The sequence below is a fragment of the Macrotis lagotis genome, chromosome 1, assembly GCF_037893015.1.
Source record: "Macrotis lagotis isolate mMagLag1 chromosome 1, bilby.v1.9.chrom.fasta, whole genome shotgun sequence".
Classification (NCBI taxonomy): Eukaryota; Metazoa; Chordata; class Mammalia; order Peramelemorphia; family Peramelidae; genus Macrotis; species Macrotis lagotis.
In genome coordinates this window covers 575,244,966-575,533,323 of record NC_133658.1, presented here as the reverse complement: position 1 = coordinate 575,533,323, position 288,358 = coordinate 575,244,966, and the positions used below count along the sequence as shown (strand labels likewise).

Below are 288,358 nucleotides of genomic sequence, written 5' to 3'. Positions count from 1 at the left end.
TAAGTTCTGTAGGACAAACTACTCCTTTTTCTGGATGTTTGCAGAACATTTCTTTTTGTCACTGGCAAGATGATTTTTTACTTTTCTCCTGATACAGTGGATGATGTTGGTATTTCCTGGGTACCCAAACCTTTAATTGTTCCATCCACTTATCTATCACTGCAACCTTTAATTGCTATTTTTGAGTGAATCTAATACCCTAAAAGAACTCCTTGCCAAAAATGAACGCACATTAAATAAACATCTAATACAAACTCATATTGTGGCAGGGAAATTACTTGAGGCCTCCCATTTGTTTCTGACACTAATCATCATTGGTATGATTTCTTATTTCTATCTGCAACTGCTAAAAGTTATCTCTTTTCATTAGCAATACCTGTAGTATTAATATTGTTTCTTCTTTTGTTATGTTTTTGTAATTGTTACATGTTTGTGCAAATAAGGCAATTTTATTATAAAGTTATCCCTTTAGTTGGCACTACCTATGCCTTACATGATATCAAGGCCAAATGAAGGATAAATATCCTTCTAAGGGATGATATCATAAAGGCCCATGAACTATGAACTGATTTGTCTTTTATATGAACCTCACCATCTGTGTTAGCTCTTGAACTCCAGGAACTAGCCATTCTTGGATCATGTTAAACTCTGAGGGACTGGATATCTGCTCAGAGCCTATTTCAAAAGAAAGATGTTTTGCTCCAGATAGTGATGTTTCATGCTAAATTCCTGAGAACGCATCCTTAATAATTCATGTCAATTAATTGAACTGTATCCTAGTTCCCTGGCAGAATGCCTTCTTTGTCTAAGACCCTACAAAAATCCCCAGCTAAGCTCCTCTCTTCGGAATCTCACCCATGGAAAGGATGCTTTGCCTGGGGCTACTTTCCCATTCAACAGTTGACACTTGGGATTCCCTGGGCCACTGATTATCGAGTTGGTGCTTCCCTGGAATTGGTGAGGTTTCCTTTATCTTTTTTCTAGTATATTGATAGTTATATTAATTATTTCACTTATTAGTATTGCTTTTCTGTTTCTGTTGTGCATTTAAGAAAGTATCTATTCCTTGTTTCTGTATATGATTTTTGTTATTAAACATCTCTCTAAGCAAGTATTTGGCATCTTACTTTGTGGGAGCAAAATACTGAACTATTCTTAATCCTACAGCAACTAAAAAAAGCTAGAAAATTAAATTAAAATTAAGCATTCCCCAATTAAATACAAACTAGAAATTCTGAAAATCAAGGGAGGGATTAATAAAATAGAAAGCAAAAAAAAAAACCCAATGATCTCAAATAAATCTAAGAGTTGAGTTTATGAAAAAGACAATAAAACAGAAAAACCTCTGGTTAATCTGATTTTTTTAAAAAAAGAGAGAAGATAAGCAAATAACCATTATCAAGGGTGAACTAACCTCCAATGAGGAAGAAATTAAAGAGATAATTTGGACTACTTTGCCAAACTGTATGCCAAAATTTGAATGAAATGGATGAATATTTACATAAATACAAACTGCCCGGATTAACAGAAGAGGAAATAAATTACTTAACCCCATTTCAGAAAAAGAAATTGAAGAAACCAACAATAAACTCCCTAAGAAAAAGTCTCCAGGTCCAGATGGATTTACAAGTGAATTCCACCAAACATTTAAGGAACCATTAATTCCATTCTACATAAACTATTTAAAATAATAGGAAAGGAAGGAGTTCTACCAAACTCCTTCTATGATACCAACATGGCACTGATACTTAAACCAGATAGAACCAAAACAGATAAAGAAAATTATAGACCCATCTCTCTAATGAATATTGATGCAGAAAACTTAAATAAAATTTTAGCAATGAGACTGTATACAGCAAGTTATTACTAGGTTAATACACTATGATCAGGTTGGATTTATGCAAGGCAGACAAGGATGGTTCAACTTTAAAACACTCAACATAATTAAACATATCCATAGTAAAACCAACAGAAATCATATGATTATCTCAATAGGTGATGAAAAAGCCTTTGATAAAATACAATATCCATTACTATTAAAAACACTAGAAAGTATAAGAATAAATAGTTTTTCTTAAAATAATAAAGAGTATCAATCTAAAACCATCAATAAATATTATATTTAATGGGAATAAACTCAGAGCATTTCCAATAAATTCAGGATTGAAACAAGGATGCCTACAATCACCATTACTATTCAATATAGTATTAGAAATGCTAGCAGTAGCAATAAGATTGAAGAAAAATAAAGTGAAGGAAATCAGAATAGGTAATTGAAGGAATCAGAATAGGCAAAACTTTAACTCTTTGAAGATGATATGATGGTATGCCTATAAAACCTGAGAAAATCATCTAAAAAACTCCTTGAAACAATGAACAAATTCAGCAAAGTAGGAGGATATAAAATAAACCCAACATTTCTATATATGAACAACAAAGGTCAAGAACAAGAGATAGAAAGAGAAGTTTCTTTTAAAATAATTGTAGATAATATTAAATACTTGGGAATCTACTCAAGACAAATCCAGAAATTAAATGAAGACAATTATAAAACTCTCCTCACCCAAATAAAGTCAGTTCTAAATAATTGGAAAAACATCAAATGCTCATGGTTAGGTCGAGCTAATATAATAAAATTGACATACTATCCAAATTAAATTACTTCTTCAGTGCCGTGCCAATCAAACTACCAAATAAATACTTTATGGAGCTAGAAAAAATAGTAACAAAATTCATCTGGATTAACAAAAGGGCAAAAATAGCAAGGGAACTGATGAAAAAAATGTAAAGGAGGGTTTACCAGATCTAAAAACTATACAATAAAGCAGTAGTCATTAAAACTGCCTGGTACTCATTAAAAAATAGAGTAGTGAATCAGTGGATAAGGATAGCTTCAAAAAGAAAATGCAGGAAATGACCACAGCAATCTACTATTTGACAAACTCAAAGACAATAGCTTATGGAATAAGAATGCACTATTTACAAAAAATTGTTGGGAACACTGGAAAAAAAGTATGGCAAAAAATAGGCCTAGATCCACATCTCACACCCTATACCAAAATAAGGTCAAAATGAGTATAGGATTTAGACATAAAGAGCAATACTATAGATATATTAATAGACAAAAAAAATTCTATCTATGGAAAAGGGATAAATTAATGATCAAACAAGAATTAGAGCACATTATAAACTACAAAATGAATGATTTTTGACTATATTAAATCAAAAAGGTTTTATACACTAATAAAATCAATGCTGCTAAAATTAGAAGAAAAGCAGAAAGCTGGAAAATAATATTCACAACCAGGACTTCTGATAAAGGTCTCATTTCTAAAATTTATATAGAGAATTTTTTTGGTTTTTTTGCAAGTCAAATGGGGTTAAGTGGCTTGCCCAAGGCCACACAGCTAGGTAATTATTAAGTGTCTGAGGCTGGATTTGAACCCAGGTATTCCTGACTCCAGGGCTGGTGCTTTATCCACTGCGCCACCTAGCCGTCCCTAAAATAGAGAATTAGAATTGCATCAAATTTATAAGGTCACAAGACATTCCGCAATTGACAAATGGTCAAAGTATGAACAGTTTTCAAATGAAGAAATAAAAGCTATATATAAGCATATGAAAAAAATGCTCCAAATCACTATTGATTAGAGAAACACAAATTAAAACAACAATGAAGTATCATCTCTTATCTATTAGATTAGCACAGATGAGAAAAAGGGAAGATGATCAATGTTGGAGAGGTTGTGGGAAGATTGGAACATTGATGCATTGCTAGTGGATTTCTGAATGGATCCAACCTTTCTGGAGAACAATATGGAATTATGCCCAAAGAGCAATAAAACTGTTCATACCTTTTGACCCAGCAATTCCAATTCTAGGACTATATCCAGAAGAAACTGTAAAAAATGGAAAAAGTCCTACATGTTCCAAAATATTCATAGCAGCCATTTTTGTAGTGGCAAAGAATTTGAAATTGAGGGGATTCCCATCAATTGGGGAATGGCTAAACAAGTTATGATACGTGAATACTATGGAATATTATTGTTCTATAAGAAACAATAAATGGTCAGATTTTAGAGAAACACGGAATGATTTATGGAATCTGCTGCTGAGAGAAGAGAGTGGAGCAAAGAGAACAATTTACACATCAACATTATGAGATGAACAACTTTGATGGAAGCAACCCCCTCTTGGCAATCCAGAGAGCTAGGACAACCATTTTTGACAGATTATGGACTATATTATCCCCAATCAGAGGAAGAAAAACAAAACATAACAAAACACACAGGGAAAAAAAAACATGCCCTACCAAATCTGATGAACACTTTATAAAAATTATTGTTTATGTATCTCTTTCCCTTAATTCTAATTCCCCATGCCAAAAATTACTAATTTGTAATTATGTTTAACAAAATATGTATGTATGTAAAATGTTAACCTGACTGTTCCCCAACTGAGGGGAGGGGGTGGGAAGGGAAGATGGAGGGAAAATTTGTAACTTGGAAATATGCATGTACAAATGGATGAAAATCAATAAATTAAAAAAAAATAAAGTCAATATGTGACCTGCAGAGATCTGTTTCTATTTGTGTTTGACACACTGCTCTAAATGATATTTCTATTGTGGTATCACTTAGGAAATAATTATATAAGTGACATATTTTTAAAATAGTTTATTTTCTTAGAAAATATGACATCTCATTCTCATCTATTCTATTACAATAAATTCTAATTTCCAAAAAGATGCAAAATTATCTTGTGACAAACATTTTAAGCTGTAGGAACATGATTTCTAAAATTCACAGATTAAAAAAAAGTTTAGTGCTTTGCTAATACATCTCATCAATGATGTCAGCAGGTTTTTTAAAAAAGTGTGGCTTCACCACACACACACACACACACACACACACACACACACACACACTCTCTCTCTCTCTCTCTCTCTCTCTCTCTCAACTCTTCTCTGAAACCAGGAAGAATTAAAGTCCCTTTACAGGCTGAAAGAGCTGCAAACTGTCTCCCTGAGCAGGTTTTCAAATATATATAGTGTGTGCAGTTGAGAAAATAACTGCCTATTGAACCAGCTTATACCATCAATCAAAAGTCTATGCTGGGAATCTACTACATGTACTGAACTGTGTTAAGTATTAAAAAATAATGATTTGCAAAAAAATGAGAAATCTAAAAATGTGTGACGATTCTACAAAAATTTCAAAAGCTATTTTATTGTCTGTCTTGAATGAAAAATGGTAATCCCAAATAACAGAATTGAAAAATGGCTATATGTCAAATCTTTCAGAATAATTACTAAAAAAGTATAATCCTAAAAAAAAGGTACCCTATCTTGCACATAAATATATTATCATATTTAATTTCACAGCAAAAATTCCAAGTCATTTCAGTATTCATGATGAAGAAATTAAAAGAAAAGGGTAAGAGAGGTCTAGGAGTAGAAATTAATTATCTACTAAAATACAGAACCAGCCTAATTTGAGGGAGAGCCAAGAAGCAAGGTCACAGAGACACATGGATTATCCAAATCTTTCAACACATCCAAGTAGTGATGATTGATAACCCTAATACTGTCCTTTTAATGTGACAGCTCTAAGAGTGGTGCCCCAAGTTAAGTTCCTAGGAAGATTTGCTTCCACCAATATATAGGGTTCCCAAATCTATATTCAGAGCTTCCTTTGGGATAACATCTTCATCTCCAGCCTCATCCCCAAGTTTCTTCCACCAAGGTGCTTGTTTCTCTATTAGTGTGGCAATATGGGCTTGCTTGGCTCGGGTGGCCACAGGGCGAGACCTGCTTATGAAGAGTTCAGGTTCTTGTCCTGTAATATCTCTCAGATTTGGTGCACCTGAAATAAAAGAAAATAAGCACATAGAATAGTAGTAGATAGGCTCTTGGAATTGAAATCAAGAGGATCTGGGTTTAAATTCTACCTTTAACTCTTTTGGTATGTTTGACCCTGGTGCAAATCACTTACCCCACTCTCAAAACATTATAAAAAATGAGGGAATGGAGGTAAGGAATGGTTGGATAATGGATTCTACCTCAAATCCATGAGTCTCCAAGAATCCTGATCCAATCATCTAAGAACTTAGGAAACAATGGTCTGAATTCCATTATATCAATGTATGAAGTGACCCTAACTGTCACCTATGGATGATGACTGCTTCTTTGGAAGGGATATTAAGATTTCATGCTATCATCTTCAAAAAGGAATTCTTTATTTGAATGACCCAGACCCTACTAAGAAAGATTGTAGAATAGTGTAACTTTTTGAAAAGGTTGATTTCTTTGGGAACAGGAACAACTAAAAATCTTTCTTGTAGGGAAAAGACCCATTAAAACCTCAATCCCAATATGCCAAAACAAGCAAGAGACATTAAGCATTAGACAATGGACCTTTTCACAATACCTACTAAAAGCAAGGTCCCTAGAGTAGGATTGAAACATTTTAGCTCATGGACAGATCATTCACCAAATAACTCATTTGTACTGTCTACTCCAACAGAGCTGCCATGATAAGCAAATAAGAAGATATAGGTAAATGTGACTTAAACACCATAAAATACTAATAAACTTAATATGATGTTATTATTAACTATTTATTTAGGTTATTTAAGATGATGTTATTAACTAAAAGGGAAAAAGCCTTAGATTGAGAGCCAACAGACATCAGCATCTCTAAATTAGAAAGAACTATGATATACTTAAATGACAAGTAACAGGGAATAAGAGAGGGATTGTGGGAATCTTCCTTCCTGAAGGTGTTTTAAGAAACACCATTGTTGGAGATAGGTGCTTGGTCTAGATAGGTAACCAGTAAATGATTCTTGACCTGACATGTCCCATAGAATTTGTTGACTACTGTAAGAACACATGGAATCTAGTCCTTACTCATCAGTTGCTCAGTGTTGGTGCTGATCTGAGCTTGCAAAGCCTCCCTTCGCTGCTGGGCTCGCTCTTCTAGGGCCCTCCCCAAGAAGTAGTGTCCTAGCCGCTCTTGAGCCTGGATGTGGAGTTCTTTGCTGGCCACATCTGACATTTCAGAGCCCTGAAGAAAGATAAGAAAGAATTATCATGAGGGTATATATGTATGTACTAATTTATTTCTAATATAAACATAAAGGCAAGGGAACACCTGTTTTTCTCTAATCTGCAAAATCAATGTCCTAATTCTATTTATTTTAAATAGGATGAAAATTTGAAATAAAGTAAGGGAAGTTTAAAGGTAGCATAACAGAAAGATAAGGAAGTTGAATGAGGAGAGCAAAAATCATAAAAGATCTAGATGAACAGTAAGAGTCAATGCTTATTATCATTGATGAAGTCCTAAACACACACAGTTTTTACCATAATATCTGTATGTGCCTTTCAGAAAAATAGACTTTAGTTATTATTTCCTAAGTAATTATCAGCATAACTTAGGGATTAGTTGTTTGCAATAGTATTTAGAATCCTTGACCATTAAGTTATTTTAAAAAGCTTGAGTGGTTATCTGAGTGGTAATACTTAATCTTTGTCAGAACATTTTTATTTTATCTGGATTTTTAACTGTAAATATTTCTATAATATATATTTAATTGCTGTCTTATACAGAGGTTAACTGAAATGAATAAGCTGAGAAGTAGAAAAGAGGTAGGCCTCTCCTCAAAAAGATATTTCTACATATGGTCCCTAACATATGCAATTTTGCACTAGTTAACTTTCTACATACACCCAATTCACAACTAAAGTGCATTCCTTGATTGCCTTTCCCTAGATCATACTTTCTGGTCAAATTCTCCCAAAGAAGCTGAACCAAGAATAGGACTAGTGAGCCTTTGCTTGAGGACAGTTAACCTCCAGGAAAGGATCTTTGGTGAGTGAAGCAAGGACACTTTAATGAATTCTATCTGCTCCACCCTCTAGTTGGTTTAAAGCCAAAATTCTGATTTAGCAATTTTTTGTGTCATAGGGAATGGGAACATGTTGAAATTGCGTTTTAAATTAATAGAATTTTTCCTTCCACAGCTGAAGGTGATGCTGAAGTAACAAAACACAACCCACATTCATAAGAATCACATATATTTTTAATTATGTCATTTATATGTCTCTTTTCTATTCTTATAACTGTAAAACATGGTATATAAGCTTCATTTTTGCTATCTACAACATAAAGTATATATAAATAAAACTTCTCATGACAGGAACCTACTTACTGAGTGCTGTTTGATGTAATTGTCCACTTGTTGCTTCAGTTCCATTCTACGTGCATCAGTAAGTTCTGGGAGTCCTCGCCAAGAATAAGACATTTTATTTTTCTTACGGCATTTTCCTAAGAATTTAAGAGCCTAAGACAACAAAAGTAAAGTCTTTAGTTTGCTCCTTTCTTTGTGACAGTTATTTATGAGGCTTTCAACAAATCGGTATAGTATCACAATAAATTATTTTTCTTAATCCACAAAAGTTGTGTATTTCTTTCTTACAGATGAGACAACAAAGAAAAAAACACTGGTCTAGGAAATAAAGTATTAAGCCCTAGTCCTGGCTTCACTTTAGCTAGAACCTTTATTTTCTCATTTGTAATAAGGGAATAATAACTGCTCTGTCTACTATACATGCTGTTGTTAGAATTAATAAAACTAAGAGCAAATAACACTCATATGGAATTTAAAAGTTAATAAATATTAATCAAATGAGATAATGTATGAAAAATTGCTTATAAACTGAAAGTACTATATAAATCTAATGATGATGATGATGAGGACAACTACAGCTGCACTATTTTCTGAATGCTCTGTCCCATTTTAAGAAAGTATATATAATCATTATGCAATTTAAACAGAACCATACCACATAATTTTGCTTTTATCAAATCTATTTTTTCATTGGTATGGGAAACACCTGGTGATAAACTCCCTCTCTCAAAGTAGATTATAGAGTTTTCTTAATTTATATATAATTTATAATTTTGGAGTGTTGCCCAGGATTCTGAGATGTTAAGTAACTTGTCCTGGTTCACAAGGTCAGAACATTATTAACAAATAATAATGAAGCTTAAATGGATTCTGCTATTTTTGCCTTGTTTGGCATCCCTATGTTCACCCCTCTCTCCTTCAACAGGAACTTTCTTTTCTATTCTCCTTTCACTTTTTTTTTTGTTTCTGTCTTCTTCACTTCTTCCACCTGTTTTTGTTCTTCATATATTTTTAGTTCAGCTTAACTCTATACTGCCTTGGGTTGTGTGGTCTGGTACTGATTGTGACTGTTGGTGAAGAGAAGAATAGGACAGAGAAGATAGTAAATCTATGCCTAGGTAGAACTGGAGAACATACGTGAATATTTCTCCCTTTTTTTCCTTTTTTTTCCCTATTTCATTTTTCTTTAGTCTTCTCTAGTGCAATTTGTGTTTGGCAGGTTATAGGTCATGTTGGTAGTACTAGTTTTCCACAGTGATAAAGGCATTATTGCTCACTGTCATGACACTGACAACTAGACACAACTTCCCCTCTGTATTTCTCTTCTTAAAAGAAGGCAAAAGCAACAGAGCAAAAGAGGGAATTTAAAAAGGAAAGTCAATCATTTCAAGATTTTCCCATTTATAGAAACACAATTGTTGCTTATCTTTAAGGTTAAAGATATGTGACTTCAAATGATGAGCTTTCATTAGGTGGATTTACTAACATTAAATGATGCCAAGAGAAATATCTTAATTCTTTAATAGTGGAGAAGGGGAAATCAACACTTATCTTTTCAAAAAACAACAAAGTGGGGGCAGCTAGGTGGCACAGTGGATAGAGCACCAGTCCTGGAATCAGGAGGACCTGAGGTCAAGTGTGACTTTAGACATTTGATGATTGTCTAGCTGTATGATCTTGGGAAAGTCACTTACCCCCAATGACTTAAATAAATAAATAAAAAAGAAACTTTATTGTTGGTAAAAAAAAAAACTACCAAACAAATAAAACACTCTAAATTAACATACCTAGAAAGTTCAGAGCCAAAACCAGAACTCTGGAATGTGTTAGTCTGGTTCTTACTCTCCATTTAATTCTTGATAAGCTGTGCCTTGAACACAATGGGTGTTCAATGAAGACAGTTTAAAAATAAATTTAATTAGATTGCTTATGACTGTCAATTGGATGGTCTGTTTCAAGGAGAGAGAGCTGTGCCTACCAATGAAGCAACCTATGTTCCTGAGGATAGGATATTTCAAAATGGTGGCAAAATTTCCCTCAGTGGCACTGGCCACTATTATAAAACAGGATCATAGATTGAGAGCTAGAAAGGATCTTATGCCTTTCAGTCTATCCCCTTTCTTCTACAGAAACTGAGGTACAGAAAATTATGTAATATGCCCAAGTGCTCTGAAGTCAGATCTTCTAACTCAAGTTGAGTATTCTATACACCGTTCCATGCTGCCCTGTCTTCTTTCCTCTTCTTTCCTTTTATTTGTAAACTCCTTGTGCTTTTGTTTTTCTGCCCCCTTTTCCTTGTATCTTCCTTTTCTCTCCTCTTCCTTCTGCCGCTGTGGTTGAAGCCAAGAGGGTTAGGATTTGCCTCTCAGTGAGCCTTCTTATGGCTAGCTATTTGTAAGAGATGTAGAAGGCATGAGATGCCCTCTGGTGTCCTTTCCAACTGTGGATTCTATGTTTAATCTATTTTATTTTCCTTTTTCTTCTATTATAGTATAGGACAGTAGAAACAATTGGCTGCCTTATGACTTAACTCCTGAGCAGAGGGTAGTATAAAGTATAGTTGCAAACTTGCCAACAGGGGAAGTGGTGATTCAAGTTATTTTGGAGGGCTAAGGAAATTCTAGGTAGGGGGAGATGTAGGGCTTACCAGAGAATGTTCTTTGTTTTAGTCTTAGTGATGTGCCAGCTTAGTGGGGCAGCTTTACTTTTGGATCACAAAATATACCTACTGATTACCATTATACATCCTCATGTGGCATAATCTCAGGGTGCTTGTTGTCATCCTTATCTGGATGAACTACAATATACTGATATGTTTCTTTTTTTTTAAATTTTATTTAGGGCAATGGGGATAACAGTGACTTGCCCAAGGGTACACAGCTAGGCAATTATTATTAAGTATCTGAGGCTGGATTTGAATTCAAGTCCTCCTGATTCCAGGGCCAGTGTTCTATCCACTGCGCCACCTAGCTGACCCTGATATCCTTCTTAAGATGTGGTACCATGGAGGGGGTGTCTAGGTGGATAGAACACTGGCCCTGGAGTCAGGAGTACCTCAGTTCAAATACAACCTCAGACACTTAATCATTACCTAGCTGTGTGACCTTGGGCAAGCCACTGAACTCCATTTGCCTTGCAAAAACCTAAAAAAAAAAAAAAAAAAAAAGATGTGGTACCATGAAAGAATTGGAAAGTGAAGGAATACCCATCCCTTAAGAAATAGGTGAACAAAGTTATGGTGTATGAATGTGATATAGTACTACTATGTCATAAGAAATTATGATCAGCTGAACTTTAGAAAAGCCTGGAAAGACTTCCATGAACTGATGTTGAATGAAATGAGCAGAACCAGGACATTGTACACATTAGCAATAATATTATGAGATGATCAATTGTGATGGACACAGCTCCTCTCAATCAAGCACAATCCTAAGAGATCTGTTATGGAAATTACCATTCACAGTCAAAGGAAAAACTATGAAGACTGAATGTAAAGCAATGCAAACTATATTCATGTTTTAAAATTTCTTTTATTTTTTCCCCTTAGTTCTAATTTCTCTTTTACAACATGATTAATATGGAAATGTGTTAAACATGATTGAACATGTACAACTTATGTATAAGATTGTTTGCTGCCATTGGGAGGGGGAAAGGAAGGTGGTAGAAAATGTGAAACTCAAGAGTTTGCAAAAGGATGAGTGAAAAAAACTAGCTTTGCATGTAATTGGAAAAAAAATAATTTTAGAATATGGTACACTCAGAGCTAAAGACAACATTTAAATCACAGCACAATTTTGTTTGTGCGAAAGTTTTCCAATCTTATGGTCATCTCCATTCCTAATCGGGAAAAGAATTGTTCTACTATCTATAGTGGTGAAAATTTGTTCATATGCTTCTTTGTCTTCAGTTATGTATACATTTGAAGCTTATTCATATAAATAAAATCATTTAATTAGAACTAAAAGGGAAACAGTCAACTGGGGAAAATGTTCATAACAAATTTCATTAATAAAGGTTTAATATCCAAGATACGCAGGGAATTGATTCAATGTATCAGAATAAGAATCATTCCTTAATAAATATAAAGTGATAGGCTATATACAGGCAATTCTCTTTTAAGATTTTATGAACTTAAGTCCTCCTGACTCCAGGGTTAGTGCTCTATCCACTGCACCACCTAGCTGCCCTACAGGCAATTCTCAAAAGAAGAAATGAAGGCTATCAATTATATTTTTTAAAATGTTACAAATCACTAATAAGAGAAATGAATTGGGGTGGCTAGGTGGCACAGTGGATAGAGCACCGGCCCTGGAGTCAGGAGTACCTGAGTTCAAATCCGGCCTCAAACACTTAATAATTACCTAGCTGTGTGGCCTTGGGCAAACCACTTAACCCCATTTGTCTTGCAAAAAAACCTAAAAAAAAATAAGAGAAATGAATTTTGAAAACAATTGAGTTTTACCTTATGCCCATTCAATTATGAAATATGAAAAAAAGAAAATGGCAGATATTGGAGGGGATATGGAAAGACAGGTACACTAATGAACTTTTGGAAGAGTTATAAATTGGTTTAAGCTTTTTGGAAAGCAATTTGGGAGCCAGATGGGGCCAAGATGTCAGAGTAGCAGGAAGTAATACAGTCAGTTCCCACCCAAAGTACATTCAAACAGATCTAGAAAATGAATCAGATTGAATAGCCAAGAAAAAGTCACTGTGAGTCATTGTTTTAGTTCAAGTCAGCTCAAGACTCAAATTCAGGTCAAGAATTGCAGAGTCTGAACTTTTACAACTAGTATTTCTGAAAAAGGACTCATTTCTAAAATATACAGAGAACTGAGTCAAATTTTCAAAAAAAAACACGTCATTGCCCAATTGACAAATGGTCAAAGGATATGCAAAGGCAATTTACAGTTGAGAAAAACAAGCGATCCATAGTAATATGAAAAGTTGTTCTAAATCATTACTTATTAGAGAAATGCAAATTAAAGCATCTCTGAGGGACCACCTCATACCTCTCAGACTGGCCAATATGACCAGAAAGGCCAATGATCAATGTTGGGAAGGTAATGTGGGAAATCTGGTACACTAATACATTGTTGGTGGAGCTGTGAACTTATCCAACCTTTCTGCAGAGCAATTTGGAAATCACACTCAGGGCAACAAAAATGTGCATACCCTTTGATCCAGCAATATCACTACTGGGCCTATACTCTGAAGAGATTATGAAAAGGGGTTAAAAACATCACTTGTACAAAAATATTCATAGCAGCCCTATTTGTGGTGGCAAAGAATTGGAAATTAAGTGAATGTCCTTCAATTGGGGAATGGCTTAACAAACTGTGGTATATGTATGTAACGAACTCTATTGTTCTATTAGAAACCAGGAGGGACAGGAATTCAGGGAAGCATGGAAAGATTTGCATGAACTGATGCTGAGTGAGATGAGCAGAACCAGAGAAACATTGTACACCCGAACAGCAACATAGGGGTGATGATCAACCTTGATGAACTTGCTCAGGAATGTATTAGTCTGGTTCTATGTAGAATACCATCTATATCTAGAGAAAGAACTGTAGAGTTTGAACAAAGACTATTATCTTTAATTTAGGAAAAAAAAACCCTGTTATCTTATTATGTAAATTTGATATATTTTATACTTTATTTTTCTTCCTTAAGGATATGATTTCTCTCTTATCACATTCAACTGAAATCAATGTATACCATGGAAACAATGTAAAGACTAACAAACTGCCTTCTGTGGGGGCTGGGGGAGGGAAGCAAGAATAGGAGAAAAAACTGTAAAACTCAAAATAGATAAAAATTTCTTTAAAAAAAAATTGCAGAGTTTGTATCAGAGAAGGTAGTGATCAGATTTTGCTCTGAAAAGGCAACTAGGTGGTGCAGTGGATAGAGCACCACCCCTGGAGTCAGGAGTACCTGAGTTCAAATCCATCCTCAGACACTTAATAATTGCCTAGTTGTGTCCCTGGGCAAGTCACTTAACTCCACTGTCATAAATAAATAAAAAAAGATTTTGCTCTGAATTACTACCATGGGAATACAAAAAATTTGCAGGTCCCAAGTTTGAACTATTCCTGAGATCCTGAAATAACACAATGCTCCACATCCCAAGAAAATGACAGCAGAACCAGCCCAGACCTTTCCTTCTTAAATATTTTAGTCTGATTCTAACAAAAAGTGCAAAGTCAGGAAGTAAGGTAGACGAATGAGCAAATAAAAAAAAGAATCCCATCATAATGACACAAACTAAGAAGATGACAATGACTTCAAAGTCTCAAAGTAAAATACAGTTTGGGCACAAATACAACTACTACTGGAAGAGATGAACAAGGTTTTTTTTTTTAAAAAGAAAGTTAAAAATGTCTTTATGAATGAAATGATAGAGCTGAAGGAAAGAACAGGAAAAGAAATGAGATATACGGAAGAAAGAACTGGAAGGTAAATTACAGCTTAGTACAAGATGTATAAAACCTTGCCCAAGTCACAAACTACCTGCAAATCAGAATGAACCAGACAGAAGAAAATGATTCCATAATGCAGCAGGAAACATTAAAACAAAAAAAATCACAAAATTTTAAAGATAATTTAAGTTATTTCATAATAAATACAACTAATCTAGAAAACAGATCAAGGAGAAAAATTGAATCCTACTCCCTTGTCCTTACCATCACCCACAAATATACCACCTTCATGTTCATCAACTCATAAATTATGATACCTGATCACAATCTACTGGCTTTCCACCTCCCTTTCCAATACCAACTTCATCTATACCATAACCTCTAATCCCTTGAATCCCTCAGATTTCGCCATCACCCTTGCACAAGCCACATTCTCCATCTTTCCCCATCTTGATAGTGAACTAGTTCAATTTTGTCCTTTTGAGCTCTTGATCCCTTTTATCATATCAATTGTATCCTGCTAAACTAATAGTTTGGCATTCAAAGTCTTTCATAAATCTAGCTCCTTTCACTTTTCTTGTCTTCCACCTCCCAAAAATGGGGTTAAGTGGCTTGCCCAAGGCCACACAGCTAGGTAATTATTAAATGTCTTCGACAGGATTAGACCTCAGGTACTCCTGACACCTAGGCCGCCCCATCTTCCACCTCTCTAGGTACTGTTTGATCAAATGACACTGGCTTTTTGATTGTTACTTGAACAAGACACTTCTCTGAAATCTGAAATACTCTCTCTCCCCTCATAGCCATCTCTTGATTGCCCTGGCTTCCTTTAAGCTAAAATTCTACCTAATTCAAGAAGCTGTTCCCAATTCCTCTTAATTACTATACTTCCCCTCCATTATTTTCAATTTATCCTACATTTAGTTTATATCTACATAGCTGTTTGCATGTTATCTTCATTAGACTAAAAATTGGAGGGCAAAGATTATCTTTTGCTTTTCTTTGTATCCCTAGTATAAAGCACAATGTCTGGTACTTAGGTGATTAATAAATGCTTATGAACTGATTCTCATCTGAATTATCAAAAGAGGAAAGAATAAAATCATAGTTACATATGGTTGTATATAGAAAAATAGGAGTGAGAGGGAAGAAAAGAGAAGGGAGAATTAGAGGAGAGATTAAAAGAGGCAGCTTAGATATAGTTTGTCAGGTCTGGAGACAAGATCAGAGTTCAAATCTGAAACTTACCAGCTATATAACCCTGAAAAAGGCACTCAACTTCTATTTGCTTTAATCTACTGAAAAAGAAATGGCAAACCACTCTAGTATATTTGTCAAAAATCCCCATAATAGGGTCACAAAGAGTCAGATGGAACTGAAAGACTCGAACAACAAAGATTAAGGAAGGGATTAGTCCTAATGTACAAAATATTTATGGCTCTTTTTGTGGTGTCAAAGAATATGACTCAAGGAGTGGCTGAATAGGTCAAGGTTTATAAATGTGAAGGAATACTATTGTGCTGTAAATAATGATAGGAGAGAATCATCTTCCCAGAGAAACTACCAAGACTTAGTTGACATGATGTAGTTCATGTTCTAAAGTGAACAAAAACAAGAGAACAATTTATAAAATGACAAAAATATGGGAAAGGTCTTAGAAATTCTGAAAGAATAAGGTTCTCTGATGAGTATAATATCCAACCATTATTACAAAAGACAAATGATGAAACATGCTACCTATTTCCTATTATACCAGTTTCCTAATAGAGAGGTAAAGGAGTCAGAGCAAAGAATTATATATATTGTTTTGGATGTGGCCAATGAAGAAATTTGTTTGTAACAGGGTTTTGTTTGCCTTTTGTTTGGAGATTGGGTGGAGAGAGGAAAGCTGGACTAGGAAGTAGTGAAGGTGGAATTTATTTTATTTTTCCCTAGTTAAATGTAAAAATAAATTTTAATATTCACTTTTAAAACTTCTGAGTTCCAAATTCTCTTATTCCCCCATTGAGAAAATAAGCAATTTGATATATGTTAAAAATTTGATGTTAAAAATATACACATTTCCATAATTATCATGTAAAACATAATTTTTTAAAAAGAAACTATTAAAAACCATGAAATATGTATATTCTTTGACTCAGCAATACTACTACTACTAATCTTAGATTACAAAAACATCAAAGGCAAAGGAAAAGAACCTATATGTAAAAACATGTTTATAGTAGCATTTTTCAATTTTGAAAAATTTTTAAGGAAGGGGTTTGCTTATAAGTTGGAGAATAGCTAAACAAATTTTGTAATGTGAATGTAATTTAATATTATTATAAGAAGTGTTAAAAGACGGATTCAGAGGCTTGGATGAAATGATACAGAGTGAACTGAGTTGAACCAAGAGAATAATTTACACAAAGACTATAATAATATGAAGGAAAATGACTTTAAATTTAAATGCAGTGACTTAAGGGGGTAAATAGGTAGTGCAGTGGATAGAGCACCAATCCTGGAGTCAGGAGGACCTGAGTTCAAATTCAGCCTCAGATACATAATAATTACCTAGCTGTGTGACCTCGGGGAAGTCACTTAAACCCATTGCCTTGCCAGAAAATAAAAGATAATGCAGAGACTTATCAGGACTTCATAAAACTGATAATGAAACATGTTTAGCATCTCTTGGCAGAGAGAGGGAGATACTATGGGTAAAGAATGAGATATCCAATATATAGATTTCTTTTACTTGACTATATATATATTTTCTTTTAAAGGAGTTTTAGATAGGGGGTGTTGTATGTGGGGTGGTTTGTAGAAGGTGATACTGAACCCCTCCCAAAAGAACATTTTAAAAATTACACAGGAAATAAGGAGGAAGTTGAGAAAGAGAAATATAAGTAGGATAGCTTTGCAACTATTGTATTAACTTTATTATATATTGTAGAAGCTCACAGTTTCAGATATAATCCTCCTTTTCTGTTCTTTGTATATTTAATGTTCATGTTTATTAAATTTTCAACAAAAACTAAAATTGTAATCTACGAAATCATTATAGTATAGGAATTACACCATGAATATCATCTCTAGATGAAATGAAGATTATTTAAACAGGAGAAAACCTAATTTAATAACTCACTGCTCTTTGAAGGATGACTGCTGCTTTATACTTCTTTAGAGACTGCTTTTGTTGAAGAAAGGTTTTCCTCTCTCTATATCCTCTCCAATGCTTCTGGATAATCAGTGCTGATTTTTCCTCCATTTCTTGGATATGTTTTCCCACCTGTCCTACAGAAAAACACAGAATACATTAAAGCATACTCAATTCTACTGCTCCGAAATTTAGGTATCAAAACTGTGGTAAATAATTTTTTTAGCTCTCTTTCATTCTTCACACTTCTTTTTTTCTTTTTCTTTTCTTAAATATTTTTTAATCATGGCATAGTGGGGGAAAAAAGTCATCCTTAAGTTCTGCCTCTGACACATTCTGGCCACATAATACTGAGGAAAGTCAGTGTCCCCAGCAAGACTTTACAGCAATAAAGCTACAGGTTTGAATTGATAAAGGAAGTTTCCTCACTGAGAACATCTCTATACTAATGATGAATTCACAAGCCTGAACTACTCCCTCCTTACTTCCCCCCAAAACTTATCTTTTATTTTCACACAGTTATCATTTCTTCTTTTTCTATTCCTTTAACCCTCACTAAGCCAAACCAATTGGCAGGTCAACTAGTCAGAGTCTAACACAATCCATATCCAAAGTCCTTTTTACTGTTCACTTGTTGTCAGTTGTGTCTGACTCTTTCTCGGCAAAGATACTAGAGTGGTTAGCCCAGTTCCTTCTACAGCTCTTTTAACAGATGAAGAAACTGAGGCAGACAGGATTAAGTGACTTGCCCTGGGTCACAAAGCTAATAAATATCCTAGGATGGATTTGAAATCAGGAAGATGAGTCTTCCTGACTCCAGACCCAGCACTCTGTACACTATACCACAGTTATCCTCCACACTCTTCTACCTCTCTATCAAGAAGAGGAACTTGTATTTCATCCTTTCTTGTCCAGCACCAAGATTGTTAATTAAAATCAATCAATCAATATTTTTTAGTTACTCACCATAGGCACTGTAAAGAGTTTTTTTCTAATCTCTATGTTCTATATAGGTCTTAAGTTCTTGGAGATAAATTTCTTCTTGGGATTCCCCAGTTTATCCAACTTTTTAATCCTAGTTCTATATCAAGAGTAAGTCATTAAATATAATCTATCTGAAGAATATTGGCCCTTCTTTGGTGGTGTTCAGATTGTTATTTTAGTGGCAGTCATTCACTGAGTGTTAAATTATCATAGCAAAGAAAACAGTGATTGCAATCAAAATAAGAGGTGCAATATGATAGGATTTTAAAAAATTCTGTAAAAGAGTCAGTGGATACTCCTACAGATAGGACACCTTGGCTTATAACTTTCACCAGGTAATAAATTCAGAGGGAGAGAGAAAATCCCATGACTAACCAGGAAAGGCTCACAGTGTTTTACACAATAGGTTCAAGACAGGAGAGCAATGGCTATAGTTTAGAAGTGTGTCTCATAGACATCAGGCTGCTTAAAGACTGAAGACAGTGATAAAGGAAAACCATGTTGCCATCAATTCCACTGTTTAACAGAAAAAGGGTAGGATTTCTGACCTAAAACCTGTTGTTTGGGTATGTCAGCATGAAATAGTAGAGAACTAGAGTTCAAATTCCACCTTTGATATGTACCACCTGTGTTACCTAAGGCAAGTAGCTCAACTTCACTGAGCTTCAGTTGCATCATATATAAAATGATGGCTTCTGAGTTCCCTTCCAACTCTACATCTATGATCATATGGTTCTATGAAGCTTGGCTTGCTCACTAGCTCTGTGAACATAGACAAATCACTAAGATGTTTTAGTTTCAATTTCCTTACTTCTCAAATGGGAATCCAACTACTCATTATACCAAGCTGTTCAACTTGTATCTTAGCACAAATTCCTATGGTACATCTATCCATATCACCTGGCCCTTGAGAAATCCCTTAAAGACTTACAGTCCTGGAGAACTCCCTGCTTCCCCAAGGTAACTAATTCTTACTGTGGTCAGGTTTTTGTTAGTTTGTTTGTTTTGGGGTTTTTTTGGGGGGAGGGGTTGCAAGGCAATGGGGTTATGACTTGGCCAAAGTCACACAGCTAGATAATTATTATGTGTCTGAGGTCACATTTGAACTCAGGTACTTCTAACTCCAGGGTTGGCATTCTATCCACTGACAGCTTTTTGTTAGAAAACATTTTCTCAAATTGTGTTAAAATCTCTCACTCTGGGCATAAAATTCAACAGTGAAATGTTCTCTGCCTTCAAAGAATGTATGTTCCCCTAATCATTCATTTTTGAGGATATCACTCTCACTACACACAAATAGATCACAACTATCTCATCATTATCAATATCATATTATATAAAGTTTTATCAAAATCCATATTTATTACATCCAAGGCATCTTCCTAATCTAATAGTCCAGCAACCCTGCAAAGAAAGGCAATGAAGAATGGTATTACCTATTCATAGTGATCACTTTTCTTATCAAAAGTTCTTAAATTCTCTCCCTATTAATGATTTTTTCCAGGAATAAAAGTCAGGCTTTCACGCTTATGCTTTGGAAAAATTTAAGTTCCTCCCTTTCTGCAACCTTGAGATTTGCTTTTGTCAAATTCTATGACTTGTCTTCCTTGACCGGCTACCAAAAAAACCAAGCAGCATGTTGTAAGTGATGCATCACAATGGATAAAGTGCTGGATTCCAAGTTGGGAAAATCTAATTTTAAATCTTCTTCCATCACTTACTACTTGATGCCCAAGAACAAAGTTGCTTTCATTTTTCTATGCCTCAGGGATGATGGTATTTCATAATACTGTTGTGAGGATCAAATAATAAAGATGCATATAAAATATTCTCCAAGCATTACATCTATAAAATGCCAGTAAGTATTGCTATTGTCATCAAAACTTGGAACATCATTTAATAATAATGTTTGCCCTTCATTTTTGAAGAAGACAATGACATCAAGGAGGTGATGCCATGACAAGAAGCACACGAATTGAATTTCAGTGAGGGGATTCAGTGAGGGGATTTCAGCCTCACTTCCTCCTCCAGAGACATCTGGGTTCAGTGGCCAGATTTGAAACATGATAACTGGAGATAGCCCTAGATGTGAGGCAATTTGGGTTAAGTGACATGCCAATGTCATACGCTAGGAAGAGTCAAGTGTCTGAGGTCAAACTCAGGTCCTCTTTACTTTAAGGTCAGTGCTCCATCCACTGCACCACCTAGAGTCTGGAGACCTGAACCCTTTGAAAGATAGCTAAATTCTTACCATTGCCCTCACTTATATGGGAATTTTGATTCTCTGCTAATTATTTTTTTATTCTCAGTCCAAATTTCATTCAAATTGACAGATAAAACAATAAGTTATTTTTATTTTCTTAATACTTTCTTAGGAAGTTTTCTTCAAGAGTTTTCAAAAGTTTCTCTTTATTGTACTTCACATGTATAATAACTCATCCTGGGTTTTTAGCCTTCCTGACAAGTTACATGGTTGTGCTACTCACTATACTGAATTTACCCTAAGTTATCTTCCTGGCTTTCATCTTCTATACATATATTTATAAAAATGTAGGTTGGCTGAGTGTCCTGTGCAATCACATTAGTTTCTTCCAATTGCTTAGCACTCAATATTTTGCCAAAAGGTGTAATTTCTATCGTATTTCCAATCAAGTAAAGGACAGACTGCTGAAGGAAAGTGTAGGGAAGATATTTCAAGGAAAGGTGCTGACACGTCCAAAGACCAACTGGTCCTGGAACTGAAGAGCTGGACGTGGTTAGTCCTTCATTTAACAGATGAGAAAACTAGGCTCAGACAAGATAAGTGACTTGCCAAAGGTCACATAATTGAGGATCAATATTTAAACAAAGCTCCTTTGCCCCCAAACCCACTATAGAAATTGAGGAAGTAAAGAAGGAGACTGTGGAATGGAAAACAAATATACTCTTAGATTAAGATTTCTGCCATCCCTTTAAAAGATGTCAGTTTAAATTGAATAAAGGGAGGCATTAGTGTCCCAGTTTTTTCACTTCCCTTCCAACATTTGTCATTTTTCTTTTCTGTCATGTTAGCCAATTCAACAGATGTGAGACAGTACCTCAGAGTTCTTTTTATAAGCATTTAAAATAATTACTGATTTAGAGCATTTTTTTTCATATGCCTACTGATAGCCCTGATTTATTTTTTCTGGAAATTACCTGTTCATATCCTTTGACCTTTTATCAGTTAGGGATTAGCTCTCAATTTTGTAAATTTGGCTCAGTGTCTTATATTTTTGGATTCATCAAACATTAGATTACTGTGATTAATTACTTCTATACTCTGCATACTTAATCTATTTAATTGATCAACCATTCTATTTCTTATCCCAGCACAAGAATGTTTTGATGATTACTGCTTTGTAGTATAGTTTCAATTCTAGTACTGCTAGGTCTCCCTTCCTTCAGATTAAAAAAAAAATGTATGCCCTTGGTATTCTTGAACTTTTGTACTTCCAGATGAATTTTGTTATTTTTTTTGGTTTTCAAAATAAATATTTGGTAGTTTGATTGGAGTGGCATTGAATAAGTAAATTGATTTAGGTAATATAATTTTTATTACATCAGTTCTACCTACCTATGGTCAATTAATATTTCTCCAAATATTTGTTGTTGTCTAGTTGTTTCAATCATGTCCACTTCTTCAAGATTCCACATGAGATATTCTTGCCAAAGATATTAAAGCAGTTTGTCATTTCCTTCTCCAACTCATTTCACAGATAAGCAATCTGAGGCACACAAGGTTGCCCAGGTCACACAGCTATTAAGTATTTACAACCAGATTTAAACTCAGAAGAATGAGTCTTCCTGGCACTAAGCCTGACACTCTATCCATGGCTCTACCTAGCTGCCCTTCAATTGTTTAGATATGTATTCGTGTACAAAGATTTTTGTAATTGGGGATCATATAGTTCCTATGGGTATCTTGGCAGATAGACTTGAGTATTTTTGTTTTGCTTTGATTTTGCAAAGAAATGGGGTTAAAGTGACTTGCCCAAGGTCACACAGCTAGGTAATTATTAAGTGTCTGAGGTTGAATTGAACTCAGGTCTTCCTGACTCCAAGGTCAGTGCCCTATCCATTGTGCCACACAGCTGTTACAACTCTCAAGTATTTTATCTCATATGCTGTTATTTTAAGTGAAATTTCTCTATCTCTTTGTTCTAGGTTTTGTTTGTAATATATGAAAATGCTGTTAATTTATGTGATTTAATTTATATGCTGCAATTGTGCTATTGTTGATGGTTTCAACTAGGTTTTAGGTGATTCTGTTTCTCTAAGGATACTATCATATAATGTACAAAGGGAGATAGTTGTTTCCTTATTGTCTATTTTTTTATTCCTTTAATTTCTTTTTCTTGTCTTATGCTATAGCTAGAAATACTATAATAATAATAATAATAATAATAATAATAATAATAATAATGATAATTGATATCCTTGATCAATCCCTAATCTTACTGGGAAGGTTTCTATTTTATCACCAATACAGCTAAAGCTTGATAAGGGTTTTAGAAGCACTATTTATTCCTATGTTTTAATAGGAATAGTTGATCTCCTTTGTCTGCATCCATTAAAATAACCATATAATTTTTGTAAATGATATAGTCAAATTATGCCAATAGCTTTCCTAATATTGAACCAGCCCTACATTTCTGGTATAAATCCCACCTGACCACAGTGTATGATTCTTGTGATATTTTGCTGTAATCTCTTTGCTAGTATTTTATTTTAAAATTCCGCATCAATATTCCTTAGGATATTGATCTATAGTTTCTTCTGTTTTCACTCTTCTTGGTTTAGGTAACAGCATGATATTTGTGTTGTAAAAGGAATTTGGTAAAATTCCTTCTTTGCCTATTTTTCCAAATAGTTTATATAGTATTGGAATTAGCTGATTTTTAAATGTATAGTAGAATTCACTTGTAAATTCATTTGGTCCTGGGGTTCATAAAAATTTTTTAAAGGTATTTCAAGAGGTTAGGCAAGAGGTGATAAAGGACAACAAGCAAAGGGGGAGACTGTGAATGAAGAAAAGAGATACAAAAGATATGGCAAAAGTAGAACTGACAGGATTTGATGATAGACCAGGTGAATGAAAGTTAAGAGTCTAGGATGACAGCGAGTCTTTGAGCCTAGAGGACTATGAAAACAGTTTGCTCATCACAGTAATTAAAGAAGTTGGCAAGAATAAAGTTAACAAGCATTTGTTAAATGCTTACTATGCTAGGAACTGTGGTAAGCACTGAGGATATAATCAAACAAAAACAGAAAGTTCCTTTTTTAGAGGGGTGGAAAAAGGTATTGATTTCTGTTTTACACATTGAAGTTTGAACTAACTCTCGGATCTCCAATTTGAGATAGCTAAAAAACAATGCAGAATTAAAGCTTAGGATATACAGATCAAGGAATCATTTGTATAACTAATTCAGTTATGGAGATGATACAATCATCAAATGAGATAGCATAAACTTTATACTAGGCTTTGGGAGACATCTACAGTTAACAGGCAAGGCATGGATGACAAATCAACCAAGGAGACTGAGGATAGCTGAACAGAAAAGGAGAGAGCCAAGGGAGAACTGTCCCAAAAACCTAGATGGAGTAGAAATATCAAGGAAGCAGAGGTGATCAACATTATAGTGCTACAGAGAGGTCAAAAAGAATGAAGTTTGAGAAAAAAAGTCATTAGATTTGCCAATTAAGAGTTCACCAGTTGCCCATTAATTGGGGAAGGGTTGAACAGTTGTGGTATATGAATAAAATGAAATATTATTATTCTGTAATAAATGATGAGCAGGCAATTTCAGAAAAAACCTGGAAAGACTTACATGAACTCATGCTGAATGAAGTGAACAAAACCAGGAGAACACTGTAGACTTTAACAGCAACATCGTGTGATGCTCAACTATGATAAGACTTTGGTCTTCTCAGCAGTACAGTGATCAAAGGCAATTCTAAAAAATTTGCAAAGGAAAATGACATCCACATCCAGAGGGAAAAAATATGGAATCTGAATGCAAATCAAAATATATGATTTTTATTTTTTAATTTTTTTTGTTTATCCTTTATTAGTTTTTCCCTTTTGGTTTGATTCTTCTTTCACAGCATTACTAATATGGAAATATGTGTAATATAACTGTATATATATAAAACCTGTATTAGATTACTTGCTCTTCTAGCATAGGGGGAAGGTAAGGTGGGAGGGAGAAAATTTAACAAAAATGTAGGTTGTTTGTTTGGTTTTTTTTAGGTTTTTGCAAGGCAATGGGGTTAAGTGGCTTGTCCCAAGGCCACACAGCTAGGTAATTATTGTCTGAGGCCAGATTTGAACTCAGGTACTACTGACTCCAGGGCTGGTACTCTTATCAACTGCGCCACCTAGCTGCCCCTAAAAATGTATGTTGAAAATTATTTTTATGTATAATTGGAAAAATAATTTAAAAAAAAATTAAGATATCACTGATAATCCTAAAGAGGATGGAAACCAAATTGCACAAGACACCTGAGAGCACCAAGTATTGGTGACTTTCTCATGGAACTTAGCCTTGATAGGGAGAACAAATATAGGATAATAGCTAGCAAGGATGACAGAATCAAGTGAAGGTCTTCTAATTGTGGGGAAGACATAGGTTTTGTAGGGAGCAGAAAAGGAGCTAGAAGAAAGTGAGAGAAAGAAAAAGAGTGCAAATGATTCAGTTCAGAATTCCTAAGCTGGAACACCTTGTGATGTCTGAATGAATGCATTTTCTTATGTCTCTTTCCTAAATATGTGAGGAACTGTTAAAGTTGAATGCCTAGGGGCAGCTAGGTGGTGTAGTGGATTGAGTACCAGCCCTGGAGTCAGGAGGACCCTGAGTCTGAGACACTTAATAACTGCTTAGTTGTGTGACCTTGGGCAAGTCACTCTTAACCCAGTTGCCTTAAATAAAAATAAAAAATTAAAAAAAAAAGGTGAATGCCTCTGCCCTATCACTAATGGGAGTCTTAAAATAAGGTTTTTAGTATGTGTGTCTGTTGGCCTGTTTAAACATGGATTTTTAACCTAGTTTGGTTGACTACATTAACTAATTTATGTTAATTATAAGAAAGTGCATCTGAGAAAGCAACAACAATGAGGATGACTGGATAAGTATATGGGTAAAAAAAAGCATTGGAAAAATTCTTTTTTCAGTAATAGAGAATTGCATGATAACTTCTTACTATTACACAACTAATATAATCATCACTCACCTGGATGGACTAGTTCCAGCAAATTTAGCCGATACTCCCGGGATATTCTCATGGCTCTTTGTCTTTGAAGCTGCAATTGTAACTTGAGGTCCTCTTCTTCCTTCTGCTTCTTTACTTTCAGCAGCTGTTTTTCCCTTTTATTTCTAGTAGATGGAAGTATTAACAGAGACTTAGAAATAGTATTCAAAAATCATTGTGGCCATAAAAATGTCATTCAGTAACCAAATGTCTTGATCTGTTGTCCTTTAATCATTTCTACTCCTTTCTGTCACTTCTGACAGCCCTAGCAATAAGAACCAGGATATAGTAATGTTATCACTTTCCAGGTTTACAATTGTCTTGTACTCTAAAAGTTCTTTATTTTTTCTTTGTACACTATTTGAAATTAGGATACCCTCTCACCAACAGAATAGGAATGTCCAGGTTATAATCTCATTATCTGAATGACCAGACTTATCTGATAAGTCACTTAACCATTGCAGACCTCAGTCAACTTAGGCTGTAAGACAAAGAATAGTCTTGGGGAGGCTAGGTGGCACAGTGGATAGAGCACTGGCCCTGGAGTCAGGGGAACCTGAGTTCAAATTCCGCCTCAGACACTTAATAATTACCTAGTTGTGCGGCCTTGGGCAAGCCACTTAACCCCATTGCCTTGCAAAAAAAAAACACCTAAAAAAAATAAGATATGAAAAGAGAATTAGCAGCTTAGTAAAGGAAGTTCACTGAAGAAATTAACTTCCACTGTTAGCACCACACACAATTTAACAGCTGCCATATTTAAAAAAAAAAAAAGACTTAAAGAATAAAACATTTCAGAAGGCAAAGAATCTAGGATTAAAAGAAAGAATAATCCAATCAGCAAAACTGAGTATAAAGGGAGAAAAATGAACATATAATGATAATGAAATAAAGGATTTTCAAGCATTCCTGATGAAAAGACCAGAGTTGGATAGAAAATTTGACATTCAAATACAGAACTCAAGAGAAATTTAAAAAGGTAAAGATGAGTGAGAAATCAAAAGGGACTAAACAAAGTAAAACTGTTTACATTCTTTTAGGGCATATAATACCCTCAGAAGTTTTATCATCACCAGGAGTCTTAGAGTCTAATTAGACCGAAGGCCTGGGGGTGATTCTATTATGTTTTGATTTGAAAGAAGAATATAAGAGTTGGGAAGAGTGGTGCTGTAGAAAAGGGGGGGAAGGGAGAAGAATGAGGAAAATTACACATAAGCACAAAGGAGTAAAGAGTTTACAAAATGGAGGCAACACTGAGAAAAGCAGACAGAATTGGTTCAAGGAGGGAGGAATAAACATACACAAAACTGAGTATAGAAACTTATCTTACCCAACAGGAAAGTAGGAAGGAAACAGATTAAGAGAAAGGGCAGGAGGAGGGATATTAAGAAGGAGAAAGATTAAAGGAGGTATTGGTCAGAAGCAAAACAAATTCTTAAAGATGGGAAAGGGTAAAAAAGAGTAGGATAAATATAGGAAAACAGGATGGAGGGAAATGAACAATTAGCAAAGCTAACTGTGAATGTGAATAGAATTAAAACACTCATAAAACAGAAGGTAGCAAAATGATTAAAAACCAGATTTCAACAATATGTTGTGGGGAAGAATCTATTATGCTTCAGTTGAAATAAAAAAGACAGGAACAGAAATAGGGAACAAAGCAAGTTATTAGGAGCTACCTGCCCAACTTATGCCAATAAATCTGACAATCTAAAAGAAATGATTATTTATAAAAATATAAATTGCCTAGATTTACAGAAATAGGATACTTAAAATAACCCTATCTTAGAAAAAGAAATTGAGAAAGTCATAAGTGAACTCACTAAGAAAAAAAATCTCAGGACCAGATGACTGCTAAGCAATTTCTATTGTTATATTAAAAACTAGGAGGGATAAGAATTCAGGGAAGCCTGGAAGGATTGAATGATCTGATGCTGAGCAAGATGAGCAGAACCAGAAGAAAACTGTTCACTCTAACAGCAACATGGAGTTGAGAATCAATCTTGCTCATTTCATCAGTGCAACAATCAGGGACAGTTTTAGGTTATCTGAGATGGAGAATACCATCTATATCCAAAGAATGAATTGTGGAGTTTAAACAAAAAAGACTACTACAGTCGATTAAAAAAAATTATCTTATTACGTAATTTTGCTATCTCTTATATTTTCTTTTTTTCCATAAGGATATGATTTCTCAACACATTCAGTTTTGATCAATATATAACATGGAAACAATGTAAAGACTATCAGACTGCCTTCTGTTGAGGGTGGGGGGAGGGAAGTGAGATTAGGGGAAAAATTGTAAAATTAAAAAATAATAAAAAATGTTTTATCTTATGTATTATGTCATTTTTTTTCTGTTTTCTTTCTTCTGTTTGAAACAAACATGTTCAATATTGATTTGTGTTTACCTTGGTTATAAATGCAAAGCCCATACCAGATTGTTTTCTGTCAGGGGAAGGGGGAAGAGGGAGAAAAATTTTAAAATACAAAACCTTGCCAAACAAAAAGACTGGTAAGAACTACTGTTACATGCAGTTGAAAAAACCAATAAATCACCTCATTTCTGTTTACTGACAAGGTTACTAGACTAACAGATCAGAGGAATGTTAACAGGTTTGGTATCCTTGAGCTGTAGGCAAAGCACTTGATAAAATTTTTTCTGTGATTCTTGTGGACAAGACAGAAAGATGTCGACTACTAAAGAGTAGTTGGGTTAAATGAATTTAGAATGGTCATTAAAAGATCAATATTGATTTGGAGAGATCTTGGTGAAATGCTTTAAGAATCTATGTTTGAAGAGGCGGCTAGGTGGCATAGTGAAAAAAGCACCAGCCTTGGAGTCAGGAGTACTTGGGTTCAAATCTGGTCAGACACTTAATAATTACCTAGCTGTGTGGCCTTGGGCAAGCCACTTAACCCTGTTTGCCTTCCAAAAAACAAAAGAAAAAAGAATCTATGTTTGATCCTTTATGCTACTTAATATTTATCAAGGACTTGTATGAATATGTAGGAGGAATGTCTGTCAAATTTGAAAACTTCACAAAACTAAAAAGGATTAGTAATACTGAATGACAGATTCGGGAATCAAAAAGGTCTTTGGAAAATCAAGTTGAATTCAATGAGGTAAAATTTAACGAGGATAAAAATAAACACCTTCACAAAAACAGGATGGGGGAAACATAGTTAGACAACCATTTTTGTGAAAGACAAATGATTTTCTTTTCACTGGTTTACATCTCATTATGAGTCAACAATGTGAGATAGCAGTAAAAAAAAAAAGCTCATGTGATTTTAGGCAGAGAGACAGTGTCCAGGTGGTAATTTCCATTGTTCTCTGCCCTGGTTAGACCATAACTAGAATATTATGTATAATTCCTGGTATATTTTAGGAAAAATAATATAAGCTAAAAGAGTATAAAACGGGGGGGGGTAACTAGAATGGTGAGGGAACCCATAAATCATTCTATATATAATTCTATAAGCATTTATTAAATACCTGCTATGTAACAGAACTATGCTAGGTCCTGGGTATACAAAGACAAAAATGAAACAAACAAACCCATTTTCAAGGCTTTCACGGGCTTTCCTATATTTTCTCCCTTGCCTCTTCTTTCCTCCTTCTATCTACTCCTTGGGGTCTCTTTTGTCTTCAAGGATCAGCTTAAGGATCACCTCCTTCAGATGGCCTTTCCTGATTCCCCTACTTGTTACTGTCCCTACATTACTCTGTGTGTGTGTGTGTGTGTGTGTGTGTGTGTGTGTGTGTGTGTGTTTGTATCTGTGTCTGTGCTTTAGGAAATGGAATATTGGCTACAATGTTAGAAGTCTTTGGGCAGCAATGTATAATCAGTTTGGAAAGAAAGGTTGGAACCAGGTTGTAAAGGACTTTAAATACCAAACAGAGGAGTTTATATTTAATTGTAGAGGCAACAGAGACTATAAAAAACACCACTAAAGTGGTCTGAAAAAGGGAGTAACATGGCCACAACTGAGCTTTATGAATATTCATCTGGTAGCTATTTGAAGACTGATTTGGACAGAGAAGCTAGAAGTAAAGATCAACTAAGAGGTTACTGTAATAATCCAAGTAAGAGGCAATGAAGGCTGAAATATGGTGATAACTATATGAGAACTAGGAAAAAAGGAACATTATAAGGCATCAGAAAACTTTGTGGAGAATATGTTTAAAAATGCATCTATCAAATATTACTTAATCATATTCCACCAGGAGCTGGACAACATTTGTTATATTACTCTCCACAAAGTTGGTAAGGCCTACCTCAGTAAAAATATATCCTGCTAGTACAAGAGAGAAAGCTGTATTTTATTTGGGAAATTCTGAAGAACCTTCCATGACTCCAAGCATCTCTCTGAAAGAAAGTCCCACATTGTCAATATCAATATTTTTCTAGTGATTGTTAAAATTCATGGAATATCAGTCTCCAAGGAATCAAAATTGTAGGTCATTCTTTTGTGTACTTGGTATAAGTAGGCTATGGCATATCACAAATGCTGAAGTGTAAGCATGATACTTTGGATATAGCATTATCAAAAGAATATATAAATTGAAAAGAAATGGATGTCTTATAGAGTAAAAATAATGAATGAGTGGAAAAATACAAAATGAAAATAGGATAAATTAAATATCTTCTAAGGGGGAAAAACTCACATCCTTTGCCATATTTTAACACTTCTTCCCTTTACTTTATCAAACTTTTCTTTCATATCCTCTTTTCTTCAAAATTATTCTTTGAGAATTGAGGAAAAATATTTTATGTTCTTAAGTTTGCTTTGAGATTTTGCATCATTTTATCTGACATTCAGTTATATGCTCTAACCAGGGAGACTTTTGCTTATTATTTTAACTGCTTGCTTTAACTATGACATCACTTACTGACAAGCTCCAGGGAACAGTATTGTTTTAATCTTCTCATAACTGAAAGATGCAGCTGGTAGATTTAAGGTACTGAAAACACAACAGTTTCAGATATAAAATTTGCTGTTCGTGAGGAGGAAGTTTCACCTGCAAGTTTCCATGCCAAATAAAGTAAGATCTAAACACCAAATACTATTTTTTCCAATGCTTCAAATAATGTGTGTATGTATATATTTATAACTGCACACTGGGTTGGGAATGGAATAGAAAAAGATAGCAAAACCAGAAATTTGCCCAAGTTTGAGCATTCTAGTCTTGCTGTTGTTCTTACTTTAACTAGAAAACAGAAATAATTATAAATATTAGTGTCTGAATTAATCATAGAATTATCCACTATACAGTTCCTTTGTTAGGACTGACTCATTACAATCTCATACAGGGAAACATATCAACTCCCTATCACTTTATGGCCCAACTTGAAAATCTACTTGAGCTAAAGAAGTTACTTCAGAAATTTGTGGGAAAAACTAAACAAAACAAAGGGATTCAAAAATCACTAAAACTTCAGTTTCATCTACACATCTCTCTGACAGGATTTTCTCTTCTTATTGATTGACCTTTAGCCTTTTTTCCTAAGACATGTAAAGGATTCTACAAAGATTAAAGTGCCATAATATAAATGCTAGCAATTATTTTTATTATTGTTCACATTACTTTACCTGAAATTCCTTTGCAAAGCTGTCACTGCATATGGAAGTTTCTTTATTTTCTTTCTGGTCTGATAACCTTTCCATGCAGCCTGGATCTTGCAAGCTGCTTGATAAAATTTCTGAAATTTAATACCAGAAAAGCAATTTAAAGGATTTTATTTTCATTTCAGTTCTTGAAAAATGACCCATAACAAAAAGTGTTTATCTCAAACAGGAAAGATGGGAGGTAACATCTGCTCTATATTGAACATTGCTGCTCAGACTCAGAGCAGCCATAGAAAGGCTTCTCTCTTAAACCTATACTATAATAAGTCTCGCAAATGGGAGTTAGACAATATCTAAAAAAGATTAATTAACCATGGTCAGCACTCTAAAGGGCAACTGTTCAAAACTTACCTCCAGAATTTCTTTTTTGATTAACTATCCATATATTATTGTCCTCTCTAGAAGGTTTTACTATTTATTTCAGTGACTTCAGTGTTTACTTCTTGTGTCTTTAAATCATTTGAGCAATTCCATCTCAGAATCTCATGTCTTATGTTGACAGTGGAAATGACTGAAGGGAGTAGTAACAACAGGCAGAAAAATGTTCCACCAAATGCTATTCAAAAGTGTTCAGAAGACCAGTCAAGATGATAGAAGAGCAAAAAAGAAGCACAGTTAAGTTCTTCACAAAGCACAACCATTTCACAAAGACCTGACAAACCTGCCAGACTGAGTCCCAGTGAGTGCTATAGAGCTGATCATAGGAAGAAAAGAGAAAAAGATCTGTTTACAGTGGGGATAGGGTTTTGCCAGGACCATTTGAAGGATAACCTGCCTTTAGTAATGCCCAACTCTGACTCAGATGGGGCACCTGAGAGCTTTGTCATTCACTCCCTGAGGCTGGGTCACAGATCCATCTGCACTAGATCTTGGAGATTTTGATCCCAGGTCTTCAGATGTGTAATTGCAACTATAGAAGTAAGTAGCAGTTCTGTGACTGAGTTCAACTCTGTCCCAATAAAAAGTTCAAAGTCAGGAAGTAACACTAATAGAATGAACAAACAAACAAAAAAAAGAATTATACCATAATGAGCTATTATAGTAACAGAGCTGTTCAGGATATAAATCAAGAGAATGATAAGCAAAGTTTCAAAGAAAATCAGAACTTGTTTATAATTTTGACTAGAATTCCTAGGAATGATGAAAAAAAGAGTCTTATAAGAGCATGAAATAACTCTGTAAATTAAATGAGTGCATTAGAGGAAAAAAACAGAAAATAAAAGAGAGCTATGGGAAAAATAATTAGAAAGAGAATTAAAAGCTTGAATCAAGAGATTACCTAACATTCTGTCCTGAAATACCAGAGAAAGTCTAAACAGGAAGTATCCTGGACCATCTCAAATCCAGCCCAATGTAGGAACTCCTTGTAATAGGGAGAGGAGCATGTCCTTAGCACTAAAAGCTGGAGAAATGAGTAATGAAAGAAAACAGCAACACACATCAAAAACTGTTATAAGTTATAAGCAGAGACCTAACAGGAAAAAGTGGATTTTCCACAAAAACTATTTGGAAGAAATGAAGAAATGAAAAATAAGAGCTCTTGGGAAAAGAACTGAAAGAATAATACATGCCTTAGAAGAGAAAATGGTAAGCTTTTACCAAAAAATGGATTCCCTGAAAAGTAGAATAGGTCAAACAAATGTCAATGACTCCATGAGAAAGCAAGAAATACCAATATAAAATAAAAAGACTGAAAAAAGTAGAAGAAAATATCTGATATCAAGACAACTGGGGGGGGGGTTTCTATAGTCAGACCCTCCCCCAGGAACACCTGTGTAATATTAATAAATATCTATGTTAACCTTTAAAAAAAATCACTTTATTTTCCAAAGTCAAGAGTGTTTTCAAAAGATTGGATACTATATTTCAAGAAATCATGGATAAAAATACAGAACCATTAGAACCAAAAGTCAAAGTAAAAATAGGAAGAATCTACCAATCACCTAGTGATAGAAATTCCAGAAGGAAAAGTCTTAATGTCATATCCAAAATCCAAAGCCTCCTCATCAATGAAAAAACCTGCAAATCTTTGGAAAGAAGCAATTCAAAAACAAGAAACCTTATCAATATCGCTATACATTATATAAGACAGCTGTGTGGATCCCTTTTGCTTGACTGTGCTTTTTGTTTTTGTTTTTAATTCTCCACCTCCACTACCCATTTATATTGTTATAAGGATCATCTCTTTCTCTAGGTTTTTTAAAATTGTTGTGTGGGTTGAGGGGAGAAAAGGAATTAGTAACACTGATGCCTTCTTTGCAAAGATGGTCATAGAAACTTTTTTTTTAAAAAATTAACGGAAGAAAATAAAAGGAAATACAGAAGGAAGTACAGACATGGAGAAAAGTTTTGAAAATAATGAATGGAATTTATTATCCAAGTTAAAAATTAGTATGAAGTAGAGATTCATGCATGATTTTATAGTCTTCATTTTCTGCTTTAACTACAGAATTGCTCTTTTAGAGGACTTCAGTTAAAAACTTAGACATTTTTTAAAAAGTGCAAGCGGTAATAAATGCAGGTTTTAATTAATATGCATATTTGTAAATGCCTATTAAATTGAAAGGTAAAAAGGATGATGAAATTATCTGAAGTGAAAGGGGAAAAGGCACTGATAAAATAATAAATTTTAGTACTATATTCCGACAGCAGATACAGTTAGTATCTATAGACCATAAAAACAGAGTTGAATATTCTACAATAATTTGAAATCAAAATACTAACAGTTTAGAGTTAATTATAAATAGGATGACATGTTTTTTGTGGGTTGGAAATACTAATCTGAGGGGTAAAGACTTCACCAAACTGATAACATTTCTCAAAGAGCAGCACATTTATGAAAAGTATCAAAAGGGAAAAAAGGAAGGTAAAAAAAGTCAAGTCAATTAACAAATGCAATGTACTAACTATGCAATACCTGATCATCTTCCTGGTTGACTTCAGAATGTAGCAGACTGAGAAGCTGCTTCAGTTCCCGGTCAATTTCTTTCCCGGACCACTGCTTCCTTAGCATACTTCTAAGTCCTTGAAATAAATTTTCAAAGGCATTCTGAGATTAAAACAGATTATTCTTCAGATAATTATTGGAAAAGCATATCAAAGATCTGAGTTTTAAATTTAAAAAAAATCATTGTTTTCCTTTTCTGAGTGTCAAAATTAATGTCTTGAGATTTTTTTTCTATTCTTATCCTGATAAAATTCAAGGTAATTGACTCAGTGAACTCAGAAATAGGAGAAACCACTAGACAGAGACCCAGAGGAAAAACGGGGTACATGTCTCTCTGCTTGAAAATACTCAGAAATAAGGTTAGTACTAAAGGTTTGACTAAGTTAAATACAGCATCTGTGCAATTTCTAAGAAATCCACAGGCTCCCTGACAACATCCAAAACTTTAGAGAAGAGGTATGGACTGGACTGTTTTCTTAACTGAGAAAAGTACCCATGTAAATTCTCTAATTCTAGCTCCAAGAAGTAAAAGAGAAATAAGGTAAAAGGCATTCAGTACATAGTTCCAGGGTAAGCTAGTATTTTCCCTAGGTGAGAAAAACAATGTGGCTTTCTAGTGTAGCATGCACAGGGCAAAGTCAGGTTTCCTTTGAGTTAGTCAATCTTTTCTAAGTCTCAGAGTCTCTTTATTAGATAAGTCTTTAACATTGCTAATTATTTCAAAATTCTGAGTGGGTTATACAACTAATGTTCTTTAGATATTAGTCAAAAAAAAGGTAAGGAAAAATTATTACGGTCAAATTTTATTATAATAAATACCATGGAGCATTCACATTTTGTAGTTTGAGAACTCAATCATAGATCAAGCACTTTTCTCCCCAGAATGATTAGAACCAAAAGTTTTAGCTATTAATCCCCTTGCATATTCAAACCTCATATCAGCTATTGTTATTGAGTCCAATTCTTTGTGACCCCCTTTTTGGGATTTTCTTAACAAAAATACCAGAGTGGTTTGTCATTTTCTTCTCCAGTTCCAGGCAATGGAGATTAAGTAACTTGATCAGGATCATACAGCTACTAAATTTGAACTTGGATCTTTCTGACTCCAGACTTGGAACTCTATCTACTCTATCACCTGGTTGCCCCCCATATCTGTAGCAGTCAAAGTTAAAAGATGTTCATAATAATGATGCTGATGTTAGGTGCCTTAAATGCCTTCTGGATCATTAAAGATAAATTATGTTCACTACTGTTTTAGAGTTAAGTATATTTGTATTCTAATACAAATACTGTATTCTAATTCTTTCAAAATCTTTGGTTGGTTAGTGTGTTGGTTAATTTTACTAAGTTATTTTTTCTCTTATTTTCTGTAACAAGGGATAGCTTTCTGGAGGGGGTGAAGGAAGAGAAGATTTGGAAACGAATGAAAAAGACAAGAATAAAATTATTTTTTAAATATAAAAAAAATTCATGTTTTATCTAAGAATTCATAATTAACCAGAACTCCCTAGTTTTGAAAATATTAATTTATTGGATTAAATACATTTTCTCATTTGAACTGCGAACTGGAGATGAAATAGAATTGACACCCAGTCACAACTGACAAATGAAAAGAAGGCCAAGGAGAAAGGTGAACAAAATCTCTTATCAAATCTTTCCTCTTTAGTTTCTTGATCTAGTATGTGTGTTCTTTCAGAGCTGTTGTCTTTCCATGAGTGGGGGGGAAGGGACAGGGAAAGGAATAGATTGGCAAAGAAAAATTTAAAGATAGGTGTTACTTAATGAAAAAAATAAAAGTACTATGAAAATCTCAACTATACCTCAATTATTTTTTGTTGAACTGTTGTGTTACTAGCACAAAATTAAGTGCTACTAAAACTCCCATGCACCTCAACTTGTGATTTCATTTGTCTAGAGAATTCCCGGCATAAAAATACTTCCTTTTTAAAAACAGGCCTATAAGTTGCCTCCCTCTGTCACTTAAAGTCTTAAAGATTTGTCTGGAACACAATGTGGTTCAGTGACTAGCCCAGGATCATAAATCTAGCATGTATTAGAAGCAAGATTTAAACCCAGAAGGATCTTTTTGACTCTAAGGCTAGTCCTCTAACATCACTTGAGGCTCACTTTTTATAAATAATGATATAATTGGAGAATTTGTCACTATCATGTTAGCAAAGCATTCAAGATAGATCATCTGTTGGAACAAAGAAATATTTTACTGGTACAACTCAATTTTTTCTTTCTTTATAAGTGCACTTCTATTTAAGTAGCCATCAGTAAAATAATTGTTTTTACCAATCTCAAATACAAAAATATATTGTATAAATTACCTGTATAACGACTACTTAGCAGCATCTTAATTTCTGGATGAGATTTGGCCATCAACAACAACAGCTTTATGGCAACACTTCCAATGGAAAGACTAGTTGAAGATGAGAGACTTAAAAATAAGTTCATCTAAAATTGAATGAAGGGTTTTTTTCTTTTATTGTGAGCAAATCTCCACTAATAAAACAAAAAAGAAATCCAAAGAATATTAGTGGCTGAAGAAAGTATGTTAAAATTAATTTCTAAAAGTTCTACTTCTCTAACAACTGACAATAAACAGTAGTTTGATTCAATAAAGATTACCAAACCTGAAACACAATGCTTTGCTCTAAAATTACATCAATTCATATCAGCAAGTATTTTTTGATGCTAAGTACAAAGTACTACGTGAGGCACTAAAAATGATAAAATACATACATACATATATATATATATATATATATATATATATATATATGAAAAATCAAGGTCTATCCCTTCAAGGAGATTATAATTTAGGTACAGATAAGAAAAAATTTAAGTGATGATCAAATATTTGGCAATTATTTACTGTTTTGTGCCATCTCAGTTCAAGTTATACTATGTTAACCAAACATGTTTTAAGCCCTACAATTATTTATACAGTTCATCTAGCTGTTAATTGTGTATTATCTTATGACACTGTCTTGAACAGAGAGAAGTGTCACAAGAGTATCAAAAGCATTTATCACTGTGCAAAATCCACTGGGGATATAAACAGAAAGAATGAGAGTCCCTAATCTTAAGAAATCATACCCTGAATTAGGGGAAACAAATAAATTCAGTTTTAGAGGGGGATTAATGTCTTAAGGATGCAGTGAGAAGGTATCCCTAGAGTTCAACAGTAAGTTGGATGACAGTGCTTAGAGGTTTGAAGAATAAAACAACCTGGCAGATGGTACGGTCCAGAGGGTCTTAGTTTTGGGGGTTCTTTATGTGACTGGAAGTATTCAAGCAGATGATTCTCATTAATTCTAAGAGAAATGTTCTCTTCCTGACCAACTGCCCTATGGGGCTTAGGTGGCCAGGGGATTGTGGACGAGGTAGAAGAGTGAGGGAGAATTGTGCTCCCAAACAGGTACATAATTGCCAAATGAACTGTTCAGATAATGACCATAAAATTTTAACAAATCTGATTGATATAGTCATGGTATGACTATTTAAAAAGCCACCACCACTCTTTCCTAACTACTCCTATCCCTAATCTTTTGCAATTCTGTATGATTGTCTCCCAACAAGTCTTGCAGTTTCTAAAGTTTTATTCTAAATAAGAGGTCTTCTCCTCCAATTCAAGTTCATAACTTCTTTCAAGATCCAGCTTGAAAATTTACCAAAATATTTTCAGTGACTAATCCTGCACCACAATCTGATGATACCCCATTAGCATACATATAGTATCATCATGAACTCTGACATCCTAACTGGCTTCAATTCCATAATGTATGTTCAAATGTCACTATGCAATGGTTTGTTAGTTTGTTGGTGTTTATGTGCTTAGTGTCTCCAACCAAATTGCAACCAACCCAGCAAATTATTGATCACTATTTTTCCTCTTTATCTTCCACAGTAACTAATACTGTGTTGTTTAACACTTCATGAGCCCCCAAAATATTTACTAAATGGACCGTATAAAGAAGGATTTTACAAAGTGCTCCTGACCAAACTCTACATGCTGGGGAGAGAAAAGAAGCACCTTCTGTTCTGATCTTTTGGGAAGTACTGATTTATAGTACTTCTGGGCTCTAAAAGGAAAAAAAAAACTATTAGCACATTAAGTTTTTGGCATCCTAGGATTTTGCCTTCTTATTTTTTCTATGACAAATATTAATACTCAAGAGTCAAGCATGTAGAATATAAAGTAGTTTGCTTCCTAAAAATTGATATAAATTAAATACATCTTCCTTCACAAAAATATTAAATAAACCAAATCACCTTTTAATTTGTAAGATGTTCTGTAATATTGTCATGGCTGCAGATCCTGTTTCAACATCATCAGTTAGCAACAAATGTAAAAAATGATCACTTTGTAGTACTGTAGGAATAGAAGAAAAAAGGAAAGACAAAAGAAGTGAACACAGAGGCAAATATCATACTTCAAATGAGACCTCAGCATTAAAACTTTATCAGTGTCAAAATACAATATTTCTGCTCCTTATACCCTGCAATAAGGTTTCTAAAGGCTAACAGTTTCAATAATCATAAACATATAAATCCTTTTAGTTTTAGTGATTGTACAAACTCTGGTTTTAAAATTCATAATTACCACAAACCAATGAATTTTATTATGAGTTACTTTTAAAAAAATTTTTATGAATTGTCTAAAGTGTTCTTGATCCAAATGATTCTCTTCCACTAAAAAAAAATAAGGAAGTTCAAGGCAGCACAGATAAGTAGGGCATTGTTGGTACTTTCATTTTAAACAATACTTTTTTAAAAACAACATGTGTAATAGATTCAGAGTTTCATTTACAATATTTTTTCTGGTCTTTGTATATGGAAATGTTGACATGTTTGAATTTCAAGTTCCTAATTTTTTTAAAAGAATGCTTGGATTTTCTGGGAAAATGATTCTAAAATTGAAGCCTGCTTGCTTTAAAATTTTAGATATATTATTCCTGCTTCTGTCATTTCTTGTAATTATAAAAATATCATGAGATTCAATGGCTCTCTTGATTTTTTGATAAGTGATAGAATTTTTTTTCTTCTGGTAGCCTTGAAAACTTTTTTCTTTTTTTTTTAATTTTAAATGTTAATGTGATGTAAGTTAAATTCTTATTTTCATTTTCTAGGGGTGTGAATTCTTTTCCTTCCTTCCTTTCTTCTTCCTTCCTTCCTATCTTAGAAATTCCATTACTAGAACTATATACCAAGGAAGGACCAGAAAAGTACCATTCTTGTAACAAGAAAAATGTTCATATAAATACATTTACACTAAACTTAAGAGAAAATATCCGATTGGTTTTGGACCTAATGCAAGTCAGAATTTAGGTGACCCACCAGTCTCAGCTTGTCCAGCAGTAGAGAATGTCAGCATTGGTCACCAAGTCTCATTTCAGATTCTATTTAGGTTTTCCAGAAATCATGATGATTCTGAGGTTCCTTCTTGATTAATCTGTCAAATCCATCACTTTTATTGAAATTATCCAGCCCTTTTCCAGCTGAATTATCATTTGGGCTTTTCCTGAATTGAATTACATTCATTTATTTTATTTTCCATTTTATTTTGTCTTTAATAGCTTCCGTTGATGATATTATACTTCCTATGCCATTTCCAAACTGATACTTCATTATTTCACTCCAAAAATTCTTTAACTGTGCCCCTCTTTAATTCCATTTGTGTGCATTTAATTTTTATTAGTTCTCTTGTGAGTGATAATTCATTTTACTATATCAGGAAATTTACTGTGTTGTTGCTGAAGCAACTGTTAATATTATTTCAGTATTTATATTTAATTTTTAAAAATTTGATATTCTGTTTCAAAGCAGTTACTAGCAACAAATTCAACCAAAATTCTTACAAAGGTCATTCTAAAAGTTAGTTTATTGGTGGAAATACCTCTAACTACTAGTTCAGCATTATAGTACTAACAACACTATTATAATTGATCAATTTTGTTGTCTCTTCATGTTATCTATATGTTATTATAGATATTACACATATTGTTTCTTTGACTCTTCATCTATGCTGCTTCATTACAAGTCTTCTGTTTTTCTTAATTCTTTGCATCTGCCATTATTTAAGAGTATAGTAATATTCCATTATATTTATACCAAAATTTGTTTATCCATTTTCCAATTACTGAGAAGTAATATAGTTTAATTTTTGATTATCTCAAATAATGATTCTGTAAACTTTTTTCCTAATTTTAGGAATGGGACTTTTTTTGATTTTAGTAACTTTCTCGCAAAGGAATCTCTGGAGCTAAGGGTACAAAAATTAGTTATTTTTCTTATATAATTCCAGAAATTGTTTTCCAGAATGGTTGGAACAATTCACAGCTATACCAAGCAATTAATGGGCACATTTGTGTGTCTAGAGCTCTCCTCCAAGAATGTTTGTTAGCTTTATGGCTAGGAAGGGAGTCTAAAGGTTGTTTTAATGAGCATTTCTCTGACTATTGTTGTTTAGTCACTTCTTGCACGTTCACCTCTTAGTGATCCCATTTGGGGTGATTATATTGTTCTACTCAGTTCTTCAACCAAAACCCAAAGACTTTGGTTTCTTGAAAGCTACCTAGCAGGTCATAGAAATAACCTTACCAATTGCTACTTGGTATTGTTTATAGTCAGAACTAAGATAGTACCTGATCATTTTCAAACTTCCAACTTTCATTTTTGATTAATGAATAACATTCTTGGCAAATGCTTTCACTCTGGTCAAGACTGTGGCAATTCTGTATAGTCTCAATATCAGACTTCCAGAATTGAATGCAAAAATTTCCTCCTAAAATTTGGTAATTATGAGATTCCATTCTCAAATTATTATTTAGTAATTATGAATTTCATTCTCTAATTTTTAAAGATTAGTTTGTACTTTTTTATACAGTGTATAAAATGCTAATCTAAAACTATTTTTCCAACCTGTCTTCTAGCTTTCCCAGAATTTCTTTTTTATCAAATATGTTCTCAGTAGTTCCTTTTCTCAGATATAAGCACACTAGACTTCAGTGCACATTTGTTTCTAGGTCAAGTTTATCTAGTCTCTTCCACTGACCTTTCTATTTTTATTCAAAACAAGTAACAAACTTCTTGCTCCTTTCCTACGTTAATAAAAAAATTACATTCCTTAATATTCTTTACTTTTTTCTTTAGTTATTTTGTCTGAATATATATAAAGTATCTCTTTAGTAACAATTGGTACTATCACTAAATTAGTAATATTATTTGGGTAATATGAACAATAAAAAATTAAAGTTGAGCTCAGATCCTTTGATCCAACACTCCATCTGCTAAAAATCAGTAAGTATTTTTAAAGAGACGATTTTGTACCAGGTTCTATGCTAAACACTAGGAATAAACCCTTCTTTATCAGGGCTCACTTCACCTTAGACAAGTTTGGTTTGAAGACACTTTGGCTAGGAAGCATCCATAGGGAAGACTGTAGAACAGGGAGACTGAAATCAAATCATGAGAGCAAGAGGTAAGAACTGCAACATGATGGGGGAAAAAAAGTTTTTATTCAGTGGAGAGATCATGTTTTCAACAGTATGAGAAGCCCCAATGATGAAATGGAAGATTTTCTTTCTGAACTTCCTGGTATTCTAGGGTCAATACAGACAGAGGCTTTCAACAAATGTCATTTGGGTAAATCCTTTATAACCAGACCATACTTAAGTATATAACAATGCCTTTGCAATATCAAGAAGTCCCCAGATAACTGGAGTTAACTTGGGTTCAAGGAGTTGCTATCCAGTTCAGAGTCCTCTATTCACACTGTATTTTGGGGGGGGGTGCTAGGTGGCGCAGTGGATAGAGCACTGGCACTGGAGTCAGGAGGACCAGAGTTCAAATCCAGTCTCAGACACTTAATAATTACCTAGCTGTGTGGCCTTGGGCAAGCCACTTAACCCCATTGCCTTGTAAAAAAAAAAAACTTAAAAAAAGATCACACTGTATTTTTGCATAAATTCTCCTTCAAATTTCTTGTATTAAAACAAAGGTACAAACCTCAACCTACAACATGGAAAGCAGAGACGTGAAGTCCAGATAACTCAAGAACAGAGTTGCAACTGAATCTGGGAAGGGAACAGAGGTGCTTTAAAAGCTGGGCTCAGAGGAGTCTCAAGAGCATTGAGGAGGGGGAGGTTAGGATGAAGAGGTAAGCTATTACACAAAGATGAAGGCAAAGAAAGTGGTTACTCATTCCTAAGGAAAAAACACTTTCCCTTTCTTACTCAAGGACAAGACTTACCGCTAGAAGGCAACTTAGGCAAATGTTTTAAGAGATAATATGAATAAGGATACAAAGGATCCCAGTCTCAAAATAACTGTCCCAAATTGTGGGTTAAAGATTCAATTGGTTCAATATGCCTCTTCTAAAATATAAATATACTTGGTACACTTTTTTGGGGGAGGGGGAATAAAAAGATGATGTCAGTAATTTGTCCTTTAGTAGACAAATTAGCACTTCATAGAAGCTTGAAGAAGTAATATTTAAGTAGCTCTACCTTTTCTTAGGCAGGCAAGGTACCTAGAAATCCATCAATAATCTCATTTCCCTCCTAAACTTCCTCATCTATTAATAAAAAAAAGGATAATAAAACGCTCACAGAGGAATTAAATGGTTCAAAGAAGATAATATATGTTTAAATGTCAGGTGCTATATTTTTTCCTTTCCCAGCTTTTCAGACTATGCTTTTTCTCCCAAAATGTTCAAAACTGCAACATTTAGAAAGCTGAATAAACAGTTCCTCTCTTAAAATTAAAATGCAAACAGAACAGTTAAGGCAGCAATTCCAATTCAATCGTCACTTACTAGCTATTTATCATTCATATTTTATTGTGAATTAAACAAATAACTTTCCTCAAAATATTTATCCAAGATTACTTATATTGTAGGTAGAGGAGAAAAGGGAAACTTCAGCAGAAAATATTTCATATGGAGGTCAACCTAGGTCAGACACACCATCATAGAGATTTGGAGCAAGCCAGAGGGCACTTTATGCTTATAAGGATTGGGGCAAAAACAAATTTCTACTTTTAAATTCTGTCTCATTTAGTCTACCTCAGCTCTTCCATGTTGGGTACATTATGTATTACTACTCAAGTATTCCAAACTCTTTTTATGTCTCAGTTCTAAAACTAACGTTTAGTCTGCTAGAATCAAAGGATAAAGATAAGACAAGCCAATTTCTAAAGCTGAGACCATTCTCAATTAGCATTTCTGAATGGGCTATTAAATGTTAACTCCTTGAGGGCAGGGACTGTTTTTGCCTTTCTTTTCTCCCCAGTATTTAGGACAGTGCTTGGCATATAATAAGCACTTAATAAATGCTTCAATTTTGACTAAAATATAGACACAAAGAAATTTCATTTTAGTACCATCTTTAATTTATTCATTCTATAAATAAAAATGAACACTAAAATAATCCACACAGACACGATTCTCTTGGTGGGGTTATTTCAAGGCAGTTTTCCTAAGTATCTGCTAAATTGTCAAATAAATATGTGTGTGTGTGTGTGGATGTAGATGTGTTATGTGTATGTGTCTTAGAATGGAATTAAAATCTATATAGATCCTTTAATTGTTACTTTGTTCTGTACTTAATTGACTAATCTTCTTACCATATTTAGTGAGCTGAATATGCCCTCCTAGTAGCCAGCACAAAGAGTCTATAACACTCTGGAAATGCCACAAGAATTCATCTTTTTCTTCATCCTCAATGCAAAGAAAACAGAGCAATTTTAATAAAGCTCTACCTAGGAGTCGGAGAATATAAGTTCTATTCCAAGCGATAACATTTATTAATTATGTGACTTTAAGCAACCCAACTTTTGAGCCTTAGCTTCTTTTTCTTTTATAAAATAGGACTAATTCCACCTACACAGTATATAATAGCTAAAGGGATAAAAAGAAATCATGCACATAAAATGTGAAAACTTTCTAATGCCAGAAAAATACAAGGTTTTAAATCAAAGAACCTCAAAACTGAAAGTATTACAAAGGATCATAAATCTTAACATCTGTAAAGCTGGAAGGGCCTCCAGAGTCCAACTTCCTAATCTGAGGTTCAGATATGTTAAGAGACTTGCCCAAGGTCACATGGGCAGTAGGTATGGTAAGATTTAGATTCAAATCCTAAACCCAGAGTCAGTATTCTTTCCATTCTGCCACATTATCTCTAAACTAACCAACTACTCCAACTTGCACCTAGACAAGAACCCAATCCTATAATGTTCCCTGCAAAGTAGCTATCTTTTACAGCATTTCCCAGAGTACTATCTACAAACAGAGTCTGGGAATATATTCCTGTAAATGAGATTTACTGGTTTTTGATTATCAAGGTGTCCTGTGGATAAGGATGGCACTCAAATATCTGCTACTGAGGAAACACAGAATTTCAGAGTTGGAGGGGACAACAATAGCTATTTGAACCCAGGTTCTCTGACTCCAAATCTCATAATCTTTCCATTATACCAGAAAAGGAGAGATTGCTTTTTAATAGTATTTTGACCTTAAAGATGGGAGAAATGAAAAGAAATTAGAAATTAGAAAAGCCTCTCCAATTTGACCTATATCTGGGCAAAAATCCCATCTTCAATATTCCCAATAAATGGTCTACTAAAACTTTGTTTGAAGAGCTCCAATGAGGAGACTACCACTCAAAGAGAAAGGATTTTCTATTTCTGCATAGTTCTCTAGGTATTTACAACTTTTTATGTCTCTGCTTCTACCTATTTACAACTTTTTTATGTCTCTGCTTCTACCAATTTACAACTTTTTATGTCTCTGCTATCTGGAGATAAGCAGAACAAATCTGGTCCCACATTACAGTCCTTTTAATACTTGAAGCTATGTCCTCCAGAATCTCTCTTCTTCAGGCTTTTCTTAAGCTCCTTCAAGTAAGCATCATATGCTGCAAACTCAAAGCCATTCACTGATTCTGATAGCTACAAAGTTTTTATCATCTTTTTCTTCTATCTTCTTCTCTTTGGTTGCAACCAAAAAATGTTACAAGCTGCTGCTTTATGTTTATTCTTATTTTCCATCAAATATCAAATAGCAGAAATGTCTTCAAAGGATTGAATATATATGCACATACCTCAACTGCAGTGATATAACACTTTTGCAATCGTCTCCCTAAAATCAGGAAATTTTCTGCAACGGAAGGAAGAAATTTATTGTAAAATTCTTCTGCATCTTCTCTTGGCTCTAAGCCCACACAGCATTGGCTAAAAAAAAGAACATAGTTTTTTTTTTTTGTGTGTGTGTGTGTGTGTGTGATTTGGTTTGCATTTATTAAAAATGTTTGTTGAACATTTAAGCTGTCATAAAAACCAGAATTTTTTTAGCCCCAATTCTTAACATCCTTTTTCTACCACTACTCTGCCCAATAGAAAAAGTATTCTTCCTTCAAAGTCAGTCTTACAACTTTCTTTTTTTCTATTTTAATTTTAATTTTTTTCCAATAGCATGCAAAGGTAGTTTTTCAATATTCATCCATTTATAAGTTTATGAGTTTCACGTTTTTCTATCACCCTCTCTTCCCTCCTCCCCTCCATATAGCAGCAAACAATCTGGTAAAAGCTGTAAATGTACAATTGTGTTTAACATATTTCTATATTTCACACATTTCATGTTGTGAAAGAGGATTAGAACTAAGGGGAAAAAAACATAAGAAAGAAAGAAAAACAAAATAAATTTTTAAAAAGTGAATGTAATATATACTTTGCTCTGCATTCAGATTCCAGTTTTTTTTTGTTTTTTTTTTGTTTCTGGATGTAGATGTAACAGATCCCTCAAGGTTGACTTTGATCACTGACTACTGAAAAGAGTTTCCATCTGTCACAGCTGATCCATCTCACAATGTTGCTGTTAATGTGTATAATTTTCTCCTGGTTTTGTTCACTTTACTCAGCATCAGTTACTCAGCAACAGAATGGAACTTTCAGGAAAAGTAAACTTACCTAGGAAAAAAATAAATGGACTATGGATCCTACAATAATTAAATCTAGCCCTTAGATATCAGATATTCTGAGTACTAGCAATCATATAAAGTTTAGTTGACTTGAAGAAACACACAAGAGAAGCACTTCTTGGTCACTCAAAAATGGAAATATATCCTACATGATATCTGTGTCTATCATTTCTTCTTAAAAAAAAATCTCAAAAATACAATGAAGTTAAACTCAAAGGGAAATCAGGAAAATAAAGAATTCTAATTCCAACTAGGCTACCAATGTTTTTTAGTGTTTGTACCTCCAAAATTTCTGCTTTCATTCCTTCATTTGTCTGAAGGGAAAGTGACATAAAATAAGAGCTCTGCTTTTAACACATTTTAAAGAAACGATTCCTTAAATATTTGTAATCATGAAATGGGAACAATTTAGTCCAATGTACATCTGACCATAAATACATTTCAGAACAAGTGTCTACTATGTGCCAGATACTAGGAGAAATAGAGAAAGGCAAAAGATAGTCTTTCCTCTTAAAGGAGTTCATAGTCTAATTGGAAAAATGATAGGAAAACAAGTGGAAGGCAAAGAGACATAGACACATAGACACACACATAGACACACACACACACACACACACACACACACACACACACACACAGAAATAATCTGTAGAGGGAGGGTATCAGGATTAAAGAGACCTGAGAACTGTAGAAGGTAAGAATTTAACTGAGACTTGAAGGAAGCTAGAGAACATAGAAGGCAGAGATGAGGAGGGAGAGAGTTCCTGGCAAAAAGTATAGCAAGTGAAAATATTCAAGTCTGAAGATAGAATGTCTAATCAGAGAAGCAGCAAAGAAGTTATTGCCATTAGATCACATAACAAACTTGTGGCTGGGGAGTGGAAGGGGAGAAGGTATCAGAAGGCTGAAAAGGTTGGAAGGGGCCAAGTTTTGAAAGGCTTTAAAATCAATACAATGGATTTGATTATATTTGATTATAGAGCTAACAGGGAACCTGAAATTTATTGAATTGGGATGGGGACATGATCAGGCTTAAGCTTTAAGATGATCAATATGACAGTTATGGAGGATGAAATGGAGCAGAGAGAGACTTGAGGCAGGGAGAACAGTAAGAGTTTATCTATTGTAATAGTCCAGGTGAGGTGATAAGTGAAGGGTGGTGGTAGTGTCAGAAAACAAAAGGAAATATATGAGAGATGTTACAAAGTTAAAATAGATGGGACTTGATATATATTGGATAAGGGGTGCTAAGGGTGAAAAGTTGAGGGAAACACCTACATTGTGAGCCTAGGTGACTGGAAAGATAGTATTGTCCTCTACGGTAATTAGGAATTAATGAAAAGGGAAAGTTTTGGGGGAAGGTAAAAAGTTCAGCTATGGATATAGTAAGATGGCTTCAGGATATTCATTTAGAGGTGTCCAGTGGATAGTTAAAAATTCTGGACAAATAAATCTGAGAATCATCGCAATAAAAATGAAAATTCAATCCATAAAAGTTGATGAGATCATAAGGTGAAATAGTATAGAGGGAGAAGATGGACCAGGATAGGGTCTTGGGGAATACACAGCGTTAGTGGGCAGGACTCAGATGAAGATCCAACAATGAAGAATGAGAAAAAGCAGTCAGATAGGAGGAGAACCAGGAAAGATTAATGTCACAAAAATTTAAAAAGAAAAAGTTCTCAAGAAGAGGATGGCTGACTGTATCAAAGGTGCCAGAGATCAAAAAGTCTGAGACTGAAAAATGGCCATTACATTTAGAATTAAAAGATCACTGGTAACTTTGGAAAAAGCAATTTTAATTGAATAATGAGGTCAGAAGCCAAACTGCAGATGGTTAAGAAGGAAATGAGAGTAAAATGAAGGTACATATGGTGAATAGTTTTTCCAAGAGATATAGGGTGGTAGCTACCAGGAATGGATGGATCAAGGGCAGGTTTTTTTGAGGATAGGAAAAATATGGAAGTGTTTGTAGGGAACAGGAAAGCAGAGGAAGAGATTTTAAGTGACAGAGTGGAGATGATAGGGAAGATGAGATGAATGCTACAACTTCCAAAGAGGGAGAACCCATTACTTGCTAAGGTAGGCCTCAGTGGTCTCATTTGGACACTCATAATAGAAAGACAAAGACAAAAGAGTTCTTGCCATTCAAGAACTTTAGAGGTATTATTGCCAATTATGAAGTCTTGATCAAATAAAACAAATATGATGGGGGTAATGTGTTACTCTCTGTTTTGGCTTTTGAAGACAAAGAACATAAAGAAAATTACCTTAGGATGCAAAATTTCCTTAGGGTATGGGATTTGGATTTGGACCATGGCTTAAAATATAGAAATGACAAACTCTGGATTAGAAATTGATTATACTTAGCAAATGCTGTTAATAAAATATATATATTCTGGATGGCCTATATATCTAATCAAAAGGGCTTTAAACTAAAAAGGATGAAAGAAGAAGGCACTTGTCTAAACATATCTATCCAGCTGGATCTGAGACACCCAGATGTTCAAGAAACAAAAGTTCATGGACAAAAATCCAATGAAAGGGCCAGTCATAAAACCTATTGTCTTAAATGTATAGACTCACAACTATTCCCTAAATAAAGTTTGTGAGAGAGGAGAAACGAGACATAAGTGATATACATCTTAAGTTTGGAAAAGGCAAATTTTAAAGGCTTAGAAGAAGCATGGGTGATAGACACAATTCTCACAATGTATTTTTGGAAGGGGAACAAAAATTGGTCTAGAGAATTCTAGAAATACATTTTATCATAAATAAAGGAGAAATTATCTATTAACCAAGAACATCCAAAAGTGCTAAAGATTTCCTCCCATAAAACAGTTCTACTTCATTACACCATAAAGAAATAGAATTTGTGGGGTGGAGAAGTCCTACAGACCAACCAAATCTGGAAAAGTTGTTAACACTTTAAAGAAATTCAAGCAGAAAAGAAGTCAATGTTTTTCTGACATGTTATCTGGTTGTTGTGATGTGGCTGATCAAAGGCTTTTGGTAAAATACTATTTTTCATGATTTTAGAAAGATCAATTATTTTTTCATATTCAACCCTTGCCTCTCCTCACAAAAAAGAAAAAAAGGATTTATTGCCAGGGCGGCTAGGTGGCGCAGTGAATAGAGCACCGGCCTTGGAGTCAGGAGTACCTGACTACCAAATCTGACCTCAGACACTTAATAATTACCTAGCCATGTGGCCTTGGGGAAGCCACTTAACCTCATTGCCTTGAAAAATCTAAAAAAACCCCTATTTATTCCCCTAGTTTCCATAATGTATCTCTATTCCATGCAAATAAAACCTTGTTTCTCATACAAGATGGGCCTATGAATCTAATTATATTTTAAATAAATTCAAATGAGTTTTGCCCTCTTAGGCTATATATGTTCATTCTAATGATTCTCCCACTGCTTAAACAACTTTATCTCATTCTTCTAAAAGAACCTTACTTGTAACAAATCTTTTACTTCTGAAGGTAGATTTTATTTCTATAAAGAGCCAAAAGCCATTTGAAGGCAAGATTAGCAAGCTGATAATACTAAATGTTCTATCTGGTCCTGAATTAAAACTTATTTTTCCTTTATCCTTCCAATTTGCCTAGCATAGTACTTTAGATATAGCAGAAACTCAAAAAATTTAAGAAAAAAATCAACACCCCCCAAAAGAGATCTCCTAAAGAGTATTTTTAAAGATGTTGCTAGCAATGACACCATTAATATAATAGCAACTACTTTTATGGACAATATGAATAAATGAATCGTGATAATTGTTTTAAAAAATAGAGGGGGAAGATAAAAATCAATTTTATTCCTTTGGAGTCCCATTTAAATACTGAAGATGCACATGCAAGATATGAAATTCCTTTTCTAGTAAGAGTCAACTCAGGGTGGCTAGGTGGTGCAATAGATAGAGTACTGGCCCTGGAGTCAGAAGGACCTGAGTTCAAATGCAACCTCAGACACTTACCTAGCTATGTGGCCTTGGGCAAGTCACTTAACCCCATTTGCCTTGCAAAAAAAAACTACAAAAGTCAACTCATGAAAACAAAATAAATATAACAAACTTGTTGGCAGGCTCTTCTATTGTAAACCTCTTTCAACAAATGGGCTTCCTGCTACAGATTTCCAAATCAACTTAATAAACAAAAAATCACAGCCCTTTGCCAGCTGGCATTTTGCCAACAAGAAAAAACTAGAAACTAGAATTTTTGATATTCCTATTTTTTTTTTAGGTTTTTGCAGGGCAAATGAGGTTAAGTAGCTTGCCCAGGGCCACACGCTAGGTAATTATTAAGTGTCTGAGACTGGATTTGAACCCAGGTACTCCTGACTCCAAGGCTGATGCTTTATCCACTGCGCCACCTAGCCACCCCTGATATTCCTATAATGTAAATCTTCAACCTACTAAGAAGAATAGATGTTAAATATAACAAAACGTTAGACTCAGCATGGTAAGTTACTTATTTAACAGTTCATCCTATTTTAGTTGGAATGGAAGAAAGCTAGATTTCTGATTTCCTAAGGTTTTTATAAGCAATACTGATTATTATAAGCAATACTAAATTATTAATCTTTCACTCATTTATGAGTAAGAAAACAGGGAAAATCACAAAAGTACAAACAATTTCCTGTTAACCAATATACAATTAGAATGAAGGTTTTTCTTATAAGAAGATACAGAATGAAAAGGGGAATAAGAAGAGTAATTAAGATGAGTCATTTCTTCACCTTTACCTTAATATCTGCGCAAGTTGGGAAATAGTCATCCAACCACCTTGGATTTTGATGAGATCTTTTCTAAGGACCAAGAGGCAATACTGAATGAGATCATAGCAATATATGTCCTGCTTAATTTTCTTTAATTCTAGGCTTCCCAAAGGGGCACTGTTTAAAATTTCTGGGACAAAAGAAAACAAAGCTATAATTATTTCCATCACAATTACCATAGCTTTAAAAAAACTATACAGTAATAAATTTAAAAAATATTGGAAAGCATTTTAAGTTATTCAAAGATATTCAATGTTGAATCCTATTTTGATAGAACTACATTATAAGGATTCAAAGAAAATGAGTTTGGCACTTTATTCAACCATTCAGTTTTTTAAAGAAAATACAAACATGCTCCAGAACAACTGTCAGTGTAAGCTACACAGAATTAGATTAGAATTCAATTTTCTAAAATAACTTTGAAAGTTGATCCTATGGTTTCACTATTCCAATATATGTTGTAAAGGACCATAGAAAAGATTCCTTACCTTTTAATCTCAACATTATAATAGGAACATTTTGTTCAGGGCTTTCTGTAACTTCAGCAGCTAGAGACAATATCCTTGGATCCACAATATTTGATTCCATTTCTCACTGGTTATCTTTTAATAAAAACAAGTATATATATATATATATATATATATATATATATATATATATATATATATAAAACATTACATTTCAGTCATGAGATCTATCATATTATTAAATCATTTTATTATTTTTTTAGGGTTTTTTTTTTGGCAAGGCAATAAATAGGGTTAAGTGGCTTGCCCAAGGCCACACAACTAGGTAATTATTAAGTGTCTGAGGCGGATTTGAACTCAGGTACTCTTGACTCCAGGGCCGGTGCTCTATCCACTGCGCCACCTAGCTGCCCCTTATTAAATCATTTTAAACAGGAATAATAGGTGTTTAATAGCATTTTGCATTTTTAACATCAACAGTTAAAAATTTTTTTAAATCCTTATGTAGGCTGTTATCGTAGAAAAAGTACCAGATCTGGAGTCAGAGCTCAATCACCCTCTAGTTCTGTTATCTCTTTGATCAAGTGTTAAAGGTTTGACCTTGATGGACTTGCTCCTTCCATCAGTGCAACAACCAGGGACAATTTTGGGCTGTCTGCAATGGAGAATAGCATCTGTAACCAAATAAAGAGCTGTGGAGTTTGAACAAAGTTCAAGGACTATTCCTTTTAATTTAGGGGAAAAAAACCCAGATATCTTATTGTCTGATCTTGTTATCTCTTATACTTTTTGTTTCTTCCTTAAGGATATGATTACTCTCTCATCACACTCAATTTGGATCAATGTACAACATGGAAACAAAGTAAAGACTGACAGATTGCTTTCCGTGGGGTGGGGAGAGGGAAGTAAGACTGGGGGGGGGGGTAAATTGTAAAACTCAAATAAAATCTTTAATAAAAGAATAGAGTTAAAGGTTTGAACTTGAAGGAGTATCTGGACAAGAACCACGATGTGCTAGCATAAAGAGGTTTATTTAAGGTGATGAAGACTAACTCGAGTTCAAGTTTCCAATAGTAAGGGGAATCCCCTATTAAAATCCCTGCAATATTATGGAAACAAATGTAAAGACTATCAGAATATCTTCTATTGGGGGAGGAAGGGAGAGGGGGCAAAATTGTAAAATTCAAAAACTTTGCAAAAAAAATGACTGGTTGAAACAACTACTGTATATAACTAGAAAACAAATGAAATATTTATATTAAAAAATAAAGATCCTGCAAATCAGAAAGTATGTGAAACTTTTAGCATTGCTGGCTCAGTCATCTAGGGCAGTATTTTTTTTACTAGCTTTAGTTATATACTCGAATGATATAGATCACATGTAATTGTTCAAATGTTCACTAATTGGTTAATGGGCAACCAGAGTTGTCAGGTGAGTGAGTGGTTTGGCATCTTGGGTATTAAGAATAAGGTAACTCATCTGGTCAGGTTCAGGCAATGGTCACTAACTACATGGCTTAGCAAGTATTGCATATAGTTCCTCTGGACACTTTCAGAGTAGATACAGCTGTAATTAAAATCAAAAGAGGGAAACCGTATGTTCACCTTGATTTTCTGAATAAAGTCTTCATATTTCCAATCTCTCATATTCCCTGTATCACTTAATTTTTGGAAAGGTCCTCCCATGGGACATCAAAGAATTCATATAGAAAACAAGCTTTAGGTATGGAGCAAATGTGGGAAAGCCTTAACAAGAATTGAAATCTTACTCTTCATTAGAGAATTCATACAGGAAAAAACCTTATAATGAAAATGGAAAAGCCTTCAATCAGAGAAGACATTTTAAATGAATAAAAGAATTTATGCTGTCAAAAAAGACCCTATAAATGGGAAAAGTGCCTGAAGTCAGAGGACCTGGGTTCTAATTCCATCTTGGCCCCTAGCTACCTCTCATGATGGGTTAGGGGGGAAAGGAAGAAAGGGTAAAAGCAAGTTGCTTTACCTCAGAGAGGCCTTACTTTCCTAGTCCATAAAAAAATAAAAAAAAATGGACTAAATTAGCTTTTAAGTACCCTTTAAGCTTCTATGTTTATGATGCTTTAATATATGCTAATTCTGTAAAACATATGTTCAGTTGTTTATGATGATGATAATTTATTCTAATGCATACAGTCTGCTGAATTGGGAATGCTTCACTTCCTAATGATTCAACAAACACTGATTTCTTTCTTTTTTTTTTTTTTAGATTTTTCAAGGCAATGGGGTTAAGTGGCTTGCCCAAGGCCACACAGCTGGGTAATTAATAAGTGTCTGAGTCTGAATTTGAACTCAGGTACTCCTGACTCCAAGGCTGGTGCTCTATCCACTGCGCCAACTAGCCGCCCCCTAAACACTGATTTCAACTAGCTATGGCAAATAAAATCCATGACAGAGCTCTCAGGTGAAACTAAAAAAAAAACAATCTACAGGGAAAAAACCTTTCTTTTGAATACTGTATGTAAATCTAAGGAAAAACCTTTCTTTTGAATATTGTCTCATCAAAAATAAAAGCTACTTCTTACTAAATGCACATGTAAACATCTTTATTAAAGGTTTTGTGAGAGAAAACATTACTAAGTAGTGCTGACCAGAATTTAGATAAGATTAAAAGAGATATTTGTTAAGCACTTTGTACAGTGCCTGGCCCATAGTGTTTGTTCCCTTCCTCCCTTTCCCCATATAAAATTATATAATATAGAATTACAATGATAAGAATTATATTTTTATAACAGCTCATGGCAATTTAGTGATATAAAAATCAAAATTTAACTTGGTTTAATTTAATACAATCTACCATCTCTACATGTTATTGCAATTCATTTAAACGTCCTGCTTTCATCCTTTTTCTTTGCACAGATAATCTAAAATAACTAGCTATGTTTGGACCAACTAGAAACATAAGGTCAGAATCCATGTTATAGTCCATTATAGATCTTACAATTTGAAGTTCATAGTTAAATTATTAGGCAAAGCACCTTATATTTTATTAAAATCTGACAATACCAGTGTTCATGGAAGCAACACAGTTACAAAAACAAAGTCCTGAAAGAATGCAGTTGACATAATCATATAAAATAAAAGGTTTCATGTGATTCCATTTTCTCCAACACAATGATATCCTCACTATCAGGATGTTAAATTATCTCTCATCACATAGGTCAACAGAAATGGAAAAAGTCCCAGGACTTTTTTCTTAAATGAATCTGGGTAAGAATTTTAATGATAAAATGTATTATTTAAATTTAAATGATAAAATGTATTATTAATATTTTGTACCTGACATTACAGTTTGAATAGTTTAAAAAAAATTCCTCCTTGTCATCAATTATTAACACCTAAAGGGATATGACTGCTGGGTAAGATACAAAGTTTTCCCCATTTTAGGTAGCTTACAACATCTGCAGTTTTCCCATGTCCACTTCCACTATGCTACAGGTGTAACTATTATTTACTAGAACACTTCATTTCCTAACATTAAAAATGGGAAATGAAGTATGCTATGTCAGTGCATCTTCCAGATCACCTTTAAAGTATCTCAAACTTATTTTAACATATAGCTTTTGTATTATATTTTTTCTCATAGCTAATTTGTACTTTTGTCAGAGCACCTCCTCTAATTTACTGTTTCTAATCAGTTCTGGCCTAAATAGCTAACTAAATTAGGTCAATCTTTTCATTTTGCTGATAAGGGTCTTTCCTGGGGGTATAGGACACAATAAATACTAACATTTACATGTGGCTTTTAATGGTTCCAAAGAACTTTACAAAAATTATCTCATACTATCCTCACAACCACCTAGGGAGTTAAGATGCTATTTTATAGATAACAAAACTAAGATACAAAGTGGTTAAGTGATTTGATTAGGGTCAAAGTACAAGGCAATGGGGTTAAGTGGCTTGACCAAGGCTACACAGCTGGGTAATTATTAAATGTCTGAGTCCGAATTTGAACTCAGGTCCTTCTGATTCCACTGTGCCACCCCTATTCATTTTTGTGAACAAGTTTTCTAGAGAAAGTAAAAGAATTACCCAATAAATCACTTTACTAATTATCTGTAGCTAGATCTAGAATTAAGCGTCCCCTTGTCCCATGTTTAGTGTTCTTCCCATATACCTGCTTCCAAAGGAGTTATCATTATTATCAATAAAAAAGGCCTCATTGGCACAACTGGATGTCACAAAAATTTCAAGAGGTGCAAATCTGTCTCTAAGGATTATATTATTGTTTTGTTGAAGATCAAAGAACTTCACCATCATTGCTTAGCATCCAATATTACTTTTTCAGGCGCGTGCCTTTATCTTTTGTGGAAACAAAAGCGCTGCTGCGGCCCCATGTAATTAGAGTGGCCTTATTCTGTGAAGCCACGCTAGCACGCTCTCAAGTTTGCAAGGGGCTTTACAGAAATTCCATTTTATCACCCCAATTCTGATGGGCTGGGTTATCATCAAACCTATTTTACAGGTGAGGAAACTGAGGCTGCGCGAGGCTAAGTGGCAGATCCCGGGAGACGAGGATTTAACCAGCGGCCGGCTGGTTGCTCGCGGCCGGGCTCAGCACCCAGAGCCGCGGGGCCCGGGTCCCCGAGGCGCCTCGGCTCCGCGTCTGCCCCGGGGGCTGGGCTCCACAGGGCCGCTGTGGCGAGGGCGGCAGCGTTGCGCTGCCCGGGCCCGGCTGTCAGGCCGACAAGGGGCCGCTCCGGGGCGCTCTCTGCGGGCCTCCGACCCCGGCGCGCGGAGGCTCTCAGGTGCTTCCGCTCCGACGCGACGCCACGTGCCGGAAGTGGCCGAGAATCCTTCCGCCAACGGCTCCGTCTCGCAGTTCTCGGGACCCCTCCGCGCCCCGCCTCCCCGCCGCCTCCGTTCCCCCTCCCTCCCCCCGCTCCCCGCCACGTACACGCGCATTAGAACTGCTGCAGTCTTTACCTCGCCCCCGCGAGGGACTTCCCCAAGAGACGACCACCTGCGGCGGCGACCGCGGTCTCTCACGTCAGGGTGCCAGAACCATTGGCCAGAGGACGAGTTCCTCCGCCCCGAGGCTCCCCGGCCCACGGCGCCTGCGCAGCGCAGCGGGCTCTCGAGGACCCTTTGACAAAGCTCCCCGGGCCACGCCCCCGCTCTTCCCCGGTTGTCGAGCGACGGCCAATCAGCGCCTCCGAGGCTCCCCATTGGTCCGTTGGGGCCCCGCCCCGCGGCCCGCCGGGACCCGGCGGCCAGAGAAGGTCGGGCTCGGGCTGCGCCTCGGGCTGCGGCGGAGCGGGATGAACGCGCCGGCCGGGGCGCCCTACTTTGACAGCCGGGAGCGGGTGCTGAGGCTGGGGGAGAGCTTCGAGAAGCATCCGCGCAGCGCCTTCCACACCGTGCGCTGTGAGTGGGGCGGGGAGGGCCGGGCTCCGCCTTGTTCCTCGGCCGCCCCGCACCCCCGGTGCCCCCGCCTGCGCCGCCGCGGCCCGAGGAGCGGCGGGGAAGCCGCGTGGGCCGGGGCCGCGCCTGGCTCCCCTCCCCCTCTGCGCCCCTCCGCAGTGGGGGCGGCGCCCCGGGAGCTCGTGAGGACGCGGCCCGAGCCGCAGTGCGGCCCCCTGGCGCGGACCCCGATTCCTAAGCGTTTGCCGTGGAAAAGCAGCAACTCCCGGAGCTTCCGGATTGCTGGGTGCGGTCGTGACCAAGAAACCGGCTGTTTTTTTCTTTCCCTTTTTTCTTCTTTTTTACTCTTCCTCTTTCTCAGTTTCCTTTATTTGAAAAAATGAGATTAAATTTTTTTCTTTCAATTTGGCGTCCCATAACTACATTTTTGGCAATTGCGGTTGCCAAACTGAAAGAAAAAAATGTAGTAGAGCTGAAGAAGCCACCATACCCATCAGGTGGGTGATAGGACTTCTCTTTGAGGATAAAGGACTCGGAACGCTTTAGTCTGGAAATGAGGAAGCTTGAAAATGATTGACTTTCTTAAATTGTACACAAGGGTAGTCATGAACAGTTGATTTTAGAGCAAACAAAAAGTATACCTTGTACAAGCGTCATAGAAAGTATTCAATTGTAGATGAAGAACATAGAATGTTTAGTTTAAAGGGTTTATTATAAGTTATAGAATCAGATTCCAGAATTCAAAGGAATTCTAAAGTCTCCTTGTCCAAGCTGTATTGAATAGGAATCCAGTCTAGAATATCCATGACAATAGGTCACTGAGCCTCTTGAAGACCCAAGAAGAAGAAATCACATCCTACCATCTGAAGATTTTTTTTTTACCCTGAACCTTCATCATCTGCCTTTCTAAAGTAAACATATCTGTTGTTCCTGGTTGTGCACTCCAGGTTCAAACAGAATAAATCTAAGTCCTCTTTAATACGGCAGTCCTTCAAGGTATCATGTGCTCTTTTTCTCAGCTTTAGAGAGAGAGAGAAGTTCTCTGCCCTAAACATCCATGGCTCCTTCCACTTACTCTTTTTATGGCTTGATTTCCAGTCTTCTCACTAATCTACCAGCTTTCCTTTCAATACATTTCAACTTTTTTAATATTTTCCCTCTGGCCTCAGATATTTACTAACTATGCAACCTTGAGCACAACACTGTTTGCCTCAGTTTCCTCATCTGTAAAATGGGGTGATAATAATAATAATAATAAATAATCCTGCCTCCCAGGGCTGTTGTGAGGATCAAATGAGATAATAATTGTTAAGTGCTTGGCACAGGGCCTAGCCTATGGTAAATGCTATATAAATGTTAGCTGTCAAATGGTAGCAGCTAGTAATAGACATAATATTTCAGATATAGTCTGTCTAAGTCTAGTAGGACTAACTACAATACTTAAATTTTTTTTAGGGTTTTTTTTTTTTGCAAGGTAAATGGGGTTAAGTGGCTTGCCCAAGGCCACACAGCTAGGTAATTAAGTGTCTGGGGTCATATTTGAACTCAAGTACTCCTGACTCCAGGGCTGGTGCTCTATCCACTGTGCCACCTAGCTGCCCTACAATACTTATTAATGCAACCTAATTGCACTAACTTTTTTGGCTACCTTGTACTGGGTCTGCATCTTATAAACTCCTACCTCTTTTTCCTCCTTCAAGAATTGTTTAATCATACATGCTTCTCCTATACTTTGTATATACAAAGTATTTTCTTTGAACTCAATTAGAGTACTTTATATTTATTCCTAATTAAATACCATCTTGTTAGAGTCACTCATCATTCTATCCTGTCAAGATCTTTTTGGAACCTAACTTTAATCCAGTATGGAATTATTTTCTGCCAATTTATATCACCTCCATTTATCCATCTTTGTCATTTATAGAAATATTGAACAACATAGGAGCAAGAGCAGACCCATGGGACCATCCACTAGAACCAGATACTTCCCCAAGTTGATGTCAACTCTAAAACTTCTCTCTAGACTCTAATCAATTAGTTCCGTAGTTACAGAATTCTGTTAGATCTTATGCATGAGGTACACCATGTCATTGATACATCCTGAATCTACCATCCTGGAAACTCTAGGAAATAAGGAAATGGTCTGTTCTTTCAGAAACCTTCCTTATTCTTAGTTATTGCTACTTTTTTCCCCCAAATGCTCATAAGCCATTCCTTTAATAGATTGAAGAATTTTCCTTTCTTTACTGTCATCTATTATCATCTCATTTACCATTAGCAATGATTCTACCACTAGTTTGACCTTTTTCTTGCTTTCAAAATGACTTTTAAAAAGAATTGTTTTGTTTTTCTTTAGGTAACCTTTGATATTTCTGAAATTTTTCTTGAAAAGACTGTTACTTTTATAACCAGCCCTTCAAACTTCTAGAGATTCTAATTTGGTCAAATCCCTGTGAATTCACCTATGTCTCTTTAAATAATTCCTTTTTGTCTTTAGAATATAAGAAATTTTTAATAACTTTAGAATATGGATATTAAGGAAAACAAGTGATACTTTAATATTTCTGTCCTTTTGAGATTGACATCATAGGAAAACAATTGTATTCTCTTACCTTGGCCCATAGCCATTGTCAGAACAATAGTGAGCTTGATGAACCACAGTTCCTTCCAGTGTGTCATTTTAGTTCATAAATGCTGATAGAGTACACGTGGTGAGCATAGCAACTTGAAGGATACAAAAGGAAGAAGTAATTCTCATGCTCAGAGTTATAATCTTGTTAGAGGAACTGCATATGAAACAATTAGAGACTAGGACTGCAAAGAGCAGCATCTGAGATGACTGACTCTACTGTCCTCCCATCCAAGCTTCCCACCTTGTTAAATACTCATGTGGGGTAGATTCTGTAGCAGTAGTCCTAGGCATAGAGAATGAGGAAGAGGAGGGAAGTAAAAACTCCCCAAAAAAGGCATCTTTAGTACTACCACTATTTCTGAAATCCCCATCTATTTCCTTCTCTTTCCTTTTCACAGTATTCTTCCCCCCAGAACTACCTAAGTAGCTAGATATAAAATGATTCTGGTTTTATTTAAAATGTTGGTGAACATATCTTTAAAGATGTAACTTTACCATCTATGTGTAACTGTCTTACTTAGGATCTATGAAGACAGAGAGAAGGCACTTGCTAGAGAAGAAGATGGTCAGTCAGTCAGTAAATAAACATTTATTAATAACCTCCTGGGTGCCACACACTGTGTTAAGTGCTAGGGCTGCAAAGAAAGGTGAAAGGCAAGCCTCGTTCTTAAGCTTCCAATCTAATGACAGAGACAACATACAAATATATAACTATGTATAGATAAACTATAAACAGGATAAATTGGAAATAACCAGCATCAGGAAGGCTCTCGAATTAAGAGGCATCAAGAAAAGCTTCCTGTAAAATATATGTCTTGAAGAAAGTTAGGAGATAGAGATAAGAATGAAGAACATTCTAAATAAGGGAGATAGCCAGTGAAAATGCCTGGAGTTGAGGTGAGAGATGTTATCTTTTTGAAGGAACAGCAGAGGCCTGTATTACTGAGTGAAAGAGGTTGTATGAGGGTATAAAGGGACCAGGTATAAAGTATAAGAAAACTGGAAAAGTTGGAAGGGGCCAGGTTACAAAGTCATTTAAAAGCCAAAGGATTTTATATTTGATCCTGGAGTCATCAGAGTTTATTAAACTGGAGAAGGGGGGGGGGGGGGGTATTGTGTATGACATCACCAGACTTGCTGTATTTATTTGTTTGTTTGTTTATGTGACTTGGAATGAGGAGAGACTTGAGGCAGAGAGACCAGACATCAGACTGTCCACAGCAGTGGTCAAGGCATGGAGTGATTAGGGTCTGCACCAGAGTGGTGGCAGTATCAGAAGGAAGGAGGAGGAGCTGATATATAAGGAAGACAATGTGAAGGTAAAATTGATAGAAAGATTGGATGTGGGAGGTGATTGAGAGTGACAAATTGAGGTTGGCAATTGAATTCCAAGCATCATGGACTGGGAATATGGTGATGTCCTCAACAGTAAAAGGGAAGTTAAGAAGAGGTGGGGAGGTTTTGGGGAGAAAGATAATGAATTCAGTTTTGGTCATGTTAAGTTTAAGATTTCTATGAGACATACACTTTGAGATGTCTAAAAAGGCATTCAAGAACAAGACTGGGGGTCAACAGAAAGATTCAAGCTGAATAAGATTTGAAAATCATCAACATAGAGACGATAACATGGAGAGGGATGAGAGAAGAGGGTCCAAGAAAAGCCTGAGGGTTACTCAGAGTTGATAGATGTGAATATCTAGCAAAGAAAACTGGAGAGTCATCAAACCAGTAGGAAGAGAATGAGGGACAGTAATGTCATAAAAATTTGGATAGAAGAGAGTATCAAGGAAAAGAAGCAATACCCAAAGGCTTCTGAGAAGTCATGAAGGAGGAGATTTGAAAAAGGCCATTAGATTTAGCAGTAAGAGATTGTTAGTAATTTTGGAGAGTGGAGTTTCTGTAGAAAGATGAGGTTAGATTGTAGCATGTTAAGAAGAGAATGAGAAGAAAGGAAGTAGAGGCACCTGTTACAGGCAACCTTCGCAAGGAGTTAAGGCAAAAAAGGGAAGAGTGATGTAGGATGATAGTGAATGATCAAGGGAGGAAATTTTGAGGTTAAGGGAGACGTGGGCATTTTTGTAAGCACTAGGGAAGGAGCCAGTAGATGGAGAGATTGAAATAAGTGAGAGAGTGAAGATGAAGTGGGAATATCTTTTGTAGAAGATAGGATGGAATGACATGACTTGTACAGGTAAAGTGGTTTACCTTGTAAGGTGAAGAGCCACTTCTTCATGTGAGTTAGGGGTGAAAGTGAAGATGCTAGCAAAAATCATTTAGTTGATGTGAGATGAGGGTAAAATGAAAGTGCTCTCTGTGAATAGCCTCATTTTTTTCCCCCCAGGAAAACATGAAGCTAGGCTTTCAGCTAAGTAAGTGGGGACAGAGGTGTCCTGGAATGTTTGAGGAAGGATGAAAAGGTTTTGGAAGAGCTGCTATGGGGAGGGAGGTAATGTGTTAATTGTAGAGGTATACACATTAACAACAGTTTTGTGAATGGATACAGCTCCTCTCAGCAGTTCAGAGATCAAAGATAACTCTGGAAGACTTGTTATAAACAATGCCATCCATATCCAGAGGAAAAGAAAAGAAAACCCAAACCACAGAATATGACTGTATACTGTGTTCACTTTTTTAAAACTTCATTTATGTTTTCCTTTTCTATCTCATGGTTTTCTTTCCTTTGCCTTAGTCTTAATTCCCTTACATAAAATGACTAATATGTAAACATATCAAACAGAAATGTACATGTACAACTTTTGCCAGATTATTCACCACCAAGGGGAAGGAGGGAAGGGAGAGTGGTAGACAAAATATATAACTTAGAAATTTGCAAATGGATGATTGTTGAAAAACTGAAAGCATTAGTTGGAAAAAATAAAATATCAGTTTAAAAAATTTAGAGAGGTATAAAAGGATTGCTCAGCAGTAGTGAAACACCCATGGTTTCATAATTTTCCCCAACTTCACATGTATAAGAAGGGAGGCAGTGGATTTGGGGAACCTTTTCATACCTGCAGTTTCCCTTCCAAACTAATAGTAAAAGAAAATCATAACCATGAAAAGGTCTTGATGTTTAAGGACCAGATAATGAGGAGAAGTGGTAGATTGTTTTATTAGGGCTGCAAAGTGATGCAGTGAATAGAGCACTGGCCTAGGGAGTCAGGAGGACTGGAATTTGAATCCAGTCTCAGACACTTGACACTTACTGTCACTTAATCCTGATTGTCTTGCACCCAGGGTCATCATCTGTCATCCTGATTCATATCTAGTCACTGGACCCAGATGACTTTGGAGGAAAAAGTGAGGCTGGTGACTTAGCATAGCTCCCCCTCATTCAAGTTCAATTCATGGGCTTGTCATGATATCACTATGGTCTTCTTCAAGATTAAAAGATAATCATCATCATCAGATTGTTCCTATTAAACATTAGGAGGAGAAACAACCTGGGCAGGAGCAAGGGACCTCATCAGTGTGATGTCTAAAATTTTGCATTTATAGTGGAAATAAAAGGTAGGAGTGAATACACATTTTGAAGAATACACATTTTGTTATATTTATTTGGTGCTTTAAGGTTTCCACATTATATTGATGAGGTAAATAATGTGTTTTCTTCAAAATATAGGATAGGAAATCATCTTAAGTGATTTGCTTATGGTCACTAAGTACTAGTCATCACTTTTAATTAACTGGATTCACTCAGGACTCAAGCCTTATTCATGGGTCCATCACCTCAGCAGCCCAACAGTAGCTGTGTCCTGACACTTGAAAGATAACTGTTAATTCACAGGATTCTCAAAGATGTGTGTATCAGTCATTGCCTAAGAAACTTCTCGCCCTTCCCCCCCATTCTTCCAAGCCCTCTGAAATCTGGGACATGAGCATCAAGAAAGAGGACTAAATATTTTCTTTATTCCTTACGATCAAGAAAAATCCTCTTTTCAGTGATGTCCACTACTACTGTTCTTCAAATTCACTTAGGCACAGTCAGGTTTTCCACCTTTCACCATCACTCACAACTTGTTCTTATGAGATTCTGGACATTTAAATTCTTATCTCAGAGCACAATTTTTTTTTCTTTTACCTCATCCATACTATAAATAAGCAGTATTGAATATTTGCTGCATACTCAGCAAATATTTGATGATTGTAGAGAAAGGTAGTTTTGCACAGTAGATAGAGAGCTGGCTTTGAAGGAAGATCTGAGTTCAAGTCTCATCTCTGAGTGGGCATATCACATGACTTCTCAAGACCAAGTTACCTGGTAAATTCAGATCTCGTAGTATCGCTTCCTTGTAAGAGTTAACTATGAAAATGAAACTATAAATCCAAACTAATTCTTTGCTGTTATTTAAATAATTTCTATTTTTTAGATTTTTTTACAAGGGAATGGGTTTAAGTGGCTTGCTGAAAGCCACACAGCTAGGTGATTATTAAGTGTTTTAGGCCAGATTTGAACTCAGGTACTCCTGACTTCAGGGCTGGTGCTCTGTCTTCTGCTCCACCTAGCTGCCCCGATAATTTATATTTTTGTTAATCTTTATTTCTCTTTATATTTATCATGTATACATGTTTCCTATTTTAGAATATAAGCTTCTCTAGAGTAGAGATTATTTTTCATTATTTTTATTTGTATCCCAAACACCTCACCCCTTGGCACATAATGAGAATGTAATAAATAATACTTGTTGAATATCATCTGTAATTAAAGATCATTTTTTTTTTTTTTAGATTTTACAAGGCAATGGGGTTAAGTGGCTTGCCCAAGGCCACACGGCTAGGTAATTACTAAGTGTCTGAGGTCGAATTTGAACCCAGGTACTCCTGACTCCAAGGCCGGTGCTCTATCCACTGCGCCACCTAGCCGCCCCTAAAGATCATTCTTGAAGTGCATTTTATTTTGTAGGGAACACTGAATAATATTATTATTGTGAATTTCTCAGAAGCACTGTCAAAATTGTTTGGCCATATGCATTAAAATGAACCATTCCTATATCACATCAGATTCCAGCAGTTTTTGACTTTATTTCTTTAGTCCCTAGTATTGATTGCAATGCTTAATATTTGTAGAGTACTTTATTAGATACTATAAGAATATATGACTGTTTTAGAGGAGTTTACGATCCAGTTGAGAAAATGTTTTCTCAGGTGGTGAAAAATGGCCTTTTATGAGTATAGAAATAAAGGTTCATTATGTTTACAAAGGACTAATTTGTCAATATGTAAATAGAAACTTTGCTACAGATTTGCTATAATGTGTATTAAGTATTATATAGCCCAACTTTTCTAAGCAATGTTATATAAAATTTTCCTGTAATTTTTAGAAGCTAAAAGACCATAAATTTGACCTTAAATAGGTAAATTGACGGCAACTAAGTGGCGCAGTGAACAGAGCACCAGCCCTGGAGAAAGGAGGACTTCAGTTCAAATTCGACCTCAGACACTTAATAATTACTTAGCCGTGTGACCTTGGGCAAATTACTTAATCCCATTGCCTTAGATAAATAAAAAATAAAATAAATAGGTAAATCGATTTAAAATATTAAAACATTAAAAATAGCATGTTTTACATAGATATTCTTTTCTTAACTACATATAGATTCCTGAAGTTTTAAGAAATTTTTTCAATATTTCTCTTAACTATATATAGGTTCCTGAGGTTATCAAAAAATTTTCCAATATTTCTGAAACATGTTCAACTTTTCTTTAATAATTGCAAGTATTTTTCCAAGTTGTCAAAATCACTGTTATTGTTTATTTTTAGATGATTTTAAACCTGCCTCTATTGACACCTCTTGTGAAGGAGACCTTGAAGTTGGCAAAGGTGAACAGGTGACAATAACACTGCCAAATATAGAGGTAAGTCTTGTCATCCATTTAAAACAAAAGAATGTTTAAATGGGGGGGTATAATCTGAAATAGAGCTTCAGGAAAAATCAAAATTTTGAGTCTGAAAAATTTCAAACATAAAATCTTTGTTCTCTTTCTAATTGATAATATGAACTATTTAATAATTCTAGGATTTTTTTAGCACATAGCTATTAGTTTGAAATAATTACATAATCTGGTGTCTAAAAAGAACATTTAAAAATTTAATCCAATTAATTATTGCCAGTCAGAACAGTATCTAAATTCTAGAATTGTGTTAAACTTTTTCTGAAAAATATCTCAGGAAGATTTTTTTTTTGATAGAATGTTTCATTCTGCAAAGCCAAGAATTGGCTATAGTTTGCTTATATTTTAGGGTTTTTTTTCCTTTTTTCAAAATTTTGAATGTAACAGCAAATAAAATGTGTGCAGCCATATACAAAGTAGAACAGGAAAAAAAGGATTTGAAATTATGTGTTATATACTCACGCTTTTCTTTGGAAGTATATAATAAATTTAACATGTACCTTTCAAAACTGTCTTGTCTGTGATTTCTTTTGGCCTTCTCTTTTTTGCATTAAAAACTGCTTCAGTGACACTTTTTTTCTTCTTTTCCTTTTTTCTGGGGGGGGGAGGGGAAAGGCAACCCTATTCTTAGCTCCCTCTCTTCAATTTCTTTATAATGGGAAAAAAAGAAAAAGTTTCTGTTATTGCTTCAAATTTCTCTTAAATACTTTGTGTTCTCTTCTGAGTTGCCTAAAGGAAAAATTGAAAATATAATACTGAAATTTGCATTTCATTGCAAATGAAAATTGCATATAAGTAGTGTATGACACTATATATTTCAATTCAGTTTAATACAGCAAGTATTTATTGAGTGTCCATTGGGATTGCCCAAATCTACCCTTGTTTGGTCTACAATCTAATAAGGGAACATGGTACAAACACAGAACTTCTAATACATAATAAATATGTAAGCAGAGTGCTTTGTGAGGTACGAGAAAGGAAAGATCATGCTCAACTAGTAAACTATCTGATTATATCTATTTAAAGATTGTCTGGAGCCTACCAACCCAATTCTTCAGCACTGGAAAGCTTTCTATTGGTAACAACCACTGCCATGCTAGACTAGCTGCAAATTATATTCTTGACAATGGATGCTTGTTTCAAATTGTGTGTGTGTGTGTGTGTGTGTTTTTGTGTGTGTGTGTATGAAAAGAAGAAATATTTGATATAAATTGGATTGTTTTATCAAATGATTGCTTCTTACTATCCCCACTAGAAGAACAAAGATTTCTATATTGAAAGTATTTCCTCTAAAGTCCAGTCAATATTTGTAAATTGTCTACTCCATGTATAGAATTCTCACTTGCCTTAAAAATTACTATCTCTAAAACAAAAGTAGAGATCATGGAGATGCTACAGACCTAACACAGTTTGTTTCCTAGATTTTTTTTCTTCTTTCTTAGAGGAAGATGAGAATATTTTGTGCTTTTTTCATATGAGACTCTGAGCACTTGCTGACCCTCTAGACTCCAGACTGTGCCTGAGGGAAGAGCATAAAATCTTTTAGCACTAAGACTAGAGTGAAGTTGATATATTTTTCATTTCTTAGTACTCAAAATGTTCAGAGAAAACCTTTCATGTTTCTCCATATACTTTCTTTGCTTTTTCAGAAAAACACTCCAAAAATTATTGGATTAGTCTATCAAGGAGATCTCTTCGTAGCATAGTTTAACTTATGGCCCAGAACAGGACATTTTTGTGTACTTATTGAGTTTAGTCTCAGGGGAATTCTCATTAGTCGTAAATCTTTTTGACTCATCTGAAGTTTCCCCGAGAAGATTAAAATTTAGTCTCTGTTTACATCTTTGTGATAGAAGAGAATGGTAAGAGACCTTAAGTTCTTAGGCAAGCACTCAGCCCAGCAAAGCATTGAATATAGAGAATGCTTATTTAATTAAGCAACAATAGCAATAAACCAAATTGTGTTTTGAGCTATAAAGCAGCTCCCTCTTTTTCCACTAAGTCCTGTAGACCTAAATGCCTTAGGCCTCCTGCAAGAAAGCATTGAAGGTTGTTATGGAAAATCCTACCCCATCAGAAACATACAATCCTCCCAGTACTTCCAGTACTACACTGGGAAGTGCTACTGATCTTTGGAGAGAATTTCCATCTTAGAAGGATAAAGCTAGGTCAGCCTACCTGCACAGACTGACTTCATATATGGCTTGTTGTAATAAACTAGGTCATTTAGTACTTCTGAGAGAGGATTAAAAACTTCATTGATGATTTCCCTTTTACTTGTAACTTTGAATTTTCCAGTATAATTATGGCATATCAACCATCTTAATATTTAGCAATTTCAATAAATTATATGAAGTATCTAAAATGAAACTTTAAATAGTATTTTTATTAAGAATTTTTGTTTTGCTATATAACTTAATATACTTCAAGATTTTTACACCTATTCTCATATAATTCTCACAATGAAATGTTATGAGTATATTCTTATCCCCAGTTTACAGTTGAGAAAACAAATCTCAGTCAAGTTGTAGTGTAGATTCAAACAGGACTTCCCTGACTCCAAAAGTAACATTTTCCCCAATGTGCCATATTGTCTCTAAATTTTAAACTGTTCACAGTTAAACCTGACTAAATAAAAAAAAATGACCACAATTTAAATGTATACAAAATTTTATTCTAAGTTTTCTGAAGTTTTCCACATTCTCCCCTTTTTCTCTTCATCTCTTTTTTCTTTTTCTCTTTCTCATCTGTATCTTCAAGGTATTATGGGTAGTGGAAAGGGTGAAGGAGAGACTTTCAATAGCAGTACGTGGGCAGCTAGGTGGTGCAGTGGTTAGAGCACTGGCCTTGAAGTCAGGAGATTAGGACTTCAAATCTGGTCTCAGATACTTGCCACTTACTAACTGTGTGACCTTGGACAAGTCACTTATCCCTGACTGCCTTGCATCCAGGACCATCTCCAGCTGTCCTGATTCATTATCTGGCCCATATGGCTCTAGAGGACAAAGTGAGACTGGTGACTTAATATAGCATCCCCCTCACTCAAATCAAATTCATGTACTTGACATGGTATCACTTCCCTGGTGTTGTGGTCTTCCTTAAAAGTAAAGGAAAGGAAAAAAAAAACATTATTATTATTATTATTATTATTATTATTATTATTATTATTTGATTATGTGAACTCGAATATATTCATGTAGGGAGTTTGACTTGTGTTTGTCTGTAAAGATCTGTGAGTTTGTGTGTATGAAGTCATACTTAAAATACCATTTTTAGTGGAAATAAGAAAACTCCAGGAATACCCTACAGCATACATGTACTAAGCAATGTATTAAATACTAGGGGAGATAGACCATTATTTGAAACATGGTTCTTTCCTTGAGGAATCCAACAGTTTAGTAACCCCCTTTGAGAAATCCTGAATAATCATCATTTGAATACTGTTGTTTGAAATATATATTAATGTAATAAGAAGAATGCAGAGCGTAACTTTTTCTTTTAGGTTTCTTTTTTTGCAAGGCAGTAGGGTTAAGTAGCTTGCCCAAAGTCACACAGCTAGGTAATTATTCAGTGCCTGAGGTCGGATTTGAACTGAGGTACTCCTGACTCCAGGGTGGGTGCTCTATACACTGCGCCACCTAGCCGATAGATATATTTGCAGAGAATGCTGTGATTATAACAAGTAGGTTGAAAGTATCTGCTTTAATCAGAAAGAGAACTCCATAAGAAGTTCAGATAATTGAAGATACACTCACAGACATCCTATACTGCATAAGGTCATCACACCAGGTTTATGATTTATTTTGTCTATTTTCTCTCTTTTTCCAGGTGGCTTGTATTATTCACCAAGAACAACATGGCTTCTGATTTTTCTTTAGTTGATCCTCCTCAAATGCTGCAGCATGGGGAGGTAGGTTTCTCTTTACTAGAGATCTTCCAGGAAAAGTCATATAACCATCTATTGAGAATATTGGAAAGATCATTCTTATTTCAGTATTGTTTGGACTTGATGGCTTCTGACAACCTTTCAAACTCTGAGATTCTGTGATTTTCTCCATCACACTCCACTTCATTCTCATTGATGCCCTACAAAGCAGTCCGCTATTCCTGTTGTTCTTTCAACTTTTGCTCTTAGATGTAGATCAACGTGTACTTTGAGCTCAGGCAACAGTGGCCATGGAAGAAAGACAAATATCACACACTTTATGCTGGTCACTGAAAAATCCTCCTTGTCCTATCCACTTGCAGAAAGGAAGATTTTCAATTTTCAGTCCTCTATTGCTGATATTGAGACACAGTATCTCTAGTCACCAGTTCCCGTGGTAGATTGTAATGACAAACTAAAAGTCAGTCTTGATTCCTCCTTCTATTATATCACACTTTTTACACTGATGCTACATATCCAATTGACATCTCCCACATGGGTGAAATAAGATCATTAACACTGCCTATATGGACATTCTTCTACATGCTACTAGCAAAGTCAATTGCTGATCATTGGCCCTAAGACTAAGAAGACCACTATTATTGATGCGAAAAAGCAAAGCTATAGTCATTATACTTGATCAATACTCATAGTGAGATCAAATACTTTAGAAAAATATTGTATTAAGGGGCAATTAGTTGGTGAAGTATATAGAGCACCAGCCCTGGAGTCAGAAGGACCTGAGTTCAAATCTAGCCTCAACACTTAATAATTACTTAGCTGAGTGACCAAGCCACTTAACACCATTATCTTGCAAAACAAAAACATAAAAAAAAACAAGAAAAGAAAAGAAAAGAAAAATATCACATTAGATCTGGAAGGATTACATAAGTCATCTCATCTAATTTTTATGGATAAGGAAAATGAGACCTACAGTTGCCTAAAATCACATACAGGGAGAACATAGTAGAGACAGAATTCAAACCCAAATCTTCTGACATCAAAACCAGTGTTTTGCCTGAATGAATTTCACCAACATTATGCTGTACATCTCCTATTTAATCTAAGGCCCACTGTAGCTAGTCATTTATCAAGTTTTCTCTATCACACCTTTGAGGGGGTAGGTCATGGAAGACCATACCATTTCATCATCTCCATAATTCCTTTAATGCTATTCCCAGGTGAGTGAGACTCTTTCCAAAGGGATATTCCAAAAATTGAGCAGTGGGCTATGTGGACTGGGAAACTCAAGCTTTCTAGAAGGCATATAAAATTTACTTGCAATTGAAAAATATCAAAGCCATATGTGCCCCTTGATAGTCAACATCCATATTATTACATATTACTAAATTCTATTCAGCTCTGCTTTTTATGATATCCTTGACTCTTTCTGTGCATACCAGAGGAATCTACACAACTGGTTTCTCCAGTCCTCTCATATATACATGTATTAAAATAGACTAACCCAAGAAAATGAAGGTTTATTCTTGTTAATGAGGGAACTGACTTTGAGTACATTTTTTATATCCTGTCACTGTAACAAGATACCCAAGGAAAAAGCAATTTGTGTCCAGCTCCAGTGCCTTAGACATTTTTCTCCACAGATTCTATTCTTTTTTTCTAACAAGTGATGAAGACAATGAACATTATGAGTTGCCTCCTCCAAAAGACTGGTCTATTTGAAGTTAGATATATGGTCCAACCATACCACCTTCATCAAAATAACTTTTTGCCTCTGATTCTTCTCTCAATCACTTCCATCTATCCTACTTGGGATGGCCTTTACTATAATCATACTTAAATTCTGATTCATTGTCATTAAAGAGTCATCCCTGAGTACCAGATACTCTTTTTTTTTAGGTTTTTGCAAGGCAAATGGGGTTAAGTGGCTTGCCCAAGGCCACACAGCTAGGTAATTATTAAGTGTCTGAGACCGGATTTGAACCCAGGTACTCCTGACTCCAGGGCCAGTGCTTTATCCACTGTGTCACCAAGCTGCCCCAGATACTCTTGAATTGGAATCTACTGATTCCAAGTCCAGTGTTCTTTCCAGAGAAGGTAAAGGGAAGGGGGAAATTTTTTATGTAGTTTGCCCACAGGACAATGGGGTTTAAAATAGCTGATTTTTTAAATGAGAAGACTGAAGAACCTATAATTTACTTTGGAAAGGGGCAGTAGAGGGATTGTCTGAACAATAGGAAAGCAGTGATGAGAAGGTGACACAAAGCTAAATTGGAATAAGAGTTGAAAGGAGAGTTGAAGGAAAAGCAATATATCTGGAAAAAGGAATTGACAATAGGAATAATCGATTTGGAAGACTAGAGGCTCTTGTTAGTCTTTGGGTGATTAGACTATGGGGAGAAGCTAGACCCTGATTCATACAAGTCAAGCAAAAGAGGCATCCCCTACAAATTGACTGATAGCTGACTAGACAAACACAAACCCGTTAAAAGTACTATCAAGGTCAGAAAGACTCCAGGCTTCTGTTTTTTGACATGAGAAGGATATTTGGATCAAAAATCTAAAGCTGAAAGAGATCTTAGAGGTCATCTAGTCCTTTTATAGATGAAGAAACTCTGGCCTGCAGGTAAGCATTTATATATATCCCTCCTACTATTTTCCAAGTTCTCTTCAAAGAACTTTCACTCACAACAACTCTGCAAGCTAAGTTCAGTAATTATCTTCATTTTACAACTGAGAAAACTGTGGCAAGCAGAGGTTAAAGGAATTCTCATAGGTTCTCAATTCTCAAAGGGTTCCATAGCTATTTGAAATCAGTCTTTCTGACTCCAGACCCAGTGCTCCATCCACTGGACCACCTAGCTGCCTCTGTCTCATAAATGATAAATAGCAATACTGGGATTTGAACCTGGATCCAGTATTCTTTCCATTAATGAATACCAGGAATATCATACAATCTCCAGTAATAGGAAGGGCTCCTTATCATTAATTAGGAAACTTCTCTCTGGTAGAACTATAAAGCCTCTCTCATGAAATCTTTAGTCATTCCAAAGTAATTAGCCTAGCCATTCACATTGAAAAAACAAAACCAGATGAAGAACATATATATTACCCAGATATAAACATGGGAGTTCAAGAGGAAGCCCATAATTGAACAAAAAAAGGAAAAATTCCTAACTATTGTTCAGTCATTTTTCAGATGTGTCATTGTGATCTCTGCAGTCTTCTTGGAAAAGATACAAAAGTGGTTCATCATTTCCTTTTTTAGTTCATTTTCCATTTCAAATGAGGAAACTGAGGCAAAAGAGTCATGCAGCTAGGAAGTGTCTAAGGCAAAATTTGAAATCAGAAAGATGAGTCTTCCTGACTCCAGACCAGGTATTCTATCCACTGTGCTACCAATCTACCTGCTGTACACCCAGCTGTCAAACTGCTCCAAAGCTTGGGTGACTACTGGATAACATGTAGAAGAGATTTCCATTCAGGTATAGTTTAAACCAGATGATATCTGAGGTCTCTTCTAACTCTTAGATTCTATAGCTTTACAAGATGAAATAAAACCCAGTTCCTGTCTTGAAGGAGTTTATATTCTAGAAGTTACTATCATATGTGGGATTAATGTGTCCAGTGATGCCCCTTTCCTCTCAGTCAATCAACAATTATTTATTATATACTTAGCATATGCCAGGTGTGCCATTCATTAGGGATGCCCTCTAAAACGAAAACAATACATATAATAAGATACAAGATATAAAGTCCATAGTGGTTGGAACCCCCCCAGGAAAAAGCCTCTTCCAGAAGGATTCTATAAGAGGTTGAGGTGAGCACTGAAAGAGTGCATTTAGTTTGAGGGAAAGCCAGGGCCTCTGTTTATCATATTTCCTCCACCTCTATTCCCAAGTCAATGATGGAGTGGTCATCAGAGTCACAGAGGTTCAGTGAACAAATAAGCTTCCCCTTCTTTGGGGCATATAATCTGATAAAGAACCACAGCAAGACATAATCATGTCAAATGAAGAGAATTTATGATTTATCTAGTCCAGTTCTCTCATTTTACAAATGAGGAAAATGCATTTGACCATAAGTCTGTCATTGAATCACAATATTGGCAGGTGTTACAGATGCTAGTGAACACTATCTATGCAACTGTCCTGGTCTAAACATAACTCCAATTTCTTGTCTTATTTGACATGACTCCCTTTCTTGTACTGTATATTCTAGCCAAACAGGAGGTAGCACAAGAGGCAGTGTATTATTATAAGTCTGTATCTTAGCTAACAGCTTCTCTTGACCAATTCAAATGAATCAACAATATTTTTTACTATCTACTATTTGCAAAGAATTATGCAAGACACAGAGGGGTACACAGGCAAAAACAGTTGCTTGCCTTTAAAGAACTAATGATCTACTAGGGGATTCAGATCTACACACATAAATCAATAGAAGGTAATTTGAGAAGGGAGAGAACATAGATAACTAAGGGAATCAGGGAAGCCTTTCACGGAGGAAATGGTGCCTGAACTTCAAGGAAGAAAGATAGAGATTCTAAGAAGTGGAGGTAAGAAGGGTAGAAATTTCAAGCATATGCTTATGGGAATTTTCAGAAAAAGGAAATAGTATGTTGAGTTGAGAGAATGGCTAACAAAGCAGTTTGGCAGAGCATAGAGTGAAGAATAAGAAGAAAGAAGAGAAGAAAAAGAAAAAGAAAAAGAAGAAGGAGGAGGAGGAAGAAGAAGAAAAGAAGAAGAACCATCATTTGTAATGGCTTTAAGATTCACAAAGTGATAAAATCAAAATGGGTACAGGATTTAGACATAAAAAACAATATTATAAGCAAACTAGGAGATCAAGGAATAGTTTATCTGTTAGATCTATGGAAAGGGAAGCAGTATATGACCAAGGAAGAGATGGATATTTAAAAAAAAACTAGATAATTTTGATTACATTATATTTAAAAGCTTTTGGGGGGCGGCTAGGTAGCACAGTGGATAGAGCACCACCCCTGGAGTCAGGAGTACCTGAGTTCAAATCCAGCCTCAGACACTTAATAATTACCTAGCTGTGTGGCCTTGGGCAAGCCACTTAACACCATTGCCTTGCAAAAACCTAATAAAATAAAATAAAAATAAAAAGCTTTTGTACAAACAAAACCACTGTAACCAAGATCAAAAGAAATGTAGTAAATTGGGAAACAATTTTTACAACTACTATTTCTGACAAAGGACTCATTTCTAAAATATATAGAGAACTGAGTCAAATTTATAAAAAAAAAAAGCCATTCTCCAATTGACAAATGGTCAAAGGTTATGCAGAAGCAGTTTACAGATGAGGAAATCAAAGTGGTCCATTTGTCATATGAAAAATTACTCTAAATCATTACTGATTAGAGAAATGCAAATTAAAGCATCTCTGAGGTACCACCTCACATCTCTCAGGCTGGCCAATATGACCGAAAAGAACAATGATCAATGTTGGAAAGGATGTGAGAAATCTGGTACACTAATACATTGTTGTTGGAGCTGTGAGCTCATCCAGCCTTTCTGGAGAGCAATTTGGAATTACTCCCAAAGGGCAAAAAAACTCCAAAAAACTGTGCATACCTTTTGATCCAGCAATACCACTACTGGATCCATACCCTGAAGAGAAGATGAAAAAAGGGTAAAAGCATCACTTGTACAAAAATATTCATAGCAGCCCTGTTTGTGGTGGCAAAAAATTGGAAACTAAAAGAAAGTCCATCAATTGGAGAATGACTGAACAAACTGTGGTATATGCATGTTATGGAACACTATTGTTCTATTAGAAACTAGGAGGGATGGGAATTCAGGGAACCCTGGAAGGATTTACATGAACTGATGCTGAGCGAGATGAGCAGAACAGAAGAACATTATACACTCTAACAGCAACATGGGGGCAATGATCAACCTGAATGGACTTGCTAATTTCATGAGTGCAACAATCGGGGGAAATTTTAGGGTATCTGTGATGGAGAATACCATCTGTATCCAAAGAAAGAATTGTGGAGCTTAAACAAAAACCAAAGACTATTGCCTTTAATTTTTTTTCAAAAAGGCATCTTATTATGTAATTTGGTGATCTCTTATATTTTAATTTTTTCCTTAAGGATAGGATTTCTCTCTCAACACATTCAATTTTGATCAATGTATAGCATGGAAAGTGTAAAGACTATCAGACTGCCTTCTATGGGAAATAGGGAGAGGGAAGTGAAATTGGGGGGGGGAGTGGAAATTGTAAAATACAAAAAAAATACATTTAAAGAAAAGGTCCACAAAGCACTTTACAAACATTATTTTGTTTTGTCCTCACAACAACCTTGGTTGCTAGATGCCATTATCATCTCCATTTTATAAAGAAGGAAACAGAGGTAGATAGAGGTTAAATGACTTACCCAGGGGTACACATCTAGTAAGGGTCTGAGAGAGAATTTGAATTCAGTTCTTCCTGATTCCAGGTTCAAGTTGTAAGAAGAAATGATAGTTAAAAAAAAAGTAAACTGGAATCTATGGTGTAAAATGCCAAGCAGAGAAATGTGTATTTTATCCTAGAAGCCACAAGAAACCAGTGAAGGTTTTTGAGTAGGGGAGTTACATGGTCATATAAGAAGCATCTAGACAGCACAATGAATAGAAAACTGGGTCTAGAGTCAATTATCCTAAATTCAAATCTGCTCTCAGACACAAGCTGTATGCCCCTGGGTAAATTACTTCACATGTCTGTCTCAGTTTCTTCAACTGTGAAGTGCCTGAACACAATGAAGGCCCAGCTGAGATTAAATGTTAACATATATTAGTCCCATTTAGAATTTTTGTGTGATTTCCTTTAACCGTTGTCCACACTACAGGAGAAGGTAAATAGAAGAGGTAGTCCAGGACTGAGGACTGGCAGTGCATAAATAGAGGAAGTACAAAGGGAAAAGAGATTCAAGGGTGGAGAATCCAAAGCTGGATTGTCAAGACTATGAAGAGAGAAAGTGAAGCCAGAGCAGAAGTGATAGAATGAAAAAACAAGAGTAGGACTGCAGAATAGGTTATAGTTAAAGAACTGAAACCAGAAAAGCAGGATTCAAAGGAGTTAGGCAGAAGGAGAGACAAAAGGTGAGAAGATTAGGATGAGAAAAGGACATTTAGATGTGGCACATTTTAAATGCTAATGAAATATAAGGCTTGATAACCCTGAAGGTTGGTTAAGGAAGAGTTATGGAAGTTGAAAAAGTTGATGAACTTGGAGATTAAAATATTTGAATGTACATCATACAGTTTGGAGTAGGAAAAAAAGACTAAACAAAATACTGAAATGATTTGGACTTCTAAGCACTTCAGAATCTAGAAGATAATTTAAGGATAGTAAAATGAAGGAAATATTTTGTTAGAAACAACTGAAGTGCATTTCAAACAAGTTCACTTTCTGGCTGCAAACATAGTTATGAAGCATTTATGAAGCATCCACTAGGAGCCAGGCACTGTATTAAGAGTCAGAGAGAGATACAAAGAAAGGCAAAAGATAGTCTTTGCCCTCAAGAAAGTAGCAATCTAATGAGATTCACCGCATTTAGCTCCTATGGAACATGTTTCAGGGACAGGGAACCTCCATCAAAATGATTATAGTGGTCTGGCAATAATACCACCTATAGGCAGGACTAGAAATTCAGTATATATTTATAGTTTTTCATGGATGAATTAATTAAATGTTTGACATAACCCACAATTGATATTATAAATATCCAAATAGCCATTGGCAGAAAAAAGTTTCCCCATCCCTGGTAGTTGATCTCTAAGGTACTTAATAGGACTTTTTTGAATTTCTGTGAAGTTCAAGGACAAATACCCTTTAGCATTAAAGTCAAGCATTATTATCAGATGCTATTGGCCAAACAGCTCCATGCAAGGTTTAGGGTCCTAAAGGCCCCAGAAAATCAACCTAGACATTGAAATTAGGTTGAATAGGTCTTGCTAAATTGACAAAGAGTATTTGCAGTGTTAGCAGAGACCTCAAACCACAGTATTGAACATTTATAGAGAATTTCTATTTTGACTAAACCCTTTATAGTATTTGCTTTTTAGTAAATGAATTAAGTTTATTAGCTTAATATTATTCCACTCATTGTGAAGCTGATATAAAAATAAAGAATGGTCTAGGGAGAGATATGCCTTGCTAGTTAATTATTTTTTTTCCCCACAAACATAAATAGCACCCAAAACACTATTCATTATAATGCATATCAAATTTATAATCAATGTCACATAGCTGGTGATGGAGACTAAGAATGATCCTGATCTGGATTTCATAAGGACTCATGGTGTAGCTCCTGCCACAAGAAGGGGATTATTTGTAGTGTTGTGTGATGGAAAAGGAAAGATTTGGAATCAGAAGACCATACCTACAAGGAAAAATGTTACTGCTTTTCTGATTTGAAAAGAACAACTATCTTATTAGTGTCTTCATTATGATAATTCTTTAGATATTATTATACTTGATAATAGATTATTCCCTTACTAATTTAATGAATTGTTGTTGTTCAGTCATTCAGTCCCACCCAATTCTTCATCACCCCATTTGCATTTTTTTGGCAAAGTTACTGGAATGGGTCACCATTTCCTTCTCTAACTCACTTGACAAATGAGAAAACTGAGGCAAAAAAGGTTAAGTGACTTGCTCAGGGTCATAGAGTTAGGAAGTGTTTGAGACCAGATTTGAAATCAGGAAGAAGTCTTCCTTACTCCAGGCTTGGTACTCTATCCATTTCACCACCTAACTGCCCTGGACCAATTGATAATTCCCTTATTAATTTTCTTATCAAATTCCCTTTATTTTGTTCAAGCTAAATATTCTTAAATTCCTTGAACTTTTTCTCACATGACATGATTTATTTGTCAATCTTTTCATCATTTCTGATTTCCTGCTCTCTGGATCCTCTCCAGTTTTTCCATATCCCCTTTAAACTTACTAATAAAACTGTATACAGTACTTAAACAGAATGTAATGTGTTAAGTATAGAGGAAAAATGCTTCTCAGCTCTGGTATGTCATATTCCTATATATGGGACCCTCTTCATTTAAGAAAAAAGCATCATTATCTCATTCAATTTGTGTATGTCATATTCCTATAATTAATCTCAAAACTCTTTTTCTGTTGTTCACCTGTCAAGCCCAAAGTGAAAGAGCTAGATATTCTGTGTACAGGTAAATTTTTGAGTAAGATATCCTTTGCCCTTTGTCAATTGTAAAACAAACAGATCTTAATCCCTAAAAGACTTCTCTGAGCCTTAATTTCTTTATCTGTATTATGAGGGTTCTATGACCTGCCCTACCTAACCTACCACCTACAAACCTCACAGGTTTGAAGATTAGGTGAAGTGATGAATACATAAACACTATGAAAACTAACAAGAGCTAGACAGACATAAGGGATCCTAATTATTAAATGCCTCCTTCCTGCCTCTGTTAAATACAAATCCCTGACCAGCCATTTGCAAACTCTCTGTGTGCTTTTCTCTATATTTGTCCTTGATAAAAGGGAGAACCTAAAAACTAAGATAACCTTGGCAAAGCCTTCCCCTCAGTGTGACAAAGAAAAAAATAGCTAAATGTAGCCTCTCAATGCTACCTTTTCTTGACTCTTTAGAGATTTCCGTTATCCCCATCATGCCTGGGTTTCAATCCACTTCACAACAAATTGACCCTAGGGATAGAAGCAACAGAGATTACCTAAGGTCTTTGTTTTAGGAAGGCTCAGTTCTAACAGCTCATCCAGAAGCTGGCTCATACCACCTAAGGAAAGAGTTCTTATCCTGAGATTTGTGACCTTTAAAAAAAATGACAACTATTTCAATATATTTGATTTTCTTTGTAATCCTGAGTATTTTATTGTATTCATTTAAAAGTACTATTCTAAGGAGTTCATAGGCTTTGCCAGATTGCCAAAGGACATCATGAACAAAAAAGGTTAAAACAACCCTGACAGAAGAAATGGAGAACCACCTCCATGCCTCAAGTGGGGACCCCTCACCTTCTTAGAAACAGAGAACATAAAGCAGAAACAAGAAGGAAAGAAAAATAAGACCAGAGAGAGGCCATTTGAACCATTTGGAGTATAACTTCCAATGCTTTTTGCAATTTTCCCCATACAACTTGAAACATATTCACTTTAAACTACCAAGTTTTCACCTCTTCTGGGCTTTCTTTCTCTGTTCCAAGCTCCAAAATTCCTAGAGCTACTTCAGAGATTGGTACTTTTGTTGATTAACAGAAACCCCCATGCATGACTCCCAAATGAAAACAATATAAGAGATGCCATGCATAACTCCCAAATGAAAACAATATAAGAGATGTCCACTTTTCCATCCTGAGTTTCTCCCAAAATAGGCCAGAATGTCTAACAGAGAGGGCAGAGGAGGCAGGGGGAATGTCCCAATGTTCACTCTCAATTCTTAGTTCATTCTCAATTCTTGCTTAGTAGTAAGAGGAAGGAAAGGAGAGTTAGAGAGACAGAGACACATACACACAGATAGAGACAGAGATAGAGACACACAGAAATAGAACAAGAGAACAGTAATATGATAATTACAGGAATGAGGTGGAGGGAATACTTTGCTTTAAAGTGAAAATCTTCTGTGGAAATCAAGTCTTATCCAAAGTTTCATGCTATCAGATCCTACAGGTAACAGTGACAGAAGGGAAAGAAAAAAAAGAAAAAAGAAAATAAAAGATTAGAGGTAGAAAATAATATGCATCCCATTCTCACCAGACTCCATTTAGAGTCCCCATTCAGAGTTGCTTACTATTACCTCATACTTACACCAGCTACTTCATTGTGTTTCTCTTCCCTCTTTACCTGTCTGTTTCTGCTAGCTTTGCTCTTTTCCTTTCTGCTTTTGTGTGTTCGGTCTTGCTGTTAGTCTTTGCACTGAGGTCTGTAATAGCAAGTCTCTTCCCTCCTCTAGTCCCGGACTTAGAAACAAGCCTTGGTTTTCTCATCACCATGGAAACTTTGGAAAGAAAAGAGGATGGGTGGGGAGGAGGGTGGCTGCTAAAAGAACCTGGGACTTGTTGATTGGTTGGCAAGTACTGTACCATGAAGTCAACGAAAGGGTCCATCTGGGAATGGGGAGCTCAGGGAAATGAGTATCATTAGAGACAAGAGGGAGAGGGAGGAGGCAAACTGGAGGAGGGAGGTGGAAAGAAAAGAGGTAGTGACTAAGAATGGGAAAGAAAGGGATAGAAATCAGGAGATGTAGCAACCTTGAAACTGGATGGTAGTTCTAGATTATCAGATTTTGTGAGCCCCTGGACTGGAAGTTAAGGGACTTTCTTAGTATTACTTCTCCAAAGAGGCTCTTTAGAAAGTCTCAACCTGAGTTTTCAGAAATAATAATCTACTATTAGCTTTGTGAGATTGAGCAAGTCATTTCCTCCTCTCTGGGACTCAGTTTTCTCATATGGAAAAGGAGGGATGTTGGAACAGATAATCTCTACTCAACTATTAATCTGTGATTCCATGATCCTTGCCCTGTCCATTCCACAGAGAGATTTTGTGCTAAAAATGATATAATTGATGTGTGAAAAGACTGAAAAAATGTAAATCATTTTATATAAATACTTCTCTAAAAAAAGTGACCACACTGTCTCTTTCTTGAGAATATAGAAGATAGGAAATAGAATAATGGACTATTAAGAGGGAATAAAAGGTTATGATGAGCTATGGTGGGAAGTTGATAAAACAGGAATGAAGCATGAAGAATGATAAGGAAAATCCTTTAGCACAGGAGAGGATAGAAAAGAGAAAAAAATTCTAGGTACTCATGAACATTTATATAGCATCTGCTTTATTACTGTGCTAAGAACTTTTCAATTATTATCTTTTATGGATCTTCACAACAACCCATTTAAAAAATGAAGTAACCAGGGCAAATTGGGGTTAAGCAACTTGCCCAAGGTTACACAAATAGTGTCTGAGAACAAATTTGAACTCAGGTCTTCCTGATTCCAGAATCAGAGTTCCATCCATGATGCCACCTACCTGGGGGAAAGAAGAAGGAGATGATGTGGTCAACAGTATTTTAGGTCTATTCATTACAGTCATATAGGTGACTCAGTGGATAAAGTGCTGGACCTGAATTCAAATCTGCCCTCAGGTACTTACTAGTTGTGTGACCCTGGGCAAGTCACTTAACCCTATTTTCTCAAATGGAAAAGAAAATGGTAAACCACTTCAATATCTTTGTCAAGAAAAACCCCAAATGAAGTTAGACATGGAATGAAAATGACTCCAAACCAAATCTACCATCACTTTTATTTAAGTTCTACTTTTATCTTTATCTACTTTTTATGAAGGATTGATACTCAGGTGAGAAATGAGGTCTGAGTCATCAAAATAAGAGATGATAGTTGAGTCCATAAAAGCTAATGGGATTACTGAGATTGTCAAAAAAGTCTGATAGAACCAGGAGTAAGACCTGGATCCTGAACCTACAAAAGGATGCTGAAAAAAATGTAAAAAGTAGTTCCTTTTTTTTTCCTTATTTCATCCATAGGCAGAGTGTTTAGGTACTGATTTTAGGTCACTCATTCATTCCTCTCTTCTAACTCCCCTACCCTATTTTATTAACCCTCCCATTATTGCAGTTAAGTTATGCTGTCCTCCCCCCATCCCCTAGCAAACATCAATCCAAAAAAAAGCATAAAACAATTCATTTGAGAGGTAAATGAAGGAGAGTAGGTGGGGAAGGGACATTAATTCCATGGTGTTTTAGATGTTTGTCTACCATAACTTCTACTTAAGCTCTATTTTTTATCTTTATCTTTTAGAAATTTGGTGGCATAGTGAATAGAGTACTGGTTTTAGATTCAGGAGGACCTGAAATCAAATCCTTTCTCAAACACTTGATAGTCATTACCTAGGTGACCTTGGGCAAGTCACTTAACCCCATTGCCTTATAAAAGAAAAAGAGAGGTGGGGAAAAAAGAAATATCTTGGGGGTGGCTAGGTGGTACAGTGAATAGAGCACCAGCCCTGGAGTCAAGAGTACTTGAGTTCAGATCCAGCATCAGACACTTAATAATTATCTAGCTATGTGGCCTTGGGCAAGCCACTTAGGCCCATTTGCCTTGCAAAAACTTAAAAAAAAAAGAAAGAAATATCTCAGTCATCATTCAGTAATTACTTTGTTTTTTGGTGCCACGTGTGTATACATATATATATATATATGTATATGTATATACATATATATATGTATCTTTCAAGTTTTTTCTTAAGAGTCTCTAAAGATGGTATATTTTGTTGTTATTCATGCTTTCCTTGGTTATATTTATTTAATTCTCTTTTGTTTCTGTTGTCTGGAGTGTTTGAAAATAGAATAATTATTTCATTTTTTTGTAGAAATATTTCAAATGTTTCTCATTCATGAACTCAATCATTTTTCACTGATTAGGCTCAGGTTTGCAAAGTATATCATTTTGGGTTGCATCTTGAGCTCATTTGCCTTTTTGGAATCTACTGTTCCACTCCCCTTCTGCTGTTTCTGGTGGGTGCACTTTCCTATATTCTGTTGACTTTGATAGGTAATATGTTATATGTTAAAGGTGTATCAGCTTCTTCCCACACTGGAAAATTCAGTCAATAAACATCAAATGTGCTAAGTGCTGAGTATATATAAAAGAGGCAAAAAACAGTCCCTGCCCTCAGGGAGCTCACCCTAAAAGGAAGGAGACACAAGCAAACAAATAAATACAAAATAAACTTTATTCAGGATAGATAGGAAACAGCAAAGGAAAGTGGATAGAGCACTGACTCTAGAGTCAGAAGAACCTAAGTTCAAATCCTATCTTAGACACTTAAGACACTTAAGTGACCTTGGGTAAGTCACTTAACCCCATTGCCTGGAAAATCCTGCCTCCCCCCCCCCAAAAAAAAGAGCATATGAGGAAGGCTTCCTATTGAAGTGATTTTAGTAGACACAAAGGAATCCAAGGAAGTCAATAGTTAGAGCAGCAAAGAGTGTCCTAGGCATGGAGTGCAGTCAAAGAGAATGCCCAGATCTGAGAGTTGAAGTGTTCTATTTGTGGAACAGCCAGAAGAAGCAAAACAATTAGGGAATAGGTATTAGAAAACTGAAAAGATAGGAGGGGTCTAAGTTATTATGACAGGCTTTGAATGTCAAACAGAAGTTTGTATAGGCCTCTGGAGGCAATAGGGAGCCACTTTTAATCAGCCTTAGTTGTCTCAAATGAGTTGCCATGGATACAAATATATGAAACAGTTCCTACCTATAAAGAGATGATTGTATTCTGCTGGGGTGTTCCACCAGGTGAAAAGGTGGTATAAATAGATATAACATGTTTATACTTAAATAAAAGATAATATGAATAAAAAAAAGATTGATCATCACCCCTTGTTGTTACTGTGTCTAAAGTTCTTCTGGTTCTGCTCATTTCACTATACATCAATTCATGCAAGTTTTTCTAGACTTTTCTGAAATCCTGCCCCTCATGATTTCTTTTTTTTTTTTGCAAGGCAATGGGGTTTAAGTGGCTTGCCCAAGCCCACACAGCTAGGTAATTATTAAGTGTCTGAGACTGGATTTGAACCCAGGTACTTTATCCACGCCACCTAGCCGCCCACCCTCGTGATTTCTTAAAGAACAATAGTATTCCATCACATACATGTTCCACAATTTGGATTTCTGATTGGTTCAGAGTAAATGTAAATAGCAATTGTTGCTGTTTCGACCAGAAAAACCCTGAGGGCCTTCACCTCCCACAATTATCTACACACACACACACACACACACACACACACACACACACGGTTCATTTCTTATCTATCTTAATTCACTGAATGGGTATTATCTCAGTCAAAGTGACACTTCTTATAAATCTTAAGCTTAATGGTTAAAAATATAGAGCCTATATCAAGTTATTGTCTGTCAGGTGAAGGAAGAAGGAAGGGAAGGAGGAAGAAAAATGTAAAACTCAAAACCTTGCAAAAAAAATTGGTAAAAACTACTGTTGCATGTAGTTGAAAAAACAAATATTTACAACAAAACAAAACAAAATCCTTAGCTTCAAAAGGCCTGGGTCTTCCACTGAATCCAGGGTAATCTCTAATCATCCTGATTCCTGTCTGACCACTGGACCTGGGTGGCTCTGGAGGGGAAAGTGAGGCTGATAACTTAGCAGCCCCTTAGAGATGGCCTAAACAAATTTTTGCTGTTTCCCCTCCACATACTATGCTGGTGCTTGATAAGTGTAGTGGGGGTTACATCTCAAGGAGTGTTCTCTAGGGTCCCCCTGGCAATTTCAAAGGACATTTGTGGTCAGTGTGGATGGAATCTGAACCTTTCAGTTGACAAGGCAACCCCTGACTAGGCTTTGTGAGGAAAAGGAGAGGCTGAGAATCTGATTCCTTGACCCTAGCAGCATAGTGGCTTTAAGCCTGGGAAAGGCTTCCTCTACTCAGGCAACCACTGTTAGGGTAAAAGTGAAATGCTGATTTAACAGTCCCTCAAACAGAGTTAAAAGAGGCTTTAATGGACAATGTCAGTGAATGCTTGCAAGTCTCTTTTCATCTGAGGAAATAGCTGTCCTAAACCTGATTTTCTCTTCTTATAGTGAGAACCTAAAAGTGCCTCTGCCAGAAAGGACAATGATCAATGTTGGAAGGGATGTGGGAAACCTGGGGCACTAATGCATTGTTGGTGGAGCTGTGAACTCATCCAACCTTTCTGGAGAGCAATGTGGAATTATGCCCAAAGGGCAACAAAAATGTGCATACCCTTTGATCCAGCAATACCACTACTGGGTCTATACCATGAAGAGATCATGAAAAGAGTAAAAAACATTACTTGTACAAAAATATTTATATCAGCCTTGTTTGTGGTGGCAAAAAATTGGAAATTGAGGAGATGCCCATCCATTGGGGAATGACTGAACAAATTGTGGAACATGTATGTGATGGAACACTATTATTCTATAAGAAATCATGAGGGGCAGGATTTCAGAAAAGTCTAGAAAGACTTGCATGAATTGATGTATAGTGAAATGAACAGAACCAGAAGAACTTTAGACACAGTAACAACAACATGGAGTGATGATCAATCTTTTTTTTTAATTCAGATTATCTTTTATTTAAGTATAAACATGTTATATCTATTTATATCACCTTTTCTCCTGGTGGAACTCCCCAGCAGAATACAATAATCTCTTTATAGGTAGGAACTATTTCATATATTTATATCCATGGCAACTCATTCAATATCTAATATATATTGAATTAAGTTCAATTCTAACTTACTCTTTTTTTGGGGGGTGGATTTTTCAAGGCAATGAGGTTAAGTGGCTTGCCCAAGGCCACACAGCTAGGTAATTATTAAGTGTCTGAGACCAGATTTGAACCCAGGTACTCCTGACTCCAGGGCCGGTGCTTTATCCACTGCGCCACCTAGCCGCCCCCTAACTTACTCTTAAATCTAGGTAATCTAGCTTCACAATCCCATGCCTTATTTCAAGCATAAAGAAAAAAAAAAAACATAATTGTTTTTAAATTAATACTTAAAATCACAAGGATAGAAGAAACTCTACAAATTGTTTTTGTTTTTTTTTTTGTGAGGGGAGGGATTCCCCTTGCCTCCATTCTGACTTTGGTTATAAAAGAACTATCATGAATTAACACTATATACCACATTAAGAGCCATATATATGACAATAGTCCCCATGCTCAGTGAGATTAGAATTCTTCACATTGGGGCGGCTAGGTGGCGCAGTGGATATAGCACCGGCCCTGGAGTCAGGAGTACCTGGGTTCAAATCCGGTCTCAGACACTTAATAATTACCTAGCTGTGTGGCCTTGGGCAAGCCACTTAACCCCATTTGCCTTGCAAGAAAACCTAAAAAAAAAAAAAAGAATTCTCCGCATGACCTCTGTTCACCGCCAAGCACCACCTACATTTTTCATATACCTCCCCTCAACATATATAAAGTATAGGTCCATAAAAATGCTTGTTTCCTTCCTTCTCTTAAGCTTGATCCTATTTATTTCAAGAGTCTACTCCGAAATTGTAATTCAAATCTACACCATCCTTTACTGTCGTATTCCTTGTTCTCTTATTACAAAGATGTTTATACCTTACTACACCCCAGCTATGGACCGCTCCTACCCTTTGTCTCTTCCACTCCTACCCATGTGCTGCTCAACAGAGGAGGAGAAAATCAGGCAAACATGCTGATTCCCAGTTAGTCTTCTGCCTCTCCCCCTTTATTTGTTCTTTCCGGACCCCTTACAGACACACCCAAATATCTACCATCCTTTTAAAAACCTTACTAGATACTACCATCACCTCTAGGTGATGATCAATCTTGATGGACATGCTCACTCCATCAGTGCGCTGATCAGGGATAATTTGAGGGGATCTGTGATGGAGAATACCATCTGTATCCAGAGAGGGAACTGTGGAGTTTAAACGAAGACCAAAGATTATTATCTTCAATTTTTAAACGTTGTCTTATGTATTACACAATTTGCTATCTCTAATGTCTTCTTTCTTCCTTATGAATCTGTATTTTCCCTCAACACATTCAATTTTGATCTAGGCATATCATGGAAGCAAATGTAAAGACTTTATCAGATTGCCTTCTGTTTGGGAGAAAGAAGGAAGGGAGGGAGAAAAAGAATTTATGAAATTCAAAACCTTGCAAAAAAAACTAGATACACACAGAGAAAAGCAGATATACACACAGAGAAAAATATATGTGAGAAGAAAAATACATTAATGAATATTCAGTCTCAAAGAATGATAGCAACCAAAAGAAAAACTATACAAACAATACAAATTAAAGGACAGTGGAAGGGATTCAAGAAGTTGTATATGATTATAGTATGGTATGTGTTTATGTCTTAAGAATTAGCCTATAAACTGCTTGAGGGTAAAAAAATAAAAAGTGCCTCTGGTGTGAGAATTGACAAGCCTTTTTCAGAGCCTTTGATGTCCACTTGAGCCACCTAACTCTGACCAAGAAGTTGTAGCATGTACTGTGGTCACGCCCCAGTAAACCAGTTCAGCAAATGGGATAAACCAGGATGATAGTAATCCAGGGGTCTTAAACTTGTCATTGAATTGGGGAGGGAGTGTGGTCTACTGCGAACATGTGAAATCTTCCACTGGTAAAATGGGCAGATGAGAACAATTCTTTCCAAGGACCATGAAGGCAGCTAAAGCAGGCACTGTGGAGCTCTTAGAACTTGGTTAGATATCAGTCACCTAGGTCATCTGAACTCCTCATTGTGGATGGAGACATATGGATTAGTGATGGAGACACTTTCTGGAGAGATGGACTGAAGGCTTTCATAGTGTACTTAACAGATCATCATCAAACAATGCAAAGCCACTGACTACCTCAAATTGAAGTTAATCTGTCCCTAAGTGAAGTTTCCATTAAAGAAGAGGTTTTAAATGTTATTAGGTTCCTTTCATGAGGTGAAGCACTTGGTGCTAATTCTATTCCACCTGAGATTTACAAGGTGAAGATTCCATTGCTCATTACTGATTGAAATTTCTAAGTTATATGGCATGAAGTGCTTATCCCCTGAGAATTCAAGGATGTCTTCACTGTCTCATCTCTAAAAAGGGAAAGGGAATAGATTGCCCTGTGACAACTACAGGGGTATTTCTTAAGTCATTGCTGGCAATATTCTTTTTTCATTCCTCTTAAGGATTTTATTTATTTTGAGTTTTACAATTGTTTCCCCTAATCTTACTTCCCTCCCCCTCAACTCCCTACAGAAGTCAATTTGCCAGTCTTTACATTGTTTCCATGGTATACATTGATCCAAATTGAATGTGATGAGAGAGAAATCATATCCTTAAGGAAGAAACTTAAGTATAAGAGATAGCAAGATCACACAATAAAATATCAGTTTTTTTATTTTCTAAATTAAATTTAATAGTCTGTTGTGTCATATGTATTCCAGGCTAAGAGCTTTGAAGGGTTAACACAGAAATAGTTATGTGCTTTAACGAGCAAGATGTACTTCAGAGCTTAGATAAGGGAGTAGCTGCATGTCTGAGCTAAGGAGGTATATTCCCAGGCTCAGATAGCGCATTCTGAGATAATTACCTTCTGCACTCTGTTTATCAAATCACTGTTTGGTTCTCAAAACAATCTTCACTCTGTTTATCAAAACACTGTTTGGTTCTCAAAACAATCACCTAAGACATACACAAGGTATGCATGTGAAAAAAATGCTTGCTAAAACGCTTATGTAATTGGTTACGTAAATGTAGAGTATAAAAGTATGTATCCTGTGATCAATAAACGAACCAGCTTATGCATCATATTGATGTCGGCCTGAGTTCCCTCCACCGGACTCAACAATAGTCCTTGGTCTTTGTTCAAACTCCACAGTTGTTTCTCTGGATACAGATGGTATTCTCCACTGCAGAGAGCCCCAAATTGTCCCTGATTGTTGAACTGATGGAATGAGCATGTCTATCAAGTTTGATCATCAACCCCATGTTGCTGTTAGGGTGTACAGGGTTTTTCTGGTTCTGCTCATCTCACTCAACATCAGTTCATGTAAATCCCTCCCAGTTCCCTGGCAGAATGCCTTCTTTGTCTAAGACTTTACAAAAATCCCCAGCTAAGCTCCTCTCTTTGGAATCTCACCCTTGGAAAGGACGCTTTGCCTGGGGCTACTTTCCCATTCAACACTTGACACTTGGGATTCCCTGGGCCACTGATTATAGAGTTGGTACTTCCCCCCGAATTGGTGATGTTTTCTTTATCTTTTTCTAGTATATTGATAGTTATAGTAATCATTTCACTTATTAGTATTGTTTTTCTTCCTTTTTTCTGTATATGATTTTCGTGATTAAACATCACTCTAAGCAAGTGTTTGGCATCTTATTTTGTGGGAGCAAAATACCGAACTATTCTTAATCCCACATAAATTGGCATCAGGAACAGGATTTTGCTGCACAAAATAATGCCATTCTTTAAGAAAATTGAGACAGAATCTGGAATTTTTTGATATCAGGGTGGGAGGATTTGCCTTTTTCCTCCCTAGCGCAGGTATGGGCTAAAGTAACAGGATCTTGTGAGGATTGAGGAAGTAGAATCCAGAAGGGAACTCCCCTACAAGTAACTGAGTGTTTACAGAATATTCCCCTTGAAAGGGGGAAAGAATTAAGTGGAATTTACAGAAGGGGGTGGGCACTTTTAACCACCTATCCTACAATATGTAAACAAAATGAAAATTTAATACAAGAAAAAGTTCAAATGGAGAAAGAGTTGTCTGAACTTCAGGGTAAAATGTCTGTTGCAATGTCAGAATTTTATACTAGGGGATCAAGCTCGTAACTATCAAAATGTTGCTGAAAAAGCCGCGGTATGGGTAGCTCAGTATAAATCTAAGAAGAGAAACGGGAAAGTGAATAGGAAGAAGGTTCACACAGAGATAGCTTCTGCCACTGCAGATTGGGATCCAGATGTGTGGGATGGAGATGTCTGGGATGAAACTGATGATGAGATATGGGAAGAAATTATTAAAATGTATATTCTGGATGTAGGGGAAGAAGTCAGATAAATTCATAGGAGGAGGGAGGAGGATAATAGAAGTAGACAGAAAAAGGCTAGGGATGTGATTGAGAATTTTACTCAACAAGAGATCACAGATTTGCTTGAGAGATTTTCACAGGGACCTGGAGAGCCACTTATAACTTGGATAATATGACTCAGTGATGGGGATGTCAGAGGAGTTTGGCTTGGCTCTAAGGATTGTATGAAATTTCTAACTGTTACCTCAAATCTCTTTGTTTGGCAGGAAATACAAGATTATTCCCACAATTTCCAGCCCAATGGGCGACCAATCGACTCATTCCTGCTTGAATTAGTGGCACTGGGCTTAAGTAGACAATACCCTGAGTCAGCTATGTGGCCTAGTAGCCATAGACCATGGTATACCTTGAAAGACAGGATTCAGGAATTAAAATAGGAAGTAATGAAAACTGCCATTATGCTAGGACAGGCAGATACTTATACTGATACCCCTGTTTTGGCAATGCATAGGTCCGCTCTTATTAAAACTGCTCCTCCTGCATATAAGAATATTATTATTATTCTATTGTTAGGAGCCACTAATGAACATTTGAGTACTATTATGGATAGACTTTCACAAGTGAGTGACTTTGCAGAGTTTCCAACTTCAGAGGGGAGAGGGAGCAGATTTGGGGGAGGAGTACAAAGAACTAACTCCTCTAATCGGATGTCTAGAAAAGAACTGTTTACCACTCTCTTGAAGGCTGGGGTTAGAAAGGATGAAATAGATGGGATACCTACCTCTGAAATGTATGGAATATACAAGAAAAAGTTAGGACAGGGAATACAAAATTGGAACCTAACCACCGCTACCCCTGTCCCTATTTCACTACCTGCTGACCAATACACGTTATATCCATCCCTGACTCATTTAAAAGGAGAATAGGGGAGTGGCCAAGCCCCTAGTATCTGAGCAATACATAAGGATTTTAGACCCCACATTAAAATTACTATATATTGGAAAAATAGGTCCATGACTACTGCTAATGCATTAACTGATACTGGGGCAGAGGCCACCTTAATTTATGGAAATCCTACTAAATTCAAGAAAGGGACACCAATTACCATTTCAGAGCTAGGAGGGAATGAGGTAAAAGCAGTGCAGATGGACTTAGATATTAAAATTGGAAAATTTCCCAGAAAAACTTATTCAGTAGTTATAGTCCCTATCCCAGAATATATAATTGGAATTGATATCCTAAGAGGAAAGACTATTTGACTGCCAGAAGGACAGTACCAGTTTGCCATATAGAAAATTACTATTAGAACAATATTGGTGGGAAAGTTACGAATGGAGCCAATATCAGTTCCAACACCATCTTAGGTAGTAACTATGAAACAATATAGGATGGGGGGGGCAAGAGGAGATATCTAAAACCATTGAAGAATATGTACAAGCTGGTGTATTGATACCCACGACTAGCCAATGAAATAATCCTATTTGGCCAGTAAGAAAGTCAGATGGGTCTTGGAGAATGACAGTGGATTATAGGCAATTGAATAAAGTAACTCCTCCACTTTATGCAGCTGTACCTGACACTATTACATTGATAGAAAGCATTCAAATCAATAGAGGAGACTGGTATGCAGTAATAGATATGGCTAACACATTTTTTACAATACCTTTAAAACCTGAGTTCTGGGATCAATTTGCTTTTTCATGGAAGGGAAGACAATACACTTTTACATATCTCCCACAGGGGGATATTCATAGTCCCACTATATGTCATCATATAGTGGCAGAACATTTAGATGAAATATAAGTACCAGACGTCAATGTAATACATTATATTGATGACATTCTCATACAGGGATTGACACAGGAGATAGTGGAAGACTCACAGACCATTCTTGTATCTCATATGAAATCTAAACGATGGGAAATTAACCCAGATAAAATACAAGGACCAGCCCAGTCAGTAAATTTTTTAGGGATTATTTGGAATAAAGGACACAGGGAAATTCTTCCCAAAGCCAGACAAAAAATATTAGACTTCACTTTTCCTCGAACAAAGAAGGAGGCACAAAAATTTATGGATTGTTTGGATTTTGAGGGTATCATATACCCCATTTAGGACAAATTTTACAGTCATTACACAAAGTGACATAAAAATATGAATTTGAATGGGGAGAAAAAGAACAAGCAGCCTTTAACGAAGCAAAAATTGCTATACAAACAGCAATGGATTTGTGGCCAATACAGGAAGGTCCAGTAGAATTACAGGTAACAGTACAATAACAATATGCTGAATGGAGTCTATGGGAAAAACAAGACAGTAAAAATGTTCCATTGGGATTTTGGTCTAGGAAGTTACCTGAGGCAGGTAAAAAATATACTCCTTTTGAACAGCAACTATTGGCAGTATATTGGGCCTTAATAGAAACTGAGCACCTAACAATACATCATGAAGTCATATTAAGGCCAGGAATTCCTATCATGAGCTGGGTGATGGGTACCCCAGCTCACATAAAATAGGCCATGCTCAAAAAGCATCCATCATTACATGGAAATGGTACATACAGAATAGGGCTAAGACAGGGAAACATGGAATTTCTAGCTTATATGAAAAAGTAATGGAATTACCAACTATGTTAGATACTGAATTGACTACTGTATCTTTGATACCCTCAAAACAACAATCCCCTGTTGAATGGAACAATGGGTGTGATTCATTAACTGAAATTCAAAAACAACATACATGGTTTACTGATGATTCTGCTAAATATCTAGGCCAGGAAAGATATTGGAAAGCTGTTTCATATAATCCTATAACAAAAATGATACTAGAAATTACAGATAAGGGTAAAAGCAGTCAGTGGACTGAGTTAGTAGCTATATATCAGGTATTAAAACAAGAACAAGGAGGACAGAGCCATAGATTTACTGATTCTTGGGCAGTTGCTAATGGTTTAACTGTGTGGATGCCAATATGGAAGGAAAATCATTGGACAGACAAAAGGAAGTTTGGGGAAAGGAATTATGGCAGGACATTTGGGAATGGTGCCAACATACTAACATTTCAGTTTTTCATGTAGATGATCATATGAAGAATGATTCTACAGAATGTGAGTACAATTCTTATGTGGAAGAGTTAAGCAAGATTAATACCAGTGAAATACAAGAGGATGCAGACAATGAGTATGCCTTAGGAAAATCAGTCCATACAACTGCAGGTCACTTGGGACCTTCTGCTACACACAGGTGGGCATTATCACTAAGAATCAATTTACCAGTATCTATGTTCAGAGACATTAATGATGTCAGTGTTATTTGTCAGTAATACAAAGAAAGGCAAATTCCTTGAACAATTCAAGGAGAAATAGCTTGAGGAGTGCTGACTGCTCAAATTTGGCAAATTGATTACATTGCACTGATGCCAATGAGCCATGGATGCCAATATGCTTGCACTTGTGTGGACACATATTCTGGTGTATTAATAGCTTGCTCCTACAAAAGAGCAACAGAGAAAAATACTTGTAAAACATTGGATATAATTTCATTATATTATGGGGTGTCAATGCAAATTCAAAGTGACAATGGAACCCATTTTAAGGGGGCTGAGATTGATGCTTATTGTAAATACCATAACATAGAATGGATCTATCATATCCCTTACTATCCACAAGCAGCAGGATTAATAGAAAGAATGAATGGATTATTGAAAGAAAGACTAAAGAAACTGGGCAACAATGACTTGAAAAAGTGGAAAGAAAATCTTTTTGAGGCATTACAGCAGCTGAATAATAGGCCTCTTGCTAATGGAGAAGGTACACCCTTATCTAGAATGATGACAGCCAATTTGCAAATAAGAGCTTCTCAAACTCATGATAAAACTCTAAAATGGTGGGCTCTTGATAAAGTATTAGTTAAAGCTCCATATCATGGATCTCCTACTGCAGCTGGATATAAGTACCACCCAAGATATAGAATTAGGTCCAGGCCAAACTGGGGTATTCTCTACTGGATCAGGAATTGAAATTCCAAAAGGATATTATGGCCAATTATTGACAAGATCTAGCCTAGCTGTTAAGCAAGTTCAAGTCTTGGGGGGGGGTATAATTGACAGTGACTATGGGGGGAAGTCAAAGTATGTTTACATAATTTGAGTAAAGACAATGTGTTTGTTGCATTTGCTGGTTCCTGAATTTATCAACTGATTATCATACCTTGTTTGAATAAAAATTTGGAACAAATTGAAAAGGCCCCTTCTGTAACTCAAAGGGGAGTGCAAGGCTTCAGAAGTACAAACAAAAATGATTCTGGAATACAAATACCTGCTCAATAGCAGAAATCCAACTTTGAGCCTGACTCTAAAGTATGGGCAAAAAGATACCCTACTGATAAGCTTAAAGCTGCAGAAATTATTGCAGGAGGAATAGACAACACAGTGGTAATTTGTTATTCATGAGAAGATAAATGGCATAATGTTCCACTAACTCAAATTTTTTCACGTGAATAAGTGTATTACAGGAATATGGCTGTTGTGGTGTGTCACTGGATGTTTTCTGTGGACCCCAGGAGTGAAGCTTACTCCTGAAGAAGATACAACTGTCCTGATGATATATTGGAGGAATTCCACAAAGAGACAAGGAAATTTTTCTTGCTCTGCTCTACAAGAATGTAATGTAATGAATTGGACTTATCCTGATAATATAACTTTATGGGATGCTCCTCTGCCAATATTTCAATTAGCTATCAGTTCTCAACCAAAGTATAACATGACAGTACACCCTGAACCTAATATGACCCTAAGATGTTGTATAACAAGAATTCCTTACACTACCCCTCAAATTTATGGAAAAGTGAAATGGGAAGCACAAAGGAATTGTACTAGTTATTCTGTTGTTAATGCAACCTCAATATTAGTAGACTTATCTATCCAGGAACACCATTATCTTATGTGTTTTAATGCCACTCCCATCACAGGAAGAAACAGGTTTTTATGGCATAATAAGCTACTATGGAAAAGAGCACCCTCACATCATCCCCCGTCTGTAATTCATGTACATGTAAGAATGTATCTTTAAATTTTCATAAGAATATTATTCATTATAACATATCCTTCTCTCCTTTAAAAAAAATGTATAACTAGAGTCAAAAGAGCCTGATATGATACTTGGTGAAGCAGGAATTGGTTTGGGTATAGTAAATTCTATATATCTTGAGACCTTGGCCAGCAGACTGTGTACTGCAGGCCAAGATATTTCTCTCTGCCTGCTTGCAGGATTTTCTCTTTTATCTGATAGTTCTGGAATTTGGCCACAACATTCCTTTGTGTTTTCATTTTAAGATCTTTTTCTGGAGGGGATTGATGTATTCTTTCAATAACTACTTTGCCCTCTAGTTCCATGATATCAGGGCAGTTTTCCATCATGTAATATTAAGTCCAGGCTTTTTTTTTTCTCCTCAATGTTTTCAGGAAGTCCAATAATTCTCAGGTTGCCCCTCCTCGACCTATTCTGGAGGTCAGTGGTGTTGCTGATGAGGTAATTTACATTTTCCTTCTATTTTTCCTATTTTTTGATTTTGTTTAACTGGCTCTTGCTGTCTCATGGAGTCATTAGTTTCTGCAGACTCCATTCTTTTTTTTTAGAGAGGAGTTTTCTTCATTAACCTTTTGCAACTCCTTTTCCAATTGGAAAGAGCTTTCCATTTGACCAGTTGAGGTTTTGAGAGAATTATTTTCTTTTTGCATTTGCCCAATTGAGGATCTGAGAGAATTATCCTCATTTTGTATTTGTCCAATTGATGATGTGAGAGATTTATTCTCATTTTGTATTTGTCCAATTGTATTTTCTAAGGATTTGTTTTCTTGTTGCAAGGTATTAATTGTCTCTACCAAATTTTCCGGTAGATTTTTAAACTCCTTCCTTATTTCTTCAAGGAAGTCTTTCTGTGCTGAAGACCAGATCATATTCTCCTCAGAGGTTCTAGGTCTCTCTGAGTTAGGGTCTTTCCCTTCCAAGAATTTTTCTATGGATCTACCTTTCCACTGACCCTTCTTCATTTTGCTAAGACCAAGGTTGGGGAGGGGCTGGTTCACAGGGGCTTGGGATCACTAGAGGCTTTACTCACTGAGTGCAATTTCTCTGGCTGGCCAGTAGGAGGTGTTGGTTGCTTTCTCTGGAGTGTCTGTGACCTTGATTGAGGCCTTCTCCCTTAGCTTGAAGGGAGCAGTTGGAGCTATTGAATTCTTTTGCCTTCAATCAATGGTGCCCTTTACCCTGGCCTGAGGTCATTCCTCAGCTGGACTGGTTCTTCTGCTACACCTGTGCTTAAGGCAGAAGTAGTTTGCTATTGTTTGTTCCAGGAAGGAGCCTCAGCCCTAATGGAGGCGTGGACTCAGAGTTCCTCAGACCAGAAGAGCCCAGGGTTGGTGTCTGCCCCTCTCCTGCACCGGGACTCTCTCCCCCAGCCCTGCTGGTAAGCTCCAGAGGGACAGCGCCCCTCTGCTCCCTAGTTGACTCAAGCCCCCGCCATCCAGCCCTACCTCTGATCCAGCAGGTCTGGCTCTCAGGCCCTGACTCCCTGGCTCCTATTCAGCCGCTAATCTGGCTGATCCGCCCTCTGAGCCCAGACTCACCCACCTGAATTTGCCCAATGCTGCTGTGGGAGACAAATCCTGAGGTAGACACTCTTTCTCCTGGCTTTTCTTTCTGGGTTTTGTGGGTCAGATTTCTGTTAAGAGGTTTGCTTCATATGATAGATGGGGAAATATCAGAGACTTTAGAACTGTGCCTGTCTTCTCTCCGCCATCTTGGTTGGAAGTCCCAAGATGTTTCTCAAGCCTTGACCTTAAATGCACAATGGTTGCCCGCAAGAATCCTGCCTCACCAACAAACCTTACAATATCAAGGAAAATTCCTGCAAGTGTTTAGTGATTCTGATTTAGCTAATTTAGCTCATGCTACCAATGTAAGCATATTGTTTAATTGGACTAAATGTTCTTTAGAAAATATGTATATGCTTATACAAAAGGAAAATGCCCAACGATTGTTGTCCTCTGGGGACCAACAAATGTGGGTTATCATTACTTTCATGGTATCTACCTGTAGACCATTGGATGACATCGAAAGGATCTGTGATATGTACTAATGAAGCTTGCACTGGGACAATAGTACACTATAAGATTAAAACTTGGACTATTATGTGTAATTTTCATGTTATTCCTATAATACTCCGTGGTTACTTTGCTTTACCACATATTATTGGTAATTATATAGATGCAGAAAATGTTACTCATCAACTTCACGATTGTTCATTGACTGATAAGGGTATGATTTGTGGAATGGCAACTAGGCAGATGGAGCCCTGTCTACTTGCACATTCTTCTAATCTGTGTGATTTAACCTTATATCCATTGAATAATTTCACTATGTTATATGAAGTAGATACCCAATATATATATGTCTGACTACTAATAATCAAACTGATTTAAGTTCTGTAGGACAAACTACTCCTTTTTCTGGATGTTTGCAGAACATTTCTTTTTGTCACTGGCAAGATGATTTTTTACTTTTCTCCTGATACAGTGGATGATGTTGGTATTTCCTGGGTACCCAAACCTTTAATTGTTCCATCCACTTATCTATCACTGCAACCTTTAATTGCTATTTTTGAGTGAATCTAATACCCTAAAAGAACTCCTTGCCAAAAATGAACGCACATTAAATAAACATCTAATACAAACTCATATTGTGGCAGGGAAATTACTTGAGGCCTCCCATTTGTTTCTGACACTAATCATCATTGGTATGATTTCTTATTTCTATCTGCAACTGCTAAAAGTTATCTCTTTTCATTAGCAATACCTGTAGTATTAATATTGTTTCTTCTTTTGTTATGTTTTTGTAATTGTTACATGTTTGTGCAAATAAGGCAATTTTATTATAAAGTTATCCCTTTAGTTGGCACTACCTATGCCTTACATGATATCAAGGCCAAATGAAGGATAAATATCCTTCTAAGGGATGATATCATAAAGGCCCATGAACTATGAACTGATTTGTCTTTTATATGAACCTCACCATCTGTGTTAGCTCTTGAACTCCAGGAACTAGCCATTCTTGGATCATGTTAAACTCTGAGGGACTGGATATCTGCTCAGAGCCTATTTCAAAAGAAAAGATGTTTTGCTCCAGATAGTGATGTTTCATGCTAAATTCCTGAGAACGCATCCTTAATAATTCATGTCAATTAATTGAACTGTATCCTAGTTCCCTGGCAGAATGCCTTCTTTGTCTAAGACCCTACAAAAATCCCCAGCTAAGCTCCTCTCTTCGGAATCTCACCCATGGAAAGGATGCTTTGCCTGGGGCTACTTTCCCATTCAACAGTTGACACTTGGGATTCCCTGGGCCACTGATTATCGAGTTGGTGCTTCCCTGGAATTGGTGAGGTTTCCTTTATCTTTTTTCTAGTATATTGATAGTTATATTAATTATTTCACTTATTAGTTTTGCTTTTCTGTTTCTGTTGTGCATTTAAGAAGGTATCTATTCCTTGTTTCTGTATATGATTTTTGTTATTAAACATCTCTCTAAGCAAGTATTTGGCATCTTACTTTGTGGGAGCAAAATACTGAACTATTCTTAATCCTACAGCAACTAAAAAAAGCTAGAAAATTAAATTAAAATTAAGCATTCCCCAATTAAATACAAACTAGAAATTCTGAAAATCAAGGGAGGGATTAATAAAATAGAAAGCAAAAAAAAAAAACCCAATGATCTCAAATAAATCTAAGAGTTGAGTTTATGAAAAAGACAATAAAACAGAAAAACCTCTGGTTAATCTGATTTTTTTAAAAAAAGAGAGAAGATAAGCAAATAACCATTATCAAGGGTGAACTAACCTCCAATGAGGAAGAAATTAAAGAGATAATTTGGACTACTTTGCCAAACTGTATGCCAAAATTTGAATGAAATGGATGAATATTTACATAAATACAAACTGCCCGGATTAACAGAAGAGGAAATAAATTACTTAACCCCATTTCAGAAAAAGAAATTGAAGAAACCAACAATAAACTCCCTAAGAAAAAGTCTCCAGGTCCAGATGGATTTACAAGTGAATTCCACCAAACATTTAAGGAACCATTAATTCCATTCTACATAAACTATTTAAAATAATAGGAAAGGAAGGAGTTCTACCAAACTCCTTCTATGATACCAACATGGCACTGATACTTAAACCAGATAGAACCAAAACAGATAAAGAAAATTATAGACCCATCTCTCTAATGAATATTGATGCAGAAAACTTAAATAAAATTTTAGCAATGAGACTGTATACAGCAAGTTATTACTAGGTTAATACACTATGATCAGGTTGGATTTATGCAAGGCAGACAAGGATGGTTCAACTTTAAAACACTCAACATAATTAAACATATCCATAGTAAAACCAACAGAAATCATATGATTATCTCAATAGGTGATGAAAAAGCCTTTGATAAAATACAATATCCATTACTATTAAAAACACTAGAAAGTATAAGAATAAATAGTTTTTCTTAAAATAATAAAGAGTATCAATCTAAAACCATCAATAAATATTATATTTAATGGGAATAAACTCAGAGCATTTCCAATAAATTCAGGATTGAAACAAGGATGCCTACAATCACCATTACTATTCAATATAGTATTAGAAATGCTAGCAGTAGCAATAAGATTGAAGAAAAATAAAGTGAAGGAAATCAGAATAGGTAATTGAAGGAATCAGAATAGGCAAAACTTTAACTCTTTGAAGATGATATGATGGTATGCCTATAAAACCTGAGAAAATCATCTAAAAAACTCCTTGAAACAATGAACAAATTCAGCAAAGTAGGAGGATATAAAATAAACCCAACATTTCTATATATGAACAACAAAGGTCAAGAACAAGAGATAGAAAGAGAAGTTTCTTTTAAAATAATTGTAGATAATATTAAATACTTGGGAATCTACTCAAGACAAATCCAGAAATTAAATGAAGACAATTATAAAACTCTCCTCACCCAAATAAAGGCAGTTCTAAATAATTGGAAAAACATCAAATGCTCATGGTTAGGTCGAGCTAATATAATAAAATTGACATACTATCCAAATTAAATTACTTCTTCAGTGCCGTGCCAATCAAACTACCAAATAAATACTTTATGGAGCTAGAAAAAATAGTAACAAAATTCATCTGGATTAACAAAAGGGCAAAAATAGCAAGGGAACTGATGAAAAAAATGTAAAGGAGGGTTTACCAGATCTAAAAACTATACAATAAAGCAGTAGTCATTAAAACTGCCTGGTACTCATTAAAAAATAGAGTAGTGAATCAGTGGATAAGGATAGCTTCAAAAAGAAAATGCAGGAAATGACCACAGCAATCTACTATTTGACAAACTCAAAGACAACAGCCTCTGGGATAAGAATTCACTATTTGACAAAAATTGTTGGGAAAACTGGAAAAAAAGTATGGCAAAAAATAGGCCTAGATCCACATCTCACACCCTATACCAAAATAAGGTCAAAATGAGTATAGGATTTAGACATAAAGAGCAATACTATAGATATATTAATAGACAAAAAAAATTCTATCTATGGAAAAGGGATAAATTAATGATCAAACAAGAATTAGAGCACATTATAAACTACAAAATGAATGATTTTTGACTATATTAAATCAAAAAGGTTTTATACACTAATAAAATCAATGCTGCTAAAATTAGAAGAAAAGCAGAAAGCTGGAAAATAATATTCACAACCAGGACTTCTGATAAAGGTCTCATTTCTAAAATTTATATAGAGAATTTTTTTGGTTTTTTTGCAAGTCAAATGGGGTTAAGTGGCTTGCCCAAGGCCACACAGCTAGGTAATTATTAAGTGTCTGAGGCTGGATTTGAACCCAGGTATTCCTGACTCCAGGGCTGGTGCTTTATCCACTGCGCCACCTAGCCGTCCCTAAAATAGAGAATTAGAATTGCATCAAATTTATAAGGTCACAAGACATTCCGCAATTGACAAATGGTCAAAGTATGAACAGTTTTCAAATGAAGAAATAAAAGCTATATATAAGCATATGAAAAAAATGCTCCAAATCACTATTGATTAGAGAAACACAAATTAAAACAACAATGAAGTATCATCTCTTATCTATTAGATTAGCACAGATGAGAAAAAGGGAAGATGATCAATGTTGGAGAGGTTGTGGGAAGATTGGAACATTGATGCATTGCTAGTGGATTTCTGAATGGATCCAACCTTTCTGGAGAACAATATGGAATTATGCCCAAAGAGCAATAAAACTGTTCATACCTTTTGACCCAGCAATTCCAATTCTAGGACTATATCCAGAAGAAACTGTAAAAAATGGAAAAAGTCCTACATGTTCCAAAATATTCATAGCAGCCATTTTTGTAGTGGCAAAGAATTTGAAATTGAGGGGATTCCCATCAATTGGGGAATGGCTAAACAAGTTATGATACGTGAATACTATGGAATATTATTGTTCTATAAGAAACAATAAATGGTCAGATTTTAGAGAAACACGGAATGATTTATGGAATCTGCTGCTGAGAGAAGAGAGTGGAGCAAAGAGAACAATTTACACATCAACATTATGAGATGAACAACTTTGATGGAAGCAACCCCCTCTTGGCAATCCAGAGAGCTAGGACAACCATTTTTGACAGATTATGGACTATATTATCCCCAATCAGAGGAAGAAAAACAAAACATAACAAAACACACAGGGAAAAAAAAACATGCCCTACCAAATCTGATGAACACTTTATAAAAATTATTGTTTATGTATCTCTTTCCCTTAATTCTAATTCCCCATGCCAAAAATTACTAATTTGTAATTATGTTTAACAAAATATGTATGTATGTAAAATGTTAACCTGACTGTTCCCCAACTGAGGGGAGGGGGTGGGAAGGGAAGATGGAGGGAAAATTTGTAACTTGGAAATATGCATGTACAAATGGATGAAAATCAATAAATTAAAAAAAAATAAAGTCAATATGTGACCTGCAGAGATCTGTTTCTATTTGTGTTTGACACACTGCTCTAAATGATATTTCTATTGTGGTATCACTTAGGAAATAATTATATAAGTGACATATTTTTAAAATAGTTTATTTTCTTAGAAAATATGACATCTCATTCTCATCTATTCTATTACAATAAATTCTAATTTCCAAAAAGATGCAAAATTATCTTGTGACAAACATTTTAAGCTGTAGGAACATGATTTCTAAAATTCACAGATTAAAAAAAAGTTTAGTGCTTTGCTAATACATCTCATCAATGATGTCAGCAGGTTTTTTAAAAAAGTGTGGCTTCACCACACACACACACACACACACACACACACACACACACACACACACACACTCTCTCTCTCTCTCTCTCTCTCTCTCTCTCTCTCTCTCTCTCAACTCTTCTCTGAAACCAGGAAGAATTAAAGTCCCTTTACAGGCTGAAAGAGCTGCAAACTGTCTCCCTGAGCAGGTTTTCAAATATATATAGTGTGTGCAGTTGAGAAAATAACTGCCTATTGAACCAGCTTATACCATCAATCAAAAGTCTATGCTGGGAATCTACTACATGTACTGAACTGTGTTAAGTATTAAAAAATAATGATTTGCAAAAAAATGAGAAATCTAAAAATGTGTGACGATTCTACAAAAATTTCAAAAGCTATTTTATTGTCTGTCTTGAATGAAAAATGGTAATCCCAAATAACAGAATTGAAAAATGGCTATATGTCAAATCTTTCAGAATAATTACTAAAAAAGTATAATCCTAAAAAAAAGGTACCCTATCTTGCACATAAATATATTATCATATTTAATTTCACAGCAAAAATTCCAAGTCATTTCAGTATTCATGATGAAGAAATTAAAAGAAAAGGGTAAGAGAGGTCTAGGAGTAGAAATTAATTATCTACTAAAATACAGAACCAGCCTAATTTGAGGGAGAGCCAAGAAGCAAGGTCACAGAGACACATGGATTATCCAAATCTTTCAACACATCCAAGTAGTGATGATTGATAACCCTAATACTGTCCTTTTAATGTGACAGCTCTAAGAGTGGTGCCCCAAGTTAAGTTCCTAGGAAGATTTGCTTCCACCAATATATAGGGTTCCCAAATCTATATTCAGAGCTTCCTTTGGGATAACATCTTCATCTCCAGCCTCATCCCCAAGTTTCTTCCACCAAGGTGCTTGTTTCTCTATTAGTGTGGCAATATGGGCTTGCTTGGCTCGGGTGGCCACAGGGCGAGACCTGCTTATGAAGAGTTCAGGTTCTTGTCCTGTAATATCTCTCAGATTTGGTGCACCTGAAATAAAAGAAAATAAGCACATAGAATAGTAGTAGATAGGCTCTTGGAATTGAAATCAAGAGGATCTGGGTTTAAATTCTACCTTTAACTCTTTTGGTATGTTTGACCCTGGTGCAAATCACTTACCCCACTCTCAAAACATTATAAAAAATGAGGGAATGGAGGTAAGGAATGGTTGGATAATGGATTCTACCTCAAATCCATGAGTCTCCAAGAATCCTGATCCAATCATCTAAGAACTTAGGAAACAATGGTCTGAATTCCATTATATCAATGTATGAAGTGACCCTAACTGTCACCTATGGATGATGACTGCTTCTTTGGAAGGGATATTAAGATTTCATGCTATCATCTTCAAAAAGGAATTCTTTATTTGAATGACCCAGACCCTACTAAGAAAGATTGTAGAATAGTGTAACTTTTTGAAAAGGTTGATTTCTTTGGGAACAGGAACAACTAAAAATCTTTCTTGTAGGGAAAAGACCCATTAAAACCTCAATCCCAATACGCCAAAACAAGCAAGAGACATTAAGCATTAGACAATGGACCTTTTCACAATACCTACTAAAAGCAAGGTCCCTAGAGTAGGATTGAAACATTTTAGCTCATGGACAGATCATTCACCAAATAACTCATTTGTACTGTCTACTCCAACAGAGCTGCCATGATAAGCAAATAAGAAGATATAGGTAAATGTGACTTAAACACCATAAAATACTAATAAACTTAATATGATGTTATTATTAACTATTTATTTAGGTTATTTAAGATGATGTTATTAACTAAAAGGGAAAAAGCCTTAGATTGAGAGCCAACAGACATCAGCATCTCTAAATTAGAAAGAACTATGATATACTTAAATGACAAGTAACAGGGAATAAGAGAGGGATTGTGGGAATCTTCCTTCCTGAAGGTGTTTTAAGAAACACCATTGTTGGAGATAGGTGCTTGGTCTAGATAGGTAACCAGTAAATGATTCTTGACCTGACATGTCCCATAGAATTTGTTGACTACTGTAAGAACACATGGAATCTAGTCCTTACTCATCAGTTGCTCAGTGTTGGTGCTGATCTGAGCTTGCAAAGCCTCCCTTCGCTGCTGGGCTCGCTCTTCTAGGGCCCTCCCCAAGAAGTAGTGTCCTAGCCGCTCTTGAGCCTGGATGTGGAGTTCTTTGCTGGCCACATCTGACATTTCAGAGCCCTGAAGAAAGATAAGAAAGAATTATCATGAGGGTATATATGTATGTACTAATTTATTTCTAATATAAACATAAAGGCAAGGGAACACCTGTTTTTCTCTAATCTGCAAAATCAATGTCCTAATTCTATTTATTTTAAATAGGATGAAAATTTGAAATAAAGTAAGGGAAGTTTAAAGGTAGCATAACAGAAAGATAAGGAAGTTGAATGAGGAGAGCAAAAATCATAAAAGATCTAGATGAACAGTAAGAGTCAATGCTTATTATCATTGATGAAGTCCTAAACACACACAGTTTTTACCATAATATCTGTATGTGCCTTTCAGAAAAATAGACTTTAGTTATTATTTCCTAAGTAATTATCAGCATAACTTAGGGATTAGTTGTTTGCAATAGTATTTAGAATCCTTGACCATTAAGTTATTTTAAAAAGCTTGAGTGGTTATCTGAGTGGTAATACTTAATCTTTGTCAGAACATTTTTATTTTATCTGGATTTTTAACTGTAAATATTTCTATAATATATATTTAATTGCTGTCTTATACAGAGGTTAACTGAAATGAATAAGCTGAGAAGTAGAAAAGAGGTAGGCCTCTCCTCAAAAAGATATTTCTACATATGGTCCCTAACATATGCAATTTTGCACTAGTTAACTTTCTACATACACCCAATTCACAACTAAAGTGCATTCCTTGATTGCCTTTCCCTAGATCATACTTTCTGGTCAAATTCTCCCAAAGAAGCTGAACCAAGAATAGGACTAGTGAGCCTTTGCTTGAGGACAGTTAACCTCCAGGAAAGGATCTTTGGTGAGTGAAGCAAGGACACTTTAATGAATTCTATCTGCTCCACCCTCTAGTTGGTTTAAAGCCAAAATTCTGATTTAGCAATTTTTTGTGTCATAGGGAATGGGAACATGTTGAAATTGCGTTTTAAATTAATAGAATTTTTCCTTCCACAGCTGAAGGTGATGCTGAAGTAACAAAACACAACCCACATTCATAAGAATCACATATATTTTTAATTATGTCATTTATATGTCTCTTTTCTATTCTTATAACTGTAAAACATGGTATATAAGCTTCATTTTTGCTATCTACAACATAAAGTATATATAAATAAAACTTCTCATGACAGGAACCTACTTACTGAGTGCTGTTTGATGTAATTGTCCACTTGTTGCTTCAGTTCCATTCTACGTGCATCAGTAAGTTCTGGGAGTCCTCGCCAAGAATAAGACATTTTATTTTTCTTACGGCATTTTCCTAAGAATTTAAGAGCCTAAGACAACAAAAGTAAAGTCTTTAGTTTGCTCCTTTCTTTGTGACAGTTATTTATGAGGCTTTCAACAAATCGGTATAGTATCACAATAAATTATTTTTCTTAATCCACAAAAGTTGTGTATTTCTTTCTTACAGATGAGACAACAAAGAAAAAAACACTGGTCTAGGAAATAAAGTATTAAGCCCTAGTCCTGGCTTCACTTTAGCTAGAACCTTTATTTTCTCATTTGTAATAAGGGAATAATAACTGCTCTGTCTACTATACATGCTGTTGTTAGAATTAATAAAACTAAGAGCAAATAACACTCATATGGAATTTAAAAGTTAATAAATATTAATCAAATGAGATAATGTATGAAAAATTGCTTATAAACTGAAAGTACTATATAAATCTAATGATGATGATGATGAGGACAACTACAGCTGCACTATTTTCTGAATGCTCTGTCCCATTTTAAGAAAGTATATATAATCATTATGCAATTTAAACAGAACCATACCACATAATTTTGCTTTTATCAAATCTATTTTTTCATTGGTATGGGAAACACCTGGTGATAAACTCCCTCTCTCAAAGTAGATTATAGAGTTTTCTTAATTTATATATAATTTATAATTTTGGAGTGTTGCCCAGGATTCTGAGATGTTAAGTAACTTGTCCTGGTTCACAAGGTCAGAACATTATTAACAAATAATAATGAAGCTTAAATGGATTCTGCTATTTTTGCCTTGTTTGGCATCCCTATGTTCACCCCTCTCTCCTTCAACAGGAACTTTCTTTTCTATTCTCCTTTCACTTTTTTTTTTGTTTCTGTCTTCTTCACTTCTTCCACCTGTTTTTGTTCTTCATATATTTTTAGTTCAGCTTAACTCTATACTGCCTTGGGTTGTGTGGTCTGGTACTGATTGTGACTGTTGGTGAAGAGAAGAATAGGACAGAGAAGATAGTAAATCTATGCCTAGGTAGAACTGGAGAACATACGTGAATATTTCTCCCTTTTTTTCCTTTTTTTTCCCTATTTCATTTTTCTTTAGTCTTCTCTAGTGCAATTTGTGTTTGGCAGGTTATAGGTCATGTTGGTAGTACTAGTTTTCCACAGTGATAAAGGCATTATTGCTCACTGTCATGACACTGACAACTAGACACAACTTCCCCTCTGTATTTCTCTTCTTAAAAGAAGGCAAAAGCAACAGAGCAAAAGAGGGAATTTAAAAAGGAAAGTCAATCATTTCAAGATTTTCCCATTTATAGAAACACAATTGTTGCTTATCTTTAAGGTTAAAGATATGTGACTTCAAATGATGAGCTTTCATTAGGTGGATTTACTAACATTAAATGATGCCAAGAGAAATATCTTAATTCTTTAATAGTGGAGAAGGGGAAATCAACACTTATCTTTTCAAAAAACAACAAAGTGGGGGCAGCTAGGTGGCACAGTGGATAGAGCACCAGTCCTGGAATCAGGAGGACCTGAGGTCAAGTGTGACTTTAGACATTTGATGATTGTCTAGCTGTATGATCTTGGGAAAGTCACTTACCCCCAATGACTTAAATAAATAAATAAAAAAGAAACTTTATTGTTGGTAAAAAAAAAACTACCAAACAAATAAAACACTCTAAATTAACATACCCTAGAAAGTTCAGAGCCAAAACCAGAACTCTGGAATGTGTTAGTCTGGTTCTTACTCTCCATTTAATTCTTGATAAGCTGTGCCTTGAACACAATGGGTGTTCAATGAAGACAGTTTAAAAATAAATTTAATTAGATTGCTTATGACTGTCAATTGGATGGTCTGTTTCAAGGAGAGAGAGCTGTGCCTACCAATGAAGCAACCTATGTTCCTGAGGATAGGATATTTCAAAATGGTGGCAAAATTTCCCTCAGTGGCACTGGCCACTATTATAAAACAGGATCATAGATTGAGAGCTAGAAAGGATCTTATGCCTTTCAGTCTATCCCCTTTCTTCTACAGAAACTGAGGTACAGAAAATTATGTAATATGCCCAAGTGCTCTGAAGTCAGATCTTCTAACTCAAGTTGAGTATTCTATACACCGTTCCATGCTGCCCTGTCTTCTTTCCTCTTCTTTCCTTTTATTTGTAAACTCCTTGTGCTTTTGTTTTTCTGCCCCCTTTTCCTTGTATCTTCCTTTTCTCTCCTCTTCCTTCTGCCGCTGTGGTTGAAGCCAAGAGGGTTAGGATTTGCCTCTCAGTGAGCCTTCTTATGGCTAGCTATTTGTAAGAGATGTAGAAGGCATGAGATGCCCTCTGGTGTCCTTTCCAACTGTGGATTCTATGTTTAATCTATTTTATTTTCCTTTTTCTTCTATTATAGTATAGGACAGTAGAAACAATTGGCTGCCTTATGACTTAACTCCTGAGCAGAGGGTAGTATAAAGTATAGTTGCAAACTTGCCAACAGGGGAAGTGGTGATTCAAGTTATTTTGGAGGGCTAAGGAAATTCTAGGTAGGGGGAGATGTAGGGCTTACCAGAGAATGTTCTTTGTTTTAGTCTTAGTGATGTGCCAGCTTAGTGGGGCAGCTTTACTTTTGGATCACAAAATATACCTACTGATTACCATTATACATCCTCATGTGGCATAATCTCAGGGTGCTTGTTGTCATCCTTATCTGGATGAACTACAATATACTGATATGTTTCTTTTTTTTTTAAATTTTATTTAGGGCAATGGGGATAACAGTGACTTGCCCAAGGGTACACAGCTAGGCAATTATTATTAAGTATCTGAGGCTGGATTTGAATTCAAGTCCTCCTGATTCCAGGGCCAGTGTTCTATCCACTGTGCCACCTAGCTGACCCTGATATCCTTCTTAAGATGTGGTACCATGGAGGGGGGTGTCTAGGTGGATAGAACACTGGCCCTGGAGTCAGGAGTACCTCAGTTCAAATACAACCTCAGACACTTAATCATTACCTAGCTGTGTGACCTTGGGCAAGCCACTGAACTCCATTTGCCTTGCAAAAACCTAAAAAAAAAAAAAAAAAAAAAAAGATGTGGTACCATGAAAGAATTGGAAAGTGAAGGAATACCCATCCCTTAAGAAATAGGTGAACAAAGTTATGGTGTATGAATGTGATATAGTACTACTATGTCATAAGAAATTATGATCAGCTGAACTTTAGAAAAGCCTGGAAAGACTTCCATGAACTGATGTTGAATGAAATGAGCAGAACCAGGACATTGTACACATTAGCAATAATATTATGAGATGATCAATTGTGATGGACACAGCTCCTCTCAATCAAGCACAATCCTAAGAGATCTGTTATGGAAATTACCATTCACAGTCAAAGGAAAAACTATGAAGACTGAATGTAAAGCAATGCAAACTATATTCATGTTTTAAAATTTCTTTTATTTTTTCCCCTTAGTTCTAATTTCTCTTTTACAACATGATTAATATGGAAATGTGTTAAACATGATTGAACATGTACAACTTATGTATAAGATTGTTTGCTGCCATTGGGAGGGGGAAAGGAAGGTGGTAGAAAATGTGAAACTCAAGAGTTTGCAAAAGGATGAGTGAAAAAAACTAGCTTTGCATGTAATTGGAAAAAAAATAATTTTAGAATATGGTACACTCAGAGCTAAAGACAACATTTAAATCACAGCACAATTTTGTTTGTGCGAAAGTTTTCCAATCTTATGGTCATCTCCATTCCTAATCGGGAAAAGAATTGTTCTACTATCTATAGTGGTGAAAATTTGTTCATATGCTTCTTTGTCTTCAGTTATGTATACATTTGAAGCTTATTCATATAAATAAAATCATTTAATTAGAACTAAAAGGGAAACAGTCAACTGGGGGAAAATGTTCATAACAAATTTCATTAATAAAGGTTTAATATCCAAGATACGCAGGGAATTGATTCAATGTATCAGAATAAGAATCATTCCTTAATAAATATAAAGTGATAGGCTATATACAGGCAATTCTCTTTTAAGATTTTATGAACTTAAGTCCTCCTGACTCCAGGGTTAGTGCTCTATCCACTGCACCACCTAGCTGCCCTACAGGCAATTCTCAAAAGAAGAAATGAAGGCTATCAATTATATTTTTTAAAATGTTACAAATCACTAATAAGAGAAATGAATTGGGGTGGCTAGGTGGCACAGTGGATAGAGCACCGGCCCTGGAGTCAGGAGTACCTGAGTTCAAATCCGGCCTCAAACACTTAATAATTACCTAGCTGTGTGGCCTTGGGCAAACCACTTAACCCCATTTGTCTTGCAAAAAAACCTAAAAAAAAAATAAGAGAAATGAATTTTGAAAACAATTGAGTTTTACCTTATGCCCATTCAATTATGAAATATGAAAAAAAGAAAATGGCAGATATTGGAGGGGATATGGAAAGACAGGTACACTAATGAACTTTTGGAAGAGTTATAAATTGGTTTAAGCTTTTTGGAAAGCAATTTGGGAGCCAGATGGGGCCAAGATGTCAGAGTAGCAGGAAGTAATACAGTCAGTTCCCACCCAAAGTACATTCAAACAGATCTAGAAAATGAATCAGATTGAATAGCCAAGAAAAAGTCACTGTGAGTCATTGTTTTAGTTCAAGTCAGCTCAAGACTCAAATTCAGGTCAAGAATTGCAGAGTCTGAACTTTTACAACTAGTATTTCTGAAAAAGGACTCATTTCTAAAATATACAGAGAACTGAGTCAAATTTTCAAAAAAAAACACGTCATTGCCCAATTGACAAATGGTCAAAGGATATGCAAAGGCAATTTACAGTTGAGAAAAACAAGCGATCCATAGTAATATGAAAAGTTGTTCTAAATCATTACTTATTAGAGAAATGCAAATTAAAGCATCTCTGAGGGACCACCTCATACCTCTCAGACTGGCCAATATGACCAGAAAGGCCAATGATCAATGTTGGGAAGGTAATGTGGGAAATCTGGTACACTAATACATTGTTGGTGGAGCTGTGAACTTATCCAACCTTTCTGCAGAGCAATTTGGAAATCACACTCAGGGCAACAAAAATGTGCATACCCTTTGATCCAGCAATATCACTACTGGGCCTATACTCTGAAGAGATTATGAAAAGGGGTTAAAAACATCACTTGTACAAAAATATTCATAGCAGCCCTATTTGTGGTGGCAAAGAATTGGAAATTAAGTGAATGTCCTTCAATTGGGGAATGGCTTAACAAACTGTGGTATATGTATGTAACGAACTCTATTGTTCTATTAGAAACCAGGAGGGACAGGAATTCAGGGAAGCATGGAAAGATTTGCATGAACTGATGCTGAGTGAGATGAGCAGAACCAGAGAAACATTGTACACCCGAACAGCAACATAGGGGTGATGATCAACCTTGATGAACTTGCTCAGGAATGTATTAGTCTGGTTCTATGTAGAATACCATCTATATCTAGAGAAAGAACTGTAGAGTTTGAACAAAGACTATTATCTTTAATTTAGGAAAAAAAACCCTGTTATCTTATTATGTAAATTTGATATATTTTATACTTTATTTTTCTTCCTTAAGGATATGATTTCTCTCTTATCACATTCAACTGAAATCAATGTATACCATGGAAACAATGTAAAGACTAACAAACTGCCTTCTGTGGGGGCTGGGGGAGGGAAGCAAGAATAGGAGAAAAAAACTGTAAAACTCAAAATAGATAAAAATTTCTTTAAAAAAAAATTGCAGAGTTTGTATCAGAGAAGGTAGTGATCAGATTTTGCTCTGAAAAGGCAACTAGGTGGTGCAGTGGATAGAGCACCACCCCTGGAGTCAGGAGTACCTGAGTTCAAATCCATCCTCAGACACTTAATAATTGCCTAGTTGTGTCCCTGGGCAAGTCACTTAACTCCACTGTCATAAATAAATAAAAAAAGATTTTGCTCTGAATTACTACCATGGGAATACAAAAAATTTGCAGGTCCCAAGTTTGAACTATTCCTGAGATCCTGAAATAACACAATGCTCCACATCCCAAGAAAATGACAGCAGAACCAGCCCAGACCTTTCCTTCTTAAATATTTTAGTCTGATTCTAACAAAAAGTGCAAAGTCAGGAAGTAAGCTAGACGAATGAGCAAATAAAAAAAAGAATCCCATCATAATAACACAAACTAAGAAGATGACAATGACTTCAAAGTCTCAAAGTAAAATACAGTTTGGGCACAAATACAACTACTACTGGAAGAGATGAACAAGGTTTTTTTTTTTTAAAAAGAAAGTTAAAAATGTCTTTATGAATGAAATGATAGAGCTGAAGGAAAGAACAGGAAAAGAAATGAGATATACGGAAGAAAGAACTGGAAGGTAAATTACAGCTTAGTACAAGATGTATAAAACCTTGCCCAAGTCACAAACTACCTGCAAATCAGAATGAACCAGACAGAAGAAAATGATTCCATAATGCAGCAGGAAACATTAAAACAAAAAAAATCACAAAATTTTAAAGATAATTTAAGTTATTTCATAATAAATACAACTAATCTAGAAAACAGATCAAGGAGAAAAATTGAATCCTACTCCCTTGTCCTTACCATCACCCACAAATATACCACCTTCATGTTCATCAACTCATAAATTATGATACCTGATCACAATCTACTGGCTTTCCACCTCCCTTTCCAATACCAACTTCATCTATACCGTAACCTCTAATCCCTTGAATCCCTCAGATTTCGCCATCACCCTTGCACAAGCCACATTCTCCATCTTTCCCCATCTTGATAGTGAACTAGTTCAATTTTGTCCTTTTGAGCTCTTGATCCCTTTTATCATATCAATTGTATCCTGCTAAACTAATAGTTTGGCATTCAAAGTCTTTCATAAATCTAGCTCCTTTCACTTTTCTTGTCTTCCACCTCCCAAAAATGGGGTTAAGTGGCTTGCCCAAGGCCACACAGCTAGGTAATTATTAAATGTCTTCGACAGGATTAGACCTCAGGTACTCCTGACACCTAGGCCGCCCCATCTTCCACCTCTCTAGGTACTGTTTGATCAAATGACACTGGCTTTTTGATTGTTACTTGAACAAGACACTTCTCTGAAATCTGAAATACTCTCTCTCCCCTCATAGCCATCTCTTGATTGCCCTGGCTTCCTTTAAGCTAAAATTCTACCTAATTCAAGAAGCTGTTCCCAATTCCTCTTAATTACTATACTTCCCCTCCATTATTTTCAATTTATCCTACATTTAGTTTATATCTACATAGCTGTTTGCATGTTATCTTCATTAGACTAAAAATTGGAGGGCAAAGATTATCTTTTGCTTTTCTTTGTATCCCTAGTATAAAGCACAATGTCTGGTACTTAGGTGATTAATAAATGCTTATGAACTGATTCTCATCTGAATTATCAAAAGAGGAAAGAATAAAATCATAGTTACATATGGTTGTATATAGAAAAATAGGAGTGAGAGGGAAGAAAAGAGAAGGGAGAATTAGAGGAGAGATTAAAAGAGGCAGCTTAGATATAGTTTGTCAGGTCTGGAGACAAGATCAGAGTTCAAATCTGAAACTTACCAGCTATATAACCCTGAAAAAGGCACTCAACTTCTATTTGCTTTAATCTACTGAAAAAGAAATGGCAAACCACTCTAGTATATTTGTCAAAAATCCCCATAATAGGGTCACAAAGAGTCAGATGGAACTGAAAGACTCGAACAACAAAGATTAAGGAAGGGATTAGTCCTAATGTACAAAATATTTATGGCTCTTTTTGTGGTGTCAAAGAATATGACTCAAGGAGTGGCTGAATAGGTCAAGGTTTATAAATGTGAAGGAATACTATTGTGCTGTAAATAATGATAGGAGAGAATCATCTTCCCAGAGAAACTACCAAGGACTTAGTTGACATGATGTAGTTCATGTTCTAAAGTGAACAAAAACAAGAGAACAATTTATAAAATGACAAAAATATGGGAAAGGTCTTAGAAATTCTGAAAGAATAAGGTTCTCTGATGAGTATAATATCCAACCATTATTACAAAAGACAAATGATGAAACATGCTACCTATTTCCTATTATACCAGTTTCCTAATAGAGAGGTAAAGGAGTCAGAGCAAAGAATTATATATATTGTTTTGGATGTGGCCAATGAAGAAATTTGTTTGTAACAGGGTTTTGTTTGCCTTTTGTTTGGAGATTGGGTGGAGAGAGGAAAGCTGGACTAGGAAGTAGTGAAGGTGGAATTTATTTTATTTTTCCCTAGTTAAATGTAAAAATAAATTTTAATATTCACTTTTAAAACTTCTGAGTTCCAAATTCTCTTATTCCCCCATTGAGAAAATAAGCAATTTGATATATGTTAAAAATTTGATGTTAAAAATATACACATTTCCATAATTATCATGTAAAACATAATTTTTTAAAAAGAAACTATTAAAAACCATGAAATATGTATATTCTTTGACTCAGCAATACTACTACTACTAATCTTAGATTACAAAAACATCAAAGGCAAAGGAAAAGAACCTATATGTAAAAACATGTTTATAGTAGCATTTTTCAATTTTGAAAAATTTTTAAGGAAGGGGTTTGCTTATAAGTTGGAGAATAGCTAAACAAATTTTGTAATGTGAATGTAATTTAATATTATTATAAGAAGTGTTAAAAGACGGATTCAGAGGCTTGGATGAAATGATACAGAGTGAACTGAGTTGAACCAAGAGAATAATTTACACAAAGACTATAATAATATGAAGGAAAATGACTTTAAATTTAAATGCAGTGACTTAAGGGGGTAAATAGGTAGTGCAGTGGATAGAGCACCAATCCTGGAGTCAGGAGGACCTGAGTTCAAATTCAGCCTCAGATACATAATAATTACCTAGCTGTGTGACCTCGGGGAAGTCACTTAAACCCATTGCCTTGCCAGAAAATAAAAGATAATGCAGAGACTTATCAGGACTTCATAAAACTGATAATGAAACATGTTTAGCATCTCTTGGCAGAGAGAGGGAGATACTATGGGTAAAGAATGAGATATCCAATATATAGATTTCTTTTACTTGACTATATATATATTTTCTTTTAAAGGAGTTTTAGATAGGGGGTGTTGTATGTGGGGTGGTTTGTAGAAGGTGATACTGAACCCCTCCCAAAAGAACATTTTGAAAATTACACAGGAAATAAGGAGGAAGTTGAGAAAGAGAAATATAAGTAGGATAGCTTTGCAACTATTGTATTAACTTTATTATATATTGTAGAAGCTCACAGTTTCAGATATAATCCTCCTTTTCTGTTCTTTGTATATTTAATGTTCATGTTTATTAAATTTTCAACAAAAACTAAAATTGTAATCTAAGAAATCATTATAGTATAGGAATTACACCATGAATATCATCTCTAGATGAAATGAAGATTATTTAAACAGGAGAAAACCTAATTTAATAACTCACTGCTCTTTGAAGGATGACTGCTGCTTTATACTTCTTTAGAGACTGCTTTTGTTGAAGAAAGGTTTTCCTCTCTCTATATCCTCTCCAATGCTTCTGGATAATCAGTGCTGATTTTTCCTCCATTTCTTGGATATGTTTTCCCACCTGTCCTACAGAAAAACACAGAATACATTAAAGCATACTCAATTCTACTGCTCCGAAATTTAGGTATCAAAACTGTGGTAAATAATTTTTTTAGCTCTCTTTCATTCTTCACACTTCTTTTTTTCTTTTTCTTTTCTTAAATATTTTTTAATCATGGCATAGTGGGGGAAAAAAGTCATCCTTAAGTTCTGCCTCTGACACATTCTGGCCACATAATACTGAGGAAAGTCAGTGTCCCCAGCAAGACTTTACAGCAATAAAGCTACAGGTTTGAATTGATAAAGGAAGTTTCCTCACTGAGAACATCTCTATACTAATGATGAATTCACAAGCCTGAACTACTCCCTCCTTACTTCCCCCCAAAACTTATCTTTTATTTTCACACAGTTATCATTTCTTCTTTTTCTATTCCTTTAACCCTCACTAAGCCAAACCAATTGGCAGGTCAACTAGTCAGAGTCTAACACAATCCATATCCAAAGTCCTTTTTACTGTTCACTTGTTGTCAGTTGTGTCTGACTCTTTCTCGGCAAAGATACTAGAGTGGTTAGCCCAGTTCCTTCTACAGCTCTTTTAACAGATGAAGAAACTGAGGCAGACAGGATTAAGTGACTTGCCCTGGGTCACAAAGCTAATAAATATCCTAGGATGGATTTGAAATCAGGAAGATGAGTCTTCCTGACTCCAGACCCAGCACTCTGTACACTATACCACAGTTATCCTCCACACTCTTCTACCTCTCTATCAAGAAGAGGAACTTGTATTTCATCCTTTCTTGTCCAGCACCAAGATTGTTAATTAAAATCAATCAATCAATATTTTTTAGTTACTCACCATAGGCACTGTAAAGAGTTTTTTTCTAATCTCTATGTTCTATATAGGTCTTAAGTTCTTGGAGATAAATTTCTTCTTGGGATTCCCCAGTTTATCCAACTTTTTAATCCTAGTTCTATATCAAGAGTAAGTCATTAAATATAATCTATCTGAAGAATATTGGCCCTTCTTTGGTGGTGTTCAGATTGTTATTTTAGTGGCAGTCATTCACTGAGTGTTAAATTATCATAGCAAAGAAAACAGTGATTGCAATCAAAATAAGAGGTGCAATATGATAGGATTTTAAAAAATTCTGTAAAAGAGTCAGTGGATACTCCTACAGATAGGACACCTTGGCTTATAACTTTCACCAGGTAATAAATTCAGAGGGAGAGAGAAAATCCCATGACTAACCAGGAAAGGCTCACAGTGTTTTACACAATAGGTTCAAGACAGGAGAGCAATGGCTATAGTTTAGAAGTGTGTCTCATAGACATCAGGCTGCTTAAAGACTGAAGACAGTGATAAAGGAAAACCATGTTGCCATCAATTCCACTGTTTAACAGAAAAAGGGTAGGATTTCTGACCTAAAACCTGTTGTTTGGGTATGTCAGCATGAAATAGTAGAGAACTAGAGTTCAAATTCCACCTTTGATATGTACCACCTGTGTTACCTAAGGCAAGTAGCTCAACTTCACTGAGCTTCAGTTGCATCATATATAAAATGATGGCTTCTGAGTTCCCTTCCAACTCTACATCTATGATCATATGGTTCTATGAAGCTTGGCTTGCTCACTAGCTCTGTGAACATAGACAAATCACTAAGATGTTTTAGTTTCAATTTCCTTACTTCTCAAATGGGAATCCAACTACTCATTATACCAAGCTGTTCAACTTGTATCTTAGCACAAATTCCTATGGTACATCTATCCATATCACCTGGCCCTTGAGAAATCCCTTAAAGACTTACAGTCCTGGAGAACTCCCTGCTTCCCCAAGGTAACTAATTCTTACTGTGGTCAGGTTTTTGTTAGTTTGTTTGTTTTGGGGTTTTTTTGGGGGGAGGGGTTGCAAGGCAATGGGGTTATGACTTGGCCAAAGTCACACAGCTAGATAATTATTATGTGTCTGAGGTCACATTTGAACTCAGGTACTTCTAACTCCAGGGTTGGCATTCTATCCACTGACAGCTTTTTGTTAGAAAACATTTTCTCAAATTGTGTTAAAATCTCTCACTCTGGGCATAAAATTCAACAGTGAAATGTTCTCTGCCTTCAAAGAATGTATGTTCCCCTAATCATTCATTTTTGAGGATATCACTCTCACTACACACAAATAGATCACAACTATCTCATCATTATCAATATCATATTATATAAAGTTTTATCAAAATCCATATTTATTACATCCAAGGCATCTTCCTAATCTAATAGTCCAGCAACCCTGCAAAGAAAGGCAATGAAGAATGGTATTACCTATTCATAGTGATCACTTTTCTTATCAAAAGTTCTTAAATTCTCTCCCTATTAATGATTTTTTCCAGGAATAAAAGTCAGGCTTTCACGCTTATGCTTTGGAAAAATTTAAGTTCCTCCCTTTCTGCAACCTTGAGATTTGCTTTTGTCAAATTCTATGACTTGTCTTCCTTGACCGGCTACCAAAAAAACCAAGCAGCATGTTGTAAGTGATGCATCACAATGGATAAAGTGCTGGATTCCAAGTTGGGAAAATCTAATTTTAAATCTTCTTCCATCACTTACTACTTGATGCCCAAGAACAAAGTTGCTTTCATTTTTCTATGCCTCAGGGATGATGGTATTTCATAATACTGTTGTGAGGATCAAATAATAAAGATGCATATAAAATATTCTCCAAGCATTACATCTATAAAATGCCAGTAAGTATTGCTATTGTCATCAAAACTTGGAACATCATTTAATAATAATGTTTGCCCTTCATTTTTGAAGAAGACAATGACATCAAGGAGGTGATGCCATGACAAGAAGCACACGAATTGAATTTCAGTGAGGGGATTTCAGCCTCACTTCCTCCTCCAGAGACATCTGGGTTCAGTGGCCAGATTTGAAACATGATAACTGGAGATAGCCCTAGATGTGAGGCAATTTGGGTTAAGTGACATGCCAATGTCATACGCTAGGAAGAGTCAAGTGTCTGAGGTCAAACTCAGGTCCTCTTTACTTTAAGGTCAGTGCTCCATCCACTGCACCACCTAGAGTCTGGAGACCTGAACCCTTTGAAAGATAGCTAAATTCTTACCATTGCCCTCACTTATATGGGAATTTTGATTCTCTGCTAATTATTTTTTTATTCTCAGTCCAAATTTCATTCAAATTGACAGATAAAACAATAAGTTATTTTTATTTTCTTAATACTTTCTTAGGAAGTTTTCTTCAAGAGTTTTCAAAAGTTTCTCTTTATTGTACTTCACATGTATAATAACTCATCCTGGGTTTTTAGCCTTCCTGACAAGTTACATGGTTGTGCTACTCACTATACTGAATTTACCCTAAGTTATCTTCCTGGCTTTCATCTTCTATACATATATTTATAAAAATGTAGGTTGGCTGAGTGTCCTGTGCAATCACATTAGTTTCTTCCAATTGCTTAGCACTCAATATTTTGCCAAAAGGTGTAATTTCTATCGTATTTCCAATCAAGTAAAGGACAGACTGCTGAAGGAAAGTGTAGGGAAGATATTTCAAGGAAAGGTGCTGACACGTCCAAAGACCAACTGGTCCTGGAACTGAAGAGCTGGACGTGGTTAGTCCTTCATTTAACAGATGAGAAAACTAGGCTCAGACAAGATAAGTGACTTGCCAAAGGTCACATAATTGAGGATCAATATTTAAACAAAGCTCCTTTGCCCCCAAACCCACTATAGAAATTGAGGAAGTAAAGAAGGAGACTGTGGAATGGAAAACAAATATACTCTTAGATTAAGATTTCTGCCATCCCTTTAAAAGATGTCAGTTTAAATTGAATAAAGGGAGGCATTAGTGTCCCAGTTTTTTCACTTCCCTTCCAACATTTGTCATTTTTCTTTTCTGTCATGTTAGCCAATTCAACAGATGTGAGACAGTACCTCAGAGTTCTTTTTATATGCATTTAAAATAATTACTGATTTAGAGCATTTTTTTTCATATGCCTACTGATAGCCCTGATTTATTTTTTCTGGAAATTACCTGTTCATATCCTTTGACCTTTTATCAGTTAGGGATTAGCTCTCAATTTTGTAAATTTGGCTCAGTGTCTTATATTTTTGGATTCATCAAACATTAGATTACTGTGATTAATTACTTCTATACTCTGCATACTTAATCTATTTAATTGATCAACCATTCTATTTCTTATCCCAGCACAAGAATGTTTTGATGATTACTGCTTTGTAGTATAGTTTCAATTCTAGTACTGCTAGGTCTCCCTTCCTTCAGATTAAAAAAAAAATGTATGCCCTTGGTATTCTTGAACTTTTGTACTTCCAGATGAATTTTGTTATTTTTTTTGGTTTTCAAAATAAATATTTGGTAGTTTGATTGGAGTGGCATTGAATAAGTAAATTGATTTAGGTAATATAATTTTTATTACATCAGTTCTACCTACCTATGGTCAATTAATATTTCTCCAAATATTTGTTGTTGTCTAGTTGTTTCAATCATGTCCACTTCTTCAAGATTCCACATGAGATATTCTTGCCAAAGATATTAAAGCAGTTTGTCATTTCCTTCTCCAACTCATTTCACAGATAAGCAATCTGAGGCACACAAGGTTGCCCAGGTCACACAGCTATTAAGTATTTACAACCAGATTTAAACTCAGAAGAATGAGTCTTCCTGGCACTAAGCCTGACACTCTATCCATGGCTCTACCTAGCTGCCCTTCAATTGTTTAGATATGTATTCGTGTACAAAGATTTTTGTAATTGGGGATCATATAGTTCCTATGGGTATCTTGGCAGATAGACTTGAGTATTTTTGTTTTGCTTTGATTTTGCAAAGAAATGGGGTTAAAGTGACTTGCCCAAGGTCACACAGCTAGGTAATTATTAAGTGTCTGAGGTTGAATTGAACTCAGGTCTTCCTGACTCCAAGGTCAGTGCCCTATCCATTGTGCCACACAGCTGTTACAACTCTCAAGTATTTTATCTCATATGCTGTTATTTTAAGTGAAATTTCTCTATCTCTTTGTTCTAGGTTTTGTTTGTAATATATGAAAATGCTGTTAATTTATGTGATTTAATTTATATGCTGCAATTGTGCTATTGTTGATGGTTTCAACTAGGTTTTAGGTGATTCTGTTTCTCTAAGGATACTATCATATAATGTACAAAGGGAGATAGTTGTTTCCTTATTGTCTATTTTTTTATTCCTTTAATTTCTTTTTCTTGTCTTATGCTATAGCTAGAAATACTATAATAATAATAATAATAATAATAATAATAATAATAATAATGATAATTGATATCCTTGATCAATCCCTAATCTTACTGGGAAGGTTTCTATTTTATCACCAATACAGCTAAAGCTTGATAAGGGTTTTAGAAGCACTATTTATTCCTATGTTTTAATAGGAATAGTTGATCTCCTTTGTCTGCATCCATTAAAATAACCATATAATTTTTGTAAATGATATAGTCAAATTATGCCAATAGCTTTCCTAATATTGAACCAGCCCTACATTTCTGGTATAAATCCCACCTGACCACAGTGTATGATTCTTGTGATATTTTGCTGTAATCTCTTTGCTAGTATTTTATTTTAAAATTCCGCATCAATATTCCTTAGGATATTGATCTATAGTTTCTTCTGTTTTCACTCTTCTTGGTTTAGGTAACAGCATGATATTTGTGTTGTAAAAGGAATTTGGTAAAATTCCTTCTTTGCCTATTTTTCCAAATAGTTTATATAGTATTGGAATTAGCTGATTTTTAAATGTATAGTAGAATTCACTTGTAAATTCATTTGGTCCTGGGGTTCATAAAAATTTTTTAAAGGTATTTCAAGAGGTTAGGCAAGAGGTGATAAAGGACAACAAGCAAAGGGGGAGACTGTGAATGAAGAAAAGAGATACAAAAGATATGGCAAAAGTAGAACTGACAGGATTTGATGATAGACCAGGTGAATGAAAGTTAAGAGTCTAGGATGACAGCGAGTCTTTGAGCCTAGAGGACTATGAAAACAGTTTGCTCATCACAGTAATTAAAGAAGTTGGCAAGAATAAAGTTAACAAGCATTTGTTAAATGCTTACTATGCTAGGAACTGTGGTAAGCACTGAGGATATAATCAAACAAAAACAGAAAGTTCCTTTTTTAGAGGGGTGGAAAAAGGTATTGATTTCTGTTTTACACATTGAAGTTTGAACTAACTCTCGGATCTCCAATTTGAGATAGCTAAAAAACAATGCAGAATTAAAGCTTAGGATATACAGATCAAGGAATCATTTGTATAACTAATTCAGTTATGGAGATGATACAATCATCAAATGAGATAGCATAAACTTTATACTAGGCTTTGGGAGACATCTACAGTTAACAGGCAAGGCATGGATGACAAATCAACCAAGGAGACTGAGGATAGCTGAACAGAAAAGGAGAGAGCCAAGGGAGAACTGTCCCAAAAACCTAGATGGAGTAGAAATATCAAGGAAGCAGAGGTGATCAACATTATAGTGCTACAGAGAGGTCAAAAAGAATGAAGTTTGAGAAAAAAAGTCATTAGATTTGCCAATTAAGAGTTCACCAGTTGCCCATTAATTGGGGAAGGGTTGAACAGTTGTGGTATATGAATAAAATGAAATATTATTATTCTGTAATAAATGATGAGCAGGCAATTTCAGAAAAAACCTGGAAAGACTTACATGAACTCATGCTGAATGAAGTGAACAAAACCAGGAGAACACTGTAGACTTTAACAGCAACATCGTGTGATGCTCAACTATGATAAGACTTTGGTCTTCTCAGCAGTACAGTGATCAAAGGCAATTCTAAAAAATTTGCAAAGGAAAATGACATCCACATCCAGAGGGAAAAAATATGGAATCTGAATGCAAATCAAAATATATGATTTTTATTTTTTAATTTTTTTTGTTTATCCTTTATTAGTTTTTCCCTTTTGGTTTGATTCTTCTTTCACAGCATTACTAATATGGAAATATGTGTAATATAACTGTATATATATAAAACCTGTATTAGATTACTTGCTCTTCTAGCATAGGGGGAAGGTAAGGTGGGAGGGAGAAAATTTAACAAAAATGTAGGTTGTTTGTTTGGTTTTTTTTAGGTTTTTGCAAGGCAATGGGGTTAAGTGGCTTGTCCCAAGGCCACACAGCTAGGTAATTATTGTCTGAGGCCAGATTTGAACTCAGGTACTACTGACTCCAGGGCTGGTACTCTTATCAACTGCGCCACCTAGCTGCCCCTAAAAATGTATGTTGAAAATTATTTTTATGTATAATTGGAAAAATAATTTAAAAAAAAATTAAGATATCACTGATAATCCTAAAGAGGATGGAAACCAAATTGCACAAGACACCTGAGAGCACCAAGTATTGGTGACTTTCTCATGGAACTTAGCCTTGATAGGGAGAACAAATATAGGATAATAGCTAGCAAGGATGACAGAATCAAGTGAAGGTCTTCTAATTGTGGGGAAGACATAGGTTTTGTAGGGAGCAGAAAAGGAGCTAGAAGAAAGTGAGAGAAAGAAAAAGAGTGCAAATGATTCAGTTCAGAATTCCTAAGCTGGAACACCTTGTGATGTCTGAATGAATGCATTTTCTTATGTCTCTTTCCTAAATATGTGAGGAACTGTTAAAGTTGAATGCCTAGGGGCAGCTAGGTGGTGTAGTGGATTGAGTACCAGCCCTGGAGTCAGGAGGACCCTGAGTCTGAGACACTTAATAACGGCTTAGTTGTGTGACCTTGGGCAAGTCACTCTTAACCCAGTTGCCTTAAATAAAAATAAAAAATTAAAAAAAAAAGGTGAATGCCTCTGCCCTATCACTAATGGGAGTCTTAAAATAAGGTTTTTAGTATGTGTGTCTGTTGGCCTGTTTAAACATGGATTTTTAACCTAGTTTGGTTGACTACATTAACTAATTTATGTTAATTATAAGAAAGTGCATCTGAGAAAGCAACAACAAATGAGGATGACTGGATAAGTATATGGGTAAAAAAAAGCATTGGAAAAATTCTTTTTTCAGTAATAGAGAATTGCATGATAACTTCTTACTATTACACAACTAATATAATCATCACTCACCTGGATGGACTAGTTCCAGCAAATTTAGCCGATACTCCCGGGATATTCTCATGGCTCTTTGTCTTTGAAGCTGCAATTGTAACTTGAGGTCCTCTTCTTCCTTCTGCTTCTTTACTTTCAGCAGCTGTTTTTCCCTTTTATTTCTAGTAGATGGAAGTATTAACAGAGACTTAGAAATAGTATTCAAAAATCATTGTGGCCATAAAAATGTCATTCAGTAACCAAATGTCTTGATCTGTTGTCCTTTAATCATTTCTACTCCTTTCTGTCACTTCTGACAGCCCTAGCAATAAGAACCAGGATATAGTAATGTTATCACTTTCCAGGTTTACAATTGTCTTGTACTCTAAAAGTTCTTTATTTTTTCTTTGTACACTATTTGAAATTAGGATACCCTCTCACCAACAGAATAGGAATGTCCAGGTTATAATCTCATTATCTGAATGACCAGACTTATCTGATAAGTCACTTAACCATTGCAGACCTCAGTCAACTTAGGCTGTAAGACAAAGAATAGTCTTGGGGAGGCTAGGTGGCACAGTGGATAGAGCACTGGCCCTGGAGTCAGGGGAACCTGAGTTCAAATTCCGCCTCAGACACTTAATAATTACCTAGTTGTGCGGCCTTGGGCAAGCCACTTAACCCCATTGCCTTGCAAAAAAAAAACACCTAAAAAAAATAAGATATGAAAAGAGAATTAGCAGCTTAGTAAAGGAAGTTCACTGAAGAAATTAACTTCCACTGTTAGCACCACACACAATTTAACAGCTGCCATATTTAAAAAAAAAAAAAGAAGACTTAAAGAATAAAACATTTCAGAAGGCAAAGAATCTAGGATTAAAAGAAAGAATAATCCAATCAGCAAAACTGAGTATAAAGGGAGAAAAATGAACATATAATGATAATGAAATAAAGGATTTTCAAGCATTCCTGATGAAAAGACCAGAGTTGGATAGAAAATTTGACATTCAAATACAGAACTCAAGAGAAATTTAAAAAGGTAAAGATGAGTGAGAAATCAAAAGGGACTAAACAAAGTAAAACTGTTTACATTCTTTTAGGGCATATAATACCCTCAGAAGTTTTATCATCACCAGGAGTCTTAGAGTCTAATTAGACCGAAGGCCTGGGGGTGATTCTATTATGTTTTGATTTGAAAGAAGAATATAAGAGTTGGGAAGAGTGGTGCTGTAGAAAAGGGGGGGAAGGGAGAAGAATGAGGAAAATTACACATAAGCACAAAGGAGTAAAGAGTTTACAAAATGGAGGCAACACTGAGAAAAGCAGACAGAATTGGTTCAAGGAGGGAGGAATAAACATACACAAAACTGAGTATAGAAACTTATCTTACCCAACAGGAAAGTAGGAAGGAAACAGATTAAGAGAAAGGGCAGGAGGAGGGATATTAAGAAGGAGAAAGATTAAAGGAGGTATTGGTCAGAAGCAAAACAAATTCTTAAAGATGGGAAAGGGTAAAAAAGAGTAGGATAAATATAGGAAAACAGGATGGAGGGAAATGAACAATTAGCAAAGCTAACTGTGAATGTGAATAGAATTAAAACACTCATAAAACAGAAGGTAGCAAAATGATTAAAAACCAGATTTCAACAATATGTTGTGGGGAAGAATCTATTATGCTTCAGTTGAAATAAAAAAGACAGGAACAGAAATAGGGAACAAAGCAAGTTATTAGGAGCTACCTGCCCAACTTATGCCAATAAATCTGACAATCTAAAAGAAATGATTATTTATAAAAATATAAATTGCCTAGATTTACAGAAATAGGATACTTAAAATAACCCTATCTTAGAAAAAGAAATTGAGAAAGTCATAAGTGAACTCACTAAGAAAAAAAATCTCAGGACCAGATGACTGCTAAGCAATTTCTATTGTTATATTAAAAACTAGGAGGGATAAGAATTCAGGGAAGCCTGGAAGGATTGAATGATCTGATGCTGAGCAAGATGAGCAGAACCAGAAGAAAACTGTTCACTCTAACAGCAACATGGAGTTGAGAATCAATCTTGCTCATTTCATCAGTGCAACAATCAGGGACAGTTTTAGGTTATCTGAGATGGAGAATACCATCTATATCCAAAGAATGAATTGTGGAGTTTAAACAAAAAAGACTACTACAGTCGATTAAAAAAAATTATCTTATTACGTAATTTTGCTATCTCTTATATTTTCTTTTTTTCCATAAGGATATGATTTCTCAACACATTCAGTTTTGATCAATATATAACATGGAAACAATGTAAAGACTATCAGACTGCCTTCTGTTGAGGGTGGGGGGAGGGAAGTGAGATTAGGGGAAAAATTGTAAAATTAAAAAATAATAAAAAATGTTTTATCTTATGTATTATGTCATTTTTTTTCTGTTTTCTTTCTTCTGTTTGAAACAAACATGTTCAATATTGATTTGTGTTTACCTTGGTTATAAATGCAAAGCCCATACCAGATTGTTTTCTGTCAGGGGAAGGGGGAAGAGGGAGAAAAATTTTAAAATACAAAACCTTGCCAAACAAAAAGACTGGTAAGAACTACTGTTACATGCAGTTGAAAAAACCAATAAATCACCTCATTTCTGTTTACTGACAAGGTTACTAGACTAACAGATCAGAGGAATGTTAACAGGTTTGGTATCCTTGAGCTGTAGGCAAAGCACTTGATAAAATTTTTTCTGTGATTCTTGTGGACAAGACAGAAAGATGTCGACTACTAAAGAGTAGTTGGGTTAAATGAATTTAGAATGGTCATTAAAAGATCAATATTGATTTGGAGAGATCTTGGTGAAATGCTTTAAGAATCTATGTTTGAAGAGGCGGCTAGGTGGCATAGTGAAAAAAGCACCAGCCTTGGAGTCAGGAGTACTTGGGTTCAAATCTGGTCAGACACTTAATAATTACCTAGCTGTGTGGCCTTGGGCAAGCCACTTAACCCTGTTTGCCTTCCAAAAAACAAAAGAAAAAAGAATCTATGTTTGATCCTTTATGCTACTTAATATTTATCAAGGACTTGTATGAATATGTAGGAGGAATGTCTGTCAAATTTGAAAACTTCACAAAACTAAAAAGGATTAGTAATACTGAATGACAGATTCGGGAATCAAAAAGGTCTTTGGAAAATCAAGTTGAATTCAATGAGGTAAAATTTAACGAGGATAAAAATAAACACCTTCACAAAAACAGGATGGGGGAAACATAGTTAGACAACCATTTTTGTGAAAGACAAATGATTTTCTTTTCACTGGTTTACATCTCATTATGAGTCAACAATGTGAGATAGCAGTAAAAAAAAAAAAGCTCATGTGATTTTAGGCAGAGAGACAGTGTCCAGGTGGTAATTTCCATTGTTCTCTGCCCTGGTTAGACCATAACTAGAATATTATGTATAATTCCTGGTATATTTTAGGAAAAATAATATAAGCTAAAAGAGTATAAAACGGGGGGGGGTAACTAGAATGGTGAGGGAACCCATAAATCATTCTATATATAATTCTATAAGCATTTATTAAATACCTGCTATGTAACAGAACTATGCTAGGTCCTGGGTATACAAAGACAAAAATGAAACAAACAAACCCATTTTCAAGGCTTTCACGGGCTTTCCTATATTTTCTCCCTTGCCTCTTCTTTCCTCCTTCTATCTACTCCTTGGGGTCTCTTTTGTCTTCAAGGATCAGCTTAAGGATCACCTCCTTCAGATGGCCTTTCCTGATTCCCCTACTTGTTACTGTCCCTACATTACTCTGTGTGTGTGTGTGTGTGTGTGTGTGTGTGTGTGTGTGTGTGTGTGTGTGTGTTTGTATCTGTGTCTGTGCTTTAGGAAATGGAATATTGGCTACAATGTTAGAAGTCTTTGGGCAGCAATGTATAATCAGTTTGGAAAGAAAGGTTGGAACCAGGTTGTAAAGGACTTTAAATACCAAACAGAGGAGTTTATATTTAATTGTAGAGGCAACAGAGACTATAAAAAACACCACTAAAGTGGTCTGAAAAAGGGAGTAACATGGCCACAACTGAGCTTTATGAATATTCATCTGGTAGCTATTTGAAGACTGATTTGGACAGAGAAGCTAGAAGTAAAGATCAACTAAGAGGTTACTGTAATAATCCAAGTAAGAGGCAATGAAGGCTGAAATATGGTGATAACTATATGAGAACTAGGAAAAAAGGAACATTATAAGGCATCAGAAAACTTTTTGGAGAATATGTTTAAAAATGCATCTATCAAATATTACTTAATCATATTCCACCAGGAGCTGGACAACATTTGTTATATTACTCTCCACAAAGTTGGTAAGGCCTACCTCAGTAAAAATATATCCTGCTAGTACAAGAGAGAAAGCTGTATTTTATTTGGGAAATTCTGAAGCACCTTCCATGACTCCAAGCATCTCTCTGAAAGAAAGTCCCACATTGTCAATATCAATATTTTTCTAGTGATTGTTAAAATTCATGGAATATCAGTCTCCAAGGAATCAAAATTGTAGGTCATTCTTTTGTGTACTTGGTATAAGTAGGTTATGGCATATCACAAATGCTGAAGTGTAAGCATGATACTTTGGATATAGCATTATCAAAAGAATATATAAATTGAAAAGAAATGGATGTCTTATAGAGTAAAAATAATGAATGAGTGGAAAAATACAAAATGAAAATAGGATAAATTAAATATCTTCTAAGGGGGAAAAACTCACATCCTTTGCCATATTTTAACACTTCTTCCCTTTACTTTATCAAACTTTTCTTTCATATCCTCTTTTCTTCAAAATTATTCTTTGAGAATTGAGGAAAAATATTTTATGTTCTTAAGTTTGCTTTGAGATTTTGCATTATTTTATCTGACATTCAGTTATATGCTCTAACCAGGGAGACTTTTGCTTATTATTTTAACTGCTTGCTTTAACTATGACATCACTTACTGACAAGCTCCAGGGAACAGTATAGTTTTAATCTTCTCATAACTGAAAGATGCAGCTGGTAGATTTAAGGTACTGAAAACACAACAGTTTCAGATATAAAATTTGCTGTTCGTGAGGAGGAAGTTTCACCTGCAAGTTTCCATGCCAAATAAAGTAAGATCTAAACACCAAATACTATTTTTTCCAATGCTTCAAATAATGTGTGTATGTATATATTTATAACTGCACACTGGGTTGGGAATGGAATAGAAAAAGATAGCAAAACCAGAAATTTGCCCAAGTTTGAGCATTCTAGTCTTGCTGTTGTTCTTACTTTAACTAGAAAACAGAAATAATTATAAATATTAGTGTCTGAATTAATCATAGAATTATCCACTATACAGTTCCTTTGTTAGGACTGACTCATTACAATCTCATACAGGGAAACATATCAACTCCCTATCACTTTATGGCCCAACTTGAAAATCTACTTGAGCTAAAGAAGTTACTTCAGAAATTTGTGGGAAAAACTAAACAAAACAAAGGGATTCAAAAATCACTAAAACTTCAGTTTCATCTACACATCTCTCTGACAGGATTTTCTCTTCTTATTGATTGACCTTTAGCCTTTTTTCCTAAGACATGTAAAGGATTCTACAAAGATTAAAGTGCCATAATATAAATGCTAGCAATTATTTTTATTATTGTTCACATTACTTTACCTGAAATTCCTTTGCAAAGCTGTCACTGCATATGGAAGTTTCTTTATTTTCTTTCTGGTCTGATAACCTTTCCATGCAGCCTGGATCTTGCAAGCTGCTTGATAAAATTTCTGAAATTTAATACCAGAAAAGCAATTTAAAGGATTTTATTTTCATTTCAGTTCTTGAAAAATGACCCATAACAAAAAGTGTTTATCTCAAACAGGAAAGATGGGAGGTAACATCTGCTCTATATTGAACATTGCTGCTCAGACTCAGAGCAGCCATAGAAAGGCTTCTCTCTTAAACCTATACTATAATAAGTCTCGCAAATGGGAGTTAGACAATATCTAAAAAAGATTAATTAACCATGGTCAGCACTCTAAAGGGCAACTGTTCAAAACTTACCTCCAGAATTTCTTTTTTGATTAACTATCCATATATTATTGTCCTCTCTAGAAGGTTTTACTATTTATTTCAGTGACTTCAGTGTTTACTTCTTGTGTCTTTAAATCATTTGAGCAATTCCATCTCAGAATCTCATGTCTTATGTTGACAGTGGAAATGACTGAAGGGAGTAGTAACAACAGGCAGAAAAATGTTCCACCAAATGCTATTCAAAAGTGTTCAGAAGACCAGTCAAGATGATAGAAGAGCAAAAAAGAAGCACAGTTAAGTTCTTCACAAAGCACAACCATTTCACAAAGACCTGACAAACCTGCCAGACTGAGTCCCAGTGAGTGCTATAGAGCTGATCATAGGAAGAAAAGAGAAAAAGATCTGTTTACAGTGGGGATAGGGTTTTGCCAGGACCATTTGAAGGATAACCTGCCTTTAGTAATGCCCAACTCTGACTCAGATGGGGCACCTGAGAGCTTTGTCATTCACTCCCTGAGGCTGGGTCACAGATCCATCTGCACTAGATCTTGGAGATTTTGATCCCAGGTCTTCAGATGTGTAATTGCAACTATAGAAGTAAGTAGCAGTTCTGTGACTGAGTTCAACTCTGTCCCAATAAAAAGTTCAAAGTCAGGAAGTAACACTAATAGAATGAACAAACAAACAAAAAAAAGAATTATACCATAATGAGCTATTATAGTAACAGAGCTGTTCAGGATATAAATCAAGAGAATGATAAGCAAAGTTTCAAAGAAAATCAGAACTTGTTTATAATTTTGACTAGAATTCCTAGGAATGATGAAAAAAAGAGTCTTATAAGAGCATGAAATAACTCTGTAAATTAAATGAGTGCATTAGAGGAAAAAAACAGAAAATAAAAGAGAGCTATGGGAAAAATAATTAGAAAGAGAATTAAAAGCTTGAATCAAGAGATTACCTAACATTCTGTCCTGAAATACCAGAGAAAGTCTAAACAGGAAGTATCCTGGACCATCTCAAATCCAGCCCAATGTAGGAACTCCTTGTAATAGGGAGAGGAGCATGTCCTTAGCACTAAAAGCTGGAGAAATGAGTAATGAAAGAAAACAGCAACACACATCAAAAACTGTTATAAGTTATAAGCAGAGACCTAACAGGAAAAAGTGGATTTTCCACAAAAACTATTTGGAAGAAATGAAGAAATGAAAAATAAGAGCTCTTGGGAAAAGAACTGAAAGAATAATACATGCCTTAGAAGAGAAAATGTAAGCTTTTACCAAAAAATGGATTCCCTGAAAAGTAGAATAGGTCAAACAAATGTCAATGACTCCATGAGAAAGCAAGAAATACCAATATAAAATAAAAAGACTGAAAAAAGTAGAAGAAAATATCTGATATCAAGACAACTGGGGGGGGGGGTTTCTATAGTCAGACCCTCCCCCAGGAACACCTGTGTAATATTAATAAATATCTATGTTAACCTTTAAAAAAAATCACTTTATTTTCCAAAGTCAAGAGTGTTTTCAAAAGATTGGATACTATATTTCAAGAAATCATGGATAAAAATACAGAACCATTAGAACCAAAAGTCAAAGTAAAAATAGGAAGAATCTACCAATCACCTAGTGATAGAAATTCCAGAAGGAAAAGTCTTAATGTCATAGCCAAAATCCAAAGCCTCCTCATCAATGAAAAAACCTGCAAATCTTTGGAAAGAAGCAATTCAAAAACAAGAAACCTTATCAATATCGCTATACATTATATAAGACAGCTGTGTGGATCCCTTTTGCTTGACTGTGCTTTTTGTTTTTGTTTTTAATTCTCCACCTCCACTACCCATTTATATTGTTATAAGGATCATCTCTTTCTCTAGGTTTTTTAAAATTGTTGTGTGGGTTGAGGGGAGAAAAGGAATTAGTAACACTGATGCCTTCTTTGCAAAGATGGTCATAGAAACTTTTTTTTTAAAAAATTAACGGAAGAAAATAAAAGGAAATACAGAAGGAAGTACAGACATGGAGAAAAGTTTTGAAAATAATGAATGGAATTTATTATCCAAGTTAAAAATTAGTATGAAGTAGAGATTCATGCATGATTTTATAGTCTTCATTTTCTGCTTTAACTACAGAATTGCTCTTTTAGAGGACTTCAGTTAAAAACTTAGACATTTTTTAAAAAGTGCAAGCGGTAATAAATGCAGGTTTTAATTAATATGCATATTTGTAAATGCCTATTAAATTGAAAGGTAAAAAGGATGATGAAATTATCTGAAGTGAAAGGGGAAAAGGCACTGATAAAATAATAAATTTTAGTACTATATTCCGACAGCAGATACAGTTAGTATCTATAGACCATAAAAACAGAGTTGAATATTCTACAATAATTTGAAATCAAAATACTAACAGTTTAGAGTTAATTATAAATAGGATGACATGTTTTTTGTGGGTTGGAAATAATAATCTGAGGGGTAAAGACTTCACCAAACTGATAACATTTCTCAAAGAGCAGCACATTTATGAAAAGTATCAAAAGGGAAAAAAGGAAGGTAAAAAAAGTCAAGTCAATTAACAAATGCAATGTACTAACTATGCAATACCTGATCATCTTCCTGGTTGACTTCAGAATGTAGCAGACTGAGAAGCTGCTTCAGTTCCCGGTCAATTTCTTTCCCGGACCACTGCTTCCTTAGCATACTTCTAAGTCCTTGAAATAAATTTTCAAAGGCATTCTGAGATTAAAACAGATTATTCTTCAGATAATTATTGGAAAAGCATATCAAAGATCTGAGTTTTAAATTTAAAAAAAATCATTGTTTTCCTTTTCTGAGTGTCAAAATTAATGTCTTGAGATTTTTTTTCTATTCTTATCCTGATAAAATTCAAGGTAATTGACTCAGTGAACTCAGAAATAGGAGAAACCACTAGACAGAGACCCAGAGGAAAAACGGGGTACATGTCTCTCTGCTTGAAAATACTCAGAAATAAGGTTAGTACTAAAGGTTTGACTAAGTTAAATACAGCATCTGTGCAATTTCTAAGAAATCCACAGGCTCCCTGACAACATCCAAAACTTTAGAGAAGAGGTATGGACTGGACTGTTTTCTTAACTGAGAAAAGTACCCATGTAAATTCTCTAATTCTAGCTCCAAGAAGTAAAAGAGAAATAAGGTAAAAGGCATTCAGTACATAGTTCCAGGGTAAGCTAGTATTTTCCCTAGGTGAGAAAAACAATGTGGCTTTCTAGTGTAGCATGCACAGGGCAAAGTCAGGTTTCCTTTGAGTTAGTCAATCTTTTCTAAGTCTCAGAGTCTCTTTATTAGATAAGTCTTTAACATTGCTAATTATTTCAAAATTCTGAGTGGGTTATACAACTAATGTTCTTTAGATATTAGTCAAAAAAAAGGTAAGGAAAAATTATTACGGTCAAATTTTATTATAATAAATACCATGGAGCATTCACATTTTGTAGTTTGAGAACTCAATCATAGATCAAGCACTTTTCTCCCCAGAATGATTAGAACCAAAAGTTTTAGCTATTAATCCCCTTGCATATTCAAACCTCATATCAGCTATTGTTATTGAGTCCAATTCTTTGTGACCCCCTTTTTGGGATTTTCTTAACAAAAATACCAGAGTGGTTTGTCATTTTCTTCTCCAGTTCCAGGCAATGGAGATTAAGTAACTTGATCAGGATCATACAGCTACTAAATTTGAACTTGGATCTTTCTGACTCCAGACTTGGAACTCTATCTACTCTATCACCTGGTTGCCCCCCATATCTGTAGCAGTCAAAGTTAAAAGATGTTCATAATAATGATGCTGATGTTAGGTGCCTTAAATGCCTTCTGGATCATTAAAGATAAATTATGTTCACTACTGTTTTAGAGTTAAGTATATTTGTATTCTAATACAAATACTGTATTCTAATTCTTTCAAAATCTTTGGTTGGTTAGTGTGTTGGTTAATTTTACTAAGTTATTTTTTCTCTTTTATTTTCTGTAACAAGGGATAGCTTTCTGGAGGGGGTGAAGGAAGAGAAGATTTGGAAACGAATGAAAAAGACAAGAATAAAATTATTTTTTAAATATAAAAAAAATTCATGTTTTATCTAAGAATTCATAATTAACCAGAACTCCCTAGTTTTGAAAATATTAATTTATTGGATTAAATACATTTTCTCATTTGAACTGCGAACTGGAGATGAAATAGAATTGACACCCAGTCACAACTGACAAATGAAAAGAAGGCCAAGGAGAAAGGTGAACAAAATCTCTTATCAAATCTTTCCTCTTTAGTTTCTTGATCTAGTATGTGTGTTCTTTCAGAGCTGTTGTCTTTCCATGAGTGGGGGGGAAGGGACAGGGAAAGGAATAGATTGGCAAAGAAAAATTTAAAGATAGGTGTTACTTAATGAAAAAAATAAAAGTACTATGAAAATCTCAACTATACCTCAATTATTTTTTGTTGAACTGTTGTGTTACTAGCACAAAATTAAGTGCTACTAAAACTCCCATGCACCTCAACTTGTGATTTCATTTGTCTAGAGAATTCCCGGCATAAAAATACTTCCTTTTTAAAAACAGGCCTATAAGTTGCCTCCCTCTGTCACTTAAAGTCTTAAAGATTTGTCTGGAACACAATGTGGTTCAGTGACTAGCCCAGGATCATAAATCTAGCATGTATTAGAAGCAAGATTTAAACCCAGAAGGATCTTTTTGACTCTAAGGCTAGTCCTCTAACATCACTTGAGGCTCACTTTTTATAAATAATGATATAATTGGAGAATTTGTCACTATCATGTTAGCAAAGCATTCAAGATAGATCATCTGTTGGAACAAAGAAATATTTTACTGGTACAACTCAATTTTTTCTTTCTTTATAAGTGCACTTCTATTTAAGTAGCCATCAGTAAAATAATTGTTTTTACCAATCTCAAATACAAAAACATATTGTATAAATTACCTGTATAACGACTACTTAGCAGCATCTTAATTTCTGGATGAGATTTGGCCATCAACAACAACAGCTTTATGGCAACACTTCCAATGGAAAGACTAGTTGAAGATGAGAGCTTAAAAATAAGTTCATCTAAAATTGAATGAAGGGTTTTTTCTTTTATTGTGAGCAAATCTCCACTAATAAAACAAAAAAGAAATCCAAAGAATATTAGTGGCTGAAGAAAGTATGTTAAAATTAATTTCTAAAAGTTCTACTTCTCTAACAACTGACAATAAACAGTAGTTTGATTCAATAAAGATTACCAAACCTGAAACACAATGCTTTGCTCTAAAATTACATCAATTCATATCAGCAAGTATTTTTTGATGCTAAGTACAAAGTACTACGTGAGGCACTAAAAATGATAAAATACATACATACATATATATATATATATATATATATATATATATATATATATATATATATATGAAAATCAAGGTCTATCCCTTCAAGGAGATTATAATTTAGGTACAGATAAGAAAAAATTTAAGTGATGATCAAATATTTGGCAATTATTTACTGTTTTGTGCCATCTCAGTTCAAGTTATACTATGTTAACCAAACATGTTTTAAGCCCTACAATTATTTATACAGTTCATCTAGCTGTTAATTGTGTATTATCTTATGACACTGTCTTGAACAGAGAGAAGTGTCACAAGAGTATCAAAAGCATTTATCACTGTGCAAAATCCACTGGGGATATAAACAGAAAGAATGAGAGTCCCTAATCTTAAGAAATCATACCCTGAATTAGGGGAAACAAATAAATTCAGTTTTAGAGGGGGATTAATGTCTTAAGGATGCAGTGAGAAGGTATCCCTAGAGTTCAACAGTAAGTTGGATGACAGTGCTTAGAGGTTTGAAGAATAAAACAACCTGGCAGATGGTACGGTCCAGAGGGTCTTAGTTTTGGGGGTTCTTTATGTGACTGGAAGTATTCAAGCAGATGATTCTCATTAATTCTAAGAGAAATGTTCTCTTCCTGACCAACTGCCCTATGGGGCTTAGGTGGCCAGGGGATTGTGGACGAGGTAGAAGAGTGAGGGAGAATTGTGCTCCCAAACAGGTACATAATTGCCAAATGAACTGTTCAGATAATGACCATAAAATTTTAACAAATCTGATTGATATAGTCATGGTATGACTATTTAAAAAGCCACCACCACTCTTTCCTAACTACTCCTATCCCTAATCTTTTGCAATTCTGTATGATTGTCTCCCAACAAGTCTTGCAGTTTCTAAAGTTTTATTCTAAATAAGAGGTCTTCTCCTCCAATTCAAGTTCATAACTTCTTTCAAGATCCAGCTTGAAAATTTACCAAAATATTTTCAGTGACTAATCCTGCACCACAATCTGATGATACCCCATTAGCATACATATAGTATCATCATGAACTCTGACATCCTAACTGGCTTCAATTCCATAATGTATGTTCAAATGTCACTATGCAATGGTTTGTTAGTTTGTTGGTGTTTATGTGCTTAGTGTCTCCAACCAAATTGCAACCAACCCAGCAAATTATTGATCACTATTTTTCCTCTTTATCTTCCACAGTAACTAATACTGTGTTGTTTAACACTTCATGAGCCCCCAAAATATTTACTAAATGGACCGTATAAAGAAGGATTTTACAAAGTGCTCCTGACCAAACTCTACATGCTGGGGAGAGAAAAGAAGCACCTTCTGTTCTGATCTTTTGGGAAGTACTGATTTATAGTACTTCTGGGCTCTAAAAGGAAAAAAAAAACTATTAGCACATTAAGTTTTTGGCATCCTAGGATTTTGCCTTCTTATTTTTTCTATGACAAATATTAATACTGAAGAGTCAAGCATGTAGAATATAAAGTAGTTTGCTTCCTAAAAATTGATATAAATTAAATACATCTTCCTTCACAAAAATATTAAATAAACCAAATCACCTTTTAATTTGTAAGATGTTCTGTAATATTGTCATGGCTGCAGATCCTGTTTCAACATCATCAGTTAGCAACAAATGTAAAAAATGATCACTTTGTAGTACTGTAGGAATAGAAGAAAAAAGGAAAGACAAAAGAAGTGAACACAGAGGCAAATATCATACTTCAAATGAGACCTCAGCATTAAAACTTTATCAGTGTCAAAATACAATATTTCTGCTCCTTATACCCTGCAATAAGGTTTCTAAAGGCTAACAGTTTCAATAATCATAAACATATAAATCCTTTTAGTTTTAGTGATTGTACAAACTCTGGTTTTAAAATTCATAATTACCACAAACCAATGAATTTTATTATGAGTTACTTTTAAAAAAATTTTTATGAATTGTCTAAAGTGTTCTTGATCCAAATGATTCTCTTCCACTAAAAAAAAATAAGGAAGTTCAAGGCAGCACAGATAAGTAGGGCATTGTTGGTACTTTCATTTTAAACAATACTTTTTTAAAAACAACATGTGTAATAGATTCAGAGTTTCATTTACAATATTTTTTCTGGTCTTTGTATATGGAAATGTTGACATGTTTGAATTTCAAGTTCCTAATTTTTTTAAAAGAATGCTTGGATTTTCTGGGAAAATGATTCTAAAATTGAAGCCTGCTTGCTTTAAAATTTTAGATATATTATTCCTGCTTCTGTCATTTCTTGTAATTATAAAAATATCATGAGATTCAATGGCTCTCTTGATTTTTTGATAAGTGATAGAATTTTTTTTCTTCTGGTAGCCTTGAAAACTTTTTTCTTTTTTTTTTAATTTTAAATGTTAATGTGATGTAAGTTAAATTCTTATTTTCATTTTCTAGGGGTGTGAATTCTTTTCCTTCCTTCCTTTCTTCTTCCTTCCTTCCTATCTTAGAAATTCCATTACTAGAACTATATACCAAGGAAGGACCAGAAAAGTACCATTCTTGTAACAAGAAAAATGTTCATATAAATACATTTACACTAAACTTAAGAGAAAATATCCGATTGGTTTTGGACCTAATGCAAGTCAGAATTTAGGTGACCCACCAGTCTCAGCTTGTCCAGCAGTAGAGAATGTCAGCATTGGTCACCAAGTCTCATTTCAGATTCTATTTAGGTTTTCCAGAAATCATGATGATTCTGAGGTTCCTTCTTGATTAATCTGTCAAATCCATCACTTTTATTGAAATTATCCAGCCCTTTTCCAGCTGAATTATCATTTGGGCTTTTCCTGAATTGAATTACATTCATTTATTTTATTTTCCATTTTATTTTGTCTTTAATAGCTTCCGTTGATGATATTATACTTCCTATGCCATTTCCAAACTGATACTTCATTATTTCACTCCAAAAATTCTTTAACTGTGCCCCTCTTTAATTCCATTTGTGTGCATTTAATTTTTATTAGTTCTCTTGTGAGTGATAATTCATTTTACTATATCAGGAAATTTACTGTGTTGTTGCTGAAGCAACTGTTAATATTATTTCAGTATTTATATTTAATTTTTAAAAATTTGATATTCTGTTTCAAAGCAGTTACTAGCAACAAATTCAACCAAAATTCTTACAAAGGTCATTCTAAAAGTTAGTTTATTGGTGGAAATACCTCTAACTACTAGTTCAGCATTATAGTACTAACAACACTATTATAATTGATCAATTTTGTTGTCTCTTCATGTTATCTATATGTTATTATAGATATTACACATATTGTTTCTTTGACTCTTCATCTATGCTGCTTCATTACAAGTCTTCTGTTTTTCTTAATTCTTTGCATCTGCCATTATTTAAGAGTATAGTAATATTCCATTATATTTATACCAAAATTTGTTTATCCATTTTCCAATTACTGAGAAGTAATATAGTTTAATTTTTGATTATCTCAAATAATGATTCTGTAAACTTTTTTCCTAATTTTAGGAATGGGACTTTTTTTGATTTTAGTAACTTTCTCGCAAAGGAATCTCTGGAGCTAAGGGTACAAAAATTAGTTATTTTTCTTATATAATTCCAGAAATTGTTTTCCAGAATGGTTGGAACAATTCACAGCTATACCAAGCAATTAATGGGCACATTTGTGTGTCTAGAGCTCTCCTCCAAGAATGTTTGTTAGCTTTATGGCTAGGAAGGGAGTCTAAAGGTTGTTTTAATGAGCATTTCTCTGACTATTGTTGTTTAGTCACTTCTTGCACGTTCACCTCTTAGTGATCCCATTTGGGGTGATTATATTGTTCTACTCAGTTCTTCAACCAAAACCCAAAGACTTTGGTTTCTTGAAAGCTACCTAGCAGGTCATAGAAATAACCTTACCAATTGCTACTTGGTATTGTTTATAGTCAGAACTAAGATAGTACCTGATCATTTTCAAACTTCCAACTTTCATTTTTGATTAATGAATAACATTCTTGGCAAATGCTTTCACTCTGGTCAAGACTGTGGCAATTCTGTATAGTCTCAATATCAGACTTCCAGAATTGAATGCAAAAATTTCCTCCTAAAATTTGGTAATTATGAGATTCCATTCTCAAATTATTATTTAGTAATTATGAATTTCATTCTCTAATTTTTAAAGATTAGTTTGTACTTTTTTATACAGTGTATAAAATGCTAATCTAAAACTATTTTTCCAACCTGTCTTCTAGCTTTCCCAGAATTTCTTTTTTATCAAATATGTTCTCAGTAGTTCCTTTTCTCAGATATAAGCACACTAGACTTCAGTGCACATTTGTTTCTAGGTCAAGTTTATCTAGTCTCTTCCACTGACCTTTCTATTTTTATTCAAAACAAGTAACAAACTTCTTGCTCCTTTCCTACGTTAATAAAAAAATTACATTCCTTAATATTCTTTACTTTTTTCTTTAGTTATTTTGTCTGAATATATATAAAGTATCTCTTTAGTAACAATTGGTACTATCACTAAATTAGTAATATTATTTGGGTAATATGAACAATAAAAAATTAAAGTTGAGCTCAGATCCTTTGATCCAACACTCCATCTGCTAAAAATCAGTAAGTATTTTTAAAGAGACGATTTTGTACCAGGTTCTATGCTAAACACTAGGAATAAACCCTTCTTTATCAGGGCTCACTTCACCTTAGACAAGTTTGGTTTGAAGACACTTTGGCTAGGAAGCATCCATAGGGAAGACTGTAGAACAGGGAGACTGAAATCAAATCATGAGAGCAAGAGGTAAGAACTGCAACATGATGGGGGAAAAAAAGTTTTTATTCAGTGGAGAGATCATGTTTTCAACAGTATGAGAAGCCCCAATGATGAAATGGAAGATTTTCTTTCTGAACTTCCTGGTATTCTAGGGTCAATACAGACAGAGGCTTTCAACAAATGTCATTTGGGTAAATCCTTTATAACCAGACCATACTTAAGTATATAACAATGCCTTTGCAATATCAAGAAGTCCCCAGATAACTGGAGTTAACTTGGGTTCAAGGAGTTGCTATCCAGTTCAGAGTCCTCTATTCACACTGTATTTTGGGGGGGGGTGCTAGGTGGCGCAGTGGATAGATCACTGGCACTGGAGTCAGGAGGACCAGAGTTCAAATCCAGTCTCAGACACTTAATAATTACCTAGCTGTGTGGCCTTGGGCAAGCCACTTAACCCCATTGCCTTGTAAAAAAAAAAACTTAAAAAAAGATCACACTGTATTTTTGCATAAATTCTCCTTCAAATTTCTTGTATTAAAACAAAGGTACAAACCTCAACCTACAACATGGAAAGCAGAGACGTGAAGTCCAGATAACTCAAGAACAGAGTTGCAACTGAATCTGGGAAGGGAACAGAGGTGCTTTAAAAGCTGGGCTCAGAGGAGTCTCAAGAGCATTGAGGAGGGGGAGGTTAGGATGAAGAGGTAAGCTATTACACAAAGATGAAGGCAAAGAAAGTGGTTACTCATTCCTAAGGAAAAAACACTTTCCCTTTCTTACTCAAGGACAAGACTTACCGCTAGAAGGCAACTTAGGCAAATGTTTTAAGAGATAATATGAATAAGGATACAAAGGATCCCAGTCTCAAAATAACTGTCCCAAATTGTGGGTTAAAGATTCAATTGGTTCAATATGCCTCTTTTAAAATATAAATATACTTGGTACACTTTTTTGGGGGAGGGGGAATAAAAAGATGATGTCAGTAATTTGTCCTTTAGTAGACAAATTAGCACTTCATAGAAGCTTGAAGAAGTAATATTTAAGTAGCTCTACCTTTTCTTAGGCAGGCAAGGTACCTAGAAATCCATCAATAATCTCATTTCCCTCCTAAACTTCCTCATCTATTAATAAAAAAAAGGATAATAAAACGCTCACAGAGGAATTAAATGGTTCAAAGAAGATAATATATGTTTAAATGTCAGGTGCTATATTTTTTCCTTTCCCAGCTTTTCAGACTATGCTTTTTCTCCCAAAATGTTCAAAACTGCAACATTTAGAAAGCTGAATAAACAGTTCCTCTCTTAAAATTAAAATGCAAACAGAACAGTTAAGGCAGCAATTCCAATTCAATCGTCACTTACTAGCTATTTATCATTCATATTTTATTGTGAATTAAACAAATAACTTTCCTCAAAATATTTATCCAAGATTACTTATATTGTAGGTAGAGGAGAAAAGGGAAACTTCAGCAGAAAATATTTCATATGGAGGTCAACCTAGGTCAGACACACCATCATAGAGATTTGGAGCAAGCCAGAGGGCACTTTATGCTTATAAGGATTGGGGCAAAAACAAATTTCTACTTTTAAATTCTGTCTCATTTAGTCTACCTCAGCTCTTCCATGTTGGGTACATTATGTATTACTACTCAAGTATTCCAAACTCTTTTTATGTCTCAGTTCTAAAACTAACGTTTAGTCTGCTAGAATCAAAGGATAAAGATAAGACAAGCCAATTTCTAAAGCTGAGACCATTCTCAATTAGCATTTCTGAATGGGCTATTAAATGTTAACTCCTTGAGGGCAGGGACTGTTTTTGCCTTTCTTTTCTCCCCAGTATTTAGGACAGTGCTTGGCATATAATAAGCACTTAATAAATGCTTCAATTTTGACTAAAATATAGACACAAAGAAATTTCATTTTAGTACCATCTTTAATTTATTCATTCTATAAATAAAAATGAACACTAAAATAATCCACACAGACACGATTCTCTTGGTGGGGTTATTTCAAGGCAGTTTTCCTAAGTATCTGCTAAATTGTCAAATATGTGTGTGTGTGTGGATGTAGATGTGTTATGTGTATGTGTCTTAGAATGGAATTAAAATCTATATAGATCCTTTAATTGTTACTTTGTTCTGTACTTAATTGACTAATCTTCTTACCATATTTAGTGAGCTGAATATGCCCTCCTAGTAGCCAGCACAAAGAGTCTATAACACTCTGGAAATGCCACAAGAATTCATCTTTTTCTTCATCCTCAATGCAAAGAAAACAGAGCAATTTTAATAAAGCTCTACCTAGGAGTCGGAGAATATAAGTTCTATTCCAAGCGATAACATTTATTAATTATGTGACTTTAAGCAACCCAACTTTTGAGCCTTAGCTTCTTTTTCTTTTATAAAATAGGACTAATTCCACCTACACAGTATATAATAGCTAAAGGGATAAAAAGAAATCATGCACATAAAATGTGAAAACTTTCTAATGCCAGAAAAATACAAGGTTTTAAATCAAAGAACCTCAAAACTGAAAGTATTACAAAGGATCATAAATCTTAACATCTGTAAAGCTGGAAGGGCCTCCAGAGTCCAACTTCCTAATCTGAGGTTCAGATATGTTAAGAGACTTGCCCAAGGTCACATGGGCAGTAGGTATGGTAAGATTTAGATTCAAATCCTAAACCCAGAGTCAGTATTCTTTCCATTCTGCCACATTATCTCTAAACTAACCAACTACTCCAACTTGCACCTAGACAAGAACCCAATCCTATAATGTTCCCTGCAAAGTAGCTATCTTTTACAGCATTTCCCAGAGTACTATCTACAAACAGAGTCTGGGAATATATTCCTGTAAATGAGATTTACTGGTTTTTGATTATCAAGGTGTCCTGTGGATAAGGATGGCACTCAAATATCTGCTACTGAGGAAACACAGAATTTCAGAGTTGGAGGGGACAACAATAGCTATTTGAACCCAGGTTCTCTAACTCCAAATCTCATAATCTTTCCATTATACCAGAAAAGGAGAGATTGCTTTTTAATAGTATTTTGACCTTAAAGATGGGAGAAATGAAAAGAAATTAGAAATTAGAAAAGCCTCTCCAATTTGACCTATATCTGGGCAAAAATCCCATCTTCAATATTCCCAATAAATGGTCTACTAAAACTTTGTTTGAAGAGCTCCAATGAGGAGACTACCACTCAAAGAGAAAGGATTTTCTATTTCTGCATAGTTCTCTAGGTATTTACAACTTTTTATGTCTCTGCTTCTACCTATTTACAACTTTTTTATGTCTCTGCTTCTACCAATTTACAACTTTTTATGTCTCTGCTATCTGGAGATAAGCAGAACAAATCTGGTCCCACATTACAGTCCTTTTAATACTTGAAGCTATGTCCTCCAGAATCTCTCTTCTTCAGGCTTTTCTTAAGCTCCTTCAAGTAAGCATCATATGCTGCAAACTCAAAGCCATTCACTGATTCTGATAGCTACAAAGTTTTTATCATCTTTTTCTTCTATCTTCTTCTCTTTGGTTGCAACCAAAAAATGTTACAAGCTGCTGCTTTATGTTTATTCTTATTTTCCATCAAATATCAAATAGCAGAAATGTCTTCAAAGGATTGAATATATATGCACATACCTCAACTGCAGTGATATAACACTTTTGCAATCGTCTCCCTAAAATCAGGAAATTTTCTGCAACGGAAGGAAGAAATTTATTGTAAAATTCTTCTGCATCTTCTCTTGGCTCTAAGCCCACACAGCATTGGCTAAAAAAAAGAACATAGTTTTTTTTTTGTGTGTGTGTGTGTGTGTGTGTGATTTGGTTTGCATTTATTAAAAATGTTTGTTGAACATTTAAGCTGTCATAAAAACCAGAATTTTTTTAGCCCCAATTCTTAACATCCTTTTTCTACCACTACTCTGCCCAATAGAAAAAGTATTCTTCCTTCAAAGTCAGTCTTACAATTTTCTTTTTTTCTATTTTAATTTTAATTTTTTTCCAATAGCATGCAAAGGTAGTTTTTCAATATTCATCCATTTATAAGTTTATGAGTTTCACGTTTTTCTATCACCCTCTCTTCCCTCCTCCCCTCCATATAGCAGCAAACAATCTGGTAAAAGCTGTAAATGTACAATTGTGTTTAACATATTTCTATATTTCACACATTTCATGTTGTGAAAGAGGATTAGAACTAAGGGGAAAAAAACATAAGAAAGAAAGAAAAACAAAATAAATTTTTAAAAAGTGAATGTAATATATACTTTGCTCTGCATTCAGATTCCAGTTTTTTTTTGTTTTTTTTTTGTTTCTGGATGTAGATGTAACAGATCCCTCAAGGTTGACTTTGATCACTGACTACTGAAAAGAGTTTCCATCTGTCACAGCTGATCCATCTCACAATGTTGCTGTTAATGTGTATAATTTTCTCCTGGTTTTGTTCACTTTACTCAGCATCAGTTACTCAGCAACAGAATGGAACTTTCAGGAAAAGTAAACTTACCTAGGAAAAAAATAAATGGACTATGGATCCTACAATAATTAAATCTAGCCCTTAGATATCAGATATTCTGAGTACTAGCAATCATATAAAGTTTAGTTGACTTGAAGAAACACACAAGAGAAGCACTTCTTGGTCACTCAAAAATGGAAATATATCCTACATGATATCTGTGTCTATCATTTCTTCTTAAAAAAAAATCTCAAAAATACAATGAAGTTAAACTCAAAGGGAAATCAGGAAAATAAAGAATTCTAATTCCAACTAGGCTACCAATGTTTTTTAGTGTTTGTACCTCCAAAATTTCTGCTTTCATTCCTTCATTTGTCTGAAGGGAAAGTGACATAAAATAAGAGCTCTGCTTTTAACACATTTTAAAGAAACGATTCCTTAAATATTTGTAATCATGAAATGGGAACAATTTAGTCCAATGTACATCTGACCATAAATACATTTCAGAACAAGTGTCTACTATGTGCCAGATACTAGGAGAAATAGAGAAAGGCAAAAGATAGTCTTTCCTCTTAAAGGAGTTCATAGTCTAATTGGAAAAATGATAGGAAAACAAGTGGAAGGCAAAGAGACATAGACACATAGACACACACATAGACACATAGACACACACACACACACACACACACACACACACACAGAAATAATCTGTAGAGGGAGGGTATCAGGATTAAAGAGACCTGAGAACTGTAGAAGGTAAGAATTTAACTGAGACTTGAAGGAAGCTAGAGAACATAGAAGGCAGAGATGAGGAGGGAGAGAGTTCCTGGCAAAAAGTATAGCAAGTGAAAATATTCAAGTCTGAAGATAGAATGTCTAATCAGAGAAGCAGCAAAGAAGTTATTGCCATTAGATCACATAACAAACTTGTGGCTGGGGAGTGGAAGGGGAGAAGGTATCAGAAGGCTGAAAAGGTTGGAAGGGGCCAAGTTTTGAAAGGCTTTAAAATCAATACAATGGATTTGATTATATTTGATTATAGAGCTAACAGGGAACCTGAAATTTATTGAATTGGGATGGGGACATGATCAGGCTTAAGCTTTAAGATGATCAATATGACAGTTATGGAGGATGAAATGGAGCAGAGAGAGACTTGAGGCAGGGAGAACAGTAAGAGTTTATCTATTGTAATAGTCCAGGTGAGGTGATAAGTGAAGGGTGGTGGTAGTGTCAGAAAACAAAAGGAAATATATGAGAGATGTTACAAAGTTAAAATAGATGGGACTTGATATATATTGGATAAGGGGTGCTAAGGGTGAAAAGTTGAGGGAAACACCTACATTGTGAGCCTAGGTGACTGGAAAGATAGTATTGTCCTCTACGGTAATTAGGAATTAATGAAAAGGGAAAGTTTTGGGGGAAGGTAAAAAGTTCAGCTATGGATATAGTAAGATGGCTTCAGGATATTCATTTAGAGGTGTCCAGTGGATAGTTAAAAATTCTGGACAAATAAATCTGAGAATCATCGCAATAAAAATGAAAATTCAATCCATAAAAGTTGATGAGATCATAAGGTGAAATAGTATAGAGGGAGAAGATGGACCAGGATAGGGTCTTGGGGAATACACAGCGTTAGTGGGCAGGACTCAGATGAAGATCCAACAATGAAGAATGAGAAAAAGCAGTCAGATAGGAGGAGAACCAGGAAAGATTAATGTCACAAAAATTTAAAAAGAAAAAGTTCTCAAGAAGAGGATGGCTGACTGTATCAAAGGTGCCAGAGATCAAAAAGTCTGAGACTGAAAAATGGCCATTACATTTAGAATTAAAAGATCACTGGTAACTTTGGAAAAAGCAATTTTAATTGAATAATGAGGTCAGAAGCCAAACTGCAGATGGTTAAGAAGGAAATGAGAGTAAAATGAAGGTACATATGGTGAATAGTTTTTCCAAGAGATATAGGGTGGTAGCTACCAGGAATGGATGGATCAAGGGCAGGTTTTTTTGAGGATAGGAAAAATATGGAAGTGTTTGTAGGGAACAGGAAAGCAGAGGAAGAGATTTTAAGTGACAGAGTGGAGATGATAGGGAAGATGAGATGAATGCTACAACTTCCAAAGAGGGAGAACCCATTACTTGCTAAGGTAGGCCTCAGTGGTCTCATTTGGACACTCATAATAGAAAGACAAAGACAAAAGAGTTCTTGCCATTCAAGAACTTTAGAGGTATTATTGCCAATTATGAAGTCTTGATCAAATAAAACAAATATGATGGGGGTAATGTGTTACTCTCTGTTTTGGCTTTTGAAGACAAAGAACATAAAGAAAATTACCTTAGGATGCAAAATTTCCTTAGGGTATGGGATTTGGATTTGGACCATGGCTTAAAATATAGAAATGACAAACTCTGGATTAGAAATTGATTATACTTAGCAAATGCTGTTAATAAAATATATATATTCTGGATGGCCTATATATCTAATCAAAAGGGCTTTAAACTAAAAAGGATGAAAGAAGAAGGCACTTGTCTAAACATATCTATCCAGCTGGATCTGAGACACCCAGATGTTCAAGAAACAAAAGTTCATGGACAAAAATCCAATGAAAGGGCCAGTCATAAAACCTATTGTCTTAAATGTATAGACTCACAACTATTCCCTAAATAAAGTTTGTGAGAGAGGAGAAACGAGACATAAGTGATATACATCTTAAGTTTGGAAAAGGCAAATTTTAAAGGCTTAGAAGAAGCATGGGTGATAGACACAATTCTCACAATGTATTTTTGGAAGGGGAACAAAAATTGGTCTAGAGAATTCTAGAAATACATTTTATCATAAATAAAGGAGAAATTATCTATTAACCAAGAACATCCAAAAGTGCTAAAGATTTCCTCCCATAAAACAGTTCTACTTCATTACACCATAAAGAAATAGAATTTGTGGGGTGGAGAAGTCCTACAGACCAACCAAATCTGGAAAAGTTGTTAACACTTTAAAGAAATTCAAGCAGAAAAGAAGTCAATGTTTTTCTGACATGTTATCTGGTTGTTGTGATGTGGCTGATCAAAGGCTTTTGGTAAAATACTATTTTTCATGATTTTAGAAAGATCAATTATTTTTTCATATTCAACCCTTGCCTCTCCTCACAAAAAAGAAAAAAAGGATTTATTGCCAGGGCGGCTAGGTGGCGCAGTGAATAGAGCACCGGCCTTGGAGTCAGGAGTACCTGACTACCAAATCTGACCTCAGACACTTAATAATTACCTAGCCATGTGGCCTTGGGGAAGCCACTTAACCTCATTGCCTTGAAAAATCTAAAAAAACCCCTATTTATTCCCCTAGTTTCCATAATGTATCTCTATTCCATGCAAATAAAACCTTGTTTCTCATACAAGATGGGCCTATGAATCTAATTATATTTTAAATAAATTCAAATGAGTTTTGCCCTCTTAGGCTATATATGTTCATTCTAATGATTCTCCCACTGCTTAAACAACTTTATCTCATTCTTCTAAAAGAACCTTACTTGTAACAAATCTTTTACTTCTGAAGGTAGATTTTATTTCTATAAAGAGCCAAAAGCCATTTGAAGGCAAGATTAGCAAGCTGATAATACTAAATGTTCTATCTGGTCCTGAATTAAAACTTATTTTTCCTTTATCCTTCCAATTTGCCTAGCATAGTACTTTAGATATAGCAGAAACTCAAAAAATTTAAGAAAAAAATCAACACCCCCCAAAAGAGATCTCCTAAAGAGTATTTTTAAAGATGTTGCTAGCAATGACACCATTAATATAATAGCAACTACTTTTATGGACAATATGAATAAATGAATCGTGATAATTGTTTTAAAAAATAGAGGGGGAAGATAAAAATCAATTTTATTCCTTTGGAGTCCCATTTAAATACTGAAGATGCACATGCAAGATATGAAATTCCTTTTCTAGTAAGAGTCAACTCAGGGTGGCTAGGTGGTGCAATAGATAGAGTACTGGCCCTGGAGTCAGAAGGACCTGAGTTCAAATGCAACCTCAGACACTTACCTAGCTATGTGGCCTTGGGCAAGTCACTTAACCCCATTTGCCTTGCAAAAAAAAACTACAAAAGTCAACTCATGAAAACAAAATAAATATAACAAACTTGTTGGCAGGCTCTTCTATTGTAAACCTCTTTCAACAAATGGGCTTCCTGCTACAGATTTCCAAATCAACTTAATAAACAAAAAATCACAGCCCTTTGCCAGCTGGCATTTTGCCAACAAGAAAAAACTAGAAACTAGAATTTTTGATATTCCTATTTTTTTTTTAGGTTTTTGCAGGGCAAATGAGGTTAAGTAGCTTGCCCAGGGCCACACGCTAGGTAATTATTAAGTGTCTGAGACTGGATTTGAACCCAGGTACTCCTGACTCCAAGGCTGATGCTTTATCCACTGCGCCACCTAGCCACCCCTGATATTCCTATAATGTAAATCTTCAACCTACTAAGAAGAATAGATGTTAAATATAACAAAACGTTAGACTCAGCATGGTAAGTTACTTATTTAACAGTTCATCCTATTTTAGTTGGAATGGAAGAAAGCTAGATTTCTGATTTCCTAAGGTTTTTATAAGCAATACTGATTATTATAAGCAATACTAAATTATTAATCTTTCACTCATTTATAAGAAAACAGGGAAAATCACAAAAGTACAAACAATTTCCTGTTAACCAATATACAATTAGAATGAAGGTTTTTCTTATAAGAAGATACAGAATGAAAAGGGGAATAAGAAGAGTAATTAAGATGAGTCATTTCTTCACCTTTACCTTAATATCTGCGCAAGTTGGGAAATAGTCATCCAACCACCTTGGATTTTGATGAGATCTTTTCTAAGGACCAAGAGGCAATACTGAATGAGATCATAGCAATATATGTCCTGCTTAATTTTCTTTAATTCTAGGCTTCCCAAAGGGGCACTGTTTAAAATTTCTGGGACAAAAGAAAACAAAGCTATAATTATTTCCATCACAATTACCATAGCTTTAAAAAAACTATACAGTAATAAATTTAAAAAATATTGGAAAGCATTTTAAGTTATTCAAAGATATTCAATGTTGAATCCTATTTTGATAGAACTACATTATAAGGATTCAAAGAAAATGAGTTTGGCACTTTATTCAACCATTCAGTTTTTTAAAGAAAATACAAACATGCTCCAGAACAACTGTCAGTGTAAGCTACACAGAATTAGATTAGAATTCAATTTTCTAAAATAACTTTGAAAGTTGATCCTATGGTTTCACTATTCCAATATATGTTGTAAAGGACCATAGAAAAGATTCCTTACCTTTTAATCTCAACATTATAATAGGAACATTTTGTTCAGGGCTTTCTGTAACTTCAGCAGCTAGAGACAATATCCTTGGATCCACAATATTTGATTCCATTTCTCACTGGTTATCTTTTAATAAAAACAAGTATATATATATATATATATATATATATATATATATATATATATATATATATATAAAACATTACATTTCAGTCATGAGATCTATCATATTATTAAATCATTTTATTATTTTTTTAGGGTTTTTTTTTTGGCAAGGCAATAAATAGGGTTAAGTGGCTTGCCCAAGGCCACACAACTAGGTAATTATTAAGTGTCTGAGGCGGATTTGAACTCAGGTACTCTTGACTCCAGGGCCGGTGCTCTATCCACTGCGCCACCTAGCTGCCCCTTATTAAATCATTTTAAACAGGAATAATAGGTGTTTAATAGCATTTTGCATTTTTAACATCAACAGTTAAAAATTTTTTTAAATCCTTATGTAGGCTGTTATCGTAGAAAAAGTACCAGATCTGGAGTCAGAGCTCAATCACCCTCTAGTTCTGTTATCTCTTTGATCAAGTGTTAAAGGTTTGACCTTGATGGACTTGCTCCTTCCATCAGTGCAACAACCAGGGACAATTTTGGGCTGTCTGCAATGGAGAATAGCATCTGTAACCAAATAAAGAGCTGTGGAGTTTGAACAAAGTTCAAGGACTATTCCTTTTAATTTAGGGGAAAAAAACCCAGATATCTTATTGTCTGATCTTGTTATCTCTTATACTTTTTGTTTCTTCCTTAAGGATATGATTACTCTCTCATCACACTCAATTTGGATCAATGTACAACATGGAAACAAAGTAAAGACTGACAGATTGCTTTCCGTGGGGTGGGGAGAGGGAAGTAAGACTGGGGGGGGGGGGGGTAAATTGTAAAACTCAAATAAAATCTTTAATAAAAGAATAGAGTTAAAGGTTTGAACTTGAAGGAGTATCTGGACAAGAACCACGATGTGCTAGCATAAAGAGGTTTATTTAAGGTGATGAAGACTAACTCGAGTTCAAGTTTCCAATAGTAAGGGGAATCCCCTATTAAAATCCCTGCAATATTATGGAAACAAATGTAAAGACTATCAGAATATCTTCTATTGGGGGAGGAAGGGAGAGGGGGCAAAATTGTAAAATTCAAAAACTTTGCAAAAAAAATGACTGGTTGAAACAACTACTGTATATAACTAGAAAACAAATGAAATATTTATATTAAAAAATAAAGATCCTGCAAATCAGAAAGTATGTGAAACTTTTAGCATTGCTGGCTCAGTCATCTAGGGCAGTATTTTTTTTACTAGCTTTAGTTATATACTCGAATGATATAGATCACATGTAATTGTTCAAATGTTCACTAATTGGTTAATGGGCAACCAGAGTTGTCAGGTGAGTGAGTGGTTTGGCATCTTGGGTATTAAGAATAAGGTAACTCATCTGGTCAGGTTCAGGCAATGGTCACTAACTACATGGCTTAGCAAGTATTGCATATAGTTCCTCTGGACACTTTCAGAGTAGATACAGCTGTAATTAAAATCAAAAGAGGGAAACCGTATGTTCACCTTGATTTTCTGAATAAAGTCTTCATATTTCCAATCTCTCATATTCCCTGTATCACTTAATTTTTGGAAAGGTCCTCCCATGGGACATCAAAGAATTCATATAGAAAACAAGCTTTAGGTATGGAGCAAATGTGGGAAAGCCTTAACAAGAATTGAAATCTTACTCTTCATTAGAGAATTCATACAGGAAAAAACCTTATAATGAAAATGGAAAAGCCTTCAATCAGAGAAGACATTTTAAATGAATAAAAGAATTTATGCTGTCAAAAAAGACCCTATAAATGGGAAAAGTGCCTGAAGTCAGAGGACCTGGGTTCTAATTCCATCTTGGCCCCTAGCTACCTCTCATGATGGGTTAGGGGGGAAAGGAAGAAAGGGTAAAAGCAAGTTGCTTTACCTCAGAGAGGCCTTACTTTCCTAGTCCATAAAAAAATAAAAAAAAATGGACTAAATTAGCTTTTAAGTACCCTTTAAGCTTCTATGTTTATGATGCTTTAATATATGCTAATTCTGTAAAACATATGTTCAGTTGTTTATGATGATGATAATTTATTCTAATGCATACAGTCTGCTGAATTGGGAATGCTTCACTTCCTAATGATTCAACAAACACTGATTTCTTTCTTTTTTTTTTTTTTAGATTTTTCAAGGCAATGGGGTTAAGTGGCTTGCCCAAGGCCACACAGCTGGGTAATTAATAAGTGTCTGAGTCTGAATTTGAACTCAGGTACTCCTGACTCCAAGGCTGGTGCTCTATCCACTGCGCCAACTAGCCGCCCCCTAAACACTGATTTCAACTAGCTATGGCAAATAAAATCCATGACAGAGCTCTCAGGTGAAACTAAAAAAAAAACAATCTACAGGGAAAAAAACCTTTCTTTTGAATACTGTATGTAAATCTAAGGAAAAACCTTTCTTTTGAATATTGTCTCATCAAAAATAAAAGCTACTTCTTACTAAATGCACATGTAAACATCTTTATTAAAGGTTTTGTGAGAGAAAACATTACTAAGTAGTGCTGACCAGAATTTAGATAAGATTAAAAGAGATATTTGTTAAGCACTTTGTACAGTGCCTGGCCCATAGTGTTTGTTCCCTTCCTCCCTTTCCCCATATAAAATTATATAATATAGAATTACAATGATAAGAATTATATTTTTATAACAGCTCATGGCAATTTAGTGATATAAAAATCAAAATTTAACTTGGTTTAATTTAATACAATCTACCATCTCTACATGTTATTGCAATTCATTTAAACGTCCTGCTTTCATCCTTTTTCTTTGCACAGATAATCTAAAATAACTAGCTATGTTTGGACCAACTAGAAACATAAGGTCAGAATCCATGTTATAGTCCATTATAGATCTTACAATTTGAAGTTCATAGTTAAATTATTAGGCAAAGCACCTTATATTTTATTAAAATCTGACAATACCAGTGTTCATGGAAGCAACACAGTTACAAAAACAAAGTCCTGAAAGAATGCAGTTGACATAATCATATAAAATAAAAGGTTTCATGTGATTCCATTTTCTCCAACACAATGATATCCTCACTATCAGGATGTTAAATTATCTCTCATCACATAGGTCAACAGAAATGGAAAAAGTCCCAGGACTTTTTTCTTAAATGAATCTGGGTAAGAATTTTAATGATAAAATGTATTATTTAAATTTAAATGATAAAATGTATTATTAATATTTTGTACCTGACATTACAGTTTGAATAGTTTAAAAAAAATTCCTCCTTGTCATCAATTATTAACACCTAAAGGGATATGACTGCTGGGTAAGATACAAAGTTTTCCCCATTTTAGGTAGCTTACAACATCTGCAGTTTTCCCATGTCCACTTCCACTATGCTACAGGTGTAACTATTATTTACTAGAACACTTCATTTCCTAACATTAAAAATGGGAAATGAAGTATGCTATGTCAGTGCATCTTCCAGATCACCTTTAAAGTATCTCAAACTTATTTTAACATATAGCTTTTGTATTATATTTTTTCTCATAGCTAATTTGTACTTTTGTCAGAGCACCTCCTCTAATTTACTGTTTCTAATCAGTTCTGGCCTAAATAGCTAACTAAATTAGGTCAATCTTTTCATTTTGCTGATAAGGGTCTTTCCTGGGGGTATAGGACACAATAAATACTAACATTTACATGTGGCTTTTAATGGTTCCAAAGAACTTTACAAAAATTATCTCATACTATCCTCACAACCACCTAGGGAGTTAAGATGCTATTTTATAGATAACAAAACTAAGATACAAAGTGGTTAAGTGATTTGATTAGGGTCAAAGTACTAAGTATACATTTTCACAATTTCAGTTCTCTATCCATTTTTTTTTTTTGGCAAGGCAATGGGGTTAAGTGGCTTGACCAAGGCTACACAGCTGGGTAATTATTAAATGTCTGAGTCCGAATTTGAACTCAGGTCCTTCTGATTCCACTGTGCCACCTAGCCACCCCTCTCTATTCATTTTTGTGAACAAGTTTTCTAGAGAAAGTAAAAGAATTACCCAATAAATCACTTTACTAATTATCTGTAGCTAGATCTAGAATTAAGCGTCCCCTTGTCCCATGTTTAGTGTTCTTCCCATATACCTGCTTCCAAAGGAGTTATCATTATTATCAATAAAAAAGGCCTCATTGGCACAACTGGATGTCACAAAAATTTCAAGAGGTGCAAATCTGTCTCTAAGGATTATATTATTGTTTTGTTGAAGATCAAAGAACTTCACCATCATTGCTTAGCATCCAATATTACTTTTTCAGGCGCGTGCCTTTATCTTTTGTGGAAACAAAAGCGCTGCTGCGGCCCCATGTAATTAGAGTGGCCTTATTCTGTGAAGTCAAGCTAGCACGCTCTCAAGTTTGCAAGGGGCTTTACAGAAATTCCATTTTATCACCCCAATTCTGAGGGGCCTATTTTACAGGTGAGGAAACTGAGGCTGCGCGAGGCTAAGTGGCAGATCCCGGGAGACGAGGATTTAACCAGCGGCCGGCTGGTTGCTCGCGGCCGGGCTCAGCACCCAGAGCCGCGGGGCCCGGGTCCCCGAGGCGCCTCGGCTCCGCGTCTGCCCCGGGGGCTGGGCTCCACAGGGCCGCTGTGGCGAGGGCGGCAGCGCTGCGCTGCCCGGGCCCGGCTGTCAGGCCGACAAGGGGCCGCTCCGGGGCGCTCTCTGCGGGCCTCCGACCCCGGCGCGCGGAGGCTCTCAGGTGCTTCCGCTGCGGCGCGACGCCACGCGCCGGAAGTGGCCGAGAATCCTTCCGCCAACGGCTCCGTCTCGCAGTTCTCAGGACCCCTCCGCGCCCCGCCTCCCCGCCGCCTCCGTTCCCCCTCCCTCCCCCCACTCCCCGCCACGTACACGCGCATTAGAACTGCTGCAGTCTTTACCTCGCCCCCGCGAGGGACTTCCCCAAGAGACGACCACCTGCGGCGGCGACCGCGGTCTCTCACGTCAGGGTGCCAGAACCAGCGGCCAGAGGACGAGTTCCTCCGCCCCGAGGCTCCCCGGCCCACGGCGCCTGCGCAGCGCAGCGGGCTCTCGAGGACCCTTTGACAAAGCTCCCCGGGCCACGCCCCCGCTCTTCCCCGGTTGTCGAGCGAAGGCCAATCAGCGCCTCCGAGGCTCCCCATTGGTCCGTTGGGGCCCCGCCCCGCGGCCCGCCGGGACCCGGCGGCCAGAGAAGGTCGGGCTCGGGCTGCGTCTCGGGCTGCGGCGGAGCGGGATGAACGCGCCGGCCGGGGCGCCCTACTTTGACAGCCGGGAGCGGGTGCTGAGGCTGGGGGAGAGCTTCGAGAAGCATCCGCGCAGCGCCTTCCACACCGTGCGCTGTGAGTGGGGCGGGGAGGGCCGGGCTCCGCCTTGTTCCTCGGCCGCCCCGCACCCCCGGTGCCCCCGCCTGCGCCGCCGCGGCCCGAGGAGCGGCGGGGAAGCCGCGAGGGCCGGGGCCGCGCCTGGCTCCCCTCCCCCTCTGCGCCCCTCCGCAGTGGGGGCGGCGCCCCGGGAGCTCGTGAGGACGCGGCCCGAGCCGCAGTGCGGCCCCCTGGCGCGGACCCCGATTCCTAAGCGTTTGCCGTGGAAAAGCAGCAACTCCCGGAGCTTCCGGATTGCTGGGTGCGGTCGTGACCAAGAAACCGGCTGTTTTTTTCTTTCCCTTTTTTCTTCTTTTTTACTCTTCCTCTTTCTCAGTTTCCTTTATTTGAAAAAATGAGATTAAATTTTTTTCTTTCAATTTGGCGTCCCATAACTACATTTTTGGCAATTGCGGTTGCCAAACTGAAAGAAAAAAATGTAGTAGAGCTGAAGAAGCCACCATACCCATCAGGTGGGTGATAGGACTTCTCTTTGAGGATAAAGGACTCGGAACGCTTTAGTCTGGAAATGAGGAAGCTTGAAAATGATTGACTTTCTTAAATTGTACACAAGGGTAGTCATGAACAGTTGATTTTAGAGCAAACAAAAAGTATACCTTGTACAAGTGTCATAGAAAGTATTCAATTGTAGATGAAGAACATAGAATGTTTAGTTTAAAGGGTTTATTATAAGTTATAGAATCAGATTCCAGAATTCAAAGGAATTCTAAAGTCTCCTTGTCCAAGCTGTATTGAATAGGAATCCAGTCTAGAATATCCATGACAATAGGTCACTGAGCCTCTTGAAGACCCAAGAAGAAGAAATCACATCCTACCATCTGAAGATTTTTTTTTTACCCTGAACCTTCATCATCTGCCTTTCTAAAGTAAACATATCTGTTGTTCCTGGTTGTGCACTCCAGGTTCAAACAGAATAAATCTAAGTCCTCTTTAATACGGCAGTCCTTCAAGGTATCATGTGCTCTTTTTCTCAGCTTTAGAGAGAGAGAGAAGTTCTCTGCCCTAAACATCCATGGCTCCTTCCACTTACTCTTTTTATGGCTTGATTTCCAGTCTTCTCACTAATCTACCAGCTTTCCTTTCAATACATTTCAACTTTTTTAATATTTTCCCTCTGGCCTCAGATATTTACTAATTATGCAACCTTGAGCACAACACTGTTTGCCTCAGTTTCCTCATCTGTAAAATGGGGTGATAATAATAATAATAATAAATAATCCTGCCTCCCAGGGCTGTTGTGAGGATCAAATGAGATAATAATTGTTAAGTGCTTGGCACAGGGCCTAGCCTATGGTAAATGCTATATAAATGTTAGCTGTCAAATGGTAGCAGCTAGTAATAGACATAATATTTCAGATATAGTCTGTCTAAGTCTAGTAGGACTAACTACAATACTTAAATTTTTTTTAGGGTTTTTTTTTTTTGCAAGGCAAATGGGGTTAAGTGGCTTGCCCAAGGCCACACAGCTAGGTAATTAAGTGTCTGGGGTCATATTTGAACTCAAGTACTCCTGACTCCAGGGCTGGTGCTCTATCCACTGTGCCACCTAGCTGCCCTACAATACTTATTAATGCAACCTAATTGCACTAACTTTTTTGGCTACCTTGTACTGGGTCTGCATCTTATAAACTCCTACCTCTTTTTCCTCCTTCAAGAATTGTTTAATCATACATGCCTCTCCTATACTTTGTATATACAAAGTATTTTCTTTGAACTCAATTAGAGTACTTTATATTTATTCCTAATTAAATACCATCTTGTTAGAGTCACTCATCATTCTATCCTGTCAAGATCTTTTTGGAACCTAACTTTAATCCAGTATGGAATTATTTTCTGCCAATTTATATCACCTCCATTTATCCATCTTTGTCATTTATAGAAATATTGAACAACATAGGAGCAAGAGCAGACCCATGGGACCATCCACTAGAACCAGATACTTCCCCAAGTTGATGTCAACTCTAAAACTTCTTTCTAGACTCTAATCAATTAGTTCCGTAGTTACAGAATTCTGTTAGATCTTATGCATGAGGTACACCATGTCATTGATACATCCTGAATCTACCATCCTGGAAACTCTAGGAAATAAGGAAATGGTCTGTTCTTTCAGAAACCTTCCTTATTCTTAGTTATTGCTACTTTTTTCCCCCAAATGCTCATAAGCCATTCCTTTAATAGATTGAAGAATTTTCCTTCCTTTACTGTCATCTATTATCATCTCATTTACCATTAGCAATGATTCTACCACTAGTTTGACCTTTTTCTTGCTTTCAAAATGACTTTTAAAAAGAATTGTTTTGTTTTTCTTTAGGTAACCTTTGATGTTTCTGAAATTTTTCTTGAAAAGACTGTTACTTTTATAACCAGCCCTTCAAACTTCTAGAGATTCTAATTTGGTCAAATCCCTGTGAATTCACCTATGTCTCTTTAAATAATTCCTTTTTGTCTTTAGAATATAAGAAATTTTTAATAACTTTAGAATATGGATATTAAGGAAAACAAGTGATACTTTAATATTTCTGTCCTTTTGAGATTGACATCATAGGAAAACAATTGTATTCTCTTACCTTGGCCCATAGCCATTGTCAGAACAATAGTGAGCTTGATGAACCACAGTTCCTTCCAGTGTGTCATTTTAGTTCATAAATGCTGATAGAGTACACGTGGTGAGCATAGCAACTTGAAGGATACAAAAGGAAGAAGTAATTCTCATGCTCAGAGTTATAATCTTGTTAGAGGAACTGCATATGAAACAATTAGAGACTAGGACTGCAAAGAGCAGCATCTGAGATGACTGACTCTACTGTCCTCCCATCCAAGCTTCCCACCTTGTTAAATACTCATGTGGGGTAGATTCTGTAGCAGTAGTCCTAGGCATAGAGAATGAGGAAGAGGAGGGAAGTAAAAACTCCCCAAAAAAGGCATCTTTAGTACTACCACTATTTCTGAAATCCCCATCTATTTCCTTCTCTTTCCTTTTCACAGTATTCTTCCCCCCAGAACTACCTAAGTAGCTAGATATAAAATGATTCTGGTTTTATTTAAAATGTTGGTGAACATATCTTTAAAGATGTAACTTTACCATCTATGTGTAACTGTCTTACTTAGGATCTATGAAGACAGAGAGAAGGCACTTGCTAGAGAAGAAGATGGTCAGTCAGTCAGTAAATAAACATTTATTAATAACCTCCTGGGTGCCACACACTGTGTTAAGTGCTAGGGCTGCAAAGAAAGGTGAAAGGCAAGCCTCGTTCTTAAGCTTCCAATCTAATGACGGAGACAACATACAAATATATAACTATGTATAGATAAACTATAAACAGGATAAATTGGAAATAACCAGCATCAGGAAGGCTCTCGAATTAAGAGGCATCAAGAAAAGCTTCCTGTAAAATATATGTCTTGAAGAAAGTTAGGAGATAGAGATAAGAATGAAGAACATTCTAAATAAGGGAGATAGCCAGTGAAAATGCCTGGAGTTGAGGTGAGAGATGTTATCTTTTTGAAGGAACAGCAGAGGCCTGTATTACTGAGTGAAAGAGGTTGTATGAGGGTATAAAGGGACCAGGTATAAAGTATAAGAAAACTGGAAAAGTTGGAAGGGGCCAGGTTACAAAGTCATTTAAAAGCCAAAGGATTTTATATTTGATCCTGGAGTCATCAGAGTTTATTAAACTGGAGAAGGGGGGGGGGGGTATTGTGTATGACATCACCAGACTTGCTGTATTTATTTGTTTGTTTGTTTATGTGACTTGGAATGAGGAGAGACTTGAGGCAGAGAGACCAGACATCAGACTGTCCACAGCAGTGGTCAAGGCATGGAGTGATTAGGGTCTGCACCAGAGTGGTGGCAGTATCAGAAGGAAGGAGGAGGAGCTGATATATAAGGAAGACAATGTGAAGGTAAAATTGATAGAAAGATTGGATGTGGGAGGTGATTGAGAGTGACAAATTGAGGTTGGCAATTGAATTCCAAGCATCATGGACTGGGAATATGGTGATGTCCTCAACAGTAAAAGGGAAGTTAAGAAGAGGTGGGGAGGTTTTGGGGAGAAAGATAATGAATTCAGTTTTGGTCATGTTAAGTTTAAGATTTCTATGAGACATACACTTTGAGATGTCTAAAAAGGCATTCAAGAACAAGACTGGGGGTCAACAGAAAGATTCAAGCTGAATAAGATTTGAAAATCATCAACATAGAGACGATAACATGGAGAGGGATGAGAGAAGAGGGTCCAAGAAAAGCCTGAGGGTTACTCAGAGTTGATAGATGTGAATATCTAGCAAAGAAAACTGGAGAGTCATCAAACCAGTAGGAAGAGAATGAGGGACAGTAATGTCATAAAAATTTGGATAGAAGAGAGTATCAAGGAAAAGAAGCAATACCCAAAGGCTTCTGAGAAGTCATGAAGGAGGAGATTTGAAAAAGGCCATTAGATTTAGCAGTAAGAGATTGTTAGTAATTTTGGAGAGTGGAGTTTCTGTAGAAAGATGAGGTTAGATTGTAGCATGTTAAGAAGAGAATGAGAAGAAAGGAAGTAGAGGCACCTGTTACAGGCAACCTTTGCAAGGAGTTAAGGCAAAAAAGGGAAGAGTGATGTAGGATGATAGTGAATGATCAAGGGAGGAAATTTTGAGGTTAAGGGAGACGTGGGCATTTTTGTAAGCACTAGGGAAGGAGCCAGTAGATGGAGAGATTGAAATAAGTGAGAGAGTGAAGATGAAGTGGGAATATCTTTTGTAGAAGATAGGATGGAATGACATGACTTGTACAGGTAAAGTGGTTTACCTTGTAAGGTGAAGAGCCACTTCTTCATGTGAGTTAGGAGTGAAAGTGAAGATGCTAGCAAAAATCATTTAGTTGATGTGAGATGAGGGTAAAATGAAAGTGCTCTCTGTGAATAGCCTCATTTTTTTCCCCCCAGGAAAACATGAAGCTAGGCTTTCAGCTAAGTAAGTGGGGACAGAGGTGTCCTGGAATGTTTGAGGAAGGATGAAAAGGTTTTGGAAGAGCTGCTATGGGGAGGGAGGTAATGTGTTAATTGTAGAGGTATACACATTAACAACAGTTTTGTGAATGGATACAGCTCCTCTCAGCAGTTCAGAGATCAAAGATAACTCTGGAAGACTTGTTATAAACAATGCCATCCATATCCAGAGGAAAAGAAAAGAAAACCCAAACCACAGAATATGAATGTATACTGTGTTCACTTTTTTAAAACTTCATTTATGTTTTCCTTTTCTATCTCATGGTTTTCTTTCCTTTGCCTTAGTCTTAATTCCCTTACATAAAATGACTAATATGTAAACATATCAAACAGAAATGTACATGTACAACTTTTGCCAGATTATTCACCACCAAGGGGAAGGAGGGAAGGGAGAGTGGTAGACAAAATATATAACTTAGAAATTTGCAAATGGATGATTGTTGAAAAACTGAAAGCATTAGTTGGAAAAAATAAAATATCAGTTTAAAAAATTTAGAGAGGTATAAAAGGATTGCTCAGCAGTAGTGAAACACCCATGGTTTCATAATTTTCCCCAACTTCACATGTATAAGAAGGGAGGCAGTGGATTTGGGGAACCTTTTCATACCTGCAGTTTCCCTTCCAAACTAATAGTAAAAGAAAATCATAACCATGAAAAGGTCTTGATGTTTAAGGACCAGATAATGAGGAGAAGTGGTAGATTGTTTTATTAGGGCTGCAAAGTGATGCAGTGAATAGAGCACTGGCCTAGGGAGTCAGGAGGACTGGAATTTGAATCCAGTCTCAGACACTTGACACTTACTGTCACTTAATCCTGATTGTCTTGCACCCAGGGTCATCATCTGTCATCCTGATTCATATCTAGTCACTGGACCCAGATGACTTTGGAGGAAAAAGTGAGGCTGGTGACTTAGCATAGCTCCCCCTCATTCAAGTTCAATTCATGGGCTTGTCATGATATCACTATGGTCTTCTTCAAGATTAAAAGATAATCATCATCATCAGATTGTTCCTATTAAACATTAGGAGGAGAAACAACCTGGGCAGGAGCAAGGGACCTCATCAGTGTGATGTCTAAAATTTTGCATTTATAGTGGAAATAAAAGGTAGGAGTGAATACACATTTTGAAGAATACACATTTTGTTATATTTATTTGGTGCTTTAAGGTTTCCACATTATATTGATGAGGTAAATAATGTGTTTTCTTCAAAATATAGGATAGGAAATCATCTTAAGTGATTTGCTTATGGTCACTAAGTACTAGTCATCACTTTTAATTAACTGGATTCACTCAGGACTCAAGCCTTATTCATGGGTCCATCACCTCAGCAGCCCAACAGTAGCTGTGTCCTGACACTTGAAAGATAACTGTTAATTCACAGGATTCTCAAAGATGTATGTATCAGTCATTGCCTAAGAAACTTCTCGCCCTTCCCCCCCCATTCTTCCAAGCCCTCTGAAATCTGGGACATGAGCATCAAGAAAGAGGACTAAATATTTTCTTTATTCCTTACGATCAAGAAAAATCCTCTTTTCAGTGATGTCCACTACTACTGTTCTTCAAATTCACTTAGGCACAGTCAGGTTTTCCACCTTTCACCATCACTCACAACTTGTTCTTATGAGATTCTGGACATTTAAATTCTTATCTCAGAGCACAATTTTTTTTTCTTTTACCTCATCCATACTATAAATAAGCAGTATTGAATATTTGCTGCATACTCAGCAAATATTTGATGATTGTAGAGAAAGGTAGTTTTGCACAGTAGATAGAGAGCTGGCTTTGAAGGAAGATCTGAGTTCAAGTCTCATCTCTGAGTGGGCATATCACATGACTTCTCAAGACCAAGTTACCTGGTAAATTCAGAACTCGTAGTATCGCTTCCTTGTAAGAGTTAACTATGAAAATGAAACTACAAATCCAAACTAATTCTTTGCTGTTATTTAAATAATTTCTATTTTTTAGATTTTTTTACAAGGGAATGGGTTTAAGTGGCTTGCTGAAAGCCACACAGCTAGGTGATTATTAAGTGTTTTAGGCCAGATTTGAACTCAGGTACTCCTGACTTCAGGGCTGGTGCTCTGTCTTCTGCTCCACCTAGCTGCCCCGATAATTTATATTTTTGTTAATCTTTATTTCTCTTTATATTTATCATGTATACATGTTTCCTATTTTAGAATATAAGCTTCTCTAGAGTAGAGATTATTTTTCATTATTTTTATTTGTATCCCAAACACCTCACCCCTTGGCACATAATGAGAATGTAATAAATAATACTTGTTGAATATCATCTGTAATTAAAGATCATTTTTTTTTTTTTAGATTTTACAAGGCAATGGGGTTAAGTGGCTTGCCCAAGGCCACACGGCTAGGTAATTACTAAGTGTCTGAGGTCGAATTTGAACCCAGGTACTCCTGACTCCAAGGCCGGTGCTCTATCCACTGCGCCACCTAGCCGCCCCTAAAGATCATTCTTGAAGTGCATTTTATTTTGTAGGGAACACTGAATAATATTATTATTGTGAATTTCTCAGAAGCACTGTCAAAATTGTTTGGCCATATGCATTAAAATGAACCATTCCTATATCACATCAGATTCCAGCAGTTTTTGACTTTATTTCTTTAGTCCCTAGTATTGATTGCAATGCTTAATATTTGTAGAGTACTTTATTAGATACTATAAGAATATATGACTGTTTTAGAGGAGTTTACGATCCAGTTGAGAAAATGTTTTCTCAGGTGGTGAAAAATGGCCTTTTATGAGTATAGAAATAAAGGTTCATTATGTTTACAAAGGACTAATTTGTCAATATGTAAATAGAAACTTTGCTACAGATTTGCTATAATGTGTATTAAGTATTATATAGCCCAACTTTTCTAAGCAATGTTATATAAAATTTTCCTGTAATTTTTAGAAGCTAAAAGACCATAAATTTGACCTTAAATAGGTAAATTGACGGCAACTAAGTGGCACAGTGAACAGAGCACCAGCCCTGGAGAAAGGAGGACTTCAGTTCAAATTCGACCTCAGACACTTAATAATTGCTTAGCCATGTGACCTTGGGCAAATTACTTAATCCCATTGCCTTAGATAAATAAAAAATAAAATAAATAGGTAAATCGATTTAAAATATTAAAACATTAAAAATAGCATGTTTTACATAGATATTCTTTTCTTAACTACATATAGATTCCTGAAGTTTTAAGAAATTTTTTCAATATTTCTCTTAACTATATATAGGTTCCTGAGGTTATCAAAAAATTTTCCAATATTTCTGAAACATGTTCAACTTTTCTTTAATAATTGCAAGTATTTTTCCAAGTTGTCAAAATCACTGTTATTGTTTATTTTTAGATGATTTTAAACCTGCCTCTATTGACACCTCTTGTGAAGGAGACCTTGAAGTTGGCAAAGGTGAACAGGTGACAATAACACTGCCAAATATAGAGGTAAGTCTTGTCATCCATTTAAAACAAAAGAATGTTTAAATGGGGGGGTATAATCTGAAATAGAGCTTCAGGAAAAATCAAAATTTTGAGTCTGAAAAATTTCAAACATAAAATCTTTGTTCTCTTTCTAATTGATAATATGAACTATTTAATAATTCTAGGATTTTTTTAGCACATAGCTATTAGTTTGAAATAATTACATAATCTGGTGTCTAAAAAGAACATTTAAAAATTTAATCCAATTAATTATTGCCAGTCAGAACAGTATCTAAATTCTAGAATTGTGTTAAACTTTTTCTGAAAAATATCTCAGGAAGATTTTTTTTTTGATAGAATGTTTCATTCTGCAAAGCCAAGAATTGGCTATAGTTTGCTTATATTTTAGGGTTTTTTTTCCTTTTTTCAAAATTTTGAATGTAACAGCAAATAAAATGTGTGCAGCCATATACAAAGTAGAACAGGAAAAAAAGGATTTGAAATTATGTGTTATATACTCACGCTTTTCTTTGGAAGTATATAATAAATTTAACATGTACCTTTCAAAACTGTCTTGTCTGTGATTTCTTTTGGCCTTCTCTTTTTTGCATTAAAAACTGCTTCAGTGACACTTTTTTTCTTCTTTTCCTTTTTTCTGGGGGGGGGAGGGGAAAGGCAACCCTATTCTTAGCTCCCTCTCTTCAATTTCTTTATAATGGGAAAAAAAGAAAAAGTTTCTGTTATTGCTTCAAATTTCTCTTAAATACTTTGTGTTCTCTTCTGAGTTGCCTAAAGGAAAAATTGAAAATATAATACTGAAATTTGCATTTCATTGCAAATGAAAATTGCATATAAGTAGTGTATGACACTATATATTTCAATTCAGTTTAATACAGCAAGTATTTATTGAGTGTCCATTGGGATTGCCCAAATCTACCCTTGTTTGGTTTACAATCTAATAAGGGAACATGGTACAAACACAGAACTTCTAATACATAATAAATATGTAAGCAGAGTGCTTTGTGAGGTACGAGAAAGGAAAGATCATGCTCAACTAGTAAACTATCTGATTATATCTATTTAAAGATTGTCTGGAGCCTACCAACCCAATTCTTCAGCACTGAAAAGCTTTCTATTGGTAACAACCACTGCCATGCTAGACTAGCTGCAAATTATATTCTTGACAATGGATGCTTGTTTCAAATTGTGTGTGTGTGTGTGTGTGTTTGTGTGTGTGTGTATGAAAAGAAGAAATATTTGATATAAATTGGATTGTTTTATCAAATGATTGCTTCTTACTATCCCCACTAGAAGAACAAAGATTTCTATATTGAAAGTATTTCCTCTAAAGTCCAGTCAATATTTGTAAATTGTCTACTCCATGTATAGAATTCTCACTTGCCTTAAAAATTACTATCTCTAAAACAAAAGTAGAGATCATGGAGATGCTACAGACCTAACACAGTTTGTTTCCTAGATTTTTTTTCTTCTTTCTTAGAGGAAGATGAGAATATTTTGTGCTTTTTTCATATGAGACTCTGAGCACTTGCTGACCCTCTAGACTCCAGACTGTGCCTGAGGGAAGAGCATAAAATCTTTTAGCACTAAGACTAGAGTGAAGTTGATATATTTTTCATTTCTTAGTACTCAAAATGTTCAGAGAAAACCTTTCATGTTTCTCCATATACTTTCTTTGCTTTTTCAGAAAAACACTCCAAAAATTATTGGATTAGTCTATCAAGGAGATCTCTTCGTAGCATAGTTTAACTTATGGCCCAGAACAGGACATTTTTGTGTACTTATTGAGTTTAGTCTCAGGGGAATTCTCATTAGTCGTAAATCTTTTTGACTCATCTGAAGTTTCCCCGAGAAGATTAAAATTTAGTCTCTGTTTACATCTTTGTGATAGAAGAGAATGGTAAGAGACCTTAAGTTCTTAGGCAAGCACTCAGCCCAGCAAAGCATTGAATATAGAGAATGCTTATTTAATTAAGCAACAATAGCAATAAACCAAATTGTGTTTTGAGCTATAAAGCAGCTCCCTCTTTTTCCACTAAGTCCTGTAGACCTAAATGCCTTAGGCCTCCTGCAAGAAAGCATTGAAGGTTGTTATGGAAAATCCTACCCCATCAGAAACATACAATCCTCCCAGTACTTCCAGTACTACACTGGGAAGTGCTACTGATCTTTGGAGAGAATTTCCATCTTAGAAGGATAAAGCTAGGTCAGCCTACCTGCACAGACTGACTTCATATATGGCTTGTTGTGATAAACTAGGTCATTTAGTACTTCTGAGAGAGGATTAAAAACTTCATTGATGATTTCCCTTTTACTTGTAACTTTGAATTTTCCAGTATAATTATGGCATATCAACCATCTTAATATTTAGCAATTTCAATAAATTATATGAAGTATCTAAAATGAAACTTTAAATAGTATTTTTATTAAGAATTTTTTGTTTTGCTATATAACTTAATATACTTCAAGATTTTTACACCTATTCTCATATAATTCTCACAATGAAATGTTATGAGTATATTCTTATCCCCAGTTTACAGTTGAGAAAACAAATCTCAGTCAAGTTGTAGTGTAGATTCAAACAGGACTTCCCTGACTCCAAAAGTAACATTTTCCCCAATGTGCCATATTGTCTCTAAATTTTAAACTGTTCACAGTTAAACCTGACTAAATAAAAAAAAATGACCACAATTTAAATGTATACAAAATTTTATTCTAAGTTTTCTGAAGTTTTCCACATTCTCCCCTTTTTCTCTTCATCTCTTTTTTCTTTTTCTCTTTCTCATCTGTATCTTCAAGGTATTATGGGTAGTGGAAAGGGTGAAGGAGAGACTTTCAATAGCAGTACGTGGGCAGCTAGGTGGTGCAGTGGTTAGAGCACTGGCCTTGAAGTCAGGAGATTAGGACTTCAAATCTGGTCTCAGATACTTGCCACTTACTAACTGTGTGACCTTGGACAAGTCACTTATCCCTGACTGCCTTGCATCCAGGACCATCTCCAGCTGTCCTGATTCATTATCTGGCCCATATGGCTCTAGAGGACAAAGTGAGACTGGTGACTTAATATAGCATCCCCCTCACTCAAATCAAATTCATGTACTTGACATGGTATCACTTCCCTGGTGTTGTGGTCTTCCTTAAAAGTAAAGGAAAGGAAAAAAAAAACCTTATTATTATTATTATTATTATTATTATTATTATTATTTGATTATGTGAACTCGAATATATTCATGTAGGGAGTTTGACTTGTGTTTGTCTGTAAAGATCTGTGAGTTTGTGTGTATGAAGTCATACTTAAAATACCATTTTTAGTGGAAATAAGAAAACTCCAGGAATACCCTACAGCATACATGTACTAAGCAATGTATTAAATACTAGGGGAGATAGACCATTATTTGAAACATGGTTCTTTCCTTGAGGAATCCAACAGTTTAGTAACCCCCTTTGAGAAATCCTGAATAATCATCATTTGAATACTGTTGTTTGAAATATATATTAATGTAATAAGAAGAATGCAGAGCGTAACTTTTTCTTTTAGGTTTCTTTTTTTGCAAGGCAATAGGGTTAAGTAGCTTGCCCAAAGTCACACAGCTAGGTAATTATTCAGTGCCTGAGGTCGGATTTGAACTGAGGTACTCCTGACTCCAGGGTGGGTGCTCTATACACTGCGCCACCTAGCCGCCCCATAACTTTTTTTTAAAAAGATTTTATTTGAGTTTTACAATTTTTCTCCTAATTTTACTTCCCTTTCCCCACCCCCCACAGAAGGCAATTTGTCAGTCTTTACATTGTTTCCATGGTATACATTGATCCAAATTGAATGTGATAAGAGAGAAATCATATCCTTAAGGAAGAAACAAAGTATAAGAAATGGCAAGATCAGACAATAAGATATCAATTTTTTTTTCTAAATTAAATGTAATAGTCCTTGGTCTTTGTTCAAACTCCACAGTTGTTTCTCTGGATACAGATGGTATTCTCCGCTGCAGAGCCCTAAATTGTCCCCAATTGTTGCACTGATGGAATGAACAAGTCCATCAAGGTTTATCATTGCCCCATGTTGCTGTTAGGGTGTACAGTGTTTTTCTGGTTCTGCTCATCTAACTCAGCATCAATTCATGCCAATCCCTTTAGGCTTCCCTGAATTCCCATCCCTCCTTGGTTTCTAATAGAACAATAGTGTTCCATGACATACATATACCACAGTTTGCTAAACCATTCATCAATTGAAGTACATTTATTTGATTTCCAATCCTTTGCCACCACAAACAGAACTGCTATGAATATTTTTGTACAAGTGATGTCTTTACCCTTTTTCCTCATCTCTTCAGGGTATAGACCCAGTAGTGGTATTGCTGGATCAAAGGGTAGAGCATAACTTTTCTTAACACTTCTTTCTCTCACCTACAATTCCACCACCACTGTAATATTTTCTAAGCTAATTAATAATGGTTCTCTTTAGGAACTTCTAAGTTCCTATGTATAAAATCCAAGACTATATAGGATCAAATCTTATGAAAGGTTTAGCCAAGAGGTCAAAAACTTAATCACATTTCTACTTGAATATGCAGCCTATGCCTTGTTAGTAAAGTATTAATAATCCACCTTGATTTTTATAGTTCTAGAACAATCATAAAAAATAAAGAATGGAAGGATATTCTTCTGTAAGCTACCCCATTATGAAAGTACCCCTTCAGATAAAATCTTTCCAAAGTCCTCAGTCACCATGGAAAATGTTAGTAATTTATATTCTTTCTGAAAAAATAATAATTTCATAATATTCAGAAGCTTCTAATTTAATCATCCTAAACTATTAATCTTGCATTGGAATAGTTTTCTGTGCTATACAGTGCTGCCAAGTATATTCCTATAGTTCATTTTGCCACATTTTTAGCCTCATCAATAGCTTGTTGAATGAGAACAATGTTACAAGTCTGATCCTTATGTGGGCTAGTAGACTGTGTGTTCAGCCCACCTCCAATCCATTGATCCCAGTCAGAATATTCACTTTTCATCACAATAAGAATACTAGTTGAGAGAATAGGAATAGATCATTGTTAACCTTTTCATATGATTGATATAATTGAAAATACCTTAGTTTAAACATTAGGGAATTTGGGTGCTCCAGTTCTGACTCAAACTGTGTGACCTTGGATAAGCCCATGTCATGACCTCTTGGCTTTATTGTTGGAAATAACTGCCCTGCCTCTCTGGGATAATAAGTGAGAATCTAATTGGATAGTGGATGTAAAAGTGTTAGAAGATCACTATGAAGCATTATTTCAGATATCATACCCTGTAAAATTCCCTCAATGAAAGGACTTTGAAAATGCTGCCTCTTCTCCCAACACCCACTGTCCCTCCCTGCCAAAGTCAGCCAACTCTTACTTCAAAAGGAAGCAGATTTAGTGTGCCTGGGGTAGTAAAAGGTATAGGAAGTGGGGTAAGGAAGACCTGAGTTCAAATATGAATTTAGATTTTTAATAGCTGTGACCCAAGGCAAGTCATTTAACCCTGTTTGCCTAAGTTCCTTCATCTGTAAAATGAACTGGAGAGAAATGGCACAATTGAAACAGCTGAACAACAACATTAGCAATTAACTACAGCTGCTCTTTGACACAACTTGTTAGGGAATTCATCATATTTTTTAAATCGTAATTATTGCCTGCCACAAACTTTGGAGTAATGTACTCGCTGTCCTAGAACTAAAGTCCATATTGTATTTAGTGATGAGTCATGGTAGCATGGCCTGACTTCTGCATGTTCAAGAGTTCTCTTGAGTAATTTCTCCATTTGTAATCAGGTGCTTTAAAGAATACATTGGCAGGGGCAGCTAGGTGCCTTAGAGGATAGAATACCAGCCCTGGAATCAGGAGGACCCAAGTTCAAATCCAGCCTCAGACACTTAATACTTACTTAGCTCTACTAAGACTATATAGGATCAAATCTTATGAGAGGTTTAGCCAAGGGGTCAAAGGCTTAATCACATTTCTACTTAACCTCATTGCCTTGCAAAAACCAAAAAATAAGTAAATAAATAAAAGAATAAATGGGCAGCAGCAGCCAATGTTCAAGATTTGGAATGGTATTAATTTAGGAAAGCAAATTCAGCTTAAGCATATGGAATGTGTATGAGGGAAGTAACATTCTTCACCTTGTCCTTATGAATGAGATCAAAAATCTTTTGTACTGTCTTTTTAAATTCACCAACATGGATATTAATAGTGCTGCTATTGTAGTCATCAGTAATTATTATCATTCAAGGAAGTTTATTTTGACATCCATTTCCATTCATCTACACAAGTGAAATAGTTATCTTTTATTATTTGATCAAGTCCCTGGATAGGATGAGAGGATCAATGATTTCACTGATCAATGTTGAGCATAGCCTATCTATGCCTTATCCTAAGAGATTCTTTTTTTTATTTTTTTATTTTATTTTTAATTTTTTTTATCCTAAGAGATTCTTAACCATATCTTTCCATATATCCCTCATTGAAGATTTACTCTAAATGCTGGAAATCTTCCTATTAGTTTTGTTTTTTAATATTCTGTGGGTACCAGTGAACATTGGGACTGTCAATGTGTTTTATTCTTCACTCTTTTCCTTGATGATATTTTACCTAACTTCTATGTTATATGTAACTAATACAATGTAACCTATTAATACCTGCAGTAATCTCTCCATTATCCTTTGGAATATCTTCAATTTAAATTTTACAGAGATCATGGATTTTTACCTCAAAGCTCTAGATTTTAAGAAAACAAGAAAAATAAAAAGTTCAAACATTTGAAAGAATGAAATTTGGTGATAATTCTATCCTTTAGAGTTGAAAATTTTTTATCTCTAAAATTCAGGTATTGAACTAGATATAATCAATTAATTGATTAATAAGGATACAAAAAGATACAAAAGATAGTCCTTGTCTTCAAGGACCTTACAATTTAATGGGAAGACAACATTCATACAAATATATACAAGACAAGCTATTTACAAAATAAATAGGAAATAATTAAATGAAGGATATGTATAAGGTTACTTCTAATTCTAAAATTAGATGATAAATTCTAATTAAATGTTAATTAACTAGTTAAAAATTTTCAAATAGGGCTCAACACCACCAGTATCTGTTTTCAAAGGCTCAAAGAAACCTTATCTAAAAGAATGTATTTTGATTATTAACCATGATACTGGAGAATGTCGATTAGAAAAACTCAGCAGCAACATCACTGTAAAGAAAACAAGGTAAGTGGTTTAATAAAGAAATAGAATTCTTTTATTAAAAATTATTAAACCAAGTTATCATGAGATTTGTTATATTTTAATACATCTGTCCTATGAAAAAGTTTGTTTTATTTCCAAGTTTTAGAGCCTAAAATTTTTAATTTTTGGTTTTTATTTTTTGCATCTCTTATACTAAATGACTTTCTCTTTTGTTTATTTCTGAATGCTAATTTTTTTCACTTGCCTTATTAATAATTTTCCTTCCCTGAGTAACTTTTGCTCACATACTTGAAGAACATTTTGAACTAAAATCTTTTGATTGTCATGGTAAAGTAACCAAAAATTACAGAGACTATTTTGAGATAAATTTTCTGGAACTGCCCCAATCTCAGGAAGGTGGTGGTGTGTTCAGAGTAGATATCCTTTGTAAGACCATGTGTGTTTATTTTTAGTTTGAAAATGATTACCTTCCAATAATTTAAACACAAGGTTCTCCTTATATCTCTAATGTATATTTATCTAGACATTTTATTAAAGATATATAATTTCCTTGATGTGTTTTCTCTATTGATACAGATCACATTCTTTTGATACTATAATTGATGAATGATAAAAAGCATTTATTAAATGCTTGTTGTGTGCCAAGCATTGTGCCAAGGATTGGAGATATAAATGTAAAAGATAGATCATGCAGTTGAGCTTGCATTCCAATAGAGGAAGCAATGTACACAAGGGAGCTGTGGTCCAGGAAGGAAGTTTTTGTCTGATGAGGGAGGTAGATGGTGGGGGAGGGTCTTGATGAACAGGGAGTTGTATGGCCTAATATAAAAGTACAACAGGTCTAGTGAATAGGATTAGCAGTAGTACTATTCCTTAACCTCTCCCTCAGAGTGAGGCCAGCTAAGTGAGCTAACTTTCCACTCTCTTAGTCCAACCAGTTAGGTTGGACCTTAGGGCAAGAGCTTTAAAGATGAATGGATTAATTCCCCTAGGTACTGAGGGCCTGGATTATGAAGGTCCAGGTAGGGATAAATAAGACAATGGGGCAAGACTAGAAGGGTGATTAGATGTTATATGATGTGAAAATGAAGTAGGACCAGCAAGAAATAGAGAGTTCTAAGTGGGCAAAGTTTGCATTCATTCCATCACCATCAGCTGATCTGATAGTTGCAAGGCCAGAAAATTTATCATCTAGAAAGTCCAGCCCTCTGGTGATGGGATGCTCTAAATCTAGAGTCTGGAAGTTGAATGAAAAACACAAAGACTATTTTCAAATGCTTTCTAGTTTATTAGGACCTTTCTGAACTTGCTTTCTGCTGGCATAGCCTTCAAGAAACTAGAGTTTATTATAGGTCATGCTGGAAGCACAAGAGTAGGAGCTTTAATGTTAAAGATGGTTCTAGTATGTAGGATCAACACATATAATGATTGATCAGTGCCTCAAAAGTCAATAATTTTATTGGATTGACTACTCCATTGATACAAATTTCAGCCCCACTAAAAGATGGGTTTCAAGAATTGTTGCCAATGACCACACATGGTGATGAGTTCTTCCAGATTTCTCTAACTTGCTTGCTTAGACACCAAATAAGTCTTTTTTAGACTCTAGCCCATACTTTAAATCATTATATCTTGTTGGGATCTGCCAAAGCTTGCCCTTCATGATCCAGAGTCATCACTTTTCTATAATTCAAGAATATTTTTTTTCAATATTTTAGTGAATCTTTGATCTTCCCATGATAAATATTATGAGCTATACATAATGTCGTCTTGTTTCCTTTGTCTCCCCCACCACATGTCCTTCCCTATCTTCACCTTCACCTTTTCATATTTATCTTTTTTTTGAGTTTGGTGTTCTTAATAATCTTTGCTAAAACTAGTGAGTGATCTTACTGCACTCAGACAACTGATTCAGAAATAACTCCTTACAAGTGATTAACTGTTTCTTGTGAATATGTAATTAATTTATTCATTAATATCATGATTGCTAAGCAATAAGTTGAAATATTGGAACAGTGAGATGATTAAGTAGAGTACCAGACTTGGAAGTCAGGAAAATATGAGTTCAAATCTGAACATTGAAATCTGAATGGGGGACCCTGGGCAAATCAGTTAGCCTTTAATTTGTCTTAGTTTTCTCTTTTGTACAATAATCTGGCATTCCGGTGCCAAGAAAATTCCAAAAAAGGTCATGAAAAGTAAGTTGGACATGACTGAAATGACAGAACAACATATGAAAGTTAAAATATTACTGGAGAGTTGGAACAATATCAATACTGATATTCTTGCTATAAATTAAACTAGAACACATAAGGCTAATGCAATGGAAGAATTATTCCCAGGCTCTAATTTGGATGTGTTTTCATCCTTGGTTCTTTCTTAAATCAACTTTATGGTATGTTTGATCATCTCATCTCATGCTTATGATGACCACAAAAAGACTGTCACAGGATAGTAAAAATTCTATGACACATCCTCCAAATCAGATCAATCCATACCTCAACACTTGCTGACTTTAAAGTGAAAGTAAACAAAGAATAAGTTGACAAAAAGAAAAAAAAAGTTGGAAAACATGATTTGGTATTAAAAGCACAGGAGCTGGTAGATTACTCAAGTGTTTATGATATACATATACATATGTATATCATAAACACTTTCTTTTTAAGTAGGGAGTGAGAAGATATTAGATAGTGATATTGAGTTCAATAACATCACCAAAAATGAAATTGACTATATACATTGATGGAAATGATAGGTTATCAATGAGGAAAATCCTTGTCAAATTAGTTATCTATGGCTGATCTGATCATCAACTGCTTAGAACAACAATCAAATTCAACACACTAAATTATAAGGAAGACTAAAGATGAGAATATACTGCAGTTAAAACAGCTACAGTCGACCTTGGATTCATTAAAACACTGAAGTATTAAAAAAAAGAGAGCAAGATAGAACCCTTAAAGACATGAGCCTAGAGCCAAGCAGAAACACCCCAAAAAGAGAACTCTGCCTTGACATGCTTTCTAGTTTTATATTCTCTTTTGACCTCAAGTCATAACCCATTTGTAAAATTTAAATGACAAATACACTTCAGTTTTTTGATGTTCTCTCTGAGGGAGAATAAAAAAAAATTGAATGCTCTAATTATTTCACCTTAAAAAGCTAAAATGAGGGGCAACTAGGTGGTGAAATGGATAGAGCACAGGCCTTGGAGTCAGGAAGACTCTCAGACACTTAGTAATTACCTAGCTGTGTGACCTTAGGCAAGCCACTTTATCCCATTGCCTTGAAGCTGTCTCCCCCCCCCCCCCAAAAAAAAAGGTAGAATGAGTAAAAGTGTCCTCAATGCTGTTTGGATTAAGAACTGAATTTGAATTTCTGCAGTAGTTGATTTTTTTATGTGTCTTAACCTTGCACTGAATAGTTGAGTGGGCAAGGTAGAGGAACATCTCCACACTTTTCCTCCATTTCTTTTCACCATTGTATATCTAGTTATATTTCGGTGCTGGACCTTTATATTTCTCTCTTTTTTGTTTTTGTTTTTGCAAGGTAATGGGGTTAAGTGATTTGCCCAAGATCACACGGCTAGGTAATTATCAAGTGTCCGAGGTTGGATTTGAACTCAGGTCTTCCTGACTCCAGGACCATGCTCTATTCACTGCACCACCTAGCTGTCCCTTATGCCTCTTTCTTTACTGTTTTTTTTATTCTTTCCAGACCCTCCCTGGAAAGCTGGGAACCAATTGAGGATATGCCATCTGAATTTTGTTCTTCCTTCTGTTAATCTCAATGGGTTTGACAGCTAGACCTGTGTGATCAACCAGGTGGATTGCTGTAATCCTTGAAATCAGTAGAGTCCCAGGAAATTCTGTTACACCTTTACAATTCCCTGAATATCCACTTAGAACTTCATTTTTATTTCAGTCCTCTCATCACCTCCCAGTCTCACTAAAAATGTCCTGTTAATCCATTGAAATATATCACAATGTCCACCAAAATTTAACTCATGCCCATACTATTCACTAACAATCTATCAATCATGTAGAAACATTTGTTAATTATTATTTATTTCTAGAATACAATGACAAAATAAAAATAAAATTCCCCTTGCCTTAAAGAATTTGCTTGGAAGAAGTAGGAATTAGGGAAATTTGGAAGAATGATATGAATTTATAGGGGCAGTGAGTATAAAGTGAAAAAAATTGAGGCTAAGGCTTAAGTGATATCTTACATTTAGTTGGAAGGGTGTGGATTTTAGGGGAAGCATAATGTATTTTGTCTTTGTCATGATAAGCTTGAGATAGCTATCATCCAGTTCAAAATATCTAATAAACAATTGGTAGTACAGAAAAAAGAGCTTAGGATAAGGGCTAGGACTGGATTTAACTTTGTAGAGATAATAATTGAACCTATGCGAACTGTTGAGGATATTGAAAGAAGTTAGAAATAGAAAACTTTATAAGAACATCCAGAGAGTGGGGTTTTATTAATGATTGGGTAAAGTATACTAAAAAGAACAGATGGGTCAAGGGGAAAAGAGAGGGAAGAGAGGAAGAAAGTGAAAGAGAAATAACCAAGAATAGAGAAGAAAGTATCTACGTAGAGAATTTTAGTTAGCAAGGTGAAATGTTGCACGTGTGGCAAATATTACAGAAAAGGATGAGGACTGAGGACAGTCCAACAGATTTGACAGTGAAGAAATATTTGATAACTAGAGAGCAATTTCAGTTGAGTGATGAGGCTGAAACCAAATTACAAGGAACCATAGATCATAGATTTACATTTGTAGGAGACTTGTGATATTCAAGTCAAACCTCATTTTATATATATAAGCAACTAAAACCTAAAGAAATTAATTGACTTAGTGTATAAGTAGGCAAAACTGGGATCCAGGGAACTGAATTGACTTACCCAAGGCTATATCCCTGTTCTCTGACTCTAGATCTGATGATTTACCCATAATCTTGGCAAACTAACCTCTTTTCCCTCTCTACTCAAATAACATTTTCAGAATTTAAAACTCCCAAATCAACTAAATGCAACAGTCTTTGAGCTTTCTGTACATTCAAGACTGTTAGCTACCCATACTTTCTGGAAACTTTCTTCTTCTTTGTCTTCTATAAACTACATTAACTCCTCCAAGCTCAGTGACTACTTTTTCACTTTATCCTCTAATATTTTCATCCCACTGAAATCTCCCTTATCTCTGAACCCATTCATACTATCTGTGCCATTTATATGCCAATAAATTGCATACTTACATAAAGATATGTATATTGTACATGTTTATATATATATTGGATAGAGTGCTGTATTAGGAAAACTCAAATCCTATTTCAGTTATTACTGTGACCCTGGGCAGGCAGGCTACTTAACTTTTCTCAGTCTCACTTTCCTTATCTATAAAATAACCTCATAGGATTGTTGTGAAGAACTAATGAGATATAGGAAGTAAAGAAAAAAGGAAGGAAACAAGTATTTCTTAATTATCTACTATAAGTCAGGCACTATACTGTACTATATGTTTAGGCATTGCTTTACAAATATTATCTCATTTGATCCTCATTAGAATGGAGGTGCCATTATTATCCACATTTTACAGTTGAGAATATGGAAGCAGAAAGAAGTTAAATGACCTGCCCAGGGTCACACAAGCATATATAGCCAGATATGAACTCAGATCTTCCTGATCCCAGGCTCGACTCTCTATTCACTGCTCTACCTCACAGCCTCTGTTATACTGACTATATAGAACTCTTCAAAACTGTAAACAGTAAGTGCATATTATTATAACTTTTTATATTTTTTAATTTTTCTGTAGTATTCTAGACTACAGAATATTAGAACTGATAAAGGTTGAAAAGGAAAATAAAAAGAAGTGGATAAAATATAGAAAGCTCTTTCTAGGACTTTAGACAGGAAAGTGAGATGGGAGACAGAGTGGTAGAGTCATTGAGTTTTTTGTTTTGTTTTTTTGTAAGCATGAAAGGGAATTTTTGTATTCTTGGGAATACTTGGTAACCACCAAGGAAGAAGTCACTGAAGAGAGAGAACTTGAATTTGAGAGAGTGAGATGGGAGTAATGACTGTAGAGAAAATCTGTCAGAGGAGATGGGAAGCAATTAAATCAAGAGAACAAGTAGTAGAGGGGTTGGTCTAATAGAAAGGAAGTTATATCTCTTTATCAGTGATCAGAATAAATGAGAGAATGAGTGATGATGTGAAGAATGGACAGGTGAGGGGAATGTAGAGGATGGAAAAACAGGTAGAATATGGTAGATAGTCTCGATTTTCTCAGTAAGGAAAGGTCTTCAGTTGTAGAGAAGAGAAAAAGGAGCTTCTAGAAGAGAAAAGTAAGGGTTTGGAACAATTGCTCTGGGGAGTGGGGTAGAGAATAGATAAGGTAAATTAGTAAAATTAGTGACAGCCTTGAAAAAGAAAAGGAATGTGGTCATGGTGAAAACTAAAAATGGGTTTAGGAGAGGTGAGGCACATAGGGAAAGATAAGAATGACGGATTATAGCTAAGTGGAGGAACTTGAGAATTCTTCAGTAGAATACTTGTGGGTAAATTCAAGGATGCAACCTTAGTGTGTGTTTGGAGTGAAGTGAAGGTTTAAGATCATGGAAATTGTTAATTTGGGTTGCAAGGGTATTTGAAGGAATGTTAACATAGAAATTAAATATCTGTAGTGTCAGGGCTGGGATTGTGATGGAGGGGAAGACTGAGCTCAGATACTGAAATCCCTAAGTAAGATAGGGAAAAATATATTTTAGCAAAGCTAATCAACCCAGCAAAGCTCACCAAATCATCAACTGAGCTGATTCTGACAGTAAATATGTAATATTCCACCTTTATATTCTCCTTGCCTTTTTCTCTGTAAAGTAGTAGGATTAAGTAACTTGCCCAAGGTCACACAGCTAAGTAAGTATTAAGTATCTGAGGCTGGATTTGAACTCAGATCCTCCTCATACCAGTGCTGGTACTCTATCCACTGTACCACCTAGTTACCCCAGGAGATATATTTTCATATCGCTGGGGCCAAATTTGATGATTGTGATTGAACAGCATTCAGGGTTTATTGCTTCCATGAAAATATTTTTACCTGCCCTTGTTTAAGGTGCTCCATTTCTTCTTGAGAATTCATTATTCCTATATCATAAGCCATGTAACAGAAATTCAAATTGCATTCTTAGACTCCCATCTTCTCAACTATTGTTTACTTCCCCAAACCATTTAATTTCTGATACCTTTTTATATTGCAACAGCAATGATGAACCCACCATCTATTACAGTAATATCTCTTGTTTCTTGTTTAGGATTTCATGAACCCTATCAGTGCTTTCTAGATTCATTCTGAGCTATACATTTTCTTTAGGTGAATCACCAGAAGTGGTAGCGGTTATTAACAAATGCTTTGTCATGTTACTGATGGATATAGATGACCTCTGATTATAGATGATCTCTAAATTAGACTGTGACCTCCTTGAGAGCAGTGACTAGCTTTTCCCTTTCTTTGCTTGGGAGAGTGTTTGACAAAGTAGGAAGCTAATAAATAATCTCACTGATAGACTACCATGTGGAATTTGTTGTATATCCTCATCATTCCTTGAAGTAGAAACTGTCTTTTTCAAAGTTGGCAGATCTTCTCTTTTTCCCTCTGTGGGAAGAATCCTTATACATATTTCACTGCTCCAAAGATTTAGTCATCTTTCTCCCTTCTTTCTCAATAAGATTCTTTTCCTTTACCCTTTTAAGCATTTCATCCATTCTTTTTTTTTTTTTTTTGCAAGGCAAATGGGCTTAAATGGCTTGCCCAAGGTCACACAGCTAGGTAATTAAAATTTAAGTGTCTGAGACCGGATTTGAACCCAGGTACTCCTGACTCCAGGGCCAGTGCTTTATCCATTACACCACCTAGCCGCCCCTTATTTCATCCATTCTTTTTATTTTTATTTATTTTTTTTATTTTTATTAAAGATATTACTTGAGTTTTACAGTTTTCCCCCACTCTTGCTTCCCTCCCCCCACCCTCCACCTCACAGATAGTACTCTGTCAGTCTTTACTTTGTTTCCATGTTGTACCTTGATCCAAATTGGGTGTGATGAAAAAGAAATCATATCCTTAAAGAGAACAGAATTCTCAGAGGTAACCAGATCAGACAATAAGACATCTGGGTTGTTTTTTTTTTTTTTTTTCCGAATTAAAGGGAATAGTCCTTGTACTTTGTTCAAACTCTACAGCTCCTTATCTGGATACAGATGGTACTCTCCTGTGCAGACAGCCAAAAATTGTTCCCAGTTGTTGCACTGATGAAATGAGCAAGTCCTTCAAGGTTGAATATCACTCCCATGTTGCTGTTAGGGTGTACAGTGTTTTTCTGGTTCTGCTCATCTCACTCAGCATCATTTCATGCAAATCCCTACAGGTTTCCCTGAAATCCCGTCCCTCCTGGTTTCTAATAGAACAATAATGTTCCATGACATACATATACCACAGTTTGCTAAACTATTCCCCAATTGAAGGACATTTACTGGATTTCCAATTCTTTGCCACCACAAACAGGGCTGCTATAAATATTTTTGTACAAGTAATGTTTTTACCCTTTTTCCTCATCTCTTCAGGGTATATACCCAGTATTGGTATTGCTGGGTCAAAGGGTATGCACATTTTTATTGCCCTTTGGGCATAGTTCCAAATAGCTCTCCAGAAGGGTTGGATGAGTTCACAGCTCCACCAACAGTGTAATAGTGTCCCAGATTTCCCACATCCCTTCCAACAATGATCATTATCCTTCCTGGTCATACTGGCCAATCTGAGAGGTGTGAGGTGGTACCTCAGAGAAGCTTTAATTTGCATTTCTCTAATAATTAATGATTTAAAGCATTTTTTCATATGGCTATGGATTGCTTTGATCTCCTCATCTGTAAATTGCCCTTGCATATCCTTTGACCATTTGTCAATTGGGGAATGGCTTTTTGTTTTAAAAATATGACTGAGTTCTCTGTATATTTTAGAAATGAGTCCTTTGTCAGAATCATTAATTGTAAAGATTGTTTCCCAATTTACTATTTTCTTTTGATCTTGATTACATTGGTTTTATCTGTGCAAAAGCTTTTTAATTTAATGTAATCGAAATCATCTAATTGGTTTTTAGTGATGTTCTCCAACTCTTCCTTAGTTATAAACTGTTCCCCTTTCCATAGATCTCACAGGTAGACTAGTCCTTGATCTTCTAATTTACTTATAGTATTGTTTTTTATGTCTATGTCCTGTAACCATTTGGATCTTATCTTGCTAAAGGGTGTGAGGTGTTGGTCTAATCTAAGTTTCTTCCATACTAACTTCCAATTATCCCTGCAGTTTTTATCAAGGAGGGAGTTTTTATCCCAGTGGCCAGACTCTTTGGGTTTATCAAACAGCAGATTACTATAATCTTCTTCTGCTTTTACACCTAGTCTATTCCACTGGTCCACCACTCTATTTCTTAGCCAGTACCAAACAATTTTGATGACTGATGCTTTATAATATAATTTTAGATCGGTTAGTGCTAAGCCACCTTCGTTTGCATTTTTTTTCATTAAGCTCCTGGCAATTCTTGACTTTTTATTTCTCCATATGAATTTACTTACAATTTTTTCTAACTCATTAAAGTAATTTTTTGGAATTTTGATTGGTAGGGCACTAAACAGATAGTTTAGTTTTGGTAGAATTGTCATTTTTATTATATTAGCTCTCCCTATCCATGAGCTGTTGATATTTGCCCAGTTATTTAAATCTGATTTAATTTGTGTGAGAAGTGTTTTATAATTGTTTTCAAAAAGATTCTGAGTCTGCCTTGGCAAATAGACTCCCAAGTATTTTACATTGTCTGAGGTTACTTTGAATGGGATTTCTCTTTCTAGCTCTTCCTGCTGTTTCTTGCTAGACATATATAGGAAAGTTGAGGATTTATGGGCTTTTATTTTATAACCTGCAACTTTGCTAAAATTGCTAATTGTTTCCAGTAGTGTTTTAGATGATTTCTTTGGATTCTCTAAGTAGACCATCATGTCATCTGCGAATAGTGAGAGTTTTGTCTCTTCCTTCCCAATTCTAATTCCTTCAATTTCTTTTTCTTCTCTAATTGCTGATGCTAACATTTCTAATACAATATTGAATAGTAGTGGTGATAATGGGCATCCTTGTTTAACCCCCGATCTTATTGGGAATGCCTCTAGCCTCTCCCCATTGAGTATAATGCTTGTTGATGGTTTCAGATAGATACTGCTAATTATTTTAAGGAACAGTCCATTTATTCCTACACTCTCTAGTGTTTTTAATAGGAATGGATGCTGTATTTTGTCAGAAGCTTTTTCAGCATCTATTGATATGATCATATGATTTCTGATAGGTTTGTTATTGATATAATTGAGTATACTAACAGTTTTCTTAATATTGAACCAACCCTGCATTCCTGGAATAAATCCTACTTGATCATAATGTATTATCCTAGTGATGACTTGTTGTAGTCATTTTGCTAAGATTTTATTTAGGATTTTTGCATCTATATTCATCAGGGAAATAGGTCTATAATTTTCTTTCTATGTTTTAACACTTCCTGGTTTAGGTAACAGTACCATATTGGTTTCATAGAAAGAGTTAGGCAGAGTTCCATCTTTCCCTGTTTTTCCAAAGAGTTTATATAGGATTGGAACCAATTGTTCCTTAAATGTTTGGTAGAATTCACTTGTGAATCCATCAGGCCCTGGAGATTTTTTTTTTTTTAGGAAGTTCAATAATGGCTTGTTGAATTTCTTTTTCTGAGATAGGGTTGTTCAGGTATTTAATCTCTTCTTCATTTAACCTGGGCAACTTATATTTTTGTAAATATTCATCCATTTCACTTAGATTATCAAATTTATTGGCATAAAGTTGGGCAAAATAATTTCGAATTATTACTTTAGTTTCCTCCTCATTGGTGGTGAGTTCACCTTTTTCATTTATAATGCTAGCAATTTGGTTTTCTTCTTTCTTTTTTTTAATCAAATTGATGAGAGGTTTATCAATTTTATTGGTTTTTTCATGATACCAACTTTTGGTTTTATTTATTAATTCAATAGTTTTTTTTGCTTTCAATTTTATTAATTTCTCCTTTAATTTTTAAAATTTATAATTTGGTATTTGATTGGGGATTTTTGATTTGTTCTATCTCTAATTTTTTTAGTTGCATGTTTAGTTCATTGATTTCCTCTTTCTTCAATTTATTCATATAAGCATTTAGAGCTATAATATATCCCCTGAGAGTTGCTTTGAATGAATCCCATAGGTTTTGGTATGTTGTTTCATTATTATCATTATCTAGGATAAAATGTTTTATTCATTCTATAATTTGTTTTTTGGTCCACTCATTTTTTAAGATGAGCTTATTCAGTTTCCAGTTTTCTCTGGGTCGATATCTCCTTGGCCCAGTATTGCATATGACTTTTATTGCATTGTGATCTGAAAAAGATGTATTCACTATTTCTGCCTTTCTGCAGTTGATCATTAGGTTTTTATGTCCTAGTACATGGTCAATTTTTGTATAAGTTCCATGTACTGCAGAGAAAAAGGTATATTCTTTTCTATCCCCATTCGTTTTCCTCCATATGTCTACCATATCTAATTTTTCTAACGATCTATTTACCTCCCTAATTTCTTTCTTGTTTGTTTTATGATTTGATTTATCTAGATCTGATAGTGGGAGGTTGAGGTCTCCTACTAGTAAGAGTTTTGCTGTCTATGTCTTCCTGTAATTCTTTCAGCTTCTCCTCTAAGAATTTGGGTACTGTCCCACTGGGTGCATATATATTCAATATTGAAATAACTTTATTGTCTGTGGTACCTTTTAGGAGGATAAAGTTTCCTTCCTTATCTCTTTTAACGCTATCTATTTTTGCTGCTGCTTTGTCTGAGATAAGGATTGCTACCCCTGCTTTTTTTACTTCAGCTGAAGCAAAATATATTTTGCTCCAACCTTTTACCTTAATTCTATATGTATCTCTCTGCTTCAAATGAGTTTCTTGTAAGCAGCATATTGTAGGATTCTGGTTTTTAATCTACTCTGCTATTTGCTTATGTTTTAAGGGAGAGTTCATCCCATTCACATTCAAGGTTATGATTACTAATTCTTTATTGCCCTCTGTGCTAATCTTCCCTCTGTTTGTATTTTTCCCCCTTCCCCCCTTTTATCCATATTCCCCAGTATTTTGTTTTTGAATACCACCCCCTTCAGTGTGTTTGCCCTCCTATATCACACCCTCCCCTTTCTTTCCCCTTTCCCTTTTCCCTTCCCTTCCTTTTGTTATTTCCCCTTATTTCCCCCACTCCCCTTCCCTTTCTCTGTTCCCCCCTCCTCTTTTCCCCCTTTAATACTTGAAAGGTTAGATGTTTTATAAGTTAACTGAGTATGTGTAGGTTGACTGTAAGTCAAGTCTGATGAGAAGATTCAGGTGTTTCTCCTCTGCTCCCTTCTTCCCCTTTATTACCATAGGTTTTCTGTACCTCTTAGTGTAATGAGATTTGTCCCATTCAATCCCCTCCCTCCTCCTGTCTCTTTCCTGTCCCCCTTTTTAGGGAGGTAGTGTATTTTTTTTAGATCATTCTATCTAAGTCATAGAAAATTCTGAGTGTCTGTCCCTTTTAGTTCAGTATATTCTGTTGAATAGAGTCAAAATTCCTGAGAGTTATTAAAGTCTTTCTCCCCAGTGGAGTTAAAGCCAGTTACATCCCATTAGATATCAGTTTCATGGATAGGTCATGTGTGTCCATCATTTCTGGCTAGGTATATTCTCTCTGTTAGAGTTACATTTCTCAGGATTTATGAGAGTCTCTTCCCTACCCCCCCATGCTGGGATATAGCCAGTTGCAGCTTACTGGATTGCATTTTTTTCCCTTTTACTGCCCCCCCCTTTTTTTTACCTTTTCATGTGTCTCTTGAACCTCCTGTTTGATGTCCAAATTTTCTGTTTAACTCTGGTCTTTTCATCAGAAATTTTTGGAATTCTTCCATTTCGTTAAATGTCCATTTTTTTCCCCTGGAAGAGAAGGCTCAGCTTTGCAGGAAAGTAGATTCTTGGCTGCATTCCAAGCTCCCTTGCTCTTCAAAATATCTTGTTCCAGGCCCTTCGATCCCTTAAAGTTGATGCAGCCAGGTCCTGCGTGATCTTTACTGTGGCTCCTTGATATTTAAATTTTTTCTTTCTGGCTGCTTGCAGGATTTTCTCTTTTATCTGATAGTTCTGGAGTTTGGCCACAACATTCCTTGGTGTTTTCATTTTAGGATCTTTTTCTGGTGGGGATCGATGTACTTCTTCAATAACTAATTTGCCCTCCGATTCCATGATGTCAGGGCAGTTTTACATCACTAGATCCTGTAATATTAAGTCCAGGCTTTTTTTCTCTTCAATGTTTTCAGGAAGTCCTATAATTTTAAGTTGCCCCTCCTCAATCTATTCTCGAGGTCAGTGGTTTTGTTGATGAGGTATTTCACATTTGCTTCTATTTTTTCGATGTTTTGATTTTGTTTAACTGACTCTTGCTGTCTCATGGAGTCATTAGTTTCTGTAGACTCCATTATTTTTTGGGGGGAGGAGTTTCCTTCATTAACCTTTTCCAGTTGTTCAGTTCTATTTTTGAAAGAGCTTTCCATTTGACCAATTGAGGTTTTGAGAGAATTAATTTCTTTTTGCATTTGCTCATTTGAGGATCTGAGAGAATTATTCTCATTTTGTAATTGTCCAATTGATTTATTCTCCTTTTGTGTTTGTCCAATTGTACTTTCTAAGGTTTTGTTTTCTTGTTGCAAGGTATTAAGTGCCTCCCCCAAATTTTCCAGTTGATTTTTAAACTCCTTCCTTATTTCTTCAAGGAAGTCTTTCTGTGCTGGAGACCAGATTGTTTTCTCCTCAGAGGTTCCGGGTCTCTCTGGGTTGGGGTTTTTCCCTTCCAGGAATTTTTCTATGGATCCACCTTTCTGCTGACCCTTCTTCTTTATGCTAAGACCTTGAGTTGGGTGGGGCTGGTTCACCTGGGCTTGGAATCTCTAAAGCCTTTACTGAGTGAAGTTTCTCTGGCTGGCCAGTAGGAGGTGCTGGTTGCCCTCTCTGGGGTGTCTGTGACCTTGGTTGGGAGGCCTTCTCCCTTTGCCCGAAGGGAGGGAATTGGAGCTATTCAATTCTTTTGCCTTCAATCAATGGTGGGCTTTACCCTGGCCTGAGGTCATTCCTCAGCTGGGCTGGTTCTTCTGCTCACACACCTGGGCCTGAGGTAGAAGTATTTTGCAATTGTTTGTTTTGGAGGAGGCCTCAGTGCAGTGGAGGTGTGGGCTCAGAGTTTCTCAGACCAGAGTAGCCCAGGGATGGCATCCGCAGCTCTCCTGCACCAGGGCTCTCCCCGCAGCCCCTTCCCCAAGCTCCAGGGGGACAGCACCAACACCAGCGCCTCTGCCTCCCCACGGACCCAAGCCCCCCTCTTACAGCCCCAACACTGATCCAGCAGGTCCAGCTCTTGGGCCTTCAGACTCCCGGTTCCAATTCAGCTGTTAATCTGGCTGATCCCGGGCTGATCTTCCCTCGGAGCCCAGACTCACCTGCCAGTACTCAGCCAAGGCTGCTACGGGAGACAAATCCTGAGCTAGATTTTCCTCTCCTGGCTTTTCTTTCTTGGTTTCCTGGTTCGGATTTCTTTTAAGAGGTTTGTTTCATGTGATAGATGGGGAAGAGATCAGGAGACTTTAGAACTGTGCCTGTTTTCTCTCCACCATCTTGGCCGGAAGTCTATTTCATCCATTCTTAAACTAAACCCTTCATCCTACCTAGATGAAGAGTATGGAAGTATTCTTTGAGCCATCTTTAATAGAAAGACCAATCAACATTTCAAGTTATTGTTGTTTCATTTGGTATATTTTCTAGATATATTTAAAGAGCTCACTGCTTCCTACAATTCTCTTATCTTAGCTCTACCCTCTATTAATCTTTTCCCTTCCAAAATCTTTATTGTGTTTGTTAAATTTCTGTTTGCCATCTCAATTTGACTTTTGAGATTTCTTCTTTGAGGTTTCTTTTTGGAACATTGCTTAGTTTTCTAATTTTTGAGCCCTTGTCTATCTAGACACATAAAGTTTCCTCTAAGATTTCTTTAGCTCCATACCAACTTTAAATTGTTATGTAGATGTTAATCACAATTACTGTCCCATTATCTTGATGTATTATATCACCTGTAAATCTCTTTAATACAATTTTTGATAGTGTCTATATATTTTTTAACCCTTTCATTTAGAATTTTTTTTTGGTCTTTGGTGTCCTTTTAACCATCATCTAATTTATCTTATCTAACATCTTATCTATCCTATTTATCTAGCAACCATCTTTTATCCTTTTTTCTAAAGATTGTTTTACATGAGAGAATACAGAAGCAAAATAGAATTTTATATTTCTACTTTCTCTCTGTTATCATTCATTCTACACCAAGCAATAATCTTATCCCTTCTCCATCCTCCTTTTGACCTTTACATTCATCTATCCATCTATACATATGTGTGTATACATATAAGTATTTATAAATATATAAACCCAACACACTTATGTGTAATATGAATATATACATATATATTTCATAATGCATACTTTTTGGCACAGAGGTGGTGGTTTCTAATGAGGCATATATTTTCAGGTAGGCAAAATATCTCATTTGTTCATAAGGGAAGGTTCTATTATGTGTAAGGGGGTGAATTATTGGAAACAAAAACTGTGTTATTTTTAAAACAGAATTAGTAAAAAGACTTTATAAAAATCTTATCAAATGTTTCTGCTAGGGGCGGCTAGGTGGCGCAGTGGATAGAGCACCGGCCCTGGAGTCAGGAGTACCTGAGTTCAAATCCGGCCTCAGACACTTAATAATTACCTAGCTGTGTGGCCTTGGGCAAGCCACTTAACCCCACTGCCTTCCAAAAATCTAAAAAAAAAATGTTTCTGCTATTTGACTGGTCCATCTGTGTGGTATATTCTCACCATAATATCATGTTAGTGTCTCCTTTTTGCACTTGAATGCTTTTCCCACCCAGGTTTGTGCATTTCCATACAAGTATATGTCATCTTGATATATGAAGTTACTACTCCTCTGTCCCTTTTGTTTAATATCTTTATTTTTCACTAGGTAAATCCTCTCATTATTATTCTGTACTACTTAAAGGCACACCCCATCCTGTCACAAGGTGCATCAGTCAACTTATGAGATCATATTTACTTCATTACGTTAAGATTTCTAGTTTATTTTCTTATGCATTTGGTAGTCTAAAAAATGCCTTAGTTATATTTTTTTGATGGGAAAGGGGAAGAAGACGCACTTATTCTGTGATAAGCTGACTCTACTCATCTACTCATCTCCTTGTCTGGCATCCCTGCTTTAGCCCCTTTTCTGGAATCCTTCATCACTGAGGAATGAAGTTCTATTTTAGTTCTCCTAGTTTTTCTTCCAACTCCCTCATTTGATTTTCAAAGTCTTTTTTGAGCTCTGTCATAGCCTGAGCCCAATTTCTGTTTTTCTTGGAGTCTTTAGATGCAGGAGCTTGTGCTTCCTCATCTTCAGACTGAGTATTTTGATCCTTCTTGGGGTCATTTGCAAAATATTTCTCAATGGTGTTCCTCTTATTTCTCTGCGTGCTCATTTTCCCAGCCTGGGCCTAGTTTTGGGGTGCTTCCTGAGCTTTTGGGACACTCCCACAAGGGTCTCACTGTGTGAGGCTCTGTCCTCCCTCCTGGTCTGTGAATGTGCCCCCCTCTGCCACGGGGCCGAGGTGGGGGGGCCCTGTTCTGTGGGGGGGCCTAGACTGGGATCAGGATCTGAATGTGGTCAGAGCCCCAGAGTCCTGTTCCAGAGGCAGAGGACAGAGCTCTGCAGTCTCTCTCTCTCTTCACTCCCCTCCCTCAGCTCAATGGGCTCATGCCCTGGGGGCTCCTGCTTACCAGCTCCGCCTGCTTCTGTTCCTGGATCTGGGCTGCTGAAAGACCAAGCTGCTGGCTGTGTGCCCTGAGGGCTGGGCTCACTCTGGCAGAGGTCCCCCTGTTCCCCCACTTTGTGCCGGTGCTCCCCGGGGTGCAGCTCAGGAGACTCCCCTGCTGCTGTGAGCTGAGACTCCCAGCGCCCTGGGGCAGCCTCGGGAGGCTGAAGTTCTTTGACTCTGGTGGGCCACCCTTCTGGTGGGCTGCCTCTCCGATCCCGGGGAGCAGTGCCTTTCTGCTACTGGGTCCCTTTGTGGGTTCTGTCTCTCGAAAGTTTAGTTAGAGTCCTTAGTTTATGAGTTTTATCAGAGAGCTCCTAAGACTTGATCCCTCTTGTCGCCATCTTGGCTCCGCCCCCAGTCTCTATTTTAGTTCTACAGAGCTTCCAAGTTCTGTGATTCTGTTACTAGGAGTTGACATTTTCTGTCACTTTGGCATCTCTCTGCCTGTGATTTTAGAGGTAAGAAGCCAATCAGACATACCTATTATAGATATTTTTACCACTAAAAAAAAACCATGGCCTTTTCCCACAGAGGAGCTACTTTGGGCAGGCGGAAGGAAGCCCATGTATCTCCACATTAAATTAGAAGTGATAAATGCTTTAGTATAGCCTGACTTTGTTAACCATCATTGACCCCATTTGTCCTCCTCCTATAGTCTAAAAGATCATAAACAACTCTGGGTCCAGTCATATCCTTCCTCATATTGGCTAAGACTCAGTTACATCCATACCCCTTCAGATGATTGACAACTTCTCTCTTTTCTTGTATGCATTAAGATATTTCTTATAATAAATATTTATGCTTTTATAGTATTTCTAGCCTGTCTTTTCTCTTTTGTGAAAGTCTGTAAGTTCCACAGTAGCTGTGATGAACCTGAATATCCATACTCCAGGGTATGCCTCTGGGCATAGAGCCACATGAGGCCACAAATATAGTTTCTATCTCTCACCCTGGTTATTGAACTCCTATGAATCCCTGAGCTTCTGCTAATTTTCTTTTCTTTCTAATACTCTTATTGCAGAGGTTCCTAACTTGGAGTCTATTTAATATTGGTAAGTATTTAAATAATAATTGGTTTCTTTTTATAATCCTATGTTTTCCTTTATAAAGTTAAAAACATTATTATGAGAAGGGCTTTACCAACTGTCAAAGGAGTTTATAACATAAAAAAGGGGGGGGGGGTTAAGAACTCCATGTCTAGCTTAACAGTTGATATCTGAGCAGTTGGTTTTTGTTTGTGTTTATTTTGTTTTGTTTGTTTTCAGTTTAAAGCCCTGTTCATTAGACCAGCATCTTATTGGCAAGTACATTTGGTCATTTCTTTTCTATTCTCATTAGATGGACTCCATCCTCAGAATAAAGTCTATTATATTAATTCCTTGTCCAAAAAGTCAGGTCCTGACATAATCTTTTTAGCCAACTCTTCATTTCCCAAATTTGTCTTCCACTAATAAAATCTTTATAATCAAATACTAGTAATTATGAAAATACTACTTAAGCCCCAGGTTCTTCTGTTTTCTCATCAGCTTTCATAATATTTAGAGATGCTTTCCTGGTTCCTTTATGTAGAATCAATCATTTCTTCATTAACTCTAGAAGTTGTCACACTTGGTTTGTCAAATCTCAATAGATTTGACATTTTCCAAGGAAGTGCTTTATTAGTCATGTCAGGTTGATATCCAACCACTTTCATATGCTTCCAGGCTGCCACACACCACAATCTTCTATCTCTATCCAAAAATTAATATGTTTATTACTGACAACTTTAGCTGCTATGAAAATAGAAAACTACTTCCACTAGAAAGATCTAGATCCCCTTTCTCCTAGACAACCATGGCCATTTTTCTTTACCTTCTCAGTGTCACATTCTTCATAGTATGCTAGAAAGAATTCTGAGTCAGAGGAACAGGATTTGAATCCCAAATCTGATAGTTACTTATCTTAAAACCTTTGACAGTTCATCCAACCTTTAGTCTTCTAATCTTTATTTTTCAGGAGTTGAACTGAGATTGAGTAGAACTCCAAATTCTGTGATGTATGCATGAATTTCTTGACTAGTTTGGATTTTTTACGCTTATTCAATAAGCATTTATTAGGTTGATTAAATCAACTTACATTTTTTAAATGTCTACTATATGCCAGATACTCCACTTTGGTGACATGAAAACAACTAGTACTGCTCTCAGTTCAATTTGGGAAACAACATATACATACAAAAGTAAATAAAATTTTATTTTTTTGGAGAGTTACTGATAACTGGGGACATGATAGTAAAGATCATATGTAGGAGGTGGCATCTGAGCTCAGTTTTTAAGAAAAGCAAAGTCAAAGGAGTAAAAAATTAAAGAAGGAATGAATTACAGATATAGGGAATGGTTTGTGCAAAAAAAACAAATGAGAAATGAAAGGAGAATAATGAATAACAAGTTTGAGAAGGTAGGCTACAGCGAGACTGAAAAGGGAGTTTATATTTTGTCTTGGGAGTAATTCAGATCTTTTGAAACTATCAACAGGGATGTATATAGAACAGAACTATATTTTACAAATATCCATTTGTTAACTACATGGAAGACTTTAGAGAGTACGGTGACTTGAGGCAAGGAGACTAATTTGGAGACCATTGTAATAGTCCAGTAAGAGATAATGAAGACATGAATTAGGCTGGGGGATAGGTGAGTGGAGAAAAAGGGTAGGCAACAGATGATATACAAGGGGTAGAGAAGAGTGATTTCTCCAAAATCTTTCTACTCTATTTTTTTCCTTTGGGATAAATATTACTCTAAGGAGTTTGGATTTGATCCCAAAGGTAGTGAGGAGCATGGTGCAATAGAAAGAGTACTGAATTTGACCCCAGAGGCCCTAGGTTGAAAACACCGCCACTTAATATCTGTGTAGCTTTGGACAAATTGCTTAACCTCTGTTGCCCTGTTTCCTTATCTGTAAAATGAGGAACTTGCTCTCTAGTTGGTATCTAATTTCCTTTCAGCTCTAAAATTATTATGCAGCTTGAGTTAGGGCTATTGATTTTTGTGAGAAGAGCAATCAAAGCAGTATGCTAGAAATGAATCATCAAACAATGGAAACTGCATAAGGTTAGTATGGCAGTTATGAAGTCACAATAACACTTAATAGTTAACATTTATATAGTACTTGCTATATTCAATTCAGAAAATAGCATATAGATACAGAAGTAAATATACATGCCAGGTAAATAGTAAAAAGATTACTGTTTTGGAGGGGAGAGACTGGGACATAATAGGAAAGACCCCATTAGGGAGTAGCACTTGAGCTGAACTTTGTGCTAAGTGCCTCATAAATAAATATTATCTCATTTGGTCCTCACAGTAGCCTTGGCACATAACTTTTATTATTGTCCCCATTTTACAGGTGAGAAAGCTAGGTAAAAGGAGGTTAAATGAACCATTTGCAGGATAACACAGCTACTAATTGTCAGAAGCTAGATTTGAATTTAGGTCTTCCTAACTTAAGATCCAGAACTCCCAACTACCAGGTTATGAAAGACTATATTAAGGGGTGGCTAGGTGGCGCAGTGGATAAAGCACTGGCCCTGGAGTCAGGAGTACCTGGGTTCAAATCCAGTCTCAGACACTTAATAATTACCTAGCTTTGTGGCCTTGGGCAAGCCACTTAACCCCATTGCCTTGCAAAAAAAACCTGAAAAAGAAAAAAAAAAAGACTATATTAGAGTATTAGCTATAGAAATGAAAAAAGAAAGAATATATTTGGGAGAATACTACAGTGAAACTTGGGGAAAGGAAGGAGTCAAAGTTAACTTTTTCATCAGCCCATAAAAATCTTCTAACATCCATTTTGTGGATACACAAAAGATATACATTTTTTCCAAGCAATAAAAAAGAATATCTTGTGTGCCTTATTATGGGTCAGACACTGTGCCAAAGGCTGCAGATACAAAGACAAAAGATAAGCAGTTTCTAATTTCTGAGAGCTTTCATTCAGTGAGGAGAAAGATCATAAATAGATGTGACCAGGAATTTCCAGACATCATATAAGCAAACCAGGTCCTAAATCATGGCCAGCGGTGTCTCTTAACTCAGGGATCTCATGGTCCTATGGGTGAGAGCCTATGGGTACTGTTGAGATGTTTTCTGTTTGAAAGAAAGCTCTCAGCTCAAGACCCCATTGCAGTGTGTTTGTGCAAGTATCAGTCCCCAGAGTTTTTTTACCTATTATCATTTAACCACTTGACATCAATTAGACTTTATAAAGGGATATTTGTTGAGCAGATATAGCAGCCTTTTGAACCAGAGCCATGCTTCCCTATCTCATCTTGGTTTCTAGAGAGACTAAGTTCAAACTGAACATGTTTCTTGTGAAGCATTTGTTCTCACCAAGTTCACTTGGAAATTCAACAAAACTGACAGGCAGATTTGTTCCAATTCTGGTATGGCATAACAGCTGAGATTCCTGGCTGGTCCATTGCCGGGGTGTGTTAAGTAGGTGGCTTCCTTGGGACCTCTGCAAGAGCACTGGTATATTCTTCAATTTCTAGACCTTCAGTGACACTTCCAATATTTTTAAGTTCCCAGAATCAAGTTCTGGCCATTCCACTTTACAGTGCTTATTCACAGAATCTAGAGGAAAGTGGCCTCAATCTTATAGGGTCAATGTGGCAATGGGATGCAGCTCCTGGTTACAAGAATTATTATTCTCCCCTTCCTGGAGTCACCAGCATTTATTAAGTTCCTACAAAGTACCAGGGACTGTGTGGGGTATTGGTAAAAAGGAAAAAAAAAAACACTGCCCACTCTCAAGGAGCTCTTGGTCTAATGGATAAGACAATATGAAAACAATATAACCAAGACATATAAATGATGGATTGGAGATAATCATCAGAGGGAAGGCACAGATGAAGTTCCCCTGAGGCATGATAGTGCTTTCTGCTGGGCTCCTTTTAGTCTGAAAGCTACCTTTCCTGAGAACATGTAGCTTGTCCTTGGCTCCCAGTGCAGTCACTGCCATCTACCACCATCATACCAGGGAGCTGCTAGGAGACTGACTATCACAGCCAAATGTGTTGACCCTTTGAGGTTCATAAGGCCATTCATTTTCCAGTAACGAGATGCCAGTAGTGCAGTGGTCTAGTGAATAGGATGATGGAGTCAGGAAGCAGGAAAAGGAAGGGGAACCAAAGAACCATTTTAAAGCACCTTTGTGCTAAGCAATGTGCTAATAAGCATTTACAACTATGGTCTCATTGGACAAAGATCTGAGCTCAACTTTGACTTCAAAAGCTGTAGGACTCTGGGCATATAATTTAACCTCGGTCCTCAACCATAAAATGAGGATGATAATAATATTTAACTCACAGGGCTGTTAAGAGGATCCAATGAGATAATATTTGTAAATGGGGCTGGTATGTAGTAGGTACTTAATAAATGCATATTCCTTTAGGGGTAGGTTCTCCCCCACTGTCTAGTATTTCCCTTTCTTCCCTAGACTTTTAGAAACTCAAATACTCAAGGAGTTAATTTTTTTTTAATTTTAGAAAGGTTTTATTTATTTCGTTTTACAATTTCCCCCTAATCTTGCTTCCCTCCCACCACAGAAGGCAATTTGTTAGTCTTTACATCATTCCAATAGTTTGTGTTGATTTAAGTTGAATGTGATGAGACAGAAGTCATATCAAGGAGTTCATTTTAATAGGAATTTTCATACAGCATTCTTTACCTTTTACTTTTTTTTTTTTGGCAAGGCAGTGGGGTTAAGTGGCTTGTCCAAGGCCACACAGCTAGGTCATTATTAAGTGTCTGAGGCCAGATTTGAACTCAGGTACTCTTTACTCCAGGGCCGGTGCTCTATCCACTGTGCCACCTAGCTGCCCCTACCTTTTGCTTTTATGATTTTAATTATTTATAATTTTTAATATTTGAATGCTGTCTTCAGAACCTTTTGAGGAAGAGTGGAATGTTTGATTATAATAATGTAATAAAGGTCGTATTACATTGGAATTGTTAATGTCTTCCTTTTGGGAAACTTTCATATACTTGCAGAGCTGAAGGAAGCAGTAAAATTCAGTCTCGACTTGAACAGCAGCAACAACAAATGAGAAATGCAGTTAAAACATCAAACAATGTGAAGCATTCTCCTCCAAAAGAAAAAATGTCTCCAGAATCTCCTATGGATGATATTGAGAGAGGTAAAACTGAATCCCATAATGCATAATTATCTTGTTTGTGAATATTTCAATTAAAAATTTTAATTTTGTTTTTAAGATTATAGGATTTTTATTTTTAATTTGATTCCAATTCTGTGCAGGGTCTGGCTTATTCCCCCCCCCCCCACCTCAACCATGATAGAATCATGTTAGTTGTAAATATAGTTGTGCCAACTCACAGTTTTCTTAGTATGAAAGAGAATATGTGATTGTATACAAAGGTGAAGAAACATAGTTTCCTTTTTTCAAGAACTAATGGTGAACATATATATCCCTTGATTTGAAGAAACTTCAGGACTGAGGATGAGTAAGGTGTCAATCACTAGGAGGGCAATAATGGATAAATAGGATATAGTCTCAGTCAAGAACAAATAGACCAAAGCAGTGCACAAATTTTTCCAAATGTTGCCCTCTTCATAGCCATCAGCAATAGAATGTTTCATTTCTCTCTCTCTTCCTGAATTAACAGTTCTATTGCCAGAAGCAGAAGAACATTCACTTTTCATCAGGGATGTGCCAGGATGTTGGCTTAGCAACAAACCTAAAGAATTTAGCAACCACTTCTTTCTGGTCTCAGATATGATGATGCTTTTCATTTGGCATGAGGGATCAAAGTCTCAAACCTCTCTTGTCTCCAGGCCATGCAGAGTTGTTAAGGCAAACAGAATTCAGACCTTTTAGTTCCACTGGGGATCCTGAATTTTTGATTTATCAAGAGCAAAGGCAACAAAAACAATAATACTCACAAGTTTGGTTGTTTGAATTCTACCTCTCCCAAGCAATATCTAGACAAAATCAGGGGAGCCAGCTGGAAGGGATGGGAAAATTTTTTTTTTCTCTTTGCCTCCTATTTTCCAATGTTGACCATGAGGAACCTCCCTGTTCCCAAGGAGGGTTAGGCTGAAAAGTATTTGGGTTTTTTTAAAAAACTATTTCCTTAATTATTTCCATTGCATGTCACTTTTTTCAATGCCCTCCACCTAGTAGGCATTTCAGCTTGCTCTAAACTTGAGGTTTGGACAGGGAAAAGCCCTTGGTGAAACAGATCAAACCAGCCTATTGGAAGATAAGCAAATTCTTTTTAAATTCATAGAAGGTACTCTCTTTTTCACATGTGTAATAACATGATTGCATAAATACAAACATATAAATGCACAAAGTGGACACTGTATTTGAGGGTGGAATATGATTTCCTATATTCTTATACTTGACTCATTGGACACAGAATGATCTTAGAGGTAGTTTGATCACAATATAAGTGCCAGCTACGTGCCAAGCATTATGCTAAGCACTGGGATTACTAAAAAAGGCAAAAGCCCTTACCCCAAGGGACTATCTAATTTAAATTTACAGGCTAAGTGAGATGACAATATGCAAATACATATATATGTGTATATATATATACACATATATATGTATATATATACACAAAGCAAGTTATATGTAGGATTAATAGAGATTAATTCAAAGAGGGAAAGCACTGAAATTAAGATTATTCAAAAAATATTCAATGCCTGTTATGTATTCAGGACTATATACTTCAGCCAAAATATAAGAAATAAGCACCTTTGGGTTTTGTAGTGAGGCTAGAGAAATCAGTCATACAACTAGGAAAAAATGGATAAATTGTGAGGCAGCAACTTAAAACTGAAAAATGAATGTATAATGAAAGCACACCTAAATTAATCTGAAATCATAGCATCAACCATGAGGTACTAACCTAAAGAACTACAACACAAGATTATTTTATTTTTGAAATATGGTTTTGGTGGGGAGGGTTCTGCTTCAGATGATACTAGTTGGTAACCTCTATGACGAATGGAAATTGAACAAAATGTTATATTTCTTTTTTAATGCATAACACAGTACTCTATATATAGTAACTACCTACATGTTTGTTGACTGGTATAATCTTCATAATAAACATTGTTATTAAAAGAAGAATTTTCACATCTTAATGAGTAACCCTTAGAGACTGCTTTGTTTCAGGTCTAATTATAAATTATATATAGCAAATTTTCCAACTCAGCAAAGTGTTTTTTGATGGCTTATATAATTCTTATCTCTGTAAGGAAAGAACTCGATGATATAATGTTTGTTTTTTGATTCTCTTTGGACAAGTAGCAAAGTTTATGAAGTTCATTTTTAAAAGGATTATTTTATTTGAGCAAACAAAATTATTTGTACAGTCTGATCTTTTTTCTTTGCCTTCATTAGTTGTGGTATTAAATTGTTGACATTTTTCGGTATGAGAAGTTTGCAAGCTTGTTCTAATCCAAAGACTTCATTTAGTTATGATACCACTTTTGAACTTTAAAACCTTTGCCTTTTAAATTATATTAATTTATAAGTGTACTATCAACAATATGTAAATAGTATTGAAAGATACATTCAACTTTTCTATTGTCTGAAGTAGGTTTCCCTTTTTATAATCACAGGATGTGGTTTGCCATCTCATCTATGATAGCATTGATTGTTTGCCATACTTTTGCAATAAGAATATTTATTTTTTTAAAACATTATATTATTGTCCTAAATTTCAATAAATTTACTTTAACTGCCATAAGTACTATCATATAGTCTAAAATGATTAAATTTATGAAAATTCAGAAGGACTTTAGGAAGATCCTATATACATATATCTGTAAATGACTACATGCCACATGTGTGTATACATATTATGTGTATATGGGTGTTTATTTATTTTGCAAGGCAAATGGGGTTAAGTGGCTTGCCCAAGGCCACACAGCTAGGTAATTATTAAGTGTCTAAGTTCAGATTTGAACTTAGGCATTCCTGACTCCAGGGCTGGTGCTCTATCTACTGCGCCACCTAGCCACCCTGGGATGTTTATTTATTAAAACCAATATACAAACCCTTGTTGAGAATACTATCAGTCATAATACAGTAGTATTAATACTTTGGGTAGTTTGGAATAGACGACTAGCTTTTTAAAAATTCTTTGATTCCCTCTAACTAAATTGGTATATCAATATTCCAAATTCTTCCCTACTTTAATTTTAAGGAGTCTTAATATAAAAATTCTGTATAATGGAATACTTTTGAGGTTTTTTCTGATATGATTGCATGCTATTTTTTCCCAATTTAATTACTTGTATTTGCCCTTTTAAAAATACCACAATAATTTCTCGATATATGCTCCCCTACTCATAAGCATTTTAGTAATCATATGCTATTTTAATATCTCAGATATCAGAGCTCTGCCAATACCAGTTTCTATATACTTCTTCCAAGATAGCACAGAGACATGAAATCTGCTACTTTTTATCAGTACAAGATTATAGGAATCCTTTGGCTCCATTTTTCTCCTCAATCTGTAGAGAAGGGGTATGCTACTTGTATTGGATTCAATTCACCCATGAATAGTAGGTGTACTTAATGGAAGAAGTTTTTTCTCCTTCCTTTCTTATCCTCTGACATTTTGAAATTAATGGGAAATATTTTACCAAAATTGGCATGTAGCCATTTTTTAGGAATACTTCTGTGCAGTATGTTCATATATGCATTCTTAATATTTGGAGTTACTGCTTTCAGTGATGACACCAATATATGAAAACCAACCTTTTAGGATGCCCTGAGCTATTGGATGCAACACTGGTTTCTTCAAAGCTGATCAGAACCAATGATTAGTTTGATATATCCCTCATCCTAAAGAACCTGGAAGCTTGTAAGGGTTTGAGTATTGGAATTTAAGAGAAAAATCAAATTCAACTTTATTAACACAAGCTACCTATACCTATATCCTAATCATTCATTATTTTCCTTTGATTTTCATTGTAGAATGTTTTGAGTTATTATCTTTTTAAGCCTCTAAAATATTTAATTTCTGGTGGATTTTAAACCCTGAGAAAAAAGGTAGTTGGGGAACATTATTAAATCCTAAAATGATATCCACCTTTCCTCTTATAACTAAACACCTGTGAAGGGAGCATTTGTTTTTTAGTCTATAGGATATTAATACATCCTCTCTTGTATTCCTAGCAGATTACTCTTAGAGCTGACTCTGATAACCAATCTTTTATCCATTTCTCAGGTTGTTGAATGAATCCATTTTCTTTCTGAGAAATTTCCAGCTAAGATAAAAACTGCTCCTCTACACCCTGGTACCTTCTGGCTTTAATTTTCCCTGTCCTATAAACTTAACTTTGCTTCAGGAATTAAGGATGTTTCTCCTCGTATTTTTTTTTTTGAAATATAAATTTTTATTGACGTCTTTTATTTTTTCCATCACCATAGTTTCTCTCTCTCTCTTCCAGACAGCCATTTCACATAGCAAATAGTATTTTTAAAGAAGAAAAAAAGGAAGAGGAAAAAAGCCCCAAAATATGTATAATGTATCACTGTTGTGGACCCTCTGCAAGGGGATGGGTGAAAGTATTGTCAAATGCCTTCTTTTGAGTCATATTTCTCCTTTGTATTTTTTTCCAGCAATCACTTATTGTTTGTGTGTCTGTCATTTTCTTTTCATTTATACTGTTGTAGTCATTGTGTGTTGTTTTCTTGTCTCTGTTCACTTTGCATTCTCTTTCATCTAACCGTAAGGCTCCCTTCTGAGTTTCTACTTTCATTTTCATTCCTTCAGTTCACCACCTAAAATGGGGAGAAAAAAAAATCAGTTATTTTGGATCACCTCCTTGTCTTGAGGCTTTGGTTCCTGCTTGTCATTGTTGAAGATTTTCTTTAATAGATTCTTTGTATTTTTAAAAGAGAACAATGAGGTTTTGTCTTTGGACATATTTGGAGCTCAAGGATAATAATAGAGGCCCTTAACATTTGCTTTTTTTCATTAGGTTTATTTAAGGATGCTAGATTTCTCTAAGGCCAGTGCAAGGCCTCTTTAAAAAAAAGTGAGCAATAGAAGTTTCTTTTTGTACATGGAGTGGTTGGGTCATCATATATTTATGGCTGATTTATCAGGCCCTTTTATATAAACCCAGTGCAGGAATCCCTTTTCCAGTGTCCCTTCCAGATTGTCTAGATTGCCTGGTCATCATTTCTCTGTGAATATTTATAGGGAAGGACAAAATTAGAACCTCTAATCATTAGAGATTAGAAAGTTGTTCTTTTATAATGAACTAAATTTTTCCTGTCTCTTTAATCTGTATCCTTAAAATATGACAACTAAAATTGAAAACAGTTGAGTCCCCCAACCTAGTAAATCTTAGCAGATTTCTTTGCTTTTTACTTGGGAATGATTTCAACTAGAAAGGCCTTGAGGCCTCAGGGGCTTCCTATTCAACTGCAATGATTTTCTTTTCTTCCTTATAAGATCATTTGATTGTAATATCAGAATTTTGTTACTTAGAAATATAAATCCCTCTTTTTTGCAATCAAATGCAATTTTTAACATTTGGTTTTTTTTTTAATTTTGAATTCTAAATTCTTTCTCCCCTTCCCTGAGATGGTAAACAATTTGATATAGGTTTTACATGTGCAATAGTATAAAACATATTTCCATATTAGTCATGTTGTTAAAGAAAATAGACAAAAAATGAAAAAGAGAAAGTGAAAAATATCATTTCAAACTGTATTCAGATGCCATCAATTCTTTCTCTGGAGGTGGATAACTTTTTCATCATAAGTCCTTTGAATTTGTCTTGGATCATTGTATTGCTGAGAATAGCTAAATCATTCACAGTTAATCACTGTAAGATGTTGTGTTACTAGGCACAGTGTTCTCCAGGTTTTTCTCACTTTGCACTCATAAAAGTCTTTTCAGGGGTTTCCAAAAGCATCATAATCATCATTTCTTATAGCACAATAGTATTCCATCTCAATCATATGCTACGTGTTGTTCATTCTCCAAATGATAGGCCACATTTCTAATTCTTTCTCCACATTTCTAATTCTTTGCCATCACAAAAAGCTGCTATGAATATTTTTGTACCTGTAGGTACCCACTTGCCTTGCAAAAACCTAAAATATATATATATATAAATATATATATGCTCTGTACATGGGGAGAGAACCATCTAAAGTCAAAAAATATTATCCCAAGCCTTTTTCCAAATAATTTTTTTCTGAGAAAATCATAAAGTACCATTTCTACCATTGTTATTATTTCAATTTTATACCTATCTGATTTTATAATTTTATTGGGATATATTTCTCTCCTTACTCATTCTATTTCTTTCTTTTTTTTTTTTGCAAGGCAATGAGGTTAAGTGGCTTGCCCAAGGCCACACAGCTAGGTAATTATTAAGTGTCTGAGGCCGGATTTGAACTCAGGTACTCCTGACTCCAGGGCCCATACTCTATCCACTGAGCCACATAGCTACCCCTCATTCTATTTCATTTTAATGACTTCCCAAATACACATTCACAGGGAACTTATAGTTGTGATAAACAAAAGAACTTAAGTGAGTCTTTAGTTTGTTTTCTCTGGGATTATAACCACAAAATGTCACTGAATGTCCCTTCAGTTTTAGTTTCATTTTTTTCCCCATCAGGAGTTTGCTATTAATTCTTTTTGTTATCCTGTAGTTTTGACTGAACTATTCTCTGCTTCAGTCATTGCCAAGGCAGTATCTATCTGGCATAAGACAGGGAGTTCTAGTGAGGGAAGGGGATTTGTGTGATTTTTTAGCATATTTTTTAGGGATATGATTAAGAAGTATTCTTGGGGCAAAATGGCCTAGTGCAAAGAGCCTTCAACTTAGATTTGTTCTTCCTCTTTCATGATCTAGCTTTCTGACCTTGTATAAGTGCTTCATTACTCCCAGGGTTCATTTCCTATAAGTAAAAAAAACAAACAAACAAATATATTCTACTATATTGGGTGATCTCCAAAATCTCTTCCTGCACTAATATTTTATGGGTGTTTGATGTCTGCTAGACTCATAAAATAGTATCCTAGGGTTTTTTTTGAAGGGCAAAAGGAAATGAAAGATTGTCATTGTTCTCAAGTTTTAGTTTTTAGAGTTAAACATAACATTTAAAGAACATTTAAACATAACATTTAAAGTAACTAAGACAAAATATATCCCCTGTTGATCCCCATCCACTGGGAAGTGGCTGGTCTTATATGATTGTGATGAAATACTTTTATGCTATAAGAAATAATAAAGGACATAGATTCAGGAAAAAAAAAACCCGGGAAGACTTGCATCAACCAATCCAAAAGTAAATGCAGCAGAACTAGATGCACCTTGTACACTTAATAACAATATTGTAATGTTAATCAATTGTGAGAGACTTAATTACCTTGATTAATGCAATGATCCATGATAATTCCAAAGGACTTATAATGACTAATGTTCTCTACTTCCAGAGAGAAAACTGCTGAATCAGAGTATAGACTAAAAGGGTTTTTGAATTTTATTTTTCTTGTCTTTTTTTTTCCTGCAACATGGCTACTATGGAAATATATTTTGCATGATTTCATATATATATATATATATAATATATATATATATATATATGGGGTTTCATGTTGTTTGCCTTCTTAATGGGTAATCTGTTTTTCAGATCATTATATTTTCTATAAGATGAATTAACAATTTAAGCACACATTTATGCTCTGAGGAATATAGATTTATTTCTGTATGACTCATGGCCCATATTAGTTTATAATTTTGATAATCTAATCAGTATTAAGAATGTCTTTTATATAATATCTTATGTCCTGTTCATGTTTCGTCATTAATTTCATAGCTAACTCTCAATTTGTTGATCAATTTTTATTTTATTTTCAGAACTGAAGGCAGAAGCCAGTATAATGGACCAGATGACTAGTTCTGATAGCTCTTCAGAATCCCAAAGTTCTTCATCTTCAAGTAGTGAAGATAGTTCTAGTGAATCCGAAGATGAAGAGTGCAAACTCTCTCATTCCAACTCAGTAAAACATGCACCAGGCCAACAAACTTCATCTGCTGAACCACAACAGTGGATTCCTGATATGGAGACCATGCATAACAGATCTCAGGATGGCAATGGTCTTCTGATGCATACATTAAGTAAGTTCACTAAACCAAAAGATCTCCTAGGATATTTGGAGGTAAAAAACTAACATGGCTATGGTGAAAAGATCTTGCTTCTATGCTTTTGAGGGAGAGACAAAATGTTATTTTTTATTATATCTGTATGAAATAGCTCTATTGCTATGTGCTAATTCATATTGGAAAAGTAAGCAACCAGGAGTAGATAAAACTGGATAAATTGATAGAAGTTAGAAAATTATGAGTAAGAGAATTCTCTACTATCTGAAGATTGGCTAGAGTTGCTTAGAGATTCAGGAAAGCCAGCCTTCAGATATCATTTTCTCTGAAATGGGAATTGGAGATGTCAGGGATCAATAGCACTACTTCTCTTTTGAATGGCCTAGGTGGTGCAGGAAGAGAATGTAAAGAAGAATGGATAAAGAGAATGAAGACTTTTGCTAAACTGGGTTAAAGGGGACCTTGGATTTAGATGAATTGGTGTAGGATTAGGTCATCAAAGAGGGGTACTTAAAACTCAGGGATATTTTCAAAGTGAGACAGAGTTGAACTCTGTCTACTCTTCCAGTATATAATTTCTATTCTTGTATATCTTTCAACTTGTAATAAAAGTAGATTACACACTTAGGGCAACTATCTTAAATATATTATGTATCAATAAAACACTACTGAGAATGTTATTGAGGGAGAATGAGTGTCATAGGGGCAGTTTGACTTAAGGTGAGTCTAGGCCTCCCTGTCTTCCATCCCCTTCCATTGTCTTCAGAGTTTTGACTGTAAAGGCCTAGTTTTTAGTCATTTAGCAAGCATTTAGTAAGGCTTATCAAGAGCTCAACTAAATGTTGTATGACAAGAAATTGATGAAGGAGGTATGAGGTAGAAAGAGGAAAATCATTATAATGAATTACTAGTTTCTGGTGGAAGAGGAATTTGAATGATACCAGTAAAATGTTAATCTTTAAAAATATGGACTTTTGGGAAATGAAGCAGGTAAGAGAACTTTGCAGTTCACAAAAGAAAATCAATCTGTTTTCTTACTCCTCTTTAGCTCTGTTGTCCTTCCATCTTGTCCATAAATATAGCAGTACAAATTCTGTAGTGTCAATATAATTGCAAACTGAAATCTGAGGTAATAGACATTCCTCATACCTTTGGTTTTTTCTATATGAAGGACATGCCAAGCTCCTTTGATATCTCTCTTCCAGGTAACTCTGTTATACTTTGTGATTTGACTTGATATAATCAATAGAATATGATCCAGAAACAGAAGTATGGGGAGGACCTCACTATGTATAAGAACAAATACAAAATGACTATACTTTGCAGTATACATCGCCATAGTATCTTACTTGAGGTTTATTATCATTTATTGAAAAATTATTTCTGTTGTTAAAATCTTGTATGATCTTAATGTATTATGATGGAGATAACTGTAACAGAGCTTTTAAGCCACAATTTTTAAAAAAATATTTTTATTGCTGTTTTCTCTTCCTTAAATCACCAAAGGATCTCATGTATCTCATCCTACACATTCTCAAGAGGCATCCCATGAGACAAATAGGGTTTTTTTTTCTTTTGAAGAAAACAATCTCAGTATATTGAGAAAGTTTGAAAGCATGTATAAAGTGGAAAAATGATGGACCTCCCACCATCATAGAGGGATAGTTTGGGAAATGTCTCTTTACTTGATTCCCACTTGATCTTTATAATTTTTCACATTTACTTTTGATTTTTTGGTGTTGTAGTTACTGTGTTTATTGTATTCTTGACTCTGCTTATCTTACTCTGCATCAGTTCACATATACCCATGCTTCTCTGTATTCATCATATTTATTGTTTTTTTACAGCATGGAAGGATTCTTTTTCGGTTTTTGAAAATAAATTGTGAAATATGGGTACAAATAATTTTAAAAATTTTGATAGAACACATATCAGGTTGGCTAACAAGAAAAAAAACGAGAAAATGACAAATGCTGGAGAAGAGGTGGGGAAAATAGGTTAATTAATGAATTGCTGATGGAATAGTAAACTGATAGAACCATTCTGGAAAACAATTTGTGATTTGGCTCAAAGAACTTAAAAAATTCTTTTGACCCTGCAATACTATTACTAGGTTCCACATCCCAAAAGTTGTTTTAAATAATTGACATAGAATACTGTTGTGCTATAAGAAATTATGAAACTGATAGTTTCAGAAAAACTGAGATTGGTATGAACTTCTGATACAAAGTGAAGTGAGCAGAGCCAGAACAGCATTGTACACCATAACAATACTATTGTAATGATAGTTAACTGTGAAAGATTTAGCTACTCTGATCAATACAATGATCTAGAATTTTAAGAATTTTTTTTTGAATTTTAAGAAATTTATGATGAAAAATGCTACTCACTTTCAAGAGAGAAGAATTATGAACTCTTGAGTGCAGTTGGAAGCATATTTTTCATACTTTATTAATTTTTCTTGGGTTTTTTTGGAGGCTATATTAAGGAAATAAATTTAGCATTACTTCACATGTATAATGAGTTTATTACCTTCTCAATGGGGAGGGGAGGGATGGGACTGGAAGGGACTGGAAGGAGGAAGAGAATTTTGAATTTAAATTAAAAAAATTTTTTTTAAAAGAAGACTTTGATAAGAATTCTCCTGAGTTTATCAGGTCCAGGGGTTTGTCTCCTACTCTCATTTTTGTAGTTCCTTAGATACTTAACTATTCCTTTTGTGTTCTCAGGTTTGTTTGCTTGTTTTTGAAATATAACAATGCATAATAAGCTCTGATTGTTTTTATCCTAGTTTAAGATTTCACCTCCTTCATTTGTTAATTTGTTGATTAGATTTTCTGCTCTTTGCTTTTTAATCAGGTCAGCCAAAAGCTTATCAATTTTATTAGTTTTTTAAAAACATTTTTTAGTTTTACTTATCATTTCTTTTTTTTGTTGTTTTCAACTTATCTATTTCCACTATTCATTTTTAATATATTATTTTTGTGCTTATTTTAGTTCATTAATTTTTTGATTCTTTAACTTTTTAAAAATGTACATTTATTTCATTAATCTTCTCTTTTCCTATTTTATTAAGATATGAATTTTCGGGGCCGCTAGGTGATGCAGTGGATAGAACACAGGCCCTGGAGTCAGGAGTACCTGAGTTCAAATCCGCCTCAGACCTTGCTGTGTGGTCTTGGGCAAGCCACTTAACCCCATTTGCCTTGCAAAAACCTAAAAAAAAAAAATCTCTATTTGAGTCTATATCTTTTGTTTGTGGTCCCTGAACCAGTTTGTATTTTTTGAGGCTTTATGGGGGGTTTTTTTAGGTTTTTTTTTTTTTTTGCAAGGCAAACAGGGTTAAGTGGCTTGCCCAAGGCCACACAGCTAGGTAATTATTAAGCGTCTGAGGCCGATTTGAACTCAGGTACTCCTGACTCCAGGGCCGGTGCTTTATCCACTATGCCACCTAGCTGCCCCTGCTTTATGGTTTTTAAAGGATGTAATAGATATATCTGCCTTCTTAAATTTATTTGCATATCTTTGTACCGTAGAACTTGGTCAGTTTTTGTAAAAATTCCATGTAGTACAAAGAAATATGTATCTCCCTTTACTTACCCATTACTAACATACATTGTTGTCAGCCTATAATAGTTTCCTAGTTTATCCCTTATTTTTTGTAGGTGTATTTTTGCATTGTCTGAAAGCATGTTGTTAAATCCTGCTTTTTTGGGATTTACTTGATGCATAATAATTTTTTGCACATTCAATGATATTTAACTGTTTTTCTTGTAAGCAACAGATTGGAGATTTTTCTTATCCAGTGTATCACTTTTTTTGTGTGTCATTAGAGTATTCAATTCAGTCATATTTAAAGTTATAAGAGGTTTATATTTTTCTCTATCGCTAAAAGTGGAAGAGAGTTGTTATGATTTTTCTTTTGATGTAAGCACAATATTATTTCCTTCAATTGTTTTACTTGAATATTTTATTAAGTGTTTGAGGCTGGATTTGAACTCAAGTACTCCTGATTCCATGGCCTGTGTTCTATCACTGCACCACTTAGCTGCCCCAGTTTTTGTTTTTTTTTTATTTCATTTTTTGCACCCCTTTTGAAAAATGATTTCTTTCACTCTCATTATTAGTCTTCATTCTGTTTAGATCCTCATGCTTTGATTCATGACCCAATACTTGACCTATCTCTTTCTCCCTTTTCTCTATATCCTTCATACAATGAAAGCTTCAAAAGTATCCATTCTAGGTTCTGTTTCCTAGGTGCTCTCTTCCACAGGCTTACCCCATGCATTCTGCTTTTCTATTGTGCCTCACTCTTAGAACAGTGTCATTTATTGCAGGTGCCAGAGAGGACACTGTCCCATGGTAGGGCATCTCTTGCTGATCTATACTCTCTTGTTGACCTTTTTTTTTTTCTTCGACATTTGTTTAGAAATATCCTCCCTTTGGCCATGCTTTCCCACTCTTTCAGTTATATTCCCTTAAGGGGTTCAGACTCTTTTCCCTCCTTGCTCCCAGGACTTTTCAGGCTCTTAATCTCCTATGCCTTATTCAGTGTAGGGGGCCTTCATCTCTCTTTACCCATAAGAGCATTCATAGGTAGAACTGCCTCCCATCTCTAAAGTAAGGACTTTTTAATCTTTCCCCATCCTCCTCACCCACTCCCCTGTAAGCTCTTATCTTTCTGCAGTCATAGAGATCACCTTCTCTTCATTGCCCTGGGCAGTTAAAACTTGCAGAATCTATTAACTGAAGTTGGTACTTACAAAATAGGTGGGGGTTTGGGTTTTTTTTTTTTGCGGGGGAATGTGGTTAAATGACTTGCCCAAGATCAGACAACTAGGTTATTTTTTTTTATTTTTTTTATTTTTTAGGTTTTTTGCAAGGCAAATGGGGTTAAGTGGCTTGCCCAAGGCCACACAGCTAGGTAATTATTAAGTGTCTGAGACGGGATTTGAACCCAGGTACTCCTGACTCCAAGGCCAGTGCTTTATCTACTATGCCACCTAGCTGCCCCAACTAGGTAATTATTAAGTGTCTGAGGCTGGATTTGAACTCAGATACTCCTGACTCCAGGGCCTGTGTTCTATCTACTGTGCCACCTAGCTGCCCTAAGATAGATTCTTTTAATGAGTTTATTTACCCTGACTTAAAGCACCATTCTTATATGTTTAGCCATCTAATTTTTCAATCTTCTGCAAGTTGGAAGCAACAAAGTAAACAAAGCAAAATAAAAAGTAATTATTGCTAGGGATCACTCATAACCTGAAAGGGAAAGGCAAAAAATATTTTTAAAATAGATAAAATAACTCAAAACATGTTACACACTGGAGCTAATACTGCTATAGCCCCTCAGAAGTATATTCTATAATGTTTGATTCTCTCAATTGTGACTTCATATCATCATGAAAATGTTAAGTTTATATTAAAATGTTCTTTTTGGGAATGTACAAAAGAAAATATCCATTGAGGAAAGATTATCTTTGAAAATAGTTCAAATAAAAAGAGTTCAGAGTTAAAGGAGTAAGTTTCAGTTATCCAGAAGATTTACTTGTTTGGATATATCTCATTCCCTGATTTTCACATATACCTTGTGGATATAAATTCCTTACTTTTTAAGTATACTATGAACTTATTACTATTTATTTACCTTAATTTATAAACTAATGGGTTAATACAAGATTGTTCTTTATAAAGGACTACATGATGATAAAGTATCAAAATTCAAATTGGTTATCCCAAATATCCAAATATTGCCAGTCACTAAATAATAAAGCTATATGGGCAGAATTTGAATTAGAAAGAGCTGAAATCCTGATGGGTTTCCCCAACTGCCTTCTTGATCCCCCATTTCTTAAACCAATAGAAAACTTAAAAATTTAAAAAGGAGGCTTATCAAAATTCCTGCTTTGACTTATGCAAGCTTTCTCAGAGGTGGAAAAGATATATGTTTACTTTAGTTCAATAAGTGTAGGAAAACTAAACAAAAGTCTTGTTAATGTTAACAAATTGTAGTGATGATAAGATACTGTGCCTAACAAAACTTGCATTAGATTAAACTCAGAAGTAAATGATCTACAGAGTTGATTACATATTAATTTTTACCATTTAACTAAATATAAAAGTTTACATTCTTGCTTAGAAGAACCAAGTACTAATTACAAACAGTGTTTTCATGGAAATACAGTTCTGTGATCTTTTCTTCATAATGACATAATAATGTTAATGAAGTATTTTAATTTATTCTTTATTGGACTTAGGAGTTCATCACTGTAAGTAGCCAGATTTCTCAGCTAGATGCTTCAATGGATCACATGAACATTTTTAGAGCAGCTAGTTTGGGCATCAGTGTTCTATTAGCCTTTTTCTTTTTGTCCTTTTTGATTCAATGATTATTCTTTCTGGCATAGAAAACAGATGCTAGGGACAGCTAGCTAGGTAATGCCATGGATAAAGCCCCAGCCCTGGAGTTAGGAGGACCTGAGTTTATATTTGACCTCAGACACTTAAGAATTGCTTTAATTGACCTTGGGCGAGTCACTTAACCCTATTGCTAGTAAAAACAAAACAAAAAAAAAACAGATGCAAAACAAAATTTGAGAAGCCCTTATATTCTCCATCATCTCATCTTTGATCAGTTTATCCCAAGTAGTGATCCTAGCTTTTGTCCTTTTCTTCAATACAGCTTTAATATGTCCAAATTGCTCTTAGCTTGCCTTGCTCAGCTTTAGCATTTTTGACATTATTCTTACAAGATCATTCCAGGATTTGTATTCATCCTGTATTTTTCTATCGCTTGTTTCCATCCTCTGTATGAGGTTGTTTTTCTTAATCCAAAAAAAGAGTGGTGAGGTCTCTTTGCTTCCACATCTGATAATTTCCCCTTTTCTTCCTGGTAGAATTCTTTTTCTTTGTATCTTCACAATTTGCTTTGGAGAACATTTAAGAGGGCTGGAAAATTTGTTTCATAGGAAGCCAGTTTTCCTTTCTCTGAACCCAGTGAAATTTGCGTCCTAAAATGGATGGTACACATTAGATAAAATACATCTTTCCTCTCCACTTTCACAATTGTTAAGATAGAATAGTTAGTAATATGGAAATATGTTAAACATAATTGTACATGTACAATTTATATCAAATTGTTCACTGCCATGGGAAGAGGGGGGGGAATAGAGGATGGTAAAAAATGTGGAACACAAAAGTTTACAGAAGGATTAATGTAGAATACTACCTTTGTATGTAATTGGGGAGAAAAATAAAATTTTAAAAAGAATAGTCACTTTGTTTCAAGGTTTCTGGAATTTCTATCCCAGTAATTTATTCAGTATAATCAGATTCATAATAGAATCAATTAGTAAATCAATAAGCATTTACTATATGCCAGATACTGAATGAGACCCTGGTGAGCGCTACAAGGACAGAAGGCATTCCATCTTTGGTTCTCTAGGGTAGTGCTGTCAAACTCAAATAGAAACCCACCTATGTGAGGATCCATCACAGCTTCAAATTGGTTTAAAAAACACACATTTGTCAACTTCTTGTGTTCCTAATGTATTTTTATTTATTTTTTTAAATATTTCCCGATTATTTTTTAATCTGACTAGGGAAATGTTGCAAGATGCGGTATGGCCTAGGCAGCTCAGCACATTTGCTGTGATGTCTATAGAGCAAATGCAACAGTGTTGGGGCACAGGGTGGGGGTAGGGGAGTATCAGGGTGGAAGGCCCAACAACTGAGAGAATCAGAAAAGGCCTCTAGAAGGAGGTGGTACTTCTCTTGATTTTTGAAGGGAGCTGAGGGAAAGGTAGGGTTCCAAGAGATGGCAATGAGAAATGGAGAATTCCAGCCTTTACAAAGGTATGGAGCTGGGAGAGAATGACATGCATGAGGAACAACAGGTGAGTCATTTTCTCTAGAGTTTAGTCTTATTTAGAGGGAGTAATGATTAATCATCTTAGAAAGAGGGGCTGGAATCAAATTGTGAATGGCTCTGAATGTCAGGTAATGTCAAAGGTAATAGAGAATACAAAATGTTTCTTGATTTTTTTTTCTCCCTTTTCTCAGTCCTTCCGTTTATCTGGCACTCTCAAAGTACTTGCTCCTTCCTGATGATAAGGAATTATAGGATACCATTTTAAGTGTTTATTCCTTATCTTCTGATTCATGGAATTTCCAAATACTCTTATAATATCACCTTTCAGCAGCTTCTCTTTCTTTGAAACTCCAGATCCAGGTTACCATTATTTATCCATCCCTAGGATGAGTTCAGTACCTGGATCACAGTATTTTCTCTCTGTCCCAGTTTCTATCCTCATATTAGGGGATTTCAGTTTACATAATGTTTCCTCAAATATCTCAACTTCACTGATCTCTCTATTGACAGTTTCCATGACCTCTATTCCTTTACTTCATTTCAGTAATACAGAGATTATCATACTCTTGATCTTGCCATCATTCACAAGTATCTGACTTTTATGTTCATGACTTATAGAATGACTTTGTCTGATCATAATCTCTATAATCTCTTTATCATTCCACCTTTCCCTATGCCTCACAATTTATAAGCCTGATCTTCAGTGTCACCTTAGCCTCTAAACCCTCTGTTTCTCATTTCTTTCCAAGGTTGTCATTTCTACATTGCCCATTCTCTATCTAGACCCTTTGGCAACTCTGTATTATCTTCTACTGTCATCCTTTATCTCCTTGTATAGTGTTGATCATACTTTACCAAACCCAATCCCGAATGACTTCAACTCCTCTTCTGTTGCTGATTGCAGTTGGAGAAAATCATAAAACTATGTTGACTAAACAGATTTATATTACATAATTATAACTTAATGAAACAATGTAGTCCTTTTACAGTTCCCTAATTTTCATTCCCTATCTATCTACCGGAACTTTCATTATTCTTCAAAACTCTCATGACACCTCCTTCCTCCCACATTGCTATTTGTCACATATTTTACAAAAAAAAAAAAATTGAGGCCTTTTGCCAAGAGCTTCTTCTTTCTTCTCCCTCCTCTCACGACACTCAGATAGCCCCCCACCACCTTTTACTTCTGTCTTGCCTAAAAAGATGATCCTTCCTGCCAAGGGAAGTTCTTGATCCCATCCCCTCCCATCTTTAATAGATTGTCCCTACTATCATTTCTATTCACTCTAACCTTCAAAATGTCCATATATACTGGCTTCTTCTCTACTGCCTGCAAACTAGCCACCACTATCACTACCCCATTATTTAAAAAAACGAAAACAAAAAAAATATGATTTGACCATCCCCAGGAACTATCAAACTCCTTGAAAGCCATTTATACCAGGAGCTCTTCCTTAAAAGCACTTTGCAATCTGACTTCCAGCCTCATCATTCAAATGCAACTGTTGTCTCCAAAGTTACCATTGATCTGTTAATTTCCAGATCTAAAGGTCTTTTTCTCAGTCCTTATCCTTCTTGACCTCCCTAATACTGTTCATCATGCTCTTTTCTTAGATACCTTTCCTCTTCAGCTTTTTTTCCCAAGCACAATCTCTTTATTAGCAAAACTAATAATTACCAACAATAGAGTTTAGTGATCCAAGATATAACTTATAGTCAGAGCAGATTTTTACACAGTTTAGTTACTTAAGTTCACTTAAAAGAAAGGTTTACTGGTGCTAACTAAACACAGACTGTGATCAGTTCATAATTATGCTGACTTACAAAAGGAGGGGTAGTGGTCTTCAGAATTCATAGTAGCAAAGAAAGCACAAAGTTGAACATCCCTGAGGGACCCAGTATTAGGAAAAAACAAGGCTGAATAATCAATTCTTCATCTGTTTTCCTTATTTCCCTCAAGAGGCAGGACCAGTTTCATTTGTGAGTGTAATTTTTTCCAAACTTCTCTATCAAGACCTATACAAAATAAATCCAAATCTTTGCCCAATAAATCAATTACAATAATACTAAATTCTTAGCTTTTGATCAATCTGATTTTCACAAAATAAAAGAGAAGAAAAACTCTGACTTTTTATTGGGGAATGACTTTTCTCTTTATAAATTTTAAACAGCCTCATACTCTTGGATATTAGATTTTTATTTATTAGAGAATTTTACTTCAAAGATTTTTTTCCCCAGTTAACTATTTCCCTTCTATTTTTATCTGCATTGGTTTTGTTTGATCAAAATTTTTTTTAATCATAATGTTCATTTTATGTTCTGTGGTGTTCCTACTATCACTTCTTTGGTTACAAATTTTTATATATACTTGCAGATAACATGCCCTTCCTTGTTTTCCTAATTTGTGTGGGATGTGTCTTTTTATGTATAAGTCATGTATCCATTTGGACTTTATCTTAGTATTTGCTGTAACATGATAATCTATTGCCAACTTCTGGTAGATAACTTTCCTGTAATCTCATTTTTGTTGAATAGTGAATCTTTACCAAACCTTAGGTCTTTGGATTTATCAAACCACTATGCTATTATGTTAACTTGCTTCTGTGTGTTTTATATACAAAATAGGAAATAGTTTTGATGATTAGTGCTTTGTAAAAAAAAACCTGATATTTGTTATTATTAGAACACCTTACTCTTTCTTTTTTTCAGTGTTTCCCTTTCTTATGATAGAAGTTAAACTGAAGCATATAGCTCTAAAGCATAATCAATTTAACAAGGAAGTACAAATTTGCAGTAAATAAATTGAGCCTTCTCAGCTAGTTAAGACCCTGATATTGCTTCCCACATAGATGATTCTACCTTCTAGTTTTTGAATGTTCCTCCTTTTATCCATAAAAATTATCTGTTGGCCCTCATCCTCTTCAGCTTTTCATGATATTCATCACTCATGGTTTTCCTCCAATATGTCTGACCACTTCTTCTCAGTCTTCTGGACTTGATCTTCTTCCAGGTCCACTAATTATAGGTGTCCCCCAAGACTCTGTCTTTGACTCTCTTCTCTTTCCCCTCAACTCATATCTTCATTTATCCTCTCTAAGTAGATGATTCCCAGATTTCTATATGTGTACCCCCAGTTTCACCTGAGTTCTAGTCCTACATCATTTTGGAAAAAAAAAAAAAAACAGTGGTATATTTTTAAATTCCCAAATACTTAAAAAACCCAACCTCAACATCATAGTACGTGAGCCTTTTCTTAGAGCTGGGAGATAAAGTCTACCTGCTCAAGCTCTACATAGAAAAGACATCCATATTTTTCCATACAAATGGAATTTTTGTAATGTGACAACTTAGGGTTCCTAGAGGAAGTCACACAAGACCATGTCCATATAAGCCTTCAACAAATACTTGTTTATTTACACTTCCTTGTGATGCTTATAAACTTAACTCTCATTATATATATTTGTACTTCTTGCTATCTTATTTTCCTCTGTCTAATCTTCATAGTTAGATTGGAAACTAAAGAGTAAGGTTCTTCTTTGTATACCTAGGTATAAGAAGGTTCTATTGGGAATGAGATAAATTTTATAAATGTTATGTTTGTCTTTCAGAGACAAATTACTATTTTTAGATCTAAACGCATTCTACTTAGTGATGTGTATTTCAAATTTATCATATCTAAAATAGAATTATCTTCATAAACACCCCCCAAATCCCTCCTATCTTTCCAACTTTTTCATTCTTGTTGAGAACATTGTTATCCTCCTCCTACTCATCCAGTTGATATTCATGACTCTTCACTCACTTAGCCCACATACCCAGTTCATTGCCAAATTGTATTTCTGCATTCATAACACTTCTTGTATTCAGTCCCTTCTATCTATTTCTCATAGCCACCACCCCAGTGTAGCCCTCAGAACATCTCTCCTGGACCATTGCAATAGCCTTCTATTTACTGCCTCAAGTCTCTTCAGATCCATCCTTGACTCAACTGCCTAAGTGATACTTCTAAAGTGCAGGTTTGAGCTTATCATTACTTGTTTCAATAAACTCCAGTGGTCCTGGATTGCCTTCAGAATTAAATTATAAGTTCTTATATTTGACTTTTAAAATCTTAATAACTTACCACCTTTTTTCCCAATCTTCTTACACTATATTCCCCCTTTATGTGCTCTATCACATAGCAGGCCACTGCTTTCTATTGCTCACACAGGGCCCTCCATTCCTGAATCTACCTAAACCCTTTTCAAGGGATTTTCCCTCTTTCTGGAAAGTTTTCTACTTACCTCTGATTCCCTTCAAGATTTAACTCAAGTGTAACCTTCTTCAAGAGGTCTGGTTGGCTTTCCTATATGATCCATCCTCTCCACCTGACCAAATTTCCTTCTGAAATTACCTTCCATTTTGGAATGGAGAATATTAGCAACATGGTGAGGGTACAGGGGGTTTGGGGGGGGGGTTAATCTGGAAAGGCTTTATGTAGAAAGTAATGCTTGAGCAGAGTTTTGAAGAAAACAGATTTCAAGAGGTCAAGGCATTGATGCCAGTCAGGTTTGAGGGACAATCAGTGCAGTCAGTGTTATAGAGTTAGGGAATAAGATATCACGTGTGAGAAACAGCAAGGGGTTGCGTTAAGACATGACTGTAGATTGTGAGAAAAAGAGAAATGAAAAATAAGGTTAAAGTAAATTGGGGTAGATTATGAATTGAGTTAAGATCTTAGAAGCAATTAGGGAGTCATTGGAGTATGTTAAGTTCAAGAAGTGATATGGTCAAGCTTTTACACATTAGGAAAATCACTCTGACAGTTGTGTGGAAGATAAACTGGAGAGAGGATAATTCAAGACAAGGAAACCAGTTAGGAGGTTATTGCAGTAATCTAGGTAAGAGGTGATGAGGGTCTGATATAGGACAGGGGCCCTATTAGTAAAGACAAAGGGGCAGGTAGGTGAAACATGGATAGAACACCAGCCCTGGAGTCAGGAGGATCTGAACTCAAATCTGGGCTCAGACATTTAATAATTACCTAACTGTGTGACCTTGGGGAGTCATTTAACCCCATTGCCTTGCAAAAACAAAAATTAAAATAAAAATAAAAAGAAGAGGAAACATGAAAGAATTTTTGGGCCATTAATTCCATATGTATGATGAAGAAAAAAGACACAGAGCATAAAGAAGTTGCAAACCTGGCAGCCTGGTTAGATGATATCCTCAATATAAATAAGGAAGTTCAGAAGGGAACTGAGTTTTGGGGAAAGAAGTTCAATTTTGTGCATACCAAGTTAGATATATCTATAGAGTGTCCAGTTTAAAAGTCCATTAAGTAATTAGCAATTTGGAACTGGAGATCAGAAAATATACTAAATTTATAGTTTTTTGGGACTCATATGCAAAGAAATCATAAATTAATGAGCACTCATGAAGTCAGCAAGTGAGAGGTAATTATACTATATACAAAGAAGAGAAATCACAGGATAGAGCTTTGGTATATGCCTACATGGGTAAGGGGTGTGATAGGTGTGATATGATGATTCAACAAAAGAAATTAAGAAAGGCGAAGGGTCAAACAGGTAAGAGAGACCCAACAGAGAATAGTGGCATGAATACCTGGAGAGGAGAGAGCAAAAGATGCAGACCTATGGAATTTAATTGATGACATTTTGAATAATGATAAAAGTCATCATCATAATAATAAATATAATAAATCATATAAACCATAACTAATTATATTAAAGCCAAAGATAAAAACAAAAACAAAATAACAAAACATTTGGGACCAAGATCTTGCAATTCTCAGAAAAAAAAATCAGTATCTATGAAAATTTATATTGGGGCAGCTAGGTGGCACAAAGAGTACCAGTCATGGAGTCAAGAAGACCTGAGCTCAAATTCCACCTCAGACACTTAATTACCTAGCTGTGGGACCTTGAGCAAGTCACTTAGCTCCATTACCTTGCAAAAACTTTTTTAAAAAGTTTATTTTACAAAATAGAAAGACTGATGAACAGAATAAAAATTTTTTTAAAAAATCAGAAAATAAATTAGAAATCCTAATACATTTTTAAAATCTTAAAAATAGAGAAATTGCAAAGAAATAAATCTAAGTGCTGTTTAAAAAATAACAGCATTGATAAACTGTTAGGTAATCTGATCAAGTAAAAAGGAATAAAAAAAATTACTGAAATAAAATGTGAACAAGGCAAATTAATAAGAAAAAAGAATTACCAGAATTACTATGTACAATTATATGCCAATGAAACAATTCAAGAGATATTGTTGAATATATGTAAAAATATAAAATTCCCAAACTAACAAAAAAAGGAATAAATAGCTTAAACAACTTTGTCTTAGAAAAAGAAATTAAGCAAGCCATAAATAACAGAGGGAAAACGTCCTGAGCCAGAGGTAGGTTTATAAATAAGTTATGTCAAACATTTAAAAAATAATTACAGTCAGATTTTACAAAAATTATTCCCAAAAAATATACAGGAAACACTTTATCAAAATCTTTTTATGAGACAGTATTGTTGAGTTACCCAAAATAAGCATATCAAAAGCATAGATCAGTATTACTAATGAATAAAATGCAGATTTTAAAGTAAAACATTTCTACAACAGAAAAATAACTGGATAATAATTTCCTGCCAGTGATATAAGAATGGTTCAAGATTTGGAAAATTAGCAAAACAAGATCTATAAGATCACTAGAAACAAAGATGATTTCAATATATGTATATATATATATATATATATATATATATATATATATATATATACACACACACAGAAAAACCTTTGGGCAAAAGTATCTCTCATGTTAATCACCCTAAAATTGTCTGTATGGAAGGGGGGGCCACTCAAATATTTAAAACAAAATAGTTGGCATTGTTTCAAGGAAAAAACCAATATAAATAGGAGTAAAATAAAAATGCCTTTGCTCCCATCTGTTACTTTAATAATTCTATAAATTCTAGCTACAGTAATGGAACAAAAGAACAAAATTAAAGGAGCAACAAAAAAGGAGACAGAACTATCCCTATTGGCAGAAAACAATTATCTCCTTAGAAAACCCTAGAAACTAGCTGAAATGATTAATAACTACAGAAATGTTGCAAGATGCAAAATAAATCCACAAAAATGATTATCTTTTTCCATACTTTAAAAACCAGTAAGAAAGTATAAGAAAGGGGTGGCTAGGTGGCGCAGTGGATAGAGCACCAGCCTTGGAGTCAGGAGTACCTGAGTTCAAATCCGACCTCAGACACTTAATAACTACCTAGCTGTGTGGCCTTGGGCAAGCCACTTAACCCCATTGCCTTGCAAAATCTAAAAAAAAAACAAAACAAAAAAAGGTATGAGAGGGACAGAACCCACACCCTGAAGTCAGGAGGACCTGAGTTCAAGTCCAACCGCAGACACTTAATTGTCTAGCTGTGTGACCATGGGCAAGTCATTTTGCCCCATTACCTGTCAAAAACAAAAAAAAAGGCAAAAAAAATTTTTAAATAAAAGAAAGTATGAGAAATTCTTTCAAAATAACAAATACTAAAATATCCAGATGTTGAACAACCAAAGCACATACAAAATTTATATAAATACAACTTCAAACACTTTAACAATATAAAGATTTAAATATCTGAAGAGAAATTAACTTATGGTTAATCCCCAAAAATTTCAATGTAATCTAAATTGACTCAGAAATACAGTGTTATAACCAACAAACCTTTGTTATTGTTAATGTTGAACCTATAATGAAAAAAACTAGGTAAAATAATAACTAAATTAATTTAAAAGAAAACATTTTAAAAGTAAGGAAAATAATGAGAAAAAGGATGACTGAAGGAGGCATAGCATTATCAGACTTTAAGCTCTATTTACAAAGTAACTAAGTTATCAGAAGAGGTGGGGGAGAGTTGTGCTGAGTCACCAGCCTCCCTTTCTCCTCCAGAGCATCCTGGGTCCAGTGGCCAGATATGGATCAGGATGACTAAAAACAAAACCACAACTATGGAGCAGACTAGATATACAAGACAAAAGTTATCAAAACTAGTAGTGCAGTGTTGAATAAATCCAACAAAATTAAATAAAGACTACACCTATGACAAAAACAGGTAGGACAATGTTAAGAATTTGACAGATATTAAAATTAAATAATTTACACCACAAGTCACAATAAACTCTAAATGAATATATGACTCATAATTTCAGATGTCATACTTTTTTAAAAAATTGAAGAGAATGAGATCAAGGATCTTGCCCCCCAATGCATAATTAGAATTCCTGACCAAATAAGTTACAAAGTAGGTCATAAAAGATAGTCAATTTTGACTAATATTAAAAATCTTCAACAAATATGAAAGCAATGAAAAAAGAATTAAAAGACAAGGAAAAAAGATTTTCATTAAATATCAAACTCTTAGCAAAAATATATAGATATTTCACACAAATACACCAGAAATTATTCCCTAGTAGATGGATAAGTGCTCAAAAGATATGAAGAAACAGTTCTCAAAAGATTTGCAAACTATTAATGGCCTCTTTTTTTTTTTTTGCTAGGCAATGGGGTTAAGTGGCTTGCCCAAGGCCACACAGCTAGGTAATTATTAAGTGTCTGAGGCTGGGTTTGAACTCAGGTACTCCTGACTCCAAGGCCGGTGCTCTATCCACTATGGCACCTAGCCACCCCTATTAATGGCCTTTTGAAAACATTCTTCAAAACTGACTTGGAAAAAACAAAGGGCAAGAGTGATTCAAAGTTGGGACAAAAATGGAAAAGTTGATCAGGTAATATAAAGTTAAATGGATTAACCAAAGAGCAATATTTTGTTGGGAGGAATGTGAAGGCATAATAGGAATAATGGTTTAGGAAATCATGGATGGGTAAAATACTTAGAGATTACAATAGATTGGAAAATAGACTTTAGAGGGATGAGGCTTAAGGAGAGTTGGAATCCAAAAAGGGTAGGGAGTCAAAGGAATTTCAGCTTTAACTTGTAGATAATAAAGAGATCAAGGGTCTGACCATTCCTCCCATGTGGCTGAGGTGGAATAAATGTGCAAAATCCACATGAGATGAGAGTGATGAATTAAGAAGCAAGGGTTTTTGAAGGGATATTAATATATGTCAGTAAGTATAAGGAGAAGGATTAGGTAGAAAGGCTGTAAACCAGATACTAAGTGACCTGAAAACGAAAGAAAATAAGAGCTGGTTCAATAATAGCTTCTAGGATCTGGGTGTCATGAACCTTTTCTTTCTCACTTAGTGTGTTAAAGTGCTAATGGGGCAGCTAGGTGATGCAGTGGATAGAGCATTGCCTTGCAGTCAGGAAGACAGAAGTTTGAATTGGATCTCAGACATTTGACACTAACTGGCTGTGTGACCTTGGGTGAATCATTTAACCCCGATTGCCTTGCATCCGGGATCATCTCCAGTTGCCCTGATTCTTATCTAGCCACTGGACCCAGATGATTGTGGAGGAGAAAGTGAGACTGGTGACTTAGCACAGCACCCCCCACTCAAATCCAATTCATGTGCTTATCAATGGCATCACCTTCCTGATATTAAAAAGGCCAATCTAGGAATCTGTTAAAGTTCTTTTTAAAAAACAGAACTAGTATTTCACAAGTTCTAATGTGAGGGTAGAATTGGATAAGGATCCAGGAGGAATAGTAATGATATGGATGGATAATACATGAGGGATCAAAGAATCAAAGAGTGTACTGGCAGGGAAGGGATTCTAAATAGACTCATAGGGCAATATCACTTTCATTGTTTTCTCCACCTTTTGAAAGATGCTATCATTAAAACGAATCATGAATTCAGAGTTATTTGGAAGAGGATGAAAAGAACTCTTGCAAATATCTAGTTAAAATTGTAATCCCCAAAGACTTCCATGTTAATCTGTTTATTATTTCTGTCTGTTTTGCACATAGTACTGCTTAATGGGATATACCCTTCCAGAATGACATTTTAGTCCTCATTTTCCATGTCTCTGTGATAGCTTTCAGGTCAAATTTTTCTCATTGTTTTAAGATCTCTAGTTCATTTTATTTTGCATTCATATTCTGTGCATTTTCATGTAATAGTACTCCTTTGGGGGATTTTATCTCCTATGAATTAACTAGACTTCTCTACTACTGTCCTTTCTACATATTAACTATTCTTTGGAAAATTTACATAGTACAGGTTTTTCTCTCTTTTCCTTTCCTTTTTTTTTTCTTTTTTAGTTTAAAGCTCTCCACCCCTTATTTTTGGACCAAATCTTGGCAGGCCACAGGTGCCCTGACCATCTCTGGTCCTATTGGGAGACTGCTGGCTTTGTTAAGGTGAGGGAGGAGGCTTTCCTCTTCCTTGTGGTCTTCTGAGTGATATTCTTATCCTGAAAAGTTGAAGATTGAATGTTGAGGATGAAGAAATCACTTGCTCTTTATTCATTCTGGTGCATTCTTCAGGGCTTTGCTGGAATAATAGGTGTGTGTAGGGAGAGCTATGCAGTCTGCTTCCTGTTCAGACTGTATTTTGGCGGGAAGTGTCTGACATTTTGTAGTTAAAACTCATGCATTATAACAACAAAGAAAAATATAGAAAGAGAAGAAGTGCAGAAATCACTTGACAGGGAACAATAAGATTACAGAAATCAGGGGTAGCTAGATGGTGCAGTGGTTAGAGCACTGGCCCTGGAGTCAGGAGTACCTGAGTTCAAATTTGGCCACAGACACTTAATAATTACCTAGCTGTGTGGCCTTGGGCAAGCCACTTAATCCTATTGCCCTGCAAAAAAAAAAAACCTAAAAAAAAGATTACAGAAATCTTCAATATTAGAAGGGAAGATCAGAAAATTGATATATTTAACTAAAAAAATTTAAAAGCAAAAAAAAAATTAAAAAACACCTACCACTTCCCCAGAATTATCTATCCAGTAAAACTCAATATCTTGTATGGAAACAGAGGCTGGGGAAAAAATGGAAAAATGTCTTTAAAAGAGATGACAGAAGATAGTATAATCTTAAAGTCAGGCAAGGGATACATAGTTATTAATATGACACAAGAACTATATTTTAAAATATTTATAAAGTTTTTCTTAGTAATAGAATAAGAATAAGAAACTATGCCATCCAATTTAGTAAAAAAAATGTCAAAGAAATGACAACCCAAAAAATGGTATTATAAAAGGGTAGTATAAAATGAGAAAGTAGTAAAATGTTATAAAGCAGAATTCAATAATGTGTTGATCACAAGTAGCGTAATTAACATGGAACTATCTAAATGATGATGAAGGGAATGGTTCAAAATTTATTGCATTATTGACAAAATACCAAAACTAACAAAACAGGAAGTGGATATATAAATACACCCAAAAGAGAAATTAGTAATTAGCAAGCTTCTCTGCAAAAACAAAACAAAACAAACAAAAAACATTTGGATCCTGAATTTGGAAACAAAATAAGTGGGTATGTTACCCAATTCCTTCTCTGAGGAGAAAATAGTTTTGATTTTCAAACTAAATAAAAAGTTGATATGGAAAACTATAGGCTAATATCATTAATAAGAATATCATTATAAAAATACTCAAGAATATACTCAAGAATAGAATATAATCGTATGTAATATCCCCTCTAAGTCAGCTCTTTCAACCTGAACTCAAATTCACAGTTTGGGTCCCCAGAATGAGACTAGCTTATAATGTTTTCAAAGTTATAGGAAGGTAAAACTGGGAATCCTAGGTTTCTAATCCTGCCACTCATGAACCCCCTGGACCAATCAATATGTTTCACATTGACAGTTAATCAGATCAGCTAGCTTTTAGAAAAGAAATTTGTTGAAAAGGTTTTACAAGAGGATTGTAAACTTCACATATACTTTCCCTTTTACCTACAGAGTCTCTGGAGAGAGAACTCAAACTTTAAATACAGGGATAATGAATTGCATTTGTTGGGAATACTTAGGTCAAAAGGATAACTCACAAGTTTTGATACTGGTAGGAGTTCTTTTCTTCCTTTGTGGAGTCCTCATACAATTCTTTGTGTAGTTCTTTGGTGCTCTCTTGGAGCAATGTCTTTCTAGAGATCACAATTTGTATTTCACAAGAGGTCAGGATCCATGCATCTATCTTAGGATGACTCTCCACATCTACTTATAGAGGTCTTCTGTCATAAAGCACTGCTGTTCTGGTGGCTACTCCTAGCATCCCACTGGATTCTACTACTGACTTAAGTTGCCAGGGGCTCTAATGAGACCTTGTGAGTTTACCTGAATTCACATTGGTGTCCAGGCATTCACCCTTCAGAATACTTCTCTAAGATCAGAAAAGAATAAACACAAGAGAAACAGACACATCATTTGTTTACAGACCCATGGGCAATAGACAACAATATTCCTCTATTATCTAGTAGCTCATGCCTCACCAGAAAAAAGAGAATAAAAAATTAGAGTCATATCCCAACTCAGCAATTTCTGAGCTGTGAGCTCTTCTGGATCCATAGCTATTTATTTAGAAGACTTTTCATCATGACGTACACATACCAACTCCTAAGTCATTCATGGATAGAAATAGGCTTCTAAAATTCGACATTATTGAATTAGAACCAAGTAAAGAATAATCGTGCATGTTTCTGTACAATCAACTAGAAAGAGTAAATCTGAGAATTCTTTTAGAACACGGACCTCATTCTCTTGTCCCCCCATTATAAGTAAATGAAAAATTATTCATCACAACCAAGTAGGAGATATAAAATAGAATGCAAGGATACTTTTATGCCAGGAAAGCAAATGATAGGAAAAAAATAAAGATTACATATATTTCATTAGACACAGAAAGTTTTGAGACAAATATAGCACTCATGTTAGCAATGTTTAAAATATAAGAATAAAAAGATCTTTCTAGAATATGATTAAAAACTACACCTTTGAAAAGAGCTAATATTTTATATAGGGAAGCTACATGGGTGCAGTGGATAGAATGCCAGGTCTGAAGTCAGGGAGACTTATCTTCTGGAGTCCAATCTAGCCTTCAGATATACTTATTAGCTGTGTGAACCCAAGTTAATCACTTAACTCTGCCTCAGTTTCCTCATCTGAAAAATGATCTGGATAAGGAAATGGCAAACCACTTCAGTATCTTTTCCAAGAAAATCTCAAATGGGATTATGAACAGTCAAACATGACTGAATATCTACTTTATATAATAAAGATATTAAAGGAAAAGGTGTTAATAAAGGATGCCTACTTTCACTCTTCCTATTTAACATAGTTTTATAAATAAGTCGAAATCATAATAAGGCATTAAAAAACAAGTAAGAAGCAATGAAAAAGTTCATTATTGTCATATAGAAAACCTGACAGTCAACAAAAGAGTAATTTAATGAATTAATTTAAAAGTAGCAAGTTATAAAATCTTCTGCTTCTTACACAGTACTAGTAGGAACCAAGGAAAACTGATAGAGAAATCCCCTTCATGATAATAATTAAATGCATCATAATTTATCAAGGTATGCAAAAGACAAAGTCAAAATTATTTAGATGAATATCAAGGAAGAAGTAAACAAATGAAAAGCTGTCTATAATTCTGAAGCAAATCTGCCCATTTAATAAGTCGTAAGTCTGCTTAATACTTAATACAATCCGTCCATTGATGGATTTAAATTCTGAAAATATTGTCCATAAAAATGGATGATCGATTTTTAGATTGAATAAATTTAAGAAAATGGCAATACTAATAAACTTTCATTGTGCCAGCCCAAACACATATATAACTTCACAAATTTGAAATAAAAAAGTTCATATGGAAAAATAGGCAATATCAAGAACAAATATGAAAAAGAAAGTGAAAGAGGGAGTAGTGCTACCAAATTTAAAAATGTATTTTGTAGAAATGTATTTTGTAGAAATGTGCTTTTGAAAAGGAGCAGAGAAACAAGAATCTAGAAATAGAAGTTGATGCATATATAAAAGATTAGTATTTGTTGAACTTATGCTTTAAAATCACTCTAAGGAAAACAAGATGAGATGGAAACAAAAACAAGCAGACAGTTTATTGACTTTATTACTTTTTTAAAAAAAGTAAGCTGTAACCAATTTGTAGTTTCACATATTTTTTATTTTGGGGGATGCTGTTTTACATTTGGAGGTGTTCTCTTTTTTAATACTTAATAAATTCAAAATAAAATTTAATTAAAAAAAACACTGTAGAAAGGATTATTTTTAAATAAAAACTGCTGGGAAAACTGGCCAAGAAAAAAAAGTTTATTCTTTACTGTATTCCAAAATAAATTCTCACTTGGGTCAGCAATCTAAATATTAAATACATAAATCCTAAAAAACTGCAAGGAAAAAAGTAATTATATTTATTTCCTCTGCAGAGAGGGGAAGATATTTTTAATAATGCAAAAAGAAAAAAAATTTGGAGCAAAAATTGATAAGCCTTATTACATGAAGGTAAAAGATTTTTGCCCAACAAAGATCAAGATATCTAAAACTGAAAGGAAAGAAACAGAATTGGGGGAGGTAGGAAGGATGGAACTATTTATAGTAAATATCTGTAGATCTGTAGTAAGCAACTATAGATATGCTATCTAGAATTTTATAATAAATAGTCCCCAGGAAAGGAATGTTCTCAACAAACAAAATAGAATATTATTGGAGGAGAAAATACAAACCATTAATCACTTGAAAGATTTTAGGACTGTGTGTAAAGACAACTTTAAAATGTCACCATATAACCCTTAAAATGTTTTTAAAAATGGGTAATGAATGTTGAAATTCAGTTTTGGGACTGTGAAAAAATTAGAACTTTATGCTAAAAAAAAAATCATTAAGGGGGACAGCTAGGTGGCACAGTGGATAGAGCACCAGCCCTGGAGTCAGGAGTACCTGGGTTCAAATGCAGCCTCAAATTACCTAGCTGTGTAACCTTGGGCAAGCCACTTAACCTCATTGCCTTGCAAAAACTAAAAAAAAGAAAAAATCATTAAGGGATAAAAGAGCCTAGCTATGCAAAAATATTCATGGTTGCTTTAGTTATTTATAGCAAAACATTGGAAACAATCTATTTATCAAAAGGGAAAAGATAGCAGAGTTTTCCATCATCAATTCTCTATCACAAAAGTTATGAATTGGGAAAGTCAGAAAATTCTTTTCCCTGGGGAGTGAGTGAGCCTTACTTTCATCAAAAGTGGCTCAGAGAGGGAATAACATACTCAATTGGGTATAGAAATCTATCTTACCTAGAGAGAAAGAGGACTGGGGATTGGGGGAGGGGAGTTGTAGGTGATAGAAGATCTTGAAGATCCTGGGAGGGGTGGTCAGATGCAATACACTTTTGCAGGAGAGATAGTGAAAGGAAAGAGAAGGGGAAGAATAGGATGGAGGGGAATAATAGCTAGCAATAGCAACTGTGAGAAAACAAATATTGAATCAATTTCTCTGATGGACTTAGGGTAAAGAATGTAATCTATCCCAAAGACAGAATTGATGGTGTCTGAATCCAGACTGAAGTATACTTTTTTTTCCAACTTTATTTTTCTTGAAGTTTCTCTTTGTGTGTAAGGATTATGTTTACTTTTACAACATGACTGTTGTAGTAATGTTTTTTGTGGCTATACATTTTTAACATACATCAAGTGACTTGCTTTCTCAGGAGGGTGGGAGGAAGGGAGAGAATTTGTAACTCAAAGTTTTGGAAGTAAATATTGAAATTTGCTTTTGCATGTAGCTGGGGGGGGGGTTAAAAATAAATTAAATAAAAGAATTAAAAAATATGAAAATTACCTTCCAGTTCTATGATTGATTTTCCAAACAGGAGAGAGCTGGAGGTGAAGGTGGTAGAGAATTTAGGTTGGTGATCTGATCACACAAAATGGGCAGAACTCACTCATAACTCTTATTCCAATATGGCAGGAAATGAAATGTCTTTCATCTGCCTTTTGCTCCTTTTCTCCCCTCTACAAATATTCTCCCTCTCAGCTCCAAATATTCTCTTTCTAGCCAAAACTCCTCCCTTTTCTGCTGCTTCTTTCCCCTACAATCAAATATGCCATTTTTTCAGTGCTAGGGGGTAATCTGGAATACATATGTGTTTATTTTAGGTTTGTATGTTGTGGTACAATATTCTCTGTGATTGTAATATATTTACTATTGCATATGGATCATTAATTCAATTTTTCCTACCTATAAAGAAAAGGAAAACAAACCTTGACACGTTGAACAGCAGCATGACTAAATTTAGCACTCATGTAGAAACCTAATTTTGTGGCAGGTAGGTGGTGCAGTAGAAAGAATGGGAGGACCTGAGTTCAAATCAAGTTTCATGACACTTCCCAGCTGTGTGTCCCTGGACAAGTCACTTAGTTTGCCTGAGTTCCTCATTTGTCAAATGAGCTGGAGGAGGAAATGGCAAACTATAACAGCATCTTTACCAAGAGAACCACAAATCTGGTCACAACTTAAGAATCAAAAATGTGATGACTGTCCTTATACAACCTGATATAGAGTATGTCAGGGAACTAATACTAGGTGACTTTCCAATGCCACTTTCCCGACCTCATAGACAATAATAATGAGGACCAGTAATAGCACCCCATTTCTTAACCTTTTCTAACCTAACAGGCCAACTATTGCTTTCTAGAGAATAATACCACTTGGCATGAACCATTAATAACTAGTTTTTCTTCAATTCCCTGATAGTTTCTTTATCTCTCTTTTATTTGTATTTTTTTGCAAGGTATGAGGTCACACAACTAGTAAATAAAAAATGCCCCTGGTCAGATCCCCTGATAATTTCTCAATAAAAAGACCTCAAAAAATGGAATCAAAAATATAAAACATAATGAATATTTTTACCTTACAATATATCGGTGATACTGGTAGATGAACTAAAATGCCAAAAATAGATGTAATATGTAAATGAATGCTTGGCAGTAGCAAATTTGAACACTGATACTGAAATTTAAAATAAGCAAACATTCTTTTTTTAGAAAGATTTTATTTATTTTGAGTTTATTTTATTATTTTATTTATTATTATTTATTAATAATAATTATTATTATTTTTCCCCATTCTTGCTTCCCTCCCCCCACCCCCCACAGAAGGCATGTTATACATTGATCTTAGTTGAATGTAATGACAGAGAAATATCCTTAAGGAAGAAAAAAAAAGTATGGGATAGTAAAATTACATAGTAATATGATGCTTTTTTTGTCTAATTTGACAGTAATAGTCTTTGGTCTTTGTTCAAAGTCTGTAATTCTTTCTCTGGATACAGATGTTATTCTCCATTGCAGATATCTCAAAATTGTCCCTGGTTGTTGCACTGAAGGGGTGAGCAAGTCCATCAGGGTTGATCATCACCCCCATGTTGCTGATAGGCTGTACGATGTTCTTCTGGTTCTGCTCATCTCACTCAGCATCCATTCATGCAAATCTTTCCAGGCTTCCCTGAATTCCCATCCCTCCTGTTTAATAATTGAACAATAGTGTTCCATGACATACATATACCACAGTTTGTTAAGCCATTCCCCAATTGAAGGACATTCACTTAATTTTCAATTTGCAAATAATACTTAATGTGATAATGTTTATGAAGCACTTTGTAAAGTATAAAGCATAAGTAAATATTAGTGTTATTGTTATGAAAAATATCTTTTGAAAATAAGTAGCTGTAAGTTCACATTTTACCTGAGCTTATTCTATATTTATTGAATTTTTAAAAAACTTTTGTGTAATTAATTTTCCCATTTCTTTTTATTTTAGGAAATGATTTGCAGCTGAGTGAATCGGGAAGTGACAGTGATGAATGAAAAAACTATGGGCCTCAATATAAATATTTTTAAAATACTAGAATATGAGAGAATTTGTTTTGCACTAAGAATAAAATTTCTCAAGACTGAGAACTCAGTTTTGATGATAATGGAAATGTAATTTGATTCTTATTTTTCTGCTAATGTAATATGGAAATAACACAGATTTAATCTATTTAGTATTTTTGATTTCTGAAGGACTAGATTCTTAGTTAAATGTGATGATATTATTAATTTTGTTATATTTTCCATCTGCTGTTCTTGAAATTTTGGTTGATAATAAATAAATGTGAAATTTTGGTTGGTAATAAATAAATGTATATGAATTTAAGATGAAAACAAAGTACATGGATCAGAGAAAACAATTTGTTCATTCTGTTTGCCAATTTGTCATCAATTCCTTATTTGATTTTTGAGAAAAAACCTAAATGTCAAAAAGCTAATTTATGTTTCATTTAAAAGTGTCAACCTTTCAAGTTCCACATCTTTAGAACAGAGGCTCTTAAGTTTCTATTTGAATGTCTTCAGCAACTACCTTTTACCCTCAGCTTGTTCTTTCAGAGCAAGGAGTCACAATCTTTCCATAATAAAAGTTAATCTTTATTTGAACACTGTGTTTAAGGGTTTGTGCTATGGGCCAAAGATTCAAATAAAAATAAAACAAAAATAAATATTAGGCAGATTCAGCCTTGAAGGATAATGAGATTTCCAATGAAAAGAGGGTAGATCTGAGGAAGCTTTCTGACTATCTTGAGAGTTCTCCAAATGTTATCCCAAGTTTGCTTTCCTTTTCCAGTTCCATGACTGCTTCATCCCTGGGAGCTGGAACTATTGGGTCAAAGACCATAGGGTAGGTTCCTGGAAGTCTCTCACTTCCCATCCCTTTTGGTAGACATCTCTCATGCAGTGCTACTCTTCATTGCATTACTTCTCAGAGTGAAGAGTTCTCTTTCCGATGAACTGCTGTATTATTTTGCAGATGTCCTGCTAGCAGTTCAACTTAAGCACTATAGTTAACAAGAATGCTGACTATACCTCTTTCTTGACCCTCCTGGTCAGAATCCTCCAGTACTTCCCAAGATAATCCTTGTGTCTCAGCATGAGCTTCCTGTTGGTCCCATAGAAAAGACTTCCCCTGTCCAATCAGGAGGACCCTAGCCACAGGGAACCAGACAATACTTCTGATCGCACAACTTCCTCCTCCATATTGCGTAGCTTTATCCCAGCTGTGTGCAGTTAAGACTCAGACTTGAGGTGCCTGGGACCACTCGATTCACGAGCTCCTTATCATTGACACATTTCCTGATGGAGACAATGGGGAGTTCAGTGAGAGAAACTCATGGCCACTGGATTCTTGCTGTGTTAACGGCAAAATAATCTCCCCTCCTCTGTTAAATGCTCAATGACATGTGAATGCCACAATTCATCCCCAATGTGAACCTAAACTGAGTTGACCATGTTATTCCATGCAATTATGTTGACCATGCCATTGCTAATGTCATCTATGTGCTACCCCCCCTTCCATATCATTGATGTAATCTGACATCATAATGTTATGGTCTTCGCTATTCCTTCGTTGTCTATTAATGGAGAGACCTCCCTTTTTGTGATTTTTTACTGTCTTTGGTTAATCAGTTCCAATCAAATCAGAAATAAACTGATAATGTTCATTCTTATCTGGAAGATGTTTCATTTCTTTATCTCAATTCTCTGATTTGTTTCTTGGGGTGTTTAGGTTCTAGAAGTAGAAAGTGAGAATATGGATAGATAATGAAAATGGAATCATTGATTCAGTTGAAAAATATTTTTCATTTTTTTTTTTAGGTTTTTGCAAGGCAAACGGGGTTAAGTGGCTTGCCCAAGGCCACACAGCTAGGTAATTATTAAGTGTCTGAGACTGGATTTGAACCCAGGTACTCCTGACTCCAAGGCCGGTGCTTTATCCACTATGCCACCTAGCCACCCAATGTTTTTCATTTTCAAAGAAGACCACAACATCAGGGATGTGATGCCGTGACATGCACATGAGTTGGATTTGAGTGAGGGGGATACTATGCTAAGTCACCAGTCTCACTTTTTCCTCCAGCTCCATCTGGGTCAAGTGGCCAGATATGAATCAGAACAACTGGAGATGGCCTGGAAGTGAGGCAGTCAGGATTAAGTGACTTACCTAAGATCACACAGAGAGTCAAGTCTCTGCTGAATTCAAACTCCTGTCTTCCTGACTCCAAGATCGATTCATTGTGCCACTTAGCTGCCCCTCAGTTGAAAAAAAGTGGATGGTAGAATCCCAAAGCTGGTAAAAGCCTCCAGACAGTATCTCTTCCATTCATTTGACTAAAGGCTGCTCTCTCTCCTTGCTCAAATAAAAGACTCTACTTCTACCATAAAGTCATTCAAAATAAATCACACACTGACTATGAAAAATGTATGTCTGATCTGATCACTGGTCCTTTGAGAAGTAGCTGTTCTAATCATGACCAATGGCATGACCCATTTGATTCCTGGCAGGGGAGATGGATGCTGGTGGTTGGACTGTGGAGTAAAGAATCAAAAGAAGGTTAAGAACACAGCTGGATCTCTATTACTTTGAATAATGAATCCCCTAAGGTGGTCATATGTATTTAAATCAGCACTATTCAAAATTATTACTATAAATTATGGTAATTGTTTTCAGCTCCTTGGAAATATACAATATGAATTCAAACTTAATTCAACCACTTTAGGGGATCCATTATTTGCTTTTTCAAATGTGACCTATTAATGGGGAACTCACTGAAGGATTATTTCTTACAAAAAAGATCCAAGATAGGCAGTGACCAATCTGGGCTGAGAGGATCCTGAGGCAGAAGCTTCTTTAGGACAACTAACATTTAAGGAGAAATGTATAAGAAAGGTAAGTCTGGTAGCCTGAGAGCAGGATTGATTTTCTTTTCTCCCCAAAATTTGTTGAGATTAGGGAAGGACAAAAGAACTAACTCTGATTGAGTTAGTAGGGCTAAGGAATTTATATAACCAAAATGGTATTTTGTGTCCATATTCAATGGGTTTTGGAATAGCAGCAATGGTGGCACACCAAGCATTCAGTCAGGTAGTCATAATCCTTAAAATAACAAAGTTGTGAATTATCTTAGAAACTCTGCTCTAATCTTATTACTCATTAGCAAAGATGGCAGAGATACCAACCTGAAGGGACAAAGGCCTGAAAGAAGAGACATTCTCAAGAACTTATCGAAATAATATAAACAGGTTGGTATGCTTAATTCACTTGGAAATGACAACTAAGAATGATTTCATCTATATATGAGGGCATGAAGTCAATGACAATATATTCTGAAGCTTGTTCTCAACATCTTCCCTTTTTACCTTTCAAAGACTTCTTATACTTTTCTCCCCTCTGATCCAAATCATCTTCCGACTTGTGCTCCTAGAATGTGCTCTCGCTCTCGCTCTCGCTCTCGCTCTCGCTGTGTGTGTGTGTGTGTGTGTGTGTGTGTGTGTGTCTCTCCCTCCTCTCTTCTGTCCTTTCCCCTCCCTCCCTCCCTCTCTCTGGCTCTGGCTCTGGATAAAGCCTTAGGCCTGGAGTTACAAGAAAAGCTGAATTTAAAACCCATAGCAGACTCAACTGTGTAACCCTGGGGAAGTCACTTAATTTGCCTTAATTTCCTAATCTGTAAAATAAGTATAAAAAATAGGACCTACCTCCCAGAGTTGTTTTAAGGATCAAGTGAAATAATGATTGTACATTGTGAGTTGATCATCTGCAATGTATGGAGCTCCTCTTAGCAGGTCAGAGATCCAGGACAACCCTGGAAGACCTATTTTGGACTAGACCATCCACATCCAGAGGGGAAAAAAACAAACCCAGAATCTGAATGTATAGGATATGATGTTCAATTTTTTAAAACTTCTCTTATGTTTTGCCTTCCTATTCCATAATTTTCTTTCTTTTTCCTTAGTCCTAATTCCTCACACAAATGCACATGTTCAACTTTTACCAGACTGGTCATGGCTGAGGGGAGGAGAGAGGAAAGGAGGGTGATAGAAAACTATGTAATTTATAAATAAGCAAGTGTATGAATATTGAAAAACTTTTTTTTGTACTTAAAGATTTTATTTAGTTTTAGTTTTACAATTTTCTCCCTAATCTTACTCCCACACACACAGAAGGCAATTTGCTAGTCTTTACATTGTTTCCATGGTAGACATTGATCCAAATTGAATGTGATGAGAGAGAAATCATATCCTTAAGGAAGAAACATAAAGTATAAGAGATAGCAAGATCAGACAATAAGATATCAGGTTTTTTTCTAAATTAAAGGTAATAGTCCTTGGTCTTTGTTCAAACTCCACATTTGTTTCTCTGGATTCAGATGGTATTCTTCATTGCAGACAGCCCCAAATTGTCCCTGATTGTTGCACTGATGCAATGAGAGAGTCCATCAAGGCTGAACCAGCATCTGCCCCAGCCCCATCGTCTGCTAGTGCCTTCCCACAGGGACTATCTCCCTCTTCAACTGTATGTATCTTGTATGCTTATAGTTGTTGTCTTGTCTCCCCAGTGGAATGGGAGCTCCTTTCGGATTTGTTGCTCTGTTAGTTTTTAGTCTTGTCTCTCTCTTTGTGACCCCATTTGGGGTTTTCTTGGCAAAGATACTGGAGTGGTTTGCCATTCCCATTCTAACCCTAATTGAGGCAAATAGGGTTAAATGACTTTCTCACAACAAGGAAGAATCTGAGTCTAGATTTGAACTCAGGTCTTCCTGCATACAAGTTAGGCACCTACCTGCCCCTTCCTTGTTCACAGGGACCACAGGGACAGCTTTTTACTTTGTTATTTTTTTTTTTGTTTGCATTTCTTTTATCCCTGGCAGTTAGCATGTCTCATTATTAAAAAAGCAGTTAATAAATGCTTGCCCATGAATTCATTGGATAAAGATTCACTCCTGAGGGAACAGCAGCTCCACAATAGCCTGTAGAAGAGAAATAGGCAACATGTTCATGAAGTTCTGAGGTTTCCATATGTCTCATCTGCTAAGGCCAGACCTGCGGCAATGGCACCTATAATGACCCTGGCTAACTTGGCTAATAATTTCTAACTATTCATTTGCTTGCACCAATAGACATTTGTGAAACTAAGTTAGACTAAAACATGAATTCTGGGAAGAATCTTCTCTAACTTAATCATTAATACTTTAGTCAGAAAACAAGCTGGACTCTTGTAACTGTGGTTCTCCTTTCCCTTGGGAGCTTGGGTAAGGAATTTGGAAAGCTTAAGAGGGAGTAATAGTAGCTGATATTTATATTGTACTTTGATTTTACTGTAAAATCTCAATGGGGTCTTCTCTGTATTATCCTCTAGTGAATGCTGCCCCACCCCAATTTATGCTTTATAATTTAGTATCCAAAACACAAGTTTCTTAGGTTTAAAGATATTACTAAAATCTCACTCACTAAAGGAGCTCCCAAGCCCTTCATCAAATTGCTGAAATGGCATTGTAAGAAATAGATGTGAGTGGGGTGGCTAGGTGGAATAGTGGATAAAGCACAGGCCTTGGAGTCAGGAGTACCTGGGTTCAAATCTGGCCTCAGACACTTGATAATTACCTAGCTGTGTGGCCTTGGGCAAGCCACTTAACCGCATTTGCCTTGCAAAAAATCTAAGGAAAAAAAAAGAGAAAAAAGAAACGGATGTGAACACTAAAATTATTTGGAGCTTAAAACATAGGGTTAAAATGAAATAACCACAGAAAAAGTATGGATTATACATGAAGTTTTATTCTCTGGGATTTACAATTTAAACTATAGGTGGAAGCTATTCTAGTAATGACCACACCAAGCTGAGGGGAGGGGAAACAGAATATACTTAAGAATAGACAAAACCTTAAACTTCCCAGGAGACAACCCTGTTATTTGATATACAAGAGAACCATCCTTCTATAATGCTATCTTTCCTGAAAGGAGGTAACTTTTTTAATGAATTTAAGTATCAGGAGGGCAGGGCAAGTCTAAAAGGAGAATACAATTTTTTAATGGATTAAGGAGAGCAGGACAAAATCTGAGAACACATTCCAGTCCTCATAATAGCTAAGAAAAATTGACCAAGAATAGTAGTAAAAAGCAGCAGCTAGGTGGTGCAGTGGATAGAGCACTGGCCCTGGAGTCAGGAGGACCTGAGTTCAAATTCAGCCTCAGACACTTAATAATTACCTAGCTGTGTGGCCTTGGGTAAGTCATTAAACCCCATTGCCTTACAAAAAAAAACAAAAAAGAATATTTGTAAAAAGTTGTAGTAATTATAACACTTTGATATAGAATATTTACCTTATTTAAATTCTTTTACTCAGAATTAAACAAATACCTCCCCCAAAGTGATTTCTTCATAAAAAGCAGAACAGAAAATGAGGTTTTATATTTGACTATTACATTTAATTTGCTTTAAAAAAATGTTATTCAATTTTAGTTTCAAAGTTTACCTGCCTATATTTCTCTCTGAACTTCTTTCTGTTCCTTTCTATGCATTTTAAAGAATGCTTCAATGACTTAATTTCTTTTATCTCTTTTTTTTGAGGGAGGGGCTGGGAGTATGGAGTGGAGAGTAGGGAACAATGTTACCACCAGCTCCCTCACTTTCTAAATTGTTAAAAAGGCAAAGTACAGGAAGAAAAATAAGGAAGGAAGGGAGGGAGGAAGGGGGGGGGGAGAGAGAGAGAGAGAGAGAGAGAGAGAGAGAGAGAGAGAGAGAGAGAGAGAGAGAGAGAGAGAGAGCTGACAGTGGGGCCGCTACTATTACACAAGTTGATGTTTGTCCTTCATTCTTGAAGACCATGACACCTGGGATGTGATGCCATGACATGCAAGTGAGCAATGCTGCAAGTACTCCAGCCTCACTTTCTTCTTCTTGGTCCAGTATTCTTGGACCTTGGCCAGCAGTTTCCACTCAAAGATCAAAGTTTGGTTAGAAAGAGATGAGGAAAAGAGGCCAAGAAAGACCACTTCTGGAAAAATAAAAATTTAGCTGAAACAGTAAGCCCTTAGGGTGTCTCAATGATTAAGGCAGATAAAAAAAACAAGAGAGACTTTTGCACAATCAAAAAAATCAATCTGGGAGGAGAAATCCTTCAGGGTTTCTGGCTAAAATAGATAAGTAGATAATAGATAATATAGATAAAATAGATAATATATTGCTATTTACATTCACTCTGAACTAATTATGGCCCAAACAAGACAAACACTGCTAGTCTATGGGCAGCTAGGTGGTGCAATGGATAGAGCCTGGAGTCTGGAGGACTTGAGTTCAAATTCAGTTTCAGATACTTGAGTCTTTCTAGCTGTGTGACCTTGGGCAAGTCACTTAAGCCTGATTGCCTCACATCCAGGGCACAGCCAGTCACCCTGATTCATATCTGACCACTGGAACCAGATGGCTCTGAAGGAAAAAGTGAGGTTGGTGACTTAGCCCCCATACCCCCTCGTTCTTTACCATGGCATCATATCCCCAATGTCATTGTCTTCTTTGAGAACAAGAATTAATTCATTTTATTATTTTAGAATTATCTCATTTGATCCTTCCAACAACCCTGGGAGGTGGGTGCTATTGTTATCCTCATTTTACAGATGAGGAAACTGAGGCAAACAGAAGTTAAGTGACTGGCTCTATTCCTTTTTAGATAGCCTCTGCCTGAGGCCAGCAGATGACTCCCAGGTTTTGTTCCTTTGGAGACCAGGCCCTGGGGCTTCCTTATTATTATTCTCAGTCCTAGAAGGTCTCAAACCTGTTTGAACAATGACTGTCATATATCCTCAGATTATTGCCTTTAGGCTTAACCTCTTTTTTTTTGTTTAGACACCCTCTTCCTGGTGTGGGGTCAGATGCCTTAGGTGAGTTTCACCATAATAATGACAAACTAACATACTTCTCTGCAGATCATGCGAGGAGCATGTTTCCAATAACCTCAAAAGAGTTCTAGTGTAATTATGCCATTTTGCTCTTCAGTGTAAATGAAGGGAAAAAGAAACAAGCACTTATCATTATTCAGTCATTTTCAGTCAAACTCAAATCTTCCTGACCCATTTGGGAGGTAAGAAAAAGCTTAACTTTAAATTTAATTCACACCTTGCAAGTTAATTTACAAGTTCTTTGGAAAAGCAGCAAGATAGTGAGATTCAGTAAAAGTGGAGTTAAAAAGAAACAACCACAAGCTCGTTTGGTGAAAACATCAAAGACGGGTTAAGAGGGAGAAAGGAGTGTGAGAAGTGATTTGGGGGATCTATGCTACCTCAGAGTGGGCTGCCTTTACAGCAGACAAGTTGTAGAGATGAGTAAAAGGGGAGGGGGGAATCACAATGGGGCTAGCTTTACAGCAAAACAAGCAGCATAAATAATAATAATATTTATCCTTCATTTTCGAAGAAGACCACGACATCAGGGAGGTGATGCCATGACAAGCACATGATTTGGATTTGAATGAGGGGGTTATACTAAGTCACCAGTCTCACTTTTTCTCCAGAGTCATCTGGGTCCAATGTCCAGATATGAAATCAGGATGACTGGAGAAGGCTCTGGATGCAGGGGATAATCAGGGCTAAGTAATTTGCCCAAGGTCATATAGTTAGGCTAGATTTGAACTCCTGTCCCCCTGAATCCAAGGCCATTGCACCACCTAGCTGTCCCTAGTTGACAAGATAAGAGTTTGGGGGATCAAGCTTCTCCAAAATGATCTGTCCTCCAAAGACAAAGGGAGATCTAGGTGGGAGCAGGTAGCTCAAAGCAAAGGCGTGGTAATGAGAAGTTGGTAGATAAGGGATGGCAAATCAAAGAATTAATCCTTTCAAATTAAGGCTGGGAACCAATTTTTTTTCTTTTGATTGAGGTTTATTTGGGCTTGGGGGGCAGGAATTTCCTGAGTCTTTGGCAGAGAGAAGAAAGGTACTTTACTAAAAATTCAATGACCTAGTCTCACAGTTTAGTTTAGGGGGAGGATAGTCAGTAGGGGAGAGTACAGATTAATAATTATAGAAATAAATATGTCCAATATTTCCCCTACTTCACTTTCTCTAATGTATTAAGGCAACTAAAAGGTTAAATGACTTGTCCAGAGTCACACAGCTAGTAAGTGTCTGAGACCATAAATACTGAATCACAAAATATTTATTAAACAATTGCTAAATACTGTTTGAAAACATCTTATTTAATAATCGCAACTACCTGGGTGGTAAGTACTACTATTATCCCCATTTTATATATGGAGAGTGAGGCAGTCAAAGGTTACCTGACTTGTCTAGTGTCACATAGCTAGGCAGTTTCTGGTTTGGAACTCAAGGATTTTTGATTTCAGAACTAGTGCTCCATCCACTCTAGCTCTTGGTCATTGAATGGGCATTGCCTCAGACACACTGAGACCTGGAAAAGACCTTAATTTAGAAAGGCCAAGACTACTGCATCCCCCAAATTTGGCCAGTCTTGACTTTCCCACTGACCCTGAACTTCTGGAACACTGGAAGAGGGAGTAGAATTCTGCCTCACTTAATTCAAAGTCATTGCAAGTCAAGACCTCAGCCTCTGGTGTCTTTGGTTCTCTTCAACCCAACAGCAAAAACAGTTTAGTAGTCTAAATTATTTACATTCATAGTCTTTGCTAGACTGGAAGCATTTGCTTATCAAAAGGTCAGTAATTCACTAAGCTCTAGATCCTAGGGTCTGGAATATAGTAAAAATTCAATAAATTCTAGTTGACTGACACATCAATTGACCTTAGATCGCTTAATGTATATGCATGCACTTCCTGCAGAGATAAATGGATGAGGTCCACTAGGGAGGGCAAAGTGTCTCAGATGTGTCTGCTTAGATAAAAAAAGGTCAACTACTAATTGAAAGAAGAAATCATCAATTCCAGCTTTTCTTAATCCATTAAGGAGGGCAGCCTGGTGTTGCAGTGGAGAGAGCACTGGTCAGGATGGGAGTTCGAATTCGGTCTCAGACAACTAGCTGTGTGACCATGGGCAAGTCACTTAGCCCTGAGTGCCTCTCCCCTGGAGCATCTCCAGTTATTCTGATTCCTATCTGATCACTGGATCAGATGGCTCTACTTCTAGCTCCGCACCCCCTTGCTCATTCATCTTCTTGTCATGGCATCACCTCCCTGACGTCCTGGTTTTCTTTGAGATTGAAGAACAAAGGACAAAAATCATCAAGGAAGGTAGGAAAAGAAGCGCTAGTTTTTAACTTCTGCCTCCCTCTGGTGTTTCTTACATCATTCCTTCCTTCTCTTCCTTCCTGTTTTCACAGGAATCCTCAAGTGGCCTCATGTTGGGATCACTGTATTAACAATCACAAATTAATATATTCCTTGCCTCTGTCAAATTAAAAGTACAAACATTTGAGTGTCTACTATGACCAAGGTGCTTTGTTTCTACTGCTCAAGACTGCCAAGATAGTCTTCCTTAAAGGCATTTTTCATCATTCCTGCTCTTCTCATTTCCCCCTCATTCCTTCATTCTTCCTTGTGACACTTCTCTCCAGTATCCCATCCCTTAACAGAGCCCCAACTGGAAATATAATGTAACTCCTACTAACCACACCAGTCAGCTGTTATCAGAATAAAATGCAATAATGGTGATGAAAATGTTTCCAAAAATATAAAGCACTGCCCAAACTTAAGATGCGATTTCCAAATCCCTCCCCTTTCCCACCTTGTATTTCAATGAACCAATCAGCCTAATCCACCAACCATTAATTCCCAGTTCTGCCCCACAGAATAGCTCCAGCTGACTCTCACAGGGTTAAATGCTGAAACTGCTTCTCAGTTCCCACCCCCCTCCAGTCCCTCTTCTCAAAGCTAGCTGGATAAGATCCCAACTGCTTACTTCAGCCACATGCCTGAGGAGAGAGCTATTGACCAGCTAGCCATGAATACCTTCCCTTCAAATGAGTCCAGGGAAACCCTCTTTGCGCTTGTCACCCCAGAAGAGAAACTGCCCCAGCCCTCGAGCCCTCCAAAGAAAAATCATCTGTGAATCTCTCTGCTTGCACTGCCTTTCACCAGGGATACCTCACTCCTCTGTCTTTCCTTCTATGTTCTTTCTGCCTTCCCAGTTCCAAAATAGGTTGTCTAGGAGCAAAGCAAATGAATTTGTCTGGGACAAGAACGAACAGTTCAGAATGTCTTCTTAAGACGGGATGGAGCATAATCCTAGGACTTTATCTTAGATTCAAAGTTTCACTACTAAGTTTTTAGGAAGAGTTTCCTAAACATTCGTTCCTGTATGGGAAGTCTTGCTTGGATGCTTGTCTACTGAATTAAGAATGAGATTCATATCACATTTCCTCTGGGTAGAGAACTTTATCCTTGCAAAGTATAAAACAAGGAAGAGTCAGAAGATATAGTCTGTGTCATTGGGAAGGAGCCAGTCGGATAAAAGAGACAAGACACAGTCACAGCAACACTACTCTTGTATATCAATTTGTACTTTTGGAAATTCTTTAATCTTCATTATCCCACTGGTTTTGATAACAAGCTGATAAATGATATTTAGTCTTTTCAGACTAAATTGTCTTGGCAATGATACTGGGGTGGTTTGCCATTTCCTTCTCTAAGTCATTTTACTGATGAGTAAACTGAGGAAAACAGGGTTAAATGACTTGGTTAGGATTTCAATTCAGGAAGATAAGTCATCCTGATTCCAGAGAAGGCACTTCCCTCTTAGCTGCCCACAACTTGATAAGTAGGGCCCCTATTTTTGTCTTAATTTTGTGAATGAAGAAACTGAAGCCTAAAGAAATTATAAACCATTTCTGGGTATTCTGCCCTTCATTCATTCAGCCAGTAAACATTTATTTCACCCTTCACCCTGTACTCTTGGAAAGTGTTATACATACAATTTCTTGATTAGTATCGGATTGTTTTAATCACATTGTTGCCTGCTACTCTGTGCTCCTTAATACAAAATATTGTAAATTTAAAAAAGGACCAGAGGGAAATAGGCAATGGTCTCTTTAAGTCCTAACTAAAATCCCATCAATGTCTTGCCTCTGTTAATTATTTTCTATCTAACCTGTATTTAGCTTGTTTTGTTCATTTGTACATTTGTTTGCCCTTTGTCTCCCCCAACCATTTGTTTTGTTGCCAGATATGATCAGGACTACTGATTCAATGAGGCCTTGTTTTTTTGCAAAACTATTGGGAGTCCCGTGTCCCCCCCACTAATAACATCCTTTGGATTAGTCCAGGTTCATAGAGGGATCTGAGGCATTATTTCTCTTTATTTTCTCTCTTTTGACTGATATGTGTTCTCTCTGTTCTCTCTCTGTGTTCTCTCTCTGTCTGTCTGTCTCTGTCTCTGTCTCTGTCTCTCTCTGTCTCTCTCTGTCTGTCTCTGTCTGTCTCTCTCTGTCTCTCTCTGTCTCTCTCTCTTGGATCTTGATAGGAACTGAATTCTCTTACTTGAGTGAAAACAGGGGCAAGAAACCTTGGTCTTCTGGGGCAGCTAGGTGGTACAGTGGGGGACCATAGGACCCCCCAATAGCTTTCCAAAAAGACAAGGTCTCTTTGAATCAGTAGTCCTGATCATATCTAACAACAATTACATCATATGCCAGGCCCTCTGCTAGGCTCAGATGCAAAGATAAGGTAAAAAGAAAATAAACCAATCCCTGTTCTCATGGACCTCACAATGTAATAGGAAAGAAAATGTGTAAAAAGGATATCAGTGACATGAGTGTTTTATGCAAGGGACAGGCAGGTCAGTGTCACTGGACCCTGAAGTATATGAGGTAGGGACAGAGATGAGAGAAGAAGGTATCAGAAGATAGGTTAGGAAGGGCTCTAAAATTGGAGTTTATATCTGATCATGAAAGTGAAGGTGAGGGAACTGTAGAAGTTTAGTGCTGCCATTGTCAGATCTGTTCTTTTTGGAAGATTTAATTTGATGTTTTGAATGGAGGATGAAATAGCTTTGGCAAAGACTTGAGGCCAACCCTCAGATTATTACAATAATATAGGTAGAAGGTATTGGGGGTGATGGATGATGGCAGAATCAGAGGAAACAGTCTGTATACATGAGATAATGTGAAAGTAGAAACTGATTAGTATGGGATATGAGAGTGAAGTGTGGCAGATGACACATAGGTTGAAAACCTGGATGACTGGAAACATATTCTTTTTTTTAGCTCAGTTTAAAAAATTTTTAATTTATTTGTACATTACTAAAAAGTCTTGCTGTAAGAGTAAACATAATCCCCCTCCCCCCACAAAGATAAAAATCCTCATGAGAAATAAAGTGAAAGAAAGAGGGAAAAAACTGTGCTTCAGTCTATGTTCCTATACCATCTGCTCTGTCTCTGGGGTGCATGGTATTTATGATAAATCCATCAGAGAAGTCACTTCCCAGTTTTTCTACAGTTGCTGTTGCTGACTTTAATTCCCTCCATCCATTCCTCCCCACTACCATTTATTATATTTTCTCTCCACTTTCACTCTGTCCTCTTTCAAATGTGTGCTATGGGGGGTGGCTAGGTGGCCCAGTAGATAAAGCACCTGCCCTGAAATCAGGAGTACCTGGGTTCAAATATGGTCTCAGACATTTAGTGATTACCTAGCTGTGTGGCCTTGGGCAAGCCACTTAATCCCATTTGCCTTGCAAAAACCTAAAAAACAACAACAAAACTCAAATAGAGTCATGAAGAGTCAGCAACAACAAATGTGTGCTATGGGGCAGCCAGTAGCTGGAGGGCCAGGAGGCCCTAAACCCATAATCCCATCCCAGAGACCCAGCAACCTGTAACTAAGTCTCTCATAATTTACCCTTATCCACCCTCACTATGCTTCCCCTGAGTCCTGTACTTGAAGATCAAACTTTCTGTTCAGCTCTGGTCATTTCATTTCATTTCATTTCATTTCATTTATTTATTTATTTTTAAAGAAAAATTTTGTTTATTTTGAGTTTTACAATTTTTCTCCCATTCTTGCTTTCCTCCCTCCACCCCCCACAGAAGGCATTCTGTTAGTGTTTACATTGATTCTATTGATCTCAGTTGAATGTGATGACAGAGAAATCATATCCTTAAGGAAGAAATATAAAGTATGAGATAGTAAAATTACATTATAATATAATGCATCCCCCCCCCCCCAATTTGATGGTAATAGTCTTTGGTCTTTGTTCAAAGTCCATAATTCTTTCTCTGAATACAGATGGTATTCACCATTGCAGATAGCTCAAAATTGTCCCTGATTGTTGCACTGAAGGGATGAGCAAGTCCATCAGGATTGATCATCACCCCCATGTTGCTGTTAGGGTGTACAGTGTTTTTCTGGTTCTGCTCATCTTGCTCAGCATCAGTTCATGCAAATTCCTCCAGGCTTCTCTGAATTCCCATCCCTCCTGGTTTCTAATAGAATAATACTGTTCCATGACATACATATACCACATTTGCTAAGCCACTTGAAGGACATTCACTCAATTTCCAATTCTTTGCCACCACAAACAGAGCTGCTATAAATATTTTTGTGCAAGATGTTTTTACCCTTTTTCATCATCTCTTCAGGGTATAGGCCCAGTAGTGGTATTGCTGGATCAAAGGGTATGCACATTTTTGTTGCCCTTTGGGCATGATCCCAAATTGCTCTCCAGAAAGGCTGGATGAGTTCACAGCTCCACCAATGATAAATTGGTGTCCCAGATTTCCCACATCCCTTCCAACACTGATCATTGTCCTTTCTGGTCATATTGGCCAGTCTGAGAGGTGTGAGGTAGTATCTCAGAGATGCTTTAATTTGCATTTCTCTAATAAGTAATGATTTGGAGCAATTTTTCATATGACTATGGATTGCTTTGATTTCCTCATCTGTAAATTGCCTTTGCATATCCTTTGAACATTTGTCAATTGGGGAATGGCTTGGTTTTTTTATAAATTTAACTCATGTATCTATATAGTTTAGAAATGAGTTGTCAGAAATACTAGTTGTAAAAATTGTTTCCCAATTTGCTGCATTTCTTTTGATCTTGGTTACAGTGGTTTTGCTTCTGTAAGAGCCTTTTAATTTAATATAGTCAAAATTATCTAGTTTGATTTGAATGATGTTCTCTATTCCTTGGTTGTAAACTGCATCCCTTTCCATAGATCTGACAGGTAAACTAGTCCTTGATCTTCTAGTTTGCTTATAATATTGTTTTTTATGTCTAAATCCTGTATCCATTTGGATCTTATCTTGGTATAGGGTATGAGGTGGTCTAATCTAAGCTTCTTCCATACTAACTTCCAATTTTCCCAGCAGTTTTTATCAAAGAAAGAATTTTTATCCTAATAGCTGGACTCTTTGGGTTTATCAACAGCAGATTACTACAATTATTTCTTGCTTTTGCACCTAGTCTATTCCACTGATGCACGACTCTATTCTTAACTAATACCAGACATTTTGGAGGACTGATGCTTTATAATAGAATTTTAGATGTGGTAAGGCTAAGCCCCCTTCTTTTGCACTTTTTTTTTATTGAATCCCTGGAAATTCTTGACTTTTTATTTCTCCAAATAAGTTTATTTACAACTTTTTCTAACCCATTGAAGTAATTTTTTTGGAATTTTGTTTGGTAGGGTGCTAAACAAGTAGCTTAGTTTTGTTAGAATTGTCATTTTTATATTAGCTCAAGCTCTGGTCATTTTAACAGGAACATTTGAAATTCCTGTTTCATTCCCCATCTTTGCCCCTGGAAGAGGATGTTCAAGGTTGGAGAATGCTCTTACCATGGAAGTTAAGAAGATGGGAAACTTTTGTGGAGCAGAGGATATTCAATAGATAATTAGGGATGTGAGAGGAAGTAAGCAGAGAGGGAAGTAAGGCTGGATAGATAGAACCAAGAATCAATACTGAAATGGTAATGAATGGTAATGAAATCTATGGTAGTTAGTCAGAATACCAAGCAAATTAATATAGAAGCAGAGAAGAGAGGACTAAGACAGCCCTGGACTAAGGAAACTGAGGAATGGTTAGACTGGTAGATGAACCAGGAGAGAACAGTGTCAAGAAAACTTAGAAGGTGATGCACTGCAGAGAGATGAAGGATAAAGATTGAGGTAGAACATTAGATTTGTAGAGCCTTTGTTTCCTGATAGTTTTGGTTAAGGGTTGGAATAAAATGAGTCACTTTAGAGGTCATTCAACAGTTTAAAAGGAGGTTTTATTTAGCCTTAACATAGAAAAATATTCAACAAGGTAGTACTACACTTAGCTTGTATAGATACAGACATTTTTGTTTCTAGGTAAAGGTGTAGTAACTTGTGTGGCCTTGGACTTCTGCCAAATCTGAAGGAGCCCAGCTTCAACTGAGTGGATCTTTTTATGCCCTCAGACAACCAGGAAGCCTGGCAATATGGCCTGAGCCTACCAGGAAACCATCAAGTAAGGTACAGATTGGACCTTAGTTTCTTAGGTGAGAGCTTTTCTCACCTTTCAGGGAAAAGCTAGCCTGTCTCACGTGGCAGAGGGAGTGGACGCATATTAATAAACAAAATAACTTAGATATAAAGCCATTATTCCTGAATTGTTTAGCCTAAGACTATTTCCAATTTAATCATTTGTTAGTACCTGTTTATATGAATTTGATTGTAAGGTCCATGATACCTTTCTTTGTATCTCCTGAGCTTAACAGAGGGTCTGGCACGTGATGCTGTTGTTTAATTAAGTTTATTAAATTTAGTTAAGTTTATTAATTTATTATGTTTAGTTAAGTCCCTATGTGACAGGACTTCATAGGGGGAGGGGCTGGGGAAGGGGTGCCAATAAAAACAAAGAGCAGGCCTTGCCTTCAGGAAGGGAAGCTGGGTGGCACAGGGAACTATCATCTCATTAATCATTCAATCAATATACATTTACTAAGTGTCTGCTTTGTGATGGGGTCTTAATTAGTGCTGGGGGGTGGGAGGAAGGGAGGGAAAAGGAGGGATGCCAATAAAAACCAAGGACAATCCTTGCCTTCAAGGAGGGAAGCTGGGTGGTACAGTGGTTAGAATGCCAGATCTGGAGTCAGAAAGACTCCTTCCTGAATTCAAATCTGGCCTTGCACAATTATTAGCTATAGGACCCTGTGTATGTCGCTTAAACCTAATAGGGTCAATGGAGTATGGGACATGACTGAAAAGTGTCAACAAGCCCTCATGGAGCTTACTTCCACTTTTGGGGATGGAAAAGTGCATTTTATGACCAAAAAGCTGAAGTTGGGGAGTAAGGGGCAGATATTTCAAATGTATTTGCACTGCCCCCTAACCCCAATTTACCATCATTTTGTTCCATAGAAAATCTGTGGCTCTAATTACCCACTGAGCATCGCCTTCATCGTGGTGAATGAGTTCTGTGAAAGATTCTCCTACTATGGCATGAAAGGTATTCTTTGAATTCCCAACTCCTCCCTACCTCCCTATTCTTTCATTTCCCTGTATTTTATTCCCTTCCAACCCTTGACCTAGATAGTCCCTTCTCCTACCACCTAATGGTGAGTTATCCTATGTTCATTATAGTCCTGAATGTTGGCATGAAGCCAGGTGTGAAATTCCTACCCAGCAAATATAGCTCTGTAGCACCCACTGAGTTTTTTAACTAAAGTTTGTTCCTAACATTTTCAAAGAAGACTATGACATTAGGGAGGTGATGCCTTGACAAGCAAGTGAATTAGATTTGAGTGAGGGAGTGCTGTGCTCAGTCACCCATAGCATTTGGGTTCAATGACCAGAAAAGAATCAGGAAGACTGGAGATGAACTGGATGCAAGGGAGTCTGGGGTAAGTGACTTGGTCAAGATTACATAGTTAGTAAGTGTTTGAGGCCTTATTTTTAACTCCAGTCCTCCTGAGTTAAAGGTCAGTACTCTACCCACTGACCAGAGGAACTAGGTGTTATGATAAATGAGGCATGCTTATAAAACCTTCTGCTTTGTCTCCTACTTGATGTGGTCCCATGACACATGACCTAATTCCATTGTCCAACCACCAGTTTTCTCATAGTCCTCTTTCTCCCATAGACAAGCAAGGAACATAAAATTCTTAGATGGTCTCCAAAGGTTTGCTCTAAAAGATATCAAGAATGAATTCTTCATATACTTTCCCCCAGTAATCCGAATTTTCCAGACTAGGAATCTGAATTCTCTATAATGTACCAGGCAATATGTTACCCAGATTTGCATCATTATTCCATCTTTCCTATTTAACTTTGCGTTATCAAATAAATCTCTCCTTTTTTTGTATCTTCAATCTCTCCATGTGGAACTAAATCTTGGAGACAAGTTTTATTTCACCAATCAGGGCCAAGAAAGGGCATTTTTTAATGCACTATACATGGTTAATCCCTCCTTCTACCCTGACCTTGAGTTACTTTGAAACTTGATATGTGAATCTTAACTTATCACAAAATAAATACCTACAGGCCACAGAGAGAAACTTTCTGGAAGTAAAAATATGTGAATTTATTAAATCATGTTAAAAATTATACCTCATCATTCCTCCATGTATTTTACCTTAGTTTCAGTTTTATGTCTAGCTCACTGTCTTATTTCTTACCTAGAGCTTCTAAAATTCAACTACTTTAAAGTTATAATTAAAAAAAATAAAAATCACTACTTTGAATGCCTGAACTACCTATGCATGCTAGCAAACAATGTTAAAAATGCATGGTGCCTTCCCCTCTCCCAACAACCCCTCCCTTTTCTTCCTTTTTCAGATTCTTTCTCTTCCAAATCTAGGAACTTAATCTGCATACAGGCATTCATTATTATTAGATGCCCTAGGAGCAAAGGCTGTCTCATGCCCCATTAACAACCTCTCAGAGACTGGGAAATTAGTTTATTAAACCAGTACATCATCTTTATGCAGATACATTTTTTTGTGTGTCTTATATCTGGCAAATTGTAATCCTAGACTGGTTGCCTCACCACTGTTTCTATTACCATTAGTTCCTTAGGGAAGGAAGATTAATTTTTTTTGTTTGTTTTTGTGGGGCAATGGGGTTAAGTGATTTGACCAAGGTCACACTGCTAATAACAATTACTCAGGTCCTCCTGACTCTAGGGGTAGCACTATTCACCAGGCCACCTAACTGCCCTAGGAAGATTAATTTTTCACTGAGTAAAGCATAATTGGCAAAGGAATTATCATATAGTGTTTTCCAAATCAAATAGAAGTGTAAAAGTCATTATTTTGGATTATTTATGCCACAGTTCCCCTCTCCCCCCATTAGTACAGGTACTTGAAAGTGGACTCTTCTTTATACAATTGTTCAGGTTCTCTGTTTGATCTCACATGTACATTTGACCACCAACTTCCCAGACATGAATTTAATCCATCTTTTGTCTCCCTGTTTCCTTCTCCATTCTAGCTGTGTTGACACTTTACTTTCTGTACTTCCTACACTGGAGTGAAGACACTTCTACATCTGTGTACCATGCCTTCAGCAGCCTCTGCTATTTCACTCCTCTCTTGGGAGCAATCATGGCTGACTCTTGGTTGGGAAAATTCAGGTAAGAAAAGAACATTATCCACTCTTACAATGTGAAAGCTCATCACAGGGGAATTCACAGATTAACACTACTAGAGGTCTTTTCTCTCCCCATAGCTCTTGTTGCTGAGTCATTTTAGTCTCGTCATGTGACTCTTTATGACTCCATTTGGATTTTCCTTTGCAAATATACTGAATGGTTTGCCATTTCCTTCAGCTTATTTTACAGAGGATGAAACTGAAGCAAAAAGGGTGAAGTGACTTGCTAAGAGTTACACAGCTAGTAAGTGTCTGAGGTTGGATTTGAATTCAGGAAGATCTGTTTTCCTCACTCTGGGCCTAGCTCTATGTTCACTGAGCCAACTAGCTTCCCCAATAGCAAGCTTGGTTCACCTTTTACAGAAAATTTTATTTAGAACCTAAGGGTAAATAATTGTTGTATGTGTTCTAACTGTTCCACTGATCAGCTCTTCCCCCATCTCTCTTCTTCTCTTTTAGCCTCCCTATTTCCTGAGACACCAATATTGAAATTAGGCCAATTAATAACCCTGCAATGACCTCTAAGTGTTTAAGTGAAATGGTCAATCAAGATCCTACACTAGTAAAAAGATTTTGACTTGCTGAAGGTTCAGATGATGGCTAGCATTTTTAAGTAATAAAATATCTTTAAGGTATGGGCAATATTTTTTAGACAATGCTACTGTACACATTGACTACAGTTTAGTGTAAATATGACTTTTAACAAAATTTATGTGACTCACTTTATTACAATATTTGCTATGTTGTGGTGGTCCAGAGCTAAACCAATATCTCTGAGGTCTGCCAGTCCCATGAAAGAAGTGAGTGAACTCAAGGGTGTGGTTTGCTCTGATTTCAAAAATTGGACCATTTGAGTTTTACAACCTCTCCTTGAAAACTGTTCTGACTTCTCTCCTGTTTCCTTACCAGGAAGTGCTTCTTCCAAAGCCTGTTCATTTCATGATATATGTGAGATGGATAGCCCTTGGAAAAATATCTCTAAAATGAGGATAGTCCTAATAGCTTCTACCTCTCCCAAGGCCTTTGATACTGTCAGTCATGAGGATTTATGGAAAATTATCTCAAAATTTGGTTGGCTGGAGAAGTTCATCAGTATTTGTACATCGACTTCATGATGGCCTGTTTGCCTGAGTGGATGATGCTCTCAATTTTCCACTCACCTATAGAGTGAAACCAGGCTGTGTCCTTGCTCCACTACTTTTTGGCATGATGTTTTCAGCCATTTTATCAAATGCTTTCACTGAGGGTGAACATGGTCTCAAGGTCACTGCTTGCACTGATGGCAAATTCTTCAACTTGAAAAGGCTACAAGCCAAGACTACAGTGGAGGGATTGTTGGTGTATGATCTTCTGTTTGCAGATGACTGTGCACTCAATGCAGTCTCTGAAACTGTGATGCAACAAAGTATAGATTGATTCTTTGCTGCTCATGCTCATTTTGGTCTAACAATTATCACCAAGAAAACCCAGGTGCTCCATCAGCCACCAGCACACCATCCATTGTGGAATCATTGATTACAGCAAATGGAGAAGTTGTGAATACTGTGGTCAAGTTCATTTACCTTGGCAGTATCCTTTCCAGGGAGGTACACACAGTGACATTGGCATTGCCAGAGCTAGCTTAGTATTTGGGAGGCTCCAAAAGAAAGTATGGGAGAGAAGAGGCTACCAAACTGAAGGTCTACAGAGTCATTAGGATGACCTCATTGCTATATGCCTGTGAAACCTGGACAGTCTACCAGTGCCAGGTCAGGAAACTGAATTTGCTTCCATTTAAATTGTCTTAGGCAGATTATGAAGATCACCTGGCAGGAGAAGATCCCAGACACTGAGGTCTTTTTTGAAGCTAAACTATCAATCATTCCAACATTATTACAGAGAGAGCAACTACAATGGGCTGGACATGTTGTTAGAATGCCAGAAGTATGCTTGACAAAAGAATTATTTTATAGAGAACTCACACAGGGCAAGCACTCACAAGGGGGTCAGAAGAAGCAATACCAAGACACCCTGAACGTCTCATTGAAGAACTTTAGAAGTGATTGTACAACATGGGAAATACTGGCACAGGACCAGCCCAATATTAAGTATCCTCATCAATGAGGGGGCTGCACTCTATGAGAAGGGCAGAATTGAAGCAGCTCAAAGGAAATATGGCGTATGTAAGTTTAGAGCACCCACCCCAAGTGTTCACATGGACTATTTTTGCCCAATCTGTGGTAGAGTCCTCAGAGCTCATATTGGTCTGATCAGCCACAGTTGGACACCCTTTAATTTGTTTCAAGCATAGTGATATCATTTTGGTCTTCTTCAATAAGGACAAGAACCAACCAACCAATCAACCTACCTACCTCTCTGGGTTGTCTGAGGACCAGTAAGCACTTTGCAAGCTTTATATAAATAAAAGTTATCATTGTTACTTTTGTTGAGGAAGCAGTAACTATTAAGGAAATTAAGGAAATCAGTCCTTTCCTAGCAGATGCCATAGAAGCTGAGCTTTGAGCTCACCATCCCTGAAATGGAGGTAAGAAGGAAGAGCATGGTCATGGTTCCAATTGCTGACTTCTCAGTTTTTAGTTATTCTCTGGCTCTAAACCATTTCTATAGGGATTGGAAACTGTTATAACTACACCACACACAACTATTCCCAAGTTCTGTCAACTGTCAGATAATCAGATGCCAGCAACCTGGGGTGGGGAAGGGCAACATGCTTCTAACCCAGTCTCAGCAAGTTTCTTTCTGCTCCTCCTCTGTCCCTCTTCAGGGATACCACACTGTTTTTGTGACCATCAGGTCTTGGTCAGCCCACATTCCTACCAGAACTCCCAAATAAACTCACCACTTGCTCTTCCCAGTCTCTATCTTCTGCATCTCATTTACACTGCCTCTTCTATTGAGATGCAGTGGAAACATGGATGAAGAGTCAGGGAACCTGATTACAAATACAAGCATACCCTGGGGATATGTAGTTGCAGTTCCAGACCATCACAATAAGGCAAATGTGACAAGAATGAGAATTGCATAATACTTTTTTGTTTCTCAGTGCACATAAACTATAATCTATAAAATTAAAATAAAGCAAAAAAAATAATGCTATTATGGCTAAAAATACCCCAGCTTAATTTAACAATGCTTTTATTACCAAAAAATGTTAACCATCATCTGATCCTTCAACAAGTTGTAATTTTTTTGCTGGTAGAACATCTTGCTTTGATGTTGATGATTGATGATTAATCAGGGTAAGAACTGATGAAAAAGTGGGGTGACTGTGGCAATTTCTTAAAATAAGATAACAATGGAGTTTGCCCCACTGATTGATTTTTCATTTGACTACTTAGAAATCATTGTGGGTCTATTTTTTTGTACTAATTTCTTTTTTTTTCCTGGCAAGTCAATGGGGTTAAGTGACTTGTCCAAGGTCACACAGCTAGGTAAGTGGCTAAGGTTGGATTTGAACTCAGGTCCTCCTGACTCCAGGGCCTGTGCACTATCCACTGCTCCACCTAGCTGCCCCTGTACTAATTTCATCATTGTCTCTCAGGGAATGAAAAAATCCAAGGAGAAGGAGAAATGGGAAAACAGCTGCTGATCCATCAGTGGAGCAGTCAGAACTTAAAACATTCATTGACTTAAGTTTGCCAGTTTTATGTACATGGTTTATGGCCCAGCAACAAACATTCTGAGAAGGGACCTCTTTTATTATGTTTTATTTTATCAATTACGTCCATATATTTCAACAGTCATCCATATTTTTGTACCTCCCCTTCCCTCCCTCCCCCCTCATGGCAGTGAGTAATCTAATAATGGTTATATTATGGACAATCATGTTTAACCTATTTCCATATCAGAGAAAGACATCTTCCTTTTTAGTTGTATATTATCACCCCCTCAAAATGAATTTTTTTTTAGCCTGGTGACTTTATTTTTAATTTTGATATGATTTGTTTTGATACAACAGCTGCTTCATGACAAGCAATTAAGCAATCAACAGACATTTATTTAGTATTTGCTATGCTAGAGCTACTAGACCCTTTTTATAGTCTCTGGGAAGGAGCCAACTGTCCCTGCTTCACGAAATTTACATTCTAATGGGCAAGGGGACAGGATGCTCATATATAAGAGTAGCAAACACAAGGCAAAACATCATAGCCCTGCAGGAGAGGGAAAGCAGTAGCAATAGGGATCAGAAGAAGCTTCATGCAGAAGTTTTGTGCCTAAGCTGTGTCTTTGTTTCTGGATTTTTGCTAGGCAATGGGGTTAAGTGACTTGGCCAAGGTCACACAGCTGAGTAAGTTTAAGTGTTTGAGGAAGGATTCGAACTCAGGTCCTCCTGACTCCTGGGCTGATTCCCTATCCACTGCCCCATCCTGAGATGAGTCTTGAAGGAAATAAGGGATTCCAAAAGACCATGTTGAGGAAGCAGAATAATCTAGAAATGGGAGACAGTGCAGAGGTACAAAGATAGGAGATGGAGTATCACTTATAAAGTATGTCAAACAAGTTGATTTGGAACATCGAGGACATCTAAGGGAAGAGTATATTATATGGCTGGGTATATAAGATGGGACCACATTATGAAGAGCTTTATATGCCAAATAGAAGAGTTTATATTTGATCCTAGAAGGAGACACTAGAGTTTACTAAATTGGTGAACATTTTGCTTAAGGAACATCATTTTGACAAATGAGTGCAGAGAGAATTAAAGCAGGCAAACAATTAAATGGCTCTTTTAATCTTCATATGACTCTGAATTGTTCATATTTGTCATTCCTTATGGCACAGCATTATTTCATTATCTTTTTATAACTAAAATTTTAGGCATATGTTTAAATATTCTAAAGGCAGGTTGTTGTTCCATTCTCTGTCCTCCTCTTCAGTCACCTTACTAGATTTCTGTCTTCTCTCATGTCTCCAGGAAGTTTCTTCCTGGTCTCTCTATTGTCACTCTGTTGCTGTTATTGTCCTTGCCTGCTGCATATTCACTCCTCTTAAATTAGAAATTTAAGATTATAATATCTAAATTCTTTTAGGGAAGTTTGAGAAGCAAATAACTTTCAAGTCTGATTTTCTTGCTAAGAATGTTTTAAATTATTACTGAACCACCCATCTTTTGTACTAATCTCAGATTTTCCGAATAGATCACCCTAGGGTGCATCCTGAATTTTATTGCTCTTTGGAGCACTTTATTCATATTATTCCATTCCCTACTCCCTTTTCTAGTAAGCTCAAATAATCTTTTGTTATTTGAATGTCCTTAATCTCTCTGGGTCTAATTTTTTTCTTCTATGAAACAAAATGGTGGCAAAGGTTGATACTTGATAATTCTAAAGTTTTGCATCTTTTTTGTCCTTAAGAAGTATATGATATGCATGTTGCAGTGGTTATGTTAGGATGTCCATGATTATATAGATTTAAGCCTGTGTCTATTGTTGGAGTGCCACTGTACTCTATTCATTGTTCATTATTTCACGGTAAAGATCATTCAATTGAAGATACATTTAGTAGATAATGAAGAATCCCTGATTATTTTTGATTAGGGACTAAATGAGTATAGGAGGATTTTAAGAAGATTTATTAAGGAATAATATGAAAGATGTATTTAAGAAGGAATAAAATAGAGGCAGGAAGACCTGATCTGTCACAATAATACAAAAAAGTGGAAAGAAAGGGACAAAAATAATTCACTGTGGAGACAGAAACAACAGATCTGTCCAACTTCTTGGATGTATAGGGTGAGGTAGGAGGTAAAATGTTAGGGGGGAAAAGCCAGGATGACAGGATATTGAGACAATTATTGTGTATATTGAATATGGGTTGTCAAAAAGATGTTCAGACAAACATCTAGGAGGCAGTTGGTGATTCAGAGCAGTGATTCAGATTTAGGACTACTTTTCAGTGTTGTGATAATTGAAGTCCACATTGGCTGAGCTGAGAGTGAGAAGGGAACCAAATTTCCCCTTCCTTTACATGAGAATAAAGTTTAGATCAAAGCCTGATCAACAGTCAGATCTTATTTCCTCTCTGGCCCTATCCTGGTCTTTATAACTCTGTAGTGCCATAGTTACCCCTTGATCAAAATATATTCCAAGGTCCTCTTCCACTCTCCAAGTTTTATAATCCCTTCAACTCTGCCAAAGACTCTACCCCTAGTTTTGTCTTATCTGAAGGAAAGGGAGGTAGATAGGAAATATTTACTAGCTGCATAGAAGTCCCTCATAGAAGAAAAGTTCATTATTGAATTCCTACCAGTCTTTTCCTATTTATGTTTGTTCCTCATTTAAATTTCTAAAATAGTTCCTTAATAGTTCTTTCCTTCCATTGTGTGTTACTGCTTTCCAAAATATCTACCAGAAGAGGATGTGGAGAATGTGAAAAAAATGTGGCACCTTCATTTGTTTAGTGCTCCTTTGTGTCCTCAAAGCAAGAAAGAGTTTTATGGATTCTAGAGTGTGAGCATTGGTTTGATTTTATAAAATTATCTGTAAATTGCTTCTTACTCTTGGATGACTTGGATTTCTTGACAGGACAATTATCTATCTCTCTTTGGTGTATGTGCTGGGTCACTTGATAAAGTCGATGGGTGCTGTGCCAGTCATTGGGGGATATGTAATACATGAGTAAGTATAATGAAAGAATGCCCATTCTCTTTTGTTATTCAGACAGGCTTTGGTTCCCCCCCCCTTTTCCCAGACAGAAAAGTCTCTTTCTCTTCCTTAGTTCCCCTAACCCTGGGGGAACTCTCTGCTGTTGTTTTTTTTTCTTTTGTAGTTCCCCAATCATCACTGTAGTAGTAAAAACATTATCAGAAGTCTTTGTCTTGTAGGGTTCTATCCATGGTTGGTCTCTTGCTGATAGCACTGGGAACAGGAGGTATCAAACCCTGTGTGGCAGCCTTTGGTGGAGATCAGTTTGAAGAAGAGCATGTAAGAACCATATGATTTCAATATCTCCTTTTTTCTTTTTGAAGATGGACATAGACACCACAGATTGGGAAGGGGCATTAGAGAGGTAAAAGACACAGCTAAGCATGAATTGAGTGGTTAACCATTGAGAAGAATCTTCAAGCAAACAAAAAAACAGAATGGCGATGGATTTAACTCTTGGCTAAAAAAATCCTTTTTCCTTTGCTCATGCAAGTCGATGAAGGGGGTAAAATATGACTCGATGGATGAAAAAGTGAAAATAGTTCAATTGAGGGTCTGAGTATGCAAGAGAGAATCATGTGTATTTTTGATCATTGTTTATATTTGATTAAATTCCTAACTTCCTTTTCATACTTTTCCTACTTCTGCTCTGTCTTGTTTATTCATGTGTTTCTTTGTGCTTTTATTGCTTTTCTCCCTGTTCTTAATCACCTTGTGATTTCTGACTCATGAGAATTTTCCTGTCCAGGAAAGTGATGCTGTGATCTAGTGGAATAAGGTAATTCCTAATCTTTATGCATATTTCCAGTGTCCATCCTTGAATTACATCCAGAGGGTGGGGAGAAGGTCACTGGAATTTCTTTTCTATTCCAATCTCTTATATTACTCTGTCTCATTGGTGGACTAAAATTGTTTGCAAAGGCAATTAGCCCCTAAGCAAATGTGGTTTAGCTACAGTGAAGGCTCTTGAGAATTAGGTGATTATGAAAGGAATGAGGAAAGTTCACTTAGGATATGGAAACAACTGGGGTAAAGGGCCTGAGAAACCTGAAGGATCTAGGTTGTTTTGCTTTTATACATTTACCACCTACTTCTAAGACCCACTTTTTTTTTTTTTGCAAATGAGAAAGTGGCAGTTCTTTCCATTTTCACTTTTCACAATTCAATTCTCCTTTTAAACTTTCAGTCAAGTCCCCTGGTAAGCTTCAGATGAGGTCTTCTGTATGATCAATGTTTCCTTTCTTTACATTTGTTCCAATATACTTCCTCCTCCTATCATATTCCTACTATATAACCCATATGATTTGGTTTGGTGAACAATCCTTGTATATAATATAACATTTGTATCAACACAAATTTCTAATGTGGAATGTAATTTACAGAGGCAAGAGAGTGTGCTTGTACTGAATGTCCCAATAGTCTTAGTGCAGTTCAAAGCTGTTAAAGATTAAGCTTATTTTTAAAAACTTAAGTTTACTTAATTTTTTTAAAGCATATTTCATAGTCACTTAAAATTGCAGTAAGAATTTTGGGTACTATGATTGCTTTTATTTTTCAAGTCAGGGAAATAGGGATCTGAAGGATGTGTATTTCTGTGTTTGATAATGATGGTGAAGTTTATCCTGTGGGTTTTTTCTTTTCTTTTTTGTCCCAGGTAAAAGAAAGAAGCAGGTTCTTCTCACTTTTCTATTTGGCCATCAATTCAGGGAGTTTGATCTCCATGTTTGTTACACCCATGCTGAGAGGTTAGAATCCTTTGTGATGGAGTGGAGATTCTTTCTTTTTTTTTCAAAGAGGGCTTGGGATTTTCCTTCTGTTTAAGTTTTATCTTCAAGGAATTAAATTAAGTGATCTTTAAAGATCTCTCTTGGAAAAGACTGTATGAAACTGATTTATAGAAAAGCTAATAGCCAGGGTGAGCTGCTTTGATTTCTTTCCTTTCTTCAGGTTCGGTCCAGTGCTTTGGAGGAGATTGTTATGCATTAGCCTTTGGGGTCCCAGGAATGCTAATGGTACTAGCTCTTGGTAAGTACAGTAGTCTAGCTCAATAGGTTAAAGACCAGCTCTAAGAGCAATTGGAGGATGCTTTAATTTCTTAGGATACCCAAAAGCTTACTCTGAAGTGGATGATATCAGAGTTGGCTAGCCCTTTCTCTGCCCTAATGACACAGTTTAGTATGTTAAATGACTGGAACTAGAAAGTGCAGATTTTGCTTGTTAATGTGCAGGTGATTAAATCTGGTGCAGTTGAAACTAGAGGTGATCCTTCATCTATCCAAACCTGACTGAGCCTAGCTCTAGAACAGAAGACAGGGTTATTTGGGTTGCATAATCCAGAGGCGGTTTTGGGTGTTATTGTTTTTAATCATTGACCTTAAAATACTTTTCTCTCCTGAAGCCCAGTATAACATTTCTTGGAATGGTTCCAGTTCCAAACCAACAAGAACTTGATAGAGAAATAGTAACTCAAGCATTCAGCATTTTGCTTCGTTTTCATTGTTAAGAGAAGGGAGAAATTCCCAGATGGCTCATTCATGGGAGATTAAGGCACTGTTTCCCTGAATAAGATTTGTCATCTGCTTTATGTCAAGCTCTTAAGAGGGAATAGAAAGATTGCATAGCTTCATCTGTACTCTCGCTGTATCAGAGCTAAGTGGCCCAGTGGGGAGACTCAGGGAAGACCCAAGTTAAATCTAGCCATTGTAATTTTAGCAAAAGACTTTATTTTACCTCTGTCTGCCTCAATATTTATGTGCAAAATGGGGGTCACAATAGTTCCTATCTCCTAGGTAGAATCAAATGAGAAAGCATCTCATTTATGTGATATATATGATATGGTTTATATATATACATATTTATGTGATATATATGATGTATGTATATGTATTTATTTGATGTACAATCTTGAATGTAGAGAATGGGTGGAGTACCTGGAGAACTTAAAAGAAACAAGGTGAAAGTCTCAAATAGGGAATGATTAAGTTTGTCCTTATTAAGAAAAATAAGGGAGAGGTCACTGCTGAGCTCTGGAAAAATGGGTTGGCACAGAATGGAGAACGCATTTAATAGAAAATGGAGGGAACTGGTGTTGAAGTCGGGGAACCTAAATGAGGAAGATATTGCTGCAATGGAGATAGAAGACAACCTGGGGTATACTAAAGCTATTGGTTGGAACAAAAGCTATTTTGTTGGAACAAAAAGCATATTATGAGATTCTATAAAGTATTTGGTGGCTCTCGGTGAGGTTTCTTCTAAACTGCCACAGAATCAAAGAGTTTGAGAGGACTGCAGAAAGTCATCTGATCCAATATTTTATACTAAACAGAATAGATAGAAGATAAATTAATAACTAATTTATAGTGAACTTTGAAGTTTGCCAAGTACTTTCCAAATTCTATCTTTATTTCATCCTCACAAATTTGGAGATTGTACATTCTCATTTTATAATGGAGAAAAGTGAGGCAGACAGGTCTAGTAACTGAGCAGATTCAAATCCCTAAGTCAAGTATTTTATCCATTTTACTACCTAATTATCTAGTAAGGAGGATTTAAATTGGGCAGGTAGAAAATTTCAATAACACAACTAATTTATGTATTCTCTTGTCCTATGAGATTCTTTCCTATTCTTTCATTAAATCCTTCAAAAGGTATCTACTAAAATAACAACAGCAAAACAGGGCTGGTAGTTAGTTCAATGGTTAGAGCACTGGCCCTGGAGTCAGGAGGATCTGAGTTCAAATACAACTAAAATCAGTTGATACTTATTGTGTTACCTTGGGCCTCTCCAAAAATTAAAAAAATAAAAATAAGATATTGACTCAATATTTATAGGTGAAAGTAGGAATACAAGAAATAAGTAATAAGAAAGATAAAACAGAACAGATTAATCAATTATAGAAAATAAGTCTCTTAATGATAGTGGAATCACTCATTTATTGATCTTTTCTTTTTAAATTTTGAATTGCAAATTTGCTCCAACTGTTTCACAGCCTCTCCCATCCCACTGAGAATGTAAGAAATATATCAATTATACATCTGAAATTACAAGCATTTCCATATTAGCCATAATGAAAAAAAGACTAGAAAAAGAAAGTGAGAAAATTATACTTTATCAGTTCTCTCTCTGGAGGTAGATAATATTTTTATATCATGGATCCTTTTGAATTATCTTGAATCACTGTGTTGATCAGAGTAACCAAGTGTTTTTGAAGTATTCAATATTTTATTTTTCCCCAATTACATGTAAATTTTTGGCATTGATTTTTTTTTAATAGTTTTTGCAAGGCAATGGGGTTAAGTGGCTTGCTTAAGTCCACACAACTAGATAATTAATGTCTGAGGCTGAATTTGAACTCAGGTACTCCTGACTCCAGGGACGGTCCTTTATCCACTGTACCACCTAGCTGCCCCTGGCATTGATTTTTAAAATTGAGTTCCAAATTTTCTCCTATCCTTTCTCCTCTAACCCCCCACTGAGAAGGCAAGCAATTTGATATAGGTTATACATGCACAGTCATGCAAAATACGTCCAAGTTAGGCATATGAAAGAAAACAGACTAAAAAAAAAACAAGGAACGAAAGAAAAGGTATCCTTTGATCTACATTCAGGACATCACCAGTTCTTTTTCTGGAGATGGAAAACATCTTTCAACTGTTCTTCAGCATTATCTTGGTTCATTGTATTGCTGAGAATTGCAAAGTCATTTACAGTTGATTAGCATACAATGTTGCTGTTACTGTATATAATTTTCTATTGGTCTTACTTGTTTCACTTTGCATTAATTTATGTAAGACATTCTAGGTTTTTCTGAGAGCATCTTGCTCATCATTTGCTATTCCTTAATACATGGACATGCCCTCAATGTCTAATGCTTATTACCACTAAAAAAGCTGTTATTTTTGTACATACAGGTTCCTTTTTTAAAAACCGTTTTGGGGATATAAAATCTCTTTGGATATTGCTTGGTCAAATGGTATATGTGATTTTATAACTCTTTGAGCATGGTTCCAAATTGCTCTATAGAATGGTTGAAATCAACCCATAAGTGGATAAGTGTCCCAATTTTTCAATTTCCCATCAACATTTGACATTTTCTTTTTCTATCTTTTTCTAGCCAACCTAATAGGTGTGCCTCAGAGTTATATTAATTTGGATTTCTCTAATCAATAGTGACTTAGAGTATTTTGGGGGTATGATTATAGATAACTTTAATTTGGGTGAAAACTGGTCATAGGCTTTGACATTTATCAATTGAGGAATTGTTCTTATATTTACAAATTTGACTCAGTTTTCTATAAATTTGAGAAATGAAGTCTTTATCAAAGAAGCATTGTAATTCCCTTTATCCTATTCCCTTCTTATTTATGCTTATCTTTTTTCTCCATTCACCCTATCCATCCCCAAAGGTGTTTGCTTCTGAACTCCAATCTGCCTTTACTTCTTTCTACCAGCCCTCCTTCCCCTTCTCTCATCTTCTTCCTTCACTATCCTCCTATATCTTAAGGTAAATTTCTATACGCAACTGAGTGTACATGCTATTCCCTCTTTGAGTCAGTTCTGATGAAAGTAAGATTCCCATATTTCTGCCCACCCCCAATTTTCTCCATGTTTAACCCCAAATCTAGGGATCAAAAAATGCCTTCCAGAAGGGACATGCTTTAATTCTCCTATCTATGTGCTACTTGCAGTTGTTTTTACTCTTGGAAGTAAGATGTACAAAAAACCTCCTCCTGAAGGAAACATAATGTTTAAAGTCTCCAAATGCATTTGGGTAAGTCAGTGAATCTTTAATCTTTAAGACCAGAGAAGAATTCATGCATAATTTTTACTATGTAACTTCATGGTTCTGTTCTAACATAGCCTCTGTCCAAGCTTTGAATGTCACTCTTTTTGTGCTTAGTCATCTTCAAAATGGCAGAATGTTGAACCCTAAGTACTTTCTAAAAATTAAAGAGCAGGAAAAAAAAATATAAAAAAACAAAAAACAGGAGCGGCTAGGTGGCACAGTGGATAGAGCACTGGCCGGGGAGTCAGGAGTACCTGAGTTCAAATCTGGCCTCAGACACTTAATGATCACCTAGCTGCGTGGCCTTGGACAAGCCACTTAACCCCATTTACCTTGGAAAAAAACTCTAAAAAAAATTCAGGAGCAGGGGAAAAAAGTTTCTAAGGACTCTGGAATTCTATGATTAATGGTAATTAATTTATCTCAAATTCAGAGGTGAAACAGATGAAGATGGGTTTAGATGGAAGACTTCTTTTTCTTTTTCTGATCCTTTCTTGGCTCTTTTCCAGTTTGCTATTTCAAATCGCCTGAAGAACCGTTCCAGTGAAATTCCAAAGAGAGAACACTGGCTGGACTGGGCAGAGGAAAAGTATCCAGTAAGTCAGGGTTGTGTAACTGAATTGTCTGCTTAGCAGTGGTAAGACCCATGTGCTGATCTCTCTTCCTTTGCCATTTTTCCCTCTTCTACTTGGTAATGTGGACTTCTTCATTTTTTTCTATGTCTCTAATTTCTCCATCACTGGTCTTAATTCCTGATGTAAACAAATTGAGACAAAAAGAAAAAGGCAAGCTCTCCTTTGGAGGAGACTGTTAGAACTCACCTGTTCACTAATCTCGTCTTCCTGATCTTACAGCTTTCAGATTTTTTTTTTTTTGCAAATTCAGGAAGTTCCTTTTTCCTTCTTTCTACAGAAACAACTCATCATGGAAGTGAAAGCTCTGACCCGTGTGCTGTTCCTTTATATTCCAGTGCCAATGTTCTGGGCCCTTTTTGATCAGCAGGTAAAAAAAGTTCCTTAATAGTTTCCTTAACAAGCTTCTTCCTTCCATTTTCTTTCACCATAGGATATGATAGGTCTCATGGAAATCACTTCTCTTTTCTAGGGCTCCCGGTGGACTCTGCAAGCAACTAGGATGAATGGTAATATGGTGAGTAGAAGTGATTTTTGCCATGTAGGTTACTCTTCTCATCTGTATTAAGGGAGTTAACTTCTTTTCCCATCTTTTTTTTTGGACCAGACCTCTGATTTCTTTGGTATGAGCCATGTCCTTATGAGGAAATTCTGTCTATTGGGAAAATTGACAAATTGATCTGAGAATCTTATAAAGGTTAACTCTCATCTGCAAAATTGAGTGGGGGTCAGGAGAGGGTTGGACAATTTGACATATAATATCCCTTCAACCTCTAAAGTTATCATCTTAAATGACTTAAGTCATATCACCAGTATGTGACTATTTGAATCCATGTCCTCCTGATTCCAAGGCCAGCTCTCTACCCACTCCACATTTTCTTTTATGTAGTCTTCCTCCTACATAACATTATTTTAATGTAGCTCATTCATCAGATGGGTAATGAGGTGACTCAATGGATAGAATCCTGAACTCTGAGTCAGGAAAATTTGGGTCTAGGCTCAAGAACTTGCTGGCTGTACCACCCTAGACAAATCTAGCCCCTGTTCACCTTAATCCATGGGAGAGAGAAAATGCAAACCCATCCATTATCCTTGAAAGAAAACCCCATGGACAGTCTTGGCATGCTTATTGTCTAGGGAGACACCAAGAGTTGCATGAATCAGATCCTGACTTTTGTCAAGCACACAGAGTTCAGAGAATCTATGCTAATAACCTTTCCCCCCAATAACCCTGTGATATAGATGATGTCAAGTATTATTTCCTTCATTTTACAGATAAGAAATATTTATTGATTTTTGTTTTACATCTTAGGCATATATTGATCAGCTTCTTTTTCATGTTTCAGGGATTTTTTGAATTCCAGCCTGACCAGATACAGGTGGGACCCTTCACCATAACCATAACTCCATGCCATAACTCTCCTCATCACCCTTTCCTAGTTTAGCTATTACATGGTGATCCTGCTTTCAGCTTTTGAGACAAGCAGGTCACAGCCCTGGGGAAAGTGGATTCTTTTGGACCCTCCCTTCCAAACTACCTCCCAAACTCCTAGAGCAATGAATGTTCAGGCTCTGAAAAAAGTCCAGGAATTTGGTTATGCTGTTTCAAAATGGATGCAGTAATGTCTGTTTATACTTTATATGCAGAGTATAGTCCTTACATCTATTCTAGATCTTCACTTATTAGTTTCCTCCATTCCAGTTTTTCCCCCCTGAGGCTATGCAGTTAAGAGGCATCTGAGGAATGGGCAAATCCACAAGCAATCATTTTTGTTCCCACTTTGCATAGGGAAAACCTGAAAAGAGGAAGAGATTTTTTCCCCTCCACTAGTCATTTGACTCTAGAGAAGTTAAACTTGGAATCAAATAAGCTGAATGAGAGTTTGAGACAGGGTGGGTGGCAGGTAGGGCATATTCGCAAGTACATTGTACAGATGAGGGATTAATGAAGTGGACATAAAGGATCTGGGATGTCCTCTCTGAAGGTGGAGGGATGTGTAAAGAGATCATTTTTTCCTTATTATTTTTGAAATATTCTAGATTTTTCATGGCCCTTCCCTTAGCTACATTTCCTGTTAGCTTAGAAACTGACTCTCACTCTCCTTTGTTGTCTCTTCCATGTTGTGTCATATCCTGAACATATTTTACCTGATGCTTTCTTCCTTTGTGATTTGAACAACTCTCAGGGATTGAATTATCCTCTGTTCAGATGAAGCCCAAAGCTGTATATTCAACCTCTTTCCTGAACTGGTCACACATCTTCAGATGTCTCTTATTCCAAACTGGATATGTCAATTCTACTCCACAACCAGAACTCATCTGTCCTTCAAATTTTTTCCCTAGCTAAGTGGCATATGTAGATGGTTTCCTTTTTCACTTCCCCTTCTCTCCACTTAGCCAGGCACTCATTACCTCTCACTTGAGCTGTCACGTTATGAGAAAGAGAGCCCCTTGAAGGGAGGGACTACTTTTGTTTTCTTTTTTAAAAAACATCATAAAGCTGATGAAAGTCTACCACATGTTAATCATTTAAGAAATGCATTTGGGATGAAAATGTAATGGTGACTGAAAGAGCAAGCAAACCTTTAGAAATTAGTGAGAAATGGGGGGGGGTAACTCTAAACTGGAATAAGGATTCTGTGCATCCTAGAAGTCAGCTGGGTATTTCTTTATAAGTTATTGTCTATTTTAGGATGTTATTAACTAGTCTTTCTTACAGGTCCTGAATCCCCTTCTAGTACTTATGTTCATCCCCCTATTTGACTTTGGTCTGTACCCTCTGGTCAAGATGTGTGGAATCAATTTAACGTAAGTGCTTGCTTGCACCTCTTACACTGGACATAAGTTCTGTATCTAGTTGTGAGATAGATATTGATGGTAATATTGTCTAGCATACATTGAAGTTAGTTTGCCCATAGTTTCTTTTTTTTTTTTTTTTTTTGCAAGGCAAGGGGGTTAAGTGGCTTGCCCAAGGCCACACGGCTAGGTAATTATTAAGTGTCTGAAGCCGGATTTGAACTCAGGTACTCCTGACTCCAAGGCCAGTGCTCTATCCACTGTGCCACCTAGCCGCCCCTATTGCCCATAGTTTCTCTGCTATCTTTTATTCATATTAAGACATTTTGTGAATTTCTACATACTGAGGACTGATTTCTGTAATTCTTTTTCTCTTAAATTTATTTAATATATCCCAATTACATGTAAAAACAAGTTTTACCATTTATTTTTAACATATTTCCATATCAGTCATGTTGTGAAAGAATTAAGAACGAAGGGGGGGAGAACCACATACTCATCATTAGTTGAATAGCATTCTATCATAACCATACAATAATTTGTTCAGTCATTCCTCAACTGATGTCCATTCCCTCAATTTCCTAAATTTAAGAGAGTGAAAAGACTTTCTGAAATTATGTTACTTTTCTAGTACAAACCAAGATCCAAAATCAGGATAGTTTTTTTTTCTTTTGCAAGGCAAATGGGGTTAAGTGGCTTGCCCAAGGCCACACGGCTAGGTAATTATTAAGTGTCTGAGACTGGATTTGAACCCAGGTACTGCTGACTCCAGGGCAGGTGCTCTATCCACTGTGCCACCTAGCCGCCGCCAGGATAGTTTTTAACAGCAATTGGATCACTTTATCTGTAATTGTACTTTCTTTACTTTTGTAACACTACCTATTGTGGCTGTATCCATGCTTGTTATCTTTGTGAGACTAGACCAAATCTAAATTGAATTTGACATTAGAGAAGTAATATATTTGATATGAATTAGAAATGTGTAGTCATTACACCCAAAGGGCAACAAAAATGTGCATACCCTTTGATCCAGCAATATGACTACTGGGTCTATACCCTGAAGAGATGAAAAAGGGTAAAAATATCACTTGTACAAAAATATTCATAGCAGCCCTATTTGTGGTGGCAAGAATTGGGAATCATGTAGATATCCTTCATTTGGGGAATGGCTTAGCAAACTGTGGTATATATATGTCATGGAACACTATTGTTAGAAACCATGAGGAATGGAAATTCAAGGAAGTCTGGAGGGATTTGCATGAACTGATGCTGAGTGAGATGAGCAGAATCAGAAAAACACTGTACACCCTAACAGACATGGAGGTGATGATCAGCCTTGATGGACTTGCTCATTCTATCAGTACAACAATCAGGGACAATTTGGGGCTGTTTACAATGGAGAATACATCTGTATCCAGAGAAATAACTGTGGAGTTTGAACAAAGACCAAGGACTATTAACTTTAATTTAGAAAAAAAGGACTGTTACCTTATTATCTGATCTTGCCTTCTCTTGTACTTTGTTTCTTCCTTAAGGATATGATTTCTTGGGACAGCTAGGTGGCACAGTGGATAGAGCACCGGCCCTGGAGTCAGGAGTACCTGAGTTCAAATCTGGCCTCAGACACTTAATAATTACCTAGCCGTGTGGCCTTGGGCAAGCCACTTAACCCCATTTGCCTTGCAAAAACCTAAAAAAAAAAAAAGGATATGATTTCTTTCTCATCACATTCAATTCGGATCAATGTATACCATGGAAACAATGTAAAGCCTGGCAAATTGTCTTCTGTGGAGGGTGGGGGGAGGGAAATAAGATTAGGGGAAAAATTGTGAAACTCAAAATAAATAAAATCTTCATAATTAAAAAAATTTTTTAAAAAGATAAAAAATAGAAATGTGTGGTCATGGAAAACATTACCAGAATTCATGTTGTAAAAATAAAAAACTCTTCCCCTCCCCCCCCCACCAAGGAAAGAGGTTTTCTAGAAAAATACAGTTTAAAGAAAGGACTTCTATATTCAGACATCATCAGTTCTGACTTTGGCATGGATAGTATAAGCATACTTTATCCATAAGTCCTTCAGAGTTGTCTTGGGTCACAGCTGATCATCTTGTTCAGCTGATCGATGTCTGATACCTTAGGTAATTTGGTTTATTCATTGCCGTCTTTTTAATCTCTTTTTAATATTAAATTATTTATTTTGAATTTTACAGTTTTCTGCCTAATCTCGCTTTCCTCCTCTCACCCCCCACAGAAGACAGTCTGTTAGTCATTACATTGTTTCCATGGTATACTTTAATCTAAGGATGTGATGAGAGAGAAATCATATCCTTAAGGGAAAAAATAAAGTATGATAGAAAAGGTAACAGTTTTTTTTAAAAAATTAAAGGTAATAGTCTTTGATATTTGTTTAAACTCCATAATTCTTTCTTTGGATACAGATGGTATTCTTTATCTGAGATACCCCAAATTGTTCCTGATTTTTTTCCCTGTTGGTATGAACAAGTTCATTAAGGCTGATCACCATCCTCATGTTGCTGTTAGTATGTACAATGTTCTGGTTCTGCTCATCTTGCTCAGCATCAGTTCATGCAAATCCCTCCAGACTTCCTTGAATTCCCATCTCTCCTGGTTTCTAATAGAACCATAGCATTCCATGACATACATATACTACAATTTGTTCAGCCATTCCCCAATTGAAGGACATTCACTCAAGTTTCAATTCTTTGCCACCACAAACAGGGCTGCTACAAATATTTTTGTACAAGTGATGTTTTTACTCTTTTTCATGATCTCTTCAGGGCATAGACCCAGTAGTGGTATTGCTGGATCAAATGGTATGCACATTTTTGGTGCCCTTTGGGCGTAATTTCAAATTGCTCTCCAGAAAGGTTGGGTGAGTTCACAGCTCCACCAACAATGTATTAGTGTCCCAGATTTCCCACATCTCTTCCAGCATTGATCATTGTCCTTTCTGGTCATATTGGTCAGTCTGAGAAGTGTGAGGTGGTATCTCAGAGAAGCTTTAATTTGCATTTCTCTGATAAGTAGTGATTTAGAGCAATTTTTCATATGACTATGGATCACATTGATTTCCTTATCTGTAAATTGCCTTTGGATATCCTTTGACCATTTGTCAATTGAGGAATGGCTTGTTCTTTTGAAAATTTGACTCAGTTCTCTGTATATTTTAGAAATGATTTCTTTGTCAGAAATACTAGTTGTAAAGATTGTTTCCCAGTTTACTACATTTCTTTTGATCTTGGTTACAGTGATTTTATCTATGCAAAAGCTTTTTAATTTAATGTAATCAACATCATCTAGTTTGCTTTTAGTGCTGTTCTCCATCTTCTCCTTAGTCATAATCTGCTTCCCTTTCCATAGATCTGACAGGTAAACTATTCCTTGATCTCCTAGTTTGCTTATAATAATGTTTTTTATGTCTAAATCCTGTGTTCATTTTGATCATGTCTTGGTGTGGAATGTGAGGTATTGGTCTAATCAAGTTTCTGCTATACTAGCTTCCAATTTTCCCAGCAGTTTTTATCAAAGAGTTTTTATGGGATGGACTCTTTGGGTTTATCAAACAGCAGATTACTACAATTGTTTCCTGCTATTGGACCAGTAGAATGGACTAGGTGCACCCCTCTATTTCTTAGTCAATACCAGACAGTTTTGATGACTGATGCTTTATAATATAATTTTACATCTGGTAGGGCTAAGTCACCTTCTTTTGCACTTTTTTCATTAAATCCCTGGAAATTCTTTTTTATTTTTCCAAATAAATTTACTTAGAATTTTTCTAACTCATTAAGGAAATTTTTTGGAATTTTGATTGGTAAGGCACTAAACAAGTAGTTTAATTTAGGCAAAATTGACATTTTAATTATATTATCTTGACCTATCCATGAGCAGTTGATATTTGCCCAGTTATTTAAATCTGATTTTATTAGTGTGAGAAGTGTTTTGTAATTGTTTTCAAAAAGTTTTAGTATGCCTTAGTAGGTAGATTCCCAAGTATTTTGTATTGTCTGAAGTTACTTTGAATGGGGGTTTCTCTTTCTGCTCTCGTATATAGAAATGTTGAGGATATATGAAGATTTATTTTATATCCTGTGACTTTGCTAAAGTTGGTAACTATTTCTAGTAGTTTTTTAGATGATTTGTTGGGAATTCTCTAGGTATACCATCATGTCATCAGCAAAGAGTGAGAGTTTTATCTCTTTCTTCCCAATTCTATTTCCTTCAATTTCTTTTTCTTTTCTTTTTGCTGAGGCTAACATTTCTATTACAATATTGGATAGTCTGGATAAAGCACCAGCCCTGGAGTCAGGAGTACCTGGGTTCAAATCCGTTCTCAGACACTTAATAATTACCTAGCTGTCTGGCCTTGGGCAAGCCACTTAACCCTTCTTGCCTTGCAAAAATCTTAAAAAAAAAACCCAAAACAATATTGGATAGTAGTGGTGATAATGGGCATCCTTGTCTCACCCCTGTTCTTACTGGGAATGCCTCTAGCCTATCCCCATTGCATATAATACTAATTGATGGTTTCAGATAGATACTACTTATTAGACTAAGGCTGTTCATCCTTTCTTATGACAGAATAGCATTCTATAATAATCACATACAGCAGTTTGTTGAGCCATTCCCCAACCAGTAGAATAGAGCTGCTGTAAATATCCTTATACATGGAGCTCCTTTTCCTTGCTGTTCATCTTTTCTGGAATATAGACCTAGTAGTGGCAGTGCTAGGTCAAGGGGTAGGCATAGTTCCAAATTGCTCTACAGAATTGTTGAGTCATGTCATAACTCCTCCAATAGGACATTAATGGCTCTTTCCGTATATCCTTTCCAATATTTGTCATTTTCTCTTTCTGTCCTTATAGTGTGAATTATGTCATACCCCAGAATGGTTCCAACTGATATTTCTCATCAGTAATGAGTAGAACTTTAAAAAAAATTATTTAAATTGATAACATGATGTCCTCATTTGAAAACTTCCTATCTCTTGATCATTAATCAATTGAACTCATAAATTTGACATGGTTTTCTGTTTGAGAAATGAGGTCTTTATCAGAGAAACTTGTTTCAGATTTTTCACCACTAGTTTTTCACCATCAATTACTATTTCCACTGCCTATTCCTGAATTGCAAAACTGATCTGTGGTGGCTCAGTCTGCACTGCACTGTGTTTCTTTCCCACCCTGGTACAACAGACCTGCTAATTTTCTAAATTTTCTTGGGCTAGGAAATAGTTTTACTCTTTACTTTATGTGAATTCTGTCCGTCTAGAATTTGAGTATTTTGAGGGATTTGAGAGAGAACCCTAGGTATTAGTCCTTGCTTTTCTGCCATCTTGGCTCTAGGCATCTTTATCTAGTTCAACATAACTGTTATTTTAATTTAAGCTTTATGGTGATGAAACCCATTTTTTGGGGGGGTGAAAGTAGAGGGTATTGGAGACATTCATCTACACATAGATGAATATGTCTTTTTGTGGAAGATATTTAATAATTTTCTCTCATTTTCTGCCTAGTAGGGATATTGAAAGAACCCTCTGTCATGGATTTTCTTCCTTCCCTTTTGTAGATCTATTAGGAAAATGGCAACTGGTATGATCCTGGCATCCCTAGCATTTGCAATTGCAGCTACTGTTGAGATCAAGATAAATGTGAGTCCAAAACTGAGATTCAAGTACATATAAACTTTAATGCAAATTGAAAATGCCTCACTAAATATTAATTCTGCTTAGAGATAGCACTATTTTTAAAATGTATTTTACATGCTTTTATAATCTATCCCTCCCACTGTCTTCCCACCATGAATAAAAAACGAAAAACTGGGCAGCTAAGTGGCCCATTGGATAGGGCGACAGTTCTATCAAATCTGACCTCAGATAATTTATATTTACTAACTGTGTGACCTTAGGAAAGTCTTGGAATTCCATTGTACCATCAAAAAAACCAAGCAAACCCCAAAACCAAACAGGAAAAAAAGAAAAAGAAAGCCCTCTTTATAAACATGCTTATGTTTCTAGCAAAATAAATCATATTGCATCAGTTGTCTACAGTTTTTCTCAATGTTGCCAACAATAATAGCAAAATATTCATGGTTTTATTATTATGGATGAGCTTTTCACTAACACAGATAGGTTAATTGTTCTCACTTTAATAGATTTAGGTTCTTTAATAGGAATTGCTATGACCTAATGAACAGGCTTTGGAAGAAGAACTCCCTTTTCCCGATAGGGAAGCAGGAGAGGTCAGAAAAGAGTTTTCAAAGAGAGGATTTAAAACTCAAATGACTATATTTTGAAATCACCCTTGTAGTTACTCACTTCCTTCATGGCACTGATATATCTTGGGGATATTGTTAGTTTAGTTCTGGACCACCACAGTAAAAAAGTATTGCAATAGTGAGTCACATAAATTTTTTTTTAGGTTTTTTTTTTTGCAAGGCAATGGGGTTAAGTGGCTTGCCCAAGGCCACACAGCTAGGTAATTATTAAGTGCCTGAGGCCAGATCTGAACTTGGATACTCCTGACTCCAGAGCCGGTGCTCTATCCACTGTGCCACCTAGCCAACCTCACATAAATTTTTTTGGTGTTTCTTGGATGACCAATACACAGTCTTTTATTAGGAATCATACTCAAAGACTTCCCAGATTAATAGATAATATCAGAACTTGTGCTCCCCTGTCATCACTTTAAGAATGAAAGGTAACTTTTGCATAGGAGACATCAGAATCATTTATTTTATACAGAGTATCCAAAAACACTTTAGTGACTTAAAACTATACTAAGATCTTTGGGACTAGCTTTGACAGTTTATAAATAGGCACTTAATCATTTTGACAAAAGAGAACTGATGTTCAAAGAGAGTAGCAGTAGATATGTTTTCCCAAAATGAGCTAATGGTTGTAACCTTAGCAGAGATGAGATTTGACCCCAGGTCTTTCAACCATTTTAGAGTGCTGCCTTCTTAATTCATATCTTCCTGAACTTTCTATTTCCTGTCATTTTTATTAAACTATAAATGTCTATGATGCTGATGCTGGTCACATAGATGACATTTCATTCATTAACTATCAAGACAAAGTTGAAGATCATGACTGAACTCCATGATGCTTATGATTTTTTTTTTTGAGGGGTGGGGAAGGAGGTGGTTGGAATTCTGATTTGTCCAGGGTCCCACAGTTAAAATAAGTTTCAAGTTTTTGAGGCTGGATTTGAACTCACCTTCTTCTGCTCCTGGGCCAGTGCTCTATCCACTCACACTTAGCTGCCTCTGATGCTTCTGATTCTTGCATGTTGCTTATTGTTCTTACTTAGGAGCTGAGCCCTCATGAGCCAGGAGCCAAAGAGATTTACCTGAGGATTCTGAATCTAGCGGATGAAGAAGTGAACGTGACATTGATGGATTATCAGAATAGCTCTCTGTTCCCAAATCCCATCAAACCCTTTCAGGTAAGGAGAGGAGATGGAACCAAAGTGATTTCGGATCATGCTGCACAGCATCCCCAGTTATCAGCATGGTTATTCAAATGGTCCAGCTAAAGATCTTCAACTGTCTGTTAATCATTAACCTTTCTAGATTAGTTCTTACATGGGGAAAAATACATCTTTATTTCAATATAATTGGTTTCCTTTATAATCCTATAAATTATGTGTATTTAAAAACATTCTGAGAAGAAAAGGGTCCATAAGCTTCACCAGAGTGTCAGAAAGTTCATACTAAAAAGGTCAAGAACTCCTGGACTATTCACCAGTTTGACAATAAGGATTGTTAACTGTATTATAGCTTCACTCATACCCATAATGATAATGAACATTTCCCTCACCCATTGTGAAATTGTGATCCTTTTGAAATAAGCAAAGTACCTATTTGATAGCTCCGCAGGATCACAGTTTTAGAGATCAACTGGTGGTCTCTAGACTTCCAATCTAATAATGTACAAACAAGGAAAATGAGAAGTTATGTGATTGGGACCATGGCTATGCACTTGTTAAGCAGAACGATTCATACTTGTGCTGTCAATGATGAAGACTCTTTACCGTGCACAAACAGGTAATTACAACAGACCATTACAAAATGCTCCTGACCACAGAGAACCAGAGTTTTCACTTCCAGCTACAGTATCACAACATGTCTGTCACCACTAAGCACATCCTAGAAGAGAAGAACAGATACAGCTTGGTCATACATAGAGTTCAAAGTGGAGTCTCTAGCATTCTGGTGAGTGTTGGGATGATCCTTTATGGTGAGACTGACTGGCAGTACAGAGTGAGGTGATGAGCTAATTAATTGAGCAGAATGGTCTTTGTGGTTCTTATCATGCAATTCACTGCTCCCCTAGGTCTAAAGGGTTAAAAAGATTTTTACTCTGTATATGAAAGTATGTCATTAAATACAAAGTAGAATAGAGAAAAGAATTATGTGTGAAACCATACGTTGAAAGTATTACATTACTTCTGAACTCCCATTCTAATCTCCTCTCAAATGAAAAAATACAATATTCCTTGTACATTTACCTTGTCTAAAAATGTATATTACGGGGCGGCTAGGTGGCGCAGTGGATAAAGCACCGGCCCTGGAGTCAGGAGTACCTGGGTTCAAATCCAGTCTCAGAACACTTAATAATTACCTAACCCTGTGGCCTTGGGCAAGCCACTTAACCCCATTTGCCTTACAAAAACCTAAAAAAAAGTATATTACATTCCTTGAATTGAGTTTATCACTCTTAGGAAGTGGGTATCATGTTTTACTACATTCATATGCCACATTTTATTTAACCATTCTCCAGTCGATCCTTTTCTTTTTTCTTTGGAGTTTAGGCTTACTAGTAATATATCTGCCCCCCCCCCCAAGTGGGAGTAGTTTCAAATAGCATTCCATAATAGCTGGACAACTAACTTCTTCTCCCTATAAACAGATGTTATTTTCTTTTTCTTTTTGTTTTTGATTATCTTCACTAATAGAAAGTAAGAAGTAGGATCATCTAATTTTAATTTATCCCATTATTCACAATTTGCAGCATTTTTTCCAATTTCCTTTAATCATTTAGATTTCTTTCTTTTTGAATTGCCTACTTATATCATTTGACAATCTTCTGACTCATTTTCCCCCCTGTGTTATAGATGAAGGACATGGTAACTTCAACAGCCAATGGGATGGCATCTGTGAGGTATGTATCACTGGAAATTCCTTGGGTTCTTGCCCCACTGGATCATGGTCTAGGTTTGATCTGTGGGCTGTGGGTGGAGATACTCACACCTTGTGTTTAGAGATTTATTCCTGGCTTGCCAAGAGGATTTTCCCTGGGAGCAAACACATAGCAGAGAGTCAGGTTGGCTTTGAGGGAGTAAGGACATAGCTCAATCATTTCAGTCCTATATTCCATTGCCTAAAAGCTTCCTACATGTATAATGTATATTTCCCTCTTGCTTTCTGCTCTGAAGAATGAAAGATTAGATCAGGAATTCTTAACTTTTTTGTAATCTTGAACTCATTTTCAGAAGCATATTTTAAAAATCATAATATAAAGTACATAGGATTACAAAGAGCCAATTCTATGGAAAATACAATTATCAAAACATTTTAAAGAAAAGTCACAAAATAACAAGCTCATGGACCCAGGTTAAGAACTCCTATATTAGGGAATTCATTTCAGATGTTTGTATAATTCTGTTCTAACAACCTTATCCTGACTCATAGGTTTATTAATATGTTGGAAAAGGATGTTAACCTCACCTTAAGCAGAGATGTCTCCATCAGTGTTGGTGAAGACTACGGCATCTCTGCCTACAAAACCGTGGAAAGGGGAAAGTAAGAAACCTTATCTTCATGGGAATTATTTTTACAGGACTTTATCAAATATTTGCATTGTGCATAGGTAGAATGTTGAGACATATGTGGAGTCATTGGTTATGGAAAGAGATGTGGATTGGCCTTTGAGTTTTCAAATTATGTTCTTCCCATAAGTTTGAATATAAAGTTAAATAGAGAAGGCCCAAGTCATTTTTCCTTCCTACATGTTCATAGTTCTGGACAGGCCTCCAGAAACCAGATGGCAACTTCCAACAATAGAATTATGACTGAAGAAACATTTCCATTTAGTAATCTTTTCCCTGCACATCCTAATGGTTTATCAGCCAGAACTGCCCTCCCTGAGCCCAGTAAATTTCTGCAACTTTTCAGTTACTTAGGGATCTTACTGGAGTGCTCCTCAAGATCTACTGTCCATTAAATAACCAGGCTGGCTCCTTTACCCCTCATATTTGTTCAATTTGAAGAATCTTGTACCTTGACACTAAAAATTCTAGCTCAAGGTATAGAAATATAATAAAAATTGCACTTTAATCATTTATTTTTGTTTTTATTGGATTCTTTTAAAATACATTGATAAGGAGTGAGTATGAGAGAATGAGTGAGAGCAATATCTACTTTTCCTAGAATAGGGAATATCTTTGTGAGACTGTCATTTTGGATATGTGATCCCTGTTTTGCTCTTTCTACAGATACCATCATGTGCAATGTAGGACAAGCCACAAGGATTTCTTCTTGGATCTGGGTTTGCTGGACTTTGGTGCAGCATACTTAGTTGTTATTACTAATGTAGGTAGCATTCCCCTTTCTCATTTCTGTTCCTCCTTATCTTCACTTTCCCTCCCCTAAGAAGGCTGTGTGGAAGTAGGATAGGATCTGTAAGCAAGTCAAAAAAGATAAAATGTATGCAGGAAGCAGATTCATCCATTGGCATTCATTGCTCATACTAACCCTTGAAAGTCCCCTGAAGTCTCTACATGTTATGTACCTATTTCTAGGACTAAAGATATAAAGGGGTGATGTTATTTTATAGTTCTCAGTAGAGTGAGGATTGGAAATCAGAATTCCCCTTCAGCTGTTTCCTAGATATGACTTGAGTCTCTTTGTTCCTTGAAACCCCTGTCACTGAGACACTTGTTTTGAAGGATAAGAAATGAAACAGCTGTCTATTATTGCAAAAGGGTCAATTTAGCTTTGGTCTTTTGGCCTTTTGGTTCAAAGCTCTTGTCATAGAGGCCTGGGAAAATTATTTATATATATGAGGGAAGATAAGTCATTGATTTTTATTATATTTTCTAATCTGATCCTGTTAGATCTGACCTGTTGGATATCTGTCAGAGTAGAAGTTGAAGATGGCCTTGAATGTAATAGACTGAAGGACAGCCAGGTGGCACAGTGGATAGAGCACCAGTCCAGGATCTGAGTTCAATTTTGGCCTCAGACACTTAATATTTACCTAGCTCTGTGGGCAAGTCACTTAATCCCATTGTTTTGCAAAATCCAAAAAAACAAAAAGTAATAGGTTGAAAAGAATAAAAATTTAGGAGAAGACTTTAAAAGGGTCAAGAGGTGTTTTGCTTATACTTTTGATTGGTATGCCTTCCTTCTTTCCTGCTTAGAGTTCTGATAAGGGTCTCCAGACATGGAAAACTGAAGATATTTCACCCAATCAAATGTCCATTGCATGGCAATTGCCTCAATACATATTAGTTACGGCAGCTGAGGTTATGTTCTCTGTCACAGGGCTTGAGTTCTCCTATTCTCAGGTAAGGTATTTTTAAAATATATTTTTCATTTTTATGTTAAATTTAACCAATATCAAATAATAGGAGCATTTTCATAGTATAAAAGAATGAGAAGATCATACATGAAACTGCATATCTTTATTATTTATTAGTATTAGTACTGGCACAATGCCCCACAGTCACCTAATAATGACTGACTGACCAGTTTTCAGAGCTGTCTCATGTAAAGATTTATAGAGATAGGAGTAGCATGATTCTTGTCATTCAGTCATTCACTTGAATCTGATTCTTCATGATCTGATGAACCATAGCACTCACAGGCCCTTCTATTCTCCACTATCTCTTGGTCTGTCCAAGATCATGTTCATTGTGTCCTTGATTCTACCTTTTTTTTGATACATCCTTTTTTTGACCCCTTTTTCTTTTGTCTTCCATCTTTCCTAATATCAATATCTTATCCAATGAATCCTGTCTTCTCATTCTGGTGGCTATTAATTGTTGAAGCTTATTCCAGTGAAAAGCATGAATTAATTTCTTTGATTTGATCTCCTTGCTGTCCAAAGGACTCTCAAAGTCTCTTTCAGCACAATTCAAAAGCATTGATTCTGTGCTTCTCAGCAGAGAACAGTTGTACATTACTACTGGAAAAACCATAGCTTTGACTATATAGACCTTTGTCACTTTTTAATAATCTGTCTAGATTTGCCATAGCTTTCCTTCTAGCAATCAATGTCTTTTAATTTATGACTACTCTTGTCATCTGCAGTTAACCTTGAGCATCATTCAGGGAACTGTTAATTTGAATTGCGTTTCCTGAACAAGGTAAAGGACACAGGCCAAGGACCTCTTTCCACTTAGGCCTTAGAATACCAACCTATGACAATGGTAGAGTGTCGAGTTAACTTCAAGTGACTCTTCATAACCACAGGACTCGGTAACTCATGTTCTCAGAGGCAGATGTAGTTCTTGAACCAACAAGATAGCTAAGCTTAGTGATTTATACCCCAATAGAATATAAAAACTCTTCAAAGGCAAGAATTGTTTGGTTTTTGTCTATGCAACAAGAACTTAACATTGTCTCTTACACAGTAGTGTTAAGAGACTTTCCTAATATCACTTAGTATTATTGATGAATACAATAAGGATAAGATACTGATATTAGGAAAGTCTCTTACACTTTCTTGGAAATGGAGTTAGGGAGGGAATAATCCTGAGAAAACTACAAGCTTCTTTGTTTCCTCTTTAGGCTCCCCTCAGCATGAAATCGGTGCTACAAGCAGTCTGGCTCCTGACAGTGGCCTTGGGAAATATCATCGTACTTATTGTGGCACAGACAAGTGCTTTGGTACAGGTATGAATTGCATTCAACCAAGGAGGAGAGGTTTTGGGTAGGAAGTAGAGCAAGGAAGCTCCATGGAAGTTAGGTAGAGATATGGGAATCCATTCATACACCCACTGAAATTCTACTCTCAGATCTAGACATTGTAAGGTGAGAAACTTTAGTTCTCAAAGATTATGCCATCAATGTAAACTCTTGTTAGATCCTACTGCTCTAGGAAGATTTTGAAAGCAAACCCAGAGTTGCCATCTATGTCTGCTTTCCAAGCTTCAATTTCATTAAGTTCAGAAATAGTAGTTTGTCATCAGGTGTTGAATTTTTGTGACCTCAGCACAGTATTTGAAAGACATAGGTGGAAACTCCAGTCATGTAAATCACAATGGTCAGAAAATACCTAGGCAATAGAAATCATAGATCTTTGAATTATGGTAATTTGAAGATGCTTAATCAGCATAGAACTAAAAGGAGAATTAAAAAGTAAAAACTTCCAGGAAACTCAATATGGTAGAAAGACTATTGAATTTGGATTGAGGGGCATGGAAAGGAGAATGGGGCCAGCAGAGGGTCTCCACTGTGATAGGAACTAACTGAGGACAACTCATTTCCTTTCCTTCTCCCATGTATGTCTGGTTACAACTGTAATCCCTGTATGAATTATAGTTAAGTATTTAAGTATTTTAAGTAAGAGGTCATATCCTCTCCTTACTAAAAAAATAATGGTAAGGTTGTAAATTTGTACTTTGTCTCATTTTTTGTTATATTTTGGGTTGTTATCATAGTATATAGGTGTCCTTGGAGTGATGAAAACTATGCCAGCAAAATATGAACTCTGGTTTATTTTACAAAACTATGAACTTGTTGAATAAAGAACTGTCTATGTCTGTCCTCCAAAGACCAACCATAAGTTCAGGGACTCATCACCATGCTGTCTATATATGTTGATGAATTTTTCATTAACAACAACTCTTTAAGAAAGGTTGCTATTTACATTGATATCTACACTGAATAGCACAGCTCTAAATATATTGAGCCACGTATTAGTTTACAATTTACAAAACAAATTCCTTACTGTAATTCAGTGAGGCAGGTAATGTAAATATTATACATGAGGTGTAGTCACTGAACTGGAAATTAACTCCATCCACATCTTCTAATATCAAGATATTTAGAAAAATCAATATTTCATTTTCTCCCATGGTCCTGATACAACATATGATAGAAGGAAACAAAGTTGTAATACCTAGCTAGCAATTCCTATACTGTAGTATCAGACTAGTTATCTTGATTCAATCCTCAGAAAATGGGCATTCTCATTGTCCATTTTAATAATCATTCCATCTTCACAAAATGATCTAGCCCTGAGTATTCTGAAATGCCTCCTCAAGACACCCATACACACAATTCCTCAGTGAACCTTGATATGTTCCCTAAAGGTTTTTAAAATTGCTTTTTTCTTTCTGTCTTTCTCTTCACAGTGGGCTGAATTTATCTTGTTTTCCTGTCTTCTGCTTATTGTTTGTCTCATCTTTTCCATTATGGGCTATTACTACATCCCTGTGAAAGCAGAAGATGCCTATAGTCTGGAGGACACAATGCCTTCCAACATCAAGGGGAACACAAGCAACCTGGTGACCAAGAAGACAAAACTCTGACTGCTCCTTTAGCTCTAGGTCAAGGCTCTTTTTTTAACCTGCCCTATTTAGTCTAACTCATTCTTGGTCCTGTCCCAAGCTTACATCCTTCATTGAGGGTCCACTGGGCTGGACTGAAGAAGTTGCACCTGGCCTGCAGTTACCTTTCATCTTCTTCTCTTGGGACATCACCTCTGCAATAGGAACCCATTGCACACTTGGGCAAGAAATCCAACCACTCCATACCTCAGTCCCATCACCTGATCATGGAGAATAGAATCTATCATACCTTGTTTTGGTGAAACTGGGACAAATGGTAACTAATGTGCCTAAAAGAATGTGAAGAACATAATTGAGCATATGTTACTGTGTAACTGCCAAGACTTCTGCATTTGGAAACACACTGTTGTAGGAGAAGGGAAATATGCACCTGTATTTGCCATTCAGATCATTGCCAAATGTACTTGGTCCTCTTGTCTAGGCTCTGGTCATTTAACTTTGTTATGTCTAGAAACTGGAACAGAATGTTTGAGTCTAAGTAAATTGGTTTATACTAATCAAATATAAGAGGTGATTTTTATTAACTTCTAATGGAGGGGAAAAGCTTGAAAAGAAATGGAATTTTCCTATCCCAAGAGATAATGACTGGGAAAGTTTGCAGAGAAAACAAAGTGGATGGTCTTTTTTTTTTAATTCTTTTTTTGCAAGGCAATGGGGTTAAGTGGCTTGCCCAAGGACACACAGCTAGGTAATTATTAAGTGTCTGAGACCAGATTTGAACCCAGGTACTCATGACTCCAGGGCTGGTGCTTTATTCACTGCACCACCTAGCCACCCTCATGGATGGTCTTTAAAGAGAATGTTTTATGAAAATTATGAGAAAATGATTAACCATTCCTCACACCACTGAACTACAATGCTTGACTTTCCCTCTCTGCCCCTTCCCCTGACCATGCAATATGTTTGCTGTCACCTCCTATGCTCAATATTTAATACTATTCTTTTATTCTCCTTTATGAATAACATATTCTAGGAGGAAGTTTTTCACTCCTGACTGGAGGAATGGTTTGTTGGAATAAGGAAAAATTGAACTGGGTATTGAAAAGAGGATTTTATTGAGTGGAAATTTTTTTTTCCTTGACACATGACTGTCAACATAATAAATAGCACATATTTCTCCTACCTTAAAAAATACTTTAAAAAAGGAAATTGTGCCAAATCAGAATAATTAAAACAATATACAAGGTAAAATCTTCATGAAATAGCATTAGAGAATTTAAGTAATTAAAGCTACTCAACTTCCCAAAGAAAGCATACCCAGTCTCTTGGACATAGCCACATTATCACTGACCTCAAAAGCTTGTGTTTCAAGATCTGGGTTTTGAGGCCCAGTTACTTCATAGCAGTAATTCACTTTCATTCTCTAGCATTCCAAAAGAGGCAGAAAACATTGATTCTGAAAAAACCACATGAAGGTAAGGAAGTATAATCCATGAATATGTTGGACTCAATGGGTCAGAAGACAGCAATTAAAGAATAGATGAGAAGAACTTTTATGCCTAAAGTAAAGAAACTAGAGACTTAGATGCAGTTAGTCCTCTCCCCCTGTGGTTTACACTGACTTCTGAACTAGCAGGACTTCCATACTTCCAAATCAAAAAGGTTGAAGATGCCTAGTCTCAAATATGTATTTATATGAGAACACCAAATAGAAAGGCCAAAAGGGGAGGAGGGTAACAAGTTATTATAAAATATTTTAATGATGTAAATGTTTATAAAACAAAATTAGTGAAACATGAGGTCCAAGATACAAGAGAAGTTATAGATTCCAATTATGTGTTCAATGTCACTCAAATGAATGCAACATATCCCTTTTGAAAAAATCTTGTGGAATCTGCGGAAATCAACGAACAATAGCAAGAACCTCTACAAATATAATAAGGTGGAGATAAGTTGATATCAATGAACCAGACATTGTGGATACAAAAAGAGACAAAAAGCAGTTCCACCCCTCAAGGAATGGGGGAAAGATTGTCTGAAACTTTTAACTCGGGTCTTCCTGACCGCAGTGCTGATGCTCTATTCACTGTGCCCCCCTTACTGCCCCTGGATTTTTATTTTTAAGCAAAGATACTGAAGCAGCTTGCCATTTCCTTCTCTAGCTAATTTCACGTTTGAGGAACTTAGCCAAACAGGGCTCAAGTGACTTGTCCAAGCTAGAAATTATCTGAACTCAAATTTTAACTCATGAAAGTGAGTGATTTCAAGCCCAATGCTCTATTCATTGTGTTACTTAACTTCCCCATAGAGGAAAGAACATGCAAACAAATACACATAAACAATATATATATAGACAGGATGAGTAGAAAATAACATAAGGAAGGCACTAGAATTAAGAGGGATAGGGAAAGTTCCTATAAAAGATGGTATTTTGATTGGGACTTAAAGTAGATTAAGTCAGAAGGCAAAGTTGAAGAGGGAGAGAGCAGCTATGGGAGATGGAGAAAATACCTGAACCCAAGAAATATAGAATATTTTATAGACTAGCCAGGAGAATGGCTGGATTAAAAAAACTGGTGGGGAGTAATATAAAAGAGGGTTAGAAAAGTACTTGTTATGAAAGGCTTTGAATGCCAAATATAGATGTGGTGGAGTGATATGATTGGTCCTGAGAAAAATAATTTTGGTAGTTGAATGTAGGATGGATTGGAATAAGAAGGGATTTGAGACAGGCACATAATGGAGATAATAGGATAAATGTTCTACATAAAAAGGGTGGGGAATAAGCATGTGTATCTATAGCCTATACACAATACATATTATTTGACTTAGTTCAACAAAAGTCCTGCCAGGTAGATGCTTTATTGTCCCCATTGTATAGCTGAGGAAATTGAACCAAAACTTGTAAATATCTTGGAAGGATTTGAACTCTTTTTGGCTCAAGAGTTCCACTGACTCACCTGCCCTCCTCCAGATTCATAAATAGAAGACAAGGCTACAGAAGATCATAGAATATAAAATAATTTTAATTACAAAAAATGTTTTAAGCAAATCTGATGTAGCTGAGACTAGAAGGGAAGCATCTCTCTCTCTCTCTCTCCACAAATGTGTGGATTCTGTAGTTTTGGAGATTTTGTCATAGATATATGAGAGAGAGAACTGATTTGAATTTTGAAAAATCAATCTCTAATGGGTAAATGGTCAGATACAAACAGGTTATCAGTAAACATGAAAAAAATGTTCCATGTAACTAATATTAGAGAAACTCAAGACAGCTCTGAACTTCTACCTTATATCTATTAGAAGTTTATAGAATTTCCTGCTTCACCTATAACCAGGAAGAAATAAGTAATTTGATAAGGTTAGAAAACAAAACAAAATAAAAAAAACCTTAAGGTGTATCAAAAAAAAAAAGCTGTGCCTTTTGAAGCAGTTTCTTTAGAAGGTTATACTTAATATACTTAGTATAAGGATAGGATAATTCTAGAACAATTACTTGCTGTGGTAGACTTCAGAAGAGATTTTTTTTTTTGATTGAAATGAACAAATGTTTGGCTAGTGGAATTTTGCAATTAAATTCCTCATGGAACCCTTAAAATAAGGGAATTGTCTTAAACATGATTCAAAATTCTTGCATATGTTTTTAGTTTCTACTGCAAATCTTAGAAAATGTTTTCCATCACTACTGATACAAATTACTTTTAGATAATAAATTATGTTCAGAAAATTTAAAGACAATTGGTAATTGAATCTGAGGGAAATATGAAGCTATTTGTAATAATTCATTCCCCCCCAAATGGGCAAACTAATAAACCTATAATTTATTACATTATTAAAAATAGTTTAAAAATTTACCACACCTAATTTAGATAAAAATATATGTTCCCCAAACTAAAGTTATAATTAAATTGCCAGTTTCAGAATGTAGCCTCCTTGAAGTCAAGGCCTTTTTCTTGTTTATATTCTCAGAGCTTAGCTTATCTTTATATACTAGCTACACCAAAAAAATCATTGCTGAATTGAACATTTAACCTTTCATTTGTTTCCTGGCACACAGTCTAGGTTCAGAATGGCAAATCCGAATATATATTTGACAGGACCAATTGTCCTGTCAATGATAATCCAACTTTATTTTCCTTTGGTCCTTTCTTCCTTCTCCATTCTAGAATCCAAGTTTTTTGACAAGTAAGAAATACTTATAGAGGGTAATTAAACAGTCAAAAATTATTTTTAAACAGCCAAAAATTATTTGGACCCAAATCTAGTAAGCCACATGATAAAGTTGAATATATTTCTGATTATAAAATGTGGTGTATTTTGTTCTATACAGTTGACTGAGAAAGTAATATTAAATGATAAAATACTTAGAAATATTTTGAGTATGTTAAAAATATAGAATATCCCAAGACAACTACTTAGAAGGACAGTTTTCTTTTGAATGCAGATTCTGACATAATAATTAAAAATTATACTTAATACTACTAGTACAGTGTGAATCATACACAAATACTTTCCACTTTGCTTGTGTGCTTTTATGGATGTTTGTCTCATAAGATAAATCTACATATGCTAATTGCTAAAAAAGCAATCAGAAACCCTGGCCAAGGGGACAATAGGAGCAGATGCGCCATTTACCAGAAATTACTGAAGTGAGGCAATGTATCTCATGCACGACTCTCTTTGGAGAAATTTGAAGATAACAGAAAGGAGAGACTTGAAAATGTTGGACGAGAAGAGGAAAGAAAGAATACTGAAAATATAAGAAAAAGATACATGATAACAGATTTGAAATCTCAATTTCTAACAGAAAATGCGAAGAGTTTATCACTTTAAATGTAAAGTATATGTACAATATAAATATAAATATAAAGTACAATCACATATTTTTAAAATGCTTGACCTCATTCATCAAAGGAATTCAAATGTGAATAATTTTGTAATATTTTGGATCTGAAAATAGCAAGGCAATTAAAAGCTCAATGTTAAGCTGAAAGGACCAGGTCAAAAACAGCCATACTAAGTCATTGCTGGTGAAGCTACAAAACATTAGAAACTAAAAGAACTCTGGAGAGGCTTGCAGCAAAAATGATAAAAAATAATCATATACTTTATTCTGGTGTATTTGAATAAGATATTTTCAAATATTTATAATAGTATTATTTGTAATTACAAAAAGTACAAGTAAAAGATCCTATATGTTATTAGTAGGATTGTTGTATGGATAAAATGAGATAGAATGTATAAATTATATATTATATATCTTAAATCTTAAAATTATATGTTAATGTTATTATAATAATAGTTTTTATAGTCGCAAAGAACTGTAAGCAAAGCAGATGTCTACTGATGAAATGAGTAAATAAGTTATGATATCTCAATATTACTGTGGTATAAGAATATTAGTGACTACAGAGAAGCATGGAAAGACTTGCATGAATAAAAGAAAATGAAGCAAACAAAACACAATATACAAACATACAAATATACAAACCTATGAATGGAAAGATCAACAATAAAGTAATCAAAACTGAATGTAGTTAATTACTTTTAATTTAATTTTAATTTTTAAAATTTTATTTATTTAAGGCAATGGGATTAAGTGACTTGCCTAAGGTCATACAGCTAGGCAATTATTATAAAGTGTCTGAGGCTGGATTTGAACTCAGGTTGTCCTGACTCTAGGGCCAGTGCTCTACCCACTGCACCACCTAACTGCCCCCTGTAGTTAATTACAATGACCAAACTTGACCCCAAAGAAGAAAGAGGTGAGGATCTGAGGTTATGTAATGCAATATATAATACTGCACTTGGTAGAAGGCTTGGTTTTTTTTTTTCTCTCTTTTAAAATTCTTGATTTAAAAGAGACTTATTGAGAAATACAGATGATTTAAAAGCCAAAAAGATATCAATAAAAATTCAAATTAAATATGAAGATAATCTTAATGTACAAAAGAAGGAACATGATTAGATACCTTGTGTAGTATTAACATAATGGAATATGATAATGAAACTGAGATTGACAACCATAATGAATATAAAGAATTATGAAAGGACCTTTACAAAATAATGCAAAGTTAAAAAGAAAGGCAAAACCAGAAGTTTACACTAATTAATTGTAATCATTTTTGGTCTGGTCTGGACCTGTGATTTTTTTTGATAAAAGGAATTCTTGACCTAGGAAGTCTCTCTACCAATGCAGATCTTCAGTTATCTATAACTTATAGTCTTAGAGATTTGCTTAAGGGTACTGAAAGGTTAACTAGCTTGTCTGGGTTCAAGCAGTCAATATGTGTCAATGTCAGTGACTCTGATGCTAAGCCACAGCAGTTAAGAAAGTTCCCTACCCTGATGAAATCACAAGTCCAGGCAAAATAAATATTGTGGTTTTTTTTTTTTAAAGAAAAGAGGCATAGTATAATTGAGAGGAAAGAGGAGGGGATAAGATCAAAAAGATCTGAAAGAATTGGTATTAGAAAGGAGGAAGAGCATTTCACTGAATCAAGAAGGAAGATATGTAAATTCTACATAGACTCTTTGAGAAGAAAAGACAGGAAAATAAAATATGCCATTTCCCTAATGGAGTGTAGTGACTCAATAAAGTAGAGTAAAAGGAAAGAGAGATTGGTAACTTGAGGAATTTGTGTAAAAAAATTAATGAATGAAAGAATTACTGTACACAGAAAAGACCTAGGGGAAATGTGTATAGATTTGCAAGGAGTCACATCTATATGCATTTTTTTGTGTTTTGTATCTAACAAAATAGACACAGTAGTGTTAAGAGTATGTGTTGGTTATGCAGATTTGATACACAGCTGAAGGTTGCCAGGAAGCTAAATGAAGAAAGCTGTGTATGAGATCCCAGCTAAATAGGGAGACAAGTCAGATTAGAAAAATTCTTACTGTGAATGTGGGCGCAGTATTATTAGTGACATTACAATATTTAATCATCCAGAAAAAGTGTGATCAGAAATTGGGGTTGAAAATGGGCATGAAAAGAGAAGTACTGAATTTGAAGTCAAGACTTGGGTTTGAATCTTTCTCTGATACTGTAGATAGTTATTTGATTTCTCCTGGTTTCAGTTTTCCCATCTGTTAAATGAATGTATTGAATAATAGGACTTCTAAGATCCTTTCCAGCTCTAAATCTGACAGTAGGCAATGAGAGTGAGAGGGATTATAAATATATAACCTAAGTACTCCACTGGTATTCATGAAATATAAACAGGACTAAGAAGAATGCCTCTATATGCCAGGTAGAATTTTGTGAAAGAGACACAGGAACTCAATATTGCTCTTTCTCAGTTTCCTTTTGCTGGAACTTCATCGAACTTAAGCTTATTAACCATGGGAATCCTCTACTTTAATAAAATGCAACTAAAAAGCAATTATTCAGTACTTACTGTGTGCCCAGGGTCAGACACTGTGCTAGATGACAGGGATGCAAAGACAAAAACAAAACAAAAAGAAAGTCAAAAGTCCCTGTCCTTAGGAATCATTTATCAAGTACCTACTCAATTCCAGGCACTATGCTTCAGCATTATGCCCTCAAAGAACTTAAACTGTACTGAGGGGGAAACAACAAGGTAAATAGAAAATAAATACTATGTGAATCCAAATCCAAAAGAAAGGAGGGGAAATATAGATATTCAATAGTTATTATCCCCCTTTTGTTCATGGTCAAACCAAAGATTTCCGAGAACTGATTTACTTCCTGTGGAATATTAGAAATCCTATCAAAGTATAGGGGACTAATCCTGATTTCCAATCAATCAATTTTTTTAAATGTCTACTGCGTATTAAGCATTATGCTCAGTGATACAAAAAAATGTCAAAAGATAATTCCTGGGATTAGTAGGAGCCAGGAAGACCTGAGTTCAAATTCAACCTCAGTCTCTTTAATACTTAGCCATGTGATCTTGAGCAAGTCACTTAACCTCATTGTTGTGAAAAAAACCAAAAAAAAAAGATATTTCATGTCCTCAAGGAGTTTAAAGCCTAATGGGAGAGACAACATGGAAACAAATATATACCAAATAAATTATGTACAGGATAAATAGGAAAAAATGAATAGATGGAAGGCATTAGAATTCAAAGAAGTTGGGGAAAATTTCCTGAAGAGGGTAGGAGAGCCTTCCAAATATGAGGGGCAGCCAGAGAAAATTGATAATAAAATAATCATAAATAATATTTTTCCAACCTCTCAGTCTCCTTCCCAATCTGACTTCTCTTGATGCTCTACTTAATCTGAATTTCATAATCTTCCTACTCATGACCAGGTTTAAGGAGATACTTAAGGAAATTTTATCTCAACATGTTCATTGATTTTAAAAAACAAACACATTTATTATTGGCAAAACAACATCGATCTAGTAACAAACATGATTAACAAAACAATACAATAAAGACTGGTATTTTTGGTGCTTATCTGTGATGTTAGCTATATAGGGAGCAAAGGTGTCCAACCTTTTAACTATTCAGGGCCCTATCAGCAAACAAAAACTTGTCAAGGGTTAAATAAAGAATTTAATATTTATGATGACAACATAGCCCATATTACTAAGGAGCATGATAATAAAATGTAATAATTCCACATGAATGGGCTTTGAAGGTTATGGGTTGGATGGATGTAGCTTCCCAGGGAGGAATTCCCTCTACAAATGTCTACAAATTGAGACAATTTGCTCTTAGCGAAGGGCAGGATAGGCAGGGAATTATACATAAGAGACTAAAAAAATTTTCCAAGTATCACACTACCAATATATGATTTGAATTCAGGTGTTCTTCATTTCCTGAGGCTCAGTGGATACAATCCTGGCCTGGAGTCAGAAGAGTTCCAATTACTTTTATTAGCTGTGTCTGACTTTGGACAAATTCCCTGAAGAAGGAAAAGGCTAACCTCTTCAGTATTTTTGCCAAGAAAACCCCATGGATAGTGTGACCCATGGGGTCATGAAGAGTCATTCATGCCTGAACAAGTAAACAGCAATTCTTTCTGAACCAAGCCAGTTCTCCATTCACTTTGCCATATTGCTTTTCAAGGACTTCTGCATGGTGTCTGAAAAGTACATATGGACTTATACACATTTCCACAGCAGCTCAGAACAGTGAACATAGATCTGTCTTCATTATAGTCAAATGAGAATCAATCCTGCAGAAAGAGAGAGGCTAGAACCTTTCCAGTCTTTAAAATATTCCTGTCAATTAAAACCCCTTTAAGGCAAAGAGCTTGCCAACATGGGCCACAAAATCGGTTGTTTCAAACCTTTGAAATTGTGACATTAGCCTTATAAGGCCTTCTAATTATTTTAGCCTTTATTTCTTTCTTATATAGAAGATATTTGAGGGAGATCTTTTCTCCCTTTCCTTTGCATTTCTCATGCCATGCCAAGCTAAGAAAATGGGAGGAAAGAGTGATTGCACTCACGGGTCCCTTGCCTACAAGAAAAAAACAAAGTTACCAAAACTCACCAAACCAACCAGTAATTTTAATAGTTTCTCTGTCTCTAGAAAGATCTGGGCCAGGCTACTAGGATTAATTGCTGAGCAATTTCATCATTTATATAGTTTAAGATTAATCAATGCATTAGATACCTTGGTTTATAAAAATTAATAAGTATCTTGTTCTCAAGTAACTTAATCATAACACCCTCTAGCTGATAGGTGTTGTTCTTGTCACTGTCTTTTTATAAGTAAATGAAGGAACAATATAACTTATAATGCTAAGAAGTCTAATATTGGGGTGGCTAGGTGGCACAGTAGATAGAGCACCCACCCTGGAGTCAGGAGTACTTGAATTCAAATCTGGCCTCAGACACTTAATAATTACCTAGTGGTGTGGCCTTGGGCAAGCCACTTAACCCCATTTGTCTTGCAAAAAAAAAAAACCCCTAAAAAAAAGAAGTCTAATACTGCTTTGACAGATCTCATAAAAGTATTTCTTCCAGGAGGAGATCTGAATAATTTTTTTCCTTTTTCTCATCAATAAGTCTATCACCAACTGAATCAAAGAGGATGGTGCCTTTCTGACTCCATTTTGTTACCATTGAAGGAAAGAGGAGTATGTTTTAAATTATTTCTTGAAATCATGCTTGAGAATACAGATTACAAACAACTATCATTCACTTGTTTATTATTTCCACATTTTTTATTAAAATATTTTTCTTCTGAATTTAACAAACATCAGAAAAGGAATCCATTTCCATGGATTTTGTATCTAAATATATGGTTTTCTAAGTCAATATGAAGCCTATGGGGAATTGATGTATTTCTTGTTTTTAAAAACTATATCATGATGTGATTTACCACTGTGCTATAAGACATAATGAGCATGTTGTTTTAGAAAAAACCTGGAAAAATTTGTCTTATAAATGGTGAGTAAAATGAGCAGAACCAAGAGAATATTATAAAACAGCAATGTTGTTCAAAGGGTAATTGTGAATGACTAAATTACTCTGAATAATATGATAATTCGAAAACTACTAAATATTTATGGTGGAAAATGTTATCTACCTCCAGAGAAAGAACTGAAATTTGAAAATATATATTGTGCAGTTCCATATATATATATATATATATATATATATATATATATATATATATATATATATGTCAAATGCTGGCCTTTTCTAATGCAGTATTGTTGGGAAGAAGTGAAGAAGACAACTTGGAGCCTAATATAATAAAAAAATAAATGTAACATGCCACTTTCATATGTGTTCTGCTTGTACTGCTTATCTGAATTTTTATTCCTTTTTGTACATTTAAGAAATTGTTTCCAGGACCTTATTTCTTTTTTCTTTCTTTTTGCCTTGTCAATATTATTACTAGTTCCTCTCTCATTCCTCTTCAAGTGAAAAAAGAAAAATGCAAATCTTATAACAAGCATACTCAAGCAAAATGAATCCATAATTTGCCACATCCAAAAAT

General features: G+C 35.7%; 4 protein-coding genes across 4 annotated transcripts; 2 read left to right on the top strand and 2 right to left on the bottom strand.

The window, feature by feature from the left end:
• Window positions 1–3,071: 3,071 nt before the first annotated feature.
• Window positions 3,072–56,896, bottom strand: LOC141507193 (IQ calmodulin-binding motif-containing protein 1-like). Its single transcript, XM_074214625.1, is given in 16 exon segments — window positions 3,072–5,864; window positions 6,911–7,067; window positions 8,215–8,346; window positions 17,740–17,888; window positions 25,987–26,129; window positions 31,603–31,712; window positions 34,556–34,662; window positions 36,919–37,027; window positions 37,029–37,067; window positions 37,069–37,093; window positions 38,867–38,966; window positions 44,219–44,312; window positions 45,697–45,826; window positions 51,319–51,481; window positions 51,840–51,953; window positions 56,781–56,896. Coding segments are annotated over 15 exon segments (1,788 nt in total). The 5' UTR covers window positions 51,940–51,953; window positions 56,781–56,896; the 3' UTR covers window positions 3,072–5,634.
• Window positions 56,897–99,024: 42,128 nt separating this feature from the next.
• On the bottom strand, window positions 99,025–154,686 carry IQCB1 (IQ motif containing B1). Its single transcript, XM_074214624.1, has 14 exons — window positions 154,539–154,686; window positions 149,543–149,656; window positions 149,022–149,184; window positions 143,404–143,533; window positions 141,926–142,019; window positions 136,581–136,680; window positions 134,622–134,794; window positions 132,257–132,363; window positions 129,304–129,413; window positions 123,676–123,818; window positions 115,441–115,589; window positions 105,908–106,039; window positions 104,604–104,760; window positions 99,025–103,557 (listed from the first exon to the last, which is right to left on the bottom strand). The coding sequence occupies exons 2-14, from the start codon at window positions 149,640–149,642 to the stop codon at window positions 103,328–103,330; spliced, it is 1,788 nt and encodes a 595-aa protein (XP_074070725.1). The 5' UTR covers window positions 149,643–149,656; window positions 154,539–154,686; the 3' UTR covers window positions 99,025–103,327.
• A 151-nt stretch (window positions 154,687–154,837) lies between these two features.
• EAF2 (ELL associated factor 2) lies at window positions 154,838–227,631 on the top strand. The gene is made up of 6 exons (XM_074214623.1): window positions 154,838–154,979; window positions 163,367–163,461; window positions 170,565–170,701; window positions 193,734–193,879; window positions 201,613–201,873; window positions 227,469–227,631. The coding sequence occupies exons 1-6, from the start codon at window positions 154,874–154,876 to the stop codon at window positions 227,513–227,515; spliced, it is 792 nt and encodes a 263-aa protein (XP_074070724.1). The 5' UTR covers window positions 154,838–154,873; the 3' UTR covers window positions 227,516–227,631.
• A 10,648-nt stretch (window positions 227,632–238,279) lies between these two features.
• Window positions 238,280–282,951, top strand: SLC15A2 (solute carrier family 15 member 2). Its single transcript, XM_074214622.1, has 23 exons — window positions 238,280–238,527; window position 238,757; window positions 244,803–244,890; window positions 246,873–247,014; window positions 253,556–253,648; window positions 253,855–253,954; window positions 255,330–255,420; window positions 255,623–255,700; window positions 259,364–259,446; window positions 259,971–260,057; window positions 260,374–260,463; window positions 260,566–260,610; window positions 261,440–261,472; window positions 262,813–262,901; window positions 268,482–268,563; window positions 270,224–270,358; window positions 270,960–271,127; window positions 272,030–272,076; window positions 272,607–272,717; window positions 273,410–273,506; window positions 274,337–274,483; window positions 275,709–275,813; window positions 277,277–282,951. Exons 1-23 carry the CDS (start codon window positions 238,391–238,393, stop codon window positions 277,451–277,453), a joined length of 2,226 nt encoding a protein of 741 aa, XP_074070723.1. The 5' UTR covers window positions 238,280–238,390; the 3' UTR covers window positions 277,454–282,951.
• The last annotated feature ends 5,407 nt before the right edge of the window (window positions 282,952–288,358 follow it).

Excerpts from the sequence above, each read along its gene's own strand:
- IQCB1 (XM_074214624.1), bottom strand. The coding sequence starts at position 149,642 with ATGGAATCAAATATTGTGGATCCAAGGATATTGTCTCTAGCTGCTGAA. Across the intron at positions 132,364-134,621 it reads GCTAAGTAGTCGTTATACAG|GACTTAGAAGTATGCTAAGG; the intron begins GTAATTTATACA and ends ATTTATTTCAAG. Across the intron at positions 103,558-104,603 it reads CAACACTGAGCAACTGATGA|GTGCACCAAATCTGAGAGAT; the intron begins GTAAGGACTAGA and ends CTTTTATTTCAG.
- EAF2 (XM_074214623.1), top strand. The coding sequence starts at position 154,874 with ATGAACGCGCCGGCCGGGGCGCCCTACTTTGACAGCCGGGAGCGGGTG. Across the intron at positions 154,980-163,366 it reads CGCCTTCCACACCGTGCGCT|ATGATTTTAAACCTGCCTCT; the intron begins GTGAGTGGGGCG and ends GTTTATTTTTAG. Across the intron at positions 201,874-227,468 it reads TCTTCTGATGCATACATTAA|GAAATGATTTGCAGCTGAGT; the intron begins GTAAGTTCACTA and ends TTTTTATTTTAG.
- SLC15A2 (XM_074214622.1), top strand. The coding sequence starts at position 238,391 with ATGCCTGAGGAGAGAGCTATTGACCAGCTAGCCATGAATACCTTCCCT. Across the intron at positions 273,507-274,336 it reads ACTTAGTTGTTATTACTAAT|AGTTCTGATAAGGGTCTCCA; the intron begins GTAGGTAGCATT and ends TTTCCTGCTTAG. Across the intron at positions 274,484-275,708 it reads TTGAGTTCTCCTATTCTCAG|GCTCCCCTCAGCATGAAATC; the intron begins GTAAGGTATTTT and ends TTTCCTCTTTAG.